Source organism: Chroicocephalus ridibundus, chromosome 3, assembly GCF_963924245.1.
Source record: "Chroicocephalus ridibundus chromosome 3, bChrRid1.1, whole genome shotgun sequence".
Classification (NCBI taxonomy): domain Eukaryota; kingdom Metazoa; phylum Chordata; class Aves; order Charadriiformes; family Laridae; genus Chroicocephalus; species Chroicocephalus ridibundus.
Genome location: NC_086286.1, coordinates 96,209,089 through 96,442,496, shown reverse-complemented (window position 1 = coordinate 96,442,496; position 233,408 = coordinate 96,209,089). Strand labels below are relative to the sequence as shown.

The following is a 233,408-nucleotide window of genomic DNA, read 5'->3' as shown; positions in this document are numbered from 1 at the left end:
GGTGGAATGACTTGGCCAAAACCAGACCTGGGTCTGCCTGTATTGGGTTAGACCCATTTCATCCAGACAAAAATGCTTTCTCTGACTACAACCATCAGACACATCGCAGGAAAGTACAAGAAAACCCACATTACATGTGTTGACAAATCTGCCTGTTTACAATATTGTATGGTGCAGAAGTGATGTTGATGCAATGAGTAAATTAAATCTTCAATCAAAAAAAAACCCATAGGAAATTATTTTTTCTTTACTTTTATATGATACAAGTAAGTTATGGAAATGTATGCTACAAAAAAGATTAAAAAAGCTCAGAATTGTAGTTTTAAATTACACCATCAATGTCATGCAAACCACCCTGAAATTAGAGAGTCACTTAAAGAGCTTAGTTAATCCGTCATGTCTCCGAATGCTGCAACTTGAAGGACATGAAATCTTGTCTTTAACTACTGAAATGCAAAAAAAGAAAGTCACGGAGAATATAAGGAACTTGTATGACACTGATAGGGATAAATTTCAATGCTGGTGTGACACCCGGGGAAATTTGCTCCTTGGTTATCTGAGGTGCAGGCAGCGAGGTTCAGCTGAAAGCAGAGGAAGCTGTGAATGGCTTGTGGTGTTTTGATTTACAGGGGATTTCAGCATCATCAGGGAGACAGAAAAACCCACTGCTGATCTTGAGAGATTTCATGGAAAATAGCCCCAAACTAGAAACGAAACTAAATATTTATTAACATCCAAATCTAATCAAACTAAAAAACACCCTCTCCCATGGAAATAGCAGAGGAAGACACCTGTTCAACAACGCCTTTCCACCAGATGCAATTTTAATCCACTTTTATTTTGCATTTTTCCATTGGTTAAACATCGTACTATCATTGTAAGTCTCCGCTGAGTGAAGGGGTTCATCTCCTCACTCCGATTAGGATTTCTACTGAATAGTGGGTCAAAAGGATGACATTTTACATAGCTGCATGATTATCAGAATTTAATAACTATTGTAGTTAGGTAAGATCTAAGATTTATTAGAACTATAAATCTAAATTAATTGACATCACTAAAACATACATGACCATTTTTATTTTAATCTTAACTACTGGTAATTCACTTATTAAAAGAATTTTGCTAAGACTGACCACTTGTACTTCATAATAAAGATTACACCAAAAGTCTTATCTGGCATTAAAGAGCTGTCATGGACACGAATGCTCTACACGTGGATATTAAAGACAATTCCTATCCGGCTATATGTAGTAAGATACATGGAGATAATGGCTGACCTTGAGTGTGTCATTTAAACTGAAGATTCAGAGATGATCTCACGTCATCGGAGTTGTAAGGACAACACTGCTCATTACAAATTATCCTTTAGAGAGCACTAGACTACTATTAAATGTGCTGTATTAGCACAACAACATTTAAATAGAGCTCCGAGTTGAAATTATCCTGACACACAAAGTATTTCAGTGTTACACTGGACACCTTATTTCAATAATCTCCATGTTCCAGGTCATTCCTGCAACTGGTGCAATTAAGAAAGGCCCCTCCTGCACAGCATCCAAGCACGTGAGCAGGGTCTAGCAACGTATTAAAGCTATTAGCATGAAGCAGCAGTTGTTACAGCATCACCTAAAAGTTTTTCTTGCCTTTCCTGCAATAGGAGAGGTAGATACCACTCCATATCACAGGCTCTGACCCGCGCTTTCTGAGCAAGAGAGACTGTCAGTTCTACTGCTCCATGCACTTACTCCTGTCTTCACAATCGGGTACTGAAATTTTAAAAAAAGCAGTGCTTGTTAAATGATGATCCTCTTTAGTAGACTCAACATCACATACACACTTAGATCTACTTTTTTTTTAGCCTAGAATCTCTCTGCTATTTTTTTTATTCATTATTTTATAGTACTCAGTAACATGCTTCATATTTTCCAGGAGACAAATCCCTCTCCCAAAGACTTGCAGCGCACGCTGGAACTCTGCATGGGAGTAAAGCCTGAAAATAGACCATCTTTCTGCACTTCGAAGGCACTAGAATAATCTGGCAGACAAGTGACATTAAAGAACACAAAATGAAGATTCAGAAGCAAGAAATGGATTATGAAAAGTAGATCTTGATCTTGCAGTCAAACAAATGGATATTGTGTTGATCATTTTTAGAAATGAGGCATAGGACTTGTCTTGGAGTCTCTTGCAGTCTTTTTTTATTACTACAAACTGTTTTTAAATCTGCCCTGTGATTTTTATATGAGGAATGTTTTCCTTTCTCTCCCTGTAAATTCTGCACCCGTTACCTAGCTGGACTTTTTGTTCTATAACCTTCTCCTTTCACTTCCTAAATAAAAAGATCGTTTCATATTCAGTAAATTAAACACATGGCTTTCAGTATATGTCTCGGAACAGTATACTTTTCTTCAAGAAAAAGAAATATGGTTTCCAGATAAAACATCAGAATGAAATAAACACAGAAACAATGTGCCTTTGGGGAGTAAGAAAACACTCCAGGGCTGGTTACATTTGCCAGAATGTTGAACATGGACTCATCAGATTGATTAAGTCTGTCATAACAGCAAATCATCAAGCCATAAAAGAGAAAATTCAATATACTTTCTAGAGATAGAAGTCTATTTTTAAACCATCAAAATAATATTGCTTTTAGAAAATCCGTGTTGCTTTACGGTACTAGTATTTTGAGCAGGACTTTGATGTCAAAGATGCTGTAGTAATAAAAGCACAGACATCGCAATGTTAATTTTTGTTTTTTATTACATCACATATCTATCTGGGCCCGTGTCAGTAAAGACAAATATGCCAGGTAAGGAGTGACCAGTGCCATACAGCACCGCAGGGAAAGGAAACAGCTGAGGGGCAAAGGACCAACAGAGATCCTCTACGGAGAGAAAAACTCTGGTTGAAAAGCAATGCCGTTACAAGGGGGTTTCCACAAAAACTCCCCTATTCTGTGAAAACCTGATCTGATGTGGAGAGAATTCCAGAGTCAGCCTAAAGCCAGGCAGTAAGAAGTTGAAGCAAGCTAGTGAGCTGGAGAGAATCCCAGAGAGATGCCTCTCCAGAGAGATCCTGTTCTCTCACACACACTGTGCAGGGCCATGCAGCTCTTCAAGAGCTGTGAATTCTTGGAGTCAGAGCTCACATTCTCCTGACATCACGCTTCCTGTGCCATATAACTCCAAGGTTTGTACACAAAACAAGGAAAAACATCACAGCAACCATCACTGACTTCATTCGTCGAGAGGCGGCCACCTAGAAGATTTTTTTTAGCTGCCAGATGTAGCCACTGCCCTGTGAACACATCCAAGTAAATTTAACCTCAAGTGATTGATCACAAAAGGGCTGAAGAAAGAGATTATTTTTTTCTTTTTTACAGCAAAACACTTTTTCTCATTTCTCGAGTATCCAGTGGCTGAGGAGAAACATGTTTTCCTGTAGATACGAGCTCAGCTTGTGAGTGCTATGGACATTCTTTTATTGATAAAAGACTCACTGCTCGCTAAAAATATCCAGCTTTTGAAGTAGAAACGATCCTTCTTCAGCATTTCTGAACTTCAGAGAAACTTAGAAGCTGGTATGATTTGCTATGACCCCACCCCCTCAGACTTCCCCAGTATAAAATTATCTTGAAGGAGAAAAAGTAAAATGAAAATATTTAAAACATTTCTCTTCAACATCTCCGCTTCTCTGAGGAAGATTTTACTAAGGCAAAAATGGGTAGCATTGGCAGGACCACTGCAGACTTTCTAACAGGTTAGATCTAACATGCAATTAATAACTGCTCCACACCATAAAAGGCATTGAAAAGATACACACTGATTTATTTACACTGGTATTTAAACAGTACTACAGAAAAGAGAAGGAAAAACCACCTCAAAAGCCATGCATATATAATTTTTTTTTTTGTCTGCAACAGTCTGACGCTCGGGGTTCATCAGCTAGTCTTTAACCTGCACTCTCTGCAAGTTCATGATTTCATTGGGGTGAAAAAATGGAATACATGAATCACAGTTCCTATTGTTCAAGAGCTAAAATTAAGATTTGATCCAAGCGAAGCCAAGTTCAAAAACTGTCCTAGCTTTAGCGTCTGCCTTGTCGTTTACCCAGTCAACAAAATAGTTTTAAGCTCCAAACACTACCTTTTACATAGTAGCACATGAAACAGTAACAATGGAGCTCAGCTGTGCCTCTGCGTGTTTTCTTTCCGTATTTCTCCCTAATCTTTCAAATTTATGATTTTGCAAGTGATTTTACATCTGGTTATTGCTCCTCTTCTTGGCTAGATATCAAAGACTACTGATACCTAAGGCTGGTGTCCTCAAAGCCTGAGTGAGCCAAATGCATGACTCACAAATTTCCATCTAACAGTCTCTCTGTTCAAAAAGCCCAATCTTAGAATGAGAGAAATTGAAAAGAGTCAGGCTGAAACATACACATAGCCTTAAATAGCTGAAAATACACCGTGAGCTTGGAAAGTGCATTTAATTTACAGCATTTAATTTTTAAGATCTCTTCCATGCTTCCATCGGAACCATACGGATCTTCCATTTCCTTATATTCTATGCCTACACTATTCCTACACTACAAGTCACCCTAGAATATAGTGGCCAAATACGTGCAGTGGTTTAAAACATAATTGTGTATATGCATATTAGCTCTACAGTGTGTTTTGGTTTTTTTTCTGAGCTTACACAATAACAACTGACAGCAAAGCTCATTGAAATGTATTTAGTCATTTGCATCCATCTATTTAATTTATAGTTACCTCCCAGGTACTCATTTGTATTTACAATTACAATGCAGATTTACTAAAAGCTCTCAAGAAAACAAGAGTGTTGGTGAAGCGTCATCATGTGCTGGGATGTCACTAGATGATTACACTTCATAAAAGATGGAGATCCCTTTCTAGTTTTAAGAGTTTCTGTCTTAATTTTCAGAAATGCAAACACACCACAACCTTTCCATTTCAGTGCATTTCAAATGCTCAGCGCCTATAGAAATTAGACTGCGTTATCTGGGATATCATAATGTCAATAATTCAATTAATCTCTGTGTAGAAGTAAAGGAAGAACCAACACACTGGGAGAAAAAATTATCTAATATCTCTCCAGTCAAGTTGCTGTACAGAAACTAGAAGTCATTGAAAATACAGCCTAACCTATGAATCTTGCTCCTTTTATACTTTTTAACCATCTCAGGAGTGACACTATAACCGTTTGCTTTGCGGGCCAGGCAGTAAGTGCTCAAACTGTAAGGACACACGACTCGTGCCACTCCTGGGGCAAGGCCACCATCGTTATTGATCAGATTTCCAACTGCAGTGACCCTACAAGGCTGCCAAACATTTACTACCCATTTGGGGGATGCTGAGATATAATCTTCTTACTCTTATGTACATAGTATTTTCAAATATGGTTTAGACAGTCTTGTCCCTAACAATTTTGCATTGCATAAGGATTCTTTTTATAGTATCAACACATTCTGTCCCGTATAGTTTAGGTTTTGTAAAGCATAAATCAACGTAAGTATTATGTTCAAATATATGTATAGCTGGTACGTTAACATTAAAAAGGTTTATCAGAGCAGAATTAAAATTGAGCTTTGAAAACTAACTCTAAACTTTCTGATTTTCAAAGGCTGGGGCTTGTTGGTTTTTCTTTTTTTTGTAAAAATATTGCACTTTTTTAACACTTTGTTGAATTTGCTTGTGGGGCTGTATTTTTCTTTTTAGGCAAAAAAGAAAAATATGAGGAAACACTTGGTATAGTTGCAGATTCCCTGATACAGATATTATTTCACGTAACATGAAGTTACTAAGGCTTCCTCTCTTTTTTTGATTGAAGATAGCAGAACTAGAGCTGGGCAGGAGTTTTCTTACACAAAGTACCTTGCTTAAGAAATCTCATTCATTAAAAACAACGCTGAGAATTCATTTCCTAAATGTCTAACTTTTGTACACTCAGGTACGAGACGGTCACCCTCTCTATCCTTTATAGTCAATGAGGAGACACCAACGATCCAGAAAGTGATTCACCTCCTCCTAAGGCAGGCCCTTCCAGATGGTGATTCAGCTCACCCCAGTCAGACACCTGTCTGAGGACATGATGAACCACCTTCAGGAATGCCTGTTTCTCTCCGCTGGCTACCAAGGGTAGACAGGGTGACTGGCTCATAGCTCAAGATTTTCTTAAGTCTGTGATAGAAATTCCATCCCATCTAAAGGGCGCACTGAAACACAGTGGTTGAGGTTAACTTTTCAGGTTCTGCCACCCAAGGACTGCAGGTACCACGTTACCTGACCCCATGGCAGCCTGGGGAGCCAACTTTGAAGAGCTGAGTTTCAGAAACATTATTGAAATGTCCATTTCCCAGGAAGTTATAGATGTCTTATTTTTTTTTCTTAAGAGCATGAAAACGTCTGAAGCACCAAGGTTTCTTATGAATCACAAATTCTCAAACTCAGCAACTCTAACTGGAACCCTGTTTATTTCTGGACTTTGATATTTGAGGATGAGGTATTAAAAAACACAGCTATTTTAACACCTGGTTTCAATCCAGTTAATAACTTTGCACCTGATACATTCTCCCCCATTAAGTCAAATTTATGCTAATACTGTCCTGATTAGCAAGTACGATTTAAAGCTGGCTTATGGGATGATTTCTGAATAAGGCAGGTGTCTAGATCCAGTGAATTTCGGCTATCAGATTATAAGACAACATGAACTTCACAAGTTATCTACAGGTATCCCTGCAAAACAGTGGAATAGCCTACAGGATGACAGGTGGTCACAGCTAAGGAGAGGTCTATTTCATGCTGGGTAAATCTGCGCTTTTACTGAACACAACACAATCTCTAACATTGGAAACTGCAGAACTCTGGTATTTATTTAAGTTACTTTATGGAAAATTCAGTTAGCCACATGGAACTCACTCAATTCTGAAGATACAGGTCTTGAAACACAGGAGTATGTACTTAAACAATTCCAAAAATGGATAGCATAGGCTGTGCTCTGCAGGGCTTAAAGAAAGGTGAAGCAAAGGGCACCAAGCTGATGGGCTCAGCAGGATGACTGTGTGTCTTCTCCTTCTGAAGGAGCCTTAGGTGGCGACATATCTGGCCTTTCTGCGCTATATTTCACGGCTTGGTGTGGGCAGACCTTAACTCATTCTATAAATCATACTGTATCCTGAAGGACATATTTTCTTCCTTTTTTTTCCCTCTGAAAAAATGCTTCAGGCAGTAACTTCGCATCTACCACACTCTGCTTCTCTTTAGGATCTAGAAAAAGCAGCAAAGGCACAGAAGGGATACATTTTTATCTTCCTTAGATTCATCTGAGCTCTCCGGGAAATACCTAATAATGCATTTACAGCATGCTGTTTTCAAAGCGCCATCTATTAAAATATTAATCACCTATTCATCTCAGCCCCACAGCAAAGCAGGTGATTTCACATTTCTACTACTTTACAGAAGCATGGATAAGTACTGTGAAGGAAAGGATAATTTCAGAGCTGAACACAAGAAACACATCTTCATGCTCAACAGTTAGAAGACGATATCCCACATCAATCCACCCAAGCACGCACACAAAGCGGGAGCTAGACCCAGGAAATAAGCAGTCAGGACGTCTAGTTTTAAGGCACGAAGGGCCAAAGCACACACCAAACAATGCACTTACTCTGCACTTGCGTAGGTTTTATCAAGCACAGGAACTGGATTGCTTTTCATGGCAAGTATCACTGTATCCATTTTAGAATCAGAGAAACTGATGCACATTAAATTAAACCGATTGCTCAAAGCTATTTGATACCTTCTGGCAATATGGTAGAGAGTTTCAGACTACACGTAATTTACAGGTCAAGTCTGTCACAACATACAAAAGCAACTAATATTTTCTTCTAAAATGGCAGTGCTGCTGCTTACCTAGCGTATGAGAGGGAATTTAATCTTCTTTTCTCTCTCAGGGAATTCCTACCCACAGCTCTTGCCTTTCTGAAAAGCATTCTGTTCCTCAGAGCCCTGGGATGATGGTGATGAGTAGAGGTATTCGCTGCCCTTCTAGCTGAAGCTGCTTTTCTCTACAAAAGATCCAATAATTAAAAACGCTTTGGGCTAGAAAAGGAAAACAGTTGTATGCTTGTAGGAAAAGTATTCAGCTAGAAGACATCAGTATCGTTTAATGTCATGTTTAAGCAGCCAGGACTGTTGCGCCCCAATAATTGAGTCCCTAGCCAAGTATGGCTGATATCAGGCTGCATTAACGTTTGTTTTACATTCCTTCTGGTACAGTAAGTCTTTGGATTTAGGCATTGCGGTAAGGCAGCTGGAGCTCAACATGGTTGTGCCATTCTGTATTTTTAGTTCTAACCCGTAATGCCTGCCTCCAAGTAGGATGCTAAACCATCTCTTAGAATTATGCATCAATACCACATCCTCATTTTCCAATCTCATACCCAATAACTCACTGGCCAGGGCACTCTCCCATCCTATGGCCAGGCTTTAGCTCCCTACTTTATTTGAGGGAGATTTAAACACAGTCTCCCATGTTAGGTGCTAGCTTAACTACTAATTAACTTGATGTGCAGTAGTCTCAGTTCTTTCCGTTGTAACTCTTCCAAACTTAGGGGATAATTAGTTCACCATTGGATCTGAGAAAAAGAAAGACACAGAGCATGATTCAGTAATTTAGTGGCTGAGAAAGAAAAGACCTGAATTTCCATCTGCCTCACTTAAGCATTTTATAGGCTATATATAGGCTTCAGCTCTTTCCAGAAGGGTTGGATTAGAGAGGAAAAAAAATAAAGCAAGCTAGAATCGAGCTGACAAAAAGGATGTTCCTGGTGAACAGACTCGACAGAATACTCAGCACAGAAAAAGGGACCTGATACAAAATGGAGAAAGGGGAGACTAGAGACATGGTACTGAAGAGGGGGAAAGCGTAGAGGCGCGCAGCCTTGGGCAGAGATCAGCCTGGGCTATGCCTTCTGCCGGTGCTTTGTGTCCAACTCACAGAGCAGCCCCGGGATCCAACTCTGCCTCCCTCAGAGCCTCACACCGCCTCAGCGGGAGGGAAAAAGCACCAGCCTCTTCATTGTAAGGCCTCTGCTGCCCACAGTGCTTTCTTACAGACAGAAACGCGTACTCTTGGAGAAAGTTCAGAGGGCAAATTAATGCTGTGGCTGTGCCCATTCAATCAAGAAGCTGTAACAGCTTTTTTTCTTTTTATGCTTCCAGCACCGGCCTGGAGAAAGAGAGGCCTGCCCCAAGGCCACAGGGCCACCTAATACCACCGGCGCTGGCAGATCACTCGGCTGTGTATTTTGGGGTATTTACCACCTGTGGGTTGCCACATGGAGAGGCACAGACTACCAGATACCCCACAGTCCGGGGGTAAAATAATTCCTCTAAGCAGCAGAAGGCACAGATCCACCTTGCCGCCGACAAGTCTCGGCTGACCACACCAAGGGCAGCTGTGCTACTGCCGCCACGTTCTAAGGAGCCCCAGGACAGGGGCAGGGCTTCCTGCCCGGGGTTCCCCAGTCGGGGCAAGGCAAAGACGGGCGGGTTTTTGGCCAGCAGGGCCCGAGGGCAGCTGCGCCATCCCTCACAGCTTTGAGACTACAACAGCGAGCCCCGGGGCTACGCAAAGGAGCCTCGACGCCCCAGCCGCCGCGCGGGGCACGGGGGCAGGAACCACGCTGCTGCCCGGGAACACCCTCCGACGGCTCGCGGGCTCCGTGCCCGGCGCCGCCCTGGGCGCACAGGCCCCGCCGCCCGCCCCACAGCCCGGACCCGCCGCCGTCCCCGAGGCTGCCCCTCCGGCGGCCCCGCCCCCTCCGCTCAGGTGCGGCGTCTCGCGCCCGGCCCCGCCCTTCCCCGGGCGCTACCTGGAGGGCGGGCTCACCCGCCGGCGGATGGATACCACCTGCCCTCTCCAGGTGACCCTTACCCCTAGGCCATCTCTCCCTCTCTGCAGTGCCCAGGCCACCTCAGGGTGGAGCCGCCTACCCGTTGGAAAAGGAAGGGCGACATGGCGGCGCGGCGTTAGGACCCGGCGGACTATTTTTTTCCAGCCGCAGCCGGGGTGGGCGTGCGCGCGAGAAGGGGATGGGCGGATGCGTCTGCGGCCGTAAGTAGTTCCGGTTGAGGAAGTCGGCGCTGGCGGCAGCCGGTTCCCGTGGCTGCGCCAGGGCCGGAGCGCCGCGTCCCGAGCGCTGCCGAGCCCGACCCGCTGCCGCCGCCGCCCCCCGCTGTCGCCGCCATGGCCACCCGCTCCTGCCGTGAGAAGGCGCAGAAGCAGAACGAGCAGCACCAGGCCATCCTAGCCAAGCTGTTGCGGGAGGAGGACAACAAGTACTGCGCGGACTGCGAGGCCAAGGGTACGGCGGGGCGGGCGCGGGGGAGGCGAGCGGCCGGGCCAGGTGTGTCCGCCCGCGGACGCCTCGGCGGGGTCCCCGCTGGGGCCGGGAGGCCGGCGGCGAGGCCCGGGGAGGGGAAGGGAAGAAGGGAGGGCGCCGCCCCGCCACCCCGCCCCGCTTCCACGTCCGCAGCGGCGGCGACCGGCCCCCTCCCGAAACGGGGCCTGGAGGGGCGGCAGCGGGGATCGGGGCGGGCCGGGGGGAGCGGCGGTGGCAGGAGAGCACGTAACCTGTGATTTCCTTGTGAGGCGATTTCAGCTTCTCCACCCGGCGTTACCCTGAAGTCGGGACCCCCCCATGCATCTGAGGCTGGGTGCCATGGCTGGCCCAGCCCTTTCCTGAAGTTTCAGCGCCGCTCCCCGCGCTGCCAGGTGTGGATCGGGAGCGGGATGTGGCACTGGGCCTTCGGGAAGGCGCTGGCCCGCCACAGGGGCAGGCGCCGCCGCATGAGTTGGTTGTGGAGCCTCCAAAGCGATGCCCTTCGGTGTCGAGCCAGTCACGGCAGGGCTCCTCCGGTCTGGGTGTCTGTGTCCGGTTAAACGTGCCACAGATCTCGCTTTGGTGATGAATGAAACTTTAAAGATTACATCGCTGTCAAATCTTACCTCCCTTCAGTCTAATACTTTTATTCGGCGCAGAGGTAGATACGTATTTACATTTGTGTTTACCTTGGGTTCTGTGGCTTTGAAATGGAAAAATGTAGTGCCTCCCTCTTTCATCTAGCATCGATTCATTTAAGACGTTACCCTAAATGAGATGATTGCACAGTAAGTTATTGTTTTAAGTATAATACTTCCTGAGTAATGATGAGGTATTTGTAGTGTATGATTATCTCCAGAACTGCCTTGCTCAGTCCTTTTCCACCTCAGCTGGAGGTTAAGTATGGTGAGATACTTTGAACAACCATTTTCCTTTCCAGTCCGTGCATGCTGCGTTTTTCGCCATGGACATAAATTGTGCAGTGCCTTGCACAATGCTGTTGTTTGATAAATGTCGTGATTTGGGCTGGGCTGTCCACTAAAACAAACAACAGATGCTCTCTTTTACTTCTCTCCCCTTCAAACCAGGACAATACATCAGAAACACAGAAAGACTTTATTTTCCTAGTATATAACTCCAAGAATTATATAAGGTGGATTACATCAAGGATTATAGATCTTTGTATTTTGGAAATAACTCTTAATAATTTTCTAGAACAGCTGTTTTGGCACCTAGACTTCTGGTTACTGTGTAAAAGACTTGTTGTAACTGGTGGTCTTCTGCTTCTGCAAAAATCATGCTTGTGTGTTTTGTGCGTTATTGGCACTTGAGACTTCCACGCTGGATGCTGCTCTGAGTTGCTTGCTGATGGAATTCCATATGTGTGTTCTTCCATAGTGTAGGCCTCAGAGCTGGGTTGCTCAAGATCAGAGTCTGGAATTCTCCAACTAATTTTTGTCCTGTCTTCTGAGTTCTCTCTTTCTAACCATCACTTGTTCAAAGTATCATTTTTAAGTCTTCATAGTCCTTGCTGCTTGGTATCTTTTGCCACTTCAGTTCAGCAATGCTGACACTTTCAGCTTCTTCCTTCTTGTATTTGTGTAATGTATATGAGTATCTTTATCCAGTATTGTTTTCTTTCATACTTTCATACCTCTCTTCTGTCACAAGAGCTTTCTTCCATGAGTTCAAACTTTGATGTACCTTGAGTTTGTTTTTTTCCTGTTTGTGTTCTGGAGGAGCTACCAACCTCTTGACCAGACTGTCTTCTGCTAGTACCTGTAATTCAGTTGCCATCTTTCTAATAAATTATTTTACGTAGCTACCTTACTGAAATCTGACTGTACTTCCAAAGGCCTCTCTGATTTCTCTTTTGCTCAACGCCACTTCTCCCTCGCTGTCTCTCTGTATGCCAGAGTCATGGCTTGCTGTCACCCTGTCCCCCAGGAAAGCTGACATGAAAATACTGTGTGATGCAATGTGAGCTTACAATATTGAGGAAAATATTTTTTTTTATTATTCTCTTTCTCCCTTCAATTTGCACTTGCCTCATCCTGTTCTGGCAATTCTTATTTTAGATCTTGTATTGTATTAGCTTTGCAGTGCCATCTGCCTTTGCCTGTATTCCTGTAGTTAAGTGTGTGGTTTTCCTATAGTTGGAGGGGCGAGAGTGTGGAATGATAAATTTATTTTGGTTTCAGCTATTCTACAGGCATTTAACTGAGAGATGGTCATATATGGACACTCTCTGTAGATTTCTTTCCTTAAGTTTAGGAAGCTTCCTTCTAGAAAGGACAGTTGTGTGAAAAATGTTGAGATGCCTCTGCTATACCTTGAAGTCTAGATGTCTGTATACTTCCAGAAGACATGTGGCTCAGAAAAAACCCACGATGAGTTGTTCAGTTAAATCCAGCTTGGCATGAGCACGTGGTGCCACTGTTGAACTCTTCCTTGTTTTATATATATATATATATGTATATTTGTTGAAACTTCATGTTGACCAAAAGAAGAGGAGAAGTGAAGGGCACTTCTTTCAGTTGCAGCCAGCTGATTTTTCCTAATGTGTTTCACACTTAATCCGTGGCAGTTGAGTGCTAATGACTTGCTGATGTCTGGCAAAGTTGTAGTTTTGCTAGTCCTGGTATGCAGTGATGTCTGAGGCAGCAATTTTTAACGTGGCTCTATTAGCTAACCAGTGTGTGTGAGCTGTCTGCATGGCCTTTCGCAGACTGTGATGGTCTCCTTCACCTCTTGCGTCACTAACAGCATCCCTTTCATCTCTGGACATGTTTGTCATTGTAGTTTGGAGTTCTCCGTTGCCAGTTCCACTAGAGATTCTCTTCATCATGTGTTCTGCAGACACGAACATGAAACCATTCATGACAAAATATTTAGGACTTCTGGTGTCAGTACTAGTTCAGAACTTACGTTTTTCCTTTTGTTAATGTAATTGAGTCTTTTTTTTTTTTTTCCTCTTTCTTCCCCTTTAAAATGCAGTCCCCTTCAGTTTCTGTTACTTTCCTCTTTTGTGTGGGCTTTGCTCCTTTATCTGTCATTTTCCTTTTTATTGTTCAGTAGTATCTTCTGAATTCTGTTTTTTGCTTTCTTCCTGTTCACTTAATTGTTGGGTAACATTGTCTTCATGATTAACTCTGGTTGTGGTAAACAAGTTGCAGTTGTATCTTGGGTCTTGTTCTGGCAATACGTAAAACCACTGTTTTCAGTGTAGTCTTTCAGATAGCTGGCATCAGCTTAAATTCAGCATGGGTTCTTAACTGAAGCTAAGAGGCTGTCATCACTAATTCCTTCCTCTCACTGTAAATGTTATAGTCTCTCTTAAACCTTAGGTATTATATTTACCCTAGGCTTCTGGTCGGATAGTAACATCCAAGGGATGTTGAAATCCTGCAGACTGTACTTGTAAATCTGTTTTTACTGCTATCTTTTGAGGCACTGGGAGTTCTCAGGTAGCTAGATATCATTTAAAATCTTATAAATGTCCTTTTGACCCCCCAAAATTTCATGTGGTCATATTTGCATTTTTATCACTCATTGCTTTGATCATATCTACTGTAATGCTACTGTTGAACTCTTCCTTCATATCATTAAGGCTTCTCTGCTGGCCTTTACTTATCTCATCAAAAAGTTCATCAGAATTTACTGCTGTCCTACTGCTGATTCACTTCTAAATTAATGACTTAGCTGTCCTTGCTCTCAGGATATGAGCACCCTCTGCATTGCTTGTGAGGAAGTTTCAAGCGTACACCTTTCCTATATTATTGCATGCTTGCTCTTGTGTGAGAATTAAAAAAAGCTACTTCTTGGTCTTCCTCAAGATAAACTTGCTATCATTAATAGTGGTCTTGTATCAAGAAAAAGCCATCTTTTGGTTTCTGGCCTACTTTTTCAAGTACGAGATATGCAGATACACTAGAGAGCTTTGTTCTGGAAGTCTTTTGGAAGGTGGAGAATACAGCTGAGGACACATCTGCCAGAGTAAGCATTAAGCAATAATTAGGACTGCTGACTCTGGCAACAGTTTCTGGAAGTGCTTTTTATTCTGTATTTGCCTTTTAACTATTGAAATAGCTGCGATGAATCTGACTGTCGCTGCTCAAACATGTTGGAAACTACCTGCTGTAGGGCCATACTGTAGTTGCCGTGTGTCACTTTCAAACTGTAAGTCATACAGCTGACAGAAAGACTAGATGACACCTCTGTGAAGAAGAAGCCTGAAAGTCAAAGGTTCTGGAACTGTCTTTGCAATCACTGAGATTTTTGGAAGAGTGAGGTGGTTGGGATGGTATTTGACAAGGCAGTGCTTGTGTGTGTACTGCCTGTTCTTTCCATCCCTGTCTGAACAGCCATCTACATGAGGCAGTAGATATCTTCCCAGTGTTATACTACTGGGAAGTAGTATGCTACAGTTTCTAATATTTGTAGGAAATAGTAAGGCATGTTGGCAGTAGCTTAAGTCATCTTGAATTTCTGAAAGAGATAAGCGACTGGAATGCCTTTATGCTCCTTTTGTGTGTATAACTAGGTAAAGCTAGCAGGAATTGGAATAATCTAGGAGAAAGAAATAGCTATAGATCTGTCCATCTATCTCCTGTGTACACTATGCTGAAAGCTGTTGTAAAGTACGTGGTTGGGTGTTTTTCCCCTTTCACTATAGGGGGCAAATATATGCACTTTTACTGTTGTTCCAGTGCTGATATTTGAATCTTTAAAGCAATAACACCTCTTAGAGATCTGTCAAATGGAGACAAAATAAAAAAATGTTAACTTCAGTCAGCAACCCTTTGACTATAGGAGCTATAACTTGCTATTTCTATCTACTTAGTACCTAGTTATAACATGCTGGAAGTCTCCTAGGCTTGTGTTATTGCTTGGCAGCAAGGCTGGTATTATTTGGGTGCTGATATTAAACACTACTGAAGATTGGAAGTTGGAGAGTGTGATGAAGGACAAAAAGAGATGCTTTTTCTTAGAAAGGGACAAGATATTCAGCAGTTTCAAAGGACAAGCCATCTAAGCAAGTAGGCCTGTAAAGTAAACTGAAGGCAATCAATCTTGGTCTAGTGTGACTGTTTCTGCAAATGTCAAATAAGATTCCAATTACTGTTCCTAACGATGTTTAAACAAAAGAGGTATGTTTGAAACCAGTGTGAATGTTCTCTAACATACCTTTTGTGTTTGTTATGCTTGCATTTGGATGTTGGCTTTAGTACAAATGGATTGACTTCTGAAATCTGCTTGTAAATTCATCTCTCTGTCAATAAGGCAATTACCCGAGTTGTCAACTGCTTTAGAGTTGGTTGGTTTTTTTTAACTAACAAAGCTAAAATAGCATAGTTGGAAGTTTGCCGACCTTTGTATAGACAGTTGCTGACGTCTTGGGCCTTCAGAGAAGGTGAATAAATTTCAGTATCAGAGGAGGCATTCTGTGTGACTTCCCCCCCCTCCCCCCCACCCCGCCCAGTGTTTACTTACTTCATGCCTGGCAGTGCTTGAAGCCTGGTTAGATGATCTTTTACCAGAATCCTAGTACAAAGAGTCACGTTGATACTGTTGCTTGTTCAAACAGATTAAAATTGGTTAACTTTGAAAAATATTTTCATTAATATTATAATCAATATTTCTAGTTTTACTAGTATCCTTGGAGATCTGTATATGACTGAAGACTTGGTCTTCTCTGTCTGAAGAGTGGCAGGTGCAGGCTCTTAGGAGTATGGGGAAAGACTGAACAGGAAAGATTGCTGTACTGAAATTCGTGTAGCCAGAACCCATTATTACAATTTTGACTTCAAGTAAACCTGACTTTAACTTCCGTAACAACTTGCCAATCTCAAACACAAAGCCTCTTAGTGGGGGAGAAAAAACATCTAGTTTAAATTGAAATGGGCAAACTAGCTATCAAAACAAATCTGTAATATTCCAGATAGGTTTATTGCCGTTCAAACTCACTTTTTAGTTTGTAGACAGTTAAATCTTGCATATGATCTCTTCTGTGGCTGGAAGACCAGCTTAAATGTGCACAGATGTCACTCTTTGTGAAGCTGCTTTTGCTGCTTGCTTGTTTTGATGGCTGGTCTTCTCACTGTGTTGCTCTTGCCTGTATACTTTAATAAATAGCGTACTTCTTCCTCGGGAATTTACCTAAAGCAAATGGATAAGCCTCTATAGTCCACTGCCTTCAGCCTGTGCAAGGCCTCAGCTTTGGCCTCTGATTGTCAGTGTCGGAAAGCTTTGGGACAGCTCATCAACAGTATTAGCTTGCTGTAGGACAAGGCTGCTGTACCTCCTCAGGTGAAGACTGTCCCTGTCCTCCTCTTAAGGTGCAGAAATTGCTGAAGTAGGACACCAGGGAAAATGGAACAGAGTTGGATTATGTTGGAGGTCAGTTTCACACATCAGCTCAAGTGCAACTTCTAACCCTATGCTGAAATTGAAATACAGATTAGTAATCAACCAGTAGCTGATTATTGCTCTATGGGTATCTTGTACTGAAGAATATAGCTGCAAATACCAGATGTTGACATCAGGTTACTTGTATCAAGACATTGCTGGTGGTTCTCTGTGTGATTCTGTTGCAAGGTTGGTATAGCTACTGTGAGACCAGATTAGTAAAGATCATAGGCACATAACAGACCAGAATATGCATCAACATCTTCTGTTTGGTGAGCCTTTGCAATATCCTTCCACCAGGAATAATGAAGGCAAACTGCTTTGAGTCAGTGTGGGTCCTGCTTAAGCTTAGCAACTGGCATGATGTATCTTGACCTCTAATAATAGTAAGGAACCGTACCGCTAGAAATCCTAGTGATCATCTGTTATTTTTCTGGCCTCTTTGTCAACGACCTTAAGGGACCAGAAATTCTGTTCAGTCTGTCTTGACGCTGTATCCCCAGTTGTTTTTCCTTTTTTCCTTTTTTTTTTTTTTTTGTCTGATTTGCTGCTATTAAGTAAAATTTCCCTGTCTGCCTGTTCTTGACACTGGTTGCATGGGACTGAATCTTTGTTAGGAATTAGTTGCTGTTGTGGCCCTGAGAGCTGCAATTAATTGTCTCACCTGAGAAAGGAGCTCTTCAGAAGACACCTCTCTTGTTGGGAGAGGAGGAATGTGGCCGCTTTAGTTTAAAACTTGTATGTGGGCAGGGTGTTGCAGTATTGGGTGACTCAGGTGGTGGTTTTTCTGCATGTAAGGAAGGGATTTGTTTCCATCTCCTGACTTTTATAGTACAGAAGAATGGTCTGAAAGAAGTCACAGGAAGCCTGTTTAGCCTGTAATAAAACAGGGCTGTCTTCAAATATAGGTTCCTGCTGTTGAAATTGTGTGCACAGCCTGAAGGCTTTTTACTGAAGTCCTTAAAACGGTGTTTGTGGGTGCAGTCTCCATTCTTCAGGGCTTAAGATGAGACCCAAAGTGGCATGATGTAGCTTTGAAGTTAGCACTGCTTTGACAGGAGGCTGGAGGTCCCTTTCAACCTAAATTTTTCTGTGACTGCTAATAAAAATATTTGTGGGACTCGGATTTTTTTTTTTTTTTTACTATTATGTTGTAACTGTTTAGGTTCTGTGACGTAGATTATACAGATGCAGAAGTCCTTATGTCCTTAGTTTGCCAAGGCCTATACTTCTGAATGTAGGGCACCAATCTGAGCCGTTTCCTTTGTGTGGACCATAAAAGTGGGACAGTTCCTGAAAAGTGATTTTTGGTATTGATGAGACCATGTTATTGCCTTTTTGAAGTACAAGACACCCTAGTTCTTCTGGTCAGGGGCTACTGATGTGTGTCTCTTAATGGTACCTAAGCTGTGATTCTGACACTCCTTAGTGATGTGAAAAAGGTGCCACTGCAGGATGCTGTTGATAGCAGCTGTTGATCTTTGCTTTGTTCCTAAATCTCCTTTTGTGGAACTGAAACTGATGCTGTCTTATGAATCTGCCCTCTTTGGTCTGAACACTGTAAAGAAAGAACAGCTGTGCAGCAGCCTTAAGAAGTCCTTGTCAACAATACAGAAGAAGCAATTACGTATATGTATGTGATAAGTAGACTTTTAGGGAGGTACCTTTTTCTGGAGAGGTGACTCCCTCTTTAATATAGGATTATACTCTCTCTTCCTATAGGATTTAAGAGCCATTATTGGCCATTACTCGGGGAGTAGTCAGCACTTAATTTTGCTCAAGTGTCACATTCTTAGGACTGGATCACTAACATTCATTTGAGCATGATTCAGCTTTACATTAGGAACGTAGATGCTTTGTATTGTTTTCTTGTGGCCACAACTAAATTCCCCAAGACTTAACGACTTTGCCTTGTGAACAGGTAAAGTTATTCAGTGGTATCTTATTCTCATGTTAGGCTCTTGAAGAGTAACACTACTGAATCCATGGCTAGTTGAGTCCATCTTCACTGTACTGTCAACAACGAATTATTTTCAGATATCATAGAAGGGTAAAAATGAGTTAAGACTGAGCTGTGATTTTTATTGGCATCACAGAGTGGGATAGCTTGCGCAACTGGAGGATGGCAATGGATAGGCACAGGTGCTTTAGGAAGGGCGGGCTGGAATGATGATGATAAGGGGAAGTTGCCATTTTCTGTAAGAGCAGCAGAGCTGCACGCAGCGTTGCCTAGAGATGGCTAATGAGCCAGTTGAGAGCTTATGGGTGATGTCATGGGGTATCTGCTTCAGACCACCTAATCAGGAATGAGGCCTTCCTCAGACAGCTCAAGCCTAACATTCACAGGCCCTGGTGCACATGGGGTTGAAACAAACTGATATTTGCTGGAGGGACAGCACAGCAGGGAACAAGCAATCTAGGGGGCTTCTGGTATGCATTGATGACCACTTATCAACATAAGTGGTTGAGGACAAAGGAAGATGCTCAGATGGGCCTGATGGACCAGTTGCTTACAAACAAGGAAGGCTGAGGATGTAAAGGCTAGGAATTGTCTTAGCTGCAGTGACTGTGAGATGGAAGAGTTCAGGATCTGAAGAGGGAACGAAGTGGAGTAGAATCAAAACCAAAATCTTCAGGAGAGAAGACTCTCTTCTGTTCAGGGATCTTCTTGGAAGAACCATTTGGGAGATGGTTCTAGTGAATAGAGAGGTCCAGGAAAGCTGGTTGATTTTTTTTTTTTTCCTCTAAGAGCCACTCCTTTAACCTCTAGTGTGGCACGTCCTGATGAGCAGTAAATTGCACAAAGGCAGCAAGGGGCCTGCTTAAATGAACAAGGAGCTCCTGACAAAACTCAGACATATAAAGGAAGCATATAAGAGGTGGAAGCAGAGACAGATGACCTGCAGGGAACATGGAGACACAGTCCTTCAAGCACAGGAGGATGCATTTAGGTAGGAAAGACAATGTCCATGTGGAGTTGAATCTGATAAAGGATACGTGAATGGTAACAAGAAGGGCTTTGACAGATAATCAGCAGCAAAAAGAAGACTGAAGAAAATGTGGACCTGCTGGTAAATGAAGCAGGGAACCTGGTGATAAGGGATGTGGAAAAGACTGGGGAGTTCCATGCCTTCTTCACCTTGGCCTTTACTAGTCAGGCTTGCCTTCAGGAATTCCAGATCCCTGACACCTGACGGTCTGGTGCAAGGAGGGCTTACTGTCAGTAGTAGAGGAGGATCAGGTTTGGGAGTGCTTACAGAAACTGGTTGTATGCAAGTCTGTGGGCTTTGATGGGATTTACCTGTCACTTTGAGGCCACTCACAGTAACTGTAAGGTCATGGTGACGAGGGGAAGGTCTTGAGGACTGGAAGACTATCTCTGAAAAATGGACCAATAGAAAGTGCATGAAGTTTAACAAAGGGAAATGCAAAGCCCTACCCCTAGGGAGGGGTGCTGGGGGTACAGAAGAGATGCTGGGGGTCTTGTGGATCAGAAGCTGGTCATGAGCCAGTAATGCACCCTCGCCATAAAGAAGGCCAACAATATCTTGGACTGAATTTCAGGAAGAGCATTGTCAGTGGCTGGAGGGAGGTGATCCTTCTCCTCTCCTTGACACTGGTGAGACTGCATCTGTAGTACTGTTTCCAGTTCTGGGCTCCACAGGACAAGAGAAGCATGGACAGACTGGAGCAAATCCAGCAAAGAGGTGCTAAAATGAAGAGGGTGAGAGAGCTGGGGTTGCTTAGCCTGGAGGAGAGAAGGCTGTTGGGGAGATCTTATCAATGTGTATAAATACCTGGTGACAGGGAGCAAAAATGAGAGAGGCAGGCTTGTCTGTAGTGTCCATTGATGGGACCAAGAGGCAATGAGCACAAATTGAAACACAGGAAATTCCACTGAAACATAAGAATAAACTTTTTTTTTTACTCTAGGAGAGGTTGAATATTGGAGAGAGGCTGTGGAGTCCATGACCCTGGAGATACTCAACACCTGACTGGAAACGGCTCTAAGCAACCTGCTGTAGTTTGCTCTGAGCAGGAGGGTCTAGCCTAGAGCATCTTCAGGGACCCCTTCTGATCTCAGCTACTTCAGATCCAATTCAGCTGTTGTATCACTTATGAGCTGGTATGGAGTCCCAATGCAGATACCACCTAAGTTTTTATTTTTCCAGTGTAAGCACCTGCCTACGTAGATAAAAAGTAGATTCTTTGTTTAAAGTTGAGGTCCATTATGAGAAAGGAAAGTGATTAAACAGCAGTAAATACAGACTGTAGTAGAGTTTTGACTTTTCTTGAAATAGCCAATATAGAAACCGTGCTGTGGTTTGTGCATCCAGAGGTAAAAAGGACAAAATCTGGCCATTTGAAGCAAGTAAGAATTGAGGGACTACATAGAAAGGTTACTGATGCCTTTTGACTGAAGTGCTGGGAGAATACCTTCACAAGTTAAACTGCCTCTTAGAGCTGGTACAGAGTTGCTTAGAACTGGAGTCTCTTGTGTCAGAAATCTCCCTGTATCTTAAAACTGCTGGTGGAGCTCTGTGTTATTACTACAAATGATATCCCTCGGAAGACTGGGGCAAAACAAACTACTACAGGTTCCTGTTCTCCTCCCATCCTGACCTCTTATCTGATTAATGTCTGCTGAGAGCTTGAGCAATGTTACTCTTTTTTTCATTTTTCTTTTGAATTGCTTCACAAAAAGCCCTTCACACAAGACTTTAATTTTCTTTGGGAAAGAATGGATACCTATTTCATATTCATCTTTGTTTACAGTAGACTCTGATTACATGGAATAACACTAACCCTTATTTATCCTCCACTCTCATGTCTTAATCGCTTGTAGCTTTCCAGTAGGTGATAAATGTATATGTCTGAGTATATACTGTCACGTAGTTCCTGCTTGGCGTTACAATACTTGACCCAGTCTGGAGAACCTGAGTTCCTGCTTTGTTTCCACCTTATCCAAAATACTTATGAGTAGATCCAGAGGAGCTAGATGCTTTTGTGTTCTGGTGTGGGAAAGTAACGGAAGATCGGTGAGGAGGATTGTAAACATGCTCAAGTGACTTGCAGCTGAGGTGTAGAAAAACGCACACATAATACTGATCATTGTTTAGTCTTGTGTGCTTGACAAGTAGAACAGCTGTGTTTAGATAACATAGGCCTGTGGTAGACTCAGAAGCACCCTATTGAACATGCTTGAGATTCCTGCCCTGCTGTTGGAAAGATCAAAGCACAGTGGTAAACCATGTCAGCTTGAATCCCTGATACACAGGCGAGAACAGCAGGTTCAGTAATGCTCTCTATCGAGGACTGAGCTCTGCGGTGCCTGCATTCCTGCTTGCGTGCCTCTACCTGGGTGCTGGTTCAGAGATGCCCCTGTTCATGAGGTATCGAGATTAAATTTACTCTTCGCATTTCATCTGTGGTTTTGTGGTTGTTCCTGCATCCTGCTTATGTTGACTCACACATACGGGCTCACTGTCTGAGGAACCTGGAGGTTCAGAGAACATCCTAGTCCTGCAAGTCTGCGGTAAATGTGGATATGGAGAGCGCTGATTCTGTAGCTTACAAAGATGGTGACAAGTTTTATGGGGGAATTGAAAACTGCACAGGTCAATGTACTGCCTGTCTCCGTAAACCTAGACTGTCAGTTGCCCCCTCTTTCTTGAGGGAAATTATTTACTTCCATTAGACCATGGAGGAAAAAGAGGTAGAGATTGTAGCTCAGTCCCTGTTGGAGCAGAGCTGTGGACAGCCATGTGTGATACTTAAAGGGGCAATGTTGCCAAGCAACTAACTTTGCAGCTGTGATTTGGTAGAAGAGCAGTTCTGTTTCTCAAAGCTATGCCTGGCTGTGATTTTGTGTAAGAAAATTAATATATTGATAGGAGTAGGGAACTGTCCCTCTTGCATGGATGAGGAAAGGAATATGATATTCCACGTTTGGCTATTGATTGCCATACCCGTTTTGTGTACTACCTCCTTTTTGAGGAGGAGGGAACAAGAGTCTGTAATGCAATTTTACTGAAGTGCTTGAATGAAAATGGATAAAGCTTAGTAGTACAGGACTTCATTAGTAGGATTAAAGGCAGTAGTAGTCCTATAGAAATTTCTGCAAAACAAGATGGATGTGATTCATTGTGTGTAACCTATTTTTGAATGCAACTGAACTTGCAGGTGGATTCAAAACATGTCAGTGAGTGGCAACTGGGACTGAGTGATCATTTTAAATAATCTTCTTGCAATGTGTGTTCAGGTGTCATTTGGGTTTAAATTTGCCATCCAGAACAATGTCTAGAAACAACCAGTGATCAATAAGCAACAATGCTTTTAAGTATAGGGACTGATTTTCCCATTGGGGTATATACCCAGGGGATATTTGTTCCGTTGCCTGTTATCTGTAGATAAAGGCAAAAACATCCCTTTCTTCAAACATGGAAAATGTCATACTTAATGTTCACCCTTTGCAGCTTCAGCAGAAATGTGCTCGTGCATTTGAGCTCCCCTCCTAAGCAGTCATTAAATGGAAGAGACACGCCAATAACACGTTCAGTATAGGCTTTTTGATCTTTGTTCTCATTGCCAAGTGATACTTAGGTGGGTTATTCTCAACTTTAAATGTACTGAATTGCTGCATTTGGTCTGGCTGGGATGGAGTTAACGTCCCCATAGCAGCCCTCATAGTGCTGTGCTTTGTATCTGTAGCTAGAAGGGTGTTGATAACACAGCAGTGTTGTGGCTGTTGCTGAGCAGTGCTCCCACAGCATCAAGGCTGTCTCTCCAGCCTCCCCACAAAGGCCACTAGGCTGGGGGTGGGCAAGAGGCTGGGAGGGGACATAGCCAGGACAGCTGACCCAAACGACCAAAGTGATATTCTATACCATATATATAATGTGCACAGCAATAAAAGCTAAGAGAAAGGGGCATGAGGGAACATTTTTTGCCAAGGTGTGTGTTTTCTGCTGTAGCCGCTATGCGTATTGAGGCCCTGCTTCCCAGGATGTGGCTAGGCATTGCTTGCTGATGTGAAGTAGAGAATACATCTTTGTTTTCTTTTGCTTTGGCGCATGGCCTTTGCTTTTCTTTATTAAACTGCTTTTATCTTGACCCATGAGTCTTTTCATCTTATTGTCTCCCCCTTGGTGGGCATGTGGTGGCTGGCCAAGGTTAACCCACTGCAAGTGCTGAGGGTTTCTTGTGTTTGAAGTAAAAAGTAGCAGTTATTCCCCTTAATAAAGATTGTGAAGCCTTGGTTTACTTTTCTTAGTATTATGCAGCCCATAGCAAACAGCCTCTGAAAGAAGTGATGCTAAATGCCCCTTCCCACTTGTCTTGTTCACTGCAGTTTCTGTGGGGTTTGGGTGTTTGTGGAGTTCCTGTTTAAAAAGGCTACTCTAAAAATATGTTAATACAGCAAAAAGATTCTATCAAGTGTTTGGTCTTAAAAGAGACTTTAAAAAATAAAACAGATACAAGATCACATACTAGAGGATCCTGCAGACTTTTGGGAGTACGTTTTGAGAATTGATACTTCTCAAACAATGTTAATTCCACTCTGAAAACTTAAAATTCTGTATTCCAGACTAAATGCAGCTCAGTACTTTGGTATTGTATTCAATTTGTCTTCCTAGTTTCTGAAGAAAATGATACTTTGAGGAAAAAATATTGCACAGCCACAACTTCTTTTCTTACGACCACAGAAGGTAGCAATCATTTTGGAAAAGTAACTTTCAAAGAAAAGGAGAGTAGCGTTTTTTTTTGTGTAACACAAATCTAGTTAAAGCAACTATGAAGAACACTACTTGAAAGTAAATTTGTTTCTTCCTTTCCCAGTCAAACGTAGCTGATATAATGATACATGATGTCTGAGTGTTGATGAGGATCAACACTCCAGCATTGATGGTCACGCTGGAGTGCTTAATTGTGTTAATTTGAATTAGATTTAATTTAGTGTCATCTCAGAGGAGACCACCATAGTTTTAGGAAGCGAGAAGATGCCTTTAGAAAAATTCAAAGCACATTTCAGCCTTGTGTGGCATGATGCATTCTGATTGGATATAAAGAAGTTTGTGGTTTGTTTGTTTGTTTAACCATGAAGTGGTCAAATACTGGACCATGTTATGCTCAGAGAGGTGGTGGAACATACCTTAAAGGTGTTCAGGACAACTGAACAAAGCCCTGAGCAGCCCAGTCGAATTAAATCTGTTTGGAGCATCAAGTTAGCCTAAATGACCTCGGGACGTCCATTCACACCTAAATTAATTTACAGTTTTTATTCACTGTCTAAGGAAATACAGTATCTTTATCTTTAAAAGAGCAGGCATTAAACGTCTCACAGAGCACACACCCCCTGTGTTTTGTGGATTGGCCCAAACCCTGCTACGAGGATGGGTGTTGAAGCGCTCCCAAAGTCTGAGCTGTTTGCTGAGACTTTGGGGAGTACGGTATTGGGGTGTAGCTAGGCTGGCGTGCAAGTCCTGGGGATGTGTGGGAAGGATTTGTGTCCATGCCACTGGAGTTTAAAGAGGGGGAAAGGCTGTCTGTCCTCTTCAGCCTGTTCTTTCCCATCATTTTTCATTAAGCTAATACCCTGAGGTCCACAGCAAGTGCTGCTCTGAAGGTTAATAATGTTGTTACAGTAAAACTCTTGGATCATCCAAGAATGGAGCTTCATTTACATGTTAGGGTGTTCCTGAGCCTGAGAACTGCAATATATTAGTATGTGGGGGTGGGCAAATAGGCTCGCTGTAGGTAAGAAGGGCAAAATCTACTTAGTCCGGTTTATTTAACCCACAGAGGAAGTGAGGGAAGACAGTATGTAGGAGAGGAAAGTAGGTGAATAAGTCTCTGCAGTGAACATGGGTGTTGTGGGTTAATCCCAGTAAGCAGCTAAGCACCACACAGCCGCTTGTTTTGTCCTCCCCAGCACCGGGGTGGGGAAGAGAATCAGAAGGATAAGAGTGAGAAAATTCATGGGTCGAGGTAAGGACAATTTAATAGGTAAAGCAAAAGCTGTGCACACAAGCAAAGCAAAACAAGGAATTCGTTCACTGCTTCCCATTGGCAGGCAGCCATCTCCGGGAAAGCAGGGCTCCATCACGTGTAACAGTTACTTGGGAAGACAAGTGCCATAAGTCCAAATGCCCCCCTCTTCCTTCCTTCCTCCAGCTTGTATTGCTGAGCACAACATCATATGGTATGGGATGTCCCTTTGGCCAGTTGGGGTCAGCTGTCCCAGCTGTGTCCCCTCCCAGCCTCTTGCCCATCCCCGACCTACTTGCTGGTGGGGTGGTGTGAGAAGCAGAAAAGGCCTTGATGCTGTGCAAGCAGTGCTCGGCAATAGCTAAAACATTGGTGTGTTGTCAACACTGTTTTGGTCACAGATGGAAAACACGGTGCCATATGGGCTGCTATGAAGAAAATAAACTCCATCCCAGCACAAACCAGTACAGCAGAGAAGACTGGTACAAGAAACTGTCTATCTGGCCAGTCTTTATAGATGGTTTCAGTGTATTTCTACGGTCCAGAGCTTAAAGTCTGGCACTCTGCTTTTTCTCTAAAGACTTGGATCTCTGGTTTCTCTCTGCACCTTTTTCAAACCTAAGTTCATGTAGGAGAAGTCAAGGAGGTGCAATTACCTGCTCTGTAATGTAGAATGTATAAGGGAGAGCATCTCAAGAGTCACCGAGAGCTGCACAGAGCTTGTATACTTTTGGGGAGTGTTTACTTAAGCAGGCTCTACTACCATTTAACTGGAAAAGGTAAAGGGAAGCTGATTAATGCAGTTACTAGATGCGTAGTCTGCTAAATAAAGGTAAGTTTTCATTCTTGTTTATGGCAAACAGGCTATATTATAAACCCAGCTTGAGAACAGTCTTATTTCTGAGGGTTTTGTCATGGTTAAAGGAAGAACTTCAGTTGCTGGCTGAAGATATTTTTGCAGCAGATGCTTCCATTGCCTTCATCCTGTGCCTGGCTGCACAGGGGCTCTTGCTACAGCCCAACAGCGTAGCGTAGATTTTTTTTTTTCTTATCAGTGATGCTTTTACTTAATGCTTAGCTATCAGCTTATGAAAACATTTTGTTAGAGCTCACTGTTCTCCAATTTTCCTTTTATTTCTGCCTATAAAAGGAATATAAATTGTACACTTAAAACAGTAAGCCTTTTAGCAGTTCCTTGCTGACAAGGGAAAAATTGCAGTCAAGACTATCTCCAGAAGCTTCCTACTAATACTGTAATATGCTACGTAACCTTGTCTTTTTTAGAAAGTACCAAATGCTGCTAACAGGAAATGACAGCTTGTGCACCTTATTCTTGCAGCTTGAACTCTGACACAAGCAATCTTTCTCTTTTACGAGTGAACAGGCAAGGTAAAATTAGAGCACTACTCCTTAGCCAAATTGAAATTTGACTGCTGAAGTTGTTAGCTTATTGAATGTGCCAGGATTAGTATCTCTGACATTTCTGACTGTTAGGGCAATGACTTTACTTTCCAAAGGGTGTGCTTGTGGCAGACTAGTATCTCACAAGGCTGGTAGAAGCACTGTGGCAATGTCCCATATGCTCTCCATATACATATACGTGTGCTCTGGGTAACCAAGCGTGAGCATGGCAGGCGTAGTTGCCAGCTAAGGATCGGGAGCCGCTTTCTGACAGTTCAGTAGCTGGTTATGATTCTGCTTGCTTGGGCAGTGTTAGGATGGTTGGAGAAATCTGTGGTGTGACGTACTTCCAAGTCAGGAATACGAACTTTAAAAAATATTTTAAAGGAAGTTTCAGTACAAAAGACTGAGTTAAACTGATATTTGCACTAAAAATAGGTGTTTTAATGAGGAAGGTGTTCTATTTAGATCTTGTCATCTTAGAAATAAGATGAATAGGAGGTCTTGGTGATGTTTTGGGCAACAAATCTTCAAAAGCCATTCTTGATCTCCTCTGTCTCTTAATATTACTTTATGTGAAGAGTGTTCAACTATGTATGTATATATAACTTCACAGTGAACTCAAAATACTGTATTTTATTTGTTTAACAACTTAGTACTTTCATCATATCATCATCACCTCATGTTTGGTAAAATAATTTTTTTTTTTATTTTGGAAAAACGTACTTATCTTCTCACAGTCTTATTCAGTCAAAACTCAGATTTTTAGTAACTGGTTGTTTGCTCATAAGGCCAAAAAATTTTAATTCTTTCACTTTGTCACCTTACAAGATTTCTTGTCTAATAGCCATTTGGCACAAGCAAAAGGCTGTTCATCTCAACAATAAACTGTCATTACCTGTATATTTCCAATAGCTGTAACTAACCAGTCCTCTGATTTGCAAGCTGCATTTTTTCCATATTCCTAACTTAGTTTACTGAATAAGGATTTTGATATTTGAAATGCTGTATGACTTGAATATATTGCAGAATTAAAGTAGTTATCAAGCCAGCTGCTTAATTTTGTGGCTTAAACATAGAACTTAAAGAACATTCATGTCACTTCATTCTAGTTAAGGCTTTCTACAGCCCTTGAAATAGAGAAGCTGTCTTAGTTTCTTTGAGGCACTCTTAACAATTATGAATGCTATTGAAGCGAATGGATCAGTGACCTGAAGGAATAATTTAAACTGGTTGATACGTATTTTTCTCTGACTTTTAGAGGTGGGGCAGGTTGTGCAGGGGAAGAGTTTCATTCAGAATACTTCTACACAGGCCCCTTGGAGTTACAAATAAGAATAAGCTTAATAGATTTGTTGTTGACTTTCATGAAAAATGGTTATCCAGACAGAAAAGACAAACTTGGAGGAATTCTGTCCCTGAAACTCTATGCCACTTACCAGACCCTGGCTAAAAATAGCCAAGTGATGCTTTTAAGGCTTGTCTTCTCACTATTCTTGCAATAGACCTTGAACCATACAAATTTCAGCTGTTATCAAGCCGGGCTCTGGAACAGTCTGTTTAGTTGCTTGAATTGTCTGCCTTCAGTGCCACTTTATGCCGTTGGGTTTGATTTTATTCAAAACTGCTAAAACAGCCTCTCTTGCTTGAACTCCTCCCAACCTTTTTTGAATATAGCGAATGTTAAGTTCTCAAATTCTGGCCTTGACTATCAAAACACAGGCTTATTAAGTCAGCTATGAGACTTCTAAAGACTATAGGTATGTTTAAGCTACGGCCTTTCATTGCCTTTGCTATATATAAAACATATATTTTGCTGCATACTTAGACTTTGACGTCTGAAAACCTTGCATCGTTTTCCTAGTCTTTGGTTATGGAGGTAAACCAACAAGGCCTTTTCTAGCGTAGAGGAAAAGAAATCAAGCTTAATGAGAGGGAGTAGATGTGACACGAGAACGGGCTTCAGGCTATTTGTTCTGCTCAGTAAGAAACTAATTCAGTGGATCAAGTCACAAGTAAATAGTCCTATATCAGTAGTTGCAAAAGACTAAAGGTTCAACGACCTTGAAGAACATTTTATTTGAGAATAAAGATTCTTGTACTGTGGTTCTTTCACAGTCTCCTGTGCTTCAAGATCTTGAAAAGGTCTTGCAGATCTTGCGTATTCTTTCTAAGAAGATTTGTTCTTTAATTCACAAATTCTGATATATGTTGCTTCTTGGTTTCTTACTACTGTTTTGAAGATTGAACTGATGCAGTGGACATGATTAACTTTGCAGTTAAGCTTTTTGTATTGTGTGAGTGTTTGTGTGTGTGTGTGTGTTTCTTGTATTGTTTCCTCTTAAAGTCTGTGAATCAAAAATGGTTGGAGATGGTGGTTGTGATTCTGCCTTTTTGTGGGAGAACTAAGCAGCCTCCAATGAAATTAGTAAGAGATGGTCTTTGAAGCAGCAGGATTAGACTGAAAATGGATGGTAGTAATTGTATTTTAGTATCACCTTGACTTAATCCCTGTCTCTAGTGTGTTCGAGGAGGGAAACTTGGAGGAGTCACTATAGTTCTGCCTTGCTCTTTTGTTCTTCCCTGAGTGCCCACCGGAGGAGGGACTGTTTTGTGTTACTTAACTCTTCTTGTGTTGAATTGCACAAAATACAGCTGCTACTTACTAGTTTTCCTTCTTTTCTCTGATCTGCTATGTAAGAATGCTTGTCTTCTGTACGTGTTCTTTACCTGTATCTCAGCTTGGAGAAATCACTACTGTTTCTGGAAAATATTGATTGATGACTTGATTGAAATCTTGAGTAGCAGAACACTTGTGCAGTATGAATTGGGTTGGGGACTAATGCAGAGAGAGCGAGCGCTGCCTGGGCATGCTTGTACTAATGCAACCACTGAGGATTTTTGGTAAGTCTTTGTCCAAAAAGTTATAGTTTTTTAGGAACTGGCTAGCAACCAGTCAGGATGAGTCAGAAGAGACATGTAGATTTTCTTGCAGTTAATTCTCTATTCCACAAGATGGAGCCAGTTATTTGGCAAATAAAGGCTGTCAACCAGCAGCAGAATTTGGAGAAACAGAAGAGAATTAAACTAACTTCAATGTGCTTTATGGTCAAGTGACAGGCAGGGTGCAGTTGAGCGAAAGGAAGAATTGTACTCTGTCAGAAGTCTTTGAAGATGTTGGCCCAAGATAAGTTTGCTACGGACTATATTGAGATGAAAAGCAGTTAGTGCTTTTCATGTAATACTTGTAATACTTGTAATACTTGGCTTCCTTCCTCGTAGAATTGCTAATTGGTAACTGCAAGAATGTAAAGTGAAAACTAACTTTGTTTTCATGTGCCTCTGTAATACAAAACCTTATTTAAACTTAGTCTTGACAGGTTCCTTCATTGTTTCTTCATTGAAAACTTTGTTTCAGACTTAATAGTCTCCTGGCTAACTGGTTTTATGCACATAGTGTAAAGGGTTTGTAGTAGTTTGCTGGGATGCGTAACGGCCAGCTAAATGACACTAAATATAAAATTGAAAGGCTATGTTCTTGCTCTTTTTACCCCAGTTCTCGCCTCTGTTTGCTCCCTCTAAGTTGAGATGTTTAGTAAGAGTGGGCAGCACCTGTTTTGCAGCAAAAGAACTGTTCCAGTATTAACCTGCCGTTACAGTAAGCTCAACAGATGGTAGTGGACTGATAGAGGGAAGGAAACTCTGAATTATTGTGGTAAGGGGGGCAACCAGCACCATTCTTCTACTTAGTAGTCATGTCTGCAATAATCTTATACTTGCTTCAGAGTGGACATCTCCCAACTCTGTCATATCCCAATGCTTTTGTTTCCTTTTTCTTCTTTTTAGTTTGTTCTGGTATCCACTACTTTTCTTTTTTAACTTGTTTGTGTGGGAAGTACACCTACTCTTGCCCAGTCTTGTCTGGCAGTATATAACCTTTCTCACTAACTTCTGTATGCTGAGTAGAGGATGGAGTGTTGACTGAGAGGCTTAAAGTCGTATTTTTGTACAGACTAATCAAAAGGAGAGCTAAAACAGTGTTTCACACTGCATTGACTCCTTTGATTCATATACAGTTAGTATATGAGGCTTCCATGGTTTTTGTAATGCAGGTAAAAGCACTTTTTCCCAAGCATTTTTAAGTGGTCAATATCCTGTAAGCCTTGTTTCTTGTGTATGATACAGACCTAATGCAAAATAAAATTTGAGCTGTTTGGAATAAAACTTAAACCTTAGACTTCTAAAAACTAATGTACTTTGTCTTGAGTTTCCTTCTGTAAGGCACAATACCAGCTTCGGCATTACCATTCCTTCCCTTATTCTTGCCCAAAGATCTATATCACCTGTACCCACAAAAAATTGGTTTTATCAGCTATAATTACACAAGCGGGGTGTATCAGGAATGCTGTGAATGTTTATTGCAGCTTCTTCAATCGGCTTTCTAATATAATGGAGTAAAACGTAAGGTCCTAACTGAACGAGTTGTGGGGATGGGAAAGAAAGGGATATATGGGAGTATATGCACACACATTGAGCATGTGCAAGGTACTTACTAGTCCAGTTTAAATAATATGGAGGAGAAATATCTCATAAAAATGATACCCTGAAGAGGGGAGAGTGTGTGTGTGTGGGGGAAAATGGGAAAACTTTTGAAATATGCTGGGAGAAAAGCTTTCGCCTCACCAGAGAATATGTAAAAGTGGTGCCTTTTTCACAAAATTCATACTTTGATGTACTTTTTACAATAAAAGAATGTAATCTGAAGATGGGTAACTTCTTCAGCAATTTAAAAATTGGCTTGAAATCAACTTATGTGAAGACTTGTGTCTAAAATTACTTTCAGTCTCTCTATTGCTGAAGTTTTCAACAGTTTTTGAAATGTTCTTTAGTTTTTTAGTAGCTGTAGATATTTCTGCAAGTAGGGAGAATGTCATTCTGTACAGTAACTATACTGACATGGAAATCTACTGTAACTGGGAAAAACTCTCTTCAGGTTGTTTCTTAAATTCACAAGTTATCTAGCAATTGTAAAAAAATTAAAGAGGTACCAGGGAATCTTGTGTCTTGTGGCTACACATTTCCTTCATTCTTAGGGTCTAGGTGGTCTCTAATATAAATACTCTAAATATGTCACAATTAATGCTGTTTCTGTGCATCTAATTGAATTCTCTTTTTTTATTCAGAACTTGGTATACGATTTCTGAACGCAAACTAATGTAGTAGCGTGTGTGGTGGGTTGACCGCAGTGAGCAGCTGAATACCCACCGTCCTTTTCATGTGCTGTCCTCTCCTGTGGGGGTGGGGAGAAAGAAGGAAGGTGGAAAGACCTGTGGCTTGAGATCATGGCAGTTAAATAAGGAAAGCAAAAGCTGTGCCCTCAAGTGAAGCAAAAAGAGAATTTCATTCACTGTTTCCCATCAGCAGGCAGTTGTCCAGCTATGTCCTGGGAAGCAGGGTTCAGCATGTGTAACGGTTGTTTGGGAAGGCAGAAAGGCAGCTACCATAACCACAAATGTCCCTGCTTCATCCTCCTTCTTTCCCCCAGCTTTTGTTGCTGAGCACGATGTCATACGGTTTGGGATGTCCCGTTGGTCAGTTGTGGTCAGCTGTCCCTGACTGTGTCCCCTCCAGGCCTCTTGCCCACCCCCTGCCTACTGGGTGGGTGTGGGATAGAAAGCCTTGACTCTGTACAAACACTGTCCAGCCGTAGCCAAAGCATTAGTCTTATCAATAGTGTTTTAGCCACAAATCCACAGCACAGCTCCATAAGGGCTTGTATGAAAAAAGTTAACTCCATCCCAGCCAGGCCCAGTACAGTGTGAAGTGTCACTTGGTATTCTCCATTTGACGTGTAATAGCCAAGACTCCAAATTAATTTGTGTGAAGCTGTATGGCAGCTCAAATCCATCTTTCCCTTTAGTTCTTACAGGAAGTTTGCACTTGTGCTGTATTTAAATTTTAAATCAAAACTTAATGACTGATTTTTATGAAGGTAACTGAATTACAGTTGCCAGTAAGACTAAATATGCACAATAAACCGTGTGGGTTTTTATTCAGGATTAGCTATTTTGAGGGTTACTTAAATTGTTGATGTCAGACCATCCTAAAGAAGGTTGTCAGGTGTTCACAGGAATGAGCTAATGCATTCAAAATATTTGTCATGATAATTTCTCTGGAAAGTAGCACACACCTTCATAGCTAACTACTTATTCATAACTGAAAAAGGAAAAGGAAATTTAAGTTTAAGCAGTTTACAAATATAGAAAAGAAAGAAAAGTTTAGATTGAAGAAAGAAAATAAATTAAATTCTCATCTTGGAAGCAGCAATCTGTTTTAGGATTGATTAATTTTTTTCCTTGGTTCATCCAGGCTTCATTTCAGGGACTTCATAGTATAGCAGTATATAGGCTAGTATAAACGTTGGTCATTTTCAGGACAGCACAAGTCCTGTGGCACTTTCCTTAAATTAACTTTCGCAAAAGTTGAAAGAGGCTGAAAACGATCCATATCTCAAATGACTGAAGAAACTATTTGAGGTGTATTTTTATATCGGAGTGGTGCGTGGATAGTGGTGCAGCAAGCTGCTGAAGTGCAGCCTAGTTCCTCTAGTAAAAAGCTTGTATTCAAAATGGCTTTCAAAATAATAGAATTACAATTGTGTTAAAATTTATGTCAAACTGTATTTAATGTTAATATTGTCTGATCGGAGTTGCACTGTATAATACAGTTCTTGATAGGTAAGGTAGCATTACTACTGACATGTAAAGGTGTTTTAAATAGCATAAAGTAGCAGTCATCAGGATTCTTAATATCCAGTCTTCTTTTTTCTTAATTGGCTAGCAAAATATATACAGTAGATAAACTAGGTTACTTTTGTAAATTTTGCTGAAGAAAAACAACTATATCTGTAAGGAGCCAATGTGAAGAAACCTGTAAATATTTCTATTAGGTGCAAAATATTTCCTATGTACAGAAGTAAGGATCCTGACTTCATACAGAATTGGGATAACTGTAAATTGTTTACTGAATTAGTCCAAATTACTGTTAAACACTTCTTGCACAGGAAGGTGTGCAGGCTAAGCTTTAGTTGACTTTTTGGCTAAGTCAAGCACAGCTGGTTTGATGCCCACGCAGAAAACGTTATTTTGTAATTTCTTTTGCATGCTACTTAACTGGTTGTAATTGATTTGTATTAATTAAAACATTTTTCATTTGAAGCATTTAGTATTGCATATTGTCACTAGTCTCAAATAAATTCAGAGAGTACACGTGAATATTTTTGTCTGGCCTCAAGTTTGTCTGTTATTCCACTCTTTTAATTTGTTACTTTATTGCTTAAATATATTTGATTTCCCTAAGTTATTTCAGAAATAAGTACAAATTAATGAAATCTCATCTTCTGGGAAAATACAAAACTCTTCTTTTCCAGGAGAAAACCATCTAATTTACAAGTTGTGTAATGATCTTTCTTTTTGTTAACAACATTTTAAGTTAAAATATTAAACTACAAAGTTAATGATCTCTCCTTCCATTTAAGATCGTGTCCATCCCTCATCCTGATCTTGTCTCACTAATGTAGAACTTGCCTATCTGGGATATTATACCTGAAGAATAGGAAACTCATGCCATGTGCAGTTACACAAACTCTGTTGTGGTAAAAAGTTTATAGTGGCTTTGTAAACACTGTATAGGATAAAAGTACGGATAGTTTATAGATACTACAGATAAACACCTCCTGTCCGTGTTGTAACCTGGACAAAACTCTCTTCCCTCTTTAGAAGGCACATCCCTGGGTTTTAGTTTGAGGGAAAAATTGGAGAAGCTGTTGGGCTACTCTACCTTTTTGGTTTCTAAACCATCATAGCTACGTTCAGCAATTGCATCAGCTGAGGTACTTCATTTACAATCAATTGGCCAAAAAGCTTTTTTTATTATGTTTCTTCAGGTGTACTAATTTAGTTGAAACTTGATTAATATGTTGAGGCAAATGACCTGCAAAACTCTATCCTGGAGCACTAAAACTTAAAGTAGTATGAATTGTAAGTGGGATCTTCCTGTAGTATAGATCTACACAGTAAGGACAGGGTGAGTATTTTGTGTATGTAGTATTTTATAGGGGAAACAAAAAGGCAGGTCAGCAGGCTTCTGGTTGTTGAACTATTTCAGACAGGCATTGCAAACAGTGTGGTTGTTCATTCTTACCTGACAAGTAGTAGTTTTAATGTAGAAGTACCATGTGGGAAATGATGTATTGTAACTGTTAGATCTCTTGGCCCCTGAAATCTAATTTTATGATGGTAGCACTTATTTTGAAAACCACCAATCATCATAATCATTTTGGTCTTAAAGGTCAAGCAGTAGACATCAAGTGGTCTGACTTTTTGAGGTCTTGAACAAGACAAATTACAAGCGAGGTGGCTACCCAAAATATAGCCTAGTATTTCTACTAGCAAGAGGAAGGCTTCTTGCAACAAATTTGGGGAGCTGTGAATGCGTCTTGAGATTTTCAAATACCAATTCAAAAGAATGGAGTCTAACTGAAAGGATTTCTCCTGCTTCCCTGTTTTGGCTATCGCTGAATAGTGCTTGCTCACTATCAGGGCTTTTCTTCTTTCTGTTCTGCTCCCCTGCAGATGAGTGGGCTGGGGGTGGATGCGTGGGCAAGAAAATTGGGAGGAGACACAGCCGGGACAGACGCTGACTCTAATTGACCATTCCATACCCTATGATGTTGGGCTCAGCAATAAATGCTTAAGGAAGGGAGGGGAAAGAAGGGTCATTCTTTGTTATGGTGTTGTCTTCCAAAGCCAGTGTTGTGTGTGCCAGAGTCTGGCTTCCCAGGAATTGGCTGGACACCTGCCTGATGATGGGAAGTAGTGAAGACATCCAACTTCTTTTTTTTCTTTTTTTTTTTTTTTTTGGCCTCTGTGCAGTTTTTGCTTCACTTAATAAAACTTGTTATCTCGGTGTACCAGTCTTCTCACCTCCCTTCTGTTTTCTTCCTGTCCCGCAGGAGAGGAGAGCGAGCAAGCAGCTCTGTGGGTGTTCGACTCGGGTCAACCCAACACAGTCCTAAGCTAAATATCAGGAGAGGGAGGCATAAAATTCTTTTCTAGGCCCCAGGGAAGTGTTCGTACAATATATTAATATTGAAATGCAAACTGCTGCAGTTGCATGAGTGGTCTGGGTGTCCATCTGTCATACAAAGGTGGAAAATATTTGCTCAAAATGTTTTCCAACTCTTCAGTGTGCCTTCTTGCTTTTGATGGTTGATTTTTTTTTTTTTTTATCTCTCAACTCCTTAGAGCTCAGAACTTGATGGACTTTAAAGCAGTGCCTTTAGCAGTGGTGGTGTACATAAAATGGTATGAGTGTTTAATTTGAGACCGTGTCAAGTCAAGCATCCCAAGTGTCACTGGGGGAGTTCAAGCCAGCATGATTTAGGTCTGTCTCAGCATGCCAACACAGCTGAGAAACAATAGTAAGGTTCATAAATCAACCTGATTCTGTGAGAAAATTCATTGGGCTGTGAATGGCGACTCATACTGTAGTTTAGGAATCAAGGATACTGAATGTTTTCAGTTTTCCGCCATTCTTAGTCATGGATATTTTCATCAGTTGGTTTTGCAAATCTCTTTATAATAATTTCCTAAGAGCTTGCGTGCTACTATTGGATTTGTTGCATTAATATAAGATTGCCCTGCTTTTAATTTCAAGTTAGGTACAGATGCATGTCTTAGGAAGCTTTTTGATTGGAGAAAAAGGGGTAACTTCTGCTGATTTCTGCTGATGCTTGCATCTGATGCATAGCCATAAGGATTATTCAAGATGTAAGCAAAATCTTGTTACTAGTAAGCCAACTTTCTAAAGTGTGGGTTGTTTTTTTTTTTTTTCTTGTTTTTTTGTTCGTTTGTTGGGGTTTTTTTGGGTTTTTTTGAAGGGAGGGGACAACGCTGTGGATACAACATATGGCTTCTTAGTTTAATCTGGCTAACTCAAATGTTATGTGACATTACTCAGAAGTAGAAAGCCATAAATAAAATTGCTAACAATGGATATTGTTAGAAGTTCTAGATATCCTAAAGAAACAGCTCTGAGCCTTTATTCGGACTTGTTTATTCCTGTTGTCAGTATAGAATTATGCCAAAGAAATTCTTTATGGTAAATGGATTTTTGAAAATAACTGGTGTGTTTGCCCATTACCCTTAGGTCCAAGATGGGCCTCTTGGAACACCGGTGTTTTTATTTGCATCAGATGTGCTGGAATACATCGAAATCTTGGTGTTCATATATCAAGGGTCAAGTCTGTCAACTTGGACCAATGGACACCCGAGCAAATACAGGTAAAATATTTTAAAATATGTTTTCAGTTTGGAGGGAATGCCAGGAATCCTTTTGAAAGGATTTGAGTTTATCATGATGCCCCAACTTAAACGTTTTATAACACTCTAAGAGCTACTTTCATTGTATTTCTACTGTAATGAGTTTAAGTTCTGAAAACTCATTTCAGAAATTGGTTTAGGTATCTTTGAAAAGCTCTGAAAGCTGATGCTTTGTTCTATCTGCAGAAAATGTGTTGTAAGCCTTTTCCTTTCCCCCCCCCTTTCAGTGGGGGACAGTAAGGTAGCATTCACACATCTGTCTGATTCTTGATTACATTCTTTTGGTGTACGAAGTACTGAGTCTTCTGTGTATGCCCCAGTCTGAAGCCTCTTTCTGCTGCCAGACAAATTTTCTTACTCCTGTTCCTCATGGTCTGAAGAGCCATCCTGAGACATGAAAGCCTATCTTTCACTGGATGACTTAGTTTACACTGTAAACAGTATATGTGTTGTTAGCTATTGTCCAGCAAGTCTTGGCAGGCAGCGCTCCTGTGCCACGGGAGCATCTCCCAAGACATACGGCAGCAGAGAGGTCTCCAAGTTAAAAACCTGTGGTGTCATTTAGGCAAGCTGATAGCATTCTGGCTGTTTCGGGATTTAAAGTATTGATGGACGTGAACTAACTGTTTCCTTCCACTTGTCCATAGTGCATGCAGGAAATGGGAAATACTAAAGCAAGACTACTCTATGAAGCTAATCTACCAGAGAACTTCCGAAGACCTCAAACAGATCAGTATCCTTTTTGGTTTGGCTTTCATAGAATCATAGAATTGCCTAGGTTGGAAAGGACCTTTCAGATCATCAAGTCCAACCATCAACCTAATATTGACAAAAACCATCACTAAACCACATCTGTAAGCACTACGTCTACCCGTCTTTTAAATACCTCCAGGGATGGTGATTCAACCGCTTCCCTGGGCAGTAAGCCCCAAATCCTAATTCCCAAGGTGCTAACTTCTCCTGATTTAAGTTCCAGACAGCCGAACAATAAGGCCATGGACCTGTAGAAGTATGTCTGCACCTCCGTGTCCAGCCAAGCTAAACCTGTGCCAGCAAACGACTCCAGATCATGGGGACTGATCCAATCCCGGCTGCAGTTCCTGGGAAGACCAACTGATTTTAGTTGGCTTTGGCTCAGCCTCCAAGGAGGACGACAGGGGTACTTCCAAATTAGACTACTCCGTGAGGAGGAGGGAGCTGGACCGTCAGATGTTTTTATTCAGGTGAAGCCAAAACATAAGTGTCTGAAGGAGCAACCCCAAAGGGATGTACAAGCCTTTGTCCCCTTATTGCAGCTCCAGAGCAAGGACTTTATTTTGAAGTTTTGCTAACATAAACATTCCCTATGAGATCACCTCAATAATATCTTCTGAATGAGTCCCTTGAACACACATTCAGAGGGATCATAGAATGGTTTAGGTTGGAAGGGACCTTGAAGATCATCCCGTTCCAACCCCCCTGCCCTGGGCAGGGACACCTCCCACTAGACCAGATGGCTTTTAATACAATTTAGATGTTATGACTGTTTCAAGGAACTGCTACGTTTGGCAACTCACCTTATTTATTTCATTGATAGTGTTGAATAAAAAATGATTGTGCAAGTTGGGAACAGTTCAGGAAAGGTTTAAATTACTTCAGTTATAGCAAATGTACTTTGTAATGAGATTTGGCAAGCCCCATTTATTTTTGCTTTCAGAAGAAGTGACTTCATAAATTCCCTATATGTAGGAAGTTAAAGTGATACTAGAGAGCTCTTGAATATTCTGTCTTTATCTTGAGTAACTGCCAGCTGGAGTGAGAAGCATTTGAACAGGAAATAACAAGCTGAATGGTAAAGTCAAATAAGCCATTGGATCTTACTCAAGTGAAGTGTGGATTTCTTCCTGTAGATTAAGTATTCTTTAACTTTTTGGAGTTAAAGTGTATGTGTTCTGTGAAGTCTGTGAGCACAGATGACTAGCATGGGAATATCTAAACAAAGCAAACCTATCTGGCAGCCACCACTTGTGTTGGTGTGTGGTTATCACCATGTACCTGGAAGGGGAGAATTGGAAGAAAATTGTCTACTGCCAATAAATAGCTTTCTGCAAAAAATACCTTTTCAAATGTACTGAATCTTTAGGATAATGTATAATGGCATTACTTTAGATCTGTATTAGCTCCTGATTTAGTGATGTTACTCCACAGATAGGATTTGCTTCGCCTGATCTCTAACTATAGAGATCTGTCTCTAACTGGAACTCTAACTATAATGAGATCCTAAACACCTACTGTTAAGTGAGCCGAATCCTTCTCCAACTCTCTTAGCCCGATAATGATACAGGCTGGGGAGGCTGATAAACAGACTTAGTTGTAACTGGATCTGAATATTCTCCATCTATATCCAAAAGTGATTTTTATTCTTCTGCTTATTAGATACTATGCTTGATATGTTAGGTACAGAAGGCAATTTTTTGTGAAGGATTAGACTCCTCATTATAAATTAAATATACATACATGTAAGAAAAAAATAACTGGAACCAGATAGCACTGTAGTATTCCAGCTGTAATATTCTAGAACTTTATCTCAGCCATAAGACTCAAATACTTTGACTAAAACTTACTTAAAAGTTAATCTTTAAGATGTATATTTTGTTCTTACTGCAGCTAACTGGAATTCACTGGTACTATTGCAGGAGAAGCAATAATGCTTTACTCTAAACTCTTCTTGTCAGATTAGACCAAAAGTCTCATTTTTAGAGAGATATGGGGTATGAATGAATGGGTGTTTTTCAAAATACACAACTTAATATCCCAGTGTAATAGCATCCTGAAAAATTAAACCATATGAAATTTAAATACTTATGATTCTCTGTTAATAATTTTTGAATTAAAACTTTCTAATTGTCTGAAATATCAAGTGTGCATTCTGGGAAACTACTGAAAATAGGGAAATATTTGTGCAAAAGAACTAAAATACCTAACACCAAAGCTTGACCAAACAAAACTTAGAACACTTGACAAAATGAATGTGCCATCTGAAAAGGTTAATTTTGGCAAATTACTAAGACTTTTTATTTGAAGAAAGAATAGGTTGTTCTAAGGTATTTTATAACAGTCAAGTTTTTAATCTTTTCTGTTTACTTCTAAATTAGTTATAATTTAATACAGTTATCCAGTTATAGCCCAAAAGCATGGGGGAAAAAAAAAAATTCCCTTTCTCTGTCTCCTCCCTCCACTGAGATCATATAATGCAGTAATTTATACTGCAAGTTGAAAGTAAACTTTCTGAGGGAATCCTGTTTAGTCTTAGCTAAATTTGAAAAGTTGTGGGAGTTGCGTATTACACAACTTTCATTCACCTGTAATTTGATAATATACATTGCTTTTTTGGCAAGATGATGTGTAAGGAATAATGCAATATTAGTACTAAGGTAGTCTTACATTCAAAGTGCTTAAGATGCCCTTTAGAATGTAGAAATATTTTGAAATAGGTAGAAAAGAACTTTTTTTTTTTTTTCAACTTTTATGGAGCAGTGACACTTGCATACAATTTGAAAATCAATGCAATTGTTGATGATATAACTTGATAACACGGAATGAAGGAACTGAGTGATCTGAGCTCAGTGTTAATCTTAAGAGATAGTATATGGAGCTAAGTTATCTTTCCATCAATTGAGGAAAAATTGCTGTGGAAGTTTAAGATGCAATGAACCTGAGCTTACACAGTTGCGATTTCGGTTTTGAATGGATGATCACATTGCTGAACAAATTACTTAAAGTTTATTCTACAGATACCAGAGAATCAGCTTTACTAAAGTTAAAGTATTAACACTGCTTTGGATGAGCTGCTTCAGAGAGCTGCTGAGAGAATAATTGAGGAAAACAACTAGTTGTCCTTTTTGTGTTTGAGCTAGTGAGTTGTCAGTTCTGGTATTCTACATCAATATGCTTGCTGCTATTTTCACCTTTGCTTCCATATCTTTTTATCACTAGTATTCTAGTTTTCTTTCCCTTCCACAGAGATATTTGTTGTAATAGGAGACTCTTATGGAGGACTTACGTATCTCAGAGAACTGTTTATGATCAGCTTTTGACGCATGATACAATTTGTGCAAACAGGTACATACATTTCACCTTTTATCTGAAGAGAAAGTATTTTTTCCTAATTTATGATGGTAAGCTATACTTTAATTATTTTCTGTATATGAGTACCTTTGTTCAAGTATTTGCAGTATTATAGCCCTGTAGCTTACAAATATCAAGCAAAAATATCCTAACTCTGGAACACTGAGTTGCTTCTAGCATATCTTTCTCACATTGTTTCATTAAGAGATTAAACTGATTAATTCTCTGTAGTAAAAAGGAGCTGTTTTTGCACACTGTAACAGCAATCGTTCTATGTAGAGCAGTTTGTTCTGTTGTTTTAAAACTATGAGAAGGAGCATTAGATTAATGTTGCTATTTATCTGAATGCGTATTTTCCTTAAACTAGCTGTTTCCAGAGCTGTGGAATTTTTCATCAGGGATAAGTACGAAAAGAAGAAGTATTATGATAAAAATGCAGCTAATGCCTTCAATGTAAGTAAACAGTTTCACCAAGACTTCTGTCACTTTTCTTTTTTGAAAGCTACATAAGAGAAATGTAGAAAACAGTACATTTATTAAAATGTCTTTCATGGTCAAAAACTTTTTGATACCGAGCTAAATGCTTTCTTTTGTATCTATTGAAAGCTATTCCTAGGTTCTGTAAGTCCAACATACGTTGTCTATTACATTTATCACAGCAAAGCGTTATGATCCAACAAATAGCTTGCTTCTGACTTTTTACATTATATTTTTCAGTGATGGGTAGTTCTTCACCAGCATACTTTGAGTCCTTTCTGAGTGTGTTTTTCCACGTTACAGGCATAGGGTAGGATTACTGTTTCTGGTGACTTGGTCTTTGCCCATTCTCTGTAATACCTTGGTGAGAAATCCGAGCGTGTTTTGGGCTCCTCTTCTGCAGGTCTGATTGCTCTGCTGAATTCTAGGCTGTTGTTTGCAGCAAGGAGCGCTGTTAAGTCAAACACGGGCAGTATGGCAAACCAGCTGTTTAATCATCTAGCTGTGTGTTCACTACAGTAAGTTGGTGAGTGCTTTTTGGGCAAAAGAGTTTTGAGAAGTCAGCCTTTAATGAAGTTCACAGCCTTGTTAAAATTTTTGGTTTATGGCTATTTCTGGGGTATACAGTCTAGTTATATATATGTATTTATTTCTAGAGGCATATGTATGCTTAAACATTCGCTCCTCTATGCCTACGTTATTTAAATATGGCTTAACACATAACTTACTACTTTATCTGATGAGGCAGTGAACTTTGACAGGGAAACGAGTGCAAGGGTGCATATAAAGCGTGTGAGTTTATGCTGCTGTTGCTATCTGAAAAAATTGATCTTTGAATGATAGTTTCATTTTTAGAAGGATAAAAAAAACAAACCTGGAAACTAGAGCAGTGTATTTTGTTAAGCATTGTTGAAGTAGGGAGAAAATTGATTCACTTAAGAGGTAAAATACAAATTGTGGTTTGAATTACGCTGTCAGTTACCCTTCTTTACTTTGATTCCAAAGTAGAAAATAGGAAGAATTGTTTAAAATTATATTTCTTTAAAAAGTTCAAAAGACTCCCAAGATCTTCCTAAACAGGGAACCCAGGTGCCTAATGTAATAGTCCACTGCTGCCTTAATATGTTTGAAGGAGTAATTGGATTTTGCTTATCAAATTGCGGACTAATGTGAATAGCTTTGCATGTCATAGCAGTAAGGATAGAATCCAGAAAAGCTATGGAGATACATGTTTCTGCTGAGTAGGGAACACCATTTTATTTCCTCCTACCTGGGCTTTTCTCTCACTAACTAATGTATATGGCACGATGTCTCTGAGATAGGAACAAAATCTGATTATGAAATATTTTAGCAATAGACAAGTCATGCACATTTACGTTCACCTGCTTTTCTTCAAGGACATCAAAAATCAGGTTTGAGGTAGGCAATCTGAAATCATAGTTTCAGCAAAATCGTAAAGTACACGATACTAAATTGACTGAACTGGTGTAAAGCCTGTAGTCCCAGTCTGCTGCTTGTGTTGCGTTGTCCTCCTTGGCTCTGGTCCCAGCCCAGCTCGTGTGCGTTTGTCATGGTCATCTTGCCAGTGGGCCTGGGACTGGCAGGAAAGAGGAAGAAAAGGTGAAGCTGGGCCTCTGTTCTGCATGTCTGATACGCTGCTTTTCTACTCCTGGATACTGTTGGCAGGGAAGAGGGGAAGTTACCCTACACATCCAACACATGGAGGACTGTGGGGAGTTTGAGAAGAATGGGGTGAGGAAGAGAGTTCTGTGGGGATACACTTTCAGTGCCACTGTGAAGGGAGTGGTGACAGTTTCTAAAGCTTTCTTTATGCAGTCCTAATGACATCCGAAACACCTTCCTCTTCCCAGCCTGTCAGGAGATGTGGCTGAGATTCCCTGGGAACCAAGGGGTGGCTGTGGCGGCAGGGGGGGATTCCTACTTGTAGTTTGCAGCCCTCTGTGAAGTGCTTTGGTAGCATCAAAGCACTCACTAGCCACAATGCTTTCATGAGTAATAACAGTCTTGTGAACTGTTCAGGTGAGGTGTCTGCTATGTCATGGCAAGTTCTTTTCTTCTGGAAAATTTCTTTATCCTGTTTGCATTTGCAGAGAGCACCCAGTGTCCTATTTTTAATCAAAATCAGCATTGTTGGGGTGACATGAGCTTTTAGCAGACTCACTTTTTGCTGTCACCTTTGAAATAGCAATGCCTTCTGCCTGGATTAGGACCAGTTTAAGTTGGAGATGCGTATGCATGTTGTCATTTGGTAAAATCATAGAATCGTTAGGGTTGGAAGGGACCTTAAAGATCATCTAGTTCCAACCCCCCTGCCATGGGTAGGGACATCTCCCACTAGATCAGGTTGCTCAGAGCCCCATCCAGCTTGGCCTTAAAAACTTCCAGGGACGGGGCTTCCACCACCACTCTGGGTAACCTGTTCCAGTGTCTCACCACTCTCATGGTGAAGAACTTCTTCCTAATGTCCAGTCTGAATCGTCCCATCTCTAGTTTTAATCCATTCCCTCTAGTCCTACCATTACATGACATCCTAAAAAGTCCCTCACCAGCTTTCTTGTAGGCCCCCTTAAGATACTGGTAGGCCACTATAAGGTCTCCTTGGAGCCTTTTCTTCAGACTGAACAACCCCAACTCTCTCAGTCTGTCCTCATAGGAGAGGTGCTCCAGCCCTCTGATCATCCTCTTGGCCCTTCTCTGGACACATTCCAGCACGTCCATATCTTTCTTGTAGTAGGGGCTCCAGAATTGGACGCAGTACTCCAGGTGGGGTCTCACGAGAGTGGAGCCAGAGGGGGAGAATCACCTCTCTCGACCTGCTGGCCACCCTTCTCCTGATGCAGCCCAGGATACGATTGGTTTTCTGGGCTGCTAGTGCACACTGACAGCTCATGTTGAGCCTCTTGTCCACCAACACCCCCAAGTCCTTTTCTTCAGGGCTGCTCTCAAGCCAGTCACTGCCCAGCCTATGTCGGTGCTTGGGATTGCCCTGACCCAGATGGAGGACCTTGCACTTGGTCTTGTTGAACTTCATGAGGTTGGCATGGGCCCACCTCTCCAGCCCGTCAGGGTCCCTCTGGATGGCATCCCTTCGCTCCAGCGTGTCAGCTGCCCCACACAGCTTGGTGTTGTCGGCAAACTTGCTGAGGGTGCACTCTATGCCACTGTCCATGTTGCTGACGAAGATGTTAAACAAGACCAGTCCCAGTATTGATCCTTGAGGGACGCCACTCGTCACTGGCCTCCACTTGGACATGGACCCATTGACAGCCACTCTTTGGGTGCATCCGTCAAGCCAGTTCTTTATCCACTGAATTGTCAGTCCATCAAACCCATATTTTATCAGCCTGGAGACCAGGATGTCATGTGGTACAGTGTCAAAGGCTTTGCTCAGGTCCAGGTAAATGACGTCAGTTGCTCTCCCCTTGTCTGTTGATGTTGTGACCTTCTCATAGAAGGCCACCAGGTTTGTCAAGCACGATTTGCCCTTGGTGAAGCTGTGTTGATTGCACCCAATCACCTCTTCATTGTTCTTCTCCCTCAGCAGTGCCTCCAGGAGGAACTGCTCCATAATCTTACCAGGCACGGAGGTGAGACTGGCCTATAGTTCCCTGGTTCCTCCTTCTTTCCCTTTTTTGAAAACGAGGATTATGTTTCCCCTTTTCCAGTCAGTGGGGACTTCACCAGACACCCATGACTTTTGGATTATAATAGAGAGCGGTTTAGTGAGTCCCTTCTGGGTATGAGCAGGTAACACAGAACTGCAGGAACAGGAATGCTGTGCCCTAAGGGTCACTTTCCTTAACTGGGTAATTTCACTGAGGTAGTATTTAAAAATTTAAGGAGCTATCCTGGATTTGGTACACTGTTACAAGTTGCTTGTGGCAAAAGCTTCCTGTCATATGAAAGTTGTTTTGAATAGATTCTCTTAAACATGCAGTATAATATTTCTCTTAGCTTAATTTTGACAAGATCTCACAAGCTTTTCAAGCCTGTCTGACAGTACAATATCTGTGTTAATGTATTCTGTCTGTTGGAGCCCAGGAGCATATATATCTCTATGTCAAGGTTCAGTGATGCTCAGGATTCATGTATCTTTTCTTTGGTAACAAAATTTTTATTTATAATTGTTGATTATATGACATGTTTTGTTTTCTGACAAGGCTGCTGTGTTACTAAATTTGGGTGTTAGAAATGTACACTATAATAACAAAATTAGCTAGTGCAGAGACCAGTACTGCCATCAAACGTGCAGACTAAAAATAGGCAAATATGAAGAATTAAACTATTTATTTCATGGTTCACTGAAAAGCAATGCAGGATAAAGCTATAGGCAAAAGAAGCATCTGCAGTTTTATTGGCTAGTTACATTTTAAATAGAATAATGCATTTAAGTAGAAATCAAATATACATTAGAAAATCTAATGCTAACTGAAAGCAGCCCGACTTTAAAAAAAAAATATTTAAAATCCATTAAAATGTGTGGATCTCGGAGTTTTCTGATGCATCATTATTGGGAAAATGTGAAATGCTGGTTCTGTCTCACTGCTCAGGTCTAAATGAGTGGTATAATTACTCAGCTGTTATAAGTGCGTTATCAGTAAATAGTTACTTGATCTGGCCAGCTGCCTTCCTATTTTGCTTTGGTATGATGTAATTTTGAAACATTCAGGACTTCATGGTTTTTTTATGCGTGCTTAAACTTAAAAAGAGGACTAATACAAGTAAAAACACTTGAAGCTGACAAGATGTTACTTGGGAATACATGTATTTGTTCTGCGAATAACATACGTGACTTGGTATTGTTAAGGCTAGGAACTTTTTTTTTGAATAATCAACTTAGGAGCAGCGGTAGCTGTTAGCAAGTCAACTTACTTTAAATATCCTCAGCATAATACTGTCCTCATAGAATTAATTTTCTGTCAAACCTCCTTATCAATTTTTATGCATAGGTAAGCTGTGAATGATGCAAAGTATAGCATAGAATCCAATAAAACAAACTTCGCATAGTAGCAAAACAATTAGGGCATGTTTATAAACGCGGTGCATCTAAGGTATGGCAACATGAGCAATTTACTGTGCAATATGTTGTGCTGTTTGACTTCCTTTATCCCTGAAAGCTTGTACAACGTAATTGAGCGCTTGCATCGCTTCTGTAATTAGCTACGGACAATTACTATAGGTCAGGTGGTGTGAGGTGATTTTTGCATGTTAAAACTCTCCTTCAGGTGGATGCTGACATGAAACTGTTCAGGAATATCATTCCACTTCAGACCTGCACCCGATTATCACTTCCAAGCATAGGCAAATCCTTTTGTATTTATCATAAAGGTTGTTTTGTATACAACAATCCTAGAACTGAAGGGTAGAGCATTCAAGGCAGTTTCTCATCTGAAGTCTTAGTCCTGAAGACTGTTGCTTATTAAATCTTTTGTTTGCTTTGGGCTCTCATTAAACTCTTTATGCTTCTTTAGTTTACTGTCTCCTGGAGCACTCTTAGAAGAGCACAGCTTACAATTATACAAACACCTTTCCCCAAGAATTTGAATTTGTGTGCTCAAGTAAATGACTTGAAGGCCTTTTTCAGACTTGTTGCAGTAAATATGAGTGGAGCGAATACGAGCCTTGTTGGAGACACAAGGCATATTCCAAGAGAATTAAATATAAAGCTATCGTGATTTTTTTTTTAGGAGAACAAAGTATTTTAGAGAGACTCCTTATTACAGTAGAGAAGAGTTGCATAGTTCTAAATCCAGGTATAGAAAAGGAACTCCCAAGCAGAGAAGCACCGTGCAGGCTAGGCAGCTGTCTGCCTTAACTGACTCCCTTTTTAGTAATTCTTTCCCCCCTTGTCTTTTTTCCCTGTTTAGGCTTTTCTCCTGTGTTCCTTTAGACAGACCTTAGCACAGTTGCAATTACTCTTTCGTTTCTGTATATTTTTTTTTCTCTGGGTATATTGGTCATTTTCTGGGTAACTTGGTATTCTTTTAATTCCTCATACCACTTTTTACTACTTCCAAGAAAACCATATATGAAGGCGGTCATGCTGAGGCAGAAAAGAGAAACTTAGGTTGGTAAGACTTCTAACTGCAGCCTGTGGTTATTGCAGCCTATGCATTTATGTGAGAGAATTTTATTTTTTTTTTTTTTTTTACTTAATTTCCTGTGGTGGTATTTTCTTGTAGGCTATGGCAGGTCTAGCTATTTTTTGGCTTTTGGGCACAGTTCTTTTCCCAGTTCTCATGAAATTTGTTACCTGTACTGGGGAAACAGTGTTTACAGTGGATTTTCTAATATCACCAGCAGATGTAAGAGATATTTAATGAATTGAAAATTGAATGTTTGCAGTTCATGAATAGAAATTCTGTTACAGGCTGAAAAAATAACATCATGGTGTATAACTTTTGATTCTTTTGAAACACTTGAATGAAACTAAAAATGGATGATACATAGCATGGTTTGAATACAGGGTGAGGAGTGTTCTCAGGAATCTATTCAGAATATCACAACAGATGCTCATAGGCAGACTGCTTTTTCTAGTGAAAAGAGAGCAGATTTCAAGTGTTAATTCACACTCGTTTTGACAAGTTCACTTTTTGGCCATGTTGCTTTCCCTTGATGATCTAACCAACCCTAAGACAAAAAGTAGTTGCATCCAGAACTGAAAATGGAAGGTTGCTGGAGAGATCACTTTCTAGTTTGGAAGAAGTTGCTCAGAGATTAGGCTTACCCGTATTAGTGACTGTAATAAAAAAAACCTGAAGAGTAAGACTGTATTGCTTTCCCTCCATACCTACATCTTATGAAATATATAGGCATCATCTGCTCAACTAATGTAAAGGCAGTTCCTAGTTTTATAGGAATATGAGTGTGTAACAACTTACCGGTCTGGTAGCTCTTCCCATTAGAATTAGTAATGAGTTTTAAAGAACAAAAATTCTATTGCTTAAGAGAGAAAATCTGCATATTTCATCTTTCTCATCATTGTTAAAGAATTTAGCTGATGCCAACGCTGCTTCCATACATAATATTCCTTTCTCATTTCTGCCCATCCTTCAAAGGTTTATCACCAGCACCTGGAATGAGTTCTGAGGGTAGTGGGTAGAATTTGCTTTTGTTGGAAGGAAGGCATTATGAAAGGTCAGAGCCCTTGGCTCGGTACAGGTCTCAACAGAGATGATAAAAATGCATTGACTGGATTTCTGTGCTTGTATGAGAGATGCCGCTTGATTTTTGGTTACGAATAGAATAATTCAACATTGTGACTATACCTGACAGGTTGGAGTGCGCAAAGGGTGACTTGGCTTATCTTTCAGCATCTTTGTTCACTCTGGAAATAAGACAGAAGTATGACAGGGACTGGCGCTCTGCATCTCCAAATACTTTGGGATGTTTGTTTTTATGAAAGTAATTTCTGAACAGAGTATTCATCTTGACTGATGACCCCTGTGTCGGGTCCCAGATACTTGTAATCAAAGCTGTGCAACTGGTAAGGTGGAGGGACGGCTGTTAATGAGGCTCATGATCTTATATGTAGTGGCCAAGAGAAGTAGCAAACGTTGCTTGTTTCAGGTTTTTGGGAATTAGTAAGAATCTCCCAAAATTACTGATTAGAGGAAGTAAGCTTTGAAGTAGATGATCATACAGTTCACCAGAAAGCCAAGAGGAAATGTGTAATTTTTAGAACTGAGGTTCCAGAAAGAATAAAATCTTGCTAAAATACACTATTGAGTAACAGCTGCTGGTGTGATTCTTTGAGACACAGGACTGCACTAATGAAAAGGGGTTTATGGTACCCAATCCAAATAATTTAATTTGACTGTATCTACCTGCTGCTAAATTAAAAGTGTATTAAAGTTGCACAGAGGTTGAGGAAATCAATTTTGAAGCAATCATAATTTCCAAATTTTTCAAAAACCTACCATGTCCTCTTTGATATAAAATAAAAACTGTAAGAAGACAATCTGTCTTAAACTTTTGTTTATTTTTATATCTACTACAATGACTCTTACGCTATACAAGTAACGAGGGGAAGCAATGAGGTCACTGTGTTGGATGTGGATAAAAATTAGCTATGTAGGTATTATCACAAACAATCTCTGCAGCTTTTAATAAAAATAAGTACATAGGAGAAGAAAGAGCACAACTTCTCAGAATGCATATGGCAATTGAATTATTCAGCGTGGATGGTGCATCAGCTTAAGCGGATTCACGATACTTTCAGTCTCAAAAATTGTGAAGTGGCACAATCTATTCCACTACATGGAGTGTGAATATATTATCACATCCTGACAATGTTTAGAGAATAGTAAACAAAGTTTCTATATTTAAGAAAGGGTGTGAATTATGTATGGAGCAAAAGTTTCATATAACTCTTAAGTTCACTGAAGGAAAAGAAAATGGGCCTACATTTTCCATGGTTTCCTAAGACATTGTGTATAATTTAAGAAATACAAACTTAGGCAACTGGATAAAATGTGATGTGAATTTAGAGATTGTGATGGCACATTTTCCAGAAAGTTATCTTAAAGGAGATTAAATCCATAATACATTTACTGCACTAAAATGTCACATGGGCACCTTAAGATGGATAAATTGGGGTATGATAGGATACATGAACACTAAGTTCATAGTGGCTAGCATTGAGAAGCATTCAGTCATTGGCTTGGAGAGAGGTTACCAGTTATCTCTCCCAATATTGCAAGAATTGTAGTGGGTTTCTTAATGGTCTGTGAATAATCTGTGAATCAAGTGATATGAAGTATTTTTGAAATATGCTAATGAAGATAGTCATCAATAGGAAGCACTGAAATACCGTACAAGAATTATGACTGGAGGGCAGGGATAGTGAAAGTGGGATAAATTACATAGCAAAATTATGCTGTTAGAATGGGTTGAATTATAGAATCCAGAATAGCTGGGGCTGGAAGGGACTCTTGGAGATCATCCAATTCCCCCTGCTCAAAGTGGGGTCATCTAGAACAGGTTGCTTGGAGCTGTGTCCAGTTGGGTTTTGAATATCTCCAGGGCTGGAGACTCTACAACCTCTCTGAGTAACCTGTTCCAGTATTCATCCACCCCCACAGTAAAGACAGGAAAAAAAAAAAAAGTTTATTTTTATGTTTCAATGGAATTTCCTGTGTTTCAATTTACATTCAGTGCCTCTTGGCCCTGTTTCTGGATACCACAGGCAACAGTCTGCCTCAGTCTTTGCTCCCTGCCACCAGGTATTTATACATGTTAATAGACTTTTTCCTTCTTTTCCTGCCCATTAGCTTTCTCTCCTCCAGGCTAAACAATCTCAACTCATTAAGCCTCTCCTTATCTGAAAGGTGCTGTAATCCTTTAATCATCTTAGTGTTCCTTTACTGGACTTGCTCCCATCTGCCCATGTCTCTCTTGTACTTGTGAGCCCAGAACTGGCTACGTTGCTAGCTCGTGTCCAACTTGTCTGCTAGGACCTCCAGGTCCTCTTCTGCAAATCTGCTTTCCAGCCGGTTGAATGGGGTTATTCTTCCCCACGTGCAGGACTTGGTGCATCCCTTTGAACTTCATGTGGTTCATGTTGACCCATCCTGTCAACAGTGCTCAGAATGACAGCATACCTATCTAGTGTATCAACCACTCCTCCTCATTTTGTATCATCTGCAAACTTACTGATGATGTACGCTGTCACATTGTGTGGGGCATAAATGAAAAAGTTAAATAGCTGGCCCCAGCGTCAGCTCCTGAGAGTACCACTAGTGACTACTTTTGAGCTGGCCTTTTACCAGCAATGGTTAAATGAATGAGATAGAGAAGCCAGGGTCTGGATTTTCAGTATGCCGCCTGCATTTTTAGTAGCTCCCACATGCAGGGTCTTGTTTTCCCCGCTTCCGTAAGTACTTTCATTTGCAGAGTAGTTCACACAGCTGGACCACCCAGCCACAAGTTACTATGTCCACGTAAACGAAACTTCGGCCAAAGCTGAAATCTGCAGTGACTGTGTTGCCAGTTCAGTGTGGATCATGAAAATGTAAATGATCCTATACGCAGCAGGGCAAGCCACCTAGGAGAAAAAAAGGGTATTGTTCTGAAGTGTTGGGAAGCTGTCGTTAAAGACAGTTTTCCCTGGAACAAATACAGAAAACATCTGTTAGGTTTGACAGGGGAAATGGAGAGCACTCCAGTAAGAGGTTAAAAGCATCTGTGGTGTTTATCCTGTGTCAGCCTTTAATTAAGCCATGGTGACTCTCCGTAATATCTCAAGAGGTGGTTATCTAAAGGAGGAGCTGAATAATCTAAAAAAAAAATGTGGGCAACAGTACATATAGATAGATAGGTAGATAAATAATGTGGATGTTCTTGGTCAGAGTTGGAAAAAATATTTTGCACTCAGGCCTAATACTATTAAATATATCTGTATTTCCCAGAACATCAAGTAATTGCATCTCTGCTTGATGTAAATTTTATGAACGTCCATAGCTCTGAACGCGTCCAGAACTACAGCTAGCTTTTCCACAAGTTTCCCCATGTTCCAGTAAGGAGATATGGGCACTCTGAAAGGATGGAGGAGTGATGAGCATGTTCAGAATATTGATGGAAGAGCAGACCGGCTTCTTTGAAAAGTCAGCTATCGCTGCATTTTGTGAAATTTGAGACACAACCTTTTTTATGTGGGGTCCAGGGCTTAGACCACTGAATGAGGGAGACATTTTAGTAACTTTAGAAAAAAGCCTTACCAGTTAGCCTGAAGAACTTCTGCAGAAATTCATAGATTAGTGTTATTAATAGTATTTTAGTATTCTTATACTCCTTTCAGTATCTTGGAGAATAGACCCCTTTAAAAAATGGTAAGCAACTGGTTGTGTGTTTGTATGCATCTCATAGCAGTCTGTAATTGCTACTGCTTTAAAATAAAATACTAATTTTAGTGTTGTCAACATTCATTGCATATGTACAGTAATAAAGTCAGAAGTCTGCTGAAATGAGAAAAACATATGTAGTAGCTGAACTTAAAACCTGGAAAATGAGTGTAGAGTATCCTCTTCGTTTAGGTTACTTCCCTGTATGTTGCGTGCATGTAAAATGGCCACTCGAGGGCACCTTTGTATTTGGTTCAGCTGCCAATTTCCTGAATATACTGATGTGGTTTGATAACACGCTTATTTTTTAATCTCTTGAATCTTCTGAGTGATAGCACCCTACATTTCATATTTAAATGGAAGATTAATACAGGTTGCTAAAGCTTTATCTTGACCCCTTTTCAATAAAAGGCTAAATAACAACATGCGTTACATCAAGCAGGATTTTGGAAAAACTACAAATAAAAGTTGATGAAAGTTTTTAGTGCATTGACCTTAATGACCCTAAGTGTTTGTATGACTGTTACCTATCATCAGAAATAAGTTAGTACAAACTGAACTAAAGTAAAATCATTCGGAAGTTTTGTATGTTATGTTCTCTGATAGCTTCATTTAGTGCTTCTTTAATCTTAATTTTTTCACTGGAAATCGTAGTCTGGTGCATAGACTACATCAGAGCCACAGGGCCAAATACTGTTTCTATTCATGTTTTTATGTGAACTGTTAACATAGTGTATATTTGGGTAGTGCCACCACTAAGTAATAGTTTAATAGATACTACAGAAGTTTTTAATGGACAAAATGGACAACTAGCACACTGCCATGTAAGAGTGGTGGGGAACTGGAGTAGTATTGTAAACTTGCAGATCCATTCTTTTCCAATATTAATTTTTCTGTGAACCAAAGAGTCTGTCTCAGAGCGTAGGTGAAAATTAAATCTTAGAGTACTATTGCATTTGTATGTATTTTCTTGCTCAGCACTGAACGTACATGATGCTTTAAAACAGCATTGAGTTTCATTATACAAAACGGTTATTCTTAGTTTATCAGCTTTGTAAAAGGAGGTCCCGAAACACAAACAATGGAAAGGGATTCAAGAATTGCTAAAAATAAAATTACTACAAATCTTTTGGTCTGAAATGCGATTGAAATTTTGTGGATGTAAGAGTATAAATGTGGAAACTTAAGAAGCAGCTCCTTGCCTTCATTCCCTCTTTAAGGCAATTCTGAATTCGTTTCTTAATCAAAAGACCTAACTACTCTTATGTTAAAAACTAAAATGAAATGTTCAGATGCTAGTTGTCAGTTTGCAGTTTTGTCTGGTACTTTAAAGTGCCAATAATCAAGGACATCTTTGCTGACAACTTTCCAGAGCGTAGTGCTAACATATGTCTGCTCTACAAACTTCATAAGTGGTGTCAGTATTGGCTGCTTTTTCTAGAAACTGATTCTTTAGCTTTTTTCCTCTTTGTTTCCACTGGAATATAGCAATTGGATTAAAACTGGAAAATTAGAAAAGTGATAACAGAAGACAATTATTGCTGTGGAATAGTGGTTTTTTTGCAAACCAGATTCCACACACCCCCCCCACTGAAGAGGGGACGTCTGCTTGTAAGCAACAGTATTTTCAGGTACTCAGACCCAAGCATGGAGTAGATCTTCCCTTACTGATGCTTCTGATCAAGCTTATAGAAACAAGTCATTATTAATAAAGGCTGATAAATACCAAATAGAAAACCCATATGTTACTTTGACGTGGGATTACATAGTGCTGCTTTTCAGTGATCTCAGTCTCCTAAAAAACAGTTTTAAAATTATTATTATTATAACCTTGGCTGGCAATCCTGAGTGATGATCAGGGTTCTGCTATAAATATTTAAAGTGCATTTGTGGCTTTCAACTAATTCAAGGCAGTTTCACCAGGACTGAGTGCAGCACTTGCTCCGGGAGAGTGGGATGCATTTACCTGTCATGGGTGAGTGGTTTGATCTGGGGGTTAGTCCAACCTCGGTGCTCCCACTGCTGCCCACGAATGTAGAAATAGGTCACTGAGCAGATGCTTTCTCATTTGCCATTTGTTGGCAAGCTAATGAATCTCTTTTGACTACAGACGGGAACAGCTCTATGAGCTGCTTTATCACTGCAGTAGTTTTAAAAACAAAGATTTACTGGAAATACAAGACAGCAGCAGACAACTTGTTGTCAACCACTCTTCCTTATCAGTGTTTCATCTGTTCAATAACTAATATCCCCCACAGCTAATGGCACGTCTGCACTGCAAACAGGACGTACAAGGTATCAATGCTAACTCTGAATAGTCTAACCCGGGTTTTGGCAATGAAGTTCATCAGAATAACATCAAAGCTGTTTAGGGCTGACTTATGCCAATGATAAGTGTTATTTGTTGAGGTTTTTGCTCTACGTTACATCTGTAAAGTGTGCTGCAGTTTGAAAATATGAACATACCACAACCTTTCAAAACAGTACAAGGGGGAACAAAACCTCTGAGGCTTTATTGACAACTCAGAATATCTGACAACCTCACTGATTTGCTAAAATATGAGATTACTTTGGGTCAGAAATGAGCATTTTGAAATCCCCTGAAAAGGAAGCAGTTGATGACTAAGGTGTTAGGTTTCTTTTGTGCTTTGACGGTACTAGCATCTGTAATAATGACCTGTGTGTTAGTGAAAATTCAGTTTTCTAACTGGAAAAATCCCAAGATAATAAAAGAATACCCGTATGTTGTATTGTTGTAGTTTTTAGTTTTATTTGGTGTTAGTGTTGGTATATGGACATGACACAACAGGACACGTGAGCACAGGTGAGGAACGGAGCAGTTGTCACTGCAGGGACTCGGTTCTGGCTGGGAAGTGCTGCTTCTCGCTCAGGCTCCTCCGCAGCCAGCGTGGGCTGTGCTGGACCACTCCGAGGGCAGGAGGCAGCCGGGTCACTGCCTGCTGGGAACCCTAGCAGGGCTAACACCTCCGCTGTCCCTTAAGCATCAGTTTGCCCCAATGGCAAGTATTTTTCCAGGCTTCTCTGGTACCCTGATCAGCTCTCGATACTCTGACTGCTTAGCCACTCGCCACAATGGACTGCACCAGCCTCTCTTTTAAGCCTGTTTTATGTTCGGGTTTATCCAGCCGCTCAGTTTGACCTGATTGGATTTTTACATTCAGATTTCCTTATCTGGCACAGCATGGTAGATAACAAGTTTAACACGATGCAGTAATGATAAAGCTGTTCAGCAGCCCAAACGCATCCTATTGGTTTCATTATATAAACTTAATCAGTTCTTTATACATTGTAATGTGTCTTCGCTTAAAGACTAGCTTCAGTCATATGCCTCTTGTACTCTTGCTTAGTTGAATATTTGCATATATGAAGTGTGTTTTCAAGTGCTGTTTTTTAGCCTGAAGTGAATGTTGTGCTGCTGTTTGTCTTTAAATGTTACGCTTGGGCATTTCTCAGCTTGTATATATCCTGTGGCATATCCCAGGCTAGATGGCAAATGCTTTTCACTCTGTCTCCTCCTTACAGTTTGCATGACACCTCTCCAAAACTGTAATACTTTCAGGCCTTCACAGGATTGCCTTATCCTAGGTTAGATAATCCCTTAATTTATAAAGATGGTATGCAGTTGAGAAGAACCATTATGGGAGGATGGAAATGTGACACAAACATCTATAGTGCTGTTTTCCTCCCAATGTCCAAATAAAATTCTACTTACGTGTGTTCTATGTGGTGAGTAGCTGTTACCTGCTGTTCACCTGTGAGAGCTATTAAGTTTAAATTCTCTTAAAATCTGAAGCGTACAAAAGAATGAAAAAAAAACCCACAAAACCTAAACAACCAAAATCCCACTTTATCTTTAGAAACTTGAAAGTATGTCTAAGTTGCTCCATTATCAGAATTTCACACATTTACATTTAATTGAAATCTTAGTAAGGAACATGGTGTTAGAGCTCATAGTTCAATATACGTAGTTACCTAATCATTTTTCTGACATCTTTATTTTGTTACAATGTAGTGTAATCGGAATAAACAGGATCCCGATGTTCCTATAGCAACAGAATGCTACAGTTTGAGAAACTGCTTCATTGCAGCAGATGTATCCATAACTCTTCTAATAACCTGAGGATTTTAAAACAGTAAATTTAAAAATGAGGATTCCATACCGTATTTCTGCAGGTAAAATCTGGTTTAAAAATTAAACCTTATAAATATCTTTCCTGAAGGTCTACACAAATTTCCAGGATAGGCATAGTGCAAGCCATTTTTTTTAAACTAAATAAAAACATGTCATCTAAATTGGTTATTTTGATTCAACTTAATGACCTGCTCTGCAATAGCTTCATTTATTTTTAAATTTTCCTTATAGATAGAGGTGATACAAGACAGTGTAGAAGTATCAGCTTTATAGCTCTGAAGATCTTCTACATATTTCGTAAATGTAATTCAGTTGCATTTTTGTAGTAAGGGGAATAGAAAGATAATGTTTCCATTAAAGTGATCCACTATGCATAAAGAAATAGGATAGAAAGATGTATGACAATGTATTTTGAGAAATCCTGTTTTCTTGAGCAAACTGCATTTGTTGCATGTATAACTTATACCTTTTGGATAATTCTGGAGGTCTAGTGGTGCTAATAACAATTTTACATACTGATTCCTAGAAAAAGAAGTATCACCTGTCTGGAAGGTCTGGCATCCTGCTGCTAGGCTGCAGCTTTATATTAACCCTAAGTTCTTTACTCATCTGGAATGTTCTTAGAGAAGAGTTAATCAGAACTTTAATTAACGTATAACTTCCAGAGTTATTTTGCATTCCTCTTAATAAAAATATTCTGTTACAGTGAACAAGAACAAAGGCAGTCTCTTCTCTCCCCCTCCTCTGGGACAGTGTGCCTTCATGCTTCAGGACATTAATATTTCAATAGTCACACTGGATAAAATTGAACAATGGATGAAACCTAATTATTTTTCTGAGGCCTGTGATATGATCTTATCCAGGTTCATTTTCTTATTTTCTGTTCTAGTGAATTTCATTATAAGTCACTCATTCCTACCTGACAGGTTTCCTTTAAAAATCGTACTGATAAAAATAAGGAAATACTGACTTCTCTTTTTTTTTCTTCTATGTTGTATTTTTTTCCCCTACCCCCAAAATTATTGAAAGAAAGAGTGAAAATCATGTCTCTTACTGCCTTTACTCCCTCCTTCCCAGCTGTTCTTGCTTATTTTCTTTCTCATTTCTTTCCTCTGTTTTGTGCAGATCTCCTCTTCTGATGCTGCTCAGCCTTTGGCATCCTCTCCTTCTCTGCAAGCTGCTGCTGAGAAGAGCAAAGCAGAGGTATATTGTTTTCGGGTGTAGCTCTGGTCACGTTACTGCTTTGCATGAATGTTTATGTTTCTATAGAGTAATTTCACTGAGCTAACTAGAGAATTTGAATTGCTTGGTAATATATCAGGCAATCAAAATACTTTTTTCCTTGCTTCCTATACTAAATAAATGAAAAGAACCGATACAACAAGACAAAGTACACGTCTAATTGTTACCTCTTGTTTTTCCTATGTCAAAATTCTGTTTCTACTCTGGTTTAGTGTCACAAACACCATTTCATTCCCAGCTAATGGGCATGAGTGATGTTGTCCTGTCTCCTCAGGAGTAGTTTTTGGTATCCTTTTTTATATGACTTGCTTGTTTCAGAGTCTAAATTAAGAGTACTGTTCCAGCCATCCAGATCAGTCTCCTTGGAAATAAATATAGAATTAATTCAGTGACACTTCTGTTAACTCATACTGGTTTTAATATCCCTTCTAGCTGGGATATGTGTGTGTGTGCTGACATTACATTTACTTTTTAGAAGGGCCTTTGAAAAACTTAACATACAAACAAGTAGTAGATGGGGCATTGTTTGTATGAACTTTCAGTAAATGTCACAATTTGGAACAATAATGAAATAGATTTTTTCAGAATATGAATGCTCAATGTTAGGCTCTTTTGGATACTTCACTCCAAATTGAGACTGTATACAGTATATGAAATAACATGATCTAAATATAAGTCATATTTTTTTTCTTCTAAATACCAACAATGTAGACAGATGTTATAAATTATTTTAGTTCAGCTATATTTAAACATTAGTTAAAATTTAAATGACAGTGTCATGTAGTAGACCACAAGTCTTGCTGAATTTGACGTATTTTTTAAGTCGTACCAGGAATAGCAGCAGCCACTTAGAATGAAACTCACCTTTCCTTTCTTACCTGCCTCTCTTGGTGCATTCTTGATGTGAACCTCATGAAATTCAACAAGGCCAAGTGCAAGGTCCTGCACCGGGGTCAGGGCAATCCCAAGCACAACTACAGGCTGGGCAGAGAATGGATTGAGAGCATCCCTGAGGAGAAGGACTTGGGGGTGCTGGTTGATGAGAGGCTCAACATGAGGCAGCAATGTGTGCTGGCAGCCCAGAAAGCCAACCGCATCCTGGGCTGCATCAAAAGAAGCGTGGCCAGCAGGTCAAGGGAGGTGATTCTGCCCCTCTACTCTGCTCTGGTGAGACCCCACCTGGAGCACTGTGTCCAGTCTGGAGATCCCAACATAAGGAGGACACAGACCTGTTGGAACGGGTCCAGAGGAGGGCCATGAAAATGATCAGAGGGCTGGAGCACCTCTGCTATGAGGACAGACAGAGAGTTGGGGTTGTTCAGCCTGGAGAAGAGAAGGCTCCAAAGAGACCTTAGAGGAGCCTTCTAGTACCTAAAGGGGGCCTACAGAAGGGATGGAGAGGTGCCCTTTTACCAGTGAGTGTAGTGATAGGGCAAGGTGTAAAGGCTTTAAACTGAAAGAGGCTAGTTTTAGATTAGTTATTTGGAAGGAATTCTTTACTGTGAGGGTGGTGAGACACTGGCACAGGTTGCCCAGGGAGGTTGTGGCTGCCCCATCCCTGGAAGTGTTCAAGGCCAGGCTGGATGGGGCTTTGAGCAGCCTGGTCTAGTGGGAGGTGTCCCTGCCCATGGGAGGGGGGTTGGAACTAGATGATCTTTAAGGTCCCTTCCAACTCTAACCATTCAATGATTCTGTGATTCAAATTTGAAAGTTTCTCTGTGTAACTAATATGCCATGTTGTTAGAAATGAAAACTGGGGGGAAAAACCCAATAATTTTAGCTTAGAATTTAAGACCAGTATCAAGCCAATTTGATTTTATTATCTTCATAGTGCTTTTTGACTGCTTTTATAAGTAATGAAACACTTGTGTTGAAGTTGTGGCATGAATACAGCATCTGAGAAATGTTTTTATTTAGTCTGAATTCATTTTTATCTAATGGAGCTGAAGCAGAAAGCTTGCATATTGAAATTGTGAAGTGTGAAGATGAAGGACTTACGGGTTTTCAAGTACAGGGAAAATGAAGTGAACGAAAATAAATTTGCTGGTAATCGAGAGAGTTTCTGTAGGCTTTGTGAGGTGTGGAGGCAGAAGCACTGGTGAACTTTTTATTTTAAGTTTTCATACATTCACTATGAAACTGTCAGGGATTTGTTAAGGGCAATGGGAGGCATTTATTGATATTTGGTCACCTTTATGGAGTGTTTGCGAAACTTACTGCAAGCCCTCCTTGTTCTCAAAGTCATGAAGAATAAAAGTTTCCATATACGTTTTCCTCTAGAAGTGAAGTTTCTCTAACAAAACATACTTTAAAAAATGGTTGAAGTCAAACTTGGAATCAGGACATCCTGAAGATGATCATATGCAAAAAATTTAACTCTGCTTTCACTTAAACACCTTCAAGTAAACTTAAGGTACTGTATTTGAAAAGTAAGTGTATTGTTATGACACTTACAACCTTTCCCAGGAGGAGAGGAAACAAATTGCAGTTGTCTAAGATGTAGAAAAGCTTCCATAGGAGAAGCGATTAGGTTCATTTAAACTACTTTACTTGGGAAGGTGGGAAGTGGGGAGGGAATGAAAGACTTTTGGTAAAGTTACTGCTCTGGCAGTACATTTGTGTGCAGTACACGATTACGGTCACAGGATTTGGAGAGTCTTTAGAATGCAGGTTGGTGCTAGGATCGGTGACACAGTAATGGAAGAAAGGCTAAGCTTCATTTGAAAGTCACGGCTATGCATTTGTAATCTTAGTTCAGTAACTCTGCAAGTCTCAGGTTATTATGATGGCCTCAGAATAAAACACTGTCTGTACTTGTCACAGTCATACAGACTTTTTCTTGAACACCTGGCAGTGCCACAGGTGAGGTACGGTGTTGGCTGGACCTCTGGTTTGCACTGCTGTGCTCATTTTTGTGTTCCTGTTGTTCACTAAAATCTAAGTTGGTCTCTGTTTCTTTTCTTCAAAGCAGACATTCCAAATCCCCCCTTTTTTTTGCCATTTCATGACTGTGGTCATTGCTTCCTGTTGGTTGAGTGACACCCACATTTGAGCAGGTGCTTGGTGTGATAGTCTCACATTCCAGGACCTGAGTGTTCTGGCTAATACCTGATGAAATAATTCACAGGAGTTAGTTGGGACTTGAGTTACCTCAACCGAGTAACCCAAATCCATCTGGTAAATATCGTGAAAGTTTTGGAAATTGATTATTTGAAGTTGTGAAGAATATGTTACTTGCATCCCACCATACCTGGTCCCCCCTCAGAAAAGTGGAAAAAACCAGCCTTCTGCATCTTAGTGTTAGGACTATTGTAACCAAATGTCATGTTACACAGTTTTAAAGTTGGATGTTAAAAAGAAAAAAAATAAAAATCCCTTTTGACAGAATTGTGTAGCCTAGTAAGCTGTTTTATTTTTAATACTGGAGCTGCATGGTCAGTTATCTAACCTCAGTCTAACCCGTCAACCTTCCTCCTAATTTTGGGAAACTTGCTAAAAAGTAATGTTTTGTTGGAACAAAGCTGTTTTGAAGCTTTGAACAGAAGGATCCAAGTCTAATGACTGAAAGAACATTTAGGAGCTACTGTCTCATCTCCTTTATTACAGAAGCTAAACTCTTGTTCCGTCCATTTTAATGTTCAAGTATACTCACTGGTGCTATACTGTAGTCATACAAGGTAAATGCAGAGAGATTACTGGGTCTAAAAATCACTAGTAACACTGCGTCAGAGCAATTGCTGGCCTAAAAAGTCCATATCTTCTGTATGTTATGGTGCCTTAAGGACTATTTTATGCTTTGCTTCAGTCAGACTGCAAGATTGCCCCATTTATTCATTCAAAACTAAAATGAAAAAACTTCTGTAACGTCATTATGATGCATTCAAAGTAAAGGGATCGCTTATGTTTTCTCTTTCTGGAACAACTTAAAGTCTTATGACTCACTGGATCTGTCATATGGCCCAAGTCAACCTCTTACATTCAGGAGTAGTTTTTTAAGACTACTAAATTAGCTTTTAGAATTAGTAACTCTCTGCAGAAAGTGGCATGCAAATTACTTTACTGTACTTTTTTTGGTCAAAGAGACTGGCATCTGTCCTAACGACAGTTGTTATCAGAGTGAATGGAGTACTTGTAGATGTTTTTTTCTTTTCAGATTTACTTAGCTTATGAGAAGCAACACTGGTTCTTTTTTCCTTCTGTTTATAAGAAGAAATGCAGATGAGCAGGCGAAATAGTGTATTTCTTGAATTCTCAAAGTTACAATATTTCTAGTAGTGCTGTATTTGAGAATGTATTGAATTCTCAGAGTTACAATACTTTTAGTAGTACTATTTGAGCAAAATGAGTCACTGCTGGAAGCAGCACAGTAGAAGCATAAACTCTGAATTGAAAGGGAGTAACTTGGGATCTCTGTATTCTATATGACTGTAGACATTCAGTACGTTTGCAAATGCATTTTAATGAGTACTAGCAAAATACCTTTTTTTTTTTCAGAAGGAAAAAGAAAAAAAGAAAGAAGAGAAAAAGAGAGAGAGAGAATCAGAAAAACCATCAAAACAATTAGCGGTTGAAAAGGTAAAAGTAGTTTATTTTTTCCAGCCACTGAAAAATTACTCATAATATTAGACATGTACAAAGATTTGGGAAAAAAAAAAAAAAGAAATTTTTAATGTGTGTGTATGAATGGTAATCTGGATAATCCACATGACTGGTTTACTTGGGCTGTTGTTTGCGTACACAGGTTGGTTGACCATATGATGGGGAATGTGTTTGGGGGAAGAGGGAAGTGAGTTAAGATTTGTTAAGATTTAAGCTCAGATAATTAAGGTTTTTGAGATGTACCATTGCTATTTTTGGCACAGAAGATTTTCAATTTTATTGAGTGTTGTATGATCACCTAATACTGTCTTTCATAAATTAATCCATTTTAAAAATGAGCGTATAATTTTTAGAATGGAATTAATAACTCTAGTCTAGGTTAACTTCAAAATATTCAACTAGATTATGTCACGAAATACGACAGACAAACCAGTTAAGGTGCTTCTTTATGCAGTTATATTAAAGCGTAATGAGTAGCCTTAGCAACGTAGGTACAATTAAAATTTCATGTTCACTTCTGTATAGAGTTAATATTAAACAAAAATTGAATTAGTAATTTAAGTATTAAATACAATTATTTCTTCTAAGACAGATGTCCTGTCTTAGATGATGTGAATCTATTAGTATGTTCTGATCTGCAGTGTAGTGCGCAGAACGCATCGTAGTCTCCATCTGTCAGTTTATTCCCCAACTGTGCTGTGTTACAATTATGAAAAATGTTGTGTATTCATACATTATGATTGCAGATGTATTTCTAGTTCAGTTTTCAAGTAGAAGTTTTTTATTTTGCATAATAAAGCAAGATACAAAAATATGTGCATACTTGGAGGGGAAAAAAGCCCCTCCCCAATACAGATATCTTTTTTTCTGAAATTAGAAAGCAGTTGTGGAATAAATTAGCGCAGAAGCAAACTTTGTTATGACAATTTGTGTAGCTTCACTGAGCTAGGGGAAAAGGATATCCATATTCATATGGTAGGAAGTTAAAGCATATTTATAGATGACAATAAAAATATCAAAATTGTTGATTGTTGAAGTTTTACAAGGGCATCCAACCAAATTAAAGGTTTTATTCTGGTCCTTAGAACAATATACTTTAGTTGTAAAGCCTAAAAACATGGCTGCGGCTTGGAAATTTTAACTTTCTAAAGCCCAAAGGTCTAGTTTTGGTCTGGGGGAGAGAGGGTTTCCCTTTGCAAAGGTGCCTGAACCTTGTCAGATGGCTGGGAGTACTGGCTTAGGCGAATACTGAAAAGACGACAGCGCGTAGTTGCAGCTGAGGGACTACCCTAATACCTGAAATAAAAACCAATTCAAATGCCACTGATTAGATTTACATTTGAAATGTCATTAGATTACCAGTTAATGATTAGGCAAGTAAAAAAAGAAGTATTTTGATTTGTAAATGCTTGTGCTACAAATTGTGGAATTTGGTAAATATATCTGCATTAGATAATAGTACTGTTGTAACAGCTGCAAAATGTTTGAAATACTGCAGTGTATTTTATTTCATTATTAATGTGTCAGCACTGATTGTTCAAATGGAACTCATCTGTGTGTCATCTTTTTAATTTAAGAGATTCTTTAAGCTCGGGCTTTTCAAGGCTTTTAAAGATCGTTCAAAATAAAATATTTTTAGATGCAGCCTGTAAACGTCACATATTTTAAAATCACAGTTGCTGTCTAGAATCCAAAGGAAAGAGACCTATATCAAATGCTTGCATTTCCATGGGAAAGTACTAGTGAGACAGAGGACCAAAAGGTTTTATTTTTATATATGTAATAATACGTTGCTGCTTTTGTGCTGTGATTCTGTTTCAGGGAGCTGATAAACATTAATATTCTTCTTAGCTTGACTAGTAATGATGCAGTTCACATCTGGTTAGAGATGTCTATAGGATATTTTAAATATTGCATGTTGAATCAGTAGGGGAATGCTGGCATCTTGACTGTGGTATCATGTTTTCAGCAACCACGTCAAGCAGTAGATGGCTCTTTATTCCAGTTCTCAGCTTTCTGGAGAAGGAAGCTGAATATGAGAATTCTTAGGACGCTTCATATGTGAAGTCAGTGGTCGCCTTTATTGCAGCCATGGTGTATCTCCAGTCAAGATATTCCAGGCTTGGGAAGTTAATGAATTAAAAATAGGTGACCAAGCTGTTGGCAGTTCTACCAGAATTTTGAGACTTCTCTTGATTAAAGTAATTCATGCAGTGTTTTAGCCGTCCTGTAGAAGAATCAATAAAGATTGAAAAAATGGCAGGCCTTAAGCTGGTAAAAAGTCAAAGCTGTAGAAAACTTCAGATCTCTTTACTTTTATGTACTCCTATGAGTCTGAAGTTCCTGGTGTCTTCTTTTTCACGTCTTCTATTGAATTTAAGTTTCTTAGCTCTTAAAACAAGAATATGCATCCTAAAAAATTAAAATGTTCACACTTAATTCTCATGTTCTGATCTCTGCTCCGTGGAACTGACTGATCTGCTCCTACATCCGTGTAAAGCCTCTCTCCGGTGACTGTAGCTGATCTTTAGCCTTTGACAGGCTGAATGGCTACCATGATTTCTGTTGTGTTTTCAAATATTGCTGAAAGCTTGTAGCATTGGTTTAGTAAACTGCATTATTCCAATATTGCCTTAATGTGTCAGGTGATATCGACATAAAAGATACTTTGTCGATTAGCAGGCTTTGATCAGTAAAAAGAACAGAAAATCATGTATTTACTGATTAACAATAGTGGGCTTTTTTACTGAAATTGCCTTTCAGTAAGAATCATCATGTCCTTAAAGTGGGTTTTATGGGAAACAGTTTTTGTGAACACTCAAGTTTGAAACAGTGGTTTCAGATGTAGAGTAGAAATTCCTCAAGATTAGAGAGATCTACGTCAGAACAGCGAGTAGCGAGGATACTTGTTTGACTCTATTTTTCTGGGCTGTTCCACTTTCTGTGACAAAATTACTGGGTAATTTGTAATATAACAAGATCTTACTACGTCAGCTACAGATTCAGTCTAGTGCAGTGATTAGTGTTTTATTGAAAGTGGCCAACAACTTGATGTTCTACATCAGACCTGCAGAATTCTTAATAAAATAAAATAAGTGACATTGCCAAGCTACTGGCAGTTGTAATGATTATTTTCAGACTAATTGACGAAAGTTGAGAAACCTGCGTAACTTACCCAGGGTCCTTCATCCCCGTCTCCCCGTGCCATTTCTGCAATTACAGACCTCAAGTTTCCTCAGTCCTTATGCTTAAAAGAACCTTAACCTTACGCTTACTTTGGAGAAAAAGAAAAAAAAAATTGCAAGAAAACTGATGAAAAAATTATTATACAGTTCTTCATGACATGAAACCTGGGGCTGGGTTACGTGGAGCTGAAATGTCCAGTGAAAGCCCAGCTTGTTTGCAAGTGACAGAAATGCCAATTTTGGCAATATAAAAATGTGTTGCACTGCAAGAATAAATAATCAATTTGAGCTAATCTCAAGCTTCTTACAGGCCAGTAGCAAGAATAATAGTGCAAGGCAGACTGTCACGCAATGAAAGCAATTTTTAGGTGTTGTGTACACACAATTAAGATTAAGAGATTTCAAATTGTCTAAAAAAGTGAATACGATCCTTCAAGAGACCATTTCAGTAATGGGGAGAGAAGAAAATCAGTAGTTTGAGCACCAATCTTAGATGTTTTGTTGATGATAACAGATGAAAATTTTTAATTTATAGGTGGGAAAAACCAGGTAGGCTTTTAATAGCCATTTTCTAAACTTCATCATCCTGCCCACCCTTTCATCAGCTGCTGAGGAGTTTTCCCATCTTATTTATTACTCTTTTGCACAGCTGAAGTTGGTGAAATTTCCCAAATCAGCCTTTTTTTTTTTTTTTCCTTTTTTTTTTTCTCCTGCCTAAACTGACTGAACGAGTTCTCCATTCAGGAACAGAGTAAATCTCTGAGCTCCTGTTTTATTTCTAGTGTGTCTACTGAGTAGGATTTTTATTCATCCTTGGGTAACTGAATGTGCTCAATTTACATTTATGTGGTGACTTTAAAAAGCATATGTAGCCCACGTATTCTACTGATGCGTAAGGGAGCTACCAAAGACTCATAGTAGTTTTTTCAACTAGAATTTAATCTGTGCTGTGGTTGTAGGTAGTTTCTGCTTATAGCACAGAGGAGCACTTCAGGTAAGCTCCACGCTGCTTCTTCGTCCTCTGTCTGTGTGTATCCCATCCACCGCATACTTGTTCTCCCCTGAAAGGAAGCGCAGAGGGGAAGGAGATGGCGTGCAGTCTCGTCATCTGGGCTGAGGGATCAGAACTATGAGGGACACGGTTGGGATGTGGCCAGCGTGTGACCTGGGGAGATTGTGTGTCCCAAGGATAAACAAGAGCCTGCAAAGAATGGGCTGAGGAAGAATGTCCTTGCAAATAATCAAATGATATAAGGAATAATACTTTGTTTAGTGAAGGCACTGGCATTGCACTATTTAGAACAGAGAACTTGGATTGAGCTGGGTGAATGACTTCTCGAATTTCAGAGCAAGTAGGAAAATTCTAGTTTTTTTCAAGACGTACCTTTTTATGTCCAGCTGCAGTACAAATTCAGACAAAAAAGGCATCACTAGGGATTGACGTCTTGAGGCTTTGGAGTGCTCCCAAAATAAAGGGAGAAAATTCATATGCCTAAATGCTCAGATTTTTATAGGGTTCAATTTTTTATATAGCTTAATTTTTAAATGAAGAGAACCTGATGTTCATCAGTGCTAGCAATCCAGAATTAAGCCAGGAGTGATTTGGAAAACTGTCCGTGGAAAACTTGGCAAGTATTTCTGATGCCCAAAATTAGAAAGTTCGGTGAAGTCCATGGCACTGAATGCTTTGGAAGTGTTTGTGTTCAGCACTGTGTAGTTTTCTGCGGTGTTTATTTTAGAGGTTTCACATCAGTTGAAGACTTTCATGAAAATATTGTGATGGTTTCATTGTAAAATACTGCATATTGAGGGCTAGAGTTACTGTGAAACCACATCTAATTTATTGAAAGTAAGACAAGATTATGTCGTATTGGGACAGTAAAGTTAAATGGTTAAGTTGTAAAGAACAAACTATTTTTTTTCCCACAAACTCTTTGTGCTTTTGCAAACTAATATTGACATTCAAAGTTAAGACTTTTTTCATTCTGCTGAACACATCAGGATGATGAATGTTTCTGAAGGATTGCAGCAGTTAAACTTGATTAACTGAAGTACTATTTGACACTGGGTTTACTTTGTTTTATTATATTGCATTTTGAGTTTGAAATTGCCTCTTGTTTGTATATAGAGTTGATTTAAGCGACGGGAATGGGTCAGTTAGAGGTTATCTTTCAATGGTAGTATATCAAATGCTGTTTTTCTTCCCCAAACTGGAGACTAAATTGCCAGTTTAAACACAGCAATAACAGTGAGCTGTTGCCTCTCAGTCAGCTGGTACCAGTGAGCACCAGATGCCCAGCATTGCGGAGGTACTGACATAAGTTTATTTGCATTTTAAAAGTGCTAGAGAACCCCTCAAATGAAAATAAGATCAAATCATTTTCCCCTTCCTATAGGAAAAACAATATGTGAAATATTCATTTAACCAAATGGGAAGAATTTCATGTAGAATTTAGTGGGTTTGTTTATTTTTTTTGTTTTCCCCCGGAGACAGCTAAAACTCCCACAGAAATCAACCTGTCTGGGCAAGTGAGACAAGAGGAACTATTAGTCCCTATTTGTTCGCTGGGGATAATTTTTTACTTGCCCAAAATTTTCCAAATTACCATCCTAATCATTTGGTACAAGGAGAAATGACCTGGAGCAAATAGTGCTCTCGTGTCCTTCGCTTCATTGTGAGAACGAGTGGAAGAATGAAAACCTGCAAAATTTTTGGTGTCCACTTAAACACCAGTTTGGTGGAAGTGATATATATATAGGTGTTTACTTTTAAGCTGTAGGAATAAGTTGACTGTACAAATATTGACCTGAATGGTAATTACATTCTACATATTCTAAAGGCTTTCTTTATTTTGATACCATATTAATGATATATTTGCTAAATCACTTGGAAGGTTGTTAACAATATGTTTCACTAGACTTCTAAACATTGTTTGCCTGATTGATTTAATTTTTTAATGTTTTTGTTTTTTCTTTATATAAACTTACTTTTATATAAATTTAAATGCTAGTATATAAGTAATCAAGTGTATATCAGAGAAACAGAAAAATAGAAACATGTTTTGCTCTTTGGTTGAATACATAGTCTTATTTATACTCTTAATCTCTGTTTTCACAAATTCAGACTGAGTAGGTACGCATTAAAGCTCAGGATTTAGGAGTATGTGATAAGACTTAGGACAGCCTGTTTCCCTGCCTCCTACCCCCACAGAAAGTGAAAGGTTTCAAGGCTTCTTGCTCTCTCAGTCTGCATTTTATGGACCTGTCCCAGCCTGGTTTTATATTTCTAATCATACCTTTTCAGTCATATGGAAGAGATCAGGTTCTTTGGGTTCTTTGGTTGCTTCTAATGCTAATCTGGAGAAAGGCAAATCAAATTAGATTCTTCCTGAAACTCTGCGATTCATTCCCTTTGCAGGTAACAAAGGACTCCTTGTGTTTGAGGATTGCCTTGAAAAATAGTCTTACTTAATGAAATTAATCTGTCGTGGCTCTTATTACGTATTGGGAGTTGTAGACAAAGAAATTAAGAAATAGATATTGCAGGGAGAAGCAATTGAAAGAAAACCCTTTTTTGTCAGATGGGAAGAAGGGCATTTGTCTTTTTAGAGTTGGAAAAGCAGACAACCTGCAGGAAGCGTATCACATTTTTTTCCTCGGCCCAGTGCGTGTTCTCTGTATTTGGTTGATCCTCTCAACTCTGGTCTGCAGCAGGACAGTATTTTAATGTGGGGGGTTTTTTTTGTTTTTCTTTGGTTGTTTGTTTTTTTTAATTCTGCAGAAATGTAATCTTAAAACTATGAGAACAGGCTTGGTTTTGGGCTGCTTTGCTTAAATTGGCCTTTGTTTAACTTGCCAAACTATTTTTAACAAGAAGGTATTGTTAAGTGTGCTTGGTTTTAATCGATCCTCAGTTATATTTTTTCTCCATGCAGGGTCAAAACCTAAAAGTGCCCTGGGTTTTCAGTTGACAATGCTTATTAACAGATGGCATTTTCAGGTTTCTCCTGCTTGCTTGCGATAAGCTTCACCTTTTCTCCTGGTGACTTCGAGACAATTAAGAAGGCAACATCTACATATACTTATGTGTATATTGAACAAAAAAAAAAAAGTAGGCACATTTAAATAAGTGTGAACTAAATCAGCCTTATTCATGGATGGATGCTATCTTTAGATAAAAACATCTACATCACCAAGTCTTATTCATTCTGAGACATTTGTAACCACAGGAATGTGCATGATTGAAGTGCAAATATACAATCTCATCTAAAAAGTTTTATAAAAATTATAGTGCTAGTTAGGAGATTGTATACAATCAATCAAATGTGCAAGAACAAAAAACATTTTTACAGAAGTGGTACTCATACATGGAACTGAATGTAAAGAAGGGTAAGGATTGGATGAGATGTAGTTGATAACAGGAAAAAGACATTTAATTTGAATAATGTCACTCAAAATACTATTATTATCTTGTTTTGAATAATAGCCTTTCTTTATTTTCATAAAATAATGCAAGTATTGGAGTATGAGCAAAGCAATCAAGTGTCTTTGTGTGTTCTGTTTCATTTTACTGTGCTTAAGTTAGAACGTGCTTAAACTCCTCAGGAGAGACATCTCGTTCCAGTGTGTGACCATCAAGATAGGGCAATGGGGTAGTGGGAAGCACTGTCAGATGTGCTACTCTTACTTAGGAGTAAAGATAGTAACTCCATTTTCCATAAAAAATAATTTTAGATGCCACTGACAATATTAAAAGCTCCAACATTAGCTTAAGCTTTAAATTGTTTAGTAATAATAATAAAACGTTGTGAGAGGTTTCAGCAAGCTTCCAAACCCTGTCATGCAACTTTCAGTGTCTTCCAGTTTAAATTCGTAGTTGACATAAGTATTGATTGTGTGGCTTTTTACTAAAAGGAATGAGTATTTATTTGGACTATAGAATTTATTATGTTTCAGTAGTTGCTCATGGCACAAGAATAATTGCACAGTAAACTTTATGGCTTTGACATTCATCCTGTTACATAATTATGTGTTCAGAAAATTAACTCAAAGGTATTTGGAAGATAGCACTGTAGCTGTGGTAGAGATAAAAGCAAGATGAGGTAGAAGCGGGATCTTCTAACACAATTCAAAGTCAATGGACAAGTTACTCCGGATAAGTATGGTACAAAATTAAGTCACCAGTTACCTAGTTGTTCAAATAACTAGCATCTCTTTAATGCTAAATTCCTTGTATATCAGTCAACACTGTTAACCCATCTGCAATCAATTGCCTCCTGTCTCTGTTGAAAAAAAGGGTTGCAACTCGATGAGATTGTATTTCAGTTTTACTTGAAATTTTTCCTTCATAAAATTGGCGCCTGCAGCTAGAAAATGGGGGAGTTTCTGAAGTTGGTCCCCGTGTGTGTCAGTGTACTGTTGAAAAATAAAGGTGCCCCACCTCTCTGCTCAGTAAATATGTTCTCTCTCAACTTGAGGGTATTGTACTTCATGTCAGAGTAAGGTACTGCAGGCTTGTCTGCTACATAGATAGTGTATTTTACACTGTGTAGTAACATGGGTAACTTCTGTTCAAGATAACTTACAGGTTGGGGTTTTTTGTCTTAGAATCATAGAATCTTCATGGTTGGAATGGACCTTTGAGATCATCGAGTCCAACCCCACCCACACACCCACACCCACACCCACACAACCTCTACAATCTCTGCCACTAGAGCATGCCCTGAAGTGCCAAATCTAGACGTTTCTTAAACACCTCTAGGGATGGTGACTCAACCACCTCCCTGGGCAGGCTGTTCCAGTGCCTGACCACTCTTTCAGTAAAGTAATTCTTCCTAATATCTAATCTAACCCTCCCCTGGCGCAACTTCAGACCATTTCCTCTGGTCCTGTCATTATTGACTTGGGAGAAGAGGCCAACACCCACCTCTCTCCAACCTCCTTTCAGGTAGTTGTAGAGGGCAATGAGGTCTCCCCTCAGCCTCCTCTTCTCCAAGCTAACCATGCCCAGCTCCCTCAGCCTCTCCTCATATGACCTGGTCTCCAGACCCCTCACCAGCCTGGTAGCTCTCCTCTGGACACGCTCCAGCACTTCAGTGTCCCTCTTGTACAGAGGGGCCCAGAACTGAACACAGGACTCGAGGTGAGGCCTCACCAGCGCCGAGTACAGAGGCACGGTCACTTCCCTACACCTGCTGGCCACGCTATTCCTGATACAAGCCAGAATACTGTTGGCCTTCTTGGCCACCTGGGCACACTGCTGGCTCATGTTAAGCTGGCCGGCCACCAGCACCCCCAGGTCCTTTTCTGCCGGGCAGCTTTCCAGCCACTCTGCCCCAAGCCTGTAGCGTTGCTTGGGGTTGTTGTGACCAAAATGCAGGACCCGGCACTTGGCCTTATTAAACCTCATACAGTTGGCCTTGGCCCATCGATCCAGCCTGTCCAGGTCCCTCTGTAGAGCCTTCCTACCCTCAAGCAGATCAACACTCCCACCTGGTTTGGTGTCGTCTGCAAACTTACTGAGGGTGCACTCAATCCCCTCATCCAGATCATTGATAAAGATATTAAACAAAACCGGCCCCAAAACTGAGCCCTGAGGGACACCACTGGTAATGGGCCGCCAAGAGGATTTCACCCCATTAATCACAACTCTCTGGGCACGGCCATCCAGCCAGTTTTTAACCCAGCAAAGAGTACACTTGTCTATGCCATGATTCGCCAGCTTCTCCAGGAGAATGCTGTGGGGGACGGTGTCAAAGGCCATCAATATATCTTTTTTCCTTTGTTTAAACATAGACTATTTTAGTGGTGTAAAAGAAATTGGTTTGGTCAAATCTCAGCATAAATGTGGAAATGCACGCCTGAACAAGTCAGAGCCCTTGTAATATCACTTGAAGGGTCAGTTGTAAAACTTCAGAATCTTTGAAGCTGTGAATCTAAAAAGTTTTAGCGATCCTTGTGTTTTGTAAGGATGATTTAAATATTCATTTTCAGAATACCCGAAATTTCATAAAGATTTGCATTATTTAAACTTGAGGAATAAAAGCAGGAAGAAGTTTGACTCATTTCCAGTCGAGGTGTAGACTGCTAGACTAGATTGTGGTTAGAATGCTTCTTGATAGTTGGTGTTAAAGATTACTGTGATATGGAGGGGGAAGACAAAGAAAATGGAGTTTACTCAAGTAAAGGGCAATACATTTTGGTATTGCTTAAAATTAATTTGTTTCTAAAATTAATTAGGTTAAAATTAATTAGCTTCTAACGTAATTGTTTCAAAGTGGTTAACTTTGAAATGGGAATAAAACGAAGGAAAAAAAACCCGAACCTGACTGGCAGAAGAAACTAATACAACTAATGATTGTAGACATGAACAGCTAATGATGCATAAGTACTTATTAAATGTTTCTCCCTCTTACTAAGTTCTGCATTTGTGAAACAGAATGATGTATTTGTATATGAGGATGATAAAGTACTCTATATATGATAAAGTACTTCTATAGCAGCCAAAGAAAAGCAACAGGCTGATAGAGAAGTAAGAAAAATTAACCTGTGGGGTTATTTCAGTCTGATTAGCTGTCAGCGACAGGATTGAATTCCCATGGAACTAATTGAGAGGCTCTTTTAAAATGCATCTCTATAGACGTAGTATGCTGAGACCTTATGAAGTGTTTATATCATGCTGCTTGCCATAATGATAGAAAAGATGCCAGTACAGAGTATCAGTCCAACGCAGGAAGCAGAACTCTGTTAGGAAAATTCCTAATTCAGAGGTGGTATATATGAAACAATGTTGAGTGTTGTGATGCTGTTAGACTGTGTGACTAAAACATAAAGACAGCAAGGATCAGAGCAACAATGACAGGGAGCAGAACCAGAGTAATCTAATGAGTGAAGAGGGAGCACAGTGGTCTGCTTCTCCTAGGTCTGTCGAAGGAGAGTGTTGAGATGGGTCAAGAAAAGAGATTCTCTTCCAGGAACCCCAGGCAAGTAAAGGGTGATTGCATACTAGGCTATAGGACTTACTAGGGGATGCATAGAGAAAAGAATATGGGGATAGGGCAGAGAATATTGTATGAAGCTTATTATAGGATGTTTGGGTGACAAACCAAAAGCAGGGAAATGGAGGAATCAAGGTGGATTGGGGAGAAACCAGGCATGAAGAAGCAGAGGGAAGGGGATAGAAAGGGTTGGTCCCATATATGCAGGTTGCTGGGCAGTACGCTTGTCTGAGCCCTGCACTTGATCGCTGCAGGCTGTCCTACATTCTTGCCAAATTCTATTTGCAACCCTATTGTGCGTGAGTGCGTTGTCTCTTCTGTGTCTGTGTGTAAGCACTAGCAAACTTCAAGTTGGACTATGAGACAAGAAGGCTAAGAGGCTGGTGTCGGCCACTGCAAAGAGACGGCAGGTTTGAGGAGCATAACGGTCAGCAACTGGAGAGACCAGAATCTAGAAGCCAACTATTGCAAAGCAGCACGTCTAAGACCAGCTACTGGAGACACCCATATTGTGCTCACACACGTGTGTAACTGCTAGCCAAATTCATGCTGGACTACCCAGTGAGTAGCGTATCAGCATCTGGAAAGATACAAGGTCTGAGCTGGTGATTGGCTAAGGGTGCAGGGTCTTGGTATTCGATGAACTTGTCGCATGTAAAAAGCATTTTTCAGCAAAAAAGCACTGTTGTTAGAGTCAAATAAAAGAATGCAAACGCATCCCTTCACGAATAGGGTTGGAAAGCAATGGATTGTTTTGTCACTCTGAGCTCCGTCAGTTACCGTGCCTAAAACAGCTCGTTCTTGTCTGGAGACGTATGAAGAAGGAATTACAAATATATACCCCTTAGTTCTGATTGGGTACGCTGATGTTACAGTATGTATAACTCAAAAGGTTTTTAGAAGGAAAGTTATAAAAGAAAACCGTTTAATGAGGAACTTGGAACTAATACAGCTGCATTACTGCAGTCTTGCCCAGGCTAAATAGCTCAATGGAAACGGAATAGAAATATGTAAGCTGAGTTCATATAACCATAATATGCGGTTCTAAAACTGAAGATGTATTTAAAACAGCTTATAAAAATACAAACTGTGTTTATTGCATTTCACATCTTGCAAACTGAGGTGCATTGGAAAGCTTCAACCCTAATCGGATTTATAGATGTTGTAATGGGACACTGGATCAGCTACAGCTTTAAGATCTGCCTAGGTTTTCTACCTCATAATGACTTCTAAAAGATGTAAAAAACGGCTTTTATTGGATTAAAAGTAGAATGCTTGGGTTTTATCTAAATAAAATTCCGTGACAAGATAATACAAAATAGGAAAAGGGTTGATAAACAGCTTTTCCCCCTGCCTTTTGTGTCCTTGTAAACAGGTCCTTGCTTCTGAGCTCAAACGCAGTCATTTCAAAGATTTAGCACTGCAGCAAACCCTGCTCAAATCCTTGCCCCCGGAATCTCTAGAAAACTTTAATACCTCTGCACTCAGACTATGTGCCTGTCCTTCTCTGCAGTCTTGCCATCTCCAGCTTGGCTTGAGGTTCCTACTTCTTGTTGTGACAGTTACCTAGCAATCACCTCGCAGTCTCTTAATGCTTTTCTTCAAGTGCCAAACTTAGGAGAAAGAGCTTGCCCTCTTTTTTCAGATCCTATTCTGAACTTGTCAGCTTTAGGAACATAATATGTTTGAAATTGACGTGGACCTGTTGGAACGGGGCCAGCGGAGGGCCACAAAGATGATCAGAGGGCTGGAGCACCTCTCCTATGAGGACAGGCTGAGAGAGCTGGGGTTGTTCAGCCTGGAGAAGAGAAGGCTCCAAAGAGACCTTATAGCAGCCTTCTGGTACCTAAAGGGGGCCTACAGGAGAGATGGGGAGGGACTCTTTATCAGGGAGTGTAATGGTAGGACACAGGGTAACAGCCTCAAACTGAAAGAGGGGAGATTTAGATTGGATATCAGGAAAAAATTCTTTACTGTGAGGGTGGTGAGACACTGGAACAGGTTGCCCAGGGAGGTTGTGGCTGCCCCATCCCTGGAAGTGTTCAAGGCCAGGCTGGATGAGGCTTTGAGCAGCCTGGTCTAGTGGGAGGTGTCCCTGCCCGTGGGAGGGGGGTTGGAACTAGATGATCTTTAAGGTCGCTTCCAACCTGAACCATTCTGTGATTCCGTGAAAATGAATGCATACAACTAGTATTTAAAATATGGTTGTTATTACATAGATTTAATGCATGAATACAAGAATTTGAAAAGAAAGATTTAATCTTTGCTATTCTGACATAGTCTCAGCAGTAAGTATAAAAAGAAAGACAACTTCATTTTAGGAAACTGTGCTTCTACAGTTGCATACCTTGTTTTGAGCAAGGTAAAAGGGCCTCTGAGAATGTCTGACGCGTTGGAAGGGAGATAAACTGATTCAGCTTAGTACGAGACATGAAAGGTGTTAAGCCTTCTTGGAATACATTGACTAAAGTAAATGAGATCTGAGCTAACATTTTAAATTCAGTTAAAATAAAGTGGTAGTACTGGTGATCAATAAGTCATAACTAAGCAATAGTCTTAATCCACTTTCCATTGATATTATTAGCATATTATCCTGGACCCAGGTAAAATCATATTAATGAAATAAGGTTATGGTGCAGCTGTCCGTTAGTTCTGCCATGAAGTTTTTAATTCAAATGACTAAAGATATAACACATTTTACATAATCTTGTACAAGTACCTTGCCCTAACTGGGAAAATCTAATGAAATCCATATGCCCAGGCCTTTAAAGTGGAGATGTAGATCAATGTTTTCCTTCAGGAGTGTGTTTCAACTGAATGACCGTCACGTGTACAGAATCCTATTTTACAGAAAAAAAAAAAAAAAAAGGCAATTCAGTTTTGTTGGTTTGCTTGGTATAAGTGCCTTAAATGTCACTTACCTACATCAGCGTCGGTAGTTCAGTGTCTGAGAGTGATTCATTGGAATAATTGCAATAGACTCTTAAATAATAAACTCACATTTCCCCCTTTTTTTTTTTTTTTGGTTGATGGGTGGGTTTTTTTCTCTTGATTAGAAATGCATCAGAGTTTGCTTCCAGAGTTGCTGTAGTTTGTACAACTTCATAATGTATATCTTGTGATTCAATATAGTATACTTGTTTTCTGGCTTTTTTGCTAGCTAGGCAAAATAGCACTTTATCACATGCTAAAAGTACCTGAAATTTTGAAGAGTTATTCTGATTTCTGGGTTTATTCATGTTTAGTTACAAGTCTGAAAAAAATGCTAGTATCTTATAGGAGGGTAAACATGTTTCATCTTCAATGGGATTTACATTCAGTATTATGAAAGGATTAGTTTTTACTTACTTATATGTCAGATACAAAAGTTGTAAAACCATTCTTTAAAAATTCGAAGATACCTACTTGAGTAATGCTTTAACTAGATACAAAGTAAACTAACTCATATAGTAGAAGTAGATGAGCTGTCAGGAAAAATCATCTCTACAAACCTATTGCAAGGTTATGGTAAATTACTAACATTATTTTCTCATATGGGAATTCTCAAATGTTTGTGCTGTCTTGCAAGTTTTATTGCAAGCAGGTAATGAAGAGGGAAGGAATCCAATTACTTTATGCACAAGGCATACAATTCCTACCTAATAAGAGCAAAGGAAGACTTTTATTCAGTAACCATAGAAGTGTTGATAAGCTCTAGTGAGTAAACTGCAAGTTGCTTTTAAGTAACTTAGAAGTGCTTTTTGCTAAATTGTATGATGGATCTCCAGCTTTCATAAAGCTTCTTGTAGTTAAGGTAGGGTATAGAAGTAAGAAATGCATGAGTAGCCAGATGTGTATGAAATTACAATGAATTTTTCATTGAAGTAGAAAATTGAGGAAAATGTGCAGAGTGGTATTTTTTTTGTGTGTAATATTAAAGTATTAAAATAGGAGCAGATAACTGGACTGGACAGGTGATGGATCAGATTTTTGACAGTGACTGGTATCTTGCTTTCGAGTAGGAGAAGTATTTACGGTAGTAACTTGTGACTGCTCTGACCAGAGAGTGTTTCTTCTTCAGAGCTATTAGTTATGTGGCATATGTCTTGCACCGTGTATGCTACCCCTTCTAATGCTCTCAGGTAATGTAAGTGAGAATAAGGTCAGTGTTAATCCTAAATACTGACGTTGAAACCTGATGCATTATTTACATGAACATCTTGTAATAGTGAATTCAGCAAAAGTTCCACTTGTTTATAAAGCATTTCGGGGGGGTTACATTTCTATTGTGTGTCATATGTCTTTTAGAACTGTTAAACCCTTAAAGTTTGCACATATGAAGATACTTGGTATAAGGTTACAGAAGGAGAAAATGGAAACTTGAATTACCTAACATTATTCTTTTTTTTTCTTCTTTACAAGAGTAGGAGACTCTTGTCTCCTACCCATCTTCTTCTACACTTAGGAGCCAAACGTGTACATGGGCACAGTGCTCACAGTGCTAAGAGTCAGGAGAGGACAAGCTGTTGTTTCACAGAGAAGGAGCACGGGTAACATCAGCGATAGCCCTCAAAGCATCCTGTTATATAGGTGAATTTAATAGGTGTGTGACTGTCAGTCATGGTGGTACTGACCCTCCTTTTTGTCTTGCCCATGAGATAACCGTATCCCTTGTAGACAGCATCATGTGTGCTGTACTGTAATCTTGGTACGGAGGAAGGAGGAAGAGTGACTTGGCAATGCTTTCATTATTTTTCTTTTCTCTGAGGCAGAATGAATTACTCATGTAATGGTTATCTCCAAAAATATCTGGCTGAACAAAATCTGATGAAATCCCTGACTGAGACATTGGAATTCCTACAGTACGCCACTTATGCTTCAGGTGTTAATGAATGTTCTTCACAATCCCATCTCCTGCAAAGTTGCTGTCTAAGTCTCTGGGAGAAGATACAGCTGCCCGTTCCAGGGAGTGGGAGTTTACCTTTGGATGAGTCTACTGCAAAAACTATAATGCTCGGATTCAGGGTATTGAGGTTTGCATACACTAAGCTTCAATGAGAAAACACAACTTGTGAATCACTGCGATTTGTAGGGCGAGTTCCATAAATAGGTTGATTCACTTGACTAACGTGCTCCTTGTATCTACTTGGTGAAGTCTATAGAATGCTAGAGAAAGGGAAGAGAAGGTGGTTATGAAGAAAACTGCCGAACAATGGTGAAGTATTGCTGTCTCTGTGTGTGTGTGTGTGTAGTCCTTGAATTTATTAAAGAGAGGCTTAGAGGTTGGCTTGTTTTGACTAGCAAAACAAAGGCTGATAGTTTTGCTGGTTTTATGCAATCATATTTCTAACGTGATGAGGTTATCAAAAGTATTATGTCAGTATTGCATGTGTTGATGGGATGAGTTCAGAAGGCGCGACGTCATATGGTATGGAGTATCCCTTCAGTCAGTTCAGGTCAGCTGTCCTGGCTATGTCCCCTCCCAGCCCCAGCCTACTCACTGCAAGGGCAGAGTGAGGAAAAAAGAAGCCTTGATGCTGTACAGGCACTGCTCAGAAATAGCCAGAACACCGGTGTTTCACCAACACTGGTTTAGCCACAGATCGAAAACATAGCACCATACTGGCTGCTATGAAGTACGTTGACTCCGTCCCAGCCAGACCCACACAGGCAATTAGTCTGCAAAATATATAGTATAAAATAGATTTCAGTTCTCTTGTTCTTGTCAACAAAATGTCCTTATTTACTAGAAAATTTGATTTCGAGTAACATATGAGAAACAAATCTATAAAATCAACCCTAGAACCTCATGTGTGAATAGAGTACTTAACAGTGTTACTTGCTGGTTTATTTGTTTTCAACTAACTCAAGGAAAGTGTTTCACATAAATTCGATTGAACTAGAACGGTATTATTAATGGTATATTGAAAACAATGCATTATGTGAGTTCAATAAGAGGTAGTATTTGTTTGTGTAAAACTGAGCTTTGTTTTTTAAATTGAGACCTAGTAGGGACAATTATTTTATTTTTTTTTCCTGGCCTAAACTAGTGTTCTTACCCTATTTTTCAAATTCAGCCTCAGGTAGCTTTTATTGTTTCACAAAATGAGTAAAGAAAGAATAATGGGGGAGAAAGAGGAATGCAACATTAAATGTAGGTTGTTGAATTACAAGTTCCTCTTTCATGATGGAATAGAAAACTTTCTCATTTTAGGTAAATTGGGAAGTTTTCTACACTTATGTTGTTTTGATCTTGTAAGGATGTAGTCAAGGATTTGAGCAAAATAAAACCCAAAACTTTGGTACGAATTTTTGTAATTTTTCCACCAAAACCTGATGAACTGGAAAATACTTCAAAATCTTAAAGATGAAAGGAAAGATGAGTAGGAAAATGAACAAGCTTGATAAGTGATTTATCCTACTATTTCCTAAGGGTAGAAAAATGAACAAGATTGATTAAATCATAGCCAGTATCTCAATGAATTACAAGCAGACAGACTGGTCTGGCTTCCACTGATGAAGGCATCAGCTCAGTGTGAATCTAAGAAAATTACATTACATAAAATTATTAAGCAGGCTTATGCACTTGCGTGCTTTAAAACTGTAATAAATTACAAATGGCCTGATCTTTTCCACAGTTGTCTGCTTTTGAATTTTATTTGTGATGGTTTCTTAGCACAAAATGTTAACCAAGTTGCAATGTGGAGGTATATGCAGATTACCAGCATGTGTAGTTGTATCCACTGATTTCCAGCCAACTGACTTCTAGTGACAGTGTGTGGAAAATAAATGAAGATCTAAATATTCATTTCTGTATTACCATTTTATTTAAATGGGAAAGAGATGAGTTTTCTTGTTTGTAGACATAATTTCTCAACTGTTCATTTTGTTAAATGTAAAGTTACAGAAAGTTTCTAACTATTTTTAAAATATCTGCGCTGTAGATACTAGAAGGTGATTTATCTTGTTACCTAAGGGCTACTTATGGGTAAGGCTTTAGTGCCATGTTTTGTCATACCATGTTTTTATGGTATTGTAGATGTACAGCAGGCAGGATTCAGATCTAGCAGGTATAAAATTGTCAGTTGGTCATCACTGGATACTAAATAAAGAATTAATCAGAGAAGAAACTTAGAGGGAATTATTTCCGTGATAGCAGCTTTACCAATTTTCAGTGCACAGCACACGTGTTTGTCTTATATACTTTTAATAACATGCAGTCAATACAGGTCTTAGGAAAATGTTATCCATTATCCAGTATTTTGACAATTAGTCTGCCTTCTAAATATTAAGTCAAAATTCAGATATTTTATGAAGGAACAGCATTTGTCTTAGGCTCCTATGTATCACGTAGTCTTTTCAGAAGAATAAAAGTAGAAATTCTGATCAGACAGTAGAAGAAAAAGCTACTCTTGACCTTAGTCTGTTCTTTCTTGACTCCTGTTAAGTACTCACCTTCCCGTACTGTAAGCGTTGCGTGCCTCTCAGGGGATCATCGTAGCAACTGTGACCTCTCCTGCAGTTGAACTTGATTTCCACCCCCCCACGCCGCCGCCCCCCCCCGGATTCCTTTTATTAAGTATGGAGTATGAATATTGCATAATATTCCCACAGAAGATACTTGCACTTAAATGCTGAAGCAATCTGAAGAGCTGCTAGTAAAAGATCTCTCAGAGAGAGCTTCAGGAAGGGGCTATGGTAGGTACAGGTGAGGCAAAATCCAGTAAGGAGGAATGATTACTCGTAAAGGAGTTGCTACAAAACCAATCCTGAAACAGCGTTTCTATGCATTAGGCACCACACCAGAAAAGACGGATGAGCCCCTGAGAAATCACAGTAGTCCAGAGAAGATTGCTTTTAGCCCCTTCCACTGGGAAAATTAAGAGATTATTAGTTAGGGTACCTGAAAGCATGAAAGGCCTTCAGCCTCGGCAGAAACATCTGCCAAGAGTGAATAAAATAGCTGATAATTCCTGCACACTATATCTCTTGAGAGAATCACAGAATTGCAGAATGGTTGAGGTTGGAAGGAAATTCTGGAGGTCATCGTGTCCAACTGCCTACGTGACGTAGCACAAATTGTCCAGGCTGGTATCCAGACAGCTTTTGAATTTCTCTGGGCAACCTCTGCCAGTGCTCAGTCACCCTGTAAAAGTGTTCCCTGATGTGTAGATGGAGCCTCCTGTGTTTCAGTTTGTGCCCACTGCCTCCGGTCCTGTCACTGGGCACCACTGGAAAGAGCCTGGCTCCAGCTTCTGCACACCTGCCCTTCAGCTATCGGTATAGAAGGCCTTCGTTTCTCTAGGCTGAACAGTACCGGATCTCTCGGCCCATGTGAGAGGTGTTCCAGTCCCTTAATCGTCTCTCTGGCCTGTCGCTGGACTTGCTCCAGTGTGTCTGTGTGTCTCTTCTACTGGGGAGCCCAGAACCGGATCACAGCACTCCAGGTGTGGCCTCACCAGTGCTGAGTAGAGGGGAAGGATCACCTCCCTCAACCTGAAGCTTGTTCTGGCCTCAGTTTAATTCACTGATATTTGCAAATAAACTGTTTTTCAGTAATCTCAGAATAATTTTAAGGCAGAGGACATTGCTTGGTTTCAATAGATACTGCAAAGTGAGAACAGCCTTCAAGTATGGTGTAGTGGCCATTGGTGACAACTGTGAAAAATGGAAATGTAAGGCCTGTATATCAAAGATGTTTTGATGCTCTGCTGTTTGTGAGGACAGTGTTTCAGAAGAAAGTACTAGTGACATAACGGTGATTTTGAATGAGAAGCTGTTAATATATGACCCGAAGTAAATATATGTAGGAATTGCTATAATCACGTGCTTAATAAAACCACGTATGTTGCTAAGACAACCTTGAATGTTGTAAGAAATAGTAGCCCCAGTAACCTTGAAGGCTCCACTTGAAAATAAATGCACAAAATTATGTACCTGTTCCTTTCTACTTGGCTTTTTAATAGCAGATTTTTAATGCTATGTTTGATTTATTTAATGTTGCTTAGTCTCCTATTTTTATGCAGCCTTTTTCCAAAGGACTCGACAAAGAATAGTTTAGCTAGTGCTGGTGTCAATACTTAAAAATAATTGCTGTGGGAGTAAAGCAGACTAGTAATAGAAACCGAGATGAATCCTAGTGCAGAAGGATTTGTCATGCTCTATTGCACCGCTACAAAATGCGGTAATTTTTAGATAAAGCAAAACACTAAATTAAACATTACGTTTAAGAAATGTCACTGGGTTGTTATGCCGTTTTTTGCCTGTTGCACGCTTCTGTGTGCAATATTTAGCTTTAACATCTCAAAAGACCACTCTCTACATAAAGCTTACTCATGTATGAGTCCTCTTGGAGCAAAACTGCTGAAGAGAAATTAAACATCACATTTCTCTTTATGATTTGTAATAAAATTTTCAAGTGGCTCTAGTATGACTTCCATTTTTGTTTTTTTCTAAAAGTTTCAACACCTTGTTTATGCCAGAATTATATAGGCTGGAAGGGACCTCTGGAAGTCCTCTGCTCCAGCCCCAGAAATATGGCGTGATCCTCTACTCAGAACGCTTTAGTAAGGCACTGCTTTTCATTCTACCTTCTTCAAGTGGACCACAGTACAGACGGGTAGCCCAAGATCCACGGGGCTGAAGAGAGAACAAGACCGTATTAAGAAATAGCATGGTAAAGGCGGGGGGGTGTTATTTAGGTGCTTTGTAAATCAAGAATAATTGTGTGCCTCTAAGTTTCTTGTTCTAACTCATCCCATTAGTGCCAACCTTACTTAATTTATGCCTAAGGGTAGGTGACTTTAGAGGGAGTCCCTGTCCATCTCTCAGTCAATACAGACGTTAAGCGTCAAACAAGCATCTTCTGAATTTGCACAAATTCACGCAACATCTTAACCAGGCATGAAGGCATACCGGATTTTAAAACTGTTTGAAGTCTCAGACAGGAGGATAGGAAATTCCACAACTGGTGTTTGTTATGGTGAGAGAATGGGGGAAGGAACGTAGCATTGCAAGTAAAATTAAGGGTAAGAGGAAGGTTTTTTCTCGATAGCTACTGGATATTGCTTTGCGTGACCACGATTGTCCAGATGAAGTGTTGGTAAATAGTTAGGTTACTAATAGCTTTTTTTTTTCATTTTTCAGAGTGAAGGTTAGTGTGTTGGTGAAAACTGTGTAGCTGTAAAGGAGCTGAATAGTGCTTTAAGGAGAAAATCTCCATCAGGGAAACGAATGCAGTATTAATGTCTAGAAATATTTGCTGTACTAACAAGCTTGAAAATAATTTTTCAGTGTTTCTTAATGTAACTAAGTGTGAAGTAACCTTAAGGCCTATTAGTTTACGTACTGACAAGGAAGCCAAATGGGAAAGAAACTGCTGATCAAGAAGTATAGTAATGATATTGAGAAAGGGTATCTTAAAAGATCTTATTTTTATAGACATTTGTATTTTTATACCTTTTATTTTCATTGCCTTCCTTATTTAGAGAGTGATGAAACAGAAATATGCATTTAATAATTACTAAAAATGTTCATTTGACAAAGCAGAGGAGCTAAGTAGATTATACCTACTGTAATTTTAAATTTTTAGTTTAGGTAATGAGATTGATTTGCTGCAGTAATATGTACTAAATAAAAGAGAGTGCTATTTGAACTCTTCTCTGTTTAGTTCTTACTAATGTGTGCAAAAGTCTTTTGGTTTCTGTGAGAAATTTGCATTTAAACCAATCCTGTCAAGCATTAATTTATTTCAAACTTGTACTTTTACATAGCTTGCATAAATCTAGTCTAGAGTAATGAAAATTTCCACATTTAATGTAATTCTAACAGTTTTACTTTTCAGTTTAAATAAGTAGTTGTTCTATATTCAGAATTTTTAAGCTGTTTAAGCAAAAAAAAAAAAAAAGTCAGTTTCATGAAATCAAGCAACATGTCAGAAATATTTTTTTTTTTCTTAGCTTTTGTGACCCATGGTGTTTCTTACAGAGTTGGAGAACAACCAAACATTCCAATTTTTATGATAAATTCTGTTCTGAAATACTCGCTGTTAATTCTGATTGATATTCATAATCATAATTTAAGTTTTATGGCTCATTTACTGAGGTATGGTCAATTGTAGAAAACTTTATTTTGAACAGTCACTTTCAAAAAATAAGCGAAAATTTACTTTCAAAACCATACCCGTTCTCATACCAAATTGAAGGGTTTTTTTCTGTGTAACATCGAGTACCGTTTGAAATCACTGTGCTATTCTTCAGATCAAAAAGATGAAAGTTGTAATACAATACAGAATTAGGGAATCCATGGAATATTTCTCCAGCAGGTGGTTTTGGTTTTCCAAACAATTTTGTCTTGCACAGGGTATGTAAAGTCAACGTGAGAATTTTTGGCGAGAGGAAGCAAGTATTTCTCTGAGAGATTAGGAAGGATCAGCTTGAGTGTGAAGATACCTGTTCTCTGGAGCTGCAGAAATGGAGTTCAGTTTGTTCCAGCTCTTTCCTGGAGGTTTTCAATAGGGGTTTGCTCACCTGAGAGGGGTGTCCGTAGTATGACAGGCTTCTGCTCTTCGCTTGGGCCATCTTTGAATACTCTTGAGTTTCCTCACTGCTCTGTACAAACACCAAGCTCGTTACTCTTTATCCCCAGTTCTCAGAAAGTAAAGGGTTACCTAAATAAAGAGAACTTTGTATTCATGTGTTGAGTTATGAAGTTCTCGTAATACTAAATACAAAGATTTAATGACTTCAGCACCCTCAGGAGCCTTGGTGACTCTGTCAAAGTCACGTTATGGGGGTGATAAAGGTGGGAACAAAGCAGGTTGTGTTGGTGTCAGCCCAGTGCCCAGCCTGACAGTGCTCTGCCGGCGTTACTCGGTAATCTGTTCTATTTAAAGGCTGTACTCACTGACTGACTAATCCACTTTGTGGTTTTGTGAGATGTATGGAGTAAATGCATATTAAATGCATGTAAGAGAATGCGTTTGTCATGTCACTACAATAAACCAGTTTGAGTTAATTTTTAAAATGTATGTTTTGCTGGATTTGGGTGATTAGCCAGATACTGGTATGAGAAGAACTATAAACAGATTTATGAAGTCATTTTCATGATCAAAATAATGTGACTACCATCTTACATTTTGAAGTTTCTAGGCAAGAAAAGACTAGGAGTTGCCTTTTCCAAAGGAGAAGGATGCTGTTATTTGCCTTCAGGTTTACAAAGGAAAATACCATGAACATAGATTGTGTCCATTGGTGCTTAGCATCTATAAAGTCCGCATGTTCTCCAGATGCTCTTTTCAGGAAAGCTAAATAATGTCATTACTCTGCTTCTAATTTTTAAATTTAAGCTTTTAAAAACTTAAAGTTTTTCTTCTCTTTAATGCTGCAGACCTGTATAGTTTGGATGCTGAAATTAGTTGATAAATCAAATTACAGACAGCTTCTTCCCTAATGCATGATATGCATTGATTCAGTTTAAGATTTCAGCTTATTTTTAACCTATCCTGGAAGTTAGATTTATTTAAAAAATGATTACATACCAGTGAAGTTATAATGATAATTTTTTACAGTCATGTGCCATGTCCTTTATGACTGCAGCTGTGATTCATTACAAATCACATTAATTATGATAAACAAATGTAGAAAAGGGCTTTTAGTTCTGGCATTGAAACAGCATCTTTAATGAGAATTTTTTAAGCGTTGTATCTTTTTCAGAGAGGTTACTTGTATTTAGTTTGTTGTTTTTTTTTTTCTTTTAAAGCCACAGAAGAAAGAGGATCAGCAATCAGAAGCTAAAGCAAGTCCAAAAAAGTCATCAGAACCCACTATTGACCTTTTAGGACTTGGTAAGCAAAACACAATTACCTGTTTTTCAGTCAAACATAGATATGTCGTTTTATATTTTAATAGATATACTTTTATTTTCTCCATGCTTACTGACAGTTAGATGAATTTGAAAACCGTAGGATTTGGTACATGAATTTGAAACTCTAAAGGAAAATGCCATAGGGATCTGGGTGTATCAATACTTGTGTTTTGCTAAGGAGAGTAATGAGCTCCTGTGGGAAGGGGAAGTTATCAAAGTGATTCTTCAAAGGGCTTGTGGATTGTGGTGTTTCAGTGTTTATGGTACAAGTGTACTTTTTAATGAAAATGCTGAGGTCATCTGAAGTGTATATCTGTAAAATATCTTATATCATAAAATCCCTATATCAGTTAAAAGAACAGTAACCTGCCTGCAGCTGACCAGTATCCTGTAAAACTTAATGCATTGGGCATTTCCGTGTTGTGTACTCACTGTGACCATCATTCATTTTCATCTTTTGTTTTCTGACTGGCAGTTAACTGTGTGTTTGACTTGTAAATAAACTCATTTGGACCCGAATAATTAAATTTGCACTGTCTGGCTATACTGTTGTGTTTTTATGCTTTTTCTCTGCTCGTTGAAGGCCATATTCATAAAATCTGTCATTCATTTATATACTGTTACTGTAGGCGTGTTTTTCCATTGGATAGAATCTTAAAATGGAACTGAAAGAATGAAATATTGCAATAACTATTTTTAATCCCTTTTATTGTTCACAGTTAGGAAAATTTTCGGAGAGTTGTGAGTGGATATTAGAATATTAAATTTACATCAATATAACGGTTATTCTTAAGTTTCTACATAGTTTTTACTATATTGGAGGAGGCTAATTAGTCTTTTAGATGTAATTATTCAAAAATCTTGAATTTGTAGAAAAATGCTTTGTTACTGTTTTTTTAATTTTTGATTTTAAGGTATGAATAATGTTGCAGCAAAACAATAAACGTCTTCCCTGTTTTAGAATTCACACTATCATTCAAAATGCATGTTATTTTCCCTCTGAATATAGAGTAGCTGTAAAGTTCTATTTTTGTACCCATTATGTATGTGTTGTGGTCCATATTTCATTCCAAGTTATCTGCTACCATAGGCAAGCAAATCTTAATTAACACAGTAGAAGTTAGATTATGGATGTAGAATGAACCTATTAAAAACAAAAGTAATTCAGATTTAATGGAAAGCTGGTTCTCCTTTATTTTCCTTTACCAGACCAACAACCTAATTAAGAAATAAAATTTAGTCAGTATGTGCTGCTGAGATTGTCAGGCTTCTGTATCCTTTTAGTCATGGTTTGAAAAGAATCTTGGTAACGCTGTTTTATGATATGATAATGAACTCAGATTGCATAGGCTAACTTGAGATGTAATATGCAATAGAAAGAGTATTATAATTGGTGTTCAACAGCTGTGCTTCTTCAGTGTTAAGGAGGCATGATAAGATACACAAAGGGCAAAGTTTATAATTTGTATGTTAGCAAAACATAATTTTAGAGGAGGGAGTGTTTAAAGATCTTTTAAGTAACAAATAGAAAGGTGGTGTAATAATCACTTGGATGCATCAAAAAGTGATGATACATCCGTATGTATTTTGATGACATGATGATGACATAAACGCTTGTGGCTTTTGCCCTTTTAATTTAAATTAAATTTGGCCTTTAAAGTAATTAACAGAAGATTTTAGTTCAGTAGTCCACACACAGAAAGGTGGGGAAATGGACATGTAGAAGCTAAACGTTATTACATTCTCCACAAGCAATAGTGTTAGTGTTCTTGCTGTGCAACCCCACATTCCTTCCCCCTCTTCCCGAGCTATGAGAAATCCCAGCCTCTTTCTGTAGACTAAATCTGAAGCAGCTTTTTAAGTGATCTCTACAATTAGTTGGATATTGTCCACACAGAGAGTGTGCCCTATTGAATGTGTAGGGACTTAAAATTGCTGCTAAAATCAATAATATGGGATTTTATACCATGCATTTTTAATATGGCTATTACAGGAAATGTTTTTCAGTTGGAAAGTCACAGCGTGCAAACCCAAGTTCTTCAGCACCAAAGTGATAGTGCTGTATTTTCCTCCCACTAGTGTTAACCTTGCGCTCTGTGCTGCTTGTTATTTTGGGGTTTTGTCTTACAAGTTAAGTATCTCCACTTGCCAGATCGATGTGCATGAAGACAGTTTTTTTTTTTTAAATACTTGCAAAAAATTGTATCATACTTATGTATGATAGTGGGAATCTTTTCTTGGAATATTACACAGGCAATTTTGGACCATTCTGTTTGTCAAGGTATGTCACTTAGAAATTATTTCAGCATGCAGAAAAAATGAAAAATTAATATTTTTAAACTATATTGCCTCACAGAATTATCAGAAAGAGGGAAAGTGCATTTTACATATTCTGCATCATTTACAGTGTTGAGATGTGCCCTTCATCAAACAGACAATTGCACGTTCTGGAATAACCGCTGTAGTAAATTATAATGAATGACCAAGAGAAGAGAGATTTACTATGTTGTTATCAGTAACTGGGTGTGTGGGGCATTCATCCGGTATGGTTGGGTGTAAAATATGGTATGCTGAAAGCTGTGTATCTGCTTGTGTCTGGGAAATATTCTCTGAAGGAATTCTCTGAAGTTTTGAGAGCTTAATCATGGTATGAAACGTAGCTGAATGTTGCGTATCTGAGAAACATACTTGGGTCAATACTGTCCAGTAAGTACCGAAGCAGCATGGTTGGTTGTAAGTTGGAAAGCTGCATTTATGAAATAATAAAAATACATTTATAAGTACATAAATATCATACATCACTTAACTAAGCATAATTTGATGATATATCTACCCAATATAAAAATTTTTGCAACCACTTGAGGCATACAGCATTGTTAGCTTTCTGGCTTTCCACATTTTATTTTAAGAATTATTATATAGAAGTAGCCTCCCAGTGAATGCTTTTTCACTTCCACAAAGGATTTAGCAGTAAATGAAATTTTACTAATGCAGTAAATAATTCCACAATAATTTTGGACAGAAAAACCTTGTTTGTATCTTTGTGCCACATTTTGTATTGAACTACTGAAGTATTGAACTGTTTCTCTCAGTTCTGCCTTTCCAGTAATTTGGTGTAATAAATAATCAGATGCGTATTCTTCCTCTATTGCAAGTCTTGGTATGGCTGTCATAAATGATTGTATATATAAAAATACATGGCAGTTTAGTAACCAAGGTCTTGTAAATAGTTTGCCCCGTAGGAAATGGGTTTCAGAAACATAATGCAAAGTTTAAGAGCAAGTCTTTCTTGCTGTTTCCTTTTCTTGCCGTCCCTTTGAAGCTCTTCTGCTGGTCCTTCTCACTGTTGGTACAGATAAATATACCAAGGATTAATGGTGTATATGAAAGCTTTCGTAACAAAAGGCAGCACTGAATTGGAAACTGTCATGTCAGGCATTAATAAAATATATACAGAAAAGCACTGTAAAGGTAAACTTTACTAGAACCCTTCATTTACTCAATATATCCTGGTAAATAGCATTTTGTTTCTGCTATCAAATTTAAACAATCTGAAATCAGAAGCAGCATCTGCTGCTGCAGAGCATGGCAGCCAGCAGTCAGATATTATCTGTCATCTTGTCATAAATTGTAAGAATTTGGGCACACCACAGCTGGGAGCAACAGTGAAGAACCAGCGTCTAATGACTTTCCACATCGCCTCCTCTGACGGCGCGTGGAAGCTCGGCCTTGCCCACGCCCTCGTTGCAGTGGCTTCTGCCGCATCTAAAACTACATCCCTTGCAATGGATGCCTTCTCCCGAAAAGTGGTGGAAGTACTGTTGATTAAAAATTAGTTGTTTCAGAATAATTCTGTGATGGCTGAAGCTACAAATTTCTCAAAATATTCAGGCAGGCCTATAAATTAATCTGATTTTTGCCTGTTTTCTGGAAGGGCTACAGCCATGTTTCCTTCTGTCAAATACATGCCACCTCTTCTAATCAGTTTTTATTGGTATGCAGCACAAGTTGAATGAAAAGTAATATACTTAGAATAATTTAGAACTCAGAACTCCGCTGGGTATCTTTCTTATACTGTAGAAATATTTTAAAATGAGGAGGGAAAGGAGGAATTGCTTCCTAATCCACAACCTGGTGCATTGAAGTTAAGAATATCCATAATCTCTGTATAGTAAGTGTGAACTATTACGTTGAAATACAAGTCTGTGTAGGCCTGCATGCATATATATATATTTAAATGGAGATACTAATACTCCTACAAGTAATAAACTGGTGTGAAAACACTGTTAGGTTTCTTCTGTATTTTGAAATTTAGTTCTTTCTGGAATCTTTTTGTTTCATGGGGAGGAAATGTTTTTGGCGTCTCTTTTAAAAAGATATAAATATTCCAACTCTTATATTTTTGAGAAATCGATAAGACAGGATCATTTGTTAAAACTGTTTATACAGACTTAAAACCGTGTTGTAAACACTAATTCAAAATGTCTGGTTTCTGCACCGATGAAGACAGGGAAATATTTATTTTTAGTGTAAAATTTAGTAAGAGATGAAAGGTATGTACATTACCAAATAACACTCTTACAGAAGCAATCTAGCAAAAACCTGGGTTTTCATAGTATTATTAAGTATTTATTAAATACTTGAAAAATACTATGTTCTTGCAAATGTGTTCTCTCGTGAATGTTCTAAAAATGTGAAATGCTTGTTTTAGTAAATGATTACATTTAAATTTTCAGTCTTATATGTTAAACTTTTTTACATTCAGGGAAACCGAACCACTTTGGAATATGACAAGAGGGATTTTTTTTTTAATACATGTGCCTCACTGAGAAAATGAGAACGTTAAATTATTAATTCCTGACAATCCTTTGCATGAAAATTATGCACGGTTCATTCCTAAATTTATCTGAAATGGCGAACCTTTGGGGAGATGTGTTTGGAACTGCCTGTCTGCAGAATGACCTCAAAAGACGCTTGTTACTTAACTTGCCGGTATATTTATTTACACGCATTTTAAAGCACGGGTGCGGATGGAGTGGTGGAGCAGATTATACACGTAGTCACTGTGCTGCCCACTGACTTCCATTCATCAGAACAGAAATAAGGGAAGGAGGAGACCTTCGTAGCTAAGACGTGAGTAGTTCAGTCGTAGTCATAGATGCGTTTGTAACTTTGCTTTTTAGAATTTTTGCAATGGCAATCCTGCCAGCAAAGTAAAATCACGACATAGGAATAAAATTGGCTGAGGTGGCTGCTTCCCGCCGATGGCCGTTCTTTGAGCCCTTCACTGTTTACCCAGCACAGAAGATCTAACATTGCCGAGCCATTCCCATGGCCACTCTGCCTTTGTGGGGTCGTTGGGTCTTTCTTAGTTCTTGCAGACAGCACAGCTGTCCTCACGAACTTTGCGCAAGTTTGGGCAATAAATAGCTGTGCTGAGAGTCAGTTTCTTGTGAGTTGCTCCCTTTGTATCCCTGCCTTCAAGGTATTTTGGTCCTTGTTATTGGGTCTGCTCTCCATTGCTAGTGTGCACAATTTGGTCTCAATTTCCCATTGACATGAAGTGGGTTTGGGAATTAGCAAATACCAAGCTATTAATGTTCATGTTTGATACTAAATTAGAGTATAAAATAATTTGTGTATCTGAAGTAGTCTCAAAAGCAAGCAACATAGCTCCCAAAGAATTGCAAACCAGCACCCTCCCGCTTGGTTGTTTCATAATTCCATGAATAATTGTATGAAAATTGTATGAAAAAGCTGCAGTAAGTGCTTAAAAAATATACCGATGATTTTACATATACTAAAGTCAGTTCAAAGTTGTGGTTTCTGTAGCAGCTATAGTTGTGCCACGTTTCCTGTACATACTAAGGTGCAAAGGTTAGCAGCTCTACGGTAAGACTGAATTCACATATGCATGGATGGTGTTCCACATTGTCACATTTTGACGTTTATGACTTCAATATATTTTCAAATATACAGCAGTGACTGTCTTTATCTTTAAAATAAACAAATACTTTCATGCGAGGCAGCTAAAGGGGGGCCGCCTTCCGTTGGAGTTGGAAGGCAGGCAGAAATGAGAAGGCATCTCTGGGGGGGATCTTCTCCATGGGTTGTTTTGGAACGCAGTGCCTTCTCCTGTGAGTTAACAGCCAGAAATCTTGTCTGTCTTCTGTGACAGTTTCCTCAGTCAAGTGGTTTCCAGGCTGGTGAAGTGACTGGTGCTTCTCACTGTTTCTGCTGTTTTGTTCCAACTTATCAATGTCCTGGGCTGCAGGCAAGGGTGGGCTCCAACTGCAGTGAGTTTGCACGTGGCAGAACAAAGTAACAAAAAATTATAATATTCGACTTGCAGGGAGATAAGTCTTGCTAGAGTCTGCCAGTTATTTGTGCTCTTAAATAAAAAAGTAGAGGAGAGCGAAGAGACACCTTCTTTCTAAGTAATAAACTTAACTCTTGTGTTCTGTCTTTTTTCTTATAAAAAGTAAAATACCGATTCTTCTGTGATTGTTTTGTAGCAGATGGGAAAGAATGTTGCAGTTACATGAGAGATGGCATTGTATTATTTCAAATAAGTGTTGGAAGCTTCCCATGATTTGATTTTAATGAAATACTGTATCTTGACTGCGTGCTTAACTAATCGGACCGCTTCTCTGTCCTCATTAGAGTTCTAGAAACTAGTGCCTGACCCTCACGTCCGCCTTCAGCCTCGCCTGTCTGGCTGTGGCAGTAAGGCACAGGCTTCTCGTGTTATCACCACTCTGTTAACGCTGATGTTCCAGTCATCGACCTCTGCTCTCGAAATAGATCTTTTCACTCAGACGGATAACTGTCATGGGTGTAGGATGCTGGAAAATCACTTCTTACAGTTTAGTAAAAAAGAGAAAGTGACTGTTTTTCTGGAATATATGGCAACTATTTTTTAATGTCCTTGATGCTTTTTAAAGGTGGTGATCTGTATTCTCTTGTGTTTCAAATTTGGAATATATTGCTATGTTAGTTTGTAAATGTATGTCAGTAGTTTCTGATGGATCTATTTGAAGTAGCTGCCTATATGTAACAATGTGACTTTAAAAACAAGCAAAAAACCCCAAGCCAAATCCTTAAAATTCACTTTACATAAATTTACTCTCAATAATGAGAACGGTAGATACAACACATGCAGCTGGAAGAAAGTTCGTTCTTTAAACATGCTAAAGCATCAGGTAGAAATGTTTTATGATGTTAGTAGTAGTTTTTTCAGTGTACAGTAATCTAGTGATTTCAAAATACTTATCTTCCTGAGATACATAAACAGCTGTGCCAGTTGCCATGGCAATGTTTCTTTTGGAGAGAGAGTTTTGACTTAATTCAGCTAGTTTGTTCTGCCAGAAAAGTCTGACTTCTGCAGTAAGTATTGGATACTTTGAGACCTAGCTCCTTATTTTGCCTAAAAAGCATTCTTAAATTTGGTGTCATCGGAGTGTTCAGCAGAATCTAGACTCACCTTTTTATTTGCCAGGCTCCCTGTAATGGCATTGTGATACGCTTAGGAATAAAATTAGCACCGTGATATGCTTAGGAATAAAATTTATTAGCCAGTTCTTTCCACTTGTTCTCCGACACCTTAAAATCCAATGCGAAATGGTTGCTCTATTACTTAAAAACATTTTGTGATATTTTTGGCCCTACCTCTTTTAAACTGTTTTCTTGCAATCCTCCTTAAAAGCGTAATTCTTCAGCCCTTCTTTTTGGTCCCGCCCGTATTCCCTTTCATCCAGCTCTCTAAAGGTATTCATGTGTTAAAATGGCTCCAGGCACGGAGGCTGTAGAAGGTTAATTCTGTGCAGAGCAAGAGCCGGGTTCTGACAGATAATTAGCCCCGCGCCTGGCGGGGGGCTCCGTGTGCAGCTGTAGAATAAACCCAGCGCAAAGTACTTCTGCAAAAGGGGGAAGGATGGACGTTTTTTCCTAACGCGAAGTTTAATTATGTACCCTTGAGTAAATTAGCACATCAAGAATAACTTCGTGGATTCTAAAATACAAATTTTAATTCAAGAACCCCGATCAGTGTATTTTGTCAGATACGTGGTTACCAAGTTGGGGCCTTCTCAGTAAGGTCTCTGTTTAAATTCTCACTCAAAAAGTTGGTGTACTTGAAAAAGACACTTGAAAAATGAATAACGTGTACTGATAAATTGGCATGGCTGTCCTTGGGGAGGTCTCTTAAGTGTTTTGGTTTGGGGCTGTTTTTTTTTCCTGAAGCACGCTAGCATACTGTCTTTTTAGGGAAAGAAGTCCTTACAAAATCCGAACGATATCAGAGTCTGAAAAATGTCTTATCTCTGAAATTTAATGCATCTTTGATGGGGGCGGGGTCACAGAGAATGGGCAGCTTTAATTATTCTCATGCTGTTAAAATATTAACAATTTTCTTTTTAAATGTGATTCTCTTGTCTTTTTAAGATGGTCCAGCTGAAGCTTCTGTTACAAATGGAGGCACTGCTGCTGTCTCAGCGCTGAATGATGACCTGGATATCTTTGGTCCAATGATCTCTAATCCTTTACCAGCAGCTGCCGTACCTCCTGCTCAGGTAAAATTTATTCAGTTATATGTGGGGGTAAATATGGGCATGCACGTGCATATTTTCCTTCGAGAAATTGTTCATTCACACAGAAGGAGCGCAGACTTCTCAACACTCATGGCTGGAGACTCTTCAGCTGTAATGGCTATATTTTTCTCACCTCTTCAGAATTCTGTGCTGCTTGGTTATAGAATTAGGAGATAATGTGTCTTCCCTTCTGATTCCCCCTGGTTATCCAGCTAAATTGGATTCTGTCTTACCCTGGTGATGGTAGCCATGTTTTCTTCTAATTTATATTTTTTTCTCTTGTTCTTTTTTTAATAGGTATTGCTGGATATATTTTTACTTGGTATGCTTAGGTTATTGGGCTTTAAGTCATACTTTTTAAGGACCTCTTATTGCTTTGTGATACCGAAACATTTTGATACGTGTAGTTTATCTCTTATTGTGCTAGTTTCTAGACCAAGTATGACACAGTAAATGGATTAAAAAGCAGTAGAAAGGATAGTATTATTCTCAATATCTGGTTAGTATCACCTTGTTTGCATACTAGAAAGCATGAATATATTTACTTGCTGTTAATAAACCAGTCCAGATTTTTAATAACATTTTGCTTTTTTTCTGAGTGCCATAATCAGGAGCAGCAAACAGAACTTTTATGAAATGTACGGTCCTTGTGGCATCTTGCAAGATTTAATTCTTGGTTATCTTCCATTCTTAGTTCTTTCTCAAAGAAAATGTAATATAACCAGTTGAGAGATGGGTAGGTAGCAGAAAATAAGTTTTCGATGCCGTTTACATGGGTTGCTTGGTAAACGGGGGCAAAAGGAATGTTCTGTTTTACTTTAGAATTAGAAAGACCCTGCAGGTCTCGCATTTCAGGATGGTGGCGTCTAGTTTGGGAACTGACGCTGGGCAGCAGTTGAGGGTGCCTCTCATTTGGCAGTGGTAGGGGTCTTTTGCAAGATCTTTCGCTTTGTAATGTGGATAAAAGTTGTATGGGATTCAGAGAAGAGCCAGGAGAATGTTGGAAACTGGAAGTGCTGCTTCATAATGAGAGATTTTAAGGACTCAGTCTGTTTAATTTCTTCAAGTAAAAAAATGGGGTAATTATGTTGTGTGAGCATAAAGTAGAACTCGGTCAAGTTGAGTAACCCTAACGTTCAGTCCCTACGTTTGGATTTGGAAGATATAGAGAAGAAATACAAGGCCAATTCTTAAGTTGAGATGAGTAGCACTTGTTTGAATATCTATTAAGAGAATGCATTGAATTAAAAAAACGAAGTAGAAGAAAGGATCAAATGTGGAATAGCGTGGCTTGCATTCTCACTCAGAGATATTTACCATGATGTTCTGCATCGCAGGTGCTTCTGAGATACCGCAGTGGGATTTGTGACCATTGAAAGAGAAGGGAATTCAATGGTGCTCCTCAAACTGATTTGTAGAAGCAACGTATGACTTGATTTTTCACAGGATTGCTTTTCTTTTCCAGCTTAACCTGAAAGGCAGCATATAGTACTAAATGCGTATGTTTTTGTGGCACTGCGGAGCACAGAAGTTTCTGTTTGAATGCTTTATTATGAGATTGAAACAATATGATGTCTGCAAACCTTAGGATTTATGACTATTGACATAGCCAAGTCATGATTTTCAAATGAAAACAAAAGCATTTGTTTTAACTTTTTCAAACGTGAGTTGAGCATTCAGGATTGCACGTGCTTTTGCTCTACTTTCTGACATGTGTCTTTATTACAGTTTTCAAAAACACTTAGAATATTTCTTCCTACTATTCTGTATAGCTAGATGCTAATAAAAACTGTTGAATTTGTAAAGGAGTGGTAAAGAGCAATATATGAATGAGTAACTTTTTTTTCTAGAATTTTGCCTATCAGCAAACTCAAGGGGGTTAAAGAAGAGTTAACTTAACCAGCTCCTACTGTAATGCTAAATGAAATAAAATAAAATAAAATGCATAAGCTATGGAATTACCCATTATGCATTGACAGAAAAAAGGAAAAAAAATGTTTTGTATGTCTAGTTATGCTTTTTCATGTGAAGTGAGCCTAGCTAAATTATAGGTATTAGAAGAAAGGGTTTTTTTTTGTTGCCAGACATTGTATGGGAACTGAACAAAGGTCTGTCATTTGTAGCTATACTTAAAACAATTTCCTAAATTGTTTTAGCCAGATGTTAATTTCAGACTTTCTATGGTCTTGCAGTGAAAGTGTGATCTTCATTCTTCACTGAAACTTGTAGGGAGAAGGGGACAAATGTGAGGTATTAAGTTTGAAAGTATTAATTCACAGAAACATTTAATATAAGTCTTTCTCTAAGCAGGATACTACAATCCAGTCAGCTTAAACTTTTTTGGATTTTTTGTGTGTGTGTGCTCCTGATTTGGTTGTAGTAGGAGCTGAGAATTGGTTCAGTGGCTACAAAAACATATTTTTGTAGAGATGGTGTATGTTCTTCATGATTCATGTCTGACAAGTGTTCATGTAAAGTAGTAGTGTATTTTAGGTAACTAGATGTTCTTAAATACTCGTTTTCCCCTGAGGCCAGGTATGTGTACCTAGCATGGTTGCCATAGATCAGCAGACGAGCTTCAACTTGTTAATAAGTTGTGGTGTTGATAATGTGTCAAAGCGCTCGGGTTTTAAGGAAAAAAATAGTTATTTCAGAAGTTAGCTTTACTGTGAATGTTATTTAAGCAGGGTCTTATTGGAGAGTTACTTAATCCTATTCTAATGCAATCAGTTGCATTGCTCGTAGCTTCTGTTTATGTTTATTTTACCCCTCTCTAAATTTTGAGGTATCTGAAAGCTAAAGTTTAATACCTTCATCTGGATTGAGGCAATTCCAAACATGGATACAGGCTGGGTGATGAGTGGATTGAGAGCAGCCCAGAGGAGAAGGACTTGGGGGTGCTGGTGGATGAAAACACGAGCCGGCAATGTGTGCTTGCAGCCCAGAGAGCCAACCGCATCCTGGGCTGCATCAAAAGACGCGTGGCCAGCAGGTCGAGGGAGCTGATTCTGCCCCTCTACTCTGCTCTGGTGAGACCCCCACCTGGAGTACTGCATCCAACTCTGGGGCCCCCAACATAAGGACATGGACCTGTTGAGAAGAGGGTCCAGCGGAGGGCCTGAAGATGATCAGAGGGCTGGAGCGTGTCTCCTATGATGACAGGCTGAGGGAATTGGGGTTGTTCAGCCTGGAGAAGAGAAGGCTCCAAAGAGACCTTGTAGCAGCCTTTCAGTACCTAAAGGGGGCCTACAGGAGACATGGGGAGGGACTCTTTATCAGGGAGTGTAGTGATAAGACCAAGGAGTATCAGTTTCAAACGGAGAGAGGGTAAATTTAGATTAGATATTAGGATGAAATTCTTTACTGTGAGGATGATGAGACTGGAACAGGTTGCCCAGGGAAGCTGTGGATGCCCCATCCCTGAGTGTTCAAGGCCAGCCTGGATGGGGCTTTGAGCAGCCTGGTCTAGTGGGAGGTGTCCCTGCCCATGGCAGAGGGGTTGGACTAGGTGGTCTTTTAAGGTCCCTTCCAACCCAAACTTTTCTTTGATTCTGTGATCATCTTCTCTTTAGTGCAGGAAATTTCTTAACTGGAACACAATGGAAGAGTAGGCATCATACTTCAAAACCAGAATGGACCAGCTGGATGGAGTCTAGAGGAAAGGAAAAGTAATTTAAGTTCTAGAGAAGGGAAATCTGAGGAAAGAGTTAGAAGTGAGGCTGCAGGAGAGATAAATGTCTTCAAGCCTAGAAAAAAGGTTGATTGCAAAAAAAAAAAAAAAGGCTACATTGTTTGCTGTGAGTACTGAACACACAGCAAGAAATAAATTTGAATTTTTAATCTTATTGTAAGGATAATTATGTTCTTGTGTATTACCCAAGACAGTGATAGAAATCTTCATCTGACTTTTTCAGGTATGGCTGATAATTCCTTAAAGCAAGAGAGCAGATGAAATTTCTTTGATTCTGTGAACTGAATGTAGTTAAGTGCTTATTTTCTCATCAGTTATTACCAGGAAATAACAGTTGATGTTTTTTATTGGAACTGTCTAGATGCCTAAAAACAAAATATGCAAAATTGAACACAGGAAGAGTTGAAATAACTAGCAATTCCGTTGACAGTGCAAAGACAAAAAGGATGAGAATTGTACACAGAACTTAAGACCTGAATAGCGCACTGCCTCACTTGCTTACACAAGAACAGTGGTGTGCTAGGCTGTATTTTCCCTGCTTCCCTGGAAGGCAGGGAGCTTTTCCCGTCAGCAGGGAGAAATTGAAAATGTTATGTGGGGCCGTTACTTATCACCATATAAATGAGAAACAGGAGAGGCCTGGCTTTTCTACAGCCCATCCCTGCTTACCTGCTGGGTACCAGCCAGCGCCAGGGACCTGCAGGCAGCAGGAAACTGCACTCATGCCGTTTTCTCTTCTGCGGTCCTTCACTCAACTGCATGTGTCCCACCGTCCACTTCCCTCTTTCATTTCCCCTGCTGCCACCTCTCTTTCAATTTGCAGATGTGGGAGCAGCTGGCTTTGACCCCAGACAGGGCTTGAGATGGTGGGTGCAGCCCTGCAAGTCGCGGGCTATGGGGAGCAGTGCCTGGGCCCCTCTCCCTGAGGCCACGGGACATGGTGGTCTTTCCTGCAGGAGGTGTGCTGTTCTTCAAGAGCTGTGTCACAAGGTGGAGGAGTTACGGCAGGAAGCGAGCAGGCTGCGCAGCATCAGAGAGGATGAGAGACAAGACAGGATCTTCTCAGAGGCACAGCAGCTTCAAGACTCGTGGACCCTAACTGCAGTGGGGACACAGGAAGAGTCTGCTCCTGGCAAGGCAGAAAGTGCAAACTCTGAGGAAGGCGAAGAATGGAAGCTGGTGACTGCTGGCACCCAGAAAGTGGCTCCAGCTCCACCTGAAGACTTGCAACTATGGAACTGGTTCACTGCCCACAAAACTGAAGAGCTGCTTTCAAGTGAAGCATCTGAGGCAACTGATGCCAAGCCGTGCAAGGCCACAAGGATGAAGCAGCGAGTAATAGTAGTGGGCAAATCCCCGCTGCAGGGGACATCTGCTGCCTTGACCTGTTGTCTAGAGAAGTTTGCTGGGGGCTTGGATCTGGAACCTATTGAATGGAGCGCTGAAGCTTGTCCAACCCTCTAGTACTCCTTGGTGTTCCTCCATGTGGGTGCTGCCAGGGAAGCAGGTCAAGGGACGAGTTGACTACAGCACAGGGGCCCAGGTGACGTGCTCCTCAGTTGTGCCAGTAAAGGGAATGACTGTAAGGAGGAGGGCACTGATAATGCTGCATGTCAACAATTGATTGCAGAGCTGGTGATGGCAAGAGGGTTTTAGTTTCTCTGGCTGTGTGACCCTGTTGGAGGATCATCATCTGCTTGGGAGAAATGGGTTCCACCTCACTAAGCTGGGCAACAGTATGTGTGCCAGCAGGATGGGTGACCTGAAGGAGAGCTTTAAACTAGGGGCAGTGAGGAAGGTTACCAGCAGCCTTGTGAGGAGGTGATGGACAGGATCAACAAGCAAAGGTTCTGCAGTCATGTGAAAGAAAGGGAACACAAACCCAAAGAAACAGGTTTTAACTGGTGTCACCTCAAGCATTTGCATGTAAGCAAGGAAGTGCCTATAAGGGACTGTTATGGAAGAACCACCACACAGACCCCTTTGGGGAAATCAGCAGCTGGGGTGTCTGTACTTGAAAGTGTCTGTACAGTAATGCACGCAGCATGGGGAATCAACCTGAGAAACTGGAGATCTGTGTGTTCTTGCAGGGTTGTGGTCTTGTTGGGATCACAGAGACGTGGTGGGATGGCTCCCATGACTGGAGTCCTGCAGTGAAGGGCTTTTTGGGAAGGACAGGCTGGGAAGACAAGGAATTAGAGTTGTCCTTGATGTGAGAGAACAGCTGGAATGCATGGAGCTCTGCTTGGGGGTGGGTGATGAGCTAGCTGAGAACTTATGGGTAAGGACTTAAGAGCAGACAGGTATGGGTGACACTGTATTGGGTGTCTGCTATAGGCTGCCTGACCAGGAAGAATAAGCGGATGAGGTCTTCTGCAGACAGCTGGGAACAGCCTCATACTCACAGTCCCTGGTCCTCATGGGAAACTTCAGCCACCACAGTATTTGCTGGTGGGACAACACAGCAGGACATAAGCAATCGAGGAGGTTCCTGGAGAGCTTCGATGACAACTTCGTGACCCAAGTGATAAGAGGAGCCAATGAGGAGGGGGTGCTCTGCTGGACCTCATGCTCACAAACAAGAAAGGGCTCATTAGGGATGTGAAGGTTGAAGACAGCCTTGGCTGCAGTGACCATGAGATGGTGGAGTTGAGGATTCTGAGAGGAGGGAGCAGGACAAAAAGCAAGATCACAAACCTGGACTTCAGGACAGCAGACTTTGGGCTCTTCAGGGATCTGCTTGAAGAGTCCCGTGCGATAAGGCCCTGGAGGTAAGAGAGGCCCAAGAAAGCTGGTTGATATTCAAGTATCACCACCTCCAAGATCAAGAGCTGTCCATCTCAATGAGCGGGAAGTCAGGCAAAAGGTGCCAGGAGGCCTGCATGGATGAACAAGGAGCTCCTGCCAAACTCAAACACAAAAGGGAAGTGTACAGAAGGTGGAAGGAGGGAGAGGTAACCTGGGAGGAATACGGAGACACTGTATTGATCCCTGGGCTGCTGTGTCCAGTTCTGGGCTCCCCAGTAGAAGAGAGACATGGGCATGCTGGAGAGAGTCCAACAAAGGGCCAGAAAGATGATGAAGGGACTGGAGCATCTCTCCTGTGAGGAGAGGCTGAGAGAGCTGGGACTGTTCAGCCTGGAAGCTCAGGGGGATCTCATCGACATCTAGAAATACCTGACGGGAGGCTGCAAAGAGGACGGAGCCCAGTGACAGGCAGTGGACAAAAGCCATCTGGACTGGTGCAGCTGTCAGACCACCTTAAAATATTGAGGGTATCATGGTCTTTATCTGCTGTTTTGCAGTCTTTTGGGAATTAAAAGCCAAAATGAAAATACTTATTTTCAGCCTCATGCATTAATCTAAACTTCTTGTCAGCCACGTGCTATTCGTGTAGTCAGGTGGCAAGTGTGAAGTGATGGACTCAGCTGCCAAATTTGTGGTCCTGACGCATCCGACCAATGTTTCACAGCGAAAACTTCCTTTGGGTGGGTGTTACCTTTTACAGGTAATACATTAAGCTATCGATGACAGAAATTATTTACGTTTAAATATGAAGCATGTTGGAGGTGACTTCCCGTAGTTCCGAAAAATTCCATTAGGCTTAATGTGAAGCCGCTCAGCAGCATGCTCCCTAACCACCTGATGAGTGTTTGGGTTTGGTGTAAGGGCTGTTGGAGAGCACTGCGTGCAGCCTTTCTTAAAGGAAAGCTGCTACACTTATTCCAGGCATGTTTTCCCAGAAACCTTGGGTAGCAGGAGAATGTTAGATATGTGAAACTCATGCCAATGTTGTTGGGTTTGGTTTGTTGTTTTTTTTTTTTAACTTGAATGCCACCTGCTGTTTTCTTGCCATGTATTTTGCATTACCCTCCATTTATTTAGCTGATGAACCCTTCAGGGAGTGCTTTTCTTCAGTGCTTTGGCTCCTCTCAGAATCTTCCATAAACAAAATGAATGAAGAGAGGTTAAATGAACATTTAATCTCATGACGTAAACATAATAGATGATCAGTCCTCCAGGTCGTCGGCTCTCGCTCCCCTTCTGTGTATGCGTGTAGTGATTTGCTTTATTTCCTTAAAGCACCTATAGTAACAGCATTTCCTACACCTGGAGACGCTCCAAACTGTGCTTCATCCCAGGTAAAAGCAGGTTCTCTCACGCTATTATTTATTTAAAAACAACAACGACAACCCCAGACGTGTCTGCTCCTCTCCCTGCTAGAGGAAAGCAAACCCCTTCCTTCCCGCAGCGCAAGCAGCAGAGAGGAAGCCGCCCCTCTTGACTCTTCCACTGCTTACGTGTCCTCCTCCCATCTGCTGAGCGCGGCTCTCGGGCAGGTGCCATGGCAGGAGAACCACATCCAGGTGGAATAATTCAATAACGGGACTTCCTGGGTATATGCGGGGTAAAACAAATACTGCTTTTTAGGGTGGGCCTTTACCTGAGTGTATTATTAAATCCAACTCGGGTATTTTTGAAGACTATTTATGCCACACTGATAAAGAATTGTTTCAAGTGGAGAGGGCTTCCTGCTACCCATTAAAAAGCCCTTTGATTTTGCTTTGCAATCAGAAATTTTTGTTGGTAATAAGCAAAAGGCCGTACCTTTTTGGCCGGACCTTTTTTATTATGTGCAGAAGGAAGTTGATATTTAAGAGTACATTGGCCAGAGAGGTTTCACAGGGGTTGAACAATTCCTGGTCTCTTTCTGTCTGCTTGGCCTTTGTAGTGCCATCACCCTACCCTTCATTGCATACTAAGGTCTAGCGACCTTGGCCCGAATCGGCTGCTGTATAAATGCAGGTTTTCGGTTGCCAGAGAGTTCCCATTTCTTGTTCTTTTTCTCTTCCACAGCATTTTGGAGATTTTTCACCATCAACCATGTGAATCTGCACTCCTTTCTCCTTATGGTTTCTGGCCAATTTAGCTCGTACCAGAATTGATTTGTAATTATGACAGAATCACAGAATGGTAGGGGTTGGAATGGACCTTCAGAGATCATCTGGTCCAACCCTCCCTGCCAGAGCAGGGTCACCTAGAGCAGGTTGCACAGGAACGCATCCAGGGGCGTTTGGAATGTCTCCAGAGATGGAGACTCCACCACCTCCCCGGGCAGCCTGTTCCAGTGCTCTGTCACCCTCAGAGTAAAGACGTTTTTCCTCATGTTGAGATTCTTTCCCTAAATTACAGCACTGCCTAATCTAGAGCTTTGTAGCAGTTTAGGAGTCCGATGTGTTTCCTCAGCCTCTCTACTGAATGTTTGCCTTGTGTCTGTACAAACCCAGTGTGACCGGAGTGGATTCCTCAGGGCTCAGTCAGCAGCCCCCCAGCAGAACCCGGAGAAGTTTGGAGGTTGTTGCTTTAAGCAAGGATATAGGTGTGTTACCTGCGTAACATCTGCGTATTTTGTGGTGGCTTCTTGTCTGTCTGGTAAATTTTGGCACGCGATGACAGTAAACAGATGGACCCGGCTGCAGATCCAGGCCGTTGATGGTGGTGGTGCAAGGAGGATTCTCCTTCCACGTGGGAAAGCGCTGTAACTTGCGTGTGCCGTGGGATTAGGTGGGTGTAGGCCAAGCAGTCGGGACTCATTTAGCTGGATTAAAATAATTCAAGTATGTGTTGTGCTCCTGGCTCTTTTTCAGTGTATATACAGTTTATTTGCATTGAAGGTTCCCCCTGGGAACAGGATGAGTTGTGTGTTTTAAGAAATAAAAGAAGAATGCCGTGTATTGCCTGGTTACCTGGGCAATCTCCCGGATGGATCCGTGTGTGTTTGAGCAGCAAAAAAAAAAAAAAAACAGCACTGAAAGACACCTGGATGTGATTTGTTTACAAAACATTCTGGTGCAAGAGCAGTAAAAAGGCTGACAGCCTGCCTGTATTTTAGTTTTTCAGTCCTAGACTACAGCAAGTTACAGTTAATTGTGCTTTCCCAATAAATGAAATGTCCTTAAAGAAATCTAAGCCAATTATAAACAATGTATTTTAGAAATTTTATTACTTTAAGTAGATAACTGAAATTTTACTTTTGCCTTTTCTCCAAAAATACTGTTCATCTTAGCAGTAGTAGTATATTCCAAAGCACTTAATCTTTTGTTTTCACTTTTCTCTAATCTACTCTGCCTATGAGAGGATTAATGAGATGTGAATTGTAATCTCCTTATTGATTTCCTAATTATTTTTCATAATCTAACTACAGCTCGTGATTTATGCTCCTCACTGATGAAAAATGTAGGAGCAACAGGAATGAATAATCCGTATGTTTATGCCCCAGAGCTGGTCGGGGATTTAGTTTTCCTTGTTTTGTAACCACCGTCTGGTCTAGTCCTTTTTCCGTATACTTTAGGTACTACTTTTCTGCCTTTCATCATAGCATATCTTTTAAAATCCTCATCTACTTAATTTCTGTAAATGAACTGGTTGTTATTTGGTTCAGGAGCCAGGATGTGCAGTAAATGTTTAACATAATGTCTTTGGCCGGTTTCATTCAGTAGCCTGTCTTGGCCTTTATTTCCCAGAGCACTTCCACTAAACCAGCAGCTGCCACCTTGTCTGCGGCATCCGGGGATCTTGATCTGTTCACTGAGCAAACGACAAAATCCGAAGAGTCGGCAAAGAAACAGCTCTCCAAAGACTCCATCTTATCCCTGTATGGCACAGGAACCATGCAGCAGCAAAGTGCTCCGGGTAAAGCCTTTCGTAAAGGTTTCTGTGCAGCCCTGTGTATAACCATTGTAGGTAACGCTTAACTCCTGCCGGTGTAAAACTAAGGCTAGGTGCCCTGCTACCTGTATTCAAATGAAGATTGTTTGATAACGATCTTTATAAAAATGAGAAAATTACTGAAACATAATACAGAAGCTAAAGGACAAAACAGCGTCAGCTTTTAATTTATTTATAGCCATTCAAATTACCAAGTGTACAATTTACTGAAAGATTTGTGCCTTCAGCTTCTGTGTCTAATTCACGGCTGAGGGTCCCAGTCTGCGCTGTGCGATCAGCAGGCTGCCGGGTTCAGCACGGAGCCGTCCTATCTTGATTTTAGCTGCATTTGTATGAAAACGAAGCCCTCCAGTACAGCCATGAAAAGATTTTGGTTCGCCACAGGGATTTGCCAAACTCTTTTTGGCAGTTAGCCTCTGGTGGCGAGTCCCTTTCCTTTGAGTTTTTAAGCACTTTCTTACTTTTACCAAACACTAAATTAACAGCGCTGGCGTACAACCGGACAAAGTTATCCTTTAAAATTGGACTTCTTCTTTTGGTGGACTTCTGACTGATGGGGATGGGGGAGAACATCACAGAACATTTTTGCTGAAATCTTGCCTTCTGCGGTACAGGTATGTTCATGGGGTCGTCTTCTATGCCGTTTACCACACAACCGTCAACTCATTTTCAAGGCTTTCCGGCCATGGGAGTTCCTGTGCCTGCAGCAACCGGGATGATGGGAAACATGATGGGACAATCGGTGCCAGTCATGGGACAGAGCACAGGCGTGATGGTAGGAATGGGAATGCCCAATGGATTTACTGGTACTACACAAACTGGTGTGATGGGACTTCCTCAAAATGTCGTCGGACCTCAAGGTGGAATGGTGGGACAGATGGTCACGCCACAAAATAAGTATGGATTGCAACAAAACCAACAAGCCCAGTGGAACCTCTCTCAGGTAAAGACTTGCTGTTCCCAGGCAGGAGTGCTTTAGAAAAGATGCTGCTTTTCAGATACAAAATGTTGGGCTGTAGGAGGAAAGTTGCGATGTAGCCGAGTTACGGACCACTGGACTATGAACTGCTCAGAGGCACAGGGAAAAAAATAATCAGTCAATTAATTAAAGACAACTAATATATAAGCAGAGAATGAATTTTGCCAAGGTAGACCAAACTCGGTTCTCTGCTTCTGTAGCTACTCCCATCCCGCATCTGAAGTACCCAGGTAAAAAGCTGGCTTGGCTATAGTTACAAAATACTGAAATGTAAACACAGCCTTATAACTAAAAGCAGAATTTAATTGCTTGAGGATAGCCATTAACAATTAATGCTTTCATTTACAGACCTCAAGATAAATTTCAGTGGGACATGCAGTGCTTTGCACTCTTACCATTCTCCTGTAGATAATTTGCTTAGGCTAATCCATTATTTATCTGTAGCATTTCTGGGCTTTTTTTTATTATTATTTTCTTAAACATGCTTGAAGGGCTCTCTAAGAGTGTTAGTGTACAGTTAGTACATTATATTTGTACATTATCCAGTGAAACATCTTGAAATCGGGTTTTTTTAAGGTTATTGGGGAGGGACGAAACAAGGCTAAATGACTCCCCTGGAGTTCAATGTGGCAACTGATAGCAACTATTTTTTTCATACTGTTCTTTCAATTATAAGAACATAATAAGTAATAAAATAATAAGTAAATAATAAGTAATTCCATGCTGCTTACTCTAGTAATTCAGGAAGTGAACCTGAATCACTTATTTAGATTGGATTATATTAATTTTTACTGTCCTACTCAGTCCTGCGGTGTGAACATTTAAGAAGGTAAGCAGCGTTTCTTACATGGATAAAACAGCCCCTATTTGAATACACAGGCTGCCATTCTGCTTTGAAAAGTAATTTTTAAAAGGTGAGAATTTCAAAATGTCAAACCAAAAAAATCTGTGGATTTACTCTTTACAGTCTTTTTTCAGGTACCTAACTTTAAAAGAACCCGTAACAGCGTTGAAATTAAAATCATGCTTCTAATCAAATATCTATTAAAAGTTGGCTCGTAGGACAAGCTCTTAACGCATTTCGGTACTCCTTGCACGTGTTACCGGTGTGCCAATATTCCAGAATTCGTAGGGCAACTGTGATCTAATCTCTGGCTCCAGTTGAAAGGGGGAGAGCTTGCTTTATTCGCCAGAAAAGCATGCTTTGATATATATATACATAGTCTACTTCCTAAGAATTCCACCCCAGAAGAGATTAACAACTAGGTAAAGCATGTTCTCATCAGCTTTTTTTGAATTGCCACATTCAGTGATGGGATGTTTCTGCAGATAGACATGTGAAAGCACACAGTACTGAATTTTACCCTGAAATACTAGTTTGTAGTTTATTTAACAGGGTTTTTTCCCACCAGTGTTTCAATTTCGTTTTGTAACTTCTCATGTTCACATGAGCAACTCGGATTTTTACCTAATGCAGCCTCTAACTTGAATCTAATGTTGCTTCTCCAACATCCCTGTTCATCAGCTCTGATTATTAATTGCTCCAAATGCTCTTTTGCTCTCAGACTCATGAGAGGGGACATCTTCACTCTGTCTGTACAGCAAAGTTTTTGGCTTCTCAGTAAGTGCTCGTTTTTTAGCAGGCAAGGGGGAGTAACCCAAAGAAGGCTTTTACATTGAGCCCTGAAAATGACAGTGACTGGGTAATATTTGTAGAGAGCAGAAATGTTTTTGCACCATCCCTGAAGTGAATGTGCTGAATTTTGTTCCCACTAGACATATCTTTAATTTCATGTGAATTTCATTTGGGTTTTGAGACACTATGGTACCTTGAGTAGATTCTTTAGAGGGAATAGTTAGATTAAGATAGTACTCAAGTTTATAAATCTGCCTCGTTCTTTGTTGATTGCCCCGAAAGGGGTGATTTCTAGAAAAAACTTGCGTATTCAAGATTTTGAGGTCTCCAAAGAAATATTGCTGCAACGAAACACATCTGGAGTTGCAAAAGCAGATTGCTTGCTTGGGTGTTTTCTTTATCGCAGTTGCCACAACTGTGTTGGTGAAGCGTTGAAACTTGGAAAGCAAGCTCTTACCAGCTGAGACACACGGGGCCCCTCTGTCACACCCTCTGTAAACTGACTAGCGGGGAGTTCGTACGGACTTGACACATAGGTGCCATGCTGCAGCTGGTCAGCTGATGTGTAACGGTGACCGCTTGAACAGAAACTGCTTCCGAAGAAGCTGCTAGCTTGAAACATGCTTAGAAAGTTCTGTTGAGTCGATATTTTTCTTTAATGAGAAATACTGATTTTAGGGAAACTTACTTTAACTGGGTTGCTGTCTGGCTTAGCGGCGTGTTGTGTTTCAGCGCTAACTAGGCTCGTGTGTGTGTGCTCCGCAGATGAATCAGCAAATGGCTGGAATGAATCTCAGCAGTTCCAGCACCGTGATGGGCTTTGGCCAGCCCCCCAGCACGGCGGCAGGATGGACTGGAAGCTCCTCTGGTCAGACTCTCAGCACACAACTGTGGAAATGAAAGTTGCAATGGAAGTCTCGCCCAGAACAGCCACCTAACATTCCTCGTTCAAATGCATTTACTTTTGCTGTTCCTTCCATGTACATACTCTTTTTCTTTTTCCCCAGCTGTTCAGATTAAGAATATAACTGACCGTGTCGTGGTCTATATTGATTTAAATTTGATGTAGTGAAAAGCAAATCAAGAATACATTTATATATCATTGGCAGCGTTTTCATACAATGCATATGATTTCATAGACCATATATTTAAGAAGCTGCTTAACCACATACTGAATTTTTTTCCCTCGAAATTCTAGATCAAATGTTTGCATATAAGGGATGTAGCTATCATGTTAGTAATATCCAAAAATATGAACCCTGACCCCCCCAAAATTACCCAGTAATCCTGTAGAAGGTACTGTATGAACAAATGTTTAATCATATATAAATAGAATGTAAATGTATCACTGAGCAATGTTTTCTAGTGTATCAAACAAATTTTGTTTCATCATACATTTCACTGTGATGTTATTATGGTGTGCATAACAGGGAATATGGTTATTGAAAGAAAGATAAACCTGGATGTTGCTGTCGTTCTACAAATCAATAGTTTATTCTTTTAAAAACGCGCATTTGATCCATTTGAGTTTCCTGTGATAAAAGTATCCGATCGGGCTCACGAGGCACGCACACAGTATTAATGCTGAGAACTAGCGGCACAATATGCATACAAGGTAACTCGATGTGAACAGATATATTTTTCCTTGCAGAGATATCCAGGTTTATGACAGTGATTGTGTTTACATTTTATGGTGCCTCGTAATGATAAAATGTTATTTCCCTATATTAAAAGGATAAATCCATAAATGATTGTGGGGTTTTATTTTGTTATTGTATGACCTATTTGACCGCTATTTCTTCAAGAAGTCTACTTTTAATGAAGGAAAACACGTTCAATTTGGAGGATCCATTTATGCAAATATTTAGATCAACAGCTTGTGATTTAAAATCAGTTTATAATTACACCATTAAGCTGGATAAATACAAAAACTATATACATAAACGATGATTTTGAAAATACTCCATTGCAGCCATGTTTCTCTTGATTGTTTTTACTATGTGGGAACAGCCTTAAAACAAAGGTAAGTGTCAGTTTATTAAGACGAGAGTTCAGAAATGCATGCAAACAAGTTAGAACGAAGCACACCCACTTGATTTGCTTATTAGAGTATCTGACAGCTTCCTTTTGCTTCCACAGAAATCCATCAGATGACCATTAAAAGGTCTCACGCCGAAGCAGACCGTTCTGACGCGTCCACTGTCCTGTACTTCCCGTGTAACTCTCTCTCCAGGTCATACCTCAATACTGACTGTGTCCAGATGGTATTTTGGCTCGTTAGCTAGATTTACTTTTTCTGTTCGTGTGTGCCATACAAGAACCTATAAAACAACATTTACATTAGTACAGTCAGCTGCAGAGATGATACAAAAGCTTTCTAGTAAGTGTGGAAATCGGTACCTTTGTGCAGTTGTTTGCTTTTGGTTCCAGTTCCTCCACTGTTGTTATCTGTTTCAGAAAATCGGATTCTTGCATTCCTGGTTGAGAACCACGACGCTTGAATACGGCTTTCGGGTGCGACAGAATCACTTGAAGACTCACAGCAAATCCTTGGAGAGAGGCAGGGGGGAAATGTTAAGAAAAACCTTTAGGCTTAACGTATTTGTGCAAGTTACACTTAAGCCAAGAAATCTCCCATGTTCTTTTTAAAAATATGTAAATTTGATTATATGGATAGACAAAATTTGGTAGGTTTATACATCCTACTTTGTTTTGTTTTGCCCCAAAGGTGCAATCAGATTTTTTTTAATTGCACCATATTTTCAACGTGTTTAATCAATTTCCTGTCATGTAGGGAACATACGCTTTTTTGCCTGAAATGTCAGGTATTGCTAAGATCTCGCACTATTCTTCCTTTCTACTTCTAATTAAGAATTAAAACTAAATTTTAAGTAAAATAAAATGTATTGAAATTTATACTGTACAAACACTTCTAGGTTTAAAGGTGAGAGTCAGAAAAAAAGGTTAAAATATGTTAGTTAGAACAGCTGTGGTCTTCAGAGATTTTTAGCCTTTAGAGAGTTTTAACATGACTGTTGGTGAAAGACAAGCCCTATTAATGTTTTGCTTTGCACACCGTGTTGTTAATGTGGACTTGTGAATGATTTTCATCAGCGGTGGCCTGCGGGACAGTCTGTAGTGATCTGTGCATTGCACAGCCTGCCTGAAAGGGCTCCGTCAGCACACGTGCCTCCCCCTGCAATGCTCCCTTCCAGTAACGTACGTCAGGTCGCTCAAAGGGAGGTTACAAACTGAGAAATCACTAGTTTGAACAAACTCGCCCTCTCTGAAGCAGCTCTCGTGCACCTCCACTTTGCCGTTATCTCTAGAACTTACCAGTTTTCATTCAGCAAGGTTGTCACCTGTATGCTGCTTTAAGAGTGACTTAAAACTCGACTGATACACTTGTAACTCCTTGTGTCTAATTGCCAAGCCTACCAAAGAAATCCTTTTTTTGTCAGTTCAAAGTGGTTCCAGCTGTCCCTTTATAACAGCAGTAGTAACAGTTTTGACATCTGTTCTGGAAAACCACAAGAGTATTTCATTCTAAAGCCAGTATTAAAATTTTCTCATTTTTAAAAGAGTAAAACTTCATCTAACAGAATATAAGACTGTCCCCTTTTTTACTAGAATTATCTTGCTACTGTATTTTCCTTCAAACTATCTGTACCTTTTATGGGAACCTTTTAAAGAGGAAAATATAAGGAAGTAATTACTACATCACAGGCGAAGAAGGCACACTGAAACCACTGTTATCATCTTAACTATCATGCTCTTGCTTGTAGCAAAGCACAGGAAGAGACCAGAAAGGGATTTTTATGTTATTAATTTTTTTTTAAGTAAACATTTGGACAGTGCATGTGAAGACTGTGGGTTGGATGTAAACTGAGGTCCTAATTCACTGGCAGGCACAGTTGAAGAAAACGTGTCACCTTATACATTATATCCTGTCTAAGATAAAGAAGAATAGGAGGCTAGATGGAAAGGGCTTATCCACACTTTCCAGAGTACTCTGGTGAATAAAAGACTTCCAGGAGGCGTGAGATGCCTTTAGTGCTTTCTGTGGCTGTAGGCTGGCTGTGAGGGAGCACGGGGTGGGCTCCATCCCACTGTACTCATTTGTGAGGAGCCAAGGTTGAGAGTTTAAGCTCCCTCAGCAGGAGAGCGCTGCGGTGCATACAGCCAGCTTTCTGCACCTTGAAAGATGACCATAGACTTATCATTGATGAACAAATTGGCCTGTTTCAGGTGTTTTTTTCATTCAATTAGAATAAACAATACAAATTTTTGGTGTAACTGGGCTTTAGCGTGGTTGATATTTTGGGCCCCCCTCAAAAAATGTTTGAGCCCTCATCAGCTGTGTGACCTGCTGTTTCTTTTTAAAAAGATTTAATTTTTTTTTAAGATGCAAGCTGGTTATCCATAAAGGAGAAAATGAAGTAAACACCAAAATTAGTGTAGTGTCCTAGTTTTTAGAGTGGAGAAGGAATCCATTCTAAGCAGAAGAGACACACAGCTTTTCTGCTGCTTATCTGTGTGTGTCTCAGCTTGGGTCCCTGCGCCCCCAGCCCATACTTATCCATACATTATTTTTTCCTAGGTTCTTGTGCTGCAAAGCTTGCTCCTCTGTTGAGAAAATTGTCTTGAGTTCTGAGGATGGATTTCAGATCTTCAGATGGGCCGTGCCCTCCCCTCCCCCCCTTCCTGCCATGCTATTGCAAACCACGATTTTAGGGTGTTATCAAAAAACCCCCATGTTTTCAGGCATCAAATAAAAGTCAGATTATTAAACTGAGTGTTGTATGTGGCAATGACACAAGACTACTGTGTGCTGACTGGCCTGAGGTTTGTTTCTTTGCTCAGTGGTCGTGCAGTCTTTGTTTCTTAAAAGAATCCAATAAAGCAGCAACTTAAAGAGAGAAAATAATTGTAGGAGACCTATCTCCTGGCTCTCTAGTTCTTCAGCTCTGCTTTATAACTGCTTTCATTTCACATGTATGATGACATTTTTTATTTACGTAGATAGACTTCCGATGGACTTGAGGGAAAACCATTTTCTTATGACAGCGTTCAGTTGACTTTTTATCTCAGACAGATCATTTTGGCATCAAAAAGAGAGGAGATGGCTCTGGTTTTGACCAGACTGGCACTAGTTATTTCTCTCAGTAGATAATGATCCTGTGGTAATAGATGAAAAGACACTGTTATTTTGAATTCTATCCCTAAAGAGGGATTAATCTGGGATTACTGTCTCCAGCATAGCGTAACGGAACAGTGCTACACGCATACAATTCTTTTACTTGATCATTATTCCTACAAGGTCGTATTGGGCTTAAGATCACATGAAATGACACAGGACGATTTCATAGCCAGAGTGTGAAGAGGTGTTTTTGGTTTTTTTATGTTTAATGCAAGGCTGTAAATTACATGTAATTGGCTGAAGAGCCACCTAGATAAGAATTCATTTGTTGGAGGACAAGATACCTGGGAGACATGGCAAAGATTACATCTCTGCTTCTTTCTACAGAAGCTGTTTCTGTTAATTCACACCTTGACTTGCGTTAGATCAATAGCTTCTGTTAAAAGGCAGAACCATCTTTCTTCATCCAGTTAGACCGAGACGGTCTTTAAAGATTTTGTTGCCGTGATTAATGCCTTTGCTTCCTGAATGTTCTGGATAGGGTAGTAGCTGAAGATAAGCTAGAAACTGAGAGCGTTTTTCGTTTCAGGAGTGTATAAATGCTAATGCTCAGTGCTGATGTTGAAACATATATACTGGTTTCCACACAGTTCAAGGTGCTGCCTTTGGTTTGTTGAACGTGCAGTGGTTTGGGGTCGGCTTCTTACAAGTATCTTCTCCCTGTGACATACTGTTTGGGTTGCAATAGGGCAGAGGTGCTCAACCAGGATTTTTGTAGTTCAGAACAAAGGCATCTGCTGACAGTTAATTTACCATGAAAGAGGATCTCCATTTTAAACTCAACAACATTTAAAATAGTTGTTACCCTTTGATGGTGGGGTGGTTTGGGGTTTTTTGAGTTTGGTGTCTGCCACAGCCACCCACTTAAAATCTTTTATACTTCTGACATCCAGCAGTGGCTCTTTCAGATGGAGAATAAATACACCTTATTATGCAGTGCCATTCAGAACTATTTCAACTGAGTTTTCTCCACATTATATTTTCATACTAACTATAGTATGATTGCAATTGCATAATTAAAATTTTTTCCCCCTATTTTTAATAACTTCAGTGTTTTCCAATGCTTTCAAAATAAAGCTTGGAAGATTCTAAATCAAATATGGAAATACTGTTTCATTAAGCATTTTGAAAATTTAAGACTTTTTTTTCTTTCAACCTTTTCTAAAGGTTGGATCAGATGATTTTTCAAGGTCACTTCCAACCTGGGCTCTTCTATGATTTTATGATTAATAGACTAGCATAAGAAAGATGAGATGTACTAAAGACCTCATACTATGGCAAAATTAGGAAAAAAAAAGTTTGCTCAGGCCCTAGCAGAGAGACTTAAGGCACAGTGGATAAGGTCTGGACCACAACTCCAAAATCTGCTTGCTCAGTGATTCACCAGCATAGATTAATCTCTGTGACTGAAGGAAGCAGCTCCTGGGATGCTCACATAAAGCATGCATCCGTTTTCCTTGAACAATCCTGACAGTAGGAGAATCACAATCTAACTTGTTCTCATGGGTGGTCAAAACCTCCAACACTGGGAACCAGCCAAAAGTAAATCACTAACAGCATAATTTAATATAGAACGCTTTAACTCAGGTCTATAACAAAACCACAGTGCCTCAGAGTCAATGTCACCTTTTGCTTACAACACCCAATTCTCTCTTGCTTTTCTTCCCAAGGGTAACGAAGTCTGTGTCAAACTCTAGAACCCACCTACAGTTAAAACTGAGGCGGAAATTTTAAAATTAGACACCAGAACTAATTCATGTGATCTGCTGGTTGCCAGACAAGAAGCAACACAGGAAACAGCTACTCTGCTTTCTGAAAGCAATTTAGCATTGGAGAATAGCAGTGTCAACCACAAACTCCTCAAAAGAAATAAGCCATGTTTACCGAACTGGTCTAATGTGACTGCCGTGTGTAAGCACATTTCAAAGAAGAATCTAGGGAAGTTGGCTACCTAGGGTCTTTGAGCTGATCCTAATGAAATCAGCAGGACCTGTCTCACTTGCAGTAGACTTGAATTTGGCCCTGTATCTTGAAGTCCAGAATAAGAAGTTTGTGTGCTTAAAAGCAAGGATGCACTTCCTCTTTACAGCCAGAAGTTGCATCAGTGGCCCCAAACCTTTTAAGCAGTCGTTATTTTCACACCTAGCCTCATGATCAAATTATTGTGAAAATCACTATGAAAAGATAGTTCTCTAAACTAAAGAGAGACCCCTTACCAGTGCTTTGGGAATACACTAATAAACAGCTGTAGATAACCGAGCAGTTTAATATATGCACCTTTCTTTTTTTCATGGTAATATTTTCAAAAGAGATCCTTGATCTTCCGTATGTGCAGTATATGGTATAACCTGAGTTGCCTATATACTTGGTGCCAGCAGGAGGAGGAATGGCAGTGATGTACTACAGCATGGACTTAGGTTTGTTAGCAAGTCCCCAAGGGTATACTGGGGGGGTCAGGGACTGACAAGGGTGGAAACCGGAGTGTTAACATGCATCCTGTAGATTCCACCTGTTCAAACGCCTGTCCAGATGCAGTTCTGGATTTACAGGTTCTGTTCTGTTTCTGCCCTTCCACCATATTCCGTATTTTAAGATGCAAACTTAACATAATTTTTTAGCAGCCTACCCAGCATCCATTTCCCTCCTTGCTGAAATTAAAAATGTAATTTAATCAGTTATTTTTTTGAAGACTAATAAAATTTTTCTCACAGAGTAGTAACTCCTTGTTTGTAGATCTGCAATAACTTCCTATAATCTCAACCCTTGTACTTTTTGCCTCTGTAACCCTCCCTTCTGTGACTTCGGTAAGAGGACATGCAGATAATGTTCGTCATGGAGCTGGTTTTTCCTCATGCCAGTGTTTCAGCCAGCAACTGCAAAGTGTAAACAACACCTTAAGAACTCGCCATGCATCTCTTTGTTTCTGGGTTAGACTCCCTTGGCTGATGTTGTGTAATGGCTTTTTGCCTGCTGCTAATGAATTATGAACCATGCTATCATCTTTATAATGCCCATTAAACTACCCATAAATTACCTGCTCTAGGTGACCCTGCTCTGGCAGGGAGGTTGGACTAGATGATCTCCAGAGGTCCCTTCCAACCCTACCATTCTGTGATTCTGTGATAAGTAAGCACTTCTCTAGCATAGTATCAATATGTATCTAGAAGTCCACTGGCAGAGACCCTTAAAATGCACAGTCCTCAACAGGCTGCATGGGTTTAGGGATTGACATATCTAGGTCTTCCCTGAGGAATGCCCCTACCTAGACACTCAAAATATTTTCATTCCAGGTGATACTATTAACTTGAAATGCTTCTACAGTGCAGAAGAATTCACCTATTGATGGTTCTGTCTTTGAGGTATTAACAACTATTTGTTCTCCTTTCCCTTTTTTAACCAATTGTACTGTAAAAGCTGTACATATTTTTCATCAAACATTTCAATCCATATAAAACTATTCTGTTGATGTGACAAAGCACTGTCCTTTTCCCTCTCCCAAAACATAAGGGTATCAGGAAAAAAATGAAAACGGCTGGCTATTTCTACCCTATTCTTGCCCTTGTATTCCTACTTTTCCTCTCCTTCCTGAATACAGAATATGCTCAAGTACAAATATCGTATCCTTTGCTGTGAAATCAGCTGCTGCTACATCAGAAGTCAGACTTCTACATAGTGGTGATTCATGTGGCAGTTGTGAATATATACAAGAGATTGTCTAAGCATGGACTGACAACAAGACAGAGCTATGCGGTGTGCTAACTTCGCAGCAGAAGATTGATTAGATCCATTTTGAAGCTTTTCTGCCTTCATCTACTAGGCTACAGCTGTCAGTGATTTTTCCCCTAAGCCCAGTGTTTCAAACTATAGCCATCTACAGTTATCACTGTCATTCCAAATAATCAATAAAAAAAATGAATAATTTCATGATAAAGTAGCATATTACAACATGAGGTGTAAGAAGGGCCTGTGTTTACACTTCCTGGTGTAGACTGATGACACAATAAAAGGCAGGGGCTCCTTGCAAAAATTAACTGGATTAACTCATTTACAATTAACTTGTTTCAGTCAAACAATTTATACAACATAAAAGCCAGGCTGCCACATGAAATTAAAAACAAATGAAAGTAAGTTCAGATATCACCAAGAAGCAACTTAATTAGATGAGATGTGCAAGCTAAGACTTCCCGGATGTTTAGTGCTGAAGGGCTGCGTACAGCGGATGCACTTCGGAAGTTTCAAAAGCTGCTTTATACCGAGACATCTGTTTCTGTCCCACTCATAAAGAATGTAAGAATAGTTATTATGGGAAACATTCACGTATCATGAAACATGGTACTTACCTGCCATGTCGATAGCAAAGGGCCTGTCAGCTCTCCAGCCAGTGTACCAGCCAACAACTTTGCCGTTTTCCACCACCGGGCGCTCATACCGTCGTCCTCCTACCAGTCCCACGGGCCATACCGATACTTTGCGGGTTGTGCGCATCTGCAAGAGGCAGGCACAGCATGACTGCATGTACATTTTCCTGGTACACGTTTTTTTTTGTTTGGTTGTTTTTTTTTTTGTAAATTTTGGTGGAAAGCCTACACATTAATCATGGAAACTATGTATTTAAAAGCAATTCTAGCTTACAGATTTCAGCCCAGCAGAGTAAGCGTTTGAAAGCTGCATGTGCCCACTCGTTTTCTGTGAACTCACCAGCTCTCTAGCCTGTAGGCACTTCGGTTCTACCAAAAATATCCTATTCATATTATTTTTGATAACAGAAATTTTAAAACCCATGAAAAAACAGTATTTGTATTCTTGTTTGTTTGTTTGGGTTTTCAAAGGTGTACTAGGTCTTTTTTACCTACAAGACTGTAGCAATCTTGCAGTAGGCTTATTTCTACAGACTGCTTACATATTGTACAAGCCCGGCGAGAGAGAATATTATAACAATGATTAATAAATATACATTACATTAAGACAATTACAGTTAGTTTGAGACTGGTAACAAATACACTGGGTACAGAAAATTGTGACCCACAACTCTTCCCCCTACCTGCAACATACCAGATTTGTACAACAGGTGCAGATCAGATCTATTAAAAGTTCACAGAAAATAAGTTTGGGCTAAGCCTTTTTAACTTCTACATTTTCTCCCAAAAAAACCTCTAAGTTTCTGAGAAGGACAGAAAGCAGGTCGAGCAGGATGCTTCTGACAGTTTGCTGTCAGTAACTGGAGTTTTTCCCAATGGTGTAAATGTAATGAAATTCTGGAAATGTGATCCTCATCTAGCCTAGAGGAATCTATAGATACTAAAAAATTACTCTTTCTTTATCAAAAAGCGTGCATGACTGGGATTCAGTGAATTCAGTTCACTGGTTAGTGGACCATTTTCTTCAGTAAACAGGAGATAACGTGACACGAACCTGATGCACTGCTCCCCATGGGAAAATCACTGACAGCCTGGCAGAAGAACTTGAGAAGACGAGTGCATGGACACAGCGACTTGCACATTTAACCACACTGATTCAAAAGCCACTGTTTTAACTGCTGTGCTTAAACATGGTCCTATTTAAGCAAGTATTAAACTATTTCAGTGTAACATGGGCTTAATCTGACCAATTTTTAAAACAATCTCTTTTATTCTAGTGCAGTTGAGGCCTATTCCTTAGGGAAAGGTTATCCCTTTCTCCTTCCAAGCGCTCCTTTTAGCAAAAACAAACACAGTTTTACATATTTGTAAGTGCAGTCCTCTATCGATAGATGTTGAAGTAAAAGACAACCTTGGTTAAATATTAAACGCTTCCCTCTCTTTCTGCCAAGGTGAAAGATTTATCATGCATATCATCTAGACTCCCAGGAGATGCACCAGAAAAAAAACCAAAGACATCACATCACTCTGGTTCAGATTTCGAAGCTAGAAACATTAGCAGATTCTTAGGAGAACTTTCACATAGGGAAGGCATAAAACAGATATTTTAAAATCCAAAATATGTATATACACCCAGAAGAGAGGCACACACGTTCTCGCCTTCCAATTCTTTGTGTATCTTTAAATTCATTTAGCAAAATTTTCGCACTTTCACCCTAATAATTGTTACAGCAAGTCAGACCATCTCACTCAGTATCAGACCATCTCACTCAGTATCAGCAGTCCATATGGGTTAAGAACAGAGTATGTATGCAATAGGCAATAAAGGGAATTCTCGTGATAAGGATTCTATCCAAACCATTGACTAATTTCCAGTGAGAGACTGCCATGAATCTCTCTACAGGTTATTGTTAAACATGTTTGCCTGGAACTGTTCTCCCTGATTAAGATAATTTTTCCAATCTCTCCCACTCCTCCGTTTAGGAAATGCAGAGTTAGCAATTAACTATTTGGATATGGAAATCAGCCAAACCTCCTCATGAAGACCTTTTAGCTCTGGTATTAGTGATATATCCATTTCGCAAATTTTTTTAACAGTGTATTTATATTAACATCCAAACACATCAGACACAGGACATCATCCTGTTGGGCTTGACTACACAGGCAAGTTTACAACATGTTTCCAAGGGCACGATCAAGCCGCATTTACCCAAAGGTGCTACACCAGTATTAACCGCAGGACAAACACAGATACCCACTAACTTTTTGTGTTGCCATTAATACCTTCTGGAGGGTATGGGTACCTGAACAAATTATTAGTGTACTGATTTACAGCATTTTAGTTACCCTGGACCAGCTGCCTGTACCCACGGTAAGCATAAAATGCCGTAAGACAAGGGCAGGCACGCTCTAACTACAACAGAGTAGCTAACTGGGGGAAGATGTCGAAAAGTAAGCCCATGCCCTGCCTTTTCCTCACAGGGAGCATTTGGGCAGCTGTACTGCAAAATGAGACAGATCACACCAGGCTCCCGGATTGCGTCAACAGCAGCCACAGCATTTATGCTAGCAGAACCAGACGGATTTACATTAATAGCTTACCTTACACGGTGTGTAGGAAAATCTTGTCATTGAGAAGTATCTCGCTGACCTCATGAAACCAGCATGCAATGACCCAAGAAGTTTTAATTATTACAGTCTTCAGTCCATCTCAGTGTCTATGAGTTAAGTCAGTAAAGCCACCACACATCAGAAGGAAGTAAGTAACCCTTTAAAGAGCTCTTTATTTTGTCCTTGGGTTACTTTCTTTATTCTCATGGGTTACATTTTGGGAGAATTAAATAAGCAGGTGTCAAAAATACAGTAATCCCTTTAAGTACAAACTGAAAGAGCACATCTAGACCGGTATTTATGCTAATTCTGAAATACCTTACAGACTCAGGATATGCTAGGCAGATGAAAGTAGGAATATTTCTTTTAATGTTCTGAGAGTAGCATTACTGCATTTAACATACTGACGTGTTAAAGCTGTATTTATGTACAATGGGGAAAGCTATTATTTGGATTAAAAGGCCAGCTTGCATCTGGAATTTGATGCTGCTAATCATTGGGACAGAAAAAGGTGATTCAAAACCGTGTTAATTCTAAATAGCTTTAGTGGTGTGGGTTAAACAGCTGCCAAAATCCTATAACTTACAAACAGCTTCCTAAATTACTCTTCTACCTGTCATTTTAATGTGCGGTAGCACATGCTATCTTAATACTCAGCAATTTAAGTCCTAGTAGCTTACATGAATGGTATTCATCTTACTTATGCTTAACTCTCTGTAAGTTAGGTATCTGGTCTGTCCTAGTTAGATTTCTGTAGTTCATGAACAGAGATAGGAACCTACTGGTGTGGTTCATCCTGCCTGGCTTAGACAGCTATCTGAAGGTAGGATGAATCTCCCTCTGGAAATGCTTTTGTCCTCTATTTGCTTTCTGATTATTTGAAAGGGGGTCTTGGGCATTGTAGAGTGATATACTGCATGGGGGAAGATGTGAAAAGGACTCTGTGAGATAGCAGAATGAACCCAAACAAATTGGGGGAACACAATTGGGAAGGAGTGGTCAAGGAAATGACAGGAGAGAGGAGTAACAACTGCCCAAAGAAATCCCAGTGAGATGATGGGCATATAACAGTAAATACAATAGCAATAGAGGATCCACTAAAGATTAACAAGTGAAAATGCAGAAAATGTAGCCAAGCAATAAGAGAGATAGTGATAAAAGCATTGCCAAAAATAGCATCTCATTAGTTAATCAAGAAAAGCTGCTTAATGGGATGCGCCGGACTGATGGATAGGGAAGATACCAAGCCAGTAGCAAAATATAAAAGCCCAAGGGGAATGAAAGCAAATGACAGACAGAAGGAAGCATGGCCATACTTCCTACAGTGAAAAGGTTTCCAGGCTGGAACAGCCATCCTAGTGTTTTTGCAGCAAGTTGTTGATGCATTTCTGTTTGGGATTCAAAGCTCTCAGCAAACGCAAACCTGGCTGCCACACATGGTGAGCTTTTCTTCTCCCACTGTTCTCTCTCACTTCAACCCCGGTGTAATTTGTGATCCGGACTGGCCAGGCTACAGATTATTGTCAAGATTTGCCCCCCTCCCATCCCAGCAAGATTCAAGCTGATTCCTCTGCAAAATTCCAATTTATTATTACCAAAGATGGGATCTAGAGCTCCGTCACTACCAGTCTTCCACAGGAGAAAATGTTACGGGTTAAAGCACAAGCACAGCCAAGTTCCCTATCAATTCTCAGACAGGCATCCTGAATTACTCACAGGTCACTTAAAGCCAAATTCTGCTTCACCAAAACTTACATGATTGCACTAGAAGTCAGAGGGACAGCCCAGCTGCAATGATGCTATGCCCATTTACTGAGGCATTAAATGGAGCTCCTGCCCCTACTAATCATTACTTCAAAGAAGTCATAGAAAATCCGTGCCAGTGGGTTTTGTGGTTCAGGCACTGTGACGCTCAGGGGACAGTAACTTCAAAAAGCAAGTTCGTTGTCAGTAAACTTGATGGTAAAGGGTATGTCTCCATGGGAAAACTTGTGAAAAGGGTCCACAATATATAAGAAAATATAAAAATAAAAATTGTCAATCATTGATCTAGCCTGCTCTACAACCCCCCACAGGTGATCTGATTTAGCACTTCATCATCCTTACTATTAGAAAGCTTTTTTCCAAACATCTGCCATAAACCTCCTCTGCTGATCTGCACCCAATCTATACTGCAGAGGGAGGATAGATTAATTCCCCCTTCTCTCAAACAACATTTTACATATGGGATACAATGATTAATGCTTCTAAATTACACCAGCATCCTTGGGCACAAATGTCAATATTGCTTCCCTACAGGAGAAAACTGTACTAAATTTAACTAAAGCAGTTGGGAGCCAATTTCTCTGGGTTGGGAAGTCTTCCAAAACATTTTATATTTATGTTTCCTTTTGGCCCTTGTACTTACTAATTCTTTTTCTCATCCTACTTTCTGTTATTCTACTAGGTTGTGTTCACTGTACCTCTGAAGAACTGCTGATCATGCGTGCTTAATTTCTTAGTAAAAGTATCAGTTTCACAGGTAAAAAGACTTCTGTTGAAGTGCAGAAACAGTCAGTGCTTGGTACTTTGTAACCCAGAGTCCCTCACGGGGATAAATCTGTTTCAAATACCTTTTTTTTTTTGTCACTGTTTGCTCTCACTTTTAAGCTATTTCATTGTTTCTCTACCAGTCTTTTCTAATCCAAGCTCTTTAGCATAGGTGTTACATGTCTATGTGCAAGGGGAATGTCAGTGCGCATTTAAAATCTGTCATGTATTCTTAAATCATTTATATACTAGAAAGGTATTTAATGCACTGCTAACTTATATTTAGATCTTTTTTATGATGAAGAAAATAACTAATGACAGCCAGCTAATATTTAATTCTGTGTAGACTACTTAGTATTATTTTTAAGACTATAGCAAAATTTGATTTTTCCAGCCAGCTCCAAGAGATACAACAGATCTCCATGTTTTCAAAGATAAACAGATTCACTTATACTACTTTTACATCTTTTGCATAAATATATCCATTTAAAAAATATACAGAGTTAGCTTAATACAGTGTATAAAGGTTAGGGCGGTTATATAAAAGTTATCCAAGGAGCACTAACCCTTCCCTAGTCAAAGCTGGAATAAGTCGTAAATATTTACCTCTTCTGTAATGTCTTTTTTTAGTTGCTCTCAAAATATTTCACAAAGATGATCATGGCAAAACTGAAGCCTTTGCGACATGCAATGCCTGCACATATTTCTGGTCTATTTTTAACAACAAAGATTTTTTTTTTTTTTGGGTTACAAACTGCTAAGAGCCCTTAGAATACCTGCTACCTTCGTTACATACCTTTTGGGAAAGTGAAGGGCAGGGGCATAAGAAAATGCTTTCAGTCTGCATTGCTCACACGACTTGCCCTCTGCTCTACAGTGCCAATCTGAAAATTACTAGAGTTGGACAGCCCTAACCTTCGATAGCCAAGGCAGTCTTCTGCAGGCAACAGCTACAGCAAACTGAATTCTTGTCCCCAACTCAGAGGGGGCAACAGGGCTAACCGCTAAGCTATTAAATAAAAGTTTGGGTGTGTTTTTTTTTCCCCCCCCTTAGAAATGACAATTAATGCTGTGATTTACTTTGAACTCCATGCTGCAAGGCTGTGTTCAGATCACACCTTATAGAGTGGGTTCCTCTAAGGAGTCCCAGTCTGCAGATCCTCTACACACTCAGACAAGATCGTTGTGTATGCCATACATTGCATGCTCTAGGCACCTAGCAAATCTTGCTACAAACTTTTAGACGCCAATGACCAAAGGGCTAGGGGTGGCAGCGAGGGAGATCATAGTTTTAGATACAAGCATTTTAATTTCACATACACCTCAGTTTAGGTGTCTGAGCAAAATATAAGCAAAGGTAACAGATATAACCTAGACAGAAATCTCTAAAAATCAACGCATTTCTGAATGCAGCAAGCTCACTTTCTCATACATGATAAAGACTTTATTCCTGTTCTTCGTACTCCTTAAGCAGCTCACTCCTCACCTCGAAGGTTTCAGGGGAGTCTGAATCAACAGCACAATCAACAGCAGAGTGGACCTCCAACACAACTTCCTCCAAATTGCATACAGATCCTTACAGGGACCAAAGCAGCAGTGGCCTTTGGCCAACTACTCAAAATATGGATAGGGTAGAGAAAATGACTGAGATGCAGAAACACGTGAAGGATGTGAAGAGTTAAGGTAAGTGGAACTTAGCGATGGCTATCTTTGGTTTCTAGTGCTGAGGCTAATCTTGTTTTTAAAATCTCTCTATGAAGGTGGAATGCCAGCTTTATCTTAGGTTTTCTTTCTGGAAGTCTAAAAATGTAAAATTGACAGTTGCTAAGCATCAGTCACAATATTACAATAACTTGCATTCAAGAATAAGATGAAGCACAAATGCAACAGAAACTATAACAGAGTCACTCCAAAAAGAACAGCCTACAGTAAAAAATAGAAGTTATGATGATTCATACAGAAACATCTGTAAAGCTTATCAAATACAATAGTTGGGATTTCAGGCCTCTCAGTGGCTTTTTTATGAATGCAAGGTGACGTTCAACTGATAAGAGACGTTTTCAGAAAAAGGACTGTTGTTTTTGATGGAGAGATGCAGATGGACACCTCCAGGTGAACAGATCATATCTGAGCAGAAAAAATATAAGTTATTTTCGAGGTCTGCATCCTAAAATAATAAGTCACAAAATAGGATATGCCAGAACCGCCCGCATTAATGTGAAAGCACTATTTTTCACTTGACCACCATTATACTCTCAAGCAGAAAGAGCTGGGAATAACTTAAACGCCACATGTCCACTCCTGAAAATATTTCTTCATCATTGCTGCAGCCCCAGTTAGTATTCTAAAGAATTTTACAATCACTGAACCAATTGGTCCTTTCCCTGAAGCCTTTCCAGGGAAGGTGAGCCTTTCCTAACAAAATGCTCAGATGAGTCAATGCTGCATACACTGTAGCAGCAGGAAGACAAACCAGGCTCTCCACCTTATTCTAGGAACAACAATGAAACCTGCTCAGACCCTGCCCAGTTTAACTTTGAGGACATAGTTTTGCCGGTCAGAAACTAAGCTCACACACATGCCACCATATGTCTTCGGAAAAGAGCAATTATAAACAGCACCAGAGGGTTCCAGTTTTACTACAGATGGTGACATTTTCCAGCAAAACACTACTGTAAGCTGGAGGGTTTTTTCCCTGATTTCCATGAAATGCATTTTGCCCCGGTCTATTGGGCCCAGCTCACTCCATATCAAATATGAGGTACTCATTCCTGTAAGTACCAGACAGAAGTACTTCGGACAGAGATTTGAATTTCCTCATCAAAAGCTCTCAGAAGTATCCCATGGCATCTCATGTCAAAGCATGCTCCTTTTTGATCATGCCCTTATGGCTTATACACCTTCACTCACAGTAAAGCCTTTGTGGTTTTTGCTTTGTTAAAAAGGCTACATCTTCTCTAAGGGCACTAGGGAAACCCACAGCAAAGGAGCTGCCTTAAACACAATCCTTCACTGACCTGCAGTTTCCTGGCACGCTGTCTGCTCCGTAATGCTTTTTCAACCTCTGAGCAAAATGCATCCCTAACGCTTTTCTCATGTTGCTTTTCTGGTCCTAACTAGCACTGGTTCCCACCCCCCAAAGCCCTTGCTGCTGTTACTGTAACAAACTTGGAATCAGAAGAAAGCCATTACAAAGAAGGCAGACCTATTTCATAAGCCAGCAAACGTACAGAACTGCTTGGGGACAGATGCTAGCAGACATTGCTGCTGGCAGTTTGGGACCCACATGTCCCCATGCCCGCATCAGTGACATGCTGAAGGTCACCCAACCAACACAGAATGGTGGTAGGACCAAAATTCAGAGATCCTGTCTCGTCCCTCTGCATTTATACCACCTTCCTACAGTTTATTTGACCTCCTTTGGGATTATGTGACTGCAGGTCTGTAGAATTGTTCCTGGCAGGGTAACAAACTGAAAAAAACCTCCCGCGCAGGTATCGTTACTGCCACTTTCATGGCAGAAATTATTACCAGATTTCATCTGCACACAACACGTTCTGAAGCTGTTCTCTTCATGCTTGGAGAAGACAAGCACAGTTTACCCTCATAAATCAATCAATTCCTGAAGGAGAAATCGGAATTTACTACAGAGCTGTCAAGCCAGAATCCACAAAGATAGAGAAGGGTTTGTTTTAAGAAAAAAAAAAAAAAAAACAAAACCCTAAAGCAGTGCCTCAACTGAAAACACTTTGCTCTCTCCAAATGCAACCTCCCACTTGTCTTAAAGGCAGATCCCTTTAGTAAAGCCTGCCAAGGGACTTCCATTAACTTTGTCAGGTCGACAAGGCATTCCCCGTGTTACTACCAGCAGCGTCCCAGAGACCTTACATACAGCTCGTTAGGGACCCCAGAAAACAGTCATGGGAACTTGCAGCGGTAACTGGAACAAAAGCTCCTTCTCCACTCCTGTAACAGAGCTTTCCAACCACCACATTTCACAGGAAGACTCATTCATGCCTATGTGTTTGCCAGCAAACACAGGGCTCAGGATAAACGCCCCTTCCCCAGCAGCTGAACCCCGGTCAAAGAGAAGCCTTAGGACTGCGGAGATGCACGCCCAATGTGATCATTCTTGTTAGCAAAAGAAAACACAGATTGCCTGTTGTGCTTGCAGTTTTCAAAGTTAACCCTTCAGACAGATTTATCTCCCTGCTTTCCTGCATTTCCCACCTAATTAGAGAGGTAATTTGTACCTTTTTTTTTTTCACTGTTTACAGCAATTAGAACAGTAATACAGGAAATTATAAAAGAATAAGCCTGACAACCCCCCTTCAGTAGCTGTGGGTCACTCAAGTGATCAGTCTGCCAATACTGTTCCTTTAGCTTGTCCTTAACATTTGTATTAAGAAAAAAAAAAAAAAGTAGAGATTCATCTCCAAATATCTTTTGTCCCACATTACTCATTGTGGTGAAGCCTGTACCAATTCACAGGCTCCCTAAGATTGAATCAAATTAGTTTTACATCCCCGAACAGAAGTGGACACTCCCATCACATCAAAGATCGGTAGGTGGAATTACTCTGCATTATAATGCGCTAAGCGCAGCCAGGAGATTTTAAGGAAAAATCAATTACAACAAAGGTTTAGCCTCCAGGCAAAGGTCTTCAAATTAGCAGCTCCAGTGCTGAATGCTAAATGGGCAAAGGAAGTAAGGCATCCCTTCGGAATGGGGACCCTGCACCTGCCCACACACTGGAAAGGGAAAGGGAGGCATTACCAACCTGAGCACAAACGAACACAAGCATTTCTAAAATAACTTGCTTCAGGGAATTTCACGTGCTTCACATTTCTGTGTACCGTGTTCATTTTAACCTACCGACTGTAAAGCATTCAGGGAAGCACAGTGCTTCCAAACTGCAGAACAGGGGAGCACACCACTAAATACTGCCCACCAGCAAAAATCACGTACCGCAATTTGTCTGAAGTCCTGTACGTTCCCTATCTGCTGCCAACCTAGTTTTCCGTTTCCCTCCCTCCTTTTCCTGCCAAGGTTACTTTTCCAGCTGTCACTGAAGATGTATTCTGCTGTTTTATGTCCACCTACTAAACACCCCTTCTTCCTGCTAGGGGGAATCCAGAAAGAAAGCAGGATAACCTCTCCCCCGAAAAGGAGCAAAGCGCATCACCAAGGGGATGTAATGAAGACAAAACCAGGTCCCTCCACAAAAGAGGATCCAGAAACAGGGTGTTTGGTCATTACACAAACGATCTGCTGCTTTTAAGAGCTTCAAAAAAAACTGGGCAACTCCACGTGAAGGAGCCGGCTCTGGATTAATTTGTTCTCACCAAGAAAGAGCTGCAAAGGATGGCGACTCCTGATGTGAGTTTGCCCTACAGGGAGAGGAACGCAGCCTGAAAAAAAAATAGTATCAAAGACGACGAGCTTTTCATCCCAGTTTTAACACAAACATAGGATCCCTTAAATTTCCCTAAACGTGCCTCGCTAGGCAGGAAAACCATAAAACAGCAGGAAAAAGTTGGGGGGGCGGGAGGGGGGTGAGGAACATGGAAGGGAGGGACAAGAAACTTAAAGCGAAGAGCTGGGTGGTCACACACCCGCAGCGCCGGGAAGCCCGGGTGAGGGACGGGGCGACGGGACTTGTCTCATCCGTGCCTGGGTTTTGGGTGAGGGGCACCGGGGGTGATGCCGAGCGGGGATGGAACACGGCCCCCCCCGGCGCTGCGGGGCGGGACGGGCAGTGGCGGGGAGTTGAGGGAAGGCGAGGAGTGGCTGGACATGGCGGGCGCCTGAGGAGGTGCGAAGCGGACGCCTGAAGGGAGGCGAGGAGAAGCGGGACATGGCCGGCGCCTGAGAGGAGGCGAAGCGGACACCTGAGGGGAGACGAGGAGAGGCGGGAAACGGCAGGTGGCTGAGGGGAGGCGAAGCGAAGAAGCGGGACATGGTGGGCGCCTGAGGGGAGGCGAGGAGAGGCGGGAAAGGGCGAGCGCCTGAGGGGAAGCGAAGCGGCGGCCTGAGGTGAGACGGGACATGGCGGGCGCCTGAGGGGAGGCGAGGAGAAGCGGGAAACAGCAGGTGCCTGAGGTGAGGAGAGGCGGGACATGGCGGGCACCTGAGGGGAGGGCCGCGGCGCGCACCCCCCGCCCCGCACGCACCTCCTGGAAGAGTTCCAGACTGTAGGTGTTGTCGTCGTCGGCGAAGAAGAGCACCCCGGGCTGGGGCGGGGGCAGGTGCTGGTGCCGCTGCCGCAGCCATGCCAGGCCGGCGTTGCGCTGCTCGGTGGCGCGGGGCAGCCCCGGCCGCTTGTAGCGGCGGGGCGTGGGGACGTGGAGGTGGGTGCAGGGCAGGCCGGCTCCCGCCACGAAGCGGCTCACCAGCTCGCTGCGCGCCGCCGCGTCCTCCACCAGGATCCAGTGGAGCCGCGCCACCTGCCGGAAGGTGTTGGCCAGGCGGGTGAGCTCGGCCTTCTGCACCGGGCGGCTGTAGGTGGGCGTGATGGCATAGATGGTGGGCAGCGCCGCCTCCGGCCGCCGCGGGGGGGGAGCCCGCCCCGCTGCCGGCCGGGCCCCCCCGCTACCGCCCCCGCCGCGGGGGGCCAAGGCGGGCAGCGGCGGCCGGCTGCTGTCGATGTCCAGCACGATGATGACGATGAGGACCCAGGGCAGCAGCAGGAGGAAGCGGCTGAAGAGCAGAGACTTCATCCTGCCCTCCCGCCGCGCCGCCCCTCAGCGCCGCCCCATGGACGGGGGCGCTCAGCGCATGGCGGCGGGGCTGCCCCCTTCGCGCTCCTCCGCCGGGCGGACGGGGAGGGCGGCGCTCCCGACTGCGGGCGCGGGGGGCCGCCGGCGGGTCGGGTCGCGGCGGGTCGCCCCGCGGAGCTCTGCCGCAGCCCGGCGGGGCAGAGCAGGTGCCTGGCCCCACTCCCGCCGCGCCTCTATTCGGCGAGCGGCCGCCCTTCCTCCTCCTCCTCTTCCTTCTCCCTCAGCATCGCCAGGGGCGCCGCGCCGTCGCGGCCGGGGCTCGGGGGAGACGCTCCTTCTCCTCCGCTTCCCCGGGCGGCTCTGGCGGTGCGCGGGGGCGGGGAGAGGCGGGAGGGAGGGTCCCCGCGGGCGGCGGGGGGGCTCCCGCCCCGCCCCGCTCCGGCTGCCGCCCCCGGGCGCGGCGGGGAGGGGGCGGTGGCGGCCGGCGGAGCTCCGCGCTCGGTGCCCTCCGGGGGCGGCGCCGGGGCCGGGCTGGCGGCGGCACCGGGGGGCTCTTTCCCTCCGCGGTTGGCACTGCGGCCGGCGGCAACTTCGGCCGACGGCCGGGACGCCCTCCCGACGGGCCGGGGAGACCCCCGTGCTCCGCCGCGGAGGGGGTGCCTCCCGGAGTACTTACCGCTCGTACCGGCGGGCACCCGCTCGCTTCATTTTTGTTGTTTGGTTTTTTTGAGCTCCGCAGAAGTGCCAAGTTGTAAATAAGGCGGCCGTGTAGTGCCGTTCCCCGCGTTTTCCCTCGGTGCCCGTCAGCCGGTGCCACCCTCCCGGCCCCTGCCTGGTGTGACTGCGCTACCTGAACTGCCTTTTCCCCCTTTTTCCACCGTGCTGCTTCCCTATAGATCAGACGGACTTGAGAGCTCCTTTTTAAAAAGCATTCGTATATGAGAATTTCATAATAATCCACCTGTCTTTATTTTGAGAAAAAGGCATTCATCAGGTGCCGCAGCACACAGGAAACGCACGATCTAAAAACCTCTTATGAATCTTTTCCTACCAGGGAAGTTTCAGATGCATTTTTCAACACTCCCTGCTGTCATAACTAAACACAGCTTGAATTGTGCTTTTAAAACTTCATGTTGCATAAAAACACAGAGGCATGGCATTAGTATTTACAAATTACTGAATTCTCCGAAATTCTGTGATTAAAATGTTTTTACCCTTGTATAGATCAAATGATGGTCTCACCGACTTGTGGACTATTTTAAATCAGAAACAGAGTGATTCATCACTGATACATTGACTTATCAGTGGGAATAGCCCGGGTTAGAGAAATCTGTCATGTCTTCACACAGCCTCCTTGGTTTAAACTACTGCTTTCATTTCTGTTTCATATGCATCCTTCGCATTTGCATGTGTACAGCAAATGCAGATAATGGGGGCACCATGTATATCTATCATTCATATCTATCTGGAATCAATTTGTTATTCAAAAGGACATATTAACCCAGAGGGCTCACACACAGAAAGGACGTCTAAATGATGTAATATATAAGCTGAAATTCATATGAAAGTGAGGGTGACACATGACCAGGCACTGAACATCTAAATGAGGAAACATCTGTGTAGCAGAGAGCTAATTAGAGTTAGCAAGTTTAGTGAAGGAGTGGAAGGGTTGTTACGTGATTAATGAAATAATATGGAGGAATGCAGTGAGCTTAAATAGTTCGATACATCCAAATCAAAAACATCTCGGACATGAAATTACAGTTGCCCATTTTGTGCTGATGCAGTTTATCTAGAGGACAATCATGTAAACACCATCTCTCTCCGATGACTGAACATACCATTGTTTTCTCATTTACGGTATAATCCTATTTACAGAGATAATTCGTTCAAATAATGCAAACATGTGTATCAAAGCAACATACCAAGAAGCTATTGCTTGTTCTCGTTTGAAAGTCAGTAATCATTTGGAAAAGCTAATTCAAAGCTAGTCACATCTAGGTATTATATGATACCACGTCAGGACCCTAAAAAGCTACTGGGGCAGAACCTAGAAACTAAGGGTTATGAATAGATGTGTTTAATTGACATTCTTTATAGTCAAAAATATGATAATAATAAAAATACTATTTTTAACTTTATATTATTTTTTATACAAAAAATTGGTGGACTTGCATGTTGTATTCAGAGCTTAGCCTAGAGAGAATACTTAATAGTTTATGGCTATAAGACCTTAATAAAGGCAGCAATAAGAATAGCTAAACGTAATTGCAGCAGTTTCGGAAGGAGCACAAACACTAACTCAGCACCAGGGAGGTATCCTGATGAACTATTTGGTGTTCTTCCATCTCTTTAATTGTGCTCCTGAAAGCTGGTAACTACATGTTTCTGTACACTGGCTAACATAGTATTTACTGCTTCTAACTGTACACAAGATCTGTAACGTAATGATATGAGACATTTGGCTGTTTGATAACAAATCACAATAACTATATTTTTACCCCAGAAGCATTGTAACATGTTTTCACGTCCCACAGAACAGACTTGCAGGTCATGAGTGTGCGATGTCAAATAATGCAGCAGCATTTTCTGTGAGCTTTAGGTATAGATTATCTTAGACGGAGAGGTAAGAGATAATGAAGACACTACATATAAGCCAAATGTTGTTTATTGAACTGTTGTTTCTTGATAAGCAAAGCAAAATGTTCTTCCTTTGGAAACTGGAGGAACCCGGTAAAATAGCCATTCCATTTGTGGGTACAAACTCTCTACAGAGATAGTTGTTTCTGCCAAACACCTTAGCACTGGTTATTATAAAAATTGTCACATTTGATTTGAGGCCTCAGGTGCAACTCTGAAACAAAGGACGAGTTTCTAACTTGTGATGGATGGTACCAATCATTGTGTGACTCAGGCTGTTCCTATGGTTTCACACGCAATATCCAGTATGGTGCATATTCTGGGTTGTATCAGGGTGTGTGGGCAGGCATTTCTCTCCAGGATCTGGTCCAGAATTGTTTGTTTGCAGTAGCTTATTGCTTGGCTCATCTATTATGGTATTGCTGATTGCTGCCCCCATTCTCCAAAGACTTTTGTCAGAGATGTGTCAGGACTTGGCACCCGATTTTTCATTTGTTTTAAAAAAAACTACCTCCACTTCAGTTTCGTGTGCTTCTTACCAGGGGATGATGCCTGGCGGGGGGATGCTCAACACAGTGCTAGGAAGCAGTGTGTGTGTGGAAGCGTGCATATGCGTGTACATGCAAAAGAAATGTCTTCTCTGGGAACATTCTCCACAGGCCCATGGAGACTTTTTGCAAATTGGAGCATACTGCAGATTCTTCGCCTTGTGCTGTCTGGATGCGGTCGTAAGGGATTGTAATGCTAGCCAGCAATTGCATGCCCCAGTTTCTTCCTTTTTCACTGGTTTCAGTCTTTCCAACATCTGTAGAAAAGGATAGGCATAGCATGAGAGTTCCGATAGAAGTGCCATCATAGATGTACTTTTTCCACTTTCTCTAAAGCAGCTCCATTCTTTTTGGTTTTCTCCCCCTCACCACTCAGGGTCACCCCCCACATCAGGCAGCTCTTCTGCAACCCAGCCTACCCACCCAGCCTTCTCACAGCTGGATGTGCCCGGGGTTGGGGGGCAAACTGGCCAAGCCTTTTGCTTGCTCCATTTGAATTTCCCCTCAGTTTCTGCACACCAGGATTTGCTCAAGCTGAGTACAACACTACAGACTGTTATTTTTCAGATATTGGAAAGATGGCCAGAGTTATAGATAGCATTTGAAAAAAAGCTATTAAAATCGATTGTTTTGTAGGTTCTGTGGCTGACAGAACTATTACAGTCCTGCGGGAAGCAGAAGCAAAACCAGTTGGATAAACATATAAAAATGTGCAATTATTTTTAACTAGTGGATAAAACACTGCAGAGAAATAGTTCCTATTTCACATAGCTGTAACTGAATAGATTAAACTTAAGAATGGTCCATTTCTTTGGACTGTTTCATGGTTTTCTTTCAATAGCAGAGACTGGTGGTAACCGAAGGTGCTCTGGCGTGCAAAGGTGGCTGATCAGCCTAGTCTCTGTGGTGAGACTGGGTGACTCAAACCATAGCAGGCAAAAGACTAGCCTGCCTGTCTAAATTAAATATATGCAGCATAGTGTCTAGTGTTTGAATGTCCACCTCTTGGCATTGCTCAGTCAAAGAAAATGTGTGATTAGCCAAAAGAAGAGCAGTGGGGCTGCATCTCGCGGGAGTGTCAGAGAACATCCACTGCCTACTGCACACTGAAGGGCAGAAGCCTGATCTCAGTGCAGTCACTGTGTATGTAGGGATTTAAATGAGAACAGATTTATTATACGTTAGCAAAGGCCCAAAAGACCAATGCTTAAGCCAGGCGTCCTACAGACAATGTAATGTGCTGCCATCTGACAGGCACAGACCACCACCCTAAGTGTCTGCACAGAGGTATCTTGGCATCGGCGAGAGGCTAAGAAAGAAAAAAGAAAAAAGGAAGCAGCGGCACAGGATGCAGCAAAAACATAATTTCTTCTGTCCTCTTCTGTCTCTTTAGACTTATTTCAGCCTCATTAGATCACCTAACGCTTTCTCTAAGAGAGTGCATTTTCCTACACTTTCCAGTTGTAGAAGCCCACAAAAAATGTAATCATCCAACTCAGAAGTGAAGGACCCTGCACTTGCACACAGGACACTGTGTGTCAGAAAAGACAGGCAATAGAGACCAGGCTGGACTTGCTAAAATAATATATATGGGGGTCTGTGCTGTTCCAGAAACAAGAAACCAGCTGCCTGAGCTGACAATGAAGAACAAGATTGCATGTTTATGTATGCACATAGACCATTTTGAAATAATTTTCTCTAGTGCTTTGTTCGTATTCCTAATAAGCCAACTTGTTTATCACTATAGCAACCAGCGACAGATTCCTGGAAAGAGGAGCTGCAAATGCCCATTTGGACCTCTGTGGTCACAGGCAGTTGGTACGAGCAAGGTGTCATGCCTGCCTCCCAGAGCTCTGAAATGCCACGTAGGGACAGAAGTGGGGTGAGGCAGGCGTGACAAGTTGCAACATAGCGGAAGGGGGACACGCAGAGGGAACAGGGCTGTGCATAGCTTGATGGAAACCACCACAAAAAATAAATGTTATTTTAAAATAATGCAAGGCAAAAAAAGGCAAAATAAGTTTGCAATGCAGAGCTGAATCCTGAACGCTGAAGAGATTCAATTATCCCTCCATGCCACGGGCTTCGTTGATGAAGACTGGAAAAGGTGGGAAATGGACATGCAAAGAAGCTGCTCATAGGAGGTCCTCCAGGCACAGGTTTGGATCGAAATCCATGCTCTCACCAAACATCTGCCGCCAGCAAACACCTGAAACCTGTGCCAGTTGCTGGGCCACGTTCCAGGTGATGTTTCACAACTATAGCATTCGCTCAAGCGGCAAAGGTAGGCAGGGCAGAGCGACAGATCTGAGCACCAGAGATAACCCCAGGGGTAACATAGTTTCAAAGAAGGGAAAGTGTTTATTTGCTTTTCAGCCTAGAGAACTGCATGCCCCCAAACCCCCTATGTTACAAGGATATTAGCAGGAATGCAAACTCAGGCATTCAAGGATTGGAGGCACTACAAATAAAATTGCCTGTTGAACCTTAAAGTGGTCTCTTTGAGCACTTGCCTTATGATTCAGCCTTTGCACCTTTAATCTTCTTTTCAATCTACCTTTTCAGATAATATGAAGAGGACCCCCCTTACGCTGTTTGGCTGCCCCTCCCCTGTATTCATGTAACTCATATCGGAAGACCCTGAGCAATCCCTGAGTCCTGGTACCTAGTCAGTTTGCTTATATTTTGAGCAGGCCCTGGATATGAAAAAAAAAACCTGAAAGTTAAAAGTGGTATGGTTGAAAAAGGCTACTTGACCCTTGGTCCTGATACTTAGAGGGTTGAATGTTTTAGTCCATGTTTTGTTTGTAATGTAATGTTATATTAATGAGGTAATGTTGTTGTAGCACCAGTGTCCTAGCGTATGTCAGGCAAGCTTGTAAGGAGATGGATCTTGTAGCATACTACATGTTACAGTAAAAAAAAACCCTAAGCAGACAAGTGTTCAGGCATACAAGCTTTTCTTCTGGTCCGAAACAGCAATTTACCTAAATGCCCTCAAAACAGGAACTGCTTCAGGTTACTCCCTGGAGTTATTCCACATAAAGATGATGTTTTCTTTCACCGTGTGGCAATTTTTTTTGTAAGAGCCTCGAGTTGATGAATATTTTTTTTGTCCTTCAGAAGTCAAAAGATTTGCTCCAGTTTCTCTTGAAATCCTAAGAAACATCCCACACCATTATATTTCAGACCTACATGAGGCCTTGTTGACAGAATAAATTGTTTTAGTATAATCAGATTTAAACTTAAACCAGCATAGCCTAATGCAAGCAAACTTCTCTGGAGGGACACTTATTTCAGTGTTTAAGTAGTGGGTCTCTGCCGCGCTTAATTTGATCAGGAAAAGGCTTTAGGCTATGCCAAAATAAGCCACTCTGAAAGTAAAACCTATTGACACACGTGGTACTGGGGAACCTGTATCAGTTGACTGATTCAGAAAGAAAAGTCGCTTCCCCCTACTTCAAGACTAAATCATCCCTGTGTGAATCTATCATCCTCTGGCTCATGGGCCAACATCCAACCTGGGCTGCCAGCAGTGACACTGAGACAGCTGGCAGTCACCATGGTAAGTGGATATTGCGTGACAAGGCTTGCGAGGCAGCTGGGTGACACCTCATATTGTGAACCAGCAGATAGGAAAGTTTCTTGGTCTTGTCTGTGGACTTGGTTTCATGATACAATATTTATTTACTTCTGGGATGGCCCTTGCTTTATGGAAATAACTGGCTGACACTGGCTCTGTTTTTTATGAAGATGTGTTTTGAAAACTGCTGTTCAGAGTGCATCGCTGAGAGGACAAGTGGTTTGTGGCATCGCTGAGGTGATGAGTGTTTTACGGCACTGTAAGTGTCTGAGCAGTTGGAGACTGGCAGATCACTTCAATGACCCAGAGCATATACCTGCCTCCCTAAATCTTTGGGGAGCTAGCTGGCCAAACGGGGGATATTTCCTTACCATTTACTATTATATGTGCTGTATACAGTAATTGTATAAGATTTTAGGAGACATTAGGCAGGCAATGTGAGAAGGCACATATGAAGGTGTGGTTGCTGCGCAATAACCTTATGGTCCCAGAACAACGAAGGATTTATCATGGCTAGGGGAGAGCAGGCACCTTTTCAAACCGTGTCCTCCCTAGGCTCACTTTTTTCTCCTCAAGACAGGCTTGCCTGTACAGATCCAATAACAAAAAGAAAGAGGAGTTTGCTGCATCCTGGTGCAGACTGTGAACGTGGCACTTTCAAGGCAGTGAAGATGGCATCTTCATTATGGGCAAGACAGGCAGTGGAAAAAGGGTCATGCTATATCAACACCAACCATAAACTCATGTGCTGGGAATGTTACTTGAAACACTGCCTCTTTTTTTTTCCTCTCAAATAGACTAGACCAGGGAGAGGGACAGCTGGGCTTGGTCAGCACCCAGTTGGCCTGCATGCCTCATCAATATGTCTGTGGATTACTGCTGCCTTTCCATCTGTTTGCGGTGTCTCCTCCCACACTGAAATTCTCATTATACCCTAGTAGTGGTCACGGTACCATAAATATACATGTTACACAGTACTCTTGTGCCGAGCTCACAAACTCAGCCCATGATTAGCTGGGCTCAACAACACTGAGGAATTGGCTCTACAGGTATTTGTAACACTGCCGCCGAACTACAGAGCTAATATATTCCTCCTTCCCTCTTCATTCACCTTCCCAGTATTTCTTCTTTGCATTGTTCCAACAGGATGTCCCTGGAGCCTCCCAGCTTGTCAAGCACAGCACACTGCTCTGTGCTCGAAAGCATATGGTCAACAAAAGAAAGAGCTTGCAGCTGGAATTTGAATGTGGCACAAACTGAATTACTTTAAAAATCAAGGTATGTGCCAGCAAGAAACAAATTGTAGAAACACCAGGCACAAAAGTTCATGTAGTCCAACCATTGACCTCAAGCCAGGAGACATTTGTCTAAACTTCCCATGATGATAAACCAGCCACCTCCTGATGTCCTGATGGTAAGAAAGTTCTCCTGATATTTAACATAAGCCTTACTGTTACTGTATGTCCACAGGTTACTGTCTCAGTGCAAATGGAGAATAACTGACCACTTTCCCATTTATAGCAACCTTTTACACAGCTAGCACCAATACCTCCCCTTCATCTCTGCTTTTCTACAGAACGCATCTTTCTTTTTCCTAGAAATTCTTTTTTGAATTCATAATAAATAAAAGTCTTCTCATTACATCTGTATGTTTCATAAAATGTGGACTCCAATACAAGAATGACTGCTCTGATCAAGACCGTACCAGTGCCATGTGGAGGATAGTATTTGCTACCCATGCCTTCCATATGATACTTGGAACAGTTAGGTTAATTTTGTCATCTATTATACGTCCTTTTCTATGGTACTGTTCCCTAGCCAGGTATTCTATACATAATCCTACTCCCTCCTTTCTAATAGTGATAATATGGCCATCCTTCTTCTTGTTCTCATTCTTTGTTCTTGTTCTTGTTCTTATTCTTCAGGATTTTCTCCATTCCCCACAAACTCACAGAATGCTCAGTGATTTCTGAGATTTTGTCATAGGAATGGTAATTTGAGTAATTCCAGCTCATCCAAATATTCCTTAAAAGATTCTTTTCCTATTTTAGCCTGTTCTCCTGTTATTCATATTAAAGATCATTAGACAATGGATTATAGTTCCTCTTTTTGGAAAAGATTAAGTCATAAGAAAAGACATTGCGCCTTTCAGTCTTTTTTGACAGACTGTCCTTAATATTCATGTTAGTTGAATGGAATTATAAAAGTTTCCTAAATTCCCTTTTTCATTACCTTAAAACAAGGGACAACAAGTCACCATCTTACTCCTCCTTGATAAATTCTGATTTTGAAAGCTTGTAAGCTGACTGTTACTCTGAAATATGACCAACAAAATGCCCCACGGGATCATTGCTGAAGGTGTGGTGGAACAAAAAGCACATTTTTCATGAACAGCTGTGATAAAATATAGCAGAAGAGACACTTTCCTTAGACTGCTGGTAGGCTCATACACTCACTTCTCTGGTGATTTTATTTGCCTTTGTGCTTGCAGTTGATACAGAAGTGCAGGAAAGGGCGTGAATATGACTTTGGGCAGGATGCAGGAATGCTCGTTGGATAAAACAGCAGACCAGGGGTGGGAGAAGTATTGCAGCCTCCCAAATCTGCGGTACACTGTCTGTAAGGTAGGAGGAAATCACTGCATAGATCCCCAAAACCAAGCTGCTGAAGGACCATAACAGATTAGCAGTGTAGACCCTGGCTATCCAAGGTAGAGGGGACACGTCTAAGCAGCTGTGGGCAAGCATGTGGGTCAGGTAGATGTTGAAGAGGCTCAGGCTAGCATCATACCTTAGAAGGGATCAGGAATGGGAGGAAAAGGCTTTTCTTCATCACAAGGCAAAGGATGAGGACATGCTGTTATTCCCAGGAGTTATTTTTCAAGGACAATTTGCCCTCAGGCACTGTTGTTTTGTTAATAAGGATGTGGCCAAGCTAAGCAATTTTCTCTAAGTTATTGTGTGCATTTCTTTCTCAAACCATGTCCATGGCAAATTATGTATAATTGGGCTGTAAGGCTCTCTGTGTCCTGCTTAATCTGCTGTTTACTGATATGCTCTTTATCAACACTGACAATTTTTTTCTTGATGATTTTGTCACCTCTAACAGAATGTAAACAGTGATTATGTAAACAGCTTACACTCCTTTTCACCATGTTCAAACACTCTGATTTCTTATCTTGTTAAGGGTGAGGGCTGGATACAGAAACATGGTAGCCTACACTGCAATTTAATAATTAGGGCTGGATGGAAGCACCGTCCTGCATTAAGGATGTGCCACCCCTGCCATGCTGTGCCGAGGCTTGCATGTAGGACTGTAACTTCAGTTAGCGCCTGGGGCATATCATCAGCTGGATCAGTCCCCTCCTTCAGAGAATGGGACTGTGCCAGGGGTTTGAATGCCAGGGCATTCCTCTGACAAGCACAAGTAGCAGGTCTCAAGTAAAAATATGCCCTTATCTAACTCTATGTGTCAGTGTAATGATACTATGGCTTTCACAGGCCTAAAGTGCCAAAGCATGAAAATTGTGTCTTTCCACAGCAGATGGGCTGTGCTGCCATCCAGCATCACCTAGACAGGCTGGAGAGCTGGGCAGAGAAGAACCTAATGAGGTTCAACAAGGACAAGTGTAAGGTCCTGCACCTGGGGAGGAAGAATGTCGGGCACCAATATAGGTTAGGGGTGGACCTGCTGGAATGCAGCTCTGAAGAAAAAGATCTGGGGATCTTGGTAGACAGTAAACTATCCATGAGCAAGCAATGTGCCCTTGTCACTGTAAGGGACGGACTGTAAATTCCCTGACGAGGGGCAGAAGGCCCTCCAAGCCTTCAGTGGAATGCCTCAAACACTCGCAAGGAAATAAATAATGCAGGCCTGGCCTTCAAAGAACTGATAAGGCTAACACTTCTGGCACCTGAAAGTGTGGGAGAACTGTCTTGTGAAGACAGGATAGTTCTGCCACTCATGTGGTGAGCTTGCTAGTTCTCAGTTCTCAAGGCCGTTGTGTCCGATGAGTGACTTTTGCTTCATTATCCGCGAAATGCATATGAAAGTGCACACCCCTGCATATACTAATGAAGATTATACAGATCATGCTAAACATGTATGACTATGGCACTCATCTCTCCACCTAAATCACACTACACCTCACCTGGGAGAAGGGAGAAACATGAGACGAGGCTGTCCTCAGCAAGGGGGGTGGACCGTGCTGATTCAGCAAACATAAAAGGGGAACATAGGTGCCCCTAGGGTGGAACAAAGAAGAAACAATAGAAGAAGATAGTGCCTGGGAAGATTCTTCCCAAGAAAGAAGACCGTGCCTGGGAAGATTTCTCCAAGAAAGAAGAAGATTATGCCTGGGAAGATTCCCTGAAAAAGATGCTGGAACGAGGACTGGTGATCTCTCTATCTCTGTCTTTTTCTCCTTCTTTTCCTTTCTCTATCCCTCAGTTTCTCTTTTCTTTTAGAATTGTTGAGTAACGGTTAGAGTTGTTAAATAACGACCTTAAGTATGACCTTAAGTACCGCTTGCCATAAGTTGTCCTACACCTGTTGTTAAGTAACACAATGCATACCTCACCACTTGCCATAATTTGTTATATACCTAACCAATTATCATGGACTTGTTAAGGCCTATACTAACCATTTCGGTAAGCTAATAAATGTTTCTATATGGACCTTGAGATTTGTCTCACCTTAGTCCTCACCATTGAGAATTTACGAATCTGAAGTCAGTTACCCCGCCTCTTTACTAAGAGTGGGACGTGACAGTCGCCAAGGCGGCCAACGGAATTCTGGGCTGCATAGGGAAGAGTGTGGCCAGCAGGTCAAGGGAGGTCATTCTCCCCCTCTGCTCTGCACTGGTGAGGCCACAACTGGAATACTGTGTCCAGTTCTGGGCTCCCCAGTCCAAGAGAGACAGGGAACCACTGGAGCAAGTCCAGCGTGGGGCAACAAAGATGACTGAGGGATTGGAGCATCTCCCTTATGAGGAAAGGCTGAGAGAGCTGGGACTCTTTAGGCTGGAGAAGGCTGAGTGTAGACCTTATTAATGTTTACAAGTATCTAAAGGGTGGGTTTAAGGAGAATGGAGCCAGACTCTTTTCAGAGGTTCCCAGTAACAGGACAAGGGGTAACAGGCACAAGCTGGAACATAGGAAGTTCCGATCAAATATGAGAAAAAACTTCTTTACGGTGAGGGTGACAGAGCACTGGAACAGGCTGCCCAGGGAGGTTGTGGAGTCCCCTTCTCTGGAGATTTTCAAGACCTGCCTGGGTGCAGTCCTGAGTAATGTGCTCTAGGCAATCCCTCTTTAGCAGGGGAGTTGGACTAGATGATCTCTAGAGGTCCCTTCCAACTCTGAAAATAACTTGATTCTGTGATTCTGTGATTTCTTGCCCTGCAGCTTGAAATTCAGTATGTATCACTAAGATACCATACACAGAAATTTTAATTTCTTTTCTTCCCTGGCAAGTGGAATTTCAAGGATTGGGATTTATCATATTGTTTTAAGGAATATTATTCTTTTAGAAACCCTTCACCAATTTTGGCATTTGAGAAGAATAAGGCATCTCATGCTTTGTGGAAAGACAAGGCAAGTAGTTGTACCTGTCACAACCTTCCTCTTAAATTACACTATTTGTAATTCTCCAGTAATCCAGTTTAACGTAGTTTAGCTATTTGCCAGAAGTTTTCACTAAAAATGAGAATCTGTATACTTCTCATATGGTTTAACACACCAGCTCTTCCAAATTTGCATTAGCATTCTATTATGTATAGCATAAAGAGAAAAGCCTCATGAACTTCCTCTATCAGTAGTGGATATTGGAACTGTACCATTTTTTTGTCTATTATTTGCTCTTCTGTTTTCAGTCCTGCTGTTATTGCAAAGAGGAGTGAAATTAGTCTACTACTTCACAGAAATCTCTGCAATGTAAGGTTGAAAGTGACCTCAAGAGGTCATTTTATCTAATGATTTCTACACATTTTCAACCAGTGGATCAGTGCCAAAGTTGAGAATATTTTCCTGGTTACCATCTAGCTTTATTGGCACATATTTAATGGGACTAACTGTATCATTAATCTGTAGACCGGTTATGAACCACTGAACCCCAGGCTCATGGGCCACCAGGTGTCCCAGGACCTCAGTATGGCTATCTTGAGACCAGGGGCATCATTCATCTCCTTCTGCTGCAGATTCAGGTGTATACTGCTGCCACCCTCGTATTTCACACAACCTATTCTTGGATCCCCCATTTCAAGGTAGTCCTCAGATTTCAGCAGAGAAGGAGCTCTGAGAAGACAAATGGTGCTGGCAACAGCTTGCTCCCGACCACTGTCCTCCCCAAATGGCTCTGGTCCTTCTCTGGTCAGGGAAGCTGACATGCACCCACCATATGAGAATCTCTCTATGAAACTGAGCTGGTCAGACGCTGCCACCCCCAAAACAGCTCAGCCAGGCCATGCTGGCTCCTGGCTGGCAGCAGGCTGTGCAAATTATCCAAGCAACCTATGGACGGTCGGCAGAACAAGCACCCCTGATTTAGTCCATCCCCATCCTTGAGACAAAATCAAGCAAATTTATACCATCCTCAGCTGCTCTTAAAAATGTTCATTGTAGAGGATGCCAGTAGTCTCTGCGGTAACCAATGCTCAATTGCCCTTTCAATTAAAAGAACAATGCCTAATCTAAATTACCTGCCTTCTCAGCAACTAAGATTACTTGTTTTCCTGCTGATTTTGGAAGAAGAGTACACATTCTGTGCATGTGAAGATTCACGTCATCCTTGTATTCTTTCTATGAAAGACAGGTTCAATTCTTTCAGCCATTCTCAAGAAGTCACCTTTCTTACCATTCATGTTGCTCACATCTGAGCTGCGTGATTCATAGAGCTACATTCTTCTAAAAATACCTAGCCCAAAAATGGACACAGTTTTGCAGCTGAGGTCACTAGTGCCAACCTGGGTTAAAGAATCACTGCCTATATTTTATATTCCTATATTCCCAGAAGGGCATTTGAATGTCTTGCACTTTCAATTGCAATCCATTGCCATCTTCTGGATCCTTTTCTGCAGCAGAATAAAACCGAACAGATCAGGACAAACTTCTGCAGGACCCCATCTCTTGTATCATCGCATTTAAGAAACCCACTGAATGATAAACTCAATCAGTTGTACATTCACCTCATAGTTTTATCTGGGTCATTTTCCTTCAGCTTGCTCAGGACAACATTGTGTGGGATTATCAAATGCTGTCGTATGGGTATGGTCAATATAAATTCTGTCTGTGGTTCTTCATATTTTTGTGAGGTTTCTAACTATGTTAAGGAATTTTGTTAGAATGGTATGATGTGACATGCTCGTAACAAAACTATATATTGTCTGTTTTGTTGGTTATCAAGGGACAGTTCAGTGAGAGTGTTTCCAGGTACTGAAGTTAAACTCATCCATCATTGTGTGTCCCATAGATTTCTTCCTAGTCTTGTTCTTAAGATAAATCGTGCTTGCCTTTTTTCAGTCCTCTGGGACTCCCTGTCCACCTGCAATTTTCAGAAATGATCGTTAATAAGTGGTTGCTCAGGATAAGTCCTATAATACTCTTGGAGAAATTTCCTCAGAGCCAGCTGACATGAATACAGCTAGCCTGTCTAGATAGTCCATCCTCTGCCTGTGCTCTTGTTGAAATTAATTGCATGAAATATCTGGTAAAAAATAACTTTTCTTGTGATTAATAAAGGAAAAAAAGGAACTTCATGGAAGGTCCATCATGCGTACTGCTTTTAAAATGCTATGCATATTTGGGTAGACTTTTCAAAAAAACTCACCTACAATGCAATATATAAACCCCCGTGGACCAAGTGCAGCAGAGGACCAAGTGCAGCAGAGTGATTTCAAATTCCACCCTGAGCTCCAGATGACAAATATATTAACTTCAGTATTGTAAGAGTCGCTGGCTAGATTAAAATATAGAGATGGAGTCACAGTCACCAAAGTTATTCCATGAGAAGACCGGTCCTTTAGAGATCGCTATTTATTGTAAAGTCTGAATCATTTCTCTTTCTCAGAATTCTTTAAAGGATTAAGTGTTAAATTACATATCATTTTAAGAGCTGGGTTTGCTAGTCCTTTCTGTCCTCATAATTCATTGCCTTCACCTCTACCTGTATTTATAGCGTGCATGAATGAAGTTTGCCCAGGCAGAACGTAAGATAAAAATACTTTTGAAAGCTAGTTAATATCTGTACTTGGATGCATCACATAGCAATGATCATCCTTATTTTTTCAGATTCCTCTTGTTCTTCCAGATCTCTGTGACTGGTGTCAAATGTACAGTTTTACATTTTTTTATGGAGATTTTTTTTTTCATGCAACTCCTCCTACTTATGCCAGAGTGTTTTTCTGTGATAGATGCAAAACATCACCTGAAATCCTGATTACGCTCCTTTTATTCACATAGGCTCTCCATGCTGATGCAGATTCACCCGTTCACAAAGTCACGTCAGATGTTAAGGGTTGTTAGAATTTCTAAATGAAATTTTTGCTGTTTGATAGCTTGGTGGTAGCTTTGACACTGACTTTAACGTGATCAGAGCATCACCCTTTGTTTGTCCAAAGCTTTCAGTAGACTGTTGCTATTGTGTAATTCATAGGACTACAGGGTAATTAAAGGTGTTCGTGCTCGTTTGCGCACTACTTCTTTCCAGGGAATGGATGATCACAGAAATGCACCAGGATGAAGGTCTCGCAGCTCTAGTTGCGTGAAAAGAAGCTCCAGTCATGAAGAATTCATAATCTAATTTCAGAGACAATAACTGACTATAGCACAGAGCTAGAAAACTAAAGGAAGCGTGAAAAGTTTTTAAGCTCGCACAGAAAACTGAGATACTTCCTTCAATGCTAAGTATTTTTTTTTTGTGATAAACAGACCTTTTCTCCTCAATAGGGAGCTACTTGCTTTTTATACCTTCTAGATATTGCTGCTTTAGACAGCCATGCAATAAACCAGGCATTTTCATTATTAAAACCTTTTCTTCAACTGGTTATAGCTTTCTGGAAATAAAACTTGCTTGCCTGATTTCTTAACATTGCAACTGGGAGAAAACAACAACAACAAAAAAAAAGAGAAGCAGACACTAGAGTGATATAACAAACGTGAAATATTAAATAAGAACAAACAACAAATAGAGGTTGTCCAGTTGCCTAGATTTCAAAAATTAAAGATTAAGTAGAGTAAGTACAGGGGCAGTTTGCAGAAGTTTGCATGGAATTAAATTACCTAAGTGCTGCCCCCTGAATAATCTAAACAGCACTGGCTCAAAGTCCAGCCCAGAAACCTGGGAGACCCAATTGCTTTATCTGCGTCCCCTTGATGAGCAACTCTTCCTCAGTCACAGAAAATAAAAATATTCAAAGGCAAACCCCAAAGCTTTGCAGGGCTTTGCCTGCATCTTGCATCTTGCTTCTTGCCTCCTTCAGCGAGCCCTGACCAAAGGTGGGCTCTTCAGACACGGCTGCAGCACCGGGTCCAGCTGTGCTGCCTCTTGCTTCCTCACTGGTGGTGACCCGGGGGTGATGCCCGGGTGCAGAGCACTCAGACAGACAGGCAGCCCTGCCTAAGGGACACCTTCCCAAGGAGGAGCTTTTTCCTTTGCAACTTCTCATCCTTGTTTGCCTGAGGGCTCATGATCAAACCTGTTCAAAACAGACTTGTGCTCAGTGTTCTTGTTTAGTGCAGAGCATAAAAGGACAATAGGATTTTATTAACCCCAAGTTCGACTCCTACACCTGCACAAGGTTCATTGAAAGGCTGGGGCCAAAATAATCCACAGCTCTACCGTGTGCCATAGTCAGGCTCAGTTACTCATCCCAGCCTCACACCAGAACAAGGCCTAGGGGTGAGGTGAAACTGTGAGGAAGAAAATCAAATTAAACATCCAGAATAATAGAATTTTCTTACATTATTTTCTACATCAAATGAAATGTCTCTATCTTCCCCAAACCACTTTTGTCAAGTGCCCTGTTTGATTGGTGCTACAGGATTGTTTGGCACAAGCATGGTCTGAAAAAACAAACTTCACCCCCTGGAGAATTTTGCTGGGAATAATAGATCTGTGTGAAGGTCTAAATCAATAGAAGTCTTTCTGAATGCATTTCCAGGAAACCTGGACACATAAGCAGTGACTTTGACTAAAACACAAGGTGCCAGCCACTGTTTGGAAAGCAATTTATAGTTAAGTAATTTAAATTTCATAGTGAAGAAGGCCATATAGTAAGAAGATCATCCACTGCAGGGGGGGGAAGCTGGAGGCCTTCAGGGACTGCAAAATGCTGGCACAATTTTGGGAGGAGGTTTGAGGTTTATTTTTTTTCAAGTATAATTTCTGGATCCCATTCCAATCCCAAAGGAAAACCCCCTTCTGCCTCCCCTGAATCTCAGCATATATTCAGCTTTTACCTATATTTTATTTTTTCCTAACGTTTCTTTTCTGTCAGAGGATTATTTTCCCTGTTATTAAAAGCTTTCTTTTAGGCTATTGGGGTAGGTCTTTAAGGTCTGGATTCTGTCACTTCTTGTTTACATGTTTTCAAGTGTTTCTCCTCAAGTTTAAGGTTAACTGGAGGAGAATTAAATGTAGAGGCTAAACTACCAGGCAGTCAGCTGAAGAGCACACCAGGGATTCTTCCCCTTTTACCATCCACTATTAAGACTAGAGCTTATGAAAGGTCTGATTCTCTTAAGCCCCATTTTATGACCCAATGCCACTCCCAAACCTTTTTTTTCAACTGCAGCACCATCCTGCAGACACCTAAACTGGGGACCTGTCCCTTTGTGCCCACTCCAGTGTTCACCAGACTTGTTTTGCCCTGGCCTCTCCTTGACTGAATAGCTCAGCAATCACCTTCTGCCCAAACACAGCTGGGACGGCCTAAGCCCACAGTTGTCACCTTCCAGAAGCATGTCCTCTCCGTGAGGATATACGCTAGTCACGCCAGAAATGAGGGGAAGAAAAAAACCTGTGATTTCTACACACTGGCTGAAGTGACGCCAGCAGATGGATGGCAGTGAAGGCAGGAATCACAGGGCCAGAGAGGGAGAAAAAAGGGACTTCATGTCAACTGTTGCTCCCACCTGTGACAGCAGCAGGTATTGCTTGGAGCACCCCCAGGCTTTGGAACAACTGACCCTGCATTTCTCTCCGAGGTGTTCACTAATCGCGAGGCTATTAAATAAAATATGGGGTCCGGCCATTTTAATTTTGTCTCTGAGTTTACAAACCAATAGTTCTATTGCTTCTCTTGGGAGACGTCCCATATGTCCCCAGCCTGTCTAGAAGCAGGCATCCTCTTGCACCAAGCCGCTTTGCATCCCTGCCCACCCTTCTCCGACCAGCCTTTAAAGGGGCTGGGCTGTCCAGGAGCACAGCAGAGGAGGGGGATGACCACGCCACTGGCCACAGGGCCCACTGCTGGCACCAGGGACCCCACGGTCTACACAATGTGATGGCACCCACGTACTCTATGAGATGGCTCAGTTAGGTCAGCCCCACAGCAGAGCCCTATGATGATCTGAGGATTAAAAGTCTGGCTTTAGAGCCACGCTGCTATGAGCTGGGTGTTGATGACTTTAAGTGTTAGTTACACTTTCTCTTGCCCAGGTTTGGTTGATATAAACTCGTTTGCTTCCAGGGACCTTGTACTGGGGGCCATCCCAGCCTTGAAAACCTTAGAAAGCAACTCGAAGTGTGAAAACCCATATAAGCAGCAGAGAAAACAATTTGCAGGAAAATAGAGAGCAGCAGCAATAAGGGCAGGGGAAAGGGAAGCATCTCTCCGAGGCTCCCCCAGGGCATGGTGAGCCAGTAAAAATCAAAAAAGAAAACAGCATGCAAGCCCAAATCCTGCCAGTAGCAAGTCAAACAAACAGCTGAAGCAAAAGGCAACTCTTAGAAACAAAGCTGCTGCTCAACCTCACCCCTTCTTCAGAAGTATCCCCAATACAGAAAACAAGATGCCATGACACATGAGCCAGTTCTCGCTCATAAATATTTCTCCCTGACTTTTCCCTTGGCTTCCCCCCAGGCCTGCTGTGCTGGGGCTGGGGCACCGGATGGGTGTGCAGGGGTGGGCTCCCTGGGCAGCCTGGTCAGGCATAGGGCTGTGAGTGCTGGGGGGCCACAGCTTCAACTGTCTTCCCATATCCTTATACTCAGCTTGTCTTCCCTTTCTTTGGACAGGAGAGGCAACTTGAGAGAGAGTATTACACATCTGGTGTTCACAGAATGGTTTGGGTTAAAGGGACCTTTAAAGATCATCTAGTTCAACGCCCCCTGCCATGGGCAGGTACATCTTTCACTAGACAAGGTTGCTCAAAGCCTTCTTGAACCTGATCTTGAACACTTCCAGTGATGGGGAATCCACAACTTGTCCGGGCAACCTGTTCCAGTGTTTCACCACCCTCATCATAAAAAGCTTCTTCCTTACGTCCAATCTAAATCTACCCTCTTTTGGTCTAAAACCTTTTCCCCTTGTCCTGTCACTACAGGCTTTGTTAAAAAGTGTCTTTCTTATAAGCCTGCTTTGTGTATTGAAAGACCACAATAAGGACTCTCTGAAGCCTTCTCTTCTCCAGGCTGAATAACACCAACTCCCTCAGCCTGTCTTCATAGGAGAGGTGCTCCAGCCCTCTGATCATTTTCGTGGCCATCCTCTGGACCTGCTCCAACAGGTCCATGTCCTTCTTATGTTGGGGGCCCCAGAGCTGGATGCAGTACTCCAGGTGCGGTCTCACCAGAGTGGAGCAGAATCACCTCCCTCGACCTGCTGGACACGCTTCTTTTGACGTAGCCCAGGATACAGTTGGCTCCTGGCCAGCTTTTCATCCACCAGTACCCTCAAGTCCTTCTTGGCAAAGCTGCTCTCAATCCCTTCATCCCCCAGCCTGTATTGATACCAGGGGTTGCCCTGACCCACGTGCAGGACCCTGCACTTGGCCTTGTTGAACTTCATGAAGTTTGCATGGGCCCACTTCTTGAGCTTGTCCAGGCCCCTCTGGATAGCACCCCATCCCTCAGGCATGTCAACTGCACCACTCAGCTTGGTGGTGTCTGCAAACTTGCTGAGGGTGCGCTTGGTCCCACTGTCTGTGTGTTGAAGTTACCATTTTCATGTTGAGTGCAGTGTTCCATTCATACAGAAACATATGCATATTTTACACAAATTGGATCCCTCTTCCAAAGTATATACCTTCTAAAAGTAAAGAACGGTACAGTAAATAAACACAGAGGCAGTAGGATTCTGTATCTAGAAAGTTAATAGAAAGTTAGGACCCCCTACTCTTCTATCAAAACCAAGGCACTATCAGCAGCTTTGAACAAGGTTTTAAAAGGGCTCTGAAGGTCACTGGGAACGGTGTGCCCAGCCCCAGCTGTGTCTCTCCAAACCTCCCTCAGTGCTTGACTTTTGTGTTTAAAGCAATTTCATGATGACTTTTAATTTGGCACTGTAAGTATATAATTTAAAAATCCTCTCATAACAGAAAAGAATGAAAAAAAAAATTCATTGTGAAATTTTGCACTGGTGTCCTTTACCTTGAGTTTCTCTAGTTGGAGAATTACAGCTAAGGATTACAAGCTCCTGATATGAATGCATGTTTGAGTGAGTGCTTATAATATACCCACAGAGGAATACAAGGAAACGTCGTCTATTTTGGCAACCCTTGCACTTTTCAAATTAGATGCAGAGAAGTTATTCTAATTGTTTAAAGGTCTCTGAGTCTCAGCAAATTGTATTGACAGAGCTTTCACTTTCAATAAAAACCAAACCTGAAATGTTTTTGTAAATGTGTTGTTTTCATCAAGATTTTTCTTTCGCTGTTATTACCCTTTTTACTGGGCAAAAATTACACAGGCAGCCACACTTATGCACATCCCCATCCCTAGTGCCCCCCTTCCCCACCACAAGTTTCCTGATTTCTCCGGTCTTTTTACATCCCCATCTCCTGACCCACCACAAACCAGCTGCACACGGAGCCAAGGGCAGTGGGTTTGCTTCTAAGTAAATGCAGAGGCAGGAGGAGAAAAGGGGAAAAAGGAATTTAAGGAGCGGGGGGGGAAATTTAAGGAAACTGGGAGGACAGGCAGTATGAGGAGAGCCGAGTACGGGCAAAGCAAGAATAAGATGAGCCAGGACGACTGAAGCAGAGAGGAGCGAAGATTTTGCTACAGATTGCCCTGTCATGAAATTGAAATACGGGGCTTTAAATCGCAAGGTAGGTGAGGCAGAATGAGATAAAAGGAAGCCAAGGGAGTAGTAGTGAGCAATAAGCTGTGTTTGTGATGCACATGCACAGTAAGCGCATAAACCAATTAATGAAAATATTGCATTAGCATCTGCGGCGGGATCATCCCTCCTCTGTGCCCACACGGAGCTCTCCTGGACGCGGCTGCCTCTTTTCAGTAGGGACCCGCTCGTGCCCATCCAAATTTTCCAGTGGAAGAAGTGGTACTGCTCTGGTTTTAATGAGTTCCCTAATAAAGAGGTGATGACTGGCAGTGCAATTTCCCTTCCACACTTTGTGCTTTCATGACTGGAGTTTATTATTAACCTCACTACTACATTTTCTGTTATTTTACTCTGGTGGTTTAATTGTATTTCCACCTCAGTCATGTGCATTCGCTTTCTAATCGTCTCCTTTCCCAGATTGCTTTCATGTGAGCAGCAGGGCTTTTCTGTTAAGTACTCTGCAATGTTTTTAGCAGGCATTTCTTTCTGGTTTAATCTCTCTTTTTTTTCCCTCTCTGCCCATGTATTACTCATCCTTAATGGGGTACAGCACCTTGTGCTCTCTGACATGGAAAACAGGGACAATGTAAGCAAACATCAAGGACAAAGCATAAAAATAATGGAGGCAGTCTCTGTAAAAGTGGAATCAATGACTCAGGCAAGTAGATGCCACGTGTAACTAATTTTAAGGAAAGACAGCATCAGCCATGCCTAGAAATGCAGATGTATTTATCACCTTTCAGCCCCCCTGTTTAGCTGTTACTAACAGCATATTGGAAGGGAACAAAGGAAATTTCTGAATGTAGAAGCCAGAGATGCCTTAGCAAGGTGGTCCGGGGTAATGGAAATTTAGGGCACAAAGAGCAGGTCTGATTCTTATTTTATTAATGCTGATATGAATCAGGTGTGTGTATGCACTGAAGGAGTGATGAAGTTGTGCCAAGGTAGGGTTGGAGAGAAGTCGGCCAGGTCTCCCATCTCCCCTCTAACACAGAGCAGCAGCCCCCTCAGGAATGGCACCTCTGCCCTCACTAAATAAAAGAAGATGGAAATAAATCTTTGGACTCCACTGTAAAATACTGGGAGGCGTGCACAGGTGACCCGGGGTGTGTGAGAGCTAGTCAGTGCGTGCTTCTAACAGGGCGAAAGAAGCAAAAGCGCAGTAACCCTAATTGTATGGTCAGTGGTTTAGTATTAAGTCAATGAAAATAATTGAGAGTCAACTCTTTCTTTACAGTCTGGCCCCTTTCCAGCACTGGCATTTTAGGGGAGCCGTACATCGGATATCAAAAAAATGTAATTTGCTGGAGTTAGTTAAAGGTCACTAATGTGAATGAGAATCGGGACCTTTGATTTTACATCGCAGCGCACGTTTCCATTTGATGTGTTACACACAAACGCTGCTCGTCTGTAAGAAGTAAGGGCGGTTCACGTTCATTTGCTGAACAATTGTAAGCAGTGCAGAAAACCTCATGAAGCTGAGGCAGGGCCTGGAGGGACTGCCTCGTAGCAAAGGACAAGCCCTTCTGCTGATGGGGTTATGAGACAGACCCTGAGCTGCCTTGGTTAAGGTTATAAACATCTCCATGAGAAGAAAAATCTGGGTGCTGAAGAGCTCTTTAGACTACTGGGGAAATGTATGATAAGAACCACAGGCACGTGGATAAAACGGAACAAAATCAAATAGGAAGTGAAGCATGCCTGAAATGGTGAAGCCGAATAATCTGTTGATGCAGCAGAAGTGGGTGGTGAACTCTCTGTTTCTGGTTATCCATGCTGGATACCCTGCGAGAAGACATACTTTAGCAAAGCACATACAGAGGGGTCAGGAGAGGAGACCCTGAGTAAATTTAAAGGCTTGTATTAAATAAAGATTTGATTAGATGGTCTAACAACCTTGGTTTTAACCCCCGTGAACCATTTGCTCTGGCTGTCCTTCATGGCAGCGCTCTTGGCCGGATGCCCTGAGCGGGGCTGGCGGGCGAAGGCAAGATGCGGGCAGAGGCTGGCCAGGAGAGGAGCGGTCGTGCATGCAGCCTTCAGCCTACGGTGTGTGGCTGTGTTAGCGGGGGCGGGCTTTTCCAAAAGCCGTGCTGATGAAACCCCGCCGCAGAGATCTGCAGGACATGGGAGCTCCTTTGGGCTACCTGCCTGAAGAGCTTTTCAGCCTTTCGGCACAGGAGACGGGGAAAGCCATAACCCTTTGCCAGCATCCTCGCAGGACTCGTGGCGCTCCTGTGACAAAAGAGCGATATCAGTCCCCACTTCGCAGATGGTGCAGTGAAGCACCAGAACCCACATCACCCGATCTGAGATTTTCAGAATTATCCACTGCACCATTCTCTGTCCTTGACTTCCCTGGGATGTCTGACTGGGAGATGTCCTGCTGCCGTTATCAGAAGCCCCTTCCTCACCCCTACAGTAAGACAAAGCGGATGGCAACATAAATAAGACGGTCCAAAATAAAAGCCCACCTGCAAGTAAACCGTGGAGCTCGTTTTGAAAATGTGAACCACATGTACTAAAATAATTTTCTTAGAGCAGAACATTAATTGTCACTAACTGATGACACAGCTGCCCCTGCTGCTCAGCAGGGATGTTAGGAAGGGCCTAACTAGAATCATAGAATAGTTTGGGTTGGAAGGGACCTTTAAAGGATATCTAGTCCAAGACCCCTGCAATGACCAGGGACATCAACTAGATCAGGTTGCTCAGAGCCCCGTCCAGCCTGACCTTGAATGTCCCCAGGGATGGGGCATCTACCACCTCTCTGGGCAACCTGTGCCAGTGTCTCACCACCCTCCTTGTAAAAATGTCTTCCTTCTATCTAGTCTAAATCTTCCCTCTTTTAGTTTAAAGCCATTACCCCTTGTCCTATCGCAAGAGGCTCTGCTGAAAAGTTTGTCCCCATGTTTCTTGTAAGCCCCCTTTAAGTACTGACAGGCCGCGATGAGGTCTCCCCGGAGCCTTCCCTTCTCCCGGTTGAACAACCCAAGTGTCTTTTGGGCAGGAGCGGGGCCGGAGGGGGGTGTCTGGGGGGGTCCCCCCCTCCCGCGGGCTCCCACGGCGGCTCTGGGGGGCGCAGCGCTGCGCGGGGAGGCGCAAAGGGCGGGCTGCAGCGCCACCTGGCGGCCAGCGGGGGCGAGCCACAGCCCGGGGGCTGCGCGCTTCCTGCGCGTACCGCGGCGAGCGCCCGCCCGGGGCGGGGGCGGGGGGGGGTGGCGATGCGCGCTTCCTGCGCGCTTCCTGCGAGTCCCGCAGCGAGTGCCCGCCTGGGGGACGCGCGATTCCTGCGCTTCCTGCCGCCGTGTTGCCACTGGAAGGACTTTGCGGACTGACGAATCAAAAATAAACCCAAATAAAATAAATTTAAAAATATAAAAAAAATTCAGAAAGGGGGATTTTTCAGGCCTGCCACATTAACCATGGAGCCATAGCCATGTGCGACCTGCGCTGCCTGCGACAGCGGGGCCAACGCTGCATATTGGTCAATGGAAAATCAGTTATTAATCAGCAAAGAGCTATTGATTTTCCATCTGCTGTTTCCATAGAACAACAAATTGGCTGTTGCAGTCGGCGAGCTGCAAAGCGCCACCAGGAGCACCTCTGGCCCAAAGGAGCAAGTCGATCCGCGGCAGGAGATGCGGGATATTCTGGGGTCACTGCTCAAATAGAGCAGGCCCCAATCTGGAGAACGTGGGGGGGGTACATTTCGTGTTTATAATTAACAAATTAGGGCAAATTCACGGTTGCATTGAGAAGCAGAATGGAAGCCGTGGCATATTATTCAACTCCACATAAAAACATATTTTCGAGGGATGTAGAATGTTTTCCAGTCGGTTCATAGTGGACCTGAGAAATACATCATTTTCCTCTGTCAGAATTCAGTCAGCAAAGCAACCTTCTCCTTTCTTTTTTTAATGCAGTGGAAATATTTATAAGGTATTTGGTGAGACAGAGTCTTCTGATCGTTTTCCTTCTATGTATAGATCATTTGTGATGGCTCACCCAGGCAGATGTGTGCTGATCTGGACCATACGGGCTTGCCGATTTATTTTAGGTCTATAATGGAGACTTTTATCACCAACTGCTGGGATTTGGGTTCTTTTTATGAAACTTGCCCAGAAATGGAACATTCTGAGACCTGACATTCTTTTGTAGTCTTTGTCCTAAAATCCTAAAATCCCTGAGTAATATACTCAAGCACGTCATTGAAATACATCCACAACGCAGAGCTTATGCTGACATTTACCCAGGAGCGCATCAGTATCAGCAGTGTATAATGCTGCATAAAGGGAACAGGCCAGTGTTCTTTCATACTTTTTAGTATGAAAATTATGATTTCATGATCTAGAAGATGCCCTCGTTTGGATCTAAATTTTAACCGTCCAGCAGTCAGCGGAGCGTGAAGGTTGGCTTGGGTCTATTTTAGCTACCTTTTCAAAATGCACGCAGTCGGTGTTCCTCTGCATTTCACTGCGTTTCTCTAACTGATCAAATTGTGGTTGTTTCTTCAGTCATGGTCATAGAATCATAGAATCATAGAATCATAGAATCATAGAATCATAGGGTTGGAAGGGACCTCTGGAGATCACCTAGTCCAACCCCCCTGCCAGAGCAGGGTCACCTAGAGCAGGTTGCACAGGAACGCGTCCAGGTGGGTTTTGAATGTCTCCAGAGAAGGAGACTCCACCACCTCTCTGGGCAGCCTGTTCCAGTGCTCTGCCACCCTCAGGGTAAAGAAGTTCCTCCTCATGTTTAGGTGGAACTTCCTATGTTCAAGTTTGTGCCCATTGCCTCTTGTCCTGTCCCCGGGCACCACTGAAAAGAGCCTGGCCCCATCCTCCTGACACCCACCCTTTAAGTATTTATAAGTGTTGATAAGGTCACCCCTCAGACGTCTTTTTTCCAGACTGAAGAGACCCAAATCCCTCAGCCTTTCCACAGGCTTTCCACAGGTTGTGTCCCGCAACACAATGACAGTAGAAAAGGCACGAGCTCTCAGAGCTGTCATTAAGAATCACAAGTTCATTTACTCACCACTGAAAATTTTATCTGAAATAATCCAAAGCCCCACAACCATTACAGGCGACTGGAAAGAGGGAAGATTTTGCCTCTTGGAAATGCCTCTTGGAAACCAGGGCTATGAAAGAATTACCCCGGACCTTGATATGAAGAGCATAGTGCGTAGCTCTTTTCTGGTGATGACCGTCAGGAGAACGTTGGAAGGTAGGTTAGGTGCTAAAATTGTTCGTGGAAGATGGTGTCCCCAGTGTCACAGTTACTGCTGCCACTATGGAGAACACAGTCCTGGCTTCATACAGCATCGCTGGCACGTGCAGCCCTACTGCAAGGAAACACTGGTCAGCTCACGTGGTTTAAATCGAATTGAGATTAAAGCAATTTATTGATTTATTAACAGTGCGTGTTTAACCTGCAACCAGTGAACTCTGTCATCAGGACTGAAATCAGGAACACAGCAGATGATAGACCCCAGGACCAGACACTTGCAAAACGTTAATAAATGCCTGCAGATTTCTAAGCACGCTTTTATAGCCCCAACTTTTAAGCCCCCCCCCCTCCCAGGCAGTGTGGACCACACACCCCATGGCCTGTGTGTGCATGCAGGTGCCCCACGCACAGACCCTCCTGCGGAGACGTGGCTGCTCCTGTGGTGCACGCACCCATGCCGCTGCCGGCTGTCACCCTCTCAGATGGTTTTGGGGGCCCCATAAAGCCACTTAGCTGAGGGGGCTGTGGGGGATCCCAGCCGGGGCTGTGTTCCCCTGTTTCCATTGCTGTCCCCGTGCGAGCTGGGTGAGCTGGCAGCCAGCACTGCCCTTGCTTCTGAGCCCTGAAGGTTCGTCAGCCGATACTCCTCGTTTCCCGCGCTGCCTGGCCAGGGAAGGCCCCTCACGGCTGGCAGGGGAAGCCAAGCGGGAGTTCTGCTTGTCCGCTCCTGGTCTGGGGCCATCCCGGGTGACTTCTCCAGAGCAAGACCTTTAGAGACTTGACCCCTTTGCTTTGCTCTCTCAGAAGAGTTTGCAAAGCAGCTGGAAATGTCCAAGTTTACTGGTGGTAAACTTGGTAAACTGGTTATATGGCCCTGGGCCCGTGGGGCTATGGAAGTTTAAGGTCCTCTCCGAATGCAGCTTCCTAGAAAACTGGGGCATTGTTACAATGAAGTCTCTATCTCTGTACTGATAATCTTCCTGCCTAGATCGTAGTACTTTGTATTTATTTCTAGTTATGCTTGTTTTCTTCAACCTAATATATGTACACCTCTTCCTTTTTATATATTTTTATTTATTTTTTTCTTTAACCAGGTTTTCAAGACAGCGTTCTCCTTTTATGTAACTCCTTCCTTTTCCTTGCAGTTTCCCCGAAGTGCTTTCTTCCTCTGCTGCTTTCCCACCTGTGTCGGTCCCTCTCCAGCTTGATGTTACCTAATTTTATTTATTTTTTTTTTTACTCCTTTCTTGGAGGCTTCAGCCCTTTGGTCCCAGTCACTGTCCAAAAGTGAGTGTGTTCCCAAACACCGAGAGTGTTCCTGGCGGTGCCTTGCTCAGTCACCCTCCGGATGCTGCCGAGCGAGCATCCTTGGGGCTACACCGGAGCTGATCACAGCATCTCCTGTTAATGTGCGTGATAGCCTCTCGCTGCATTGTGACTCTCAGTTTGCAGCTGTTTGCACTTGACCAGAACATGGAAAAATAAATAGTAATTTGGGGGCACATTTCCCCACCTCCTCTTTTTTTTTTTTTTTTTTTTCCTGAAAAACTTTTAAGTGTCTGAATTTAGCCAGCTGGGGTGCTTCTCCCTGGGGGCTCTGTGGCAAAGCTTGAACCACAGTACAAGAGGGAAATGGAAAGTAAAATAAATCACAATAGTGATATTTTCAGATGTGAGAAGGTCCTTATGTAGGGTTTTAGTGTTCTCCAGCTCGGACAGTGCTGAATTGTCCTTTAGGGGAAAAAAAAAAAAAGACAAAGGAAGAATGGAAAACAACCTTTTTTGTGTCTCTTTTTATATTTCCTGTGCACTCACATCTCCCGCTTCAAGACTGAGCCAGGTGGAACTGAACCTTACATCAACTTCTTCCATGCTTTGAAAGGTGCAAAATGCAAAGTCCAAATAAACCAACAAAAGTTTAGATGAGAGTCGTATTTACAAAGCTACAAGGCAACTTCTTTACCTTGCTCCCTGCAGCCCTCCCGCTCTTATGTTTATGCATTATGTGAAGCTTTTTAAAGCTGACATTTGGGATTTATCCCTGGAGGATTATCTTTGAAGCAACACATCACTTCTTAGTACTTATGATTTTCTTAACATCTTGCATTCATAATTCTAAGACACAAATAATACTATCAATATTAATGCATTGAAGACATTTTCTTCTGTACCTGAGGATACGTTACTACCCACAGAGATAAGTAACATTTCATAAATATATACAACAATCTTAACTTTTGTTATCATGACGTGTCTTCAGTGCTGTGATTGTAATAACACTTCAGAGCGTGTCATTGTTACTAGCTGTAAAGAAGCTACTTCTCAGGAAACATTGAGTCCATTGAGCCAGCATCTCTACCCACGCGGAGAAAATACTGAATAAATATATGAATACACAAATATACAAATATATATATAAAAGTGTGGTTACTCATTCAAGTGAAAAGAATTTTGTCTTGTAAAAACCTTTTAATAGGTTTTCTGTGAATATCTACATAAAAATCATTTGTTCATTTAACAAGAAATAGTTAAACAGTTGTGCAAGGCTGTGCTTAGGCTTCTGTTGGGAGAAAGATTTTGTAGACCCTCCTTCTGCATTTAAAAGGTGCCATTTTCTCCTGTGCCTGCAGAAGGAATTGTCTTTGTTTTGTGTCGTCACCCCACAAAAGAGGTGAATAGCCCCCTGTTGTCTGTCAGAATTCCTTGGGCTGAAAGGGGTCTACTGAAATTACTCAAAAATTTTGAATAAAGGTTAAAAAAATGATGTTTAAATCCATTCATGGGTAATTCATATGAGGGAAATAGGTTTAATTTAATTATTTTCTATTGTAAATCATGTTGTATTATTATTCACATAGATAGAGAATTGGGTAAGTTACCCTATTTATTTCTTACTACTTATGTTGAGGAAGACCCTAATGCCTCTTGCAGCAGTGTGTTTCCTTTATCTTTCCATAGTTTTGGTGTAATGTTTGCAGTGGAGGCCTCAAGATTAATAATAATAATAATAATAATAAATAATAAGTATACTTGCTATTAATTATCTAATTCTCGTTTAGACACAAACCAGAAATTAATAAACAGAAATTAATAAACAAGGGTACTTGCCAGAGACATTTTCCATTTTGACTGTGAAATAGGTAGAAATAATTGATGGACTGATTATTTATTTATATATTTCAAATAGGAGGCAACAAAATGAAAGAGAGCACATTTAAAAGCTTTATTATAGGCCCTAGGCAAAGGTTTTGCTCTTGTAATGTATTTTAATATGCTAACTGATTTATGGATAATAAAGCTGCATGAGATGTTTGCAATGGAATTGGGGTCGCTTGAAGTTGGTCTTGGGGTCACCACAGAGTGAAGGACCCTTCACCCAAACATCACAAACTATGGCTGTCTCATCACTAAATCATCTGTGCTGGGCTGCTGAGCCTCTGACTTTCCTACGTGTACAAGTCCAGACAGGATTTTTGCATCTTCTGGTCCCCCAGCACACTGGGTCACAAACCCCCTCTGAGACCGCCTTGGCTTCACTTTGTAGCTTTTGCTGGCTTCAGTGTTCAGAAACCACCTCCTGATTTCCAATCTCATTTTTTTTTTCCTGGCTGATTTATGCCTTTTGTTGGTTGTTGTTGTACCATTATTGTATTTTATCTGAAATAGTTTTTCCGTTCCTAGAGTTTAACCCTCTGATACAGAGGAGCTTCATCCTTCCGAGGGTCTTGCTCAGCTAAGCAAACCAAGCTGTCCTACTAAATACAGCAAATCATAGAATCATAGAATTGTTAGAGTTGGAAGGGACCTTAAAGATAATCTAGTTCCAACCCCCTTGACTTGGGCAGGGACACCCTCCACTAGACCAGGTTGCTCAAAGGCTCATCCAGCCTGGCCTTGAACACTTCCAGGGAAACTCTGCTCACCCTAAAAGTTCTCTCCTATGTCTAGTCTGGCAAAATTCAACTTTCTTGTACATAAGTGACTAGAATTGTATAAGACCCCAACGACAGTCCGTGTTTTGTCAGACCCATCACAAAGTTTCACTTGCCTTTGTCATGGCTGCAAGGCTTGGAGACATCTGCAAATACACGCAAGCACTTGTGTATATGTACAAATGTATGTCTTTACATAAGTACACATGTGCATGAACACACATACATCCACACATTATTTTTAGTGTTTGTTGCCAGCTGAGGAACTCCTGGATTACAGTGCTGAATTATTATTATTGCTGAAGTGCGCGGCCTTGTGTGTTATGGTGCTCCTCTGGGATTGCTCCTGTCCTCGGCACCATCTCTCCCTGTGTGACAGCCAGTCTCCCCGTACTGAGGATGGTGTACTTGGCAAATTTTGTTACCACTTGACCACTTCTTGCTCCATTAATATTGCTAATACCAAACCAGACCCAGTCCTTGAAAAACTTTGCTCATCATCTTCTTCCAGTCTTGGACGATCCCTTCCAGCCTTGTAGCATCCCTTCCAGCTCATCCTGTTGATGCGTTCATTCCAAGCTTCCTTACTCACACTACATGGCTTGTACTCATTCTTCTCAATACAAAATAATTTCCTGTGTGGCTGTATAGCAGATGTTTCACAGATGTCTAGATAAATGAGGTTTTGGTGCTAGTAATGCATAATAAGAATAGTTAAAAATATCAATTATAGTTCCCAAGAAAGATGCTAGGATCATCTGACAGGTATGTTGCATTAATCTTCCATCCATCTTCACTTGTTTAATTAGTTTTTCTTCAAAAATGACTCCAAGGCTGCATATATGAATCAAGTCAGTATCATGCTCTGAACTGCACATCCTAGACTTCTGCTCTTTTTCTTAATTTTGTTCGAGATCTCCACTCTCAGACTTGCGACCGTATGAACCCAGTCCAGCATGAACTAACTCTCTGGTTCTGGCTATTCTGCTGGTATTGAGGTGACAACTACTTCCTTCACTGTGTTTGAGTTTGTCACTGTATGTAAGAGCGCATCCCTAATGTGACTGTTGGCCATTAAAGAATAAACAACTCTCCTGATGTGGTCAAAGACTTGCATTCGCTTCAGAAGAAGCTGGAAAAAGTCCTGGTGAAGATAACTGTTTCTGCAGGCAGGCAAGGAAAGCTGGAGGTAAGGAAAGGTGGGATGGACCAACCAGAGTAGCTCTGTCATTTCTGTCATTAAGTTTGTCGTGTTAAGCCTGGAATGAAAATACCTCTTTCCCATCGTCCCCGTCCCAAAGCGGATGCCAGCAGCACTTTTATAATTGTGCCTATGGTCGCGGTGGTTGGACGTAATCAATTCTCTGGCTCTGTCCCTCATACCTCTTCTTCCCAGACATAGAGCCTATGCATGCAGCCTGGGGGAAGGATGTGGGTTGGCGTGGATGTGCAGTTGACTTGACCACCATTGTTGCAGTAGCAAACGTTGCTGAAGCAGTAGAAGTCCTTAGACACAGAGCAGGACAGGAGGGCTGCTGAGACTCCTCTTGGAAGGTCAGGGGAACGCATCTTTGCTCTGTGTCCCTGTTGGACCTGGACTGAAAATCAAGGCCTTCATTTGTAACAGGGACAGCAGCAGCTAGAACTGGAGGTGAGGTGGGGGGTTTTGGTGACCACTGGGTGGGGAGGAACACTACACCCATGAAAAGCCATGCAGGGCCTCTTGGAGAAAACATCTCCAACAGTGTCCCAAAAAGGGAAACAAAAATGGACTGACGAACCTAAAAAGCACACACGGCTGCTTCAAAAATCTTCTATCTTACTTCCAGCATGTTCCTGCAGTGCCCGTCATGGCAATAGGTCTGCCTAAACTCTTTCATTTTCCTGTTGCAGTGTAATGAAGGTTTGCTCCCCCAGTTAGCTCATTTTTAATCCCTTTTCTGAGCTGGGCATGCCTTTTTCATTTTTTTTATAATGCTTAATAATCATGTATGTTCAGTCCCCTGGGTGGTATGTTAATTCTTTTCTTTCATCTACTTAATTAGAAGATTTTGTTCTGCATAAAATATACGAGGCAGCTGGGGCAGGGTCTTATGAACTGGTGAGCATCCAATAACTATATTAAGCAGTTTCTTAAGGCTTTGAAATTGTCTTCAGATGGTAGCTGTTGACAAACCCTGAAGTGAAGCACTACTTGAATATTCACATTAAAACCGCCATTGCAGTTAAGTTAGCGATGCATGATTAATTGGCTTAAAAGCAATGGATTCATATGGAGTAAAATGCCTCTATGAAAATCAATAGCATGACTACAATTAGCGAGAGCATTACTTTGAAGATATTAAGGGCCACAAATCAAATCTGTCAGCTGAAGAGCAACAGTGGCTGTATATACAAACAAACAGCCGTCGTGTCTGTAAGACAGCATGAGGGGCTTATGGGTCTTTCTCTTCTCTTAATAACTGCAGTGATGGGGGCAAATAACAGAGTCAAAGGTGCTACTTTGCTTCCACCCCTGAGGTTTGACCAGGATCTCTTGGTCCTTGGGCACATGGGGGTGTGCAGGACTTGACTCCATCACCCAAGACTAGCTCCCCTCTCTTTGCCACCCGTGTTCACCCCCATTTCAGGTGGTGTTGGCAGCCCGCGACAGCCCCACAACTGACAGATGGGCAGTGCCAGAGTTTCACGGGGGTCTTGCTCCTCTACCTTGAAAACACAAAGGCTTTTTTTGGTTGTACAAGTGTTATAAACACTGCTCCTCTCTTGTTGCATCCCCACAGACCCCCTCTTATGCTATTGCATAAAAGCCTCTTCAGGACTGAGAACTGCTTCAATCCATAGGCAAATGAAATACAGTATTGTGGCCATGTTTACGGTGGTACTCAGGGAAATGCTACAGATTTCAGAGTCTTCCTAGGACATGTGCCCTGAATGAAAAAAAATAATGCACCACTTGGGTGCATTTTCATGTCTTTCACTCACACAAACATGCTGAGCGGCTGATTCTGTGTATCACTGCAAAACTAGAAAGCTGTCTGTCTGTCTGCTGGGGCACTAATCCTCTTGGTTTGAAGCTGATGTAAACCGTGATAAGAATTTTAACTTGGAAATGAAGGGAGAAGGATGGAAGAGATTTCTTTAACCTTCATGCCTGGAGACCCAATGTAAAAAAAAATGAAAAATAAACTAAACAACACTATGTCAATCTAACGGAAGTGCAGAAGGTGAGAGGATGGACAGTACAGAGAAGGAAAGTGAGATGAGAACAGGGAGGCTAAACAACAGCTGTATTGACCTAAGTAGAAATTAGCCCCAGAATCCTCATCCTTCAAAAAACGCAATAAAGTACCTACATTCTTCTTAAAAATTTAGGAAGTATTTAATTGAGTAAATTATCAAATAACATTGAAAAACCACAGTGTACTATAAAAATATTCAGTTGGGATAGAGTTTTGTGAACGACCCTTAAAGTTAATACTAGTGCTAATACTGGTGCTTTTGAAATTTGCTGGTGGCATGAAGATGGGAAGCATTGTCAATATTGCAGAAGATGATGAAGAAAAAAATGCTATCCCAAAGAGGAAAACAACGTCACAAACTTCAGCGGAACACAGGGCAAGATCATTTAAAGACTAACGTGGAGAATTTACACTGAAAGCTGGGAACTTATCAGCTGGAAATGGAAATGGGGAGAAAGCACTGGGTCACTGAGCCAGTCAGGACGAATATTGTCATCGGTGTGATCCAACCATGAAAGGCAAATCCAGGCTGAGGATATCCCTGATGACGTGTTTCCAGTGGAGCGAAAGCAGCATTCAGGCGGTTTTGTGGAAGACCGTGCTGAGACCTTGTCTGGAGCGTTGTGCACCTCCTTTCCAGAGGTGGTGACACTCCCGTGCATGAAAGATGGAGGAGCTGCAGAGCCCAGCCTGTGGGATGGATGTGGGAGGCAAAGGCAGGGGCTTGGCTCACTTAGTCCTTCCAAAGCTGAAAAGAGATGTAATTGTTCCCTGCAAACACATCGTGACACTAAATTCTGGAGAAACAGGAGAAGAAAAGCTATCTAAGCCAAAGAATGTAATTCATATAGAAACAATTGGGAATATATTTAGCCAGGATTTCAAAAAATGTTTTTCATTATCAGTGTACTGAGGCTCTGGAATAGGATAGTGGTCAGTTCGTTAAATACTATGACCAGCGTATTTGGCAAGTGACTGGTATTAAAGGCTCAGGAGCTCCTTTTCAGTCTTATATTCCTTCGACTGGCACTGCTTAAAGCTAGGAATAGATAGAGAGTCTCATATCCCAGCAGAGCTGATGCTGCTGGTCTGTAACACCAGGTCCGGGCTGTTATAATTGCTTAAAACTCAGCCATCCTGGTCTTCTTTCATTAGAGCTGTGCTTGCTGTGGGAACTGGAGGACAAGCAGAATGGGTTTCATTTCGTTTATTCCCAGACCAGCTGCTGTTTATCCCTCTGAGACAAGTGCCCAGCACCCCTCCTCCTGTGCCGCATCAGTCTGGCACCTCAGTCCTCTGCTGTGTCCCCGTGCTGCAGACAGCGAGTGTGCTTTCTGTGGAGCACAAGCTGTGCAAAGCATCCCGGCATATCAGACACGCCGGAACAAGCCCAACAAGATTATCCTGGAGCTAGGTGAGAGATTCAGACCTGGAAACTCATCCTCCTCACTGCTGGACCTCCCCAGCCCAGAGTGGGCTCCTTTGGCAGCCTCAAAGGTTGGTTAGCCCAATACTCAACTGGAGGAGGGAGGGGGCAATCAGAGCCCCCCGCGCACAGCACACACCTTATCTTGACTCTGCAAGGCAGAGTCACCTCGGGACTGCCATAATTCAGGTTTGGCTTCTCCTATCTTGGGGGTGAAGTGATGGACATGTTGCACTGTGTTCCAGACATCCCTTCTTCATCTCATCCTTTAAGTTTAGGAGAAAAGATGCCTCATCTTCTGGCTCTGGCTCCCCCAAGCCAGGCTGGGAGCCATTCCTTCCTCCAGCCCCACCTCGCACAGCTGCTGGTGGCTGATAAAACCTACCCCACTATTTAATAAAGTGGAGAGAAGATGTCAAAGTATGGAGGGGTGGGTTTTGGCCTCTTTCTTATAAGTGAATAACTACACTGCAGGGCACGGGAGGTGCAGCCATCAGGCAGACAGAGATGCAGCTGGATGGATCTTCTAAGTAGCTTTTTTTTAAAAAAAACTCTCCTGTTATTGAATCCTGGGGAGGTGGGAAGGGGAGACAGATTTAATATTTTTTTTGTCTCCTAAAAAAGTGTGATTTATTATCTGAAGGCAATAATTCTAAATGGTGTTATTGGTATGCGGCACGCAGGGATCTTAGTGCTAGTGCATCTTTATTAATGTTGTTATAAAAGCTTCTACTGGGATCCTAGTTATCAAATGACTCTGACAGCAATTCATCCACAAAGCCCTGTGTTTTAATTTCTCACTATCTGAAAAGAAACGGTCTGGGTGGGTGGAAAGACTCCTATTTTCAGCTGCTTTGTCCTTTGCTTTAAAGCCTGGCACGTTGCAAGTGTAAAGGAGGAACATGTAGGATTACAGCGGGAGGAATACATCTTTGAAAAATAAATATCCTGCCATAAAAAGCATGTTACAAAGTGACAGGTACCATCTATTGATATAATGGAGTCTTTGATTCCCATAGTGCCGGCCATTATAGGAAGCGGTACATAGAGATGTGAGCCAGAGCCTTGAAAAACCCTTTGAATAGCAGCAGAGCCACAAATAGCAGCAAGGGATTTAATGGTAAAACATGTTACAAAGGTTTTGCTGTATGCACTGTGAAACAATAGAGAGTTAATGAATTACTGGAAACAGCAAATGTCTCCTTTGATACAAATCAGAGACTGATCAGGGAAGCAGCTAATTTCTAGGACTTCCTCCTCCTTCATCCCGCTCTCCAGTTATGGCTGTCCATGATCGCACAGGAGGTCCAGACCCAGCAGAATCTGTGAGCAAAAATGACCAGCTAACCCAAGGAGGCAGCTGAAAAATAATACCTTTTTTATTGCTTTCTTCTGGCAAGGCTCGAAACTTTTCCAATTGTGTGATATTACAGCAGTGCATCATATGAATGTAACAAAGTGAGCACTGAGTGAATGATGCATGAGCTGAAAGTGGAAAGGGGCAACGCCGGTGGTTCTAAAAAAAGCGTAGGTACATGTATGTCTGAACCGTTCCCCCCGCCAGCTCATTGCTTAGCATTTGTCCAGGCAAATCTGTCCTTGCGTCTCTTTCATCAGACCCTGGAAGGACAATACATTTTCTAGATTATAGCTTTGGGGGCCAAGTCTCTCCCACATGGGTCTTTTTGTGTGGCTGGAAAACGCCATTTCAGCAACACTGTGGTGTGATGGCCCTTGTTTCCAAGGAAGATGTATTATTGCTTGCCTGGAGAACCTGCAGCCTGGGACCCTAATTCCCTTTTATTAAAGATGCAGGGCGAAGCAACCTTTAAAATGGCCTTTAGTCTATTTAGAGGTGAAGAAGAGGTAGTAAGGTGTGGGCTCTGCGAGACTGGCTCTTCTTACATGACCAACACATAACACACATCTGCAAGGATCCACACAGAATTTTATTTCTCACACTGTCCTGCCCCAAACCTTTTTCCTTTGCAAGCTTATATAAAACCCTTTGAGTTTTCTCTGTTGAAAATGCAAAGTCTTTTAAATTCTGTTCTAATGAACGATGGCTTTTTTGTGCCTTCAGCTTGATAAGAGCAAGGTGTAGGTCTCAAAACTGAGGCCAAGCTGGAGCAATGTCACGGTTTGTTGGCAGTATAGTTGTGTCTGTGCTGGCATTTTACCACTTAGGTCAGGAAGTCTTCTGCTGGCCATTGCACTAGGAGCCAGGTTTTAAATCCAGGCACTTTTCTGGCCTAACCCTGTGGACAGGCTTGCCAAAGCTGCCTCAGGGCTGTACACAAACAAAACAAACCATTTTGGAGTCGCCGCTGGGTTGTCCCTAGTGTCCTCTTGTCCTTTTACTTATCTCTGTGTGAGACCGATGTTTCTGCCAAGGTTTGGCGCAGGCTGCAGGCGGCAGGGAGACAGAGCATCCGCAGGTCCCTCGCCTGGGTAGAGGAGACAGCGGCGCGGGGTCTTCTCCAGCCCTGCTCTTCCTGCTGGCTACCCAAGCGACCTGCCCTTCTCTTTAGTGCTTTACTTAGGCAGAGCTTGGTAACGAACATGGCTTGATCTTCAGCCCCAGCCTATTGTAGGGGGAGTGGGAAGCTGCTGGGCACCAGTGTTTGTGCTTGGGGTGAGCCCAGTCCCGGGTCAGCTCGGTGGTGCAGAGCCTGGAGAGCAGTGCTCCTTGGAGGAGGATTTTGCCTTGGAGGGCAGTGGCTCAGGTGTCCAGCATAGTATTGAACATATTCCTGGTATTTAACGACCATAGTAATAATTACTAGCTCTCTGAAAAACCACCGCCACCTCTAAATGGCTGAGGAAGTAAATAAAGACTTAGGGGCAGTGATGCTGCAGTGTACAGAGGCTGCATCCAGAGCAGTACATGTGCCACTCAGACTTTAAAACCTCTCATCCTGGCAGCAAGAATGGTCATCTTGTCAACACGCTTTCTGCTCTTAGTTGCATAACTGGAGAAGAGAAAGATTAAAAGAAATTTTTACATGTATGTCTCACCCATGCAGCTTGGGTCTCAGAGATGTGTTTCACTACGATGCATATAAGCAACAGGAATGGGCTGTTCTGTGAGTTTTGATCTTGGCATAACTCCATATTGTATAAAAACCATTAATGGAAATGAAACCAAAAGATGACCCATAGGAGTGCAAGACAATGCTACTTCGTGGTCCTGTGCGGGTGGAGGCCGGGGAGGTGACATGCGGGAGCAGAGTCATTCAGAAGAGCCACAGCACCTCGTAGCAGGGCATGGGGAGGATAGATACACAGGTTTGTTCGACAACTCTCTGCAATTAAATCCCCTCATACAAAGGGAAATCAAGAAAACTGGAAATACGGTAGCGAACGAGTGAACGAGGACCTCTGCAGCGAGCAGTGCTTTGGAAATCACAGCCAGCCAGTGGCTATGGAAACCTTCTACTATCCAAACGGGAATAAATAATTTAGGAAAGACCCATATTAAAGACTGAATTTCTCTCCCAGGCTCAGACAGATGGACTTCTTCCCTCGGGTAGATAATTTCTGTCTCTTTTAACAAAGTGCGGCTCCATCCAGCATTTCAGCAAAAGGTAACACCAGACCCGCAGAGCTTTTTGTCTTTTCAGCAGCCCATGCTTCACGCACACAAAATAAAGATAATATTGAACTAACCTCATCTGGACTAGAGCATGTGTGAGCAGGCATGCTTTAGCTGCCTAGCTAGAGAAAAACGATGGCTTTTTTTCAGGATGAAAATGTATGTAGTAGAACAAGAGCGCTGGCTTTTGGCAGCCCAGGTGAAGTCCCTCTTGCCATTGCCACTGCCTATAGCTTGAGAGCCCCCCGTCACTGAGGGATGATAGAGCATATACCAGGCAGTGCGGTTTCTTTCCCCAAAGTTTGGGTCTCTCTACACTATAGTAGAGTTACGAGCCACTTTTCTGCAGCTGAATTGCTCTTCCTGGGCTACACGCACTGGTAGCTGCAGCATGTGCTGCCAAATGAAGAGTCTGGGGAGAAGAAACGGTGAATGCCAAGCGATCCATCTTGAAAAGCCACCTGCACATAGGACAGGAAAGAAAGGATCCAGGAGTGCTTGAAAGTTAAATTTCACCAAAGAGGAAGGCTGTGTGCAGAGTTTCAGCAGGATCTTCCCTCTGCCCTGGTTCTCGTCTTTCCCTCTTCACTTGAATTGCCTTTTATATTCCTTTCCACCTGCCCTTTCTTTTCATTTTCCTTCTTCCCTTCCAATTAGTGTTCTTATAATAACAACCATAGTAAAGATAAAAGTTAGAACAGGAGGAAGAGAAGTAGTCCTGGAAGGAAAGGAGCGTTTGCCTCATCCTGTAGCTCACTGGCACGTTCAGCACAGGTCTGGGCTCCTCCAGCTGGACGCTCGCTGGGGCAGGACGCTGGTGGCACTGGCCAGCTGCACGGTGTGATCCCATTTTCCAGGGCACTTTCAGGCACTGCTGTAAAAACCACAGAAGGTTGTTTTTTATACATTATCTCCTTCCCACTTCTAACACATCCCGTACCAAAGGCTCTGCTCCCACTCTTCTGGGAAATCGAATCCCATGTTGCCTCCACGATGATTGTCATCTGATGACGAGTGGAAGCTGCAGGGTTACTCAGGCTCCCGGGAAAGAAAGGAGGGGAGCAGAGGCACCACGGGTTAAACAAATGATGATAGCATGAAGGCAATGGAAACGCATACAGGGAAAGGTTGTATGGCCTAGGGGACTGGTTTCTACAGGCCATTTCGAGGTATGGATCTCAGGCTGTTTAAGTGGGAGCAGCTGTCAGACATTTCCTAATCACAGAGGTTTGCCTGCCATGTTGGACCGAACTCCCGATTAGAAAGTCCACGGCTGGGAAAAGGCCGTCTGTGGGAGCTTACATCGTATTTTTATTGCTTGCAAATAGCTGTTAAAACATTTCCTACAACAATTCCCATTCATTCAAAATTTTCTATATTTTCTCTTGAAGTAGATTAAACTGCATACAGAGTCCTTAAAAATCAAACCTTGGGTAGCTTCCAAAGAGCCATAAAGCTAAGGTTGCATGATGATAACAGTCATTTGTAAAAGTAAATATGATAAAATGAACAGCTGCTTGCATGAAGCAGCACCACAGACTTCCTAACGACTAGATCGGTTCATTTGGGGTTTCAAAATAATTTGAGTTCTGCTTGTCTGAGTGCTGTTAATTGATCAGAAAGTGAAGCTGATCACTGCTCGCTTTTCCCTTGACATATATGCTTTAATAAATTATTGCTTGCAACTCATGCAGTGTTACTCATTATTGACTTCAGATACATTAGCTGGACGGATGGAAAGGACTGTTCACCAGAACCTTTAATATCATACTGGGGTTTTTTGAGGTTCTCAGCAGGACCTCTGCTCTCTGACAAACTCCCATCAATGAGGTGGGGTGGTTTTCAGAAAACTGCCAGAGTATTTTTCTTAATAATATGTGCAAGCGAGCTCTTCCTACTGCGAGAATTTTCACGTACTAAACACATTTAGTTGGCCATAAGCAACAAATAAATATATATCCTCGGATTTCAGCAGCTGATAAAGGCTTATTGCATTCTTTAAAATAAGGCACATTTGTATGCGGCACTGCTGGGTCTGAAAGTATAAATTGGCGCCTTCTGGATTTTCTTAGTAAACTCTGCTCTTGTGGTAGTCTCCAGAGAAAAGGCGCTAGACTTGGGAAACCCCCTCTCCTCTGAAAACAGCCTCATACAAGTTTGGAAAACTTGTTTGAAAACTTGTAGAAAACACATTTTTCTAAACCTGTGTGAGACTCAAGAAAATGCAGGATGGGAGACTGGGGGAAGATGGAATGAAAAAGGGACAAGGAGAAAGAAAACAGAGAAAGAGGCACTTAAAAAGAGAGTTAGGGAGAAAAGCTGATGAAAATGAAATGAGATAAGAAAATATGAAAGAGAAGCAGAAGAAGATGAAAAAATAAGGAGCACATATGTTTATTTTATAGGAAGTTGGCTGGCAGGCTGAATTTCAACTCTGGTCAGGGAATGGAAATTACGGTGGTCGCTGAATGAAAAGTGAATAACAAATATCCTAAATTAAGAGCTCAAGAGACTGAAATATGCTTGTAAAACTACCCTGGAACAAGAAAACCACCACATTTTAAGACCGAAGCTTGTTGATGAATAATTTGCAAGCAGAAAACAGGCTAAATGTCTTGGGTAAGAAAGCACTAGAAAATGCTTGCTCAGATACGCTGATGAAATGAAAGACCGTATTCTGCTATCAACTTTCCTTACTTTGAATTCCATTTAAAATAATGAAATAAAGAACCTTTTGCCATTAACCATAATATTGGATTCTCCTTCCCTGCAAGCAACTGCCCAGGTTGCTTTGTGGCTGGTGCTGATTTACATAATTGTTGTAAGCTTCTTGTATGACAAATGGTAAACTCATTTTTCAAGAGAGAATTCAGATCCACTTGTGATGGAAATGTGAGGGTAGGGACATAAGAGGAAGGTCTGCGTGGAAACAAGAGCTGGTATGTGGTGGTCCTGGGCAGTACTGCTGAGAGACTCGCTGACCTTATTCCTCCCTGGAAACATGACAACTTGGAGGCACTGTACAACTACTGCAACCTCTAAGCAGGAGATATGGTCTTCCCAAAATGTTTCTGGGGAGGTGGGTGGTGCTGCAGGGAGCCAGGGCTGGGGAGCCGGTGAGGTCGGGGCCAAGCCCCCAGTGGGGATGGAGCCATGGGGCCAGCCAGCCTCATACTTGAGTGCAGCCCAGCCCTGGCGCCGTAGGACCGTTCAGCCCATCGATGCACGACAGTATCTGAGCTTGGGAGGGAATAAAACCCACCCCGTGGGTCTCATCCAAAAGGCTACCACAACCCTAACACCTCAGAATCTCTTATCTATTGTTCATCTATTGTATCTTATCTAATCGACTGTTGGAGATCTGTAATGGTAAGAAAGTGTTGGTTTTCCCTGCATTCGCTGGAAGATTCAGTGCAGCAGGATGAAATTTCCACCCTAAAATGTATCTGGGATAATTCCCAGGCTTTCACTCTTTTACTGGTTTTAGTTGTTTTTCTTCTATATCAGCTTCAAAGGAGATCCTCAGTCCTGATTGGCATCACTGTCACTAGAGCAGAAATGCACCCTTCGTTTCTAACAGAATGGTGTCCGTATTTCAACATAAAGTCTTCCTCTAGGAAATCCATGGCTTGCATGATAGCACTCTGAATTATAACATCTGTGAGAAGGGGTAGCTGTCAGAACATATCTGTGCTTTTTTTCCTCTAATCCGTACATCAAGCAAAGCAGAAAATAGGAGGTGAGGAAAAGCTTTAATTCAGTACTACATTTCCACAGTAACAGAAAAATTCAATGCTGTAAAACGCAAACTGATCCAGCACGTGCAGTTTGCCAGACTTTGCTACATGATGGGTTAGATCTCTTACACACCTCTCGATCAGGTTGGAGGCACGTAACCACTCTGCCACACTTCAGAGAAGTTTGACATGCCAAGAGCGAGAAGGTAGCTAAAATAACAGCAATCTCTGCTTTAAAGACAGGTCTGTGCTGCCATCCAAACAAAGGTGTACGCAGAGCAATTGGCGGTGGAGGTGTTTATCTGGGTAAATTCTGTGAAGGTCTTTATGTCTTTGAGAGAAGCTGCAGGAAGAGCAGAAGCGCTCAGAGAGAAGGCAGCAATATTGGCCCAGCAAGGGAAGCTCTAACACAAAAATTCTTGGGAAAACAAGAGAGAAAACATCAGAGGGTGATCATTAATTGTCAAGGTATTCCTTGCATTACTTTAGAACTCAGAGAAACAGAATTTAGCTTAGTCTTGGTGAGGGAGCAAAGTTGCATTAAAGCCATCTGATGCTATTGTGATATTTTTTCTTTCATGAAGTTAAATTGCAGTCTGAAGTCTGGTCAACAGGTTGGTTGAAAAAGTGGTAGGAGCTCTAAAGATGAAAGTATAAACAGAGTGCAAAGTGAACAAGTAATGAGAATCAGATATCCTGGATTCACACCATTAACAGCCTCCAGAATATCACAGTTCATGGACGCCTAAAAGCACTGCTGGATTCACAGAAACACAGAATGGTTGAGGCTGGAAGACACCTCTGGAAGTCATCTGGTCTAGCCCCCTGCTCAAGCAGGGCCATCTGGAGACGGTTGCCCAGAAGTGTGTCCAAACGTCTTTTGAGTATCTCCAAGGATGGAGACTCCTCAACTTCCCTGGGTAACCTGTGCCAGTGATTGGTCACCCTCACAGTGAAAAAGCGTTCCCTGATGTTCAGGCAGCATCTCCTGTGTTTCAGTTTGTGCCCATTGCCTCACTGGACATTACTGAAAAGAGCCTGTTTCTGACCTCTTTGCACCCTCCCTTCAGGTATTTATATACATTGATGAGATCCCCCCTGAACCTTCTCTTCTCCAGGCTGAGTAGTCCCAGCTCTCTCAGCCCTTCCTCATAAGAGAGATGCTCCAGTCCGTTAATCATCTCAGCGGCCCTTTGTTGGACTCTCTCCAGGATGTCCACGTCTCTCTTTCACTGGGCAGCCCAGAACTGGACCCAGCACTCCAGGTGTGGCCTCACCAGTGCTGAGCAGAGGGGAAGGATCATGTCTCTTGACCTGCTGACAGCACTCCTAATGCAGCCCAGGACACCATTAGCCTTCTTTACAGCCAGGGTACGTTGCTGTTCAACTTGGTGCCCACCAGGCACCCCACTCAGCTTTTCTGCAAAGCTGACCTTATCCTAAAACCTGGCAAAGACAATGCTGAAAGTCTAAGACTACAATAGCGATGGTCCCATAACACATGCGGGAACACTGACACTGCAGAATGGGGGAACTGGTGGACAGGCTGCCATCTACTATACTGCAAGGTAGGGACCTAAATTTAACGTGTCTGAAAAATGAATTAAAGTAGAAAAGTTGCATGTCACAGCGGTGTAACAGTGGGAAGCCGTAAGAATTTCCTTTATGTCTCCTACAGTCATTAATTTCATGTGTGGAAATAGTGTGCCTGCCAGAACTGGAGAAGAGCTGGAATTATGCTTCAGCCAGAGCTTGTGCTCTATTATTATCTTATGCTCCATTATTATCTAAATGCAGAGCATGCTCTGGAATCAAAATCATTTTTGTGCATCTGGAGATAAAAAGACAGAGGAGAAAGAGTAGCTATATAGCTATTTTTTAATTCTGTGAATACTGTTCTTTCAGACAGAATTCATAAACCAGTAACTTCTTATCTTATATTCATGAAAAGATTGCCACCAGCATGTAAATGAGATATTTAAAATCTTAATCACTCTATCACTTACAAATACAACTTGAGATTTTCATGTAATTACATTACAAGAAATTCCATAAAATAAAGGTGAATAATTTATCACTTACATGATACAGCCAGAAATGGAGACTCCAAAGTGGATTGTAAAATCTATTTCTATTTGGACTTTTTAAGCAGCAAGAAATAACATTTTAACATATGGTACTGTAATATTGGCTCCTGATAAGATCTTCCTGATCCTCCAAACCATAGGCAAACTGAGCATGGACTAATTAGATTGGGACACACTATAGCTGAGAGAGGCAAGGGGAAATACTAACATATGCAACAACATATGGATAATGAAAGAGCATATGCTTATTATAATAAAACTGTGCTTCTGATATTTAGAAGTTAGAATAGAATAGAATCATGGAATCTTTGTGGTTGGAAGGGACCTTTGAGACCATCGAGTCCAACCATACACACACACAAAAAAAACCCCTACAATCTCTGCCACTAGAGCATGCCCTGAAGTGCCACATCTAGACATTTCTTAAACACCTCTAGGGATGGTGACTCCACCACCTCCCTGGGCAGGCTGTTCCAGTGCCTGACCACTCTTTCAGTAAAGTAATTCTTCCTAATATCTAATCTAAACCTCCCCTGCCACAACTTCAGGCCATTTCCTCTGGTCCTGTCATTATTCACTTGGGAGAAGAGGCCAACACCCACCTCTCTCCAACCTTCTTTCAGGTAGTTGGAGAGGGCAATGAGGTCTCCCCTCAGCCTCCTCTTCTCCAAGCTAAACATGCCCAGCTCCCTCAGCCTCTCCTCATATGACCTGGTCTCCAGACCCCTCACCAGCCTGGTAGCTCTCCTCTGGACACGCTCCAGCACTTCCATGTCACTCGTGTACAGAGGGGCCCAGAACTGAACACAGGACTCGAGGTGAGGCCTCACCAGTGCCGAGTACAGAGGCACGATCACTTCCCTACACCTGCTGGCCACGCTACTCCTGATACAAACCAGAATGCTGTTGGCCTTCTTGGCCACGTGGGCACACTGCTGACTCATGTTAAGCTGGCCGTCCACCAGCACGCCCAGGTCCTTTTCTGCTGGGCAGCTTTCCAGCCACTCTGCCCCAAGCCTGTAGCGTTGCTTGGGGTTGTTGTGACCGAAATGCAGGACCCGGCACTTGGCCTTATTAAACCTCATACAGTTGGCCTTGGCCCATTGATCCAGCCTGTCCAGGTCCCTCTGTAGAGCCTTCCTACCCTCAAGCAGATCAACACTCCTGCTGTGGTAAGGAATAAATATGTAGAAGTCAAGGCCCCTGATGAAAAATTGAACCCTCATGTATGTTAAGTCTTTACAGCATATAAAAATGACTACCTCAAATGACACAAAAACCGTGATTGTGTTTCCGTGAAGTCTGGTTTGTGGATACGTAAGGATGCAGAGAGCAGCCTGCACATGGAAGACCTGCGAAGAGGGTCCCATCTGTCTAGTAAAGGGTGTATCATAATTCACAAAAACTTCTGTGATGGGACACTGGTGGCTTTGCTTTGTCACCCTCTGTTCCCAGACAGACCTTCTACCAACTTACAGCACTGATCTGCAGAATGGCAAACAGAAGAGACAACTGGATGACATTCCCTCCTTAATACTTCATCAAAGCATTTGGTCTGATCTGGTTAGGCTTACAGGAAAGGGAAGTTTACGTTGGATATTTGTGATTTTTTTTCTTGATAGCACTGTGCAGTATAAATAGGGACTTTGCAACTTGCACGTAGCACGGCCAGCTTATAAACCGCTAATGGTCTGAGTAGGACTTGATTACCAAAATGAAGTTTTTACCTAAAGAAAAAGGAGGCAGCTTTGCAATGACCCTGTGTTTCATAAGAGCATGACTACGGTTTATTTACCCAGGTTTTAATCTTGTCCATATATTTCTTGCTAAAGGTGATCACCCATGAAGAATGCTACTCGCAGACTAGTTCTGCTTTGTCAAAAGCCTTTTCTAAGCTAATCAATGGAGCAACGCCAAGAGAGAGCACTTGCAGCATCATCACTCATTTCTATATGTCTATAAATGTTTTCTGCTTCTGACTTCTAAAATAAGTCCATCCAATTGGCTTTACATAAATTGACAGGAAGGCGGTTTGAATCTTCTGCCATATGTAAAAGATATGCTATTTGTTTCAGTTGCCTCCAGGGTCGTGTTGTCATTTGGCGGGGCCAATGCCTTCCTTCAGCTCTGCATTGCCTCTCCTTTCTCTTTCACCTCAACAGCAAAAAACATGCGCATAGGTGAGAGCATCTCTAAAAATATCTAGCATTAGCTAAAAGGAGTGTTCATCTGAGGGAGATGTGTGAAAAAGGCGGCAGATAGAGAGAGAGGGTACAGACGCAAAACGAGCCAAGGCTTAACATTGTGGCGGGGGGGAGGGGGAGGATTTGTTATACAGCCCTAGCTGTGCAGCGTTTTTGCTCTCTACGACATCTGCTCTGAGAGACCCCAAGCTAACTCCTTAAAGGGAGAGAAGTGGGGTGCAACGAGTGCAGCTCTGGACCGTGGTGCGCACTGAGGGTTTGCCACCGACTGTGGTGGTGCAGGACTGGCTTTAAAGCTCCCCCTCATCCCAAAGGCCCCCCACCCCAGTCGCCTGCAGGCAGCACTTTCACACTGCTCAATCACTGCTGGAGCATACTTAAATAAGACGACCGTGAGTTAGAGTCAGGTTAGCACAGCTGAGAATATTGGCAAGAAGAGTGCTAAAACCCAGTGCTATACAAGGGGTTAATTAACAATGTGAACCACAGCAGCAACATTGACAGAAAGCTAACAAGATACTATATTTTCTCTAGAAATAACTGTAAACAAAGCATTTGGCTTACTAGACTGCGCTGGAAGTAGAAAGAAATAGCCTGACTGGATTTCAAATATTACAGGGCTCATGGTTGATTAAGCTCAAAAGAAGTTTAAATATTTGTTGGGAAAAAACAGGATTCTGCTGCAGAAATATTTTGCCAGTGGCAAGCCCAGTGGCAGGAGTACTGGTTCAGGTATCTCCTGTTAAGGAGTACGAGGATGGCATTTTGGCATGGAGACAACCTGAGTGATTGGATGGAGAGAAGTCAGATAGGAGGCCTACTCACTGTCCTCTCCTGGAAAGGTGATGTGAGCTTCTTGTGAAGTCTTCACCTCCTGCCAAGGCAGAAAATGAAGTAGTGACTATTGCACCACTGGGCAGTTTGTAGGTGGAAGCTGGCTCTGGCTGAAGACTGGTGAGATTGAACCCCAGAGTCATTGCCAGTACCAGATGCTCGGTAACCATAGATATTGACCTCCTCTCCCATGTGTGTTATTCCCCTAGGTGTTATGCCTCCCTGGCTTTTGTATGCAATGCTGTAGATCACTTTTCACTGTCCTGGTCTTCACATTCTTCTGAAAGTCTATGTCCCATGTCCTTTAGGACACAAGGACTGTTTGGTCTGTGACCTGATCATAGTGCTTTCTGCTTCTCACCGAGAAGGACTGCAAAGTGGTGTGCTCTGGAAAGAGGTCTTGAGTTTTCACGTTTCAAAAGCATTTGAGGTCTATAAATACCTTCCAAGTATTTAGAGGTCAAGTTTACAGTTCAAGCTTTAGGCCAGATAAAGAAATCATATGTTTGCAACCTACTGATTGCAACACCCAGCTGAAAGCGGGGGATAGTGCAGGGACAGTCTCCATTAGGAGAAAAAGGTTGTGCATTGTATCCAGTGGCTGGTCTAAATAAAATGTCTAAATACCCCTTAGTACAGGAAATGAAACCAGAAGTTCTTGTTCAGTAGCCCTCAATTAATCATACCATTTGGCACATCATTATTGAATTGATCTTCTGCAACTTGGAGAAGTTCAGATAAGAAAAATAAATAATGCTCCCAACCTGATAGCGTAATGATGACAGCGCTCAACAGGGGTGTCACAAAAACAGGTCTGAAGCCTCACAGAGTGAAGAGAGAACCGAACCTGCGTCTCCCATTTCTGAGGGAGCGCTTGAGACAGGATCCCAGTTTGGCCAGAACGAGGAGGTAAATTTACCTGCACGGTGTCTTTAAAGTGATACTAGTGAATTTTACATGTCTCAGGGCAAACTGTATTGGAAATGAAAACTTTGAATGTCTTAAATCAAGAAACTCAGAGTAAGGTGGATTACAGTGAGGGACACATAAGCAATTATCCCCTGTATCCCTGTGCTTCAGCAAGGCTTGCTCTCAGCCCAAAAACTTTTGTGATCTTCCTGCTTTGCAAGAAACTCTACCCAGTCCCTTCTGGATTCCTTGGGAATATCTTATGATGCTGTGAACTCATAGGGCTGCTGCCACTTTTTGCAGCCCGTCCGCTGCCCAGCTCCTGTCCCCTCCCCTGTCCCACCTTCCCCTGAGGAAATTCTCCCAGCTGTGGAGGATCAGGTGCTCCTGGGGGGTTCCTCTGTGGTGGTTGCTTCTGTCCGGCACAGTGTCCCAGCCGCCCAGTGTTGGGACAGAAGAGCACTGAGGCCACTGGCAGCCCTCCCCCTGACATGATATTGCAGGTGAGTTACCGTTTTGTGATTTACTGTTGCCTCTGAAGCCATCCACACACCACATCAGGGCCATTTATGCATGTGGATGTCCTTGGTCTTGTACTTGTTCCCACGGGGTAAGGTCTTCTCCGATCACTCTTCCACAGTGCCCAGTGCAGGGGGACGGGGCACTGCCTGCCATCCCACAAAAGCCCTTCTGGAAGCATGATTCTTCTAACTCTAAAACCCGCATCTAAACACATTTTACACCCCCTACACATACTTCACTCTAATCATATCAGCTGATCCTAGACTACTTCACACGTAGACACCTTCCCTGTAACCAGCCCCAGTCCCCCAGATAAAGGAGCTACAAATTCCTGTTTGGCTCTATCCCATTAACAGCCTGGTCCAGCTTTGCTGGGGAGCGAGACACCCCTAATACACAAGTTTCCAAAATGAGCACAGTGGGGCTGGGACCTGCGGGAGCTGCAGGTAATCCCTGCACCATAAATTACTTTATTTTGTGCTGCTCCATGTTTGGTGGTAGGTGTGTAAGGGAGAGGAACACATGCCTTTTCGGAAGCCCCGCTTCTCGTGGGAGACATGCTTACCACAGCTGATGGGAGAGGTTATGCCTGACATGGTACCCAACTGCACACTGCAAACACCCCTTTGGCAACACCTCAGGCTGCAAGAAGACGGAACGGCGTCTGAGTCATGAGACTCAAACTAGTCCTGAGGCTGTTCTTATTAATGAAGGAGAATCCCTACTAGCTCAGGTGTGAGGGCTGTTCAGTAATTTTGCATGTAGTAGCACCTAAAGTCCCTCTTTAGGACTAGAACACTCTTGTGATATTTATTCTGGAAACATGAAGTGACTGTCCCTGTCCTGAAATGACCCAAGCCTGATGGGTTAGAAACCCGGGAAGCAGCTCAGCCTCTTGGTGGGCAGTGCCCTTTGGCATTTTGACCATTTGAAAACATTTCCCTCAGTATGATTTGTCCACGTTTGCAGTGGATTCAGTCGTCACGTGCAAGACTATCTCTCGGGTATGGTTAGACATGTAAAGAGGCAAGTATGAACTAGGGAGCCACATTAGAAATTGAATACATTGTGTAGATGAAAATAGTTTCAAAAAGCTTTATAAACTGGAAAGCCCCCTAATATCTACTGTTGGGATGCAATCTGAGTTGGAGGGAAGTCTTTCTTCAAAGTAGAAAATGGTGATGAACTGCATCTCCGTCAAACACTATTATTACATTTCCACACTGAGCTGCTACTTTGTCTCCCAACAAGAACAATGTATTTAATAAATGTGGGATTTATTTGTGCCTCCAGTTTTGAAACAAATCCATTCTGGACTCATTAATTTTTCGACTTCTGCTCGTGGGCATGTTATTTAAAAGAAGGTGAATGGATTAAACTCAGCTCTTAGTTCCTATTTGTCTGCCTACTTTTTTGAGGAATACTATTTTCCAGTGGAAAATAGTCCAATCTAAGGGGAAACCATTTTATTTCTTTATCTGGAGTTTCCACTGGCACCTTTTCTCCAGTGGTGTGTTGAGAGTAATCAGCTTTTTCAAGGAATATATCAGCACTTCACATGATTAGACACTGGCTCGGCTCATCAAGAAGATGGAGGTCCCAACCCCCTGTGCTTATGGAAGGAGACAGGTGATATATTTTGGAGTACCTGACTAGTTCTTGTTGTGTATTTTATGCATAATTCTTACTATGTGCATAATAAGGATATGCAAAAATTATACACATAGAGGATCTGGACCTAAATATTAGCCCTTACTTCTCTTAAGCAGGTTTAATCAAATGCTAGTAGTATTTGACATCTTCTCTTTCCTCCTCTCCTCCCTGTGGCTTTCGTAATTAGAAGTCTTTTTTAAAGTAAAATGTGCACATTCAGACAATGTTTCTTGAATTATGTATGTATTGATGTTGTTTACATCCTCCTTTCCTGTTTGTTTCTGAATATTCAACTTAACTGCAAGTTTCCTTTTTCTCCTGTGCTCGTGTTGGTTTTGCTTCCCAAGACCATATTGTAAATCATGTGCCTCACAAAACCTTTTTTTAAAGTATGCGCTAATATAAGGATCACAGACTTACATATTGGCCTATACTTACAAACTTTAAAGATGTTCATTAGTTTTGCTTCGTCTGAGATATTTAAGTAGCTATTCTGAATCTCTGAATAACCCGTATGACTTTGGATAAATACCCTGAGGGCGCATATCCAAATAGCTGTGTTTTCGCTTATGCCACCTGAAGCAAGCCACAGAAAGGAGCTTAATATTAATAATAAACCAAAGTCTGAAATCACAGTGTCAGACCTCAGCGAGACCCTGCCCTGTGTTGAATTTCTGGAGAGCAAACAGCCGCCTCTGCGACGGTGGCGTGAGTGTGGCAGTGATGGCCTTGGAGGACGTGAAGGACGGGCCACGAAATTGAAGGCTGCTTGACAGCAGAGGCATGGAGTGACCTGGACATCACCTCCTGTGTGCCGGGGCCAGCTCTCTGCTGCCCGGTTCGGGTTCTGGCTCTATCCCAGCTGCACCTGCCCCTCGGTCGTTCGTTACACACAGCACACCATCTCTTTCCAGAGGAAGACCATGAGGTGAATTAGTGGGTTCCTGCCCTGGCTCAGGCTGCCTGGCAGGGCAGGCAGGAAGGGATTCAGGTGCACACCTTCCCTGGGGGACCCTGCACCAGCCTCCTGCAAATGCCGGTACTCGGACCATCTCCACGCGGCTGCCACGGCCATGTGCCCCATGAGCACTGGGTGTCTCACAAGCGCTATGGCTGTGGGCATCTCCTGGCTCCAGCTGGAATGGTGGGAAGACCCACAGTCACCCTGCGTCTGCTAGGCACAGATGCTGAAGCAGTGTTTTTTTGAAATACTTTCTGCTTTTTGCCAGATCAGCAGGTTTCCTGGATACGTGCAGCCAGCAGCTCTCGTCAGCCGATGAAACCCTACTCGCAAACTATGACCTTCTTGGTATCAGATGCCTCTCTCTTGGGTGTCCAGCTTGAGAGCCCTCATCAAAAGGGCAGTATTGGTATGCATTAGGACGTCCCACTTGAAAATCAGACCCATTTATGAAATCCCAAATTGGTCACATATACAAACATTGCATCCAAACCAATGCCCAATTTATGTATAGTTCATCCAAACTCTACATATAATTCATCTGTAGAGACCAGCAGGAGCCATTTTGGCTGGGCAACACTTCTTACATGTGAAATACATTTCAAAATATAAATGCAATCGAGGTCTTACCAGTACTGCATTTATTGACGTTCACTTTGTAGTGTGCTGAGCCTCTCCCTAGTTTTGAAAGGATCCCAAACAGCAATCTTCAATCATTTCCCTTTCCACTCTTCTCCTTATCAGCTGTCTCCACACATCAATTCTCCCTGAACTTTTGTCCTCTATTTTTATCACATACAATATTTGTCTTGACTTATTTAGATTGCAGGCTCTCTGAGGAAGAGAATGTGCTTTATCTGCTTGGAAGAAATGGCCGTGGAAATGTATGGCACTATATAAATGCTTTGTAACACTAATAACACAAAATGTGTGTGAAGTTGGTGCGGTTTATGGTTAGTAGATTTTATGGTGACTAAGTCCTTTCTATCACTTGAGATGACAAACACCTTTTTCAATGCCCTCAAGGCATCTCAACCCCCTCCTTCTGCTTCTGGTATTATCATAGAAAGATAAGGCAATGCATCTTTTTTATTTTCCTTTTTTTAACGTGGGAGGCCTGTGGGGAGAAGGCAGTGTTGGATCTGAGCTGGAAGGATCAGCAGAAATCACCCAATAGCATTCCGAAGCGTTAACGATGAGTAAGATAGAAATCTCGAGATGAAAGGCCTGAGGCCATGTTTTATTTACCCCACTGTAAATCAGGAGTCAATTTTCCAGTGAAAAATGGTCCAGAGTAAAGTGGTGTCAGAGTTAGGCCCATAAAGACCTGAACTGTATGTTCAGTCTTTGTTGCAAGGTTGCAAGGGGCAATGGTAGAGAAAGAAGAACGGGTGGGAGAAAGAAAATATGAAATACCTATTACAATAAACATTGCTGGAAGCATATATAATAAGACTGATGAACTGGCGGCATATCTGTTGCAGGAGGGGTACGGTATCATTGGTATTGCTGAAGCATATCCAGCCAAGAAAATGACAGGCTTAGAAGCACTGAGGAGCAGAACTTACAGAAAGGATAGACCAGCTGACATGGGAGGTAGCGTGCCATTAACACCAAAGAATAATTTTGTGTTTGATGAAAGAATGTCAGGGCTTTATCTGCCACAGAAGAGCCTGACTGAAGTTGTGATGAGAAGGAGGGACACATTAAATTGAGTTTTGATTGGTTCTTAATAGAAACTTATATGAAATTATTGTAGCTCCCCACGCTTTTAACCAGTCACTGCCACGGGTCGTTCTTCCGTTATTTTCTGCATAATAATTTTTGCGTAATGCAGTAGTAATTGAAGGATGTTCCCTTTCTCTCCTGACTTAGATGGCATTTTAGGAAGGGAAGTTTCCTTTTTTACATTTTTTTTTACAATGTGCCAGTTGGCAGATGTCCTTTAAAAACAAAAGTTTTTTACAATGTGCCAGTAGGCAGATGTCATTTATAATACAGTTCAGTATTAGTTAGATACCCCTGCAGAAAGCTGATAACGTAAAGCCAGTAGGTTGGATGAACATTTCTTTCAGAAGGTATCTTCTCTATGCCTCACCATCAAGAGCTGGAGAATCAACCACTTATTTTCCTGGTATTTTGTGCTAGAAATCATTGACCTGATGTTTAAAAAATTCCTGTTTAAATTTTATGTCTTCTACTTCCCAATGATTAGTTCCTGCTATGTCCCTAGCTTTGTTAGCAATTGTCCTCTGACTGACAGCACTAGAAATGTCAACTGTATATTTGAAATCAAATTTAGTACATGTAGAAAACAAGAAAATTTGCCTCTTAATGCTCAGCAGTCTATTCCATACCTGTTCAGGCAAGTTTCTCTGGGGAGGTGCAGTTTTCGTTTTCCATCCATTGAGCCTTTGGCCCCTTCATGGTGTCAGCAAATAACAGGTTCTATGTTGGATGCGAAACACTAGACCGAACCAGTAAACAAATTTTGCATCAGGCAGTAGAGATCTTTGCTATTTTTCAGTCTGACATTTTCAGAATCAGTGACTTGCTGGCAGGAGACGCTAAGCTCAAAATATAATCTTGTTATCAGTCCCCAGAGCCATCCATTCCACTAACAATTTTTATTTAATTTATCTCTGTATTATGCTAGTACTGCTAATTATAGGGTCTACAAATTGTGGTTTTACTATTAATTTACTCCCTTTACTATCCTCAATTTTCAGCGTGTCTGTAACTCTTCCTGACTCCCGACTCCTCTAAACCAGCTTTAACACAACACTCTCTTTCTTTTCACGTACAGGCTCAAATTTTCAAGTTGTATGGGCAAAACTTCCAGAGCGTTTTTCCAGTGTCAGATTTGTTTGCCTGTAGCACCTGATACATCCAAAGATGCAGAGGAGGATTTACCTGAACACTTACCCTCACGCGCTTCCAATTAGTGGTTACAAATTGGGATTTTGCAAGGCTAATTATATATGGAATGACATGTATAGGCACCTGAAACCAAGGATAAGATTCAAATCGGATGAATCACCTGTGACTTCTTTTGGACCATGACTTTGAGACACCGCCATCCAAACTGATGTTCGCGAATAAACAGAGAGCGTATCTCCAAGCAGCCAAATCTCGCTCCTGGATGTCTATCTGTAGTAATTGGGTAGACGCTCTCACTTTCTCTAAATATGCACCCTGTAGATAGACACACACCACTGCTCAAATAAATCAAGGGAGAGCAGCAAGCTGACGGGCCATCAGAAAACACAGCATCCGTCTCCCAAGAGGCATATTCGTAATATACCTTTACCTCAGGTGCTCCTGTCTATTGGGAAAGCAAATGGAGAATTCTGCTTATTCACTGCCAGCAAGGAGGAAAACTTACCTTACTCTTTGGGAAAGCGTTTGTATAGACCAGTCTAATCCATTCTTGTCTCTCTGCTCCTACAGTGCAGCTTGTATCAATAGATCACGCAGATTTTTCCTCCTACAGCTCCAAAAGCAAACTTCTGCGCATGAGGCACATTTATATGAGGGGAGTGCTTGCTCCAGCAGGTTAGGACATTTTGAAAGGTTTTGGACTTGCTCCCATTGAGAGTAGTGGCAAAACAGCCTTTGATCCCCGGGGAGTTAAGGTAAAGCCCAACATTTCCCGCCAAAATAGTTGACAATGTAGAAATTAAATGCATAATGAACTGCAGAGTTTCCTCCTGTGATAATTTTGTGGGGTGATGACGTACTATGTCTGGCCTATTCTTGCATGGGTTTCAGATGAACAAAAATGGCCCACTATCCTCCCCAAAATTGTACAGACAGATATGTATGCGTGTAAGAGTTTTATTCCAAAAGGGGCAAGTTATCACACAGTCGTAGAAAGAGAACTAGTGGGGGATTTTTAGTTTAATTGCTGCTATTAGATCAGGTTTTCCCCTTGCCCTGAGCAGCACGCGTACATACAAGTACCCCAACCCGGTGTCACCTGTGGGTTTTGGCTATGACCCTCTGCTGTCCTTTTCTCCCCAGTTTTAGCTACTCCCAGTTTCCCTCACAGAGCCCGATTGCCGGCTCCACGGGGCTGCTGCCGGTGGCGGTGACACGGCATTTCTCTGCTGCTCTGGCTCAGCATTTCAAAGTCACTCTGTGGAGGAAGCACAGCACTAATTCTTATCATTCTGTCACAGCACAATGTTATCAAAGAAGGGATTTTCTGTGATTAGCAAAAAAAGGCCCAAACGGCGGTCATTAGCACTATCAATATACTCAAGCAAGCAAATCAGTGCAAAACTACAAAGAGTGTTTGTTTTTCTGTATCTGAGCATTATGGTAAAATATGCTTCCTCAGTTATTAGGTAGCTCATGAATAAATACATTATTATGGCAGGCATCGCACGCCTGCTATGTTAAACACAGTCTTCAAGTTATTGTTCTTAAGACCAGGAGTTTCAAGTTATGTGATGGTTTTATGCAGAATCAGCTTAGAGACAGGGAATTGCGCGAGCAGCAGAATAGTTTGCTCTCTGCCGCAGGTGCTGATTTGCATCAGTCCCTGAACCAAAGTTGACCCCTGGGAAATAGGGATTTGCTCTTTGGTAAAATTCCTGCAGGAAGAATTGCCTTGCATGCCTTCTGGCTTTTTCTTCTGGAGATCAGGGACATGTGTAAATAAAGCAAGTTATACTTAAACTATATCTACAGTGCAGTTTGCATTGTAATGTTGAGATCCTTCAGTAAGCCTTAAAAAAACTAGCTCGGCTCCTGAAAGCTGTCTGCTGCAGTTTAATCTGGTTTTCAGCTCTGTAGAGGTCTGCTGTGGGTACCAAAAAGAGCTGGCCTGGAGCTGAAAATGCAGATTAAGCTGGGGCAAGAGGGAATGCTTCCAGGACTCAGGGTAGCATCTCAGTGCTTATCCTCAAAGAAAACTCTGACTCTGCATCCCTGGCATCTTCTCTCCTGGGAGGCGGCCCGCATTGTGCTCCCGCTTGGCTCAGGAGCACCGACACATCAAAATGAGAGGAGACAAAGTATATGTAAATAAAGCAGGACATACTGATTAACATAGAGAGAAGTAATTTATGAGCAATCAGAAAAAAGAAAAAAAAAAAAGACCTATGTGAAGCAGATTGTAATAAGCAAGAAGGCTTGCATATTCACAGTTTCCCTTCCGTAGGAGGAAGAGCATCCAACACCACCTGAAAAGTACCTGTAATCAGCGCTCACTCTTTTCCATTTTTTAACACAAAATGTTATGCTTTCTCCCATGCTTTTGGAGGGACTGCAAAATTATCTTATCATCTTCCCTGAAGACCTGCTTTAAAATTCTCCTTTCCCGCTGCGTGGTACCGGGGCAGTGATCGGCAGTGTTATTTTCTTGGGCTGAATTATATGTTTGTTGTCTGTACTAGCCTGAAGAAGATTTGCGAGTTATTTGTAACAAAACTTTTCATTTCACACCTCTTATTTCTTTCCCTTTGGAGCCTGAAGAAGGTATCAGCTATTTCCCCACAACATGCATCTGTTCGGGCAGCAGCCCCGTAGGTGATGGTGAGGCTGCTGCTGCCTGTGATCTCTGGTTCCCACAGCGGATCTGCACCGCTTCATTTTGATGAAGAGATGGACTTTTTCCAGATTCCAAGTCACATCCGCGTTTTTCTTTTGCACAGCATTTCTTCAGGTTCCTTGTGGCTCTAGCATTGGTTTCCAACCAGCAGGCACTCTTGTTTTCGATCTTCTGTTGACCGAAACACCACTTGAGGACGATTAAGCGGGTGCCGTAAACAGGCACCAGGCTCTGAACTACACTCTGCTCCCTGAACCTACCCCTTGGGAAAAGCTCCGTGCCCAGCCTGAGTGAGTGCCAGTTTTGTTTCTCACTTTCCCTTGAGTGGGGATAACATGGATTTCTTGATATTTCCATGAAAATTGCCATTAATTGGGGCTTTTTGTCCCTAACAGGTGGCCTGAGCAGCTAGTGCTTTGACGTCTAGCTCAGCCCTAGCAGAAAGAGGCAAGCAGTTCTCAGACAGTCAGGTTGTATTTTTCCAGAAGCACAAGTAAATGTACTTTGCGCAAAGGACTTGATTTTTTTTCTGTGCCTCCTGTCCAGATTTTATATTTGCCTTGACCTCCTGTCTTTGGCACATGCAATAAGCTTAAGCATCTCCATGCATATTGCTGTTCATTTGAGGCCGATATAAAACACAGCAATAAAGACTTTCATGTTTTTCTTTAAAAATTACTTTATAATACTTTAACATTTGCCTTTCTGTTGCCTTCAAACCAAAGTCCATCTCCTTTTGAATGCTTTACTTTGCATTGATAAAAAGCCTGGGAAGCTGCCATCCCAGCCACCTGCTAAGAGCCTTAATTACCCTCTGCAGTCTCCTCCTGCAGCAGCTCTGGCAATCAGCAATCCATGTTTTGGCTGGGACCACACAGGTTTTGTATTTTTTTTCTAAAAAATCAGATTGACGTGAACATCATTTCGCTCGAGTCTTTGCTCCACTGCATCCCTGTCAAGTGCTTTACAAGTGTGCCTGCCTCCCCCAAATCCTGGCTAATTTGTATTCTATTTGTGTAAGAATTTGCCTACCCCGGGAAGCCAGAGCAGCCACCAGCCAGCCTACCCTCCTGCCTCCAGCAGCACATTTTGCGAAGGTGTGCAGGCATCTTGCATATTTTTTTCACAGTGTGGTTTGGAGGGCCCCTCACCGTACATATTTCAGTGACACGAAGAATATCTTAACATAGATAAATGCACTGAAGTGCAATTTCTCCAGAACCCGGCTGCACCCTTCCCCTCACCCCGGCCTGCGTTCGCACCCTTTGCAGAGCCCTATGCAGTCAGCCGTACAGAGAAGCAAAAAGATACAACCTGTACCTGTCAACCCTGGAGCTATTTCTGTGGCCTCGTATTTTCATGCCTTTAGGAAAGCATCACTGAACACCTCCAAGGGGTGGTGGTGCTGCCAGGCATGCTGCGTTCAGTGCTCTCCTCCTGTCACTTCCCACTGAACCTCTGACCCTTGCTGATACACCTGGGGTTTATTATTCTCCAATTCAATGAGATCTTATTGTTTTCAGGCTAGACATTAGCTCATCCTTCCATGGCAATTCAGTGAGGACAATGAAATACAGCAATTACAAAGAGAAAAGGTAGAAGGGAGACGTGCTCCTTCCCCTTGGCATGCCCTCCCAGCTTCCAGCAGCTGGCAGCTTAGCAGCATCCTGAGCTGGAGCTTCTGTCTGAATCATCAGGTTTAATAGGCAACAATAGTCCTGTGTTAACAAATCCATCTAATCCCTTTTTAAACGAGTTTATACTTTTGGCTTCTAAAATAGACTACAGTGATTAGTCCCACAGATATGTTGTGTGCTTTGTGGAAAAGAACTTCCTTCTGCTGCAAGGCCATAGCAATGGTGGCCTCTGTGTTGAGTGTGATAATGGATGCAGCAAACTTGCATGCTTTCAGAGTTAGCCAGCAGGTCAAGGGAGGTGGTCCTTCCCCTCCACTCAGCACTGATGAGGCCACACCTGGAGTACTGTGTCCAATTCTGAGCTCTCCAGTATGATAGAGATGTGGAAAAACTGGAGGGAGTCCAACAAAGGGCCACTAAGATGATTAATGGACTAGAGCATGAGGAAAGGCTGTGAGAGCTGGGGCTGTTCAGCCTGGAGAAGAGGAGGCTCAAGGGGGACCTTATCAATGTGTGTAAATACCCGATGGAAGGGTAGAGAAGACAGAGACAGCATCTTCTTGAGGGTTCATGGGAATGAGTCAGGTGGCAATGGACACAAGCTGGAATGTGGGATGTTCATCACGAGGGTGGTCAAACACTGGATCATGTTGCTCAGAGAGCTTGTGAAATCTCCATCCTTGGAGATTTCAGCACTTAGCTGAGAAAATTCCTGTGCAACTTCATCTCTTTGGACCTGTTTTGAACAGGGAGTTAGAAAAGAGGACCTTCAGAGATCCCTTCCAACCTAAATTATTCTGATTCTATGAATTATCATTTTCTATTTAAGTTCTCAATCCTGTCAATGATTCCAAGAGTTCTTGTATATTTAACCGATCCTCGTGCACAAGCACGTCAGTACCTTGCTGCCCATATTTGTGTAATTTCTAGTTTTCCTTTTTGAGATGGGGTGACACGCAGCCATCAATATCTTAGCCCTGAAAAAATGAATCTCTGTTTTCTCAGAGCTTGAGCTGGTGTTGGTCTCGTTTTGGCACTGGCACTGACTGTTTATGATCAGTCTCAGTGAGTGCATGGCTCCCATAAATAGAGACGTGAAAATTTACAGTCACAGAACAAAGCCAAGGTCGCCTTCTCTTCTTGAGTGTGTTAATGTCCTATTTTTGCTGGAACTCACAGAACATTAGATATGAGTCCTCAGTTTTGACCTCACAACTGCAAGAGAGCATGCAAATATTCAGTATGGAGGCATCTATGTACAACCTTTTGTGCTTTACAACTCTGAATTCTTCCATCAGCTTCTTGCACTTTTCATGAGAAGCTGCACATTAGAGCCATTACACGTCTTTGCCCACTGGCAGTCACCAGGTGCTGAATTAGGCTGGGTGTCCACAGCTGTTTCATCACTTAGAGGAACCATGACACTTTCTCTGGCCTGAAAAGGCATCCTACTAGATACGGTCTTAAACTTCCTATGAGCTACCCATACACCCTACTGTGTTTCCTTTCCTCCCATGTACGTTACATGTAGGACTCCAAGGGCAGAATTTGTTGGAGTGAGTCCAGACGAGGGCCATAAGGATGATCAGAGGGCTGGAGCACCTCTCCTATGAAGACAGGCTGAGAGAGTTGGTGTTGTTCAGCCTGGAGGAGGCTCCAGGGAGACCTTATAGCAGCCTTTCAGCACCTAAAGGGGGCCTACAGGAGAGATGGGGAGGGACTCTTTATCAGGGAGTGTAGTGATAGGATGAGGGGATAACGGTTTTGAACTGAAAGAGGGGAGATTTAGATCAGATATTAGGAAGAAATTCTTTACTGTGAGGGTGGTGAGACACTGGAACAGGTTGCCCAGGGAAGTTGTGGATGCCCCATCCCTGGAAGTGTTCAAGGACAGGCTGGATGGGGCTTTGAGCAACCTGGTCTAGTGGGAGATGTCCCTGACCGTGGCAGGGGGGTGGGAACCAAGTGATTTTTAAGATCCCTTCCAACTCTAACCATTCTGATTCCATGATTTAACTCAAGGCTAAGACGTCTAAGTGCAGATGTCTGCATGAACTTGTTCACAGGCACAGTAAATGTTTAAGTACCCAGTGGGACATTTAGCGGTGAGGTACGGTTGCCTGCACATGAGTGTTAAATCCTATTCGGGGTCCACTAGCATAGCCCCCCCAGCAGCAGCTGGTGCAGCAGCTAACTCACTGGGGTGAGATGTCACCATAAAGCCTGTGTTATTTTGACCAGCCTCACGCAGATGCAGATGGCTCAGATGCCCTAAGGCACCTCAAATGTCACTCAGTGCTTGTGTGTTAGCAACTGCCTCTAGCCCTTGGTCAGCTAAATTGCTTTCTGCGCTCCACTGAATACTTTTACTAGTGGCTTGGTTCAGTTTGTCCACAGATAGGCACCAAGTGATGCTGAAGACACATCAGTTTCGATTACCAGCCCAGTGAGGATGCCTAGTGAGAAAACGCCACTGTCCTGATGCATGAAGCATAGACAAATACCAGCCATTTCTTCCAGCTGTTCCAGCTTTATAGCTGGAGGAAAAGGTTTGTTCACATATCAATTTAAATCCTTCTGAAACCACACATCAGTGAAGAATTATGTCTTTTTACGTGTATTTAGGATTAAATTTCTGATTCTTCTGCTCTAAGATCTCCAGAGTAATGAAACCATCCTTTTTTCTTAATTTTGCCTTAAGTGAGAAAAACATTCTTAAATATAGGAATAAGAGGGCAGATGTTCCTTCCAGCTCCATCCTGTACTCCTGTACTCTTCTCCTCTGGAATACATCCCCACACCAAGTCTTTGTGTGTCTGGTTCCCAGCTTCTCAGATGAGTGCATGCTCTTAACGAGACCAAAGGCATGTTTCCAGCAGAGGAATGCACATACTTCCCCTGTGTCTAAGGCTTTTTCCAACTGTTTTTTTCCCTGCAGTTCCCATCCCACTTCAGAGATGCTAGATTTCTCACCCTCCATCCTAAACTTTAGCTGTTTGCCTTTTATTCTCTGTATTTCTTCTTTTAGCATTAGTATTGCTGCTTTTAGCACCATATTGGTTTATTCACCTCTGCTCAGTTAAAAATGAAAAAAAAAACCCCTCCATTTGCTTTCAGGCTCCGTGTCCCTACGTTATACAAAGGTTTTCAGTAAAATTGCTGGTGTGTTTTTGTCTATGTAGTGTGTTCACCCTTATAGAGGCTCTCTGTAAACTCTCACTGAGCAATATACACCACCGTAATTCTTGCATTAGTTCCCACAGGTCAGACCTTGTCATAGCTTGTGATGTTTGCCAAAGGACGTATAGCTTCTGACACTGCTTTTTGAAAGCCCTGTCTTCAAGTTTTGCATTCTGACTCTTGACTGTCAAAGAGCTAGTCACATTCTGGAGGCTTCGTACCAGGCTGGATTTCAATTTTACTTCGAAAAATCTAAGTTTGTTTTGTCTGGGTCTTGCTGGAACTTCTCTCTAAATCTTTTGTCTCAGTTGCCAGTCCCAGTCTGGTGTCTGCTCAGAAATATAAATTGCTAAAATTGTGAGATGTGATTAGTTGCAAAGTCTGTTTTGTACTCTGGGAGCACATCTGACACTTGTTTTGTTTTACCACTATTCCTCATTTTTTATGCAGTATCACAATTTCATTATCAGTCTGAGTTAATTTTCAGCTATTAAAACCAGAAAATGTTTCAGAACCAACAAAAGTCAGACCTATAGCCTAATATCTGTCTTTTTATGCACCAGACACCAAACTCAAACCTCCTCCAGTCATTTTCCACATTTCTGGAGAATTTCACCATCTTCTTTTTTTTTTTTTTTAATCTGTTCCATTCTTCTTCTGGGAGATTTTCTTGGTTCATGTTATTTCTGCACCCACACACCACTCATTCTGTTTCAAGCTGCAGGAGACAGCAGAGCAGTTAAGTACTTAAGCTTTGGCTGATGTTTGGCTGACCCCTGCCCAACGAAAGCCCTGGTCCCGGTGGGTGCTCGCCAGCACCCGCTGAGGTGCGGTTCCGCGCAGCCTTCCTCCCTGCCACCCCAAGAAAGGCAATAATGATGGATGAATACAACCGTGGATGCTTAGGAGACAGCAGGAACAAAATTTACAAACTGAATATGTTGCCCCCAGGGTTACAGGGCATCACACATCTGCTTTCTTGCCATAAACATTACTCCCTCTGCCTTCCCTAAACGTAATGGATCTTTTCTGCTAAATGAGTGCATCAGTTTATGCAAGGAGACAAATGGCTTTCTCCCCCCTATGTCTGTGAGCGTTGTGTAGCCCAAAAACTGGTACAAAGCAAGAAGTCAGCAGTGTATGGGGAAAGGTAAATAAGGTACGTGTGTGGCATTAAGTGATGGGCAGCCTCCTTCACAGGATTCGGGCTGTAGTGTTAGTTGCTGTGGGGAAGTGAAAAGGGTAGGACGGATACAAGCTTTGAATTAAAATGAAACTGACCTTATTACACTATTTCTTCTTTGCTTATATGTTTTAGTTTGATGTATCCCTGTTGGTGACCAAGTCAAGGAGCAGAGGCATGGTGCTCTCTCACTTCAAGCTGCAGACCTATTATTCTACCAGTGGGAAATAAGGCTTTTGCAGTCTATTATGGGAAGCAAAATTGCTTCATCCTCAGGAATCTAAGTATTTCATGAGCTAGCAATAGGGAGCCCATACAAAGCTATAATTTGCAATCTGAATCTAATTTCAAACTTCATCTCACCAAAAATGAAAATTAATGTATGAAGGGACTCCTTGTATCACAAGTACTCTCTTTCTGAATTCCATTACCTTCTGAGTTAACCCATAATTTAGCTTTTTTAAACAAATCAAATTGAAATTGATGGATGCTTTAAAGTTTATAGTTTAATTTCTTTGTGTATCATATGTTAAAAAATTACAGTCAGTTTAGGTTAAAACCAAGTATACATAATATGAAATAAGCTTGTCAGGAAGCCTACTTGCTTAGGCTGCAGAGTTTTCAAATCTTCTTAACATAAAGGAGAACTTTTAATACACCTTATCCAAGTGTGTTTAGACCATGCAGTCCTGCACGTCTCCTGGAAATAGATGGTAAGGATGAATAAACACTATCTTAGATGTGGCTTTAACTTCTAATTCAATGCATACATGATATATGTCCTTCTGATCTGAAGAACACTACATTGGAGAAGACAGACTAGACACAGATTGTCTTAAAGGGAGTGATAAGAATGATTTTGAAGCACCAGAAAGACAATGTTTCCCAAGCTGAGGTAGGACAGATAGCTATGCTTTTATGCAGAATGGGTCTTTTGAATGGCATGTTTATAAAGGACTTGAAGACTAGACTGACTCGATAGGTTCAATGAACTCATGTACCAGGAGGAGGTTTCTGGGGGGCTTCTGTTACCATCAGGAGCCTGCAAGGGCTGTAATGAGGTGGGGACCCCCTTGTACGGCAGGTCCACAGCCTGGAGTCACTTCACGTCAGCCCTGGAAACAGATCTGAGCAGAGGAAAGGGTTGTGTGTCATCACACAAGGACAATGAGTGAGGGCATATAGAATCCTAGAATTGCCTAGGTTGGAAGGGACCTTTCAGATCATCTGGTCCAACCATCAACCTAACTCTGACAAAAACCATCACTAAACCATATCTCTAAACACTATGTCTACCTGTCTTTTAAATACCTCCAGGGATGGTGCCTCAACCACTTCCCTGGACAGCCTGTGCCAATGCTTAATAACCCTTTCAGTGTAAGATTGTTTCTGAATATCCAGTCTAAACCTCCCCTGGTGCAACTTGAGGCTGTTTCCTCTTGTCCTATTGCCTGTTACTTGGGAGAAGAAACCGACCCCCACCTCTCTACACCCTCCTTTCAGGCAGTTGTAGAGAGCGATAGGTCTCATCTCAGCCTCCTCTTGTCCAGGCTGAACAACCCCAGCTCCTTCAGCCACCCCTCATAAGACTTGTTCTCCAGACCCCTCAGTAAAGGCAACCTCAGGCCACCTCTCATCGCTAAAGGATCTGTTCTTACCTGCCTGCTATCAGCTGGATTTGACATTTTCCATGCCAGCCGGCTGCCCCACTCTACTTTTTTGTCTTTTTTTAAAAAAAGCTGATACACTTCAACTGTTTCCAAGAGTAAGCTCAAGTAAAAGCTAAGAAAAGTAAATAAATTATCCTAATTAGTTCCTTGACAAGTTCTTTCATGCTCTCAAGCAGAGACTTGCGATCTGGCAACTGATCACACTCGTGCTGGGGATATGCACTTTTCTGCCCCTGTGAAATCTTCCTCAAATTTGGATCGTGTCAGAAACCCCGGAAAGCTGTGCACACGGACGCCCTGCGGAGGGCTGCTGTGGAGCTGGCCAAGAAGCTGGAGGACACTTACACCAGCTCTGGTACCCGCCAGTACATGCCCTGCGGATGCTCGTGTCTGAGATAAACAGGGAGGGCAGGGATACAAAGAAATGTTTGGGTGAAAATCGTCCATCAGCCTTAATTCAGCCCCTGATGCATACCTATTCCCTAACCTTGAGGGCTCGGCTTTGAAATCTTGAGTGTCATTTCTTACCGTTGATAAAAACAATGCAGTTTCCATGTCTTGCATCTCTACAGGAATTGTTTAGTGAAGACTGATTTACTCAGGGGTGGGTTTTTTTGTGTTTCTGTGACTTTTTACAGGTGCTTTTACTTTTCAGGTAGGAAACCTGGATAAATAGCCTGTGTAATGTGGGTTAATGTGGTTATTTCTCTGTGGAGGAAGAGTAATCACATGAAACGCGGTGCTTGTTCTTGTGATTGCTTCTGAGGGTCAGGTGGCACTTTTTTTCTGACTTGCATTACCAACTGCTTCGGCTTTTAACTTGGAAGGACCAAAGAGCATGAGGGGTTCAATACCACATTCTCACTCTTCGTGTGTTCCCATAACTGAGCTCTCAGGCCTTTGGCAGCAGTATAACAGCACCATCCAGTATAAATCCACCAGACAAATGCAGAATCATTTAACACTGGACTGGACAATATGTGATGTGCCTAAATACAGAGGAGAAGGCCAGGTAGGTAGACAGGGGGAATTTGTGGGACAACAGTTTTCTCTTGGAAAACCATGGAAGTCCCAATTTCTGTGACACCTACTGTGGCCTTCAGAGGCCGTTTATTTAGAATGATCCTCATCAGAGTAGATCTATTCTTTGAACTTCATATTTTTCTGTGAATCTATACACATTTGTGTAGTAGATTAACCTTGTCTATTTTTATGAACAGCAGTTTTTTCTGTACCGCTTACAAATATTTTACAGAAACAAAAGAAAGAAGGCACAAATATACTTGGTGCACTTTCTTATTTATGCACATGTATTATTGCTAAATAATGTATGTTATTTGGCAACTGAAAGTTATTCTTGTGCCTATTGACATTAGTATTGCTGTTTCTGCAACAGTTAGGTTTCTCATACATATGCATCACCTCGCCTTTCTCGTCGCGCACCCAGGTAAGCAATCATCATTCGGTATTTCATTGTGTGAAATGGCAATAAAGAATCTTGCAGCACCCACTGCTTTTCCAGCCTCTGGCTCTGTCCTTTAGACATCACAGTTTTAAACATCGTGGTACAGAGGCACAGAGGCTGAAGTAAGCAGGTCCAGGAGCAGGAGTTCAGCTCCGGAGCTGGGGGTGAAGTGGTACAGGTCACTCAGAGCCCATCCATACATGTTCCTTCCTTCCCCTGGGGGGCAGCAGAATATTGCTGTTAAGGTCAGTTCACTTGATGCTAAACCCTTGGGACTAACATAACACGGCTTCCTTGGCTATACTGAATTTTCCTGCCATGTATTCCTGCCATCCTGGAAACAATCTGTGGTGCCGCTGTATGGGAAGAACATTACCAGGTGAGGAGAATGGGTTGAAATGTGATGCTTCTATTGAAAGCCTTAAGTGAGACGAATTTCTAACCTGTAGGTACCTTCAGGTTGCAATTTGCCTCTTGCCTCCCTTAAATTCCACATCAGCTCTAGGAAGGCTCATGTCTGAAGGTGTTACAGTGGCAGAGCTGGAAAATAACTTCTGCCTTGTCACAAAGGTGGGACCTGTAGACCTGGACCTACAGACAGTCCAAGAAGTCTCTGCAACCTCTTTGTGCTACAGAAGTAGTTTGTCCTTTCACGGGCAGGCACAGGGTGCCTCATGTTGCGTATCCCAGGACCCCCAAAGCGTCTTCCGTATGATTTGTTTAAGGGTTTGGGAGCAGCGTTAACTTCATTCTCACAGAGCACCTATGGCTCAAGCTGCTCAGCAAAGCTTTTACACACTGCTTTGCCAATGTCTTTCAGCATTTACCTGAGCTAGAAGAACCACCCTTGAAAGAAGAGGGTCTTAAGACATTTCTCCTCTCATATTAAGTTTAAGTGTTCAGAAACAATGACTGTCTCCTAAAATAGTGAGGCTGCCTTGCAAACCATTAACATTTTGAAAATATAATACACTTGAAAATCTATTACTATTCTTCCTTTATGGTACCATATTTTACCCTTCTCATCTTCACCTGCTGCCCCTTGGTTGCAGCATAACTCTACCTATTGCAGTGGCAGGCATTTTTGCATTAAGCAACAGGCCATAAGAAAATGAAGGTGGCTAAAAGCACATTTCACATAGTTTTTCAAATCAGAGTGACCTCAAGAGCGTTGGTCACAAGCTCGCAGCTTGGAAATAAAAGACGCCACATCCCATTATCAGTCTCACCACATCCTCCCTTTCAAGCACTGTTTGAAGAAGCCCAAGGCAATCGAGTAGCTATTGAATCACTTCTGTTAAAGCTGGACTTCCTAAAACTGACTGTGGTTTATTAAAAAAAACTAGTACTGGAAGAGATTTAAAGAAAGCATAAATTGTATTGCCTTAGAAACTACTGGAAAGCAAGTGTTGAGGTCCAGCAAGGGCATATAGGGTAATGTATTAAATATGATACCCTACCACAAGTAGGACTTTCTTCAGCTACAGGAGATGTGATGAAAAACAGGGCTAAAAGAAGGTTAAGAGGCTCTGGATTCTCAATTACTTTGTAACAAAAGTGTCTTGGGGTGATTTATGAGAGATTGAGGACTTTTATGTCTTCTGGGAAATGAAATTTTTTTTTTATGGGAAGCTATTCAGAAAGCCATAAACCCCTATTTTTTTTCCAACTAAATGTATTTTGTACCTCCAGGTATCGCGTGGCAAAATAAACAATAATAATAATAAGGACAGGTCGGATGAAAAGCCTCGTTTCTGCTGGATAAATGTCTGCAGGAGAGTTCTCTTAGCACTGTGAGGTGGATCAGGAAGCCAGCAGGACGCCCCTGCGTGTGGGGATGCTCCTCACCCAAAGCCCACCTGCCTGGCTCCCCCGGGAGCAGGGGGCTCTCCCTACAACTGACCCACAGGATGAAGGCAACTATCCATAAGAGCCACACGCCATAGCCAAGGAGGATGATATAACAACTTGGCAGCCACTGGCCTTATACTGCTCTGAAAAGCAACTGTATATAATACCACGCTTTCCCCTATACACAGCCTCTATATTTGGGTCATCAGTGCTTCCTGGAATGGTAAAACTACTTCTTTTTTTTTTTTACATAGTTTTGTTCCTGTTATCCCAGAAGAGCCAGCACCATGATGGGATATTAAAAACATTGTAAAACATCATCAACTGAGTAATTTACTGAGTCCTAACATTTTTTGCATCTGGGCTGCAGGAAAACAGATGTACACAAGTGACTCTGAGGACCGAAATGACTCACGGTGCTTTATCACCAGTGATGGCATGTGAGAAGGAAAGGCGGCAGCTTGAACCGCAGGGCGCAGTCTGACCCTGCAGGGCTGGTAACTGGAACATTTTTTACTTGTAACCAGAGCACATCTCTTACGGAAGCCTCTGAATGATAGTAAACTCAAATGCTGTGTGCTGCTTTCTAAAAGAGGCATTTTGCAGCGTGTAAGGGCATCATAAGAGCAACCCCATTCCTCAGATGTGCAGTGTGCCTCCTGACTCTAGTATTTTCTTTTCTGTATATCAATGGGAGTTCTCAGCATATAAAAGAACAGTACCAGAAGCAAAATGTCACTTGCAGGTTGGGAGTAAAACTTTTGCCCTAAGACTGATTAGGAATGAAATTTAAAAGATGCAGAGATTTACTGGTTCAGCCTACAGTCAAACTGCTCCATGCTGCAATGCCAAAGAAAGTCAACTACTATCAGCCATTTGCTTATCCTCCTAAAGCACCAAAATCAATCCCTGAAATGAAGTAAACATAGCTGCATTGATCTGGTGATGACCTAATTTTTGGAAGTCACTAAGAGGCTGTAATGGTATTTTCATAAAATACAGTATTTGTTGGAGCATTGACATGCAGGCAACGGGAGGGTTATACGATTGCTCTGATCAGTCTCAGGACTGGAGAGCAAATGGTAGCAGTCATGAGACAAGACGACTGTTAAAAAAACCCAAGTGCTCTTCAATTAAATGTGATAGTCTTGACAGCGGAGTGATTTTTCTGGATAACTTTGGCATAGGAACAAAAAGATGCATTGCTTTCCACTTCTTGGGGAAAGCTTACCGAAAGAGTGCCCTGCCCTCCTTGTTTGGGCAGCCCATTAGTTTGCTCTTGGCAGCTCTCTTGAGTAGAGAACCACAGAGCCAGATGTGGGCAAACTTTTCTCAAGTGACCCTGTTGGATATGGTCATGTGCCATATAGTACACCATACTGTATTTTTATACCTCATGTTTCCGTAGAGCTGTGGGTTGTTGTTTCCCGTACTCAACATTAACTGTTTGCTGCAATCACCAATACAGGAACAGCCTCACCAAACACCTTCCCTACCCTTTCCTTCTCCTAGCATTACTGTAGCCAGGGCTAGCGGGGGTCTAGGGAAGGCAAGGGTCAGAAAAACCTCTCTACAGGGTCTGCTTTTTGAGAGGTGCAAGATTGACCTTTATTTACTGATAGTCCGCAGTCTTAGCTTTTTCCTGAGTGCCCTTAGTGCCCCTGCCCACCCTCTTTGCATCAATGAGTACAGGGACTGCTGGGCGCTGATGCCTGCCCCTGGGGACGGGACAGGCCCTCTGGCTCTTCAAACCTGAAACTGAAGTGTAAACTCCCAGTTCAATCACTCTTTTTTAGTGTTTTGGGTTGTTTTTTTTGTCAGCTTGGGGAACAACTTTCTTGCTTTCACACATATGGAAACCTGTTACAAACACTTTCTTCTTTCTCTAGCTGTCCTGATTATATTAAAGATTCAGCTTGTCTTACTTGTTAGTTGCAACACTGATTTCTCACTAACTACCACCTTACAGTGCAAAAGGGCTATGGTCCTGCCCCTATTTTAAAGAATTCCCTATACAGCATCTCACCTTTCAGATGGGGGAAACCTTATGTGCCATTTTCCTGCCTAACACAAGCTTTAGGGCATCTTTAGATGGTACCTTCTGAGTGGCACGAGCAGATACTCCTCTGTTGCATCCCCTGGGGCAATATTGCCTATTACCTCCCATCCACGGCTATATGGTCCATTACCCTTTGATGTGTACAGTCTAGTGCTTTAGGTCTATACCAACACAGAGGTAGAGATGTGCTAGATGAAAATGTCCCTGTAGCCAGCAAAATGTATGTCCCAAAACTGTCCACGCAGCTGCTACCTAAACCCAGTGGTGACCAATGCCTTTTGATGGTGAAGGATGGGATTTAGCTGCAGAGACACCTACATACACTTACACTGAGGCTCCTGCACGTAGGTGTCTACACAAGGGCTGGTGTCAGCTCGCAGAAGTTGTTGGAAATGGGATACAGGATTCGGTGGCCCGAGATTCCTCAGGTGTCTCCAGGACATCAACATGCAGGCAGCAGATGCACCACAGGACTTACAGGAGGTGTGTACTCCTCCAAAGGAGGAGGTGAGGGGAAGTTTAAGGCACTCACCTGGCACTAGATGCTTGAGCAACTGAAGTGAGTAGTAAATGCTCTTCCGCAAAGTCCAAGGAGAGTCTTTTTGTCTGCTCCTGGGTGTTCATAGAAATGCTTGTGGGAAAAGGAGGCACTCCTTGAGAGCAGGAACAACTTGAAAGCAGTAATAGTGGAGTGGAAAGGACACTTGCTTGAATGCCAGCCCCTGCTGCAATGTATTTTCTGCTAAATACTCTTTTAGGTTAGGACAGAACCCTGGTGTTTCCAGATAAGTTTCCTACCCCTTAACCTACAGAATGAGGTTGATTCACTTTCTTCTATTTCCTCTTTCCCGTTCTCTCAGCCTTTTTCCACCTTGGTACTCCTTTCACACAACCATTTTGCCTCCCCCTTTCAGCTGCTCTTGCTTGGAAAGGCTGGTTCAGGCAACCAGCACAGGAGTCCGAGCTGTGAATCCAGGTTGGAGATGACTCTTCAGTGACAAAGCCAAAGACACACATGCTCCTCTCTTCAGACATTTCCTTTTTGGTCGACTCTCTGGTCAGCTTTCTGGCCTTTACAGATTTGCTGCCCTGGGTAAGGTACCCAGAAGCTCTGCTCACTGCGGGAAGCTCCATACATCCTGCTTGAGGAGCTATGCATGGGTGGAGATGTCCCTTGTGAGGCTCCTCTTCAGCCTCATGGTGCTGCTTCTCCTGCATGTGGCTCAAATGTGCCCATCCTCATTTTCAAGCCTTCATCTCTCTGTGTAGACCTTTTGGTTCACACTAAAGAATTTAGGGGGGCCATAAGATCTAAGTACTTAAAGGATGTATGTTGATACAACTACTAATGAGGGTTTTATTGTAGTTGCCTGCAGAAGCAAAGCACTCAAGTTGGTGCCTCAGCACATCAATCCATCCTATATCCCTAATTAAACTCTTCACAGTACTTTAAGTTCCTAGAAATCACTAACCAGCTGAGATGCTCTTTTTTGCTTCCCTACGGTACCCATTATTTAGCTTATTTAACTTCCATTTCTAAGGTAAGCTCTCTGACCCTCTGTTAACTTTGGCCACCTAACAAACCTCCTTGCAGAACTGCAGGATGTTGTGTCGCTCTAGCACTATAATGCTGTATTACCTTTTGTGTTTTACCTGATCGGGCTGGAGCACCTGGTTCCAGTGCCTCACCGAGGTTCCTTACAAAATCTCCTGCTTTGTTAGCTCTTCCAATAACTCCATCCTTAACAACCCCAGGGTTTAAAAAAACAGGTTCTTCATTAAAAGGCTTGAATCTGTCTACCTGAAACAATTCCTGCTCTTTCTTTTGATGTTACCTTCTGGATACCTTACACTGTCTCTTTGGAGCTGCTTTACTGTGCTGGCTTTGTATGTCCTGCATTAAGTTTATTTTATTTTGCCCTGGAGGCCATGGGTCTACTTTGCAATTACAAGTCTTTGTTGCCTTTCTTTGAGTTCTTTCCAGTGTAGCAGTACCTATTTTTAATTGACTTGGCACAGAAAGGATGTGAGCCTGAAAGGCACCACAGATTATAAGAACACTACTTTTTAAAGTTTTGCCTGAGCAAGAACAAGGTAGAGTTTTGCTCTATTGGCAAAAGCTTGGATCACCTGCCAAGTCTAACCAAGAGCACTGCCCGCGTCTTCTGCAATCTCTCTTGAACCATTTGGAAAGTGAGGAGGCCACGAGCTCTGTAATTCCTCCTGCAAGGATGAAAGTGGGCTTCTGCAAGGCCAATGAAGCCAACGGGGTCTGTGCCTGTATAATATTATAGGCCATCCTTCTGCTGGTATAAGATGGATTCAGAGAGAGAGGTTTTGTCTCAACTGCATACCTCACTGAGCTTAAAAGTAATTAGAATCTAGTAAGAAGCATATTACGAGCAGAAGAGTGAATGAATTTTAATAAAATAGATTTGAAGTAGAAATTGTATTATTATTGGAGAATTTTTGTAAACTACTTTTCTCCTGTGGATTATAATGCATCATATTCCTACATTTCTAATTACTTGCCTTTGCTTTTGGTTTAATCTTAGTGATTAAAGCTGAAAGATATAAAAAGTGCATTAATGTGGTTGCAATTTCTGGGCAGTAAATCATTGTAAGAAATACCAGATAATCCTAATAGTTTTGCAGAATAACATGAAAGCTACACCCACAGTTGGTTATTACAAGTCTTTTATTCAATGATTAAATGATCGGATGGATGAAAATAGGATGGACGGATGAAAATAGGTATAAAAATCTTATATGCATACATGCGGATGCATTTATAAGCATACACCCCCTCCTATAAAAACACAGCAGATCAGTAGTGGATAGTCTGCCAGATAGTGGTTACCTGAATATACAGTGTTTGTACTTAATACAAATATTTTGCAATTATGTGATTTTTATCGTTTACAAACAAAATTGTTTCCCCTTTGTGTGCAGGCTGAAGCAATGCTCTTACTCAAAATCCCAGGGTGTAATACAACCTCAGCGCTACAACTCTTTCCTGCTCACCTGCACAGCCTGCACCCTGGTGGAAATGATCCTGCAAGGCGTTGAGCAATCTGCCACGAGCAATAACGCTCTAAAATACAAGCTTACGGCTTAACCACGCAAGTTATTCCTCTGAGCCTGAAGCACAATTTAAGCGCTTCAAGCTAGGCCAAGTATGCGGCGAGGTCAGGAGCGAGGTGCCCTCTCCCTTGCAGGAGCAAGCTCGCTCTGCAGTGGCTGAGGTAGCAGACGTGTGCAGGGATGAATCCTATTTTTTGCTTGACAATTGATCGTGTTATTCATTGTGGTAAGGGTCCACCCAGCAAAAGAGCAGGTCGGCTGCATGGGACACAGGTGCACGTGTCAAGAGCTTGACATAAGGAGCATTTTGGGAAGGTAAAAATTCTTCAAAATATGTAGAAAAAAAAGGCCAGATGGAGAACTGAGCTTGTTAAATGAGCTGCTTTTCAGCTTGCACAGCCAGCCGGAGCCTGGTACAGCATCTTCCAGGCACATGCCCTAATTTGCACTAGTTTGGGTATTGTAGTGCATTTAATAACATCTGACTATGGTCCAGGAAATCTGAGTGCTTCTAAGACCAATGTGAGATGGTGGCAAAAAAAGGCTGCCAAGAGCATCCCTCCTACAACTTGGTGCAGGAAGACCTGTGTTCTGGAGATAGCAATCTTTTCAGCGCCGACAAAAGCTCTGCTTGGGGTGGAGCATGCTGGATTTTGGTCACTACAGACATATCCAGGTTGAAATACAAACATCCTCTTTTGAGTTTATTTTCCCCAACACCAGAGGACTTGTAAATAAGATGTTGAGATTGCAGAGGACAAGTATGCTCTGGAGATGGCTGTGGGAAATGAAGTGCACAGAGCCTTACCGCAGATATGCTTTCTTAATGAGTGCCGGAGAATTAACACACAGCAGCTTTTAAAGCAAGAGCAACACAAATGAGGAAGCACTGGGAAGCTTACATTTGAAATCAAAATTTGTTCTTTGCTTTAAAAATACGTGTTCGCTTCTAAAGAAGGAATGGTTCTGCTGGGTATCTGTTCTCTTCTGGTTAAGTAGGAATTATAATGGTAAATAGTTTTACTGTAGGAAGTGACATTTCTTATCAGTCAATTATCTATTTTACTCAACACGTAAGGGAAATAGGGTCCTTATTTTAGCTGACCAAGGCAGTGAATGGTCACCCACATGGAAAATGTTAATATTCTACCCTCACAGATATAGTAAGTCTATCTGTAAGTGTATTTCTAAATGCCCAATCATTGTCCTATCTCCCTGGGTACTTTACAAAATCAGATAAACCATGGCAACTGAATAATAATGTGGCTTGAAAGGAAAAGCCATTAACAAAAAGAAATGCATTCTTCCCACTAGTTCCTTAATTTAAAATTCACACCAGGCTTCAGCAATCTGAATATTAGAAGAAAAAAAATTTCAAAGAGAATATGCAATGACTAAGTTGTTATACATTCCTGTCTCCTCCCAGAAGAGTAAATGACAACTATGCTTGGCAGAAACCTGAGGAATTGCACTGTACCCAGTCAGACCAATTGTATCCAGTTTTTGCCTCTAGTGATGGCCAGCGGCAAACTGGTTTGGCACAGCATGTTTGCTTTTAAGCTTTGTGGCTCCGAAAAGGAGGCTAGGCACTACTGTGTGTATGGAGGAATTCTGTTCTTCATTGCAAGCCAAGGAAAGCAGGAAGGCATATATGCCTCGTGCATTTTTTCGTCCTGGCCAACACAGCAGCAGTTAATCTCGTTAAGGCTGCTGGCAGCTGTGATGCGTAAGGGGCTGTGGTACATCTGCAGAGCCTTTCCCCATCGTGTGGCAGTGCATCAGAGAGTGATAAAGCCCACTTGCTCTATTCCTCACAGAAGTATCTAACTCTTGCTGAGCTATCAAGAGCGGTTCGTGGCAGTGAATTCCCCATGACAGTTGTATAATGCGTGGAAAAGAATTGTCTTTGAGGAATTTCTCATTTCTACGAGAGCGGTTGCTTTTCTGAATTTTGAAAGTGTCAGTAGTAGACTTCAGTTTCTGTCCTATTTTCTGCATTATATGCTTGCTCAGTTGTCTGTCCTAACTTTTAAAAGCTCTCCTCATATGGAAGAATACATCCTATGCATATTTTTGGTATTATCCATTTCTCTGTTTTCAATTGTAATATTTTTAGCTGGAGTATTTGAAACTGTGCACCTTGGAGACCTTCTACATTAGTTAATTGGGCTTCAGTGACATGTAGCAGAAGCATTTGGTCTTCTTTTGATTTGGTGCTATTTTTTGTCACCTTCTTAATGCAGCTTAACATTTATTTGATCTGCTTTCTTATTTCCTGTTGAAACTTTTTCAATGAGATATCCACAGTGATGTTCATGTACTCTCTTATGATTTATTGGATTCAGAGTACTGTAGTAGTGAGGCAGATGCAGCCACCTTCTGCCTTGCATTTCTATCAGTTAATTTAACAGCAGCTATCTGTCTTACATCCAGTTTCATCTTTCATTATGTGACCTTTTTGGCAATGTTGTTAGATTCTTTGGGAATTCTACATGGTGTTTTGTTCTCTTGTTATGATCTCGTGTCATCCTGTAGTGATGTCACTTCATTCACTCCCGTTCAGATTCTGTTCTGATATAACTCCTATCCATGTACAATTTTCTGCTCACAGCCTTTGTTTTTGTTGAAGATTGAAGATTGGTTATACAGTCTCTGCCTCAGCTGATAACTTTTCAGGTTCTTATGAAACCAGAACAGAATGGTTCCTCTACATCTGGTTTTGACTCCATGGATGACGGATGAAAAAGTTGGGATGAAGAAATGCTATTATAAAATTTTTATTGTATTTTAAAGAAAAATAAACATGGAGTTAGACTAAGGGCACGTTTAATGTTCTGAAACAAAGATTGAAATCTGTGACATTGATAAACTGTCATATGATAACCATAACTAATCGTAGAATCACAGAATAGTTTGAATTGGAAGGGACCTTTAAAGGTCACCTAGTCCAACCCCCCTGCAATGAACAAGGACATCTTCAACTAGATCAGGTTGCTCACAGCCCTGTCCAACCTGGCCTTAAATGTTTCCGGGGATGGAGTATCTACCACCTCTTTGGGCAACCTGTTCCAGTGTTTCACCACCCTTCATTCTATCTAGTCAAATGCCTTCCTTCTATCTAGTCTAAATCTACCCTCTTTTAGTTTAAAGCCATTATGCCTTGTTCTATCACTACAGGCCCTGCTAAAAAGTTTGTCCCCATCTTTCTTATAAGCTGCCGTTAATTAATGAAAGGCTGCAATAAGGTGTCTCTGGAGCCTTCTCTTCTCCAGCTCAACAACCTCAAATCTCTCAGCCTGTCTTCATAGGAGAAGTGGCTCCAGCCCTCTGATCATCTTTGTGGCCCTCCTCTGGACCCACTCGAACAAGGGTGTCTTTCATGTGCTGAGGGCTCCAGAGCTGCGTGCTGTACTCCAGGTGGGGTCTCACCAGAACAGAGTAGAGGGATAGCATCACCTCCCTTGACCTGCTGGCCACTTTCTTTTGATGCAGGATACGGTTGGCTTTCTGGGCTACAAGCGCACATTGCTGGCTCGTGTCCAGCTTTCCATCCACCAGTACCCCCAAGTCCTTCTTGGCAGGGCTGCTCTCAATCTCTTCATCACCCAGCCTCTGTGGATACCAGGGATTGCCCCATCCCAGATGCAGGACCCTGAACTTGGCCTTGTTGAATTTCATGAGTTTCACATGCCCCCACTTCCTGAGCTTGTTCAAGTCCCTCTGGATGGGATTCTGTCCCTCCAGCAAATCAACAGCACCACTCAACTTGGTGGCATCTGCAAACTTGCTGAGTGCGCACTCGATCCCACTCTCTATGTCACTGATAAAGATATCCAAATATATTCAAAATAGTTAAGTCATCCAAAAGAATCATCATTCTCTTCTACTTGCAGAGCTCAGAGTATTACAGGGATGGATTCTTTACCAGACATTACCTACCATGTGCTCACTTGCATGTAGAGATCCAGCCATGGTTGCTACCCGGTCGAAGACTGCTGTTAAAAAAACTGTGGGCACCCAGACAGAGGCCCCACGCAAACATATGGCCGTCCAGGCCTCTGGCTGCAGAGAGTGCCGGAGCCTGGCACTCACGATGGAGGGCAGCGGAGACAACACCTGTGTCAGATGTAAACAGGTAAATGATCTGCTCATTCCGGTGGCTGAGCTGAAGGAAGAAGTGGAGAGGTTGAGGAGTATCAGGGAATGCGAGAGGGAGAGTGACTGGTGGACCCACTCCCTGAGAGAAAGGGAACAGGGTGAGGCCCCACACAAGTCAGAGGACCCCCTTCCCTCTCGTCACCGGGCAATAGGAGGGGATCGCAGAGAAGAGGGGGAATGGAAACAGGTCCCTGCTCGGGGAAGCAGGAGAATCCCCTCCCGGCCCCTCACACCTTCCCAGTTGCCCTTGCAGAACAGGTATGAAGCCCTGCAGGAGGAACTGGCTGTTGGAGAGGAGGATGATACACTCAGGCCAGAAATGTCAGAAAGACCAAGTCGCCATGGACCCAGCATCACCACTGGCTCCAAAAGGAAAAGCAGACGGGTCATTGTTGTGGGTGACTCTCTACTGAGGGGGGCGGAGGGGCCAATATGCCAACCTGACCCACTTCACAGGGAAGTCTGCTGCCTCCCTGGGGCACAGGTCAGGGATGTGTTGGACAAACTTCCTGCCCTAGTAAACTCCTCTGACTATTACCCCTTCTTAGTATTTCAGGTGGGTAGTGATGAAGTGGGTAGAAGGAGCCCAAAATCAATTAAAAGAGATTTTAGAGCCTTGGGGCAGCGTCTTAAGGGATCAGGAACACAAGTTGTATTCTCCTCTATCCCTTCAGTGGCAATCATGAATGAGGAAATTAACAGGAAGAGGCAACAGGTCAACTTGTGGCTCCGGGACTGGAGTTATTGGCAGGGCTTTGGGTTTTTTGATCACAGGCTGCTATATGAGCCACCTGGCCTGCTGGTGGCAGGTGGGACGCACCTGTCCCAGAAGGGGAAAAGAATTTGGGGGCAGGACTTAGCAAGGCTCATTGACAGAGCTTTAAACTAGATATGAGGGGGGAAAGGGAGATAACTGGGCCCATCAGGAATAAACCCAAGGGAGGCATGCCAGGGCTTGAAGGATGGTTGACTAGCAAGGACTCTCACTCTGCCATTTCATTGGAGAGAAGGGACAGATGTTTAGAAATCATGGAAGCACCTGAGAGGGGTCTGGTGGGAAATGGGGCCCACACTCACAAAAAGGTGCTGGAGTCATTGGCACATCTGAAGTGCATCTATACCAATGCACGCAGTATGCACAACAAACAGGGGGAGCTTGAAGCCATGATGCACCAGGAAAACTATGACATAGTGGCTATCACAGAAACGTGGTGGGATGCCTCACACGACTGGAGTGCCACAATCGATGGCTACAAGCTCTTCAGGAGGGACAGACGGGAAAGGAGAGGTGGAGGAGTGGCCCTGGATATTAGAGAATGCTATGAAAGCTCGGAAATCAAGTATACTGATGATGGGGTGGAGAGTGTTTGGATTAGGTTAAGGGCCGATAAAGCTGATATTGCTGTGGGAGTCTGCTATAGACCTCCCAACCAAAGCAGTGAGGCGGATGAAGCTTTCTATAAGCAGCTGGGGAAAATCTCGTGGTCACTTGCTGTTTTTCTTGTGGGGGACTTTAACCTCCCGGATATCTGCTGGGAATACAACACAGCAGAGAGGGAACAATCCAGGAGGTTCCTGGAATGTGTGGAAGATAACTTCCTCACATAGCTGGTAAGTGAGCCGATGAGGGAAGGTGCCCTCCTGGACCTGCTTCTTGTGAACAGGGAAGAACTTGTGGGGGAAGTAAAGGTTGGTGGCCGTCTAGGGCACAGTGATCATGAGATGATCGAATTTCTGATTCTTGGGGAAACAAGGAGAGGGGTTAGTAAAACTGCCACCTTAGACTTCCAGAGGGCAAACTTTGACCTGTTCAGAAGACTGCTGGGAAAAATCCCTTGGGAGGCTGCCCTGAAGGATATAGGAGCCCAGGAAGGCTGGACATACTTCAAGAGAGAAGTCTTAAAGTCACAGGAGGAGGCTGTCCCTGTGTGCTGAAAAACAAGTAGGCAGGGAAGGAGACCGGCCTGGCTAAATAGGGACCTTTGTCTGGACCTCAAGAACAAAAGGAGAGTCTATGACCTTTGGAAGAGGGGGCAGGTCCCTCATGAAGACTATAAGGATATAGTGAAGCTATGCAGGGAGAAAATTAGGAGAGCCAAAGCGCAGCTAGAGCTCATCCTAGCTACAGCCGTTAAGGATAACAAAAAATGTTTCTATAAATTCATTAACAACAAAAGGAGGATTAGGGAAAATATCCCTCCCTTATTGGATGCAGAGGGAAACATAGTCACAAAGGATGAGGAAAAGGCTGAGGTGCTCAATGCCTACTTTGCCTCAGTCTTTAGCAGTGGAACTAACTGTTCCCTGGGCACCCAGCCCCGTGAGCTAGGAGACAGGGAGGGGAAGCTGAATGAGGTCATCACAATCAAAGAGAAAGTGATCAGTGACCTGCTACGCCGCTTGGATGCACACAAGTCTATGGGACCAGATGGGTTACATCCAAGAGTGCTGAAAGAGTTGGCAGATGTGCTCGCCAAGCCACTTTCCATTATTTACCTGAAGTCACGGCTAACCGGGGAGGTCCCAATGGACTGGAGGGTAGCAAATGTAGCACCCATCTACAAGAAAGGCAGAAAGGAGGATCGGGGAAACTATAGACCTGTCAGTCTGACCTCGGTAGCAGGGAAGGTCATGGAGCAGATCATCTGGAGTGCCATTACAACTCATATAATGGACAAGCAGGGGATCAGGCCTAGTCAGCATGGGTTTATGAAAGGCAGATCCTGCCTGACGAACCTCATTTCCTTCTATGACAAGATGACCCGATTATTGGATAAGGGAAAGGCTGTGGACATTGTCTGCCTAGACTTTCAAAAAGCATTTGACACTGTCCACCATAGAATTTTCATGGAAAAACTGGCGGCTCGTGGCCTGGATGAGCATACTATCTGCTGGATCAAGCACTGGCTGGATGGGCGGTCCCAAAGAGTGGTGGTCAATGGAGTTAAATCCAGCTGGCAGCCGGTCACAAGTGGTGTCCCTCAGGGCTTGGTGTTGGGACCATTTCTGTTTAACATCTTTATTGATGACCTTGATAAGGACATAGAGTGTACCATCAGCAAGTTTGGAGATGACACCAAGTTAAGTGGGAGTGTTGATCTACATGAGGATAGGGAGGCTCTACAGAGAGACTTGGATAGATTGGGCCGATGGGCCAATGCTAACGGTATGAGCTTCAACAAGGCCAAGTGCCGGGTCCTGCACTTGGGCCACAACAACCCCATGCACCACTACAGGCTTGGGAAAGTGTGTCTGGAGAGCTGCCTGGCAGAAAAGGACCTGGGGATTCTAATTGACAAGAGGCTGAACATGAGCCAGCAGCGTGTCCAGGTGGCCAAGAAAGCCAATGCCATCCTGGCTTGTATTAGAAACAGTGTGACCAGCAGAAGGAGGGAGGTGGTTGTCCCCCTGTACTCAGCACTGGTGAGGCCACACCTTGAGTGTTGTGTCCAGTTCTCTCACGAGAGAGATATCGAGGTGCTGGAGCGAGTGCAGAGGAGGGCAACGAAGCTGGCGAAGGGCCTGGAGAATAAATCTTATGAGGAGCGACTGAAGGAGCTGGGACTGTTTAGTTTGAGGAAGAGGAGGCTGAGGGGAGACCTCATCACTCTCTACAACTACTTGAAAGGACGTTGTAGAGAGGTTGGTGCTGGTCTCTTCTCACAGGTAATTAGCGATAGAACAAGAGGGAATGGGTTCAAGCTGCAGCAGGGTAGGTTTAGGCTGGACATTAGGAAAAAATTATTCACAGAACGAGTGGTCAGACACTGGAATAGGCTGCCCAGGGAGGTGGTGGAGTCACCATCCCTGGATGTGTTTAAGACTCGTTTAGGTGTGGTGTTAAGGAATACGGTGTAAGGGAGAAGAACTTTGTAGAGTGGAGTTGATGGTTGGACTTGGTGATCCCAAGGGTCTTTTCCAACATAAATGATTCTGTGATTCTATTCTATAAGGTAGGAGGCTAACAAAACAGGCTTTGGATACTCTAAATTGCACAATTAGAGTGATTAGTAAGAATACCTGTGCGTCAGGAGAAGTAAATATTAGATTAAGGGAAAAAAAAGATTTTTCTTAACAGCATCAGCCCCCAGAGAGAAGTTAATCCTGCGTGTCAAACATACACCATAAACCAGTTCATTAATAGTCTCAGCCATCTGCTAAAAAAATAAAGGAAGTCATTCATTTACAAGAACTTGATAAGGTCGATAAATCCTCAAAGGCTAATGAAGTAAAGGGTTCTGAGCAAGGTTTTAGCTAGGTCTGTATGCATGGGAAGGCTGCTATCATACCATACATCCATGCCCCCGGGCAGTTCACAGAAGGCCTTTGATGTTTTGGGAAGCAGCTGGACACACAATCACACCTCTTCGTGATTCATGTCTCACGCTGCCTGTGTAGCCACACCGCTGACAAACCTCATGGGGCTGCCCACAAACCAAGAAGCCTACCAAGCTGCTGTGGCCTTCCCTGAGTGCTGACATAAGAATATAAAGAAAAAGGGCTGTACAGCCTTGTATTTCTGCTGAAATGATGAACACAAGCAGATAAGATTTTCTGAAATACTGACTTCAGCACAGACCCAACCAGTAATACGCTCATGCCAGGCATGCGAGCATGTTTTCAGAGCACCCCTGAGCCTAGAGCCTTAAGAGCTACAGGGCACCCCAGGGGACCACAGCGCGGCCGTCTCCTTTCAGACTGGCTGCAGCCTCACTATCCAAACCACTACGTTGGATCTACAATGTTTACTTATAAAACTTTTAGAGCTACTTATTCCATAAGTTAAAATAAACAGGGGAAGGGGGAAGATCTTCTGAAGAAGATACACACATGCACACAGATATATATATGTGTGTGTATATATATATATATCCCAAATGAGTTGATAAAAATTAAAACCAAGCCTTCAGCTGTTGGCTTCAGCCTCAAGAAAAGACAGACTAAACCACACGTCCAGAGGACTATCACATCTCTCTCCTGGCAAAGCAGAGAAGGAGAGGGCAATTTTCTCCAGCCAAAAGTCCCTTGACTGAAATAGGATTTCAAGTTGCCTGGAGGCCCGTCTGAAACACAGCAAAGTAGCGTCTGCTTGTGCAGATCTCTCCCAGGGTAACGTGGCCTAGGGAAAGTGATGAAAAAAGGTTTGTAAGCCTTTTAGGACTTAATATATTAACACAGTTATGCCAAATTCCAGGCAGACGTCTACTGACTCCCATGAAATTCCTGAGCATTGCTACCCTTGTGTGCCTGGCACCAAGAGGCACTTAGTGACGGGGCAGGCACAAGTCCACACTCATCTCCAGAGAGCAGCCAGGTGTCAGGAGAGGCGGTTACTGCAAGCCAGCTTCTGGCAGAGAAAATCACAGATCGCTGTGGCCAAATGCATTTGAGGGAGGACAAGTTGCGTGCTTTTGAATGCATATAGATGAAGAATTTGCGTTCTTTGCAGCTAAGTTTTACCTGATGTGTTGCAAGCTGGTTTGCTGGTTGCCACTGAATTACTGGATCTGCCTGAGTTTCTTGCTGGAATCACCCACATTATCTTTTGAATTTTAGGTATGACTGTAGATAGGGTTTGATGCTCTGTCACAGTGTGGGAGTCCTGTGAGGTCTCCTACTATTGTTTTGAATATCGCGTGTGATCCAGGTCCTCTCCATGCCAGGGACAGCATTACTAGCAAGCCAATTATCTGCAAAACTGTGCAATGGCCATTTGCACTTTGCTGGCTGCTTATACAGTTTTTAATAACCTTGTAATCTCAGCCAAGACCATGCCTGGCAGGACAAACAGAGTTTTGTCCTGTCTCTGGACTTTCTCTCGCCAGAAGTGCCTCTGCCAAGATACAGCTCTAACAGGATTAGCCTAGAGCAAGCGACTAACCTAGGGAGTTGGTGTAATGAAAAAATATGACATTTTTTTTCACTTGGTGTGATTAGCCAATGAAATATAATGGGTTAACAGCACCAGATAAACCGTCTGTAGCACTCTGAATAATATAATGGACCATTAGCAGTCCTAACAGGAGTTAGCTCAACCCAGCTTTGTCTGATACAGATACCAGCATCTGCTCTCTAGCAGGAGCCAGGTAGCAGGGATCGCATCATGTATTTTCTGAAGAGAGCTTAAATCACAGCCTTTCACTGTTACTGAAGTAAAGCCATTTTGAAATTGTCTCCTGAAAAAAACATTTTGGGGCAGCAGTTAGAGTCAGCAGGATTTCTGACACTGACCTCAGTGAGATCCCTGAATCACGGCATCTTTTGTTGTAAACATGGCAGCGATGTATCTATTCAGAAAAGAATTATTCAGGATGAAAGACAATGGAGTACACATTTAAAGATGTAGGCAAACTATCAGGAAAAGCTTTGCAAAAATCATACAGTTGCAAGACTGAAAGAAACTCCAAGACAACTTTTAAATCTAACCCCTGCTTTACAGCCAAACCAAGTATTTTCAGGCCACTCCTAAGAGACATGTCTAACCACTTAAAACTCCAGTTAAGGTTATGTAAAAGCTTTCCTTAAAAGTTTTTTCCAGTGTCTTACTAGCCTGAGAACTGGAAAATGCTTCCAAATATATAACATAATTTTGCATTACTGCAAATTTAACTATTGTCTTGTTTTCAACAGACAAGAAATACACTGTCCAATTAAAACAATCTTCTTTTTTTATATATGTATTTTTAGACCATTATTATATCCCCCATATCTTCCATTTTCTAAAGAAAACAAACCATATATTTGAGCCTTTCCTTAGATGTCAGTGTGTCTGAATTTTTGCATTCTTGCTCTTTTTCTGTGGACAATATTTTCTCAAAGGAGGGAACTAACGCTGGACACAGTATTCCAGAAGCACTGAGAACAGCCAGGTTATTAACTCCCGTATCTTATCTGACACTCCTGCCAATACATCTCATATTTTCTTTTTGAGCAGCAGCGTCCTGCTTTTGACTCATGTTAAGACAGTGGTTCCTTGTAACTCCAGATCCTTTTGTGCAGAGTAATCCCAGATCCTTCTCTCTCGATATCCCCAAGCTTATATTTGTGCATTTGATTTTTTCCTTCCTAAGTGCAGTACTTTGTACTTGTCTTTATTTCACTTCATCTTATTGATTTCAGGCCGTTTCTCCAATTTGTCAAGATCATTTCAAATTCTAAACTTGTCCTCCACAGAGCTTGCAGCCCCTCCCAGCTAGGTGTCATCAGCAAATTAGTATATATGCTATTCCATCATTTGAACTGCTAATGAAATTATTGAACAGAACTGGCCCAAGATAGCCCCCCGCGGGAGCCCATATAAAACATTTGTCTGGTTTGATAGAGTGTTGATAAGAATGTGAATCATCCTGACTATGGTTTTTCAAGCAACATATCCACTGTGCAGTAATTTCAACCAGGCCATCTCCCACTGTGCTATGAAATGTTTGAGAACGTTATACAGGACTGTGTCAAAAGCCCTGCTGCAGAAGCCACAGCGACTGTTCTCCTCTTATCCAGCAGGCCTACCAAGAGAGAAAATCAGATAGGTTTGACATGATTTGTTATTCACAAATCCATGCTGGCTCTTTCTTATCACCTTATTATTCTCTGGGTGTTTATAAATCAATCATATAATATGTCCCAGGATCTTCCCAGGTACTGAAATGCTGACTTCTCCAAAATTCTCAAGGGCTTCCTTTATTCCGTTTCTTAAGATAGAAACCATGTCTGTTCTTTATCCTCTGAAATTTCTTCTGCGTTTCATGAATTCTCAAAGATATACTTTTCAGATTGCCTCTGTTGGCTTCCTCTGGCCCAAATTCACCTGGACATACAGCCTTCTCTGTGGCTCTGCCCCCTCGACCTCCTAGGCTGCCCGTGGTCTTCCTCACCACAGCCTCTAATGCTATGCAACAGCCTTGGCTCTTGCAGACGAGGGAGGCATCCCTGGCTTTCCTCCACCTTGAGCTGCTCCTTTCCCACAGCCCAGGGCTTCCCCTGGCAAAGTCCTGCCCCTGCCGAGCTCTGCAGCTCTGTGGAGACCGGCCACTGCAGACCCCCGCGCTGCCTGTCAGCGGGTACTAATGGATCTCTTAGAGAGGGTGTTCAGTAAATCCACTCCAAGGAAGTAATTTCATATTAAGCAAGTGAATTATTACAGGCCCTAAATTCTGAGGTAGAAGCTCTTAGTAAGGCTCCTTGGGTAAAGCCTTACTATATATTCAGCCTAGTATGGTAGTCTGGAGAATATTTCAACATGACATAAAAGCTTGAACTTGACTAATTAGTATTCAAAAGATTTTCTTGTTTGGTCAGTTCTGTAACTTTTTTTTTCCTAATATTAATGTTGACGAGCTTCTGGAAACAATTGCATTTGTGAGAACCAGAGCCAAAAAAAGAAGAAAAAAGGCACTAACATATCAGCCTTCAGTGTGTCATTTGCTACACGCTCTCCTTCTGTTACGTACTGCCTTTCTGTCACCTCCATATGCCTTCTAATGAATTTGAAAGTAAAAAACAAAAGAGAACAAAATCCAAACTTTTTTTTATTGCTTAGTCTTTCAAAGTGCAAAGCATTCAGATGGAGATTATTTTCCTGGAAGAGCTGATAGGATTTCTTGGGACAATTACAACAGCAGTAGGAAAAACATAGTAGATGTGCGACAGGAAGCTATCTACATTGAGAAAAAGAAGGTTGTGATCTAAAGTGATTTCTCCTCTCCCTTCCAGTCTGTAGTATTAGATAAGCAGAAGAAGGAATGTCCTGACACGATCAGAATTTGGTTGAATATGTCCTACTCATTTACATTCACCTTTAACTTCAGGTATGCAACTTCAGTCTCAGCTATAAACATCATCTCGCAGGGTTATCTCTGCTCTGGAATCCTGACGTAGTGTTTCTCCTGCAACCAAAAGCTGACAAACGCGTGCATTTGCAGGACGCCAGCCAGGCAGAGCTCCGTTTCAGAAATGGGTGCTGGCTTAGCAGAGAGAAGAGCACAGGGCTCACAGTGGGACCGAGTCTGTGACACCCACCAGAAGGAAGAGGGAACAAGTAGGGAAGGAAGCTGAAATGATGTGTACCTTCCTCACACGTGGTATTGAATAAAGCATATTTGGCTCCAGAGTAGACATTGCATTTTCAAGGTGTAATGCCAAGTGCTTTTCCTCTGGTTTCACGCTGAGAAATGATCAGCATATTGTTGCAAAGTGCATAGCTTCATTTTCCCTCTACCTTTGCACAGGATATTTGGAAGCTGGTAGCCCAGAGTCATAGGTGCAGGGAAGTGTCACTTCCAGGAAGAGCATACGCACTCGACAGCTTTGGCTGCAGCTGTTTTTCTTCATGAACTGTTCATCAACAGACTTTTGTATCTAAGTACACATAGAGCATAAGGTATTACCCAATTCCCCAGGGAGTCTGCACTTGGCAGAGTACATGAATGCAATACCTTTAGCTTTTGACATGGCTTTTATTGCAGCTGAGCACGGATAGATCTTCAAGAAGTCACTGTTCTTCCTCAGCCAGGATCTCCACTACATCTGCCAGGTAAAGCTAAAAATAGACCCTCTCTTCCACTGGAAACACATGGAGGTTTCAAAAGTTTGTTTTCGTCTTACACTGGGACAAACAGTTGAACTCTCTCATTTTTTGATAGAAAAACATAATATTGCATATACTGATATCATAATTTCTGATTTAACATATCCAAAGGCAAACAGAAACATTATGATTTCCCACAAAAATTTTGAAAAAATAGATTCATTAGCTCAAAATATTTCAATATGGGTGGGTGACAGGTTATGCACTTTTTTAACAAGTTCTCCCTCCAGATACTTGTGACCCTCTTTTATCCACCTCAAATAGCTCAAGAGCAGGTCATTACATCACTATCCAGCTACCTACATTTTTTAATGAATTCACCTTCACAGGTCCCATGTTTATTAAGTCGTATTATCCCTGCTATACAGATAGGGGAATTACTCAAGGATACAGAAAAAGAGTGTCTTCCCGGTCCAGGGGTAGTGTTCTCTCTCTGACACATTCCATATATGTTTTTAGCTCCAAATATTGAACCCTAGACTCGGACAACTGCAGGAAACCTACATTCTGCTCTTTTTGGCTCCTCTTTGCCTGCTCTGAACTGCCAGCCTAACTCCTCAGCTACATCTGCACACACAGCATAGGCCAGGTGCAGAACTTAGCTCTCTTCTCTCTCAGTCTTGAATAGACACTGCCTCACCCAAAAAACAGGGACCTTGGAGATGTCCTAACCTATGGTGGATGTCAACCATCCTCAAAGGCTCACAGCACCCGTAGGTCAATATGGCTGAGCTGTAAACTCCCCTGTCCCAGCTGTGCCATATCACCATTGATGGGAAAGAGAGGTGACAGTGCCGGAGAATGCACGAATCCAGTCATGCTCAGCTCCTTAGGGGCAAAATATCTCAGCACAGAAAGGCAAAACAGAGGTATTTCACTGAGAAAAGTGGGCTGCAATCTTTCACTATACATTGCAAAAATGTCATCTCTTTAAGCACAATCATTTGATGTTGTCCCACATTGCAAGTGTAGCTACGCACTGATCTCTTCTCAAACTAGTGCCTAAGTGGCATCATTTATGTCATTTGCGGTGATTGTGCAGTGATTTACCACTCTGTAGTAGGTATTGGTTGTTGGTGGTGAACTCCAGGTCAAGTTTTTGTTTATCATGAAAACAGAAAAGTTTTACTCATCAAATTGTCAAAATTCATAGGTTGTAACTCATGTCTGCATCTTTTTTTCTCCATTATGATCTCAACAACTACAGGATAGAAAGAGTCAGAAAAGTTTCCCTGTCCTGTTCAAGTCTTACTTTTCTTCCTAGGAGAATTAATTTCTATTTAACAGGTGGAAACATTTAGAAAATCCCCCAGTGAAGTAGAAATAACATCATTTCTGCCATCAACACAGACCCCCCACGGCTTTCGCAGGAGGATTTGCCCTAAGGAAAATACTGCTGCAGCAAGTATAATTACATCAGGGTAATACATACTGGAGAGTCGAGTTATGGCGGTTTATCAGAGACTGTATTATACCACTAAATCTGTTTTACTGCATGTTTTACTAAAGATTTTCTTTAAAAGTTGAGGAGACTGTGGCAGGGCCTCTATCAACTAAAGTTACTCCTATGGCTTATTCAATAGATTAATATTGACTGTGCGGTTCTGTTATCCTGGGAGATTTAAATACAGTCTTTAATATTGTCCAAGCTTCCCTTCTTTTCCTGCTGATTTTTTGTAAGACTGAAAATGGTGTTTCCATCTTGTCAACCATTTGCTCATCCTGATTGACACGGTATGTTTGTGTGCAGGTTGTGGAAGTGGAGTGTGGTCTTTTGCTGTGAATTGTGATGTCCCCTTTCAGTCTTATCTTTTCCCAATTTTACCTGGGATACGCTTTTCCTTGCTCATGTCCTGGGTAATATCTGGGCCTCAATTTCCCTTGTTGTCCTCCCAAGCACACAGTGGAGTCTTAAAATGGTAACTTGCACCTGGTCTTCACCAAATGCTCTTCCAGTTTCTGGCAGCTTCATTTTAACAGGTTCCTGCAAGGACGAGCCACCTTTTCTCACCTGCTTAAAGCAAAACTCCACACACTCCACAACACAGTGGACCTGCGGTTTCTATCAAGACTACTGGGCGTTATTTATAAATATTTGGAGCAACAAAATGTAAATCCCTCCCCAGAGAAAGGTGTCCAGAGCCATGCTGTGCATGCAGGTAGGGGGTGTGTGCGTATAGCAATGGCTGCATCTCCTCCCCGCTCCCCTCAGCCCCACAGCAATGCCAGGGCACCTTCCCTGACCATGCGAAAGCGCGGCAGGAGCCCTCTCCTTTCCTTGTGCCATGCGGGGGGCCAAACAGACCTTTGATATTAAATTCCTTTTACTTTATCCTGCCCCCAGTTTCACTGCCTTGCAGGCTTTTTGACTGAAATCATGTCAGTGCATTGTAAGAGGTTTAACTAAAGGTTTCCACAGGCAAGTACAGCACCAGGTGAGTTTCAGCTGAGCTGTTAGGTATTAGGGACTATTTCATTACAGGGAAAGAAGAGAATACTATCTTTCTTTCCCTCCAGGTGTACATCTGGAAGTCTGCTGCTGTCCTCTGGCCGCCCCTGCTGCCTGAAGGACTGGGGGACAGCCAGAGGGGCCAGTGCAAGAGGGAGGCCCAAGGCAAGTGAAGAAGCAGAGCCCCAAGCTCCCAGGCAGTTACTGCTCCTCCTGTCCAGTGCGTCGCTCATGTCTGGGGCTGCTGAGGGTTGGAGCCCGCTGGCAGCAGCTCCCAATGCTCTCCGGCAGGCCAGGGGATGTGAGCAGCGTGGTGGGGAGAAGGAATCATGGAATCATAGAATGGTTAGAGTTGGAAGGGCTCTTAAAAATCACTTGGTTTCAACCCCCCTGCCCTGGGCAGGGACACCTCCCACTAGACCAGGCTGCTCAAAGCCCCATCCAGCCTGGCCTTGAACACTTCCAGGGATGGGGCATCCACAACCTCCCTGGGCAACCTGTGCCAGTGTCTCACCACCCTCACAGTAAAGAATTTCTTCCTAATATCTAATATAAATCTCCCCTCTTTCAGTTTAAAACCGTTATCCCCTCATCCTATCACTACACTCCCTAATAAAGTGTCCCTCCCCATCTCTCTTGTAGGCCCCCTTTAGGTACCAGAAGGCTGCTGTAAGGTCTCCCAGGAGCCTTCTCTTCTCCAGGCTGAACAACCCCAACTCTCTCAGCCTGTCTTCATAGAAGAGGTGCTCCAGAAAGCACCTGCAAAGGAAAGCAGACCTGCATCCCACCAAACCTCTGGATAACAGCTTATTAAATATATTCTGAGCTTTACCTTATACCTCTGGTCTCAGAAAAACCCAGTTGAGTCTTGCAGTTATAGGGACAAAGTATTTTTTTAAGTGTGCACATTTTGTCTCATTCCAAGTTGTTGCGATAGTTGGAATCCAGACTTTCCTAACCAAAGCAGGAAAAAATTAGTAATTACCTGTCCATGACTCTGTTAGACACAGAATGAAACTCTAGGAGACATTTGCCTGCCACATGGTAGACAGCTGGTCATTGGCAGGGAGCGCTGAGGAGTACTCCTAAAATCCTAAGTTACAGTATCTTCTAAGGCAATGAAAGGAGTCGGGTAAAATGTGCAATATTGCTGCAAATGACAAGAGAGAATAAAGAAGTGCTGGTTACTACTGAATAACCCTTTGGGAACTTTTCCTAAATATCTCTTTGGCTGGTGCATTAAAGATTATTAGTGTATTAAGGCTGATTCGGGTGACAACTTGTGCTGAGATCCTTTACTTTTCTCTGAAATTCAACCAGGCCACAATAGATTAGGAAATGAGGCTTCTTTTCTTTATTTTTTTCATGCTAATTATGATGGTCTGTTTAAAAGCACTGCTCAGTCAAAGATCAAGGCCCAGCTGTGCTAAACCTTTGCAAAAAGATTTTAAAAATTTCTTTTCCTCCAGAGACTTTTTTTTTCCCCAGTGCGAGGGTTCATTATGATATAGATGATCAAAGAAGGGCTGGCTGTCTTGGAAAAGGAAAACAGGTATCAGGGTCCCTAACCATGTAGTTAATGAGGGTGAATGAATGACCACTTTATAGGTGGGTTTTTTTCAGGAGTCTTCTTCCAATTTTAAATCACTGAGTTTATCCACCTTAATGAAAATCAAAAACGGCTGTTCATGGTGGAGATCAAGGGCTCCACTTGCCCAGTATCCTGTCTCCAGCTACATGTGAATGCCAGAGGAGAGTGGGGACAGGACAGTAGAATTTGATACCTTGAGTAATCTCCTGGTCCCCAATTATTTTCAGCTTAGAGAATTTTCTGAGTCTGATGTGTTTCCTGTATTTAGCGATCGAAAGTGGACATATCCTCCACCTGTGTGTGTCCAGCCTCCCCCTAAATCTACACAAACATTTTGCATTTACTGCTTCTATTGGCAGCAGGTGTCTCAAGCCTACCATCCATTGTGTGAACAACTTTCCAGTTTTGTTTTGCACCAAGTTCCTGTAGCTGTATTTGTGGTCTCCTACTTCTTGTATCAGAAGAAACAGTTGCTCTGTCCTAACCCTCTTCGTGCCATCATGGTTTTTTGCATCCAGGTTATTTCCCTTTACTCCTTGTTCCTTCAGCCAGAACTATGGGAGCCTTCCTGAGCTTCGATCCTCTGCGATACTCTTCCCCGAACCTCTCCCAACACCAGAGCATCATTTTGGAGATTAAGCAACATAAAACTGCACACAGCGTTCAATTTTTTATGTAGTTCCTCTGGGGCTGAACTAGAAAACAATTGCCATTCTTCTGCTTATACATACAGTGAGAGCTGGCCCATCTATCTTCAAAGCCATCTGTATATTACGGTGACATCTCTGCTTCAGTGCAACCTTGTGAGATGCCGAGAACTTCAAAATGCACAGTGTCCTCCATTCCTCTTCAAGTCTTACAAGTTCAAGTGGTTTTTCTTTATGCTATGGGAAAAGTTTTGCTCCCTTCCCCTTTTCTTTTTACACTGTGGGATTTTTTGCAGGGATGTGTGTGTGTGGAGGGGCGGGGGGTTGTTTTCTTCTTAATGAAATTTTGCCAACCCTCTAATAAGCAAGAGACACAATAATACATTATTTTAATATCTTTCCCTGGGCACTGATGATGGCTCTTTGTAGACTGCTGATCTTGCTGTCATGACGTTATGGCAGACAAAGGATGCCTTGGCAGATCGGAGAACAGCTAGGGTGCTTAATTAAAAACTGTAAATCTAAGGTTTCAATAGTAGATGGAGCAAATGATGAAGTTTTACCAGATCTTTTCTCCAAATTTTAACCTCATTTTTCATTTGAATTTATAGGCTGCAACATCATTGACTATAATTCTTGTCTATAATGTGCTTTATTAAACTATGCAAGCAGGTTTGTCCCAATGGTCTAATCTGCTTGCTAAGAAAAATTGAGCTGATTAACTGATGCCCACTTCATCCTCATTAGAAAGCTCTTTCAGTAGAATAAAGCGCAGCCATGTCACGGCTCCTGGCTATTTGCAACACTCACTATTATCCTTATTACACCTCTTCATAATTTGTCTCTAGCATTTACTGATGTATATTAATGTATGTGTTCTGATTGCAAAGTGTCTGTCTCAGACTTTGTCGACAGACCCAAGGAGGGTACCTAAACCCCTATGTCGGGCATCTGACATCTCTATGTCAGGGAAAAAGCATCCACCAGCTGGCATTTCAACCAGCCCTGTGCTCAAAGCACCTTTCTGCTGCAGGTGTGTTGCCATACACACCAGCAAAATGCTCCTGATGCGGGCACAGCTCTGTCTCGTTAAAAAAAAAACAACAAACCAGCTTGAATATTTTTACACGTATAATTTTCTGTGGTCCTTTAGGGTGATGTAAGCTGTTCTAAAACTACTTCAGACATATTTTGCCAATTAACTGAGCCTTCATTAGAATGTGAGCTGACATTCATTGTATTTTGATGTTACTCAGCGTCTGAAAAGCATACAGCTATGCCTTAGGGGTCCTGAACACACGCTTAGCTGATTAAGTCTCATTTCAGGTACTAAGCCCTTTCCCTCTTTTCAAGGGGTGATATGTTTATAGTTGGTTTTGTTGTTTGGTTTGTTTGTTTGTTTGTTTGCTTGCTTGTTTTTTTAAATTATTGTTTATTTCCAGGTACTACTGGAGCTTTCCTTGCCAAATCAGCTGCCTTGTGACAACTCTTCTTGGCTCCTGCCCTCCCTCCTTCTCTTTTTCTTTTCACTGGCAAGCTGCTCACTTTATTGTAATTGGCGGGTTTTGTTCCTCACTTTAGTAGACCTGTTCCTTTCTCTTTTTGATCCTGTCCTTCACCTCCGCTATATTTCTTTCCTTTTGGGTTTATTAATTGGCTTTGTAGTTGGACTGCACAATGTGATTGTGAGGCACATTATGCAGAAGAAAGACTGTGAGCAGAACATGCAAGGTAATGGGGAGCTATTTGTGATTGTTTACCAGTCCCAGAAAATGCTACACTCAAAACCGTAAAGGTATAGTATTAGAAAATTAGCCTAGAAATAGCTGCAAACAATTATTGTGCACGCACATGTGCGCACACTCAGAGAGAGGGCAACCTGATAGAAAGTGATGTAAATAACAAATAAGAATTCTCAAAAATTAGTAAGAAAAGGAAAACCCGACATGGATTAATGAGCAGCCAGTTGCAGGTAGGGCACTAGAGAGACATTTTTTTCACACAGCGTGAACAAAAGGAACAAGTATCTTGGTTCATTATTAACAGTATTAAATTAACATCAAATAAGTATCTTTTTAATGAGGACCTAATAGAACTAGGGTCCTGATCCTGTTCAGCTTAACCTTTTTGTCAATGATCTAGAAGAACACATATCTTTATTTCTGATAAAGCATTCAAATGACAAAGATATAGTCCTGATACATGACAGAAAAAAAAAAGGACAATAGTTAGAGATCTTGATTGCTTACAAAGGAGAGCAAAAATAACCTATATGTGTTCTGATATGGGCAATTAGAAGCCGTATTTCAGGATAAAAGGGATGTAGGATTGGGAGATTTATATGGGGAAACCACATAGGTTCTGAAAAATGAGTTGTGGTTGATAACAAGTTGAGTGCAGGCCGTGTCTGTAGCTGTGGTACCAATACACAATTTGGGTACAGAAAAAAAAAACCAATACCAAGCTGAACTAGAAAAAATGTGTGTGACAGAAGGGCAATTTCTGCTAGGCATCTATACTTCAAGAGAAACACTGAGAAATTGGACATAACTCAGAGAAGAAAGCCTTGAGAATGATTAAAGCATTGAAAGATATGCCTTGTAGCAAGGCATTCAAAATGTCAATATATTTGGATTATCAAAGAGAAGGCTAAGGGAAAGTCTGTTTTCAGTTCAAAAGTATCAACAAAGGGAAGAAAACGTTGCTAATGGAGGATCTTCAGAGCAGTATACAAAAATACAGCTGAAAGTTGAGGTAAAAGAAATTCACACTAGAAATGAAATCAAAGCTTTATCAGTGAAGATAATTAAAACTGGAATATCACACAGAGAAGTTAGATCAGCACTGGGTGTTTCTTTCTAAAAAGTTTGATCTTTACCAACTGATACCAGATGGAGAGAAGCAAGAAACACTAATGCATTCTTGGAAGTCCTGTGTGTATTGTAGAAAGTCAGACTAGGGGGTCACAATAATCTCTGATGGTTTTTGAAAATCAGTAAGAGTTTTGAATTCGTGACTTTTTTTTCACATTCTTTATGAAATTGCTACATTTTTAGAATTTGATAACAGCCTTCTAAAATTCTCAAAAAATGGGGCATTTTATTTTTACAGTGTTTCCATCAGAATGTCCTCAATTTCTCAGTCACTAATTGCTCCTAAAAACCACAGCATCTTGGTGATAACTCCCTTATTTTTTCCATTTCTTCTTCCCTTCTGATTCTAATATCCAATCGATTGTTTCAGGGAGAAGAAGGGAGGTGACTGAATACTGACACCACAAATCATTGTCTAAAAAAAAAAAAAAAAGTTTGCTAATTAAATTGGAACATATCTTATCTGTAGGGTTTTTTTTCATATTGAATGTAAGTCATTATCAAGTATGTCTACCAATTGTTCATCTGATGAGCCTTGACCTGGAACTTTGCTGGAAGCGTTAAGGGATTTAATGAAAGCACAAAACCTGGTTCCAGGAATTAGCCATTACACAGAGGGGAAAAAATGTAGATAGCAGTGCAAGACTTTGTAGTTCTCTGTGTTACACTGCAGGAAATTAATCTGACTTCAGAATGGCAGCTCAGCCATAGGATAATTGTACTCTTTAATACACAGAAACACAGTGCACCTTGTCTGGAAAGAGAAGATTTTATAACAATTTAGACCTAGCTATTTTCAGTGATTCAGAGAGTTGCAATGACATCCTTAAAAACTCCTGCAGGGCTGCTGATGAGTGAAAGCCAGCGATGGAGATTTGTGGCCCATTGCTTTGTGTTTGCCTCGGTATGCCACGAAAATTCCTCCAGCCTGGAAGAACACTAATATTGTGCTAACATTCATACTGTGAGCAGAATGACCAGGGTTATTATATGTGGGCTGTGTCTGACATCAATCTGAAGGCTTTATGGGATTCATGTGTTAATGAAGTAAAAGTTGACAGCATGATTAATACGGGTAACGCATGGAAAATAGATCTGGTCAAACACATCTAATTTCCCTTTTTGATGTTTACAAATTTAGTTAACAAAGGTAACCACCTAACTATACTACATCCAGACTCCTTAGTTACAGACACCATTATGATAAAAAATATATGGAGTGCAGTATCAATAAAATACGTCTTAGAATGGATTCAGTGTTGTCTGGCAGTCAAATTTGAAACACTAATTTTCAGTGGGGAGTATCTTGCAAGCGTTGCCAGTAGACTGAATCCTACCAAAAATTTTGTGAAGATCTGGAAGAAATAATCCTGACCTCATTCCTGACAGAAACTTTGGATGACACTGGTAAAGCGGTAAATATTGAAGGAGGCTAGACAGTCTTTTGAGACATCTGAATAATTCAATATGCTAGCCCATTCATACAGAAAATATTTTCATACAGCCAATACATCCTAATATGCAGGAACAGAAACTTCAGCCCATACCAAGAGAATGGGTATTTATTGGCGAATCACTGACTCCTGAAAACCATCTGGGATTAGAAAGAGTGAGAGGGTGAATGGGGGCCACCGTGAAGAAAATGCAAATTTTGGTAGTAAGAGAGGAGACCGAGCAGGGACAAAGCCATGCTTTGACCCCAGGGACAGGTGAGCCTGGTACAGAACTATTCCACATATTTTTAATAGCAGCATCTTTTGGAACAATCTTGAAATATTAGAGAATGTGCATAAGAGAGTCACAGAAATGATCCGAGAGTGGGAGAAAATGCTTCTCGGTGAAGAGGTTTTCAGTATTTTTACACTCTAGTTACTGCACTGAGCTTTGTGTCACTGTTCCCATTGCTTGACCTAATTCTTCAAAAGGTCGGTCTGTGTAGTGTATCAAAAGGAGGCTTGAGATTCAAATTAATTGCAAAGTGTACATCCCTTCGTAGGAAAAAGTACTGGGGACTATGCCTTTAGCCATTCTGGGAAATTCATGCCAGGAACCAACAGAGATAAATTTAAATGGGAAACAAGACACAGATTCTTAATGATGAGTGTGCCTGGCCATTGCTGAAAATCCGCAGTGGTGGTTTTTCTTTCTCTCATTGTATTCACACCAGGTCTGAAGGCATTTAGGAAAGTCACTACATTCAAAATGAGCTATTTGGCTTCCTGTAAAGGGCAGTGGGGAGAAAGTGTTCAGCCTGGTTATACAGGAGGCCACTCTCTAACAATGTAATGCTCTCTGGCCTCAAATTCTGTCCAGTACTGCCACTGGTTTAGGCTATTTGAAAAAGGAGTGATCTGGATGCGGTATCAGAGAAATTGTATTTTCGTCAATTGCCTAATGAGGGTATAAAATTCCCCCGATCATTCCCTTGCGTTGTCAGACTGTTATGTCTAGCAGTTATTTTTGAACTCTTGCTAATAGACAAGAAAAGATATAGGGGATTAATCAGAGGAAATGCGTGAGGCTCTTATTATTTCCCCTTCTCTTTATTCCCATAGCAATGACAAAGACGAAGCATCCTCTATAAAAATGCCAGAACTGCTAAATCAGGACTCATGTGAACGTGTTTGTTTTACTGCTGCCCTTGTGATTCTCCTGCTGTTTACGTGGCTTTTATAATGGAAGTGATATTGTTGAAATCATATCTAGCACAAGAGCTCCATATTTATTCTTCCTCCCCTCAACTTTGGTCTCAGATTTCTCTGATAAATGATGTGAAGCGGCACATTATCTTCCAGCTATGCAAACACTCATTCTTCCCCACCTCCCCAGACGCAGCCGTTCACACCATCCACAGAGCTCCGGTTTTCTGTCTTCACTTGTCTGTATCATTAAAAGAAGAGGCTGATGAAGCCCCCAGATCAATGGGAGGAGCTCTGCAAGTACAAGCACATCGAATGACACAGAAGATTTTACAGCAAACCAGAAAGTGCTAACAGAGCCGTTACAACCCCTAGCACGCTCTTTCTCTCCATCTGCACCTCTGCAAATCGGGGACTGGTTAAAGGGAACTTTCTTTCCCAGCGCTGCAGGATCTTTGCCACCAAGGTATGAATGTGTTCAGTACACATATTCTAGAGTGTGACTTCGTAGGCTGCGTAAGGTCAAAATGCATTGAACTTGTGGAGCACTTTCCTCAAATCCTTATTTCCATGTGCGCTTTCTCCCACTTATTGAAGGCTGTGGGAATGCACTGCTAGCGCCACTAAAACTTCCCATCCACCTGATATTTTGCAGATTTTTACAGGAAGGAAAATTAAAAAGACTTACTCATGGTCACACAGCATGTCCTGAACTTGTGAATCCCAAAAACATCAGTCTACAACACATCTTTTCCTATTCTTACTTTCTTGCTCCAGTAGTGCACAGAGCTGTGAGAGAAGCTGGTGATGAGTTTTATTTTGAAATTTAAATGAACTTCAGCACCAATGTGTCCTTTTGCATTTTTGTCGTCTCCTTTTCATGTTTGATTTTGACTCCAGTCTGAGGTGACGCAGGATTTGATGGGCTGGTATAAACATGGATATGATAGCAAGAAGTGAAGGTTCATAATGAGTCCAAATGCCCTCAATTTCCATTGGAATCAGTGATTCTCAACATCTCACAAGAGTCAGTTCTATGTTTTTACCCTACTTGCCACAGAATATTATCTAAAATGTCAATTTAATCTTGGGATGGCGATGAATGACAGCTTAGCTAAGAATTTGTATTTCATGCAGCACTGAAGCCACACTTCAGTTTACTGGATAATGGAGAAATGCAAACATAAAAAATTTCCAACTGTCTGACATAAATAGAGGTTTGTAAAGGCTATAAGGAGGAACTTTCACTATATTTTTGTTAATACAATCTGGTTTGTTTCATTTGTTCTGCACTTTTTTGTTTGACTCTCATCTCATTAAAGTGGTGCAGCAATATGAGCTGCAGAGGGTATTTCATGGACCTGGTAACTGAAGTTACGGTGTTGGAATTAATAACCAGACTGAAAAAAATACATAGCGCTTTATCAGGACCATAAATTGCCAAACGCAGTAGCATTTTCCCTGTCCAGAACCCCTCTCAGATGGCAGTGTCATGCTGAGCTGATTTTCCTTGGCACATCAACTTCTATCTTGGAGAAAAGAAATTTGATCTTTGGGCCTCGGATCCATCATACCACTGACAGTTAATGATATTTTCATAAAAGTTGTACATCTCAAAATCCACCAAAGTATGTCTGACCTGTAGCACAGCAGGACAGGAAAATTTAACTATTTAAAAAATGACTTTCCATTAACCTCAATAATAGAAATGCAACAATATCCTGACCACTTTTAGTGTATGAAATAAATAATAATTTTCTCCTGAGCAGTGCTTGTCATAAGGAGAGTAAAGTGATTGAAAGGAAAATCTAGAAAAACAGATTTTTCCCGTTTTTTTCCCCATAAGTCCACCATTTACCAGGGCTCTGTGATTGTGATGGGGACACGGTGCTTTTGTAAATGTCTTTCAGATGAGATGTGTGAGTCTTGATCTGTTGTATACAGAACCTGGCAGAGAAGTTAAAGGGAGAGAGGTATTAGCCAGAAAACCAGGACAAATTCCTTCTTGGGTAATTTCTCTGCATTTAGCAATACCTTCAGGAAATAAAGTTGCTGTTCTTTCTGTCCTAAAGTAACAAGTTACTGTTACAAATTGTTGGCATGGAGCTGGATTGTGCTCCTCCAGGACGAGATTACTTTCCCACAGGTCCCTTGTGTAAAGACAGCCCTGAATTTAATGCGTTTTCCATTTGACGTCGAGTTTGTTACTGCTATGTCAGCCAGGCTGCGTGTGTGCTCTGGATCAGTCAGCGATGTTCCCGCCTGGTCCCAGGGTTTTGCTCAGCGCGGAGCAGTGGGCTGCCTTGTCCCCCCAGCATTTACGCACTCACTGGGCAAAGCTGACACGGAACGTGGGAATGAATACAGAGAGCAAACCTTATGAGGAAGGAAACGTCATGCTAGATCCGTACTAGGCCTGGGTTTTGATAGGACGGGACCACAAAAAATTATGTGAGAAATAATGACAGAGTGACACTGAAGGAAAGGGAAGTGAGCGGGGACTCGTAAGTGGGAGAGGGTAAGGAAAAGCAGTGAAGCTGAAGCAGCTGAGAGACGTGAGATGGAGAGACTTTGCACTAAAGGCTGAGCAAAATTGCACTGCGTCCGTTGAGTGGCCATTGATTTCCCTTCTGCTCATGGTGGTGATTTTGCAAGTACTGTTACTACTTTGTCCAACTGGAAAAAGCTCAAAATGAAACTCTTAGAAGCACACCTTTACAATATAGTCTCTAGGACAATTTGGGAGCTTTATAATTGGAAAGTGCTACATTAAAACTAGGTTATTAGCAATAATTACATGTTACAGTCTTGCAAACCTCTGGTTCCTTCATTCCCATCATCAAAGCTTTTTATATCACGAGTGTTTTATTCATTTAATTGTAGCCTTACATTAAACTTGTCCTGCATTTTATCTAGCGTCGGTTTCTGGAACAATAGCTTATCCTTTCAATTATGTAACTTTTGAGTCCCTTTGTAGCATGAGAGAAAGATGAAGACGCTGAGTTGATTCACAATAATTATATTGTTCCATTATAAAGAATCACAGAGCACTCTCCTTGAGTTCCTTAATAAAGACCTAGCTGTAATTAAGCATTAGTAAGACCTATTAAAACATTAGTCTACCTGGAAAGTTGGTATCCTCACCAAAATCTGTATCTTTGTTCTCCACTTTGATCATTGTTATATTAGACACTTTCTGTGCAAATTAACTATATCTTCTTTCTGAAATAGTGTCCTCCTTGAAGTTTTCTGTGATTAGCTGGAACTTCAACTTTCCAGACAAATTCAGTTTAGCCTTTTCTCTCTGCAGCTCACTGCAATTCAAAATTGCCTCTTCACTTACCCACTTTCACTGAGCTCTGAAATTTGGCACCTCCCCTTGGATATCTAATCATGGGCTTAACTGAGTAAAATCAAAACTCCTTGCCTTCCCTGTAAAATTCTCAAACTCTCTCACTCTCTGCTACTGCTGCCACTGCAACTGTCCCTGTGTCGCCCCGGACTCTAAGTGAGGCTTATTTTTCTCCTTTCTCCAAACATCCAAGCCACATTCAAATCCAGCAGAAACTCCTTCTAAAACATATTACCATTGATGCTTTGCACACTGCCATTCAGAGCCACCTCACCTCCCATAGTTTCAACGCCTACTGTGACACATTTGGTTCCTTTTGCCTGTATTACTCCTTTCAAGCTATCAAAAGATTTGAAAAAAGCCAATGTGTTCCTAAGCCAGCAGCCCAGCTCTCCCACCCCGCTGAAAGTCTTCACAAGTTCACCCTTTCTGCTGCTGAACCCGAGATGTTCCACCTCACAGATGAGGCTTCGCACACTTTCACCTTGTCCTACTTTTCTGATTCTTCTCTGAGAACATGTTGCCCTTCCGCCTTTCATTGTCGTGCCACCAGCTTTGAAGGTTCCCTTCCCTGCCTTCCTCACAAAAGACTGCAATCTTTGCACATCACTCCTCGTATGTGCTGCACTCGCCCTGCGGTGAGACCGCAAACCTGTTTAAAACCCTCCTCAAGACATCACTGCCTTCTGCAGCCTACATGTGTAACCTCCAAGAAATCAGTCATCCATTAATAGCCAAGACACGCTGAAGCTGATATTCTTGGGATTTTTCTTATATTATACTTAGAGAATCAGACTTAGTGATTCTTTGGAAGCGCAGTGTTTTATGCAACTACAGCGTCGTGATTTTTCATCTCATCACCACTGTGCTCATCTTCCATCTGGTTTGTTGTGTTTACAACTTGTTTTGAATCCCTTTTTAAAGTCTTTGGGGCATAGATGATGTCTTCCCATGTATCCACAGTCTTTTCAATTTCAAGGGAGCCTTGTTCCCAGCTGCGGCTTTTAGGTGCCATCACATCTCAGATTAATATTAAAGGACAGCAGTAAAGGTGATTATGTTTCAGAGTAACAAAGGAAAGCAAAACCGATAGTAGCAAACAGGACTGAAGTCTGAAACATGTTTCTGGACAAACAGAAATAAAGCTATTTGTAGTTTTCTTATTAATCCTTAATAAAAAGTGACATCCCACAGCCACAGTCTTAACAGTGAGCAAGGCAGTACCTGGGGCAGACAGACACGTGACTGTACAGTGCTCCTAAGGGTAAGCATATTTTGGCAGTGACTTTCCAAGTGAATTGTTCCAAGTATGATCATCCTTTCATACTCGTCAAGATACTTTAAATAATGTTAGGCAGCTGACCTTTAGGACACAGAGTGATACTGAAGCTATGCCGTTTTATGTTTAAAGGGCTAGCATTTTTATGTGTTTTTAAAAAACCAAAATTGCTTTGACTGTGCTCTGCATAGAGCTGCTCACAGCAGTAGACACCTTTCATAGAGGAGAGAAATGTGCAGCCTGGTGTGGAGCTTGGAGTTCCCTAAGAGGTGGGGGGGAGCCTGTGGGCTGTCCTGCGACATGCACCGAGGGAGCATGGCCTCAGGCAAAGAGCACCTCTTGTAGCTTGGTCTGCTGGATATTTCACGGACTTAAGTAGTAGCCAGAAAGCACTAGTGGGATCTAAAGCTTTTGTTTGGACCTCAGCTGTGGCACAGCTGCAGAAGGCTGGAAGGGTAGCCTAGAGTCATGCCGCTGTAACCAAATGGATGGACACTTGGTGATGCAGGAAAGCCCATGGTACCACGACAGTCAAATGCCACAGGCCAGCAGATAATCAAATGCGTCACTTAATGTGAGATACCAGTCTGCTTTTCTGTCAGGAGACGTAGTGATCTCTGATAGTTTTAGCTTCTGAAGACTCAGGCGCATTGGTTGCTGCTATAAGCTGGGGCAGAAGTCACCTGCGCCTTTGCATGCATTCCCCTGAATTGAGAGCTGCTCTGCCCAGTACTTCTGTGGAAGTATTGGAGTTACACCCAAGAATGGTATTTAAACCACGCTTTCCAGGATGTTATAAGGAAACAAAAGTTTCATGTGGACTTTTGGCAAGTGTGACTCTCTTCGAATGGACACCAAGATTAGGATTTAGAGACCACGTGGTAGGCTGAGATGGGCCCGTTACACGTACCAAAGGCTGTGGGCAGGAGAAATGTGCTCTGAAATGTTGAGGTGCAAGAGTCAAAACAGACCGTGGAAAGGCAGCAAAGAGGGGGATGCTGGGAGGCTGCAGCATCCCATCTCTTCTACTGGGGTGGGAATATAGCAGATCTGTCACATCTTCGCAACAGACTCTATGCTTTTACCACTAATTTCGTTTCATGAGATTTCCTGTTGTCTTCCATGCCGTTCTCCGGGAAAGTGAGCTCTATTCCACGTGAGAGGATCATTGTCTGGGCCAATACAGCCTTTCTCCTCCTTCCTAGTCTAATCATCTTATTAATTGTGATAGTAATATTTTGAGTTGATGTGCCATTGAAATAATGGACAATTCACACCCCTTGCTTTTCATGACATTAATTTTAAAGCAATGATCTCTAACTGCTAATTAAGCCCTATTAATATGAACAATCTCAGAGCCATCAAAGCTCTCCACTGTCTTAAAGTAAAAATATACAAACTTTCTGGGATTGGTCTGCAAAATTTTTTCTTAACTGTGCTTGATATTGCAGCTCTTTTTGTGATGGCAACATAAAATGGTAAAAACAGAAGAAGCAGTAACACTGAGAGATCTCAAGAGGATTTTTTACCACTAGGGCCAAACAGCAGGTTGGCTTCATAGTGTTGTTTAAGGATTAGCACTAATCAAGTCGTATCAGAACGCAACCATCCATTATCAAATGTATTGATATCAAACATAATAATTTTGGCAAAGCTTGTGTACGATTTATTTATTTTA

The 233,408-nt window shown here is 41.9% G+C and overlaps 2 protein-coding genes and 1 long non-coding RNA gene across 6 annotated transcripts; 1 reads left to right on the top strand and 2 right to left on the bottom strand.

Moving 5' to 3' along the window:
* Positions 1 to 3,897: 3,897 nt before the first annotated feature.
* Positions 3,898 to 10,076, bottom strand: LOC134513465 (uncharacterized). Its single transcript, XR_010070434.1, has 3 exons — positions 9,957 to 10,076; positions 7,931 to 8,085; positions 3,898 to 7,285 (listed from the first exon to the last, which is right to left on the bottom strand). It is a non-coding gene; the product is annotated as an uncharacterized LOC134513465 (long non-coding RNA).
* Positions 10,077 to 10,128: 52 nt separating this feature from the next.
* SMAP1 (small ArfGAP 1) lies at positions 10,129 to 110,314 on the top strand. Of its 4 annotated transcripts, none has more exons than XM_063330231.1 (11): positions 10,129 to 10,386; positions 37,411 to 37,544; positions 38,231 to 38,316; positions 42,068 to 42,143; positions 58,308 to 58,385; positions 62,919 to 62,999; positions 86,950 to 87,028; positions 95,491 to 95,618; positions 105,852 to 106,020; positions 106,671 to 106,999; positions 109,437 to 110,314. In XM_063330231.1, the coding sequence occupies exons 1-11, from the start codon at positions 10,269 to 10,271 to the stop codon at positions 109,569 to 109,571; spliced, it is 1,413 nt and encodes a 470-aa protein (XP_063186301.1). In that variant the 5' UTR covers positions 10,129 to 10,268; the 3' UTR covers positions 109,572 to 110,314. The 4 variants fall into 4 exon arrangements, with proteins under 4 accessions (XP_063186301.1, XP_063186300.1, XP_063186304.1 ...); XM_063330230.1 differs by having other exon boundaries at positions 86,944 to 87,028; XM_063330234.1 differs by lacking the exon at positions 58,308 to 58,385.
* A 540-nt stretch (positions 110,315 to 110,854) lies between these two features.
* On the bottom strand, positions 110,855 to 130,466 carry B3GAT2 (beta-1,3-glucuronyltransferase 2). Its single transcript, XM_063330235.1, has 4 exons — positions 129,542 to 130,466; positions 118,212 to 118,356; positions 111,072 to 111,220; positions 110,855 to 110,992 (listed from the first exon to the last, which is right to left on the bottom strand). Exons 1-4 carry the CDS (start codon positions 130,085 to 130,087, stop codon positions 110,906 to 110,908), a joined length of 927 nt encoding a protein of 308 aa, XP_063186305.1. The 5' UTR covers positions 130,088 to 130,466; the 3' UTR covers positions 110,855 to 110,905.
* Positions 130,467 to 233,408: the final 102,942 nt, after the last annotated feature.

Excerpts from the sequence above, each read along its gene's own strand:
- SMAP1 (XM_063330230.1), top strand. The coding sequence starts at position 10,269 with ATGGCCACCCGCTCCTGCCGTGAGAAGGCGCAGAAGCAGAACGAGCAG. Across the intron at positions 42,144-58,307 it reads ATGCAGCTAATGCCTTCAAT|ATCTCCTCTTCTGATGCTGC; the intron begins GTAAGTAAACAG and ends TGTTTTGTGCAG. Across the intron at positions 63,000-86,943 it reads AACAATTAGCGGTTGAAAAG|CCACAGAAGAAAGAGGATCA; the intron begins GTAAAAGTAGTT and ends TTTCTTTTAAAG.
- B3GAT2 (XM_063330235.1), bottom strand. The coding sequence starts at position 130,087 with ATGAAGTCTCTGCTCTTCAGCCGCTTCCTCCTGCTGCTGCCCTGGGTC. Across the intron at positions 111,221-118,211 it reads CTTTGCTATCGACATGGCAG|GATTTGCTGTGAGTCTTCAA; the intron begins GTAAGTACCATG and ends CCTCTCTCCAAG. Across the intron at positions 110,993-111,071 it reads AAGCAAACAACTGCACAAAG|GTTCTTGTATGGCACACACG; the intron begins GTACCGATTTCC and ends GTTGTTTTATAG.